At 36.6% G+C, this 288,358-nt stretch overlaps 2 protein-coding genes and 1 long non-coding RNA gene across 10 annotated transcripts; 2 read left to right on the top strand and 1 right to left on the bottom strand.

Annotated features, from left to right (window-relative positions):
- Window positions 1-45,995: 45,995 nt before the first annotated feature.
- Window positions 45,996-230,132, bottom strand: LOC123858963 (uncharacterized). The gene is made up of 4 exons (XR_006794321.3): window positions 230,058-230,132; window positions 225,559-225,688; window positions 123,121-123,194; window positions 45,996-46,315 (listed from the first exon to the last, which is right to left on the bottom strand). It is a non-coding gene; the product is annotated as an uncharacterized LOC123858963 (long non-coding RNA).
- PKIA (cAMP-dependent protein kinase inhibitor alpha) lies at window positions 77,434-172,237 on the top strand. 3 transcript variants are annotated; one of them, XM_045896347.3, is made up of 4 exons: window positions 77,453-77,592; window positions 143,138-143,265; window positions 166,199-166,376; window positions 169,442-172,237. In XM_045896347.3, exons 3-4 carry the CDS (start codon window positions 166,226-166,228, stop codon window positions 169,519-169,521), a joined length of 231 nt encoding a protein of 76 aa, XP_045752303.1. In that variant the 5' UTR covers window positions 77,453-77,592; window positions 143,138-143,265; window positions 166,199-166,225; the 3' UTR covers window positions 169,522-172,237. The 3 variants fall into 3 exon arrangements, with proteins under 3 accessions (XP_045752301.1, XP_045752303.1, XP_045752300.1); XM_045896345.3 differs by lacking the exon at window positions 143,138-143,265 and having other exon boundaries at window positions 77,434-77,592; XM_045896344.3 differs by lacking the exons at window positions 77,453-77,592; window positions 143,138-143,265 and adding an exon at window positions 158,875-158,980.
- A 93-nt stretch (window positions 230,133-230,225) lies between the features above and the next one.
- Window positions 230,226-287,421, top strand: ZC2HC1A (zinc finger C2HC-type containing 1A). 6 transcript variants are annotated; one of them, XR_010410632.1, is made up of 11 exons: window positions 230,226-230,316; window positions 239,305-239,378; window positions 241,509-241,625; window positions 247,519-247,660; window positions 249,200-249,348; window positions 264,578-264,677; window positions 265,292-265,391; window positions 275,885-276,001; window positions 279,638-279,745; window positions 283,372-283,598; window positions 286,662-286,779. XR_010410632.1 is itself a non-coding variant. In XM_064588171.1 (10 exons), exons 1-10 carry the CDS (start codon window positions 230,301-230,303, stop codon window positions 286,825-286,827), a joined length of 1,089 nt encoding a protein of 362 aa, XP_064444241.1. In that variant the 5' UTR covers window positions 230,226-230,300; the 3' UTR covers window positions 286,828-287,421. The 6 variants fall into 6 exon arrangements, 5 of the variants coding, with proteins under 5 accessions (XP_064444241.1, XP_064444243.1, XP_064444244.1 ...); XM_064588171.1 differs by lacking the exon at window positions 283,372-283,598 and having other exon boundaries at window positions 286,662-287,421; XM_064588173.1 differs by lacking the exons at window positions 283,372-283,598; window positions 286,662-286,779 and adding an exon at window positions 285,504-286,655.
- Window positions 287,422-288,358: the final 937 nt, after the last annotated feature.

Here is a 288,358-nt window from a genome sequence, read left to right as displayed (position 1 = left end):
AGTTTCTATAATTATGTGACTTAAAATAATCCGAGGAAATATTTCCATATCCAGAAGCTGATAAGGATGGGTGATTAAAATAAAATTGTAGGAATCTTATATCTATACCAACATTACCCTTTTATAGGCTTAAATATTTCCTTTTTTTTTTTAAGATTTTATTTTTAAGTAATCTCTACACCCAGCATGGGGCACGAACCCACAACCTCAAGATCAAGAGTGGCATGCTCCTCCAACTGAGCCAGCCAGTCACCCCTATAAGTTTAAATATTTCCTGAATTGGCATCATTATAAGCATGCTGAAGATGACAGAAATCACTTAATGCAGACAAGCAGAGAAAGGTCATTCAAAGTCCTTGCCTCTGTGCTAGGCTTACCCGTGAAAAAATTCCACCTTTATTCTGGACGAATGGATACTCTACCTGTTTTTAGGTGCCTTTTCAACATCTAACACTGAGGGTACTGTGTCTAAGCGATTCAGTCAAATACAGTCACACTTATATCACTGTTATTCCAAGCTTCTGGATTGTGTCTCTAACATTTCTTAGAAAAGGACTTTGAATTTGAAAGATTTTTGTTAAAAATATGTTGTGAAACAAATAGATGACAAAAATATATCTTCATGCCTATATGAAAAGTCAGCCCACTACAAAGAAGTGTCAAACTCAAGGGGTTTTGTCACATTTCTTGTTAAAGTAACAGTGACTTTTGAAAAAGGAACTTTTTTTTTAATTTGTAATGTTCCATGTTGTGTTAATTTAGATTATTTCCAATGAAACAAAAACACCCAGAGTGAGGGTCTAAGCTAGATGAACACTCTAAGAATATATATATGCACATACATATACTTACATACATATACATAACACATATATATTCTTAGAGTAATACATATATAATAAAGTATATTAAACATTATTAGATACATAAATATTCTTGGATATATATTCTTAGATACATATATTCTTAGATATATATTTTTTTCTTAGAGTGTTCAATCAGATATATATACACTTAGGCAGGATGGTCCCACTAAGGATTCATTTTTAAAAAGAATGCCAATAAGCCTCAAGTATATGGTGATTTAGAGGCTAAGAGTTAACCCACAACCCTCTCCCCTCACGAATGAAAGTACTCAGGCTAATCAGGGACAAAGCCCATCCCTTAGCTACCCAGGTACTATGCCCAATAGAGAAGGGACTTTCCTTAAAAGGAAAAGATACTTAAGGGACAAACTTGATCCAGGACAATGATTCAAAGTTATGCTTCTCACATTGTCCTCTAGCCCAAACTCTAGGATCTCAGAGATTTTAGGAGGAGAAGGGAATATGTAAATTTAAAAATGCAAGATCTGATAAGAAACCAGGAGCAAAGAACTCTTCTGTTTTTCACAAATTTCGGTAATGGATATTTTCTTTACTGCGGTGATTATAGGAATAAAACAAAGGAGAGCAATAGTCATTACAAAAAAGCACAAAGTACTATCTAAGCAAGCTGACCCAAGAGTCTTTCGGGAAGCAGAAAAGTCCAAAGTACCCCATCTTACTAAGGTTGGTTGTAGGTGAGGAGAGAGACGTTGGGATGGGAGTTACAAGAAACATTGTCAGAGGATCCCAAATCCCAAAGAAACTAAAAAGAAAAGATTGAGGTGCTGTGTTATAAACTATTTTTATGAAGCTTTGTACCAACGCAAAAAAAATTATAAAAAATGAGAAAACAGAGTAAACATATAAAAATCTTTATATTCCGTAGATTGAGGAAGCCAACTGCAGGTCATAAAGGCTGAGTAATCAGACATAATTTGCCCATCTCAAAATGTTTTTTGGGGGGGCGCCTAGGTGGCTCAGTCGGTTAAGCACCTGCCTTCAGCTCAGGGCATGATCTCGGGGTCCTGGGATCGAGTCCTGTGGGGTTTGCTTCTCCCTCTCCTTCTGCCCTCTCCCCCTGCTCCTGTTCTCTGTCTCTCACTCTCAAATAAGTAAATAAAATCTTTAAAAAAAATTTTTTTGTTTGATTGATTGACTTACATTTGGGGGGAATTCATTATATAGCATTTTAAGTTTTTTCTTAATCAAAAGCCATCTTGCACTATTTTTATTTCCTAATATTCAAGGCCTTCAAATTGTTACTGACTGTTATTATTATTTTTAGATATACTCATGCTTTCACTTGAGCTAGTTACAAGTAACTTTGAAGGGATAAGGAACACATCTTACATTTATTTTACTCCCTCTCAATGTGTAACAGAAACCTAGTGCACAGATTTGATATATGGAGATGCACGTATAGCAGGGCACTCATTTGAATGCACACATTAACTATGTCTCATCTACCAATGAGAAATATAAGACAACAGCTGAGATTATTGCCATTAATCTGAAGTAAGATTTATTATGATGTCAAATTAAATTCTAAACGTTGATTCTTTAAGACATTGGAAAATGAGTGAGGTATCATACCTGAAAGGGCATTTTTTTCATATTTTATGATGTAGATTTCCTTTTATAGTGGGTTCTTTATTGGCCATCGGCTAAATGTGTATCTTTCAAAGTTATTCAGACACGAGTTTATTGTTATAATTAGATCAAGGAAATCTTTTTTTTTTCCTTCAGCATGTTTTCCTTGCTGCAGCAGAGGACATAAACTGGGGAAGTGATCATGAGAAGGAGACAAAGTAATTGGAGAGAAAGGAGAGAGAAAGTATCTTGCGTAGTGAAAAGTAGGAGGGAATTATAACCATCTATACCAAACGGGGCATACCCAAAACTGTGCCAACTCCTCCAACCTTCTTTATGTGGAAAGTTAAGCAAACTTGATTGTCCTTTGCTAATTTTCTTTATTTTTTTATTGCAATTCAGTAAGTAATCAGGAACTTAAAAAATAATTTCCTACCCTTTGGTGCCATCATGAGGCCAGAATAACAAAGTACTTAGGAAAGATCTCCAGAGGAACTCAAGGTTTTGATATTTTCTTTTCATTCAAAATGTAATTATCCAGAGAATGAAAGTTTATTTCAGAAAGAAATATAATTACCTTTACTATAATTGAAACCTTCCAACCAACAAATCAGAGCTTATATGTCTACATAGGCATTGCACTCAGTGGAATAAAATGTACCTTAAATTTTTTTTTTTTTTAAAGATTTTATTTATTTTTTGACAGAGAGAGACATAGCAAGAGCAGGAACACAAGCAGGGGGAGTGAGAGAGGGAGAAGCAGGCTTCCCGCAGAGCAGGGAGCCCGATGTGGGACTCGATCCCAGGACCCTGGGATCATGACCTGAGCTGAAGGCAGACGCTTAACGACTGAGCCACCCAGGCGCCCTGTACCTTAAATTTTTAAGCAACTGTGGAATAACAATTTCGTGAATTTGAAATCATTAAAGTTTTCATGTTTTAAAATAACATAGCCATGACCTAAAGCTTTTAGAGATTTTAAACTAATTATAGCAATATCTTAGCTTTATTTATCTATTTTTTTTAAGATTTTATTTATTTATCTGACAGAGAGAGAAAGCACAAGTAGTCAGAGCAGCAGGCAGAGGGAGAGGGAGAAGCCAAGCAGAACCCCGACGCAGGGCTCGATCCCAGGACCTTGGGATAGTGATCTGAGCCGAAGGCAGACGCTTAACTGACTGAGCCATCCAGCACCCCTATTTGTCTATTTTTTTATTCTATGGTGTCATAGGACAGCACAACAGATAGTAAGATAAAGTCCTCAGAGGTCTCAAAACACAGTGTTATGATATCACAAGTAGAAAATATGCTATTTTAGGAATGGAACAAATGACAATAGAAAGAATATGGCAAAGCAATACATTAGAAAGAATAACTTTGATAATGAATATCTAAGGACTTGATAGCCAAATAAAATTAAAATACAAATCACTATCAGGTGATGCAGTATTTGAAATCATCACCAAGTATATCTAAAAAATGGCAAAGAGATGTTTTATTAAAAGTCTCCACCAAATATACCTTATTCTATTTGTGTTGTACCTATATTATTATCCCTAGGTTTAAATTACATCCATGGTAAGCCTATTGTACAAGTAAACCAATAGGTGCAAAATGTTTATTATTCATCTGCTTTCTCAGTCCATTAAATTTTTTCTCACGTGATGAAAATATGGTCCCTAAAAGATGCCTGGTGATGCCTGAATCTCATTTCCTCCCATTGCTCCTAAAATTTCCCCCTATTTTTCTCTCATTTGCCTTCATGGCACTTAGAAACCGAAAAGCCCCACAAATTTCATCTGTGAAGTAGACTCTCCTCTAAGGGGGATGGAAAATTTCACTATGCATATATATTTCTTGCTTACTTCAGCTTTTCTTATTCACTGGAAAAGCCACAGACAGTGGAAAAAATAAAGCTGCTGAACTGGTTTTTACCTGGTTTTGTTCTTTAGAGTGTCCTCTTCCCATCTTGTTCATACCTAGCACCTCTATACAATATTTTCATATTTTCAGAATTTTCAAAAATATAAACACCATCATCAACTTCAGTTATAATGAAGGCAGCCTGAATTGCTTCCTTTTCTTTCTCTTGTCTCAGAGACAAATCTTATATGTGAAAATAGTGATAATTTGCTCGTGTTTAAAGTCAGTGGTGATCTCCTTTTGTGACCTGGCCTCCAGTACTCTTTCAGTAGAATCATAGTGCTAATCCCAGTTTGGCTTTGAGCATATGTTGCCCTCATTTGGCCCCTGTAACATTGCCCAAGATGGATCATTATCTTTAACATTATCCCAGAGATGAAGAGAAGTTAAATCACCCTCCATTTTAATAGCATCAAAAACTCCTTTCATTGGCAAGACTTACCAAGAAAGACTTTATTTCTGCCCTGATAAAATCCTCAAAGGCTCCCAGTCTGAGGGAGGAAGCTTGGGGAGCCACCATCAGGGATGAAAAGGAGCACTCGGATCACTTATAACCTCCTTCAGGCAGGACAAGAGTATTCCTATGTCAGATGCTGTACAATGTTCAAATATTTAAATGCCATCTAATCATAATTCTATTCATCTCACAAGCTCAGATGATTGCTCTCCATTCCAATGACATCATCTCTTGCTTTTACTTCAATATGTAGTTTGGGGGAAGGGAAAGAAATTTAGCAGAACACTGAGTATGTGAATATCTGATTCACTTGGGATCCAAGAAAAGTGTCCAGTTACTTATAATAGAAAATATTTGATACATAAAATTACACAGGTTATAGAAGGGAACAGTGAAGAAACTCAGAGACTGTCAACAGCAAGGAGTGACTACTAATCTCTAGATGGGAGAGAATGGGTGAGACAGAGTGGGTGAAGCCCAAGAATGGTTTTACGGGCTAGGAAGTGGAACCACATCACTCCTCTCTGGAAGGAACTGGAGCCATGTAGGATTCAGACATAAATGGTATGCCTGAGGCATTTCTGCCCTTTCTTCTCCCTTCCAGCTGCCTTCCAATTTCAGGCCAATGACTCTCACTGTGCAAACCTACCATAACCTCTCAACAATGGAGCTTGAGTTATGCAGCCTGCATGAGTTACCTCCCTGATACAAAGAGCAGAACAGTGGAATTGGGAGGAATTGATCTGGGTCAAACTGACCCAGGATTGACACAGAACACTAAGTAAGTAGGTGGGGGCCGTTGGGGGGAGTGTTGGTGGGTTTTTGTTAGAAAGAAAAGTAAAAACTCTAAAAGGCTAGGGCGCCTGGGTGGCTCAGTTGGTTAAGTGACTGCCTTTGGCTCAGGTCATGATCCTGGAGTCCCTGGATCGAGTCCCGCATCGGGCTCCCTGCTCAGCAGGGGGCCTGCTTCTCCCTCTGACCCTCCCCCCTCTCATGTGCTCTCTGTCTCTCTCATTCTCTCTGTCTCAAATAAATAAATAAAATCTTAAAAAAAAAAAACTCTAAAAGGCTATAAATGCCCAGTATATACCTCTCCTACTTTACATATTTTCCTTTTATGCCTGCCATTATTGCTTTAGAACAATCCATGGTTGATTTCTCCAAATCAAAAGACATTCTTTTATCATAAAAAAGACACATTAATTTTTTTTATATCTTTGACATGTTGCAATTAGAATTGTGTATAATTTATTAATATTAATTTCTCTTTTTAAAAGATAAACTATCCTTTCTCTCTTAAAGTGGAGTTACTGTGAAAATAATTTTCAAGTAAATTAGTTTTCCATTTTATTCCCTACTGCTAGTAATGAAAACACATCTCCCAGCAGTGATGAAAGCATAATTTCTAATGGTTCACAGAAAAGAGAGTTTTTATTTTTTTATAAAGTGAGGATGGTCAAAAGCAAAATCACAACTATTAGGCTATTATATTTCAATTGAATGCTTTTTTAAATGACATTATTCAAGAACTTTTTGTACCACAGGGGCACCTGGGTGGCTCAGTCGGTTAAAATTTGCCTTCAGCTCAGGTCATGATCTAAGGGTCCTGGGATTGAGCCCCACCTTGGGGACCCAGCTCACTAGGGAGTCTGCTTCTCCCTCTCCCTCTGACACTCCCCCTCCCCCTGCTCATGCTCACTTTCTCTCTCTCCCTCTCTCTCTCTGTCAAATAAATAAAATCTTAAAAAAAGATCCATATTTCTAGTGTATTTCTATAATTTATTTCTGTATTTCTATAATCAATTAATTTTATAAGATATCCTGTTTTGTTTCTACCATCAAAATAGTCCCTGATTTTGACTATTTTGATGGATTTATACTGCACATAATGCATTATAAAACACAAATACAGACATATGAACATTCATTCTAAATATAGCCAATTCCACTTTCTATTACATTTTTTCAGGGTTTTCTTGCATAATACCTATAAAGTTTGAACTTAAAGTTTGCACTGTGACTTTGTTAGTATCTGTCAAAAATATAAATAGAAAAAATAGTAAGTTGACCCTCTATATTATAAATTCATTAAATAGATACTTATTGTTTGCTGTCATCTTCACATAACAAAAGAAATATGTTTCCTTTTAGCATGAAAAATCTTCCTTATACAATAGCCAGATTCTACCCTCATGAGGTCTCACAGCTTTTCTGCCCCAGAGTAACTATATAGAGGTCGATGCTTTTCATTTTATTCTTCACATCTTTGAAGTTAGCTGCATGTATTCTTATTTCCAGAAGAGGATCTTTATCCCATAATTGGTTTCTAGGTTCATTTTGGGGCTGACCCTTTTCTAGAAGATGCAGCTTCCATATAATCACTGTTTGTAAAAAAAAAAATTAGATCATAACTTTTGAACACTTAATAATCTGAGGATGGCAGCACTCTCTCCCATACCCAAAATTCCATTGAAATAAGCCACCAAATATATAGTAAGCAAATGATCATCATCAAAAAATATAAAATGATAGAGCACCATCAACACACTAGACAAGTGAGGGAAATTCTGCTTAGATATAATTTCTAAGGGACATAAAATGAACATTAGTTCTTGACTCATTTTGCTTTGTACTTTTTTGAGAAATTGCAACGTGCATCCACCATCTCAAATTTATATAAATCTCATAAGGTTGTCACTCACAGAACCTCACTGTCCAATGACAGAGCTATACACATACCTAAGTTAGGCCAATGAGACAGACTCTCCCAAGAATATGAACTACAAGTAATTATGAAGTTTTAGATGAAGATGACTGATGTTGTTTTCTAAAGGCAAAACTTTGAAAAGAAAACCATGGTAACAACCTAAAGATCCCTCAACTGATGAATGAATAAAATGTATATCCATAAAATGAAATATTATTCAGCCCCAAAAGAAATGAAATAGTGACACATGCTGAAACATAGATGAACCTTAAAAACATTATGCTAAGGGAAAAAAGCCAGACACAAAAGACTACATATTGTATGATTCCATTTATATAAAATATACAAAATAGGCCAAGTCATAAAGCAGAAGGCTGCTTAGTGGCTGGCAGGAGCTGGTGGAGACAAGAGCTATGGGAGTAACTGCTTAATGGGTAGGGGTTTCCTTTTGGGATAAGGTTCTGAAACTAGATCATGGTAATGGCTGCAAAATATTGTGAATGCCACTGGGTTGTATATTTTAAAGTGACAAATTTTTGTTCTATATATTTTACCACAATAAAAGAATTGTCAAGGGGGGTTAAAAAAGACAACCACTAGTTCCCAGTTCTGATATCCAAAACCCTGGTTTCTATCTTTCTTAAGACCTGGTTATCTGGCTATTCCTTCTATTTTATTACTCAGTAATTTTCTAATAAGTTCTTTCCTCCCTATGTTTTCTATAATCAATTTTTGGTTACCTTCAAACAAAGACAACCTAATTTTCACATTTGTTGCTAAGAATGTAAAGTAGCACAACTTCGGAAGATCCATTTGGCAATATAGTAAAATATATGATATCCAATGTAGCTATAGTCAAATATACATCATCGGGAGTAGGAGCAAATAAATTATGGTATAATTACACAAAAAGATATTATGCTGAAGTTAAAATGAAAGAAAAAGGGCTACATATATTAGTGTGGATTAATCTTAAAAATATTAGGAAAAAAACCAGCACAAATAGCTCAAAATATATATGCATGCTATACAGCTCTCAAACTTTATGCCATATATAAGTGTGTGAGTGTACAGCATTCACATAAGTTTTAAAACACATAAGACAGTATTATAGTTTCATTTCTTCGTGCATATATAGTAAAAAATTTTAAATATGTAGAAATGTTAAATACCGAATTCAAAGTAATGATACTGCAGCAGACTGTATATTCCAATAATGACCACAATAATACCTAATAATAACATGTTCTTCTTACAGTGTGATCATGTCATTTTACTCATTGAATATTGGGTCTATATCTTTTTTTTTTTAAAGATTTTTTTATTTTTATTATTTATTTGACAGAGAGACACAGCGAGAGAGGGAACACAAGCAGGGGGAGTGGGAGAGGGAGAAGCAGGCTCCCTGCAGAGCGGGGAGCCCGACGCGGGACTCGATCCCAGGACCACGGGATCATGACCTGAGCCGAAGGCAGTCGCTTAACCGACTGAGCTACCCAGGCGCCCTGGGTCTATATCTTTTGCCATGCTTCCAGGTGGACCTTCGTGACTTTCTCAACCAACAGAGTACAGTACAAGAGACTCAATATGACTTCTAAGGCTAGATCATAAGAGTGTCATGCATTTCTGCCTTGTGCTCTCAGGATACTTGTTCTTGCAACCCAGGAACCATTCTGTAAAAAAGCCCAAACAGTAACTTGGAGGGACCTCGGGTAATATAGAGCCCCAGCTGAGGTCTCAGCTGACAGCCAGCATCGACCACCACACGTACAAGTTAACAAGCCTTCAAATGATTCCAGCCAGTCATAGTGCCCCCTGTCTTTGAGTCTTTTCAGCTGAGGCTCCAGACATATGGAACAGAGATAGGGCATCCCCACTGAGCCCTTCCCAATTTTTGATACATTGAATCCATAAACAATATAAAGTGGTTTTTGGTCATACCACTAAGTTTAGGCTGGTTTTCCATTCAAAAACAGGTGGAATAGGTCACCACTGGAGAAGAAAATGAGCAATGAGATGCGGAGTAGTTCTAATATATTACAATTTGGAAAGGTAAGTAATAGACACTCAGATATTCTTTGTATGATTCTTTACAGTTTATTTCCTAGTTTTAAAACATTTTATAATAAATATAGAAAAAAAGTATGTATATCCGGGGCGCCTGGGTGGCTCAGTTGGTTAAGCGGCTGCCTTCGGCTCAGGTCATGATCCTGGAGTCCCAGGATCGAGTCCCGCATCAGGCTCCCTGCTCGGCAGGGAGTCTGCTTCTCCCTCTGACCCTCCTCCCTCTCGTGCTCTCTGTCTCTCATTCTCTCTCACAAATAAATAAATAAAATCTTAAAAAAAAAAATTTAAAAAAAATCCTTTAAAAAAAAAAAGTATGTATATCCTAGAAACTGTTGTTCATATATACAAATATTTAAATCATGACAAAATAGGCACCATGAATTCATGGATAATAAAATCATTATAAACAAAATAGTGGGGGAAAGAAAGGACTATTTACATGGGGGAAAATCAACCTAATCTTCTTGTCATTCCATATGTTAAAATATACTAGAGATGGAGCTATAGAGCCAGATGTAAAATTCTACCAAGCATTTTTATAATAAATAGGAAAGTAGTAAAAAACATCTTAGGATAGAAGACTTCCTAATTTTAGCTTTCTATGCATCAGAATCTTCATCTATAAAATTGGGTGACAATAATATTTCTATTATCATACTGATATTATTATCACAGTAATTGACAAATGTCAGTGACATCTTTAAGGTTTTTTAAAAGATTTATTTATTTATTTGAGAGAGAGATGGAGAGCACAAGCATGAGAGTGGGGAAGCAGACTCCCCGCTGAGTGTGGAGCCCCATGTCAGGCTCAAACTCAGGACCCTGAGATCATGACCTGAGCTGAAATCAGGAGTCAGAGGCTTAACCAACTGAGCCACCCAGGCACCCCGATGACATCTGTTAATGAAGTTCATAACTGAGTTTATTCCTGTTGTTGCTTCCTAAATCTCTATCCCACATTATTTGCCTAAATCCACTCTAGCTTATTCATTCACTTAGTCACCTATATTCAATTTTATTGATACCCTATAACAAGTACTTGCTAGATACTGATAAAATAGCAGTAAAGTAGAATTGTCCCTATGCTTGTCCCTATGAAGATTTCAAGATGGTTGGGGAGACATACATTAACTCATTAATCACAAAAAAAAATGTAAACTTAAAACTGTTTTCCATGAATTTAGATCATCAGTCCAGACCTTCCTTTGTAGTAACTGCCTATTGAAGCTCTCCATTCTATTGTCTAATGACAGAATATGGCCAAAGTTGAATTCCTGACTTTCAACCTCCTAGACTGCTCTTCCTGAAGTTTTCCCCATCTCAGATGATGGTAATTCCATCCTGCCTGGCTCTCAGCTCCCAAAATTTGCTGCCAGTCTCCCGTTTCTGTTTTACATCCTATAACCAACTCTCCAGGAATCCCCAATACAACCACTTCTCACCATTGCTAAGACCCAATCCAAGTCACCATCATCTCTTATTTGAGTTACTAAAACAAACTTTTTTTTTTAATTTATTTTTTTTATTCTTATGTTAATCCCCATACATTACATCATTAGTTTTAGATGTAGTGTTCCATGATTCATTGTTTGTGCATAACACCCAGTGCTCCATGCAGAATGTGCCTTCCTCAATACCCACCACCAGGCTAACCCATCCTCCCACGCCCCTCCCCTCTAGAACCCTGTTTGTTTTTCAGAGTCCATCGTCTCTCATGGTTCATCTACCCCTCCGATTTCCCCCACTTCATTCTTCCCCTCCTGCTACCTTCTTCTTCTTCTTCTTTTTTTTTCTTAACATATATTGCATTATTTGTTTCAGAGGTACAGATCTGTGATTCAACAGTCTCACACAATTCAGAGCGCTCACCATAGCACATACCCTCCCCAGTGTCTATCACCCAGTCACCCCATCCCTCCCACCCGACCCCCACTCCAGCAACCCTCAATTTGTTTCCTGCAATTAAGAATTCCTCATATCAGTGAGATCATAAGATACATGTCTTTCCCTGTTTGACTTATTTCACTCAACATAATACACTCCAGTTCCATCCACGTCGTTGCAAATGGCAAGATCTCATTCCTTTTGATGGCTGCATAATATTCCATTGTATATATATACCACTTCTTCTTTATCCATTCATCTGTCGATGGACATCTTGGCTCTTTCCACAGTTTGGCTATTGTGGACATTGCTGCTATAAACATCGGGGTGCACGTACCCTTTCGGATCCCTACTTTTGTATCTTTGGGGTAAATACCCAGTAGTGCAATTGCTGGATCATATGGTAGCTCTATTTTCAATTTTTTGAGGAACCTCCATACTGTTTTCCAGAGTGGCTGCACCAGCTTACATTCCCACCAATAGTGTAGGAGGGTTCCCCTTTCTCCACATCCCCGCCAACATCTGTCGTTTCCTGACTTGTTAATTTTAGCCATTCTGACTGGTGTGAGGTGGTATCTCATTGAGGTTTTGATTTGGATTTCCCTGATGCCAAGCGATATTGAGCACTTTTTCATGTGTCTGTTGGCCATTTGGATGTCTTCTTTGGAAAAATGTCTGTTCATGTCTTCTGCCCATTTCTTGATTGGATTCTTTGTTCTTTGGGTGTTGAGTTTGATGAGTTCTTTATAGATTTTGGATACTAGCCCTTTATCTGATATGTCATTTGCAAATATTTTCTCCCATTCTGTCGGTTGTCTTTTGGTTTTGTTGACTGTTTCCTTTGCTTTGCAAAAGCTTTTTATCTTGATGAAGTCCGAGTAGTTCATTTTTGCCCTTGCTTCCCTTGCCTTTGGCGATGTTTCTAGGAAGAAGTTGCTTCAGCTGAGGTCAAAGAGGTTGCTGCCTGTGTACCCCTTTAGGATTTTGATGGACTCCTGTCTCACATTGAGGTCTTACAACCATTTGGAGTCTATTTTTGTGTGGTGTAAGGAAATGGTCCAGTTTCATTCTTCTGCATGTGGCTATCCAATTTTCCCAACACCATTTGTTGAAGAGACTGTCTTTGTTTCATTGGACATTCTTTCCTGCTTTGTCAAAGATGAGTTGACCATAGAGTGGAGGGTCCATTTCTGGGCTCTCTATTCTGTTCCATTGATCTCTGTGTCTGTTTTTGTGCCAGTACCATGCTGTCTTGATGATGACAGCTTTGTAATAGAGCTGGAAGTCCGGAATTGTGATGCCGCCAGCTTTGCTTTTCTTTTTCAACATTCCTCTGGCTATGCGGGGTCTTTTCTGGTTCCATACAAATTTTAGGATTATTTGTTCCATTTCTTGGAAAAAGTGGATGGTATTTGGATGGGGATTACATTGAATGTGTAGATTGCTCTAGGTAGCATTGACATCTTCACAATATTTGTTCTTCCAATCCATGAGCATGGAACGTTTTTCCATTTCTTTGTATCTTCCTCAATTTCTTTCATGAGTATTTTATAGTTTACTGAGTACAGATCCTTTGCCTCTTTGGTTAGATTTATTCCTAGGTATCTTATGGTTTTGGGTGCAATTGTAAATGGGATCAACTCCTTAATTTCTCTTTCTTCTATCTTGTTCTTGGTGTATAGGAATGCCACTGACTTCTGTGCATTGATTTTATATCCTGCCACTTTACTGAATTCCTGTATGAGTTCTAGCAGTTTTGGGGTGGAGTCTTTGGGGTTTTCCACATAAAGTATCATATCATCTGCAAAGAGTGAGAGTTTGACTTCTTCTTTGCCGACTCGGATGCGTTTTATTTCTTTTTGTTGTCTGATTGCAGTGGCTAGGACTTCCAATACTATGTGGAATAGCAGTGGTGATAGTAGACATCCCTGCCGCGTTCCTGACCTTAGGGGGAAAGCTCTCAGATTTTCCCCATTGAGAATGATATTCGCTGTAGGTTTTTCATAGATGCCTTTTATGATATTGAGGTATGTACCCTCTATGCCTATACTCTGAAGAGTTTTGATCAAGAAAGGATGCTGTACTTTGTCAAAAGCTTTTTCTGCATCTATTGAGAGGATCATATGATTCTTGTTCTTTCTTTTGTTAATGTATTGTATCACATTGATTGATTTGCGGATGTTAAACCAACCTTGCAGCCCAGGGATAAATCCCACTTGGTCCTGGTGAAGAATCCTTTTAATGTACTGTTGGATCCTATTGGCTAGTATTTTGGTGAGAATTTTTGCATCCATGTTCATCAGGGATATTGGTCTGTAATTCTCCTTTTTGATGGGGTCTTTGTCTGGTTTGGGGATCAAGGTAATGCTGGCCTCATAAAATGAGTTTGGAAGTTTTCCTTCCATTTCTATTTTTTGGAACAGTTTCAGAAGAATAGGTATTAATTCTTCTTGAAATGTTTGGTAGAATTCCCCTGGGAAGTCATCTGGCCCTGGGCTTTTATTTGTTGGGAGATTTTTGATTACTGCTTCAATTTCATTCATGGTTATAGGTCTGTTCAGGTTTTCTATTTCTTCCTGGTTCAGTTTTGGTAGTTGATACATCTCTAGGAATGCATCCATTTCTTCCAGATTATCTAATTTGCTGGCATAGAGTTGCTCATAATATGTTCTTATAATTGTTTGTATTTCTTTGGTGTTGGTTGTGATCTCTCCTCTTTCATTCATGATTTTGTTGATTTGGGTCATTTCTCTTTTCTTTTTGATAAGTCTGGCCAGGGGTTTATCAGTCTTGTTACTTCTTTCAAAGAACGAGCTCCTAGTTTCGTTGATCTGTTCTACTGTTCTTTTAGTTTCTATTTCATTGATTTCTGCTCTGATCTTTATTATTTCTCTTCTCCTGCTGGGTTTCGGCTTTATTTGCTGTTCTTTCTCCAGCTCCTTTAGGTGGAGGGTTAGGTTGTGTACTTGAGACCTTTCTTGTTTCTTGAGAAAAGCTTGTATTGCTATATACTTTCCTCTTAGGACTGCCTTTGCTGCATCCCAAAGATTTTGAATAGTTGTGTTTTCATTTTCATTGGTTTCCATGTATTTTTTTAATTCTTCTTTAATTTCCTGGTTGACCCATTCATTCTTCAGTAGGATGCTCTTTAGCCTCCATGTATTTGAGTTCTTTCTGACTTTCCTCTTGTGATTGAGTTCTAGTTTCAAAGCATTGTGGTCTGAAAATAGGCAGGGAATGATCCCAATCCTTTCGTACTGGTTGAGACCTGATTTGTGACCTAGGATGTGATCGATTCTGGAGAATGTTCCATGGGCACTAGAGAAGAATGTGTATTCCGTTGTTTTGGGATGGAATGTTCTGAATATGTCTGTGAAGTCCATTTGGTCCAGTGTGTCATTTAAAGTCTTTATTTCCTTGTAGGTCTTTTGCTTAGAGTATCTGTCCATTTCAGGGAGGAGGTGTTAAAGCCCCCACTATTATTGTATTGTTGTTGATGTGTTTCTTTGATTTTGTTTTTAATTGCCTTATATAATTTGCTGCTCCCATGTTAGGGGCATAAATATTTACAATTGTTAGATCTTCTTGTTGGATAGACCCTTTAAGTAGGATATAGTGTCCTTCCTCATCTCTTATTACAGTCTTTAGTTTAAAATCTAATTTGTCTGATATAAGGATTGCCACCCCAGCTTTCTTTTGGTGTCCATTAGCATGGTAAATGGTTTACCACCCCCTCACTTTCAATCTGGGGGTGTCTTTGGGTCTAAAATGAGTCTCTTGCAGACAGTATATCAATGGGTCTTGTTTTTTTATCCAATCTGATAGCCTGTGTCTTTTGATTGGGGCATTTAACCCATTTACATTTGGAGTAACTATTGAAAGATAGGAATTTAGTGCCATTGTATTGTCTGTTAGGTGACTGTTACTGTATATTGTCTGTGCTCCTTTCTGGTCTATGTTGCTTTTAGGGTCTCCCTTTGCTTAGAGGACCCCTTTCAAGGTTTCTTGTAGGGCTGGTTTTGTGTTTGCAAATTCCTTTAGTTTTTGTTTGTCCTGGAAGCTTTTTATCTCTCCTTCTATTTTCAGTGGCAGCCTAGCTGGATAGAGTATTCTTGGCTGCATATTTTTCTCATTTAGTGCTCTGAATATATCCTGCCAGTCCTTTCTGGCCTGCCAGGTCTCTGTGGATAGGTCTGCTGCCAATCTAATGTTTCTACCATTGTAGGTTACAGACCTCTTCTCCCGAGCTGCTTTCAGGATTTTCTCTTTGTCTCTGAGACTCATCGGTTTTACTATTAGATGTCAGGGTGTTGACCTATTTTTATTGATTTTGAGAGGGGTTCTCCGTGCCTCTTGGATTTTGATGCCTGTTTCCTTCCCCAAATTAGGGAAGTTCTCTGCTATAATTTGCTCCAATATACCTTCTGCCCCTCTCTCTCTTTCTTCTTCTTCTGGGATCCCAATTATTCTAATGTTGTTTTCTTATGGTATCACTTATCTCTCAAATTCTGCCCTCGTGATTCAGTAATTGTTTATCTCTCTTTTTCTCAGCTTCTTTATTTTCCATCATTTCGTCTTCTATATTACTGATTCTCTCTTCTGCCTCATTTATCTTAGCAGTTAGAGCCTCCATTTTTTATTGCACCTCATTAATAGCCTTTTTGATTTTGACTTGGTTAGATTTTAGTTCTTTTATTTCTCCAGAAATGGTTTCTCTAATAACTTCCATGCTTTTTTCAAGCCCAGCTAGTATCTTTAAAATCATTATTCTGAACTCTAGTTCTGACATCTTACTAATGTCCGTATTGATTAGGTCCCTGGCAGTCGGTACTGCCTCTTGTTCTTTTTGTTGAGGTGATTTTTTCCACCTTGTCATTTTGTCCAGAGGAGAATAGATGAATGAGAGAACAAAATGCTAACAGGGTAACAACATCCCCAGAAAATATACACTAAACAAATCAGAAAAGACCTGAAACCGGGGTAAAAGAAAGGGAAAGAAAGAAAAAAGAAAAAGAAAAAGATAAAGATAAAAACAAACAAAAACAAAAGAAAACAAAACAAAACAGAATATGAGCAAATATGATCAGGCTGGTGCATAGATCAGTGCCACACACTAGATTTTGGGCGTATTTTGGTCTGTTAGAAGAAAGTGCCTCCCAAAATTTTAAAGAAAGAAAAAGTTATATATGTACAAAAATAAGGGTTAATACGATGAAGGGATGGAATATGACTGTAAAGATGAAAATTATAAAAGATTTTATAAAAGGAATTGATAAGATAATAAGTTGGTTGAAAAAAGAAAGAAGAGGATTTAAAAAAAAAAGGAGGGGAGAGACTGTGATCAGGCAGGAAACTAGAACAAAGCCATACACTAGAGATTTAGGGTATATTTTGATCTGTTAGAAGAAACTGTATCTCAAAATTTTAAAGAGAGAACAACTTATATATACCAAAAATATATATATTTTTGTATTTGGTATATATATATATACCAAAAATGAAGGTAACTACTATGAAGGGATAGAATATGACTCTAAAAATGAAAAATAAAAAATATTTTTTAAAAAAAGGGATTGATAAGATGTTGGTTGAAAAAAGAAAAAAGAAAAATTAAAAAAAAAAAAGACAGTTAAAAAAAATTAACTTTGAAAGACTAAAGAATTATGGTAAAAAAGCCATGAAATCTATGTGCAGTATTCCCTTTGCGCTGGAGTTGTGCCGTTCTCATTGACTGGTAAACTTGGTCTTGGCTGGCTGTTCTTGCTGATCTTCTGGGGGAGGGGCCTGTTGCCATGGTTCCCAAATGTCTTTGCTGGAAGTGGAATTGCCCCACCCTTGCCAGGTCCAGGCTAAGTAATCTGCTCAGGTTTGCTCTCGGGAGCTTTTGTTCCCTGCAGGCTTTCTGCACAACTTTGAAGGATGAGAGTGAAAATGGAGGCCTCCCAATCTCTGCCCAGAGGAGCCGAGAACTCGGGGCCCGCTCCTCAGTGGGCCCCCAGAGAAAAGCAGTCAAACACTCCCATCTCCCCAGTCTCCGGTCGCACTCTGTGCTCACCTGGCCTGTGACCAAGCGTTTCTATCTCTGGCACATGTCCCCGTGTGGAGTCTCCAAACCCAGCAGATCCCTGAGGTGCACTCCTGTGCCACTCCTCCTGGGGCAGGAAGGGGAGTCTCCCTGGATCTGCCGCTTGTTGGGTCCCTGCAGTGGCCCGACTGTGACACAGATCATGGTTTATGGCAACCCCGAGCTGAGAGCCCATGCCTCGGCTCCATCTCTGCAGCCAGCTTCCCTGCTCTGATACTTGGGAGCTCTGCCACACTCAGGCACCCCCAGTCTTTCTGTGACCCTGAGGGTCCTGAGACCACACTGTCCCAGCGAGGGTTCCACCCCCCGCTTAGCCACAGAAGCGACGTCCCTCAGCGGAGCAGACTTCTAAAAGTTCCAATTTTGTGCTCTGTGGCTCTATCACTTGCCATAAGCGGCCCATGGAGGCCCCCTCCCCCGCCGTCTATCCTCCTGAATGTCGTCTCGGATTCACACCTCCGCATGTCCTACCTTCCAGAAAGTGGTGGCTTTTCTGTTCAGAGAGTTGTTGCTATTCTTTTCTTCGATCTCCTGTTGAGTTCGTAGGTGTTCAGAATGGTTTGATCCCTGTCCAGTTGAATTCCTGGGACCAGACGAAATCCAGGTCTCCTACTCCTCCACCATCTTGCTCCGCCCCCTGGGTCTCATCAAGTTTTTAACTGAGTGTTGATCATCACATGTGTGTGAGGAAACTACCCCCAGGCTAGGGAAAGAACTCCATGAGAGAACAGAGGAAAGACATCTCTGAAGCTCGCACAAAACTGGAAACAGTTCCTGGTCCCATTGGCTACAGTGGAAAATTGTCTTAATTCTTGAAGCATGGGGACAGCCTCAGAGGCTTTTGCTTCAGTGGTGGGACAAAATTAGCTTTAGACTAAATGCTACTTAATCCCCTATAACAAAGCTAAAATATTTGATCCAAATGATCAAATAGTTACAAAGTGACTTACCCTTGTCACTGAATAAATCCCAAGAATATATATAGAAATGAAAAATATCTAGCACTCAAAAGGTAAAATTCATAATATCTGGCATCCTATCAAAATTTACCAGGCAAAGAATTAAGCAGAAAAACACAACCCATAATGAGGAGTCATATCACATATTTCACAGATGAAGAATTGGTGGGCAAGGACATCAATATAATCACTGTAACTGTAATCCATATGTACAATAACTTAGGGAAAAAATGAGCATGTTAAGTAGAGACGTGGAAGATAAATAACAAAAAGCCAAAATTAAACTTCTAGAGATTGAAATACAATATCAGAAGTGAAAAATACATTTGGTGGGTCTAAGAGCACAATTGACATTCTAGAGAATAAAGAACAAATGGGACAAATAGCAAAGACATATCAGATGGTAAATTTAAACCTAACCATTATCAATAATTGCATTAAAGGAAAATTATCTAAACAACTCAGTTAAAAATGAGAGATTGCCAAGTTGAATTGTAAAAAAAAGCAATACTCATCAATATGCTGCCTATTAAAAACATACTTTAACTATAAAGAACCACATAGGTTAAAAACAAAAAGTTAGAAATATACACTGATCAGAGGAAAACCAGAGTGGCTCTAATACCAGGCAAGTGAGGAGAGAATAAAGGATAAAGAGTGTTATTTCAACATAATAAGTGGGTCCATTCATCAAGAATTAGCACTCCCAAATGTTTATGTTCCTAAAAAGAGGGATTCAAAATACCTGAAACAAAAACTTATGGGACTGCCATGAGAAATTAGACAAACCCATCACTGTAGTAAGAGAATCCAACCTTTTTTTTCCTTCAATAATTGATGCTAAAAATAGATAGAAAATCGTTTCTATAGAAATTTTCTATAGAAAATTTTACCAACCCTATCAAAAAATGTGACCCAATTGACATCTATAGACAACTCCCACCAACAACAGAAGAATGCACATTCTTTCAAGTGCACAAGGAAAATTTAGCAAGATAGGCTGTATCATGGATCATAAAACTATTCTCAGTAAATTTAAAAAGACTGAAATCCTGCAAAGTACATTCTTTGACCATAATGAAATAAAATTAGAAATCAATAAAAGAAAGATGTATCGAGGGTATTTGAAAATCAGATTACACACTTCTTAATAACCATGTGCCAATGAAGAATTCACAAGCAAAAATAAAAAGTGCTTTACCTGAATGAAAGTGAAAACGCAACATATCAAAATTTGTGGGATTCGGCTAACATGGTTAGAGGGAAATAGCACTGAAAACATTAGTAAAGAAGAAAAGATAAAGGGTCCCAAACAAATAACTGCAACTTCTACCTTAAGACACCAGAAAAAGAAAAAGTACATTAAATGCAAATCAATATAAATAAAAGCTCAGAGTGAAAGCAAAGAAACAGAAAACAATAGAGAAAATAAACAAAACCAAAAAACTAGTTCTTTCAAAAGATCAGTAAAATTATGAACCTCTAACCAGGCATCTAGTAAAAAGTTAGAACTAGCATCATATCATGGTGAAAGACTAGGTGATTTCCTGCTAAGGAACAATGTAAAGATGTCTTTTAGATGAGAGACATAAAGAAAAGTAATCATGATAATTAATATATGTTAAACACTACTCTAAAATCTGTTTTCAGATCACTGGCCAATCCAAATTTCCCATATTTTAAATTAGATAGATAGATATGGATGATATAGTTAGATGGAGATATATATAGAGAGAGAGATTCAACTTATTCTTGCTCTTTGATAAATGGCCAAAAATAATACTGTTCTCAAAAATTTCATGATTTAAAAAGTGTTAGATAAAAATTCTATTACCTTAACTAAAATCCAGTGCAGAAACAGAAAATATTATTTCCAGTCCCTTGTGTCTTTCCCTCTCTATCAAAACGGTTTAGTGAAAACATAATGGCATGAAAGTACTAAGATCTGGGTCCTACGACAGGATTCACTATTAACTAATTGTGACCCCTTAAGTATATGGCTTTATTTCTTTGATTTCAGTTTTCTCATGTGAAATATGAAGAAGTTAGAGTAAACTATGCTTTAAAACTAGAGTCTGAGACTCCTTGGTAATCAATGGATATACCCTCAGTGACCTACAATCTCTACCTCAGAGTTTTAATCTTTTAAACATTAACTTCAGTATTTTTCCAGATCATCCATAGGATGCCTCATAACCCACAGCCAACATGGATTTTAGGATTCATTTTTATATTTTCACTTATACCAAGCAATATCTCATTATCTGAAACAGTCCTGCAAAAACACTCATGGAAAAATGAGATACAGACAACACCTTCCCATTAATTCAAGTTGTAGAAATAAAGATTTCCTGATAGTGTGATAGATAAAACCATTGAAGAATTGAGATTTCTAATGTTATATATTAGTATGGGCAATATGAATATGCCAAAGGCAAAAAACCAAAAACCAAACAAACAAAAAAATATGCATAGTAAGAAAAGGACTGCTTTTGGCCTTGAGCCAAAATTTAGTTTTAGAAAAAGAGCCACATCTACCATATTAATATTATTTTTAATCCATCACACTAACATTAATTTGAAATCCTCAATATTTTTAAATTAATGTGTATTAGTTTTATAATTTTATAGGGACTTATGAGCATACCAGCTTATGTTTAATCATATTTAGGAAAGTGATAATAAAAATAGTTTTCCAAACCAGAGAAATCATAAGTTTGTTCCTTTTAAGCATCTCACAAGTCACCTAATGTGAGAAACATTTAAATATTCTCTGAGACTTATGCCACATATAACCACTAGAGGGCAGTAAGACATTTGGACCAATGATTTTTCTTTCTCATCCCCCTTGTTCTCCAGGAAATTTTAGGATTGAAAGAAGTCTGCTGGGCTGGGAAAAGATGGTGGAGGAGTAGGGGACCCTAATCCACCCAGTCCCCGGAATTGAGCTGGATATCTGCCAGACCATTCTGAACACCCACGAAATCAGCCTGAGATGTAAGAAGATCTGGATCTCTACCAACAGAATATTGCAGGTGGTTAGTTTCGAGGTACAAAGTGGGGAGCCATGATTCCACGGGCAGATACTGGAGGATAAATGGCAGATGGAGGGAGCCTGGCCATGGGGGTCCTACACCGCCAGTGAGCGATAGCCTCCCATGCTGGGGATGGGGTACGGACTCACACACCGGTAGCGGCGGGGAAAGGACATTAGACGGAAACCAGAACGGCGGGGCCGGGCGTGGGAACAGGAGGTAGCTGGTGGTTTTAGAAGCGCAAAGGGCAGAGATGTGCCCCGACCTGGAGATGAGAACTGGGAGAGCTGTTGAGGGGTACACAACCCAGGACTGCAATTTATAGCAGCACAGACAGAAACAGAGATAGTGTGGCCTGGAGAGCTCACTGAAGCACAGACTGCAATTTCTCTGCTCTGAGGCAGAGGGTTGGAAACAGTCTCTTCTGCTCTGACTCTCGGAAGAGACGTGGAAAGCCACCAGAGAACAAAAGCCCCAAAAAACTGGTTCCCACCAAGCCCATCCCCTGCCACAGGGGGCAGGGCAACTCTGCCCAAACAGGGTTGCCTGAATAACAGCATGGCAGGCCCCTCCCCCAGAAGACAGGCTGGGAAAACAAGAGGCCAGCAACCCTAAGGTCCCTAGAAAACAGGTGCATCTTGCTTGGGTTGTGGTCAATAATTTGGACTCTATACATTCCCTCAACCACCCATTAACAGAATGAGTAGGAGGAGGAACCCCCAAAATAGGAAAGACTCAGAGATTATGACTTATGCCACAGATTTACAAATGGATTCAGATATAACCAAGATGTTGGAGATGGAATTCAGGCTAGCAATTGTGAAGACAATAGCTAGAATGGAGAAATCAATTAATGGCAACATAGAGTCTCTAAGGGCAGAAATGAAAGCTGAATTGGCAGAATTTAAAAATGCTATCAATGAGCTCCAATCTAACCCAGGTAATCTAACAGCTAGGGTAAGTGAGGCAGAGGAACGAATTAGTGACCTAGAAGACCATTTAATAGACAAAAAGGGAAAAGAGGAGGCCAGGGAAAAACAACTCAGAATCCATGAAAATAGAATCAGAGAAATAAGTGACACCATGAAACATTCCAATGTCATAATTATTGGAATCCCTGAGGGGGTGGAGAGAGAGAGAGAGGACTAGAAGATAGATTTGAGTAAATCGTAGCTGAAAACTTCCCTAATCTGGGGAATGAAACAAACATTTGTGTCTAAAAGGCAGAGAGGACCCCTCCCAAGATCAAGGAAAACAGGCCAACACCCCAGCATGTAATAGTAAAACTCGCAAATCTTAGAACCAAGGAAACCATCTTAAGGGCAGTTAGGGGGAAGAGATTCCTTACGTACAGAGGGAGGAACATCAGAATAATGTCAGACCTATCCACAGAGACCTGGCAAGCCAGAAAGGCCTGGCAAGTCATATTCAGGGTACTCAATGAGAAGAACATGCAGCCAAGAATACTTTATCTGGCAAGGCTGTCATTCAGAATGGATGGAGAGGTGCAGAGCTTCAATGACCAGCAGAAATTGAAAGAATATGTGACCACTAAGCTGGCCCTGCAAGAAATATTAAGGGGGGCTCTATAAAAGGAGAAAGACCGAAGAATGATAGAGAAAAGAAATTTACAGGGACAATCTATAAAAACAACATCTTCACAGGCAACACAATGACAATAAATTCATATCTTTCAATAATCACTCTCAATGTGAACGACCTAAATGCTCCCATAAAATGGCACAGGGCTGCAGATTGGATAAAAAGACAGGACCCATCCATATGCTGTCTACAAGAGACTCATTTTGAACCTAAAGATACATCCAGAATGAAAGTGAAGGGATGGAGATCCATCTTCCATGCCAGCGGACCTCAAAAAAAGCTGGGGTAGCAATTCTTATATCAGACAAATGAGATTTTAAACTAAAGACCATAGTTAGAGACACAGAAGGACACTATATCATTCTTAAAGGGTCTATCCAACAAGAAGATCTAACAATTGTAAATACCTATGCTCCTAACATGGGAGCAGACATCTACATATGCCAACTGTTAACCAAAATAAAGAGTCATATTGATAACAGTATGTTAATTGTAGGAGACCTCAATACTCCACTCTCAGCAATAGACAGGTCATCTAAACAGAAAATCAACAAAGAAACAAGAGCTTTAAATGACACACCGGACCAGACGGACCTCATAGATATATACAGAACATTTCACCCTAAAACAACAGAATACTCATTCTTCTTGAGCACACATGGAACTTTCTCCAGAATAGACCACATACTGGGTCACAAATCAGGTCTCAACTGATACCAAAAGATTGAGATTATTCCCTGCATCTTCTCAGACCATAATGCTTTAAAACTGGAACAACTCAATCACAAGAAAAAATTTGGCAGAAATTCAAACAACTTGGAAGCTAAAGACCACTCTGCTCTAGAATGTTTGGGCCAACCAAGAAATCAAAGAAGAACTTAAACAATTCATAGAAACCAAAGAGAACAAAAACACATTGGTCCAAAACCTATGGGATACTGCAAAGGCGGTCCTAAGGGGGAAATACATAGTCATTCAAGCCTCACTCCAAAAAATAAAAAAATCCTGAATTCACCAACTAACTCTACACCTTAAAGAACTAGAGAAAAAGCAACAAACGATGCCTAAGCCATGCATTAGAAGAAATCATTAAGATTAGAGCAGAGATCAATGAATTAGAAACCAGAAACACAGTAGATCAGATCAACAAAACTAGAAGCTTGTTCTTTGAAAGAATTAATAAGATCGATAAACCACTGGCCAGACTTATCCAAAACAAAAGAGAAAGGACCCAAATTCATAAAATTATGAATGAAAGGGGAGAGATCACAACTAACACCAAGAAAATAGAAACAATTATTAGAAATTATCAACAACTATATGCCAATAAACTGAGCAATCTGGATGAAATGGATGCCTTCTTAAAAACCTATAAACTGCCAAGAATGAAACAGGAAGAAATTGACAACCAGAATAGGCCAATAACCTGTAACAAGATTGAAGCAGTGATAAAAACCTCCCAAAAAACAAGAGTCCAGGGCCTGATGGATTCCCTGGGGAATTCTACCAAACATTCAAAGGAGAAATAATCTAGTCTTCTGAAGGTGTTTCAAAAAATAGAAACAGAAGGAAAGCTTCCAGACTCATTCTATGAGGCCAGCATTACCTTAATTCCCCAACCAGGCAAAGACCCCATCAAAAAGGAGAATTTCAGACTGATATCCCTGATGAATATGGATTCCAAAATCCTCAACAAAATCCTAGCTAATAGGATCCAACAATACACTAAAAGGATCATCCACCACAACCAAGTGGGATTTATCCCTGGGATGCAAGGGTTGTTCAACATTTGCAAATCAATTAACGTGATAGAACACATTAATAAGTGGAGAGAGAAGAACCATATGGTCCTCTCAATTGATGCAGAAAAAGCATTTGACAAAATACAACATCCTTTCCTGATTAGAACTCTTCAGAGTATAGGGATAGAGGGAACATTCCTCAAGTTCATAAAATCCATCTATGAAAAACCCACAGTGAATATCATCCTCAATGGGGAAAAGCTGAGAGCCTTTCCCTTAAGATCAGGAACACGTCAAGGATGCCCACTCTTGCCACTGTTGTTCAACATAGTACTAGAAGTCCTAGCAACAGCAATCAGACAACAAAAAGAAATAAAAGGTATTCAGATTGACAAAGAAGAAGTCAAACTCTCTCTTTTAACAGATGACATGATACTTTATGTGGAAAATGCAAAGACTCTACCCCCAAATTACTAGAACTCATACAACAATTCAGTAATGTGGCAGGATACAAAGTCAATACAGAGAAATCAGTTGCTTTCTTATACACTAACAATGCAACTGTAGAAAGAGAAACAATTCCATTTATTATAGCACCAAAAACCATAAGATACCTTGGAATAAACCTAACCAAAGAGGTAAAGGATCTATACTCTAGGAACTACAGAACACTCAGGAAAGAAATTGAAGAAGACACAAAAAGATGGAAAAACATTCCATGCTCATGGATTAGAAGAATAAACATTGTTAAAATGTCTATGCTACCCAGAGCAACCCATACGTTCAATGCCATCCCAATCAAAATTCCAATGACATTTTTCAAAGTGCTGGAACAAACAATCCTAAAATTTGTATGGAATCAGAAAAGACCCGAATCACCAAGGAAATGTTGAAAAAGAAAAACAAAGCTGGGGACATCACATTGCCCAATTTCAAGCTGTATTACAAAGCAGTGATCACCAAGAGAGCATGGTACTGGCACAAAAACAGACATATAGACCAATGGAACAGAATAAAGTGCCAGATATGGACCCTAAACTCTATGGTCAAATAATCTTCGACAAAGCAGGAAGAAATATGCAATGGAAAAAAGACAGTCTCTTCAATAAATGGTGTTGGGAAAATTGGACAGCCACATGCAGAAGAATGAAACTCAACCATTCTCTAACACCATATGCAAAGATAAACTCAAAATGGATGAAAGACCTCAATGTGAGACAGGAATCCATCAAAATCCTAGGGGAGAACATAGTCAGTAACCTCTTTGACACTGGCCACAGCAGTTTCTTTCAAGATACATCTCCAAAGGCTAGTGAAACAAAAGCAAAAATGAACTTTGGGGACTTCATCAAGATAAAAAGCTTCTGCACAGCAAAGGAAACAGTCAACAAAACAAAGAGGCAACCCACAGAATGGGAGAAGATATTTGCAAATGACACTACAGACAAAGGGCCAAGATCTATAAAGAACTTCTCAAACTCAACACTGAAAAAACAAATAATCAAGTCAAATATGAGCAGAAGATATGACCAGACATTTCTCCGAAGAAGACATACAAATGGCTAACAGACACATGAAAAAATGTTCATCATCATTAGCCATCAGGGAACTTCAAATCAAAACCACATAGAGGTACCACCTTACACCAGGTAGAATGGCAAAAATGGACAAGGCAAGAAACAATAAATGTTGGAGAGGTTGTGGAGAAAGTGGAACCCTCTTACACTGCGGTGGGAATGCAAGCTGGTACAGCCACTTTGGAAAACAGTGTGGAGGTGTCTCAAAAAATTAAAAATAGAGCTACCCTATGACCCAGCAATTGCACTCCTGGGTATTTACCCCAAAGACACAAATGTAGTGAAAAGAAGGGCCATATGCACCCCAATGTTCATAGCAGCAATGTCCACAATAGCCAAACTGTGGAAAGAGCTGAGATACCCTTCAACAGATGAATGGATAAAGAAAATGTGGTCTATACATACAATGGAATATTACTCAGCCATCAGAAAGGATGAATACCCAACCTTTACATCAACATGAATGGGACTGGAGGAGATTATGCTAAGTGAAATAAGTCAAGCAGAGAAAGTCGATTATCATACGGTTTCACTTATTTGTGGAATGTAAGGAATAGCATGGAGGACATTAGGAGAAGAAAGGAAAAAATGAAGGGGAGGGGGGAATTGGAGGGAGAGATGAACCATGAGAGACTATGGACTCTGAGAAACAATCTGAGGGTTTTAGAGGGGAGGGGCGTGGGGGGATGGGTTAGCCCAGTGATGGGTATTAAGGAGGGCATGTACTGCGTGGAGCACTGGGTTGTATACGAAAACAACAAATCGTGGATCACTACATCAAAAACTAATGATGTATTGTATGGTGACTAACATAACATAATAAAATAAAATTTAAAAAAAAAAGAAAGAAAGGTCTGTTATATCTTTTTTTCACATTAAGTCCAAAATCCAATGGGTATTTTACACTGAGCTCTTACACAACAAATGTACTCCAATATCCCTACCTTCTCTGCATCTTCTGTCCACTTCTACAATAATTTTTTAAGAAGTTCTAACATTTCTATTTTATTAATACAGGTCATTAATTCCAAAAATCAAGAAGCCATCTCAACAAACAACCAACTCCAGCTTTTCTTACCAAAAAATTGAATCTTGAGTTAATGATGAATAGCCCCAAATCATGAATTCACCCTCTACAGTCTTGTGTTGCACATTCCCATCAGTATTACACTATCCGTTCTTCTACATATTCCCCTGTTCTCTGATTACAGGTCCTCCAACTCCATTGCATGTTACTATTTTTTTCCAGAACAGAACTTCTCAGTTCTAATGTTCTTAGACCTAACAAAGTGTGGTGGAGGTGGGTTTTCAGAAGAACAGTGTCCTCTTATGAGGCACTCGCCTCAAGTAACATTTTTTTTTTTCATTCCTCCAGGAAATGAAAACCTGTTGTCCTCTGACAAAGGTAAACCGGTCGCCCCTGGTGACTAGGAGTCCCATATGAGGTTTCAGAGAAAAGGTTTTTCCTGAGCAGGACCCTGATTTTCATCTAGAAGACCTGTAGAGGTTATGCATTTAATCCTCTTTGAGGCTCAGTTAATCTTATAATAACACCCTGGGACTGATTTTCAGTGTGATAAGGCACTATGGGTGGAGGAAATGAGAGTCATCTTTAGTACTGTCAGAGTACCCTCTGACTTTTTCCAGTTTGCCTTACATGAGCAATTAATTGGTCTGATTTGATTATTTGTGAGGAGGAGGAGAAGCTGGGTCTTCAATGACCTTTTAAAAAACAACCAACTTCACAATATTACAATTATCACCTCCCCCACATCTATTACATGCAGTAGTTACTGTTCTCCCAATATACTACCCTCCATTTCTACCTTATCACAATTAATCATAGGTAAAAAAGTTTAGTAATTGGGGTGGCAATTTATCTTTCGGCTCCTAATCCTCTTTAGATTCCTTGAAAAATATGGTCTGAGCTCATGCACCTCAAGAGAAACAGCAAAACCAGCTCAGTTAAAAAATGGTCAAAGGAGAATCACAGACCTGTACCTCTGGAACAAATAATACATTATATGTTAATTTAAAAAAAATTTTTTTAAATGGTCAAAGGACCTGAATAAACATTTTCCCAAAGAAGGCATTCAAATAACCAGCAGGTATATGAAAAGGTGCTCAACTTCACTATTGGGAAAAAGGAAATCAAAACCACAATAAGATATCAATCCATTTCTGTTAAAATGGCTATAATCAAAAAGATAAAGGGTAAAAAAAAAGAAAAAGATAAAAGGTAACAAGTATTGGCAAGAATATGGAGAAAAGAAAATCGTTATACAATGCTGGTGGGAATATAAATTTTTGCAGCCATTATGGAAAACAGTGGAAGTTTACTCAAAAAACTAAAAATTAGAACTGCCATATGATCCAGTAATCCCTCTTCTGGTTGTATATCCAAAGGAAATTAAATCAGTACTTCAAAGAGATACCTGCTTTCTCATGTTCATAGTAGCATTTTTACAATAGCTAAGATATGGAGACAATCTAAGTGTCCACTGTTGGATGAACTGAGAAAGAAATTGTGGGAAATATATATAGTAGAATAAAATACAGTCTCAGAAAATGAAATCCTGTCACTTGTGACACAAATAAACCTGGAGAACATTATGTTAAGTGAAAAGGTTGACACAGAAAGAAAAACACTGCATCATCTCACTTATCTGTTGAACCTTAAAAAGTCCAACATATAGGGGCACCTGGGTGGCTCAGTCAGTTAAGTGTCAGCCTTCAGCTCAGGTCATGATCCCAGGGTCCTGCATTAGGCTCCCTGCTCAGCGGGGCCTCGCTTCTCCCTCTCCTTTTCCCTCCCCCTACTCATGCTCTCTCTCTCTCTCTTTTTCTCTCTCAAATATATAAATAAAATCTTTAAAAAAATTAAAAAATTTTAAAAAGTCAAACATATAAAAGCAGAGAGTTGAACTATGGTTAATAGGGGCAGGGAGGTGGGAGAAATGGGGAGAGATTGATCAAAGAGCACAAAATTTAAGTTATGTAGAATAATTCTAGAAATCTAACATACAGCATGATGACTATAGTTAACAATACTGTACTGAATACTGGAAATTTGCTAAGAGAGTAGGTTTCATGTGCTCTCACCACACACACACAAAAAATGATAACTATTTGAGAAGATGAATATATTAATTAGCTTCATTGTAGTAATTATTTCACTATATATATGTATATCATATCATCATGTTGTATACCTTAAATATATACAACTACTATTAAAAAACAATAAACAACAACAACAACAAACCAAGAGCCTGAGGATAAACTTAATTGCTAATGCTTCAGCCTATAGTGCCCTGAGTATGTTCTATTCATCATCTATCATCTGCATCTGCATGTCTTTGGAACTTGTTAAAATGCAAGGTCTTGGGCCCTATCCCAAACATGCTGAATCAGCATGGCTGTGGTGGGTTCAATTATGGGTTTGTAAAAAAATCTCTTCACATGATTCTTAGTTTCACTAAGGTTTGAGGGATTCTACTTTTTAGAGAGATGCAAGTTTAGGAGAGTGAGAATGAGGGAAAAGTGAGGCAGAAAAGGAGGGGCAGCAATACAAGGCTTCACAAAGAGATCATCCAGTTGCTTAGTCTGTGAACATATTTCCAAATATGCTTTACAGAAACCTCAGTTCACTGAAAGGAGGAAATCTTCCCTCCTATTTCCTTTTTCTCATTGGTCAATGTTGACCCTCTACAATACAGTTGACAAGTATTACTTGTCCTGCTCATCAGGCCCCTTCATGTGACAATTAGGTAAAGCAGATCCTATGCCCTTGCTATGGTGTTTTGTCTCAGTGAGGAAGTCATAGGAGGAGCAAAATGTATGTTCTGCAAATTTTTCAAATGTATTTCCTCATTTGCATTTTATTTTATTTTATTTTTAAAGATTTGAGAATTTTGTAAAATGAAATAAAAAGAAAGACATTATTTGGTAAATCATGAACTTGAATCTCTCCTTGCTTGATTGTAATTGGCTTATGTTACTCCCCCATCTCTTATACACAAACATATTCCAGTGAATCCCAAAAGGAGAATTCCAGTCCTAGGTTCTCACTTGAATATTTTTATTTGGAGTTGGAAGAAAAATGACTATCTCTTAAGTTTCAACTTCCATTGCTACAAGTTTTCTACACTGCCTTCAAAATGCCTGCCGGAGCTTATAGAGAAGAAGGTCAACAAGTCTATTCCAAGCTTCATGTATTTTTGTTGGGGGTGTGAAAAGCTGAGAAGATGAGGTGGCAGCATAGCCCCCTCATTATCTATATCACATCTGTCATTAATTCTTCCAAAGGAGCTCTTACTCACCCCTTCCCCTGCTTTGCCAGTCAACTGCCAAACTGAAATTCTGATTATCTCTCACCAGGCTTAATGCAAATATCTCTCCATCCCTATTTCCAGCTCTTCTCTCCCACTTGCTTGCCAAGAAAAAATTTTGAGGAATTGTTATTTCCTACATTGAAAAAAAAAATCTAGATTCCTTAGCTTCATTTCAAAAACTTGCCATTAGCTGTCCTCATCTTACCTCCTACTATCCATTTTATAAATTGTCCACTCTTGTGAATAGGCCAGCTGGCTCCAGTTTTCTCTAAAACACAGGTTATTAATATACTCATAGGATAATCCCAGAGGTCAAAATATACTATCTGGACTTGCTGTAGTATTTTAGTTAAGAAATTAGACTTTTAAAAGAGATAGGAATAAAAGAAAAATCTGAAGAAGCTAAACTCTTGAGTGAAAAATTCAATGCATAAATAACTGGAGCATAGTCATCAGTTAACTGTGAGTTCTGTTGGGACCATCTATGCAGAAACTAATACTAAATGTTGTTTGTAAACCTGGGGGAGAACAGTCATCATCTTGAATCTGCTCATTCCCACATTAAAAAAAATTCCTTTGAAAGTGACAAATAAAATACCAACTTGGGCCATCTGGTATCTGGACAGAATCAATTTCAAATACTAATCAAGCTCAATTCAGTCTGGACCATTAATACATATGGGCTTATTGCCCAAGATTTGTAGTTTCAGGAATCAAATAAAAATGGGACTCTTCCAGTATTACAAGTGGACCAAGTTTTGAAAATATGCTACTAAGAGTTATTCAAATAAAATGTTTTAATAGTAAGCATATGGTTTTATTTACTATTGCTCTTTCATCCCTAAATAATTATATTCAGTATTCATTTTGAAATTGGTATGAAGCCATGACAAAGAGGCCTAAGTATTTGGCAGCACAAAGCTGCACAATTTATCAATATTTGGTAAAGCAGAAACAGCATTTATAAAGACCAGATGGTCTTTGCATATGAAATTTTAAGTAATGGATATCATTTATACATGAACTATAGGGTGAAAAATGGGGGTATAAAAGATTCTTTAGGAATACAGCAGGAGAGTGATTTTTTATTCACTTCTCTGTTTTTTACTTACAAGGTCACAAATAATCTTCAGTTGCTTTTATGTAAGACTCCATCAAGAATAGATTGTGAAGGGGCGCCTGGGTGGCTCAGTTGGTTAAGCGACTGCCTTCGGCTCAGGTCATGATCCTGGAGTCCCGGGATCGAGTTCCACACCGGGCTCCCTGCTCAGCGGGGGATCTGCTTCTCCCTCTGACCCTCTTCCCTCTCGTGCTCTCTGTCTCTCATTCTCTCTCTCAAATAAATAAATAAAATCTTTAAAAAAGAAAAAGAAAAAAAAAGAATAGATTGTGAAAATTATTATAAAAATATAGATGACAGAGCTACAATAGATATTAGAGATCATCTGATCTCCCAATTTTACAGATCATGAAATTGAGGTCCAAAAAATTTAAATGATTGAATTGCCCAACTGCAGGTAAGTGGACTCCAAGTGAATTTGCTTACCCAATTCACCAACCATGCTTCATCATGCTTCCTCTATGATAGAATGTTACTGGTTATAATATAATTAATATTCACTAAGTAGTGACAATTGATTAGGTATGAGACCAAAAACATATACACCAAAAAACATACACAATCAATTTGGTACACAGGATAAATAAGAAAAAAAAATTAAGATAGAAAAGGGACCACGATTTTAGCATTTTAGCAAGGTTGCAGCTTGAGCAGTAGCAATAAGATGATGCCTTTCCTTGTTGCTTAAGTCAGCTGAACTTCTCGCCAAATGCCCTGAAAGTCAAGCAAACTTCTTACAGGTACATCTAATAGTCTGTTTATTATCGTAAGGTCTGAGTGTGATACTGGCAATGATTTAAAATTTTCACACACGGGGCACCTCGGTGGCTGAGTCAGCTAAGCGTCTGCCTTCAGCTCAGGTCATGATCCCAGGGTCCTCTGCTCATGCCCATGCTCTGTCTCTCAAATAAACTAAAAAAATCTTAAAAGAATAATAGTAGGGGCGCCTGGGTGGCTCAGTCGTTAAGCGCCTGCCTTCAGCTCAGGTCATGATCCCAGGGTCCTGGGATCGAGCCCCGCATCAGGCTCCCTGCTCCGGGAGGGACATGGAATAGCAAGCTCTAGTGATGTGGGCAGACCATGAAAGAAGTGTTTTGCAAAAGAAGGGATGTTGAAGGTTTAAAAACAAAAAAGAAAAAGAAGAATCTTAAAGAACTGCCAGAATCCCAAGAAGAAAAAAAGAGTAAAAATCTAGAAGAAAGAATGTTTCAGGGACTCGGATTGGCAGCAGTTTATTAATGTCTATTGAATAAAAATAAATTCTAAATCATCCCATAAAAATATTGTAAAGGAGACTTCCTGCTCATATCAACTCAAAAGTGAATGTGAAACAAAAAGCAAAGATGTGACCCCTCAGGCAAAAAACAATTGTGTGTGTGCCATAGCCAAAGTATATTACTTGTCCGAAAGGTTTTACTTTTCCCAACACTGACTTTCTTTCCCCAGAAATGAGTTAAACATAAAAAAAAAGATAAAATGACTGTAGTAAAAGCAATGTAAATAGATTCTCATAATTTGGTTTCCTAGAGCTCTGAGATTTGCATGCAGTAGATATTGGGGAATACTCTGAAACAAAGCCTGTAAGGGAATAAGGGAAATAGAACTGGCAGAAGTAGAAGTTGAACTGATGTGAAATTTCAACAGATGCCCCATTCAAATCTCTAGCCCTGAAGTTGAAATGATTCTTCACAGAAGCCCTAAATTGAGGCACTGAGGTTCAGGCTAAGTACCCCCACATCAATCAGTCATTTAGTTTAGGCTGCCCCTAGGAATGAGCAGTACCCCTAGACAAGGCAGCAACCATAAACTGAGAACCATCTTCAGAAAAAAATTCAGCTGTGAGCAATCATCAGCCAGCACCCCTGGAAAGAACTTCTTATTCATAAAAGTGATTCTAGGTGGCATATCCCAGCATCCATTACACAGTTCAACATCTATTTCTGCAAATGCTAGACTAAAAAGCATGGACCATAGGCAGTTAGAAAACCCAAAGGCACTGAGGGCACTGAAGAAGTATTGTGCCAATAGCAGGAGAAAACATGGACCCCAAAAGGTGAACCTGGCATTAGGAAATAATTTTTCCCTAGGAACACATGTAGATTCCAGAAAGGTGGCTAAGGGCCTGAGAAACTGAACATAGGTGGTTTTTGTTTTTTTTTTAACCTTGCAGGGCTAGTGAGAAACAGAATTGATATTGAGAGGCATCAAGTACATGGTGTTCGAAGAACCCCCTGAAGCTTTAAATTGGCCTGGAAATAATTACTAACCAGAAATTTTCCTCCTACAATCACATTGAAGGCCACTTTTAAGTCATCTGAATTATAATTCCTTAATGTAATGTAATCCAGGATTGCTAACGCCCTTAGCTGCCTTCCAAAAACCCAAATCCTCTGGAGAGGAAAAACATCATATTGAACCATGCATTTTTATTATAATTTTTGATATGCAAAAACCAGGGTATAAAAATAACCAGATACATAAAGAAACAATAAAACAAGTGAAAACTAAAACAAAAAACAATAGAAATATATGTGAGATATGGATAAAGAAGCTATCAAAAACAGACTTTGCAATAAATATCTTTAATATGATCAAAGAAATTTAAAAATTAAGAACTTTGGCAAAGAACTAAAAATTATATTTAAAATTAAAAATCTGAAACTGAAAGATGTAACAATAGAAATGACAAACTCAGTAGATGGCTTTAGCAACTGATTAGATATAGCTGAAAAGAGAATTCATAAAAAAATATGTAATTCTCTAGAAGGAGAGAAGAAAAAGCAAATAGGGCAGAAGCGATACATGTAAAAATATTGGCTAAAAATTTTCCTAAACTAATTAATGACATCAAGCCACAGATCTGAAGACATCACTAACTCCATGAAGAATATACCAAAGGAAACCACATCTAGGTATATTATGATAAATTGCTGAAAACTAACTCAAAAATGAAAGCCCACAATCATAGCAAGGCAGGGGGTATAATATCCTTGAAATAGCAACAATTCAACTTATAAATAACTTCTTAAAAATAATGGAAGATGGAGGATAATAGAAGTATATATTCAAAGTACTGAAAGAAAATAGCAGCCAAATTTGAATTCCATACCTAGCAAAACTATTCTTCAACAAAGGTGAAAGTCATTTTCAGATAAACAAAACTGAAAAAATTTCCTATCAGTAGAACTACACTAGAATAAATGAAACAGGTAAATATTAAAATACACAAAAGAAAAGTAATTCTGTGATTGAGAGAAACCTAAAGAATGCAAGTGCCCAAAAAGTATACTTGTCCATAACGTGCTTCCTGATTGCTATGACCCAGAAGAGGGGTTGACAAATATTTCCCCCAAAAATGGCCAGATAGTAAATTTCTCAGCTAACTAGCTAGTTGTAGTGTCACAGCACTTGACTCTGTTGTAACACAAAAATAGCTATAGGCAATATATAAATTAATGGACATACCCTGTTCCTGTGAAACTTTACTTTTAAGAACAGTCTGTGGGGCTAGAATCAGTCCATGGGTGATAGTTCACTGACCTCTAACCTAGAGGCTTTTGTTGGAAGGGCTGCTTTTTAAACATAAGAATAGTATTTGGACCAAAGCAAGGGAAGGAATTGGAATGAGATTCACACACAAAGCCATGACTTGCAAAAAACTCTACCATTATTAAAATAATGAAAAATAAAGCTGTCTCTATTTCCATATGAGAATGAGACTTTTTTTTTTTAAAGATTTTATTTATTTGCGAGAGAGAGAATGAGAGACAGAGCATGAGAGGGGGAGGGTCAGAGGGAGAAGCAGGCTCCTCGCTGAGCAGGGAGCCCGATGAGGGACTCGATCCAGGGACTCCAGGATCATGACCTGAGCCGAAAGCAGTTGCTTAACCAACTGAGCCACGCAGGTACCCAGAATGAGACTGTTTTTAATGGCCTCCTTAGTAATTGGTAAGCACAGGTTTATTCTCACAAACTCAGTTTTAATGTTTGAATTTACACTGCTGGTAAATTCAAGGTTTGTAAGATCTATATAAACCACCTATCAAGAAATTAATGTAACAAAATTAATGTAAAGCAGATCTAAGTTGGTATTTCCATGTGATCTCTTACAGAAAAAAAAAATTCTCATTGAAAGTCCACACTCATATAACAACAGTCAGCCCATTATTTTGCTCCTACCAAAATAAAAAAGAATATTTGGCAAAAACATATTAATAGATAATGAAATCTATTGGCAAGAGGTTGTTGGAGGACAGGTTAGTCTTTTTAACATAATACTACATAGGTTACTTACTGGTTACAGATGGAAAGATATGCATTTACAATGAAAAATATGCCCAATACCATCTTAACTAAGTAATCAAATTAATAATGAGATAAACTGACATAATGTGGTCTTCCAATATCCTTTTGTTGTTATTTATTTTTTAAATTATCCATGGCTGCACTGAAAAAGGACATAAGATAGCCTATGTAGAATTTAATGCCAAACATGTATAACCTGAATCCAGCAATGAGGGAAATGTTCCCAACAGTTTAAGGTATATTTTAGAGAGAGAGCGACAGAGAGTGCAAGCAAGCGTAGGGGTGAGGGACAGAGGGAGAGGGAGAAAGAATTCCAAGCCGACTCCCTGCTGAGCCCGGAGCCCTATGCAGGGCTGGATCCCAGGACCCTGAGATCCAGACCTGAGTTGAAATCAAGAGTCGGGCCCTCAACCAGCTGAGCCACCCAGGTGCCCCCACAGGTTAAGGTATTAATCAAAGTTGATTGCATATGGATATACATTTGCTGAAGTAGCATTTTTTGGAAAAGATTATTCTCTCTCCATAAAATTGCCTTTGCAACTTTGTCACACATCTTTTGGCCATATATTATTTGCAAGTCTATTTTGGACTCTCTATTCTGTTCCACTAATTTATTTGTCTAACCTGATGCTAATACCATTCTGCCTTGCCTGTTTTAACTTAATAAGTCTTGAAGTCAGGTGACATAAGTACTCCAACTTTGTTCTTCTTTTACAAAGTTCCTTTCTTATTCTAGAACTTTTTTCATTACTATATGCACTTTAGGATCTCCTTGCCAATTTCTAGGATTAAAAAAAAATGCCTGCTGGGATTTTGCTTGGGATTGATTTGAATCTATACATCAATTTAGGTAGAACTGACACATTATATTGTGTCATTGTATCCAATAACATGGTTCATCTCTCCACTTATTTATGTCATCTTTCATTTATCTCAGCAATATTTGTAGCTTTTAGTATAAAATTCTTGCATGTCTTTTGTCACATGTATCCCCAAGAATTTCCTATTTATCATGCTATTTCAAATTATGCTACATTTTTAAACATTTTAGTATCCAGTTAGTCATTGCTTATATATTGATCTTATATCCTGGGACTATACTGAAATCACTTTTCAATTTTCAATATAAGTTAGTGTCAAAGGAGGAATTCTAAACAATAATAATATTCAGTGATTACAATGTTTGTATTATAGCAGCATGACTGCAGTGTTTTGACAATAGATGCATTGTCAGAGAATGAGAAAAGACAGTGGGTTTCCAAAACTATTCCTTAACCAAATATAAACAGAAACATACTTTCATATGATTGCTGAATGAGTGATGAAGTGAGTCATGTGAAGATTGAGTGCAACAGCTTTGTTTCCAAATGATGATAGTTCATTAATAGTTATTAAGAAACTCAACCCAGTCAATTTGTATATTGATTAGATATTATTAAGACTTCATATCTAAATCTAAATAAGGGGGGAGAACAGATATAGAATATCTACCCTCAAAAACTGATTTATTTACATGATGAGCTGCTTTTGTCAATCAAAGTCCAATTCTTCAAATTTAGAAAGAAGGGAAGCATGGGGCGCCTGGGTGGCTCAGTTGGTTAAGCGACTGCCTTCAGCTCAGGTCATGATCCCGGGGTCCTGGGATCGAGCCCCGCGTCAGTCTCCCCGCTCCGCGGGAAGCCTGCTTCTCCCTCTCCCCCAATCCCCCTGCTTGTGTTCCCTCTCTCGCTGTGTCTCTCTCTCTGTCAAAGAAATAAATAAAATCTTTAAAAAAAAAAAAAAAAGAAAGAAGGGAAGCTCAGACAAGAGATGATAAAAATCTCAAAAAGTTTTAAGTAGTGCTATCAAGAGACATAAAATCAGATAGGAAGGGGTGGCTGGAGGGGTACAGAAAGACAAAAGACAGAGACAGAGAGAGTTGTACACTGATTAACTGATTTTTGAGGACTCGAGGCAAGAACAGAATCAAAAGTCTCAGTATTTTAGCCTGAAGTAATAATGGTCCCTGAGTAAGATGCACAGTATTTTCCCTGATCATCTCCTATTACATTTTTTCTCACAATCATCATCTATAAGAAGGGAAGAATCTATTTTCCAATCTCCTCCATGAAAGAAAAATATATAATTTTCCTAATACTCAATCCTTAGTTGTGGTTTTATTAGACTCAGTAGCATTTGACATGATTTCAGGTTGAGCACTTGAAGGTAAAGGACAGGAGTAGACAAGAAGAGAATATAGTTCTAGGATTTCCTTAGGCAACCCAGATGCAAATCAACTAACAAGTCATTTTTTAAGTTAATTAAAAATAAATAACATGGAAAACAAGTTAACAAACATCATTTAAAATTGGTTAGGGCTACAGAACAATAAAATGAAATGGAAGGAATAATTTTCTGTTTAGGAACATCACTATTTCTTTATAGACGGATATATTTTATTTTTCTTCTCATTTAAAAAAAATTAAGTTTTTATGTTTTACGTGAGTTTTAAAATTATTTACATGCTTACATATATTTTTTGGAATAGAACTTTGATCAATTTATTCAAAATCTAAACACTGAGGAAACAAAATAACAAAACACTCAATATGGTTTTTCTAAACCAAAATTCACAAATTCTTTTTAACATTATAAATAACACATAAGATACGTGAGAAAAATGTTCACTTAGCAAGGCACATACTATCATTACTCCGTGTTAGGAAAATAAATGATTACAAATATGATGATCATTTTTAAACTGAATGACTTTCATCAAACATTTTAACACTGAGTACACTTTTTAAAAATATATGTATAATTTTGTTTAAAAAATGCTTACCACTATCCTTAAAGTTAATGGAAAATGGAACACAAATGCTCATTAAGTTTAGCACTTGCACATACTTGTAGCAATAGAGTGGACTCAGTAACTTCACATTCCTCCTCCTTTCAGTCTCATCAAACATCTCTACAACAAGGCACTCAATGCTGCTAGATCGCTATCCTCACTTTAAGGAGAGGTAGTTTAGAATCTAAAAGTCTTACCACCCATAGATCTCCTTTGGATTCTTCAAAAAAACAGTAAGGCAGCTACATACCAATTGCTATTTTAAACCATTTCTTCTAATTCCCCTCCTTCTTGGGGAACAGATTAATAAGAATCTATTTCATCCAATATAACTTCTTAAAGGCAACTTTGAAGGAATATTAGTCCTTTTTTTTTCTGAGTAAAACTCCATGGTCTCCACTTACTTTTAATCCAAAAAAATTATTTCTCTCTACTTAATTATTAAGTCATTTTTCCTCCTTCAGGACTCAGCTCAAGTACCACCTTCTATATTAAGTTTTATCCTCCCATTTTGACCTTTATTGGTAATTGTGTTTTATGAACTGTTATGGTACTTATTCTTCCTCATATAGCTATCTAATCATATAAATTTCTTTAGAGAAAAGGAATATATTCAATTTTTCAACATTCTCTATAAGCAAATAGAGTTGTGGCAAGCATAAAGCAAGAATTAAGTATTTATTAAATTAAGAGAAACAGTTTTGGGTCTTTTTTTAAGATTTATTTTATTTAGGGACGCCTGGGTGGATCAGTTGGTTAAGATTTATTTTATTTAATCTAGAGAGAGAGTGCACACAAGCAGGGAGAGGGGCAGAAGGAGAGAGAAATCCAAGCTGACTCTGTGCTGAGTATGGAGACCAGTGTGGGGCTCGACGTGGGGCTTGATCTCACGACCCTGAGATCAGACCTGAACCAAAACCAAGAGTTGGACACGCAACCAACTGGGCCACGCAGATGCCCCGAGAAACAGTTTATTTTTGGGGAAACCCAAGCAATCAGAAGTCCTCCATGTATGCTGGAATGATCATGACTTCAATTTCATTCATATGCATTTCCTCTGCCCTTATTATCACCCCATCCTGTATCTGCAAACCAAACCCCATCTATTTGGTAAAGCTCTATTCATTCTGCAAGGCTTCACTGGGTTACTTAATAACCAGCTCAAGAAATGAAATTGAGAGGCAGTCTAGAGTATTGGAATAAGAAAAGACTTTGAGTTAGCTAGGCCTGGGTTCATCATCCTAATCATCATCATGATTTTAATGGTTTTGAGTGTTTACACTGATAATTCTTCCAATGCCTTTATATGTATTACCTCATTTAATTCTCAGAATAACCCTATAACATAGATGCTATTATTATTCTAATTTCATATATTAGGAAACTGAAGCACAAAGAACATAAACTATTTCATAGATTTGATATAAGTATTGAATAAATACGTAAAATACCCAGTATATAGTAAAATTTGTAGTTCCATCCCCTTATATATGCAATAGGTTGTCAAAGAAATCAAAATAATAAGGATCTGTATAACCAAGGAAAGAAATGTTATGACTGACAGTCTTGTCCAAATCAAAATGTTATCCCCAGAAATACCAAATTGTCTTACTTAAAGACTTCACAAATGAACTTACCACATTGATGAAGGAAAAGTAAAAGGGATTTAAATTTTGCTTCCATTTTCTTCCATTTTCCTACTCCAAAGCTGAACAGTAATCGGTAAGTCCTAATCTCTATCAGTTTAACAGTACTAGGGCTAACTAATACAGTTCTTCGTAATGGTAATTGCTTTTAAAAACAGCTGATATCAACATTAAAATATCTCTGCTTTATTCAAATGCTTAAATGTTTCCACACTGATCCAAGAGTAAAATACCTTCATGATTGCCAATATTAATAACTTTTAAAGAGTTTATTTATTTATTTATTTGACAGAAAGAGAGAGAGAACACAAGCAGGGGGAGTGGCAGGCAGAGGGAAAGGGAGAAGCAGAGGCTTCCCACCAAGCAGAGAGCCAAACATGGGGTTCAATCCCAGGACCCTGGGATCATGACCTGAGCCAAAGGCAGACAGACGCTCAACCGAATGAGACACCCAGGCACCCCCATGATTGCCAATATTAAAGAAGAGATAGGGAAAGACATTTGCTACTGAAAATGTTTTTTTCAAAATATTCCTAAATTCAGGGCAATCCTTAAAATATCTAAGTGGTTGCCCACCCAAGTTTCTTTCCTTCAAATTTAACATCAATCCTTGTATATTCAGATATGTTTTTTCTGCATGGTAGGTAGGATATCAATTTCATAAACTAAATTAGAACTTCTGATACTGGTTGCATACAGAATTTCTAAGTACCTTTCAAATATACTTATGTCCAGGCCTCACTATTGATCAACTGATTTAGAATATCTGGGGAAATAGTCTGAACATAGTACTCTATGAAAAGTTTTTAGTTGATTTTTATGTGCAATGATTTATACATATGTTCAAAGTCAACAACACCCACATGCATTGACATCCATGACAAAGTACTTGTTGGCTTATGCATACCCCTATATCTCGGCTTTAACAAATATAAAGAATGAAACCTCAATGGGTTTCCTATAAAGAAATTAGAATACTGGTAGGAAAATAGTAGGACTCAGAGACCCAATATGGTAAAAACTGAGAGGATATGTCTGAGAATCTTGAACTCAGGATTCTCTTTTACAACTTTCTGAAATATTTTCCCACTTGCCAGTGGAGAGCAACCTCTTCTTTCTTAAGCAATAAGTAAAAGCCTCACATGAGCCAAATGCCTTACCAAATGATGTCGGTTCTTTTCTTAAACCACCTCTCTTAGCTCCCTTCAGAGCTTCCAGGCAATACTTAAGATTATAGCATAGCCTGAGCAGGGAAATAATTTCCCTATTATGGGAACAAAAGCAGTTTACTCAACAAAGGATTACAAGACTTGGTCAATATTATAAGACTGAACAGTTGAGAGTTTATAGACATGGTTATGCTCTTTTATATCTCAGCATTTAACCTGAAATTGATCCTAATATAATGTGAGAATGCCTTCTTAAAGCTTAAAATGGATGTTAACATATAGTAAATAACATGAAATGGTAGATCTACCTTGGTAGAGAATTGAGGAAGGTGTTAAAAGAGTCAAGATTTGGGGTAAATTAAAATAAATGTGTTACATGAGAACAGATTATCCACCATGTGACTCTGATCACCAAGAGGGCCCAGAATGTGTTCCCTTCATAAGACAGTTAAAAGTGGACCAATGAAAGGGGCACAGTCATCACTGAGAAACTCAGTGTAGGCTGTCTTTCATACTAAAGTTGGTAGTTGATGCTGCTGCTATACTAATGTGTCCTTAACATAAATAAAGATGACGGATTCTTAGAATAGTGAGAGGCTGGTGGTGGCAAGTAACCATCAGAGGCAACATGCCTATTATAGGAAGCAAGGCCAGAATAGTACTTTGGCTTGAAGACTTTTTGGTGGTTGCTAATGACACATCATGTTCCTAGATGTGAATAGGTGGGAAGCAGACTACAATATCTCATGATTTATATAACAAAGAAAATCAAGAATTGGCAAGCATAAGGTTGCTTTTATCCAAATAAAATATCAAAATCATTCACCCAGCTTCCAGATCTGAGTCAGTTCTCATACCCAGTGCCATCAATTGAAAAGGAATCCAGAGTCTCTTGAGAATGGGTTCCATAAAGCTATGGCAAATATAAACAAAAATCTGGGCAATAATATGTGCAGTCTTTATTTTCAGTGAGACTTGTAGTAGTTTACAGAGTAACTGGACACAGGAGAAGAACATCAAGATTTTTTGAAGTCTATTGAATATCAGCACGGACAATGAGAACAAGAGAACTGTACAGTTTTCAGGTTAGAGTGTGTCTTAAGGAGACCAGATAATAAATGGAATCCTGACCCAAGTACATCTCACAATATTACTAATTGGCCTGTAGACTTAGACTGGTTCCTTAAGTCAATATTGGGAAAGATATAGTTATCAGTTGACATACACCTCACATTAGTTCTCATATCTGTAGATTAACAGTTATGATCCTAGAAATGATCAAAGAGAAGCCCATAAAATTCCCCCTTTGCTCAGAAAAATATTAAGTCACAAACAGAATGGTTTCCAGATGCAACTGCAGATATATATTGAAACTCCAAAGATGTATAGGCTTCTAGGGTAGTGATCCCATTCATATGCTCTTTCAATTCTATTGTACATTGCATTTGCTGTTTTTCCTGCATAACAAGTTGGACTGAGGCGGTGACAATTCACCACCATAAACCAAAGTCAAATCCACTTCTACAGTTTTCTATTTCAGCAAATCACCATAACCATTATTCTGCAAGCCAAAAATCTAACAGCATATGACATCTCAATCTATCTCATTTCCCATGGAAGTCCTGTTAATTTTACCTCCAGATTACTGTCAAATCTGTCCTCATCTATTGCCACTGATTATGTTTCTCATTACTGAAATTTGTTTTCAAAGACCTCCTCTCACCCTCAGAATAAAAAAGTACTTTACATTCCTTTTACCTACCTCTCTAACCTCAACTTGTACCAATAAACACCTTGCTATTTATATTTCAAAACCTTGGACTTTCCACTTTCCAAGTGCACTTTTTTTAAATTTTTTTGTTGTTATGTTAATCCCCATACATTACATCATTAGTTTTAGATATAGTGTTCCATGATTCATTGTTTGTGCATAACACCCAGTGCTCCATGCAGAAGGTGCCCTCCTCAATACCCATCACCAGGCTAACCCATCCCCCCACCCCCTTCCCTCTAGAACCCTCAGTTTGTTTCTCAGAGTCCATCGTCTCTCATGGTTCGTCCACCCCTCCGATTTCCCCCCCTTCATTCTTCCCCTCCTGCTATCTTCTTCTTTTTTTTTCCTTAACATATATTGCATTATTTGTTTCAGAGGTACAGATCTGAGAATCAACAGTCTTGCACAATTCACAGCGCTTATCAGAGCACATAACCTCCCCAGTGTCTATCACCCAGTCACCCCATCCCTCCCACCCCCCACCACTCCAGCAACCCTCAGTTTGTTTCCTGCGATTAAGAATTCCTCATATCAGTGAGGTCATATGATACATGTCTTTCTCTGTTTGACTTATTTCACTCAACATAATACCCTCCAGTTCCATCCACATCGTTGCAAATGGCAAGATCTCATTCCTTTTGATGGCTGCATAATATTCCATTGTACATATATACCACATCTTCTTTATCCATTCATCTGTCGATGGACATCTTGGCTCTTTCCACAGTTTGGCTATTGTCGACATTGCTGCTATAAACATCGGGGTGCACGTACCCTTTTGGATCCCTACTTTTGTATCTTTTATCCCTAGAGCACATTGTTTCCTTTTCTTGGACTGGGTTGTTTCAGAGACATCTCCTCCCACTTCCCCTAGTCAACTTCAATTCACCCTTCTTATATTATTTCGCTTGTTCCTTTGCAGGAAAGCCTTTTCTGATACTAGCACCCTATAGTAGGCATAATATATGGTAAGCATTCAATAAATATTTGTTGAATGAATATATAAATAATGCATAGACTCAAACCAGAAGACAGGAAGCAAAAGACTACTTGCCAAATCTGAGGCTAGAAATGAAAGAAAAAGCAAGACATTTCCTGAAGATCCTTTGAGACAAGGATCCCACAGCTAATGCAAAGTAGTCAAATTAAAAAAAAAAAAAATCAAGCTCTGACCAATTATATACTGCTCCAGAAAGGATTAAGTAAGTTCTTGGAGATAGATGCTAAGCTTCTGGGCAGTTTCTCTTTCTGTTAGGATGAGGTAAATTTGTGAGTGGAGCACACATTCTTCCTTTTAATAATATTATGATGACAAGCCTCATCTGTTAGGGTGTTCTTGACTAAAAGTAACTCAAAACCCAACTAAAATAGTTTAAACTGGAGGAAGATTTCACAAAGCAAAAATCCTGGAATTAAGGAAGTATCACAGTTAATATAGTTGTTTTGAAATATCAAGTCCTGGAATTTTTTCCATCTTTCATTCTGCTTTCTTCATGAAGCTAGCTTTTTGCCTCGTGAGATGACACCAAGAAGATCAAGACTCATATATTTATATAATAACATTCAAAGGTTGGAAAAGGAAAACTCTTGTTTTTTGTCTTTATTTAGGAGCAAGAAAGAACTTTTAAGAAGTCTCTCCACCACTCAGCAGACATTCCCCTCTGACTTATTGATCAGAATCATGTCATAAGTCCATTGCTGAACCAATCTCTACAGAACAGATTCACTGCAATTGGCTAAGACTAATAGAGCTCCTCTGCTAGGGCTGGAGAAAGGTCCTAAAGCACATGGCCTACTATCAACTGAACAAAATGAACATTATTTTATCCAGGAGGGGAGTAATTGACAGCGAACACTGTCTGACACCCTGTCATTTAGTAAGGGACCCTTATGGACCTATCATGATACTTTATTTAATGTGCATATTCTATAGTCTTAACAATAACCCAACAAGGTTGGTGTGATTTTTAAAGACGAAAATATTAAGACTTAAAGGTTGAGTACTAGTACACAAGGTAATATGATTAATGACATGGCCAAGATTTAAATGTAAGCCTGACTTAAAAATCTGTTGTTATATTATATACATACTGAGATTCCAATAATAAACAAAATTCTAATAATTGTCCACTAAAATATTCAATTTCAAATACTCCATATTTTCTATTCAATAATCAGTATCTCCTAAAGTTTCTGACAAAAAGATAGATGCTTATATATATATACTAAATACCTATATTAGCCATACAACACTAAATTGTTTAATTTAAAACAGGCAAATTACTTAACCTCTCTGTGTCTTATTTTCCTTATCTATAAAATAGTTTATCTTCTAGTTCATAGGTTTATTGTAAAAATATAAGTGAACCTGGCACAGAGTAATAGCTTACTATACATTAGCTGATATTCCCAGCTCAAAACTGATTCTTGTTAGGTATTAAACAATGTTAGACAGTAGAGAAAAACAAAATAAAATAAAAACAGAATTACCAGGGCGCCTGGGTGGCTCAGTCGGTTAAGTGTCTGCCTTTGGCTCAGGTCATGATCCCAGGGTCCTGGGATCAAGGCCCGCATCAGGCTCTCTGTTCAGCATAGAGCCTGCTTCTCCTTCTCCCTCTGCTGCTCCCCCTGCTTGTGCTCTCTCTGTCAAATAAATAAATACAACCTTTAAAAATAATAATAATAATAAAGCAGCATTAGCTTTTTTTTTTACTTTGCTTGATGGCTTTTCAAATGTGTTCTTAGAAATACGTAACCAATTTTCATTCATAAGAACCACCTTTTATAGGATTAATGTAATGATATTTAAATGGCCCTACTTTTTTTTGCCAGCTTTATTGAGATAGTATTGACACCCTACTTTATTAAAAATGTTCAAGTATGTAATGTACTACTGTTGATCATAATCATGATGCTGTAATTAGATCTCCAGAACTTGACCAACACCTCTCCATTTTCCCCATCCCCAGCTCCTAGTAACCATTATTCTACTCTATTTATTTCTAATTTCAGCTTTTTTTAAACTCTGCAAATAAGTGGTATCATATAGTAGTTGTCTTTCTCTATCTGACTTATTTCACCTCACATAATACCCTCAAAGTCCATCCATGTTGTCGCAAAAGGCAGGATTTCCTTCTTTTGTATGGCTGAATAATATTCCATTATATATATGTATATTTTCTTTATCCTTCCAACCTTGACAGGCACTTAGGTAGTTTCTGTATCTTAGCAATTGTGAATAATGCTACAATGAACATAGAGGGGCTGATGTCTCTTCAAGATTGTGTTTTCATTTTCTTCAGATATATACCCAAAAGTGGAATTGATGGGTCATATGGCAGGTGTCAGCCTGATGCTGAGGTGGACAGCTCTGAGGTCCAAGATGAAGTTAGGAATTCACTTTTATTCTCCTTCTCCCAAGGAGATGGTGTTTCTCTCCTTGCTGAGCTGCTGGGGCTTGGAAGTGGGGTAATGGGAATAGTGTGAATCTATCTTTCCTACCCTCCTCAATGTGTCCTTTCTTATTTCTGTGCTTCACCCCCGGGTGCTGGAGTCACTCACCTGGAATCCTTGGCTTTTGTGAAGGTATTTTTGTAAGCAGATAGTCATTCATATTGAGGTTTCTGGCAGGTGAGGGGGGCAGGTGGATTCCTAGGCCATCGGTTTTCTGCCCACACTTTTACACAGACCTCATACTGAAAGCTGAGAACAAAGGTGGCAGCTAGGGCACAAGCTCCTTCCCACCACTTCACCAAACCCTAGCAATTTATTTCCACCTCTAGCACTTCCTTCTCCTGGAGATGTGAGTGTTCCACAAGGATGCACTCAATTTGTTTGTGTTGTTTTATGACACCATTAGTCATTCAGCTTTCTTTAACCATTTCCTTATTTTCCTACTGACCCATTACTCAACCCACCAAATCTCATTCTCCCACTTTGTTTGTTCCTCATTGTTCCTTCTATCCCTTTAATACATTCCAGACACATATTTTCTGTGTTCTCTGAATATGCAGTAACAGCTCAAATTCCAACCATGAAGACAATAACAAACTTTCAAATGGACAAAGAGAAAGCCCACAGTCGTGTCTTGTTTACCGAGTTTATGCTTTGAATGAACTCTGCAGGGGATTATCTCTGCAAATCCATTGCTTATACTATTGAGTTTTAAGGTCAGTAAATACTATGATTGACCACAGATGAACTGAACCAAACGTGAACTTTGTTTTTCTTGTCTTTTCAATCCATTTTCTCTGCCTACATTTTTCAGTACTACTGCCAACCAACTATTGTCCTCACTTCTGTATCTCACTGCCTCAAAGGGCCCTCTACCATAGCATATCACTGAGCCTTTACCTCTGAATGTAGTGTATCTATCTATGGCCAGTGACAGGGCTACAATATAACATTTGGCAATATGTATGTAACTTAACAAAAATTACTGGTGGTATCTCATTTAATCCCTACTATCTAATAAAACAAGTCAAAGAAATTAGACCAATTAAATCAAATTTATCCACGGGTTAGTGTGGTATCTCCCTAGATTATATTTTAATTTTAAGAGGACGTCCTTAGAAAATAACCCAGTGACCTACCTAGAAATTTAAAGTGCCCTATTCTGGTCACTCAGGATTATATCAGATGGGAAAGACAGGATAGTGTTTGGTGCTGAGATCTAGAAGCAGGGCCTAGAAATTGGCCGTGTTCTTACTGATTATAAAATTGTATACAGGGCGTCTGGATGGCTCAGTTGGTTAAGCGACTGCCTTCGGCTCAGGTCATGATCCTGGAGTCCCAGGATCGAGTCCCGCATCGGGCTCCCTGCTAGGCGGCGAGTCTGCTTCTCCTTCTGCCCCTCCCCCCTCTCATGTGCTCTCTCTCTCTCATTCTCTCTCTCAAATAAATAAATAAAATCTTTAAAAAAATAAATAAATAAAAATAAATAAAAAAAATTGTATACAACCACTATGCTACAGATGTGAGTGGGGAAGCTGGTAGTGAAATGAGCACAAATCACATCATATGATTATGAGGATGAGAAACATAGTAAAACACAAACTCAGTAAGGTAAATCTGGGAAGTAGATTCATGTCATGAGCACGCTATGAAGGCTCGCACACCAGAGTTGTGTCTTTCCACAATGTCAGCTTTATTCAAATAAAGCAAAGTTAATCACAATTACAAAGCAGGTTCAGGATTCCAAACTCCATGACATTTCACCATATGATTAAACTTGGCTTCTTACAGAGCAGGACAGAAGACAAGCCACACAGCAAACAAGAAGAGGGTGTAGGAAGGTAATGAACCAAAAGTGAAGTCAGTCTATGGTCACACAGTTGAGATAAGGCCTCGGTCCTGTCCGGGCCTGCTCTCAGCACTTACTGCTTATTATATTCAAGCAGCAAAGGCTCTCAGTTCTGTTCGGAGATCTGCCGGGCAGAGCCTTCTGCGGCAGCTGCCTTTTTTAAGTGGTCAGACATAGAGGGGTCGTGTCCGAAGAGTCTGACAGTTTGCTATAAAAATCCTCCCCTTTTTAAAGGGATTGAATCGGTCTTGGGCCCCTGCAGACCTGCTCTGGTTCTGCTCATTATCAGTTCTGGGGGGTCAGCTGGTCCCGACGAGATCTCCTAGCTGCAGTATCTTAACTGCTTGCATCATTGCTGGACACAGGCCCCTGATTGACACAGGGCCCTGCTTGACATTGGAGACTCTATTTTGCTCTCTACAATTCCCTCTTCAGAAAATGAAAAGTTGTGTTGGGACCTCCTAACTATGCCACTATTTTTAGAGAAATTAAGAATTTAAAGCTATGTTAATGGGGGTAAATTGATCTTCAACAGGGATACAATCACAAGGACATTATTGACACTCTAAAGGTGAGTGATTATAAAGAGGCACAACACAAATTTCTAGGGTCCTGATAATATTCTGGAAGTCACATTGAGCTGTACTTTTATAACTTGTGTGTGCATGCATGTGTGTGTGTGCATACACATATGCAGATAATTTTTCGACTTCAAAAGCTTTTTTTCAATTTGACAAGAATTTTGAAGTGAGATCTTGCTTTTTGTCTCTTTTCCATGAAGTTTTGGCTTATTCATTCTAACTCCATATTCCTTTACACTCTGTTTTCAACCTGGCAGTTTTTTTGTTTTGTTTTATTTTGTTTTTCGTTTATCCAATTCTGAGTGGCCAATAACCTGGTTTAGCAGGTGTACTGAATGGAAAAATCAATAAAATACACAATAGTAAATCTTCCCAGACAAGATAAATTCATAAACCATCACAGCCTTTCTGCCACATGAGGCAGCCCCGATAAGGATCAGTGATAAGAACCACTTACACCTGAATGCAGTAAAAACGTTTTTACTGACCCTAAACAGTTCAAGGTCATTCTACTTCTTCCAATATAAGTAAGGGTAAAAATAAAGAGTCAGACAAACTCAAAGGAATTGAGAATTTCAACACATTTTAAAAATCATTAATTCTAGCCTTTTCTTTTCATAAGTAAATAAACAGTAACCAAGAAATTGAGTGACTTGTTCAGTTCTACCAAATAATTACTGACAGAAATGAAAATCAGACCTCAAGTCTCTGATTTCCACATCAGTACATTTTACATCTCTGGGCTTCCTCTCCAAGAAAACCTCTTTTATAATCAATCAATCAGTATGCAATAATTCATGGAGCAGCATCACCTAGAAAGTAGAGGAGACCTCCATGGTGCTGTACCAAATGGAAGGCTTCTATAGGCAGAAATGGGGAAGAACAAAATGTTACTAGAAAAAGAAAAGACAGGATTATTTCAGGCCAGGTCACCTTTCTTTGGAGGAAGATGGAGGGTTGTCTCTTATGCAGATTATTTTATTAATATGATCAGGAAATTCCAGACTGACGGGTTAAAGGTCACATTCTTATAATTAAGTCTCAGTTTGCTGTCCTAGGAGCAAGTGATTCCATTTGGGCCTTTTTAAATGCATTATTATTATTATTATTTTAATACTAGTTACAGGCCTAGAAGCATAAAGGGATGGTATGGGTAGATTTTGAAGAGAATCAGCATTGTTTTGCACGGCAACTGCCTTAGGGGAGGACATTACTGTTTTCTCAGGCAAAGCAGAATTAACCCCCTCAAATAGAGATAAAAAGTCACACACCACTGTGGGCAGGGATGTCCCCTGCCACAGACGGTGGGGACACCTCTTCCACTGGCAAAGACTACACATCATAATTTAGGATTCAATGTCCCCAGCTTCATCACAGTCTTCCCACATATCCCCAACACAACTTATAAATACCATTTTTCCCCAATCATTGGCCTCACTTTAACAGTAGACACTCTGGAGGTGGAAGCTCAGGTTGCATTGTAACTGAGCCAATCACAAGATGAGATCGTGCATTCGGTTTTCAGCAATTTCAGCCCTGTGGTTACAAAAGGTAAGGCTCTGCCTCAGAGCACACAAGGAAGCTCTTAGGTCATTGCTGTGGCTTTAACTGGGAATTTAAATAACTGAACTCGTTTTTTTATTTATTTAATTTTTTTAAAGATTTAATTAATTTTTGACAGAGAGTGTACAAGCAGGGGACACAGCAGGCAGAGGGAGGGAGAAGCAGGCTTCCCGCTGAGCAGGGAGCCCAATGTGGGGCTGGATCTCAGGACCCTGGGATCATGACCCGAGCAGACGTTTAACCGTCTGAGCCACGCAGGCACCCCTAAACTCATTCTTTCATTTCAACACTTTGTCCAGAGGCATTAGGAACAACCAATCAATGTCACTATATTTCTTAGTTTTCCACGATGCTCAGTTATATGGATTATCAGTGCTCTCTACTTCTGGAAATGGAGTCATTAGTATCTTTAAACTTAATCAGATTAGAGAGACAATTCCAGAAACTCCAGAACCAATTCAGAAAATTCATCCTTAAAATTCTGTTCTTCTAGAACCACTCTTGGTAACAAAATCTGTATGAGTCAGGATTCTCCAGAGGAAGAGAACCAATAAGATATTGGTATGTATAGATAGATAAATATGTAATTTAAATATATAAATAAATAATATAAATATATATATAATATAAATATAAATGTATATAAATCATGGCCCACATGATTATGAAGACTGAGAGGTTCATCAATCCGCAGTCTCCTGCAGGCTGGAGGCCCAGCAAAGCCAGAGTTGTAATTCCAGTCCAAACTGAAAGGCCTGAGAACCAAGGGTGCCAATGGTGTTAGTCCCAGCCTGAGTCCAAAGGCCTGAGAACCAGGAGCACAGATGTTTGAGGGCAGAAGATGGATGTCCCAGTTTAAGCAGAGAGTACATTTGTACACTTCCTCTGCCTTTTTGTCCTATTCAGGCCCTTAACGGATTGGATTATGCCTGCCCACAGTGATAAGAGCAATCTTTTTTATTCAGTCTACTGATTTAATTGATAAGCTTTTCTGGAAATACTGTCACAGACATACCTAGAAATAATGTTCTACCAGCTACCTGGGCATCCCTTAGACCAATCAAATTAATCACACATGTAAATACTTGAAAAATTATAAAAAGCATAATGAACAGAACTGCCTATCCAATGGAGGTTGACAGCTAAATAAAATATGCTGGAAGGTATCTAGGTTTCTGAGAACCTTAACAATAACAAAGCCTTAGAGTTATCAAGACAGTGAAAGCAATATTGCAAAGTTCAATATTATTCTTACTTTTAAAAAACTGTATTAATATCCAGGGGTGCCTGCCTGGCTCAGTCTGTGGTATATGTGACTCTTGATCTCGGGGTGGTGAGTTCGAGCCCCACGTTGTGTTAGAGATTAATATCCAGATATTCATTTTGAAATAATATTGTAGACAACTATAATCAGAATAATCTTCCAGGGGTGCCTGGGTGGCTCAGTCATTGGGCGTCTGCCTTCGGCTCAGGTCGTGGTCCCGGGGTCCTGGGGTAGAGCCCCGCGTCGGGCTCCCTGCTCCACGGGAGGCCTGCTTCTCCCTCTCCCACTCCCTCTGCCTTTGTTCCCTCTCTCACTTTGTCTCTGTCAAACAAATAAAATCTTTAAAAAATAATAATAATAATAATCTTCCAAATACTTCCAAAATTGTGCTTGGCCAAATTTTCCCCCCAAAAAATGGCATTAAAAGAAATTTACAAATATGGTTATAATTTTTCCTTTCTAAAAGATTACAGTAAGTTATCTGCATACTAAAATTTGAAATATAGGGGCGCCTGGGCGGCTCAGTTGTTAAGTGTCTGCCCTCGGCTCAGGTCATGATCCCAGGGTCCTGGGATCGAGCCCCGCATCGGGCTCCCTGCTTGGTGGGCAGCCTGCTTCTCCCTCTCCCACTCCCACTGCTTGCATTCCCTCTCTCACTGTGTCTCTCTGTCAAATATATAAATAAAATCTTTAAAATTTGAAATATTAAAAAAAATTCAGTTTTATGTCTCCTTTATTCTTTCCATTGTTTTCTTTTTTTAATCCTAGAAATAACTTTTAATATATTTGTGAAATATATACATGTTAACTATTTCTTCTGGAAAAACTTGTAGCTAACCATTGAATGCAGGGTATCTATAAACCACAGCATATTTGAGAAAAATCAATATCAGCAAAATCATTCTATTACTGAATATCTTACTCTTCGTGGGTATATTCTCTTCCTCTCTGTGTCTTTAAAAAACTTTTATTAATAAGAAAGGCAATAAAATTTTGCAGATCTATTTTATAAGATCATCAAGAAGTATTTAAATTATGATGAAACTATTAACAATCAAGGGCATAATAACAAGTTTGATAAAAAGTTCGAACTCTGCTTTCTTTTGAATCAACCAAGATTTGTACAATTGTTTGTTGTACTTTTACCTTTGCTGGTCCAGTGAATTTGTCAGAGGAAAAATAAACAAGACATTTTATCATCTATTTATGAAGACAGTAATGAATTCCCTTACTACTCAAGACATAAAGTCTGTGTCCTGTGAAAGATTCATTGACAAATGCATGTATGCTTTTCTGCTTTATTGACAAATTTTTCAATGTAAAGCCAGGGTTGTTCTCTAAAATTTATATTTTGATTTGACAAAGAAAAATAAGCTACATTAAGTTAAAATCTAAAGTTATTTTCAATGCTCTTAAGGTAAGTCCTCTCCACGTAAATAATATGGTGGCTGCCCATTAGAATAGGTAGGAATAAAATATAATATATCTAAATATTCACAATTAAATCAAATATATATTTATATAAATAAGCATATTTTGAAATAGCACAATAAGGGAAAGATAGATAAAAGATTGTAAAGATTATTTGTCTATGATAATACTATAATTTTTCTTTTCTTTTTTTTTTAAAGATTTTATTTATTTGAGAGAGAGAAAGATAGGGAGAGAAAGAGAGCATGGGGGTGGGGGTGGAGGGAGAGGGAGAAACAGGCCCTCCTCAGTCAGAGCACTAGAAGCAGGGAGCCCCCAAGGCAGGGCTTGATCCTGGAACTCCGGGATCATGACCTGAGCCAAAGGTAGATGCTTAACCGACTGAACCACCCAGGCGCCCCTTCGCCCCTTCTTTTTTTTTTTTTTTGATTCAGATTTTATTTTAAATGATCTCTACACCCAACGTGGGGCTTGAGTTTACAACCCAGAGATCAAAAGTCCCATGTTCTACCAACTAAGCCAGCCAGGCACCCATAAGTTTTATTTTCTTTTAATAGTTTCATATTGAATAGGAAAGTGCTTTAGGGGCATCTGGGTGGCTCAGTCAGCTGGGTGTCTGTTTTTGGCTCAGGTCATGATCCCAGGGTCCTGGGATCGAGTCCGGCATGGGGCTCTCTGCTCAGCGGGGAGTCTGCTTCTCCCTCTCCCTCTGTCCCTTCCTGCCCCTAGGGCTCACACACTCTCTCTCTAATACATAAATAAAATCCTAAACAAACTAGCAAACAAACTCCTTACTAGTCTCCCTACATCTGCTCAAACATTAAAAAAAAAAAAAAAAAACAAGGAAAGTGGTTTAGTGCTTGTTAAAAAGTAAGTCAATACAAGAAAAAAATCTTAATATAAAACCCCAATATGATAATATAAATAATAAAAATAAAAAATAATATAAACAAACCTCATATAAATTTAACATTGCACAAATATAATCATGTACACTCTGCCCAATACCAAAGAAAAAATTAATGATCGGAAATTGAATAAACATGCATTTGAATCCATCAGGTCAGGTTGCTAAACATCCCTTTGTCAGAACAATCAACTTGTCTTAACTTCATTTTCATCATCCATACAGTGGTTATAAGCATCCCAACCTTAAAAGATTGGTGATTAAAATATGTAATGTATATCAAACCCCTGACTGGTAATAGCCAACTAATGGGAGTTTATGTTTTCATTCCATTAATGAGGACAGAGTATGACTCAAAAGTTTTAAATAGAGAGCCCCTTCTGTCATGTATTCATAGTCATTCATTCTTTTTACCATCCATTCATATATTTATTAATTAATAGGTGTTTGTAGAGTGCTTATTATGTGTAAAGTCCTGTTAAAAACACTGTGAAACACTGAAGAAATACATTCAATATGAAATTGTTGGGCCCCTGGGTAGCTCAGTCGTTAAGCGTCTGCCTTCGGCTCAGGTCATGATCCCCGGGTCCTGGGATTGAGCCTCATATGGGGCTCCCTGCTTAGGGAGGAGCCTGCGTCTCCCTCTCCATCTGTTGCCCCACCTGCTTGTGCTCTCTCACTCTCTCTCAAAAAAATAAAATCTTAAAAAAAAACTCTTTAAAATATAACAAAACAGTATAAATAATTTTAATGGTATGGAAAATGCATAATATCAGCTGAAAACTATTAGAAAAACTCTGAAGGCAACATAACCTCATATATTTTAATGCATTTCTATATATATATGAAATTTAGTAGAGCTTTAGCCACAAATTATAAAAACCTCAATTTTAAACTATCTTAAGTCATAAGGAAATTATTTATTTTACTTAAGAGGAAATCCAGAAAAATGCAGACTTCTGATTCGATTGACATGCTGGGTTAACAATGTGATCAAAGGAAGCAGTTCTTTCCATTTCATCACTCCACTAGTTATTGTCTGATGACTGTCAGCTGCATTCCCCCCTCCGTACTCTCCTCTATGTCACAAGGGGCTAGACGCCTCCAACGACATTTCCAAGGTACCCATGTCAATGGAAACTCCGGTGGGAGACTGCAAAATGGGAAGAGAAAGAAACTATTTTTTTCTTCTGGTGCTGCTTTTTGATGCAGCAGGATCAGTGAGCGGTGTTGGAAGAGAGCAGCCCAATGCAGAAAATTTCAGGCTTTATGCAGCATGGTCAGTAGTACAAGCCCTTCTGTTCCTGCTCAGTGGCTCTAGTACTGCCTTCAGCAAACAGACAAGGACTTCAGCCCAAGGGTGAGAGCAGCATTCTTCTCTTCCCTTTGTTCCTCCTGCCTTGCGCCTTCTTTCTTCGCCACTCCCGCCCTTCTGATGGCTTTATAATTAATTTCCTGCATTAAACCCTCCTCTGTTTGAGCACCTAGTTCCATTTTCCTGACTGGCCTCTGACTGATAGAGCCAACTTCAGTGATGACTACATCCTTAGGCAGGAGCAAGATGACACAGCACCAGGCACCAATACAGGTATGGCAATGTTCACAGGGAAAAAAGGAAAAAAAAGAAAAAGAAAAAAAAAAGCTTTCTCTTAGGAGTGAAGCTCTTTTCCCCAGAAAACCCACACCATATAGCCCTTCACATCACACTTAAGTCTTAAGCTGTGTTAGCAGACCAAACACAATGTTTCTAAAGATAGACTTGTTTTGTCTCTCATTTAAGCATTTAGATATAGACAGGTTGAGACGAGTACAGTGGCTCTGGTGTGGTACAAAACAGAGTCTCATTCAGCTTTTTACTCCACTATGCTTAGGATGTGCTCTCTTCTTCATAATCCAAGATGACCCTCCCTCCTTCATATCCATATCACACCAGGATGAAGGAAGTAGAGAGGAAAGAAAAGGGTCTTCACTTAAAAGACATGAGAGAACTTGCACGAATCACTTCTGCTTATGCACTGTTGGCCAAATCATAGGCACAGGGACACATCTAACTAAGAGGACTGGCAATAGAAAATATCTTTATTCTGAGTATTTCTGAATCTGGGTAAAGATTAGGAATTCTATTAAGGTATAAGAAGAAAATAGTTATCGTCTGAAATCTGTAAGTCTCAGCCAATCTGCCCATTTGTCCATTCAAATATCAATATGCATCCTTCTTTCTACAAAAAAAAAGGAACTGTCTTCTTTCACTGTCTTCCAGAGAGATAAGCACCAAGCCCCACCACATTAGTGAATTCAGCAAGAAATCCAGGATCTCTTAGTAATTCAGTCCTCTCCACAAACTGCAAATGTAGCTCCTCAATGACAAGTAATCTATAAACTAAAGTTATCTGCTTCCAAATTAAATAATATACAATAAGTGCTTGGAAAAGTTCCAAGGCAATTTTTACATCCTGCTGGGCAGCAATAGCAAATGTGTTTTTTTCCGTAGGTAAAATAAATTCCTTCATTAGCCAACTTGGTAGCTGCTGGTTTTGTTCTCTGCAAAGAATTCTTCGTCCATGGCCCTTCATAGTCATATTTGACATGGACTTTAAGGAGAATGGTTTCGTTAGAGACTTTTACAGGCCATTTCCTGCTGACGCAAGTTAGGGACCAAACATTTCAAGTTGGGTTTGTGGGTCCTTTGCAACGCAAGCCCCTCAAAAACTTGGTAGAATTGAGGTTTGTTCCCAGCCATCCCCATGTGTGGGTTACCACACCAAAATTCTCATCTAGCCACAACTTTTCAAGGCTCTGGTATTGCATCAACTGACCTCTGTGTTGTGCTCATTCCACTCTATCCGAACTTAACTTTCTGAAGGCCCTATTCAAGTATGGGTTTAGGTGGTGTTTTAGCCAAGGTCTCTCTCATATCTAACACAGAGCCAAGACTTCTCTTGTGTGCAAGTAGTTTATTTGGGAGTGTGTTGGCAGAGAGCAGGCAGGAGGTTCTGGAAATTGAATAGGGAAGGAAAGAAAGTGGTTTCAGTAGGGGCATGGCACATGACTGGTTTTATGCGTGACTTTCTAAACAGACTCAGGAAATGATTCTCAAAATTTTCTGGCTGAGGAAACATAAAGAAGCATTCAGTCACTGGCTCACATCCCCTATTAGGTGAGGGTCACCCCAATTTCCCTGAGTTTTGAGTACTGGGGGGGTACCACTGTGTCCCGTGCCAAAGAGGTAGAAAAGCCCTAGAACAGGAAAAGAGAAATACCTAGTACATGCTCTGAGATAGAGTGCTGTCAGGCAAAGAGAATTAATACCTACATGGGATTTTTTACAATAGCTGTGGCTGGAACCAGAGGCGAAGGGGAGAGAAAGTGAGGCAGTGCACAAGCCGTGACTATACAGGTAGAAATGTACTATCCTTAATCTGATCTCTGCTGCTGGACTGGTTCCCACTGTCTTGCCTTAACTTTCAAAGGAAGATGCTTACAAAAGACTTGAGCCCACAGTCAAATCTCCTTTTGAGGAGACTGCATCCATGCCTTGTAACCACTTCCATTTCAGGTAGAGAAACAGTTGGATTTTTCTATACTGCATGGTCCTAACTTATCATACTCTCAATCAGTTTAGATTACAGGCTACAGGCAAATAGTAATATTCCCTTTCATCTCCATTTGCAGGTTGGCTAACTCTAGCTTGAGTTCACCTCTCTTCTGAAAAAATATAGCGAAAGTAGCAAGAAACAGCGATATGACAGCATTCTGGGCTTCTCCTTCCATACAGGAAACGTAGGTTAGGTCAGCCCATGGCTGCCCTTCAAAATACAGGAAACATTAGTTTCCCCCAAAATTTCCCCTCAGTATAGCACATCTCACTGACTCTCCAGGAGACTGCATGGGTTACATCGAGCAGGACCTCTGGATAAAAAGAAGAGGCCTAATGTCTGGAAGAGGAGGAATGCCCAACACAGAAGGTCCAGAAGAAATGATTAGTGAGGTTGGAGGGAAACTAAGAGAGGGTGGTGGCACTGAAGTCATAGGTAGTTCATGGTTCAAGGTGGGAGAGATTGACTGTGTCACATGCTCATAACAGTTTGTAAAATGAGTTCTGAACACTGACTGTTGGGTTTAGCAGCAAGATGACCATGAGTGACAATGATGGGAAATGCTTCCTATGAAAGTAGGTCCCGAGGCTCCTTGTTTTTCAGAGAATGTCCATCAATCCCTCGGAAACTTTCCACACAGTCTCCGTAAAAATAGAAAAATTAGTCCTTGCTCTTTAGCATAATGGGGATGATTTGGAACAAACAGCACTAACTAACAGGATTATAAAAAAATAGGTCACTCCTCAAAACTAATGGCATTATTTACTCAAAATATAATATTAAAAGTTCCATATATTTAAAATAACACTATTGTTTACTAGAATTTTTTTTAAATAAATGTTTGCCAATAATGGGGAAAAAAGCATCAACTTCTACTTCTTACAATTATAAAATCATTAATATAATCTATTTTAATGTCACAGGAACCCAGTCAGTACTCAGACAATAAGAGTTTTAGTAATAAGTAATACTAGTGACTTTATGAAGAAAGTCAATGAGCAATCATGATCCTAAATTCTGATTTTCTAATTCCTCTAAGTACCTCAAGGTATTGTAACAGTCACAATCAACTTTTTCACTTCAATTAAAAATAACTATCACCACTCAGTATTTGGAAAGGAAAGGGAAATATGTAACTACAAGGAGACTAATCAAAGAACTGTAGCTAAGATTTCTTGTTGGCATTATATATATTTATATAATTACATTTATATAATTACATATATAATAAAAATTATAACAGACTTTGATAGGAGCTTTAAATAAGTGTGATTTAGGCAGTTAGTAGAGCTGTCCTACTATATGCAATTGGACTCTACTCTTCTTTATAAAGAGCAGAACAGTTTTTCCAATGGGAATTCTAAAACTCATTAGATATGTGAGATTCATTATAATTAGTTTCATTTAATACCACAAAAAGAACTTGTTCACAGGCTATTTTACTCTCTTCTTCCTTGATAGATGATTAGCTAGCTTCATTTTTAAATGAAAGATATACTCTAGATACTTAAATGTAGGGCATCTCTTCCTTTCAAATCTCAGAGAGAAAGGTGTGCTTCAGTTTCCCTATGGAAAGTTCTAGTATTTTGCCCCTCTTTTGAAAGAGGAACTAATCCTGCTTTCCCTATTCTTCTTTGGCTTCCTCCTTTCGTCAGCATTGAGCCTCTTTATCCTTTTTTTCAGCCCGAAGGATAATTTGTCTCATTCCAGGCCATTCAAAAATTGTACATTAGGAGGTAAATGAAAACAATTCATCTTTGATTATAAAATAGGACAGCTATGACATTAGTTCTTAAATAGTATAAAATTTTGATCCCTCACTACATCAAAAAGCCTTCTTAGGACTGAAGGTTCAATGACAGAAAATAAACAAAAATGTTTTGGTGACTCATTTGACATCTTTACTAATAGGTGGATATAAGGCACTTAAAGTGTTAGGCAATTAAAGTGAAATAATTTTCATACGTATTTTAAATTGCCTTATTAACATTAAAACTCATCTTTAGGGTAAAATGTACTTTTGCACTTTATAGTGAGAAAATCAACAAAATATGCCAATATGTAGGGAAAATGTAAATATAATACCAACTAATGTTAACTGGTGGCTTTTTTAAGCGCCCAATGCAGTACTTACATGATTTTTTTTCATTAACCCTGAATATGAATACTTTATAAATGAAGAAATCAAGACTAAAAATTGCAAGTCTGGGAATCCAATGAATCTTGGTCAATCAATAAGGGACTAGCAACACCCTGGAAGCTCCATGTGGTGCACAAGGCTGTGGATCAAAAGTGGACGAGCATCATACAACTGATATGTAAGACAAGTGTCTATAGCTACCATGTGGCATCAAGAATCAGTAACAGAGGGGCGCCTGGGTGGCTCAGTCATTAAGTGTCTGCCTTCAGCTCGGGTCATGATCCCAGGGTCCTGGGATCGAGCCCCGCGTCGGGCTCCCTGCTCCGCGGGGAACCTGTTTCTCCCTCTCCCTCTGCTCCTCCCCCTGCTTGTGCTCTCTTGCATGTTCTCTCTCTAATAAATAAACAAAATCTTTAAAAAAAAAAAAAGAATCAGTAACAGAAAGGAACAAGTCCATGCTTGTCACAATTAGATGGATGGGGACTGTTACCTCCTTGAGCTGCATAAAGCCCAGAGTTTTAGGATCATTTATGGGAGAGGGTTTCCACAAGAAGAGAATATTGGTGTATATGGTAACCTGGCAAAAGGAGCTTGAGCTCATCTTAATGTAATGTAAACAAAATATTTGTTCTAGTATTTTTCCCTCAAGTTAGTGAAGAGTTCAGAAAACTTTCCATATAATGCTCTCACTGATTCCATTCTTTAAAACTTTTGCTAAATTCTGATACCAAAAAAAAAGTATCTGTCCATCTATCTACATTTCTTTCTTTACAAGTGTTGCTCAGAAGGAAAAAAAAAAGTGATTAGATAAAGACTGACTGAAGGGAGAGGAGAGTGACTTGTTTTAGAAAAGGTTCCAGAAAAAGTCTTAAGGAGGAGGTGACATTAAAACTGAAACAAGAGGATTAAAAAAAAAAAAAGCAGATAAAGAGGAAGAATAAGAACAACATAAAAAGAAACTACCTACTCAAAAGCCCTACATGAAAAATCCCATCCTGTAAATGATTGATACCAGTGTGAAGGAGATCAACATAAGACACAGTTGATCAGATTGATAAAGGCCAGAATCTACAAGGCTAATGATTTTTATTTTATTTTAGATGCAAGTGAAAACCATTAATGGTTTTGAGAAGATAGTGGAAATGATCAGATTCACATGGAATACTAGACTGTTCAAGTAGAATAAGGGAGAAATGATAGGGGCTTAGACTAAGATGGTGGTGATTGGCAATGAATATGAAGAGAAATATATACACATATATTTGGAGATAGATTCCAGAGCACTTACTGATGAAGTCTATGCAAAAATTGAAGAAAAGTAAGGAATAAGGGATTATTCCCAGGTTTTTGCTTTGAGTTAATATTTGAATGTTTGAATCATGGCACCATTTACTGAGGAAGAAAAAATTTGCAGGATGAAGCAGTTTGGAAGAAGGAATAATTAACTGAAGTTTTCATTTTAGACATCTTAATTGTAGAGATGTCAACTAGTGTTTCTCAAATTTACCCAGTGAAAAGAATTACCTAGAGAACTTATTACATATATGGATTATCAGTTTTTCTGCTAGAAATTCTGGTTCATTAGGTCTGAGTTGAGCACAAAGTACTGGATTTTTTTCACTCTGTGGATATTGAGCAGCTATCAAAGAGAGAAAAAATGAAGAAGATCTCTATCAACTGATATAGGGTGATTTCCAACATACATGAAAGGCAAAGTTCAAAAGAGTACCTATAGTATGCCACTTTTCATGTAAGAAAGAAGGGACTGTAACAAAATGCACACATATCTACTCATCTGTGCAAAAAGAAATACAGGAAGGATAAACCAGAATCTAGTGTGATTGACTATCTATAGGAAGCAGCTGGGAATTGGGCTGAAAGTCAAGAAGAAAGGGAATGGGATAGAAGGGATGAGGAGATGACAGTGAGCATATATTTTTGTATAGTTTCAATTAAAACCGTGAACATTTGTCACGTACCCAAGTAAATAAATAATTAAAATCAAGCAGGATTTGAAAGTATCCCAAACTGGAACATAATTAGTAACAAATAAACCTAACTTTATTACAAATGAATAACAAAATCACACTGAAGGCGGCAGGAAAGAACTAACCTAAGTAACTTTGGAAAACAGTACTTTAATATACTATAATTAAACATACACAATATATACTGCAAGCTAAAAACAGAAAGAACTAACTATACACAAATATTAAACTTGTTAGTAGATTTATTTTTAACAGGGGTATAGGTTAATGATTTTTAAACATTTTATGTGCATTTTATGAACTGAGCAAAAAATAGATTGTGGATAATGAGAATTGGGTTTTTAGTTGTTAAACAAAGGAGTTACAAATAAAGAAATGGTAAGAGGCTGGAATAAGCCCTATAGTGTTGGATCGGAATCGAGGTATTAGTTTGCATTCATGTATCAGTTTGAACTTTGTGTGTGTGTGTGTGCGTGTGTGTGTACACACCCAGATAGATAAATATAAAAATAAACATATATTTGTATATGCGTATGTATGTATTCATATATATGTTTTTAGGTCTGTCTGCTCAAAGGGCAATAGGGTAGTTTGGGTAGCAATGAATATAACTCATACCAAGATGCTGAGTTCTAAATACCATGATTTAATACAAGGAACAAGAACTCTATGGAGAGGGGTGCCTGGGTGGCTCAGTAGTTGAGCATCTGACTACAGACCAGGTCATGATCCCAGGGTCCTGGGATCGAGCCCCACAACAGGCTCCCTGCTCCATGGGAAGCCTGTTTCTCCCCCTCCCACTCCCCCTGCTTGTGTATGTGTGTTCTCTCTGTCAAATAAAATAAAATCTTAAAAAAAAAAAGAACTCTATGGAGAGATGACTGATTCAAGGCTGGGACAGGGAAAAGTAAAAGGAAGGTCTGAAATATTTTGTAGTGCTAGAAAGTAAGCTACAACTCATATAGCTATGTGGAAAAAACATGGGAGACAGCGTGATGGGGGTACCAATCACCAAATCTGGAACAATTTGAGAAACAAAATAATGAATGGTAGCAATGGATTTTAACCCATAGAATAAAATAAATATCGACAAGTTCATACTGACATATATAAATAAATAAATAAATAAATAAATAAATAACTGAATAAATACATAAATGAAGGAGAAGGAATAGCTCTTCCTTTCAGTCAAATTATAGTTAATAAATGTAGAAGAACTGATGGGAACAGAAAATGATAATTTGTCAAACATCACAGTAATTGCTGGAGCCAGGGATTATTGATGGATGTCAAAATTAGTGTGGGGCAATAAAACAAGAAGCAGAATATTTGAGCAAACTCAAATAATTACAAAGGGAAAAATAGTAACTTTGCAGCTATCATTATAACCAAGGCATCAAAGTTAGCATTACCAGTAGTGAGACATACGATTTCTTGAACCTCTTCCTATGGTGGACATAAGGACATAACATCATCCTGTGGTGTTCTTGTCAGGAAATGCATAACATCAGTCTAACCACGAGAAATTATCAAACAAATCCAAATTGAGAAACATTCTACAAAATAACTGGCTAGGATTCTCCATTAGTTCAAAGTCATAAAGATAAAGAAACACAGGAACTATCTTAGATTGAAGAAGAATGAGAAGATATGGCAAATAAATGCAATAAGGGATCCTGGATTTGAACATGACCACAGGACAATAGACAATATTTGAATAATAGTCTACAAATTAGTTGATAGTATTGTATCAATGTAAACTTTCTGGTTTTGATAATTGTGCTATGATAATATAAACTTAGGGATAAACATTTAGGGATGCTGGGTAAAGGGCACATGGAACTCATGCTGCTATGTTTGAAGTTTTTTGTTTTTTGTTTTTTGTTTTTTTAAGATTTTATTTATTTATTTGAGAGAGAGAGAGAGAGAGCACAGAGGGAGAGTGAGAGGGAGAAGCAGACTCCCCACTGAGCAGGGAGCCCGATGCAGGGCTCGACCCCAGGACCCTGAGATCATGACCTGAGCTGAAGGCAGACGCTTAACCGACTGAGCCACCCAGGTGCCCCTGAAGTTTTTTAGTAAACTAAATTTGATAACAGAATTTTGTAAAAACTTAGTTTTTCCTTCTTTTACATTTCCTTATGAAATATATCTCCTTGTTTAGGGATAATGCTAATTCAGTGAGGAAGATAAGATTTACACAGAACCAAGGCTAACTTTCATAAGGTGTGGCACAGGAAACCATCAACTTTGAATGGCCACTTAAAACATCATACACAACATCATACACTTAAGTGCCACAATGAGTGGAATGTTTGAGGAGTTGGTGAACCATAGAATCCAAGAATTTTCTCATTGTAAAAACTCTTCCTTTTCCAGCTTCTTGGCTTCTATCTCTGTGAAAATACTTCAGTGACTGGAAGTTCATTATTTTAAAATGCAGTCTCTTCTAATGTTGAAAAGTTCTACTTGTTAAATAGTTCATCCTTTTATCAACCTAAACCTGGCTAATGGATCTTCAGGGTAGAAAAGACTATTCCTTTTCACAGGACAAACTCCAATAGTAGATTAGAGCCATCACCTTTGCCTCCTGGTCTTGTCTCATTTCGTATTCCTAGTCCTTCAATTACTTCTCACCGTGGATTCCAGACACTTGACTGCATTGATCACTTTCTCCAGCATAATAACCCATTTGCTGAAGCCGTATTTCAAGGCTGAAAGTGTTTACTGTTACATGTAAAAAATTCAAACGTAAAATTTCCAATCAACAATTATTCGCCTAACATGATTCATATATACCAACTGATAAGTACAATGAGAGATTATAAATTATTTAATTTTTAGAGACCCATTTAATACGTACTTATCTATAATGGGCCGGCAATGTGAATTGTCTTTCCATGCATCAGTGCACATCTGATGCTGCTTAACAATGACATGGATGTGGAATCCTGTTAGGTACTAACTTAAACATTTAAGAGCATTATCTGTTCCCAATAGACACACATATAGGAATTTTTATGATCTATTTTTTGTGTACTTCTCATTTTCATTATTCATTTTTGGCACTTAAGTGCATTCACCAAACTGCACCATAAACATTAAAATATTAAAATATATTGCTTCACTTTACCTTTTATAAGATAATTTTTTTAATATTTTATTTATTTATTTGAGACACAGAGAGAGAGTGTGTGCACAAGCAGGAAGAGGGGTGGAGGGAGAAGCAGGCTCCCCGCTGAGCAGGGAGCCCGATGCGGGGCTCGGTCCCAGGACCCTGGGATCATGACTTGAGCCAAAGGCAGATGCCTAGCTGACTGAGCCACTCAGGTGCCCCTTTTATGAGATTATTATACTTACCAACCAATATTTGAGATTTTAAGTATAAGCAAATCATGCTTAGCCAGTTAAGCACAGAGATTCAGTGAATGCAGTTGAAAATGCACACACTTAGATTTGAGCAAATTACTTCTCTAAGCCTTCATGTTTATTGTGTAAAACGATAATAGCAATATTGAGCACATAAGTGGATGGTAGAAAACCAGCTATATGTAGGTGCTATATATAAAGTTTATTTGACTACCTGACAATAAATACTCATTAACTATTAACATGATGATGAGAAGGAGGAGGAGGAGGATGGAGCTACTTGCAGGTGTCCTTATTAGGCCTGTAAGCATGGGAAAATAAGCCACTAGATCATGTCCATATACATTTACTAAGACTAGACTGCCTTTGCCCCCTGGCCCCCAGCTCCTACTCTTCATCTGTTTAAAAACTTCCCAAGACGGCTCAGGCCCTCTCTTCCATGAAACTTCTGTGAGCTACTCCTTTAGAATATGTTGCTTGCATTTATACCATGCACAAAACTTCTGCAGTGAAATGTATAACACTTTGCTGCAATTTTTGTCTCTGCATCAGACTGCAACTCTTAAGGAGAGAAACTAAGTCTTATCCCCAGAACCTAAAACAGTGCCAAGCACATAGTAACTTTTCAGTAGTTTTCTTCTTGTTTGTTTGTTTGTTTGTTTTATGAATGAAATCATGAATAAAAGAAGAAATGTTTGTTAGAAGATACTCTTTGCTCTCTAGGAGTTATATTATAAATTCTTAGTTAAGTACATTGAAGTTACTTTTTCTAGTATGTTCCTGAGAACTCTTAAGGAAAAGTTAGACTCATTGATGTGCACACAGTCTTAAGAATGGACTTTCTCATACCTTGTATACTTTCATATGTAGTAAGTGAAGATTAATCAATGGCAGGCTTTCCTCTACTTAGGTTTACATAGTCTTTAAGAAAAGCCATCTCATCCTTCTCAGTTAAGTTACAAACATTAGGATTTTAATATTTAAATAAGGGTGAGACTAGCTTTTGTCAATAATTCTGCTTTCTCATATTTAAAAAGAATGTCAAAATTTTAACTTCTTTGACTATCATCTTACAGATTCAGTTAAGTGTAGTCCTTTTTTTTTTAATTTAAAGATTTATTTATATGAGAGAGAGCATGGGTGAGCAGGGGGGAGGGGCAGAGGAAGAGGAAGAGGGAGAGGGAGAGAGAGAATCTCCAGCAGACTCCCCACTGAGCTCAGAGCCCGCTGGGGGCTCCATTCAGGGCTCCATCCCACAACCCTGAGATCATGACCTGAGCAAAAACCAAGAGTCAGCTGCTTAACTAACTGAGCCATCCATGCACCCCAAGTGTGGTCCTTAACATAATCCCAAATTTTGAAACTAATAGAAGAGGATTAAATATCTAGTGACTTCAATCTCTTTGTCAATCTTTTGACATTTCTTTAAAAATAATTCCCATCGACCACAATATTTGCACTTTCGGTCTTTTTTTTCCCCCACTAAAAACAAGAAAAATTCCTGGTGACAGTTACAGAATCATCCACGAGGGGGCAAACATGCCTCATATACACAGGGAGGGGGAAATTAGCAGTAATAAACTGCTTACATTGGAGGAAAAATAAATGGAAGTGAAGTCAGTAATGACTTTGGCCCAGATTAGGAAACAAAAAACAAAAAAACAGGGCTACATATCTCTTTGAAGAGAAAATGTTTCTTTAATTTCTACTTTTTATTTTTATTTCTGATACTAGAGGAAGTACATCTGAAAGTCAGAGCCAGGAGCACTTGAAAACACTGCAAGCTCTGCTATACTTATTTCTATATAACAATTTTAAAATTTGCGGCTTCTGGGTGGCTCAGTCTAAGCGTCTGCCTTCGGCTCAGGTCATGATCCCGGGCTCCTGGGATCGAGCCCCGCATCGGGCTCCCTGCTCCGCGGGAAGCCTGCTTCTCCCTCTCCCACTCCCCCTGCTTGTGTTCCCTCTCTCGCTGTGTCTCTCTCTGCCAAATAAATAAATAAAATCTTTAACAAAAAATGAAGTGAGGTATGCATTTTTCATAAGTCCTTCAGAAATGTATTTTACAAAACTTTTTAAATTTAAAAAAAAATTTTTTTTTTTAAGATTTTATTTATTTATTTGGCAGAGAGAGACACAGCGAGAGAGGGAACACAAGCAGGGGGAGTGGGAGAGGGAGAATCAGGCTTCCCGCGGAGCAGGGAGCCCGATGCGGGGCTCGATCCCAGGAGCCCGGGATCATGACCTGAGCGGAAGGCAGACACTTAACGACTGAGCCACCCAGGCGCCCCCATACCTCACTTTAGATGATGTCATTGATTTAAGAGTCAAGAAATTACAGTCAGGAATGAAGCTGAAGCACACACTGTGTATTCCTGTGTGACAGTGAACTATGGGAGCTCTAGCTGTGTTTGCTCTTAACATACCACTATCAGTCAGAATTTCAGCTCTTGCAATCCAATATACAGTTAAAATCAAGCGTAGTGTTCAAGGTCTAATTCCTCAGTTCCCTACTTAACCCAGTTAGAGTCTATGGTCCATCACTAGAATCACTCCTTCCTGTAGCCTCTGAAGTCCCTTGGCCCTCACTCTCTGTTGTATTAGCTGTCCAAAATGTCAACCCTTGCAAAATAGAAACTTATGTTAGTTCAGCACCTATGCCAAGCAGGTAAATATGGCTGGAGAAAAATGACAATTGCTAATTGGTCTCATTTAATTCATAATCACTAACCCTATGTGAACTCTTAGTACTTACAGAAAACTGACTAATCAATTTTCTTTCCCTCTTTCCTAGGTGACAGTTTTCACAACTTCTCTCTTCTTACATCTCCAACACCTATTCCTCTTTCTAAATTCTCAGATGCTTTTTATTTCACTAAGAATACAGGTGGAATCTGAATAGAATCTCCATAACCTCCAAATATCAAATCTACCAACCTACTTGGGGCTATCAGAAACCACACACTCTGCCTTCCCTCCTTTGGTGGAAGAAATATTTGTCCACTGATCTCAGGTCAAACCCTCCATTCTATACTGGATTCCTCTCCTCTTACCTAATTAAGGATTTCTCTTCTACTGTGTCTCCTCTCTCCCATATCGTCAATTATCCTCTCTCTACTAGATGTTCCCATCAGCATACAAAGATGTAATACTTCCCATCATAAAGGAAAAAAAATACTGTCTTTGCTCACATATCACACCCTAATTACTGCCCCATGGCTCTGCTTCTCTTTAAAGCAAACTAGTCAAAAAAGATACATGGAGCACTGGGTGTTATGCACAAGCAATGAATCATGGAACACTACATCTAAAACTAATGATGTAATGTATGGGGATTAACATAAGAATAAAAAAATTTAAAAAAAAAAAGATAGCTCTACTTAACTTTTCCACTACTTTTCTCCCATTTGCTGATTTTTATTCTCTCCATTATACAAGAACTATTCTTATCAAGGTTATTAGTTATCTCTATGTTCCAAATACTATACTAAATTATCAGTTCTCATCTTTTACTTATTTATTTATTTATTTGACAGAGAGAGACACAGCGAGAGAGGGAACACAAGCAGGGGGAGTGGAGGAGAAGCAGGCTTCAGGCTGAGCAGTGAGCCTGATGTGGGGCTCAATCCCAGGACTCTGGGATCAAGACCTGAGCCAAAGGCAGACACTTAACGACTGAGCCACCCAGGCGCCCCTATCAGTTCTCATCTTAATCTACTAGCAGCAGTATGACTAATAATCACTCCCTCTTCCTTCTAATACCCCTCCGCTGGACTTCTGGAACAATTCTTATCTCTGCTGACTTCTTTTACCCTTTACTGGATCTTCTAGATACTGGAGTGTCCCACTGGTCATTCCTCCAACATCAAGTATTCTCTGCCTACACTTACTTGCAAAGTAATTTCATCTAGTCTAAAGACTTTAAATACTATGATGATTCACAAATTTTCTACTACAGCCATGTCATCTCTCTCCCTGAGTTTCAGATGCGTATACCCATTGTCTACTTCCCATCTCCACTAAGATCTGATAGGCATCACAAATTTAGCGGATCCCCAAACAAACTTCTAATCCCTTAAAGCTCTCTCTTGACCACTGCTCAAAAGTTTCTAAATGATTTTTCACTCACCTACCTTTCTAACCTCATCTTCTAACAATTTTCCCTGTTGAGCAATTCCCTATAAACAAACTAGCCGTCTAGTCTGGAACACATAAAGTATAAGCCCATCTCCCTACATATGCCAAACCTCGTTTCCAATGTGCAGTTGACCCTTGAACAACGTGGGAGTTAGAGATGCCAACACCCTGTGCATTCAAAAATCCATGTGTAACTTTTGGCTCCCCCAAAACTTAACCACTAAGAGCTTACTGCTGACTGGAAGCCTTATTGATAACATAAACAATTGATTAACACATATTTTGTATGTTATATGTATTATATAGTTTATTCCTACAAAGTAAGCTAGAGAAAAATGTTAAGAAAATTAAGAAAATCGGGGCACCTGGGTGGCTCAGTCTTTGGGCGTCTGCCTTCAGCTCGGGTCATGATCCCAGGGTCCTGAGATCGAGCCCCACATTGGGCTCCCTGATCTGCAGGAAGTCTGCTTCTCCTTCTCCCACTCCCCCTGCTTGTGTTCCCTCTCTCGCTGTGTCTCTCTGTCAAATAAGTAAAATCAGAAAATTAAGAAAATAATGAGAAATACACTTACAGTACTGTACTATAAAACATACACCTATAAGTGAACCCATGCAGCTCAAACCCATGTTGTTCTAGGATCAACTGTATTCATATGGTTTGTTCCCACACTTCTTCCAAATCTCTGCTCAAATATCAATGGACAACCCTATATTGCCCCCACCCTTGCATCATTACACGGCTCCTTCATGGCTCTTCCCAAAACTAAAAAGCTATATTCATCTGCTTATGGTCTTCTTCCACTGGAACGTAAGACCCATAAGGAAGAGATCCATTTGTTCACTTTTGTAACTCCAGTTCTTAGAACAGCAGCTCATATTGGACATTCCATCAATATCTGCTGAATAAACCGCAACTTCCTGCTGACCAAACATTCACTGAAACTTATGTTTAAATCAAATTTAAATTTCCTTTTTTATTAGCCTAAATTGGATTTGAGGAATCGGATACTCCTTTTTCATGAAAAAAAATGAAGAATTATAGAAACAATTCTTTATAAATACTCTTTAATAATCCATTCACTACAACAGAAAAGTTTTCATTAAAGAGTACTTTCTTCAGCAGGGATTTATTGGTTTGGTCAGATTCTTTAAAAGACCTGAAATTAAAAAAGAATTTAAAGAGTACTACCTAAGTAGATTGTTTTATACTTCATGACTTTATAATGATTTAAAAAAAAAAGGTTTATTTGAGAATTACCTACACCACGCTGTTGAATATATCATATGCCGTTTACTAAGCATTTCACGTAAGCTAATATACATTTCACAATTAAATATTACAGAATACTTCCTGTATTATATTGATCTGGTATTATATGTCGACTCCTTACCAGTAAAAACAAGGTGAATTCATAGCAATGTCTAAAGAAACAATTTCTGTTCTGTTTGAAGTCACTTCCCTTCTTTCAGTTATATCTGCTGATACTATTCATTATCTAATACCAATCTTCATATGAATGATTGTTATCTAGTACTCTTGTATCAGTGTATTCATATTAATGCAGGAAATCTTACACTATCTATAATTATTTGAATGCAACTTTTACTATAACTATAACTTTGCTACCCCTGAATTGCATTTGTACATGTTTTATATATTTTCTGACCTCATTGAAAGAGATATTTGGCATAAAATTTTAAGACTTCTGTGGAGTATAATTAGTCAACCCAAGCGGAGCATCCACCAAACACACGCACATGCACACACGCACACGCACACACAGGTACTATTGTTAAAAAATTCTCCTCCTACCCTTTCTTATAAATCAAAATTATGTAAGACAATATTGACTGTCACGTACTAAGTGCCCAATTCTTTCCTAGTAAACCAAATTCCCAGCTTTAAGCAGACTCCTATGGAGTGATGAGAGCAGGAGACCTGGCAAGTCAGTGGGTGACAGACGCTGGAGCCAAATCACCCTGACAACTCCTCTCCATAATAAATCTGAGAAGCTAATCTCTGCTAAATTGTTAATGGCTGCTAATGAGATACTCTATACTTGGTTACCACTCCTTGACAGCGTATTTGCATTTAAATGAGCTCCTTCTGGAAGGACTCCCTAACCCAAAGGACTGGTTCCACTGCTGACAGCTTCAGGCACATAGGACCTCTGCCTCTGGTTTCACATTGTCTCTTCCTAGACTCATGATATCCTTGGGCCATTTGATCCCTAACTCCAGAATATCAGAAAGGAAGAATTGCAGACCTCAGAGTCATGAGCAAAAGATGATTTTTTTTTTTTAAAGACCATGCAATGAAAAGTCATGAGATAAAAAAAAAAATGATCTTACTCTAGCCTCCACTAATGAAGTTATCTGGCATACTGGTGTATGTCAAGTTCCAAGAAGACTGATTCAAGCTCTATGTGTTGACATAAAATATTTCTCATTTATTATTCTTTTTCTTTCTAGTTCCGTTATGCCTCTTGCCTTGGTATAGTATCCGAACAGTTAATTTCTGCCATTTTACATCTTTAATTTTTGTCTTTTCCCTAGCACCATCAATACTGATTCTCTACCATGAGTAAAAAGCACCTGACAAGAGTATTTTGATGGATGAAGGAGCCTAAATTATCATGAGACACTGTCTATATCTCCAGTTAGTCTGGCTTCATAGAATGGAAACTATACTGGGAAGGACAACAGACTATGTTCTAGGACTATCCTAAGTCACCACATTTAATCTCCACTGTTTCAGACAAATTGAAGGAAAAGACCAAACATCTAAGGACAAGCCTATGTAATAGCCATTGCTCTTCTTATTTCAAAAATAAGACAAAGTCAGACTGTGAATGAGAGGATCCAAGCCCAGATCTGTTCAACTACAAAACCCCTGAAATTCAGAGTCCTCTCAGTCTTCTGGTTCCCTTCATCTTCCCATCCTTCTTCTCCTTAACATTACACAGACTTTTACCTCTAGCACCTGATACCTAGCAAATCCTGCAATTAAATTATAAATTATTTTTTTAAAGATTTTTATTTATTTGAGAGAGAGGGAGAGAGAATGCATGCATACAAGTGGGGGGAGGGGCAGAGGGACAAGCAGACTCTGTGCTGAGTATGGAGCCCCACGTGCGGCTCCATCCCAGGACCCTGAGATCATAACCTGAGCCAAGGTCAGACACTTAATTGACTGAGCCACCCAGGCCCCTAAATTATAATTATTAACCACAAGATTCAGCATATTCTCTCTTCCAAGGTATTTAGAACTTTCAAAGAAGATGGGAGCCTGCCCAAGTGGCCAAGGGTAGCACTTAGCAAGCATGGACTCCCTCTAATGCCTGCACTGGGCAATCCATGTCATTTCAGAGTATCCTAAAAAAAAATCTTCTGTGGTTGGGATCCTAACCTTCTTCTTACCACGGTTCCCTTTAACAATCTGGAGCAGTTTCTTTAACTTTTCTTAAAATAACACTTTGGGGGAGCCTGGGTGGCTCAGTTGGTTGAGCCTCCGACTCTTGATTTCAGTTCCACTGGTGATCTCAGGGTCCTGGGATGGAGCCCCGAGGAGGGCTCTGTGCTCAGTGGGGAGTCTGCTTGGGATTCTCTCCCTCTCCTTTTGCCCCTCCCCCCGCTCTCTCTCTCTCTCTCTCTTCCTCTAAAACGAAAAAATGCATCTTTAAAAAAAAGAGGAAGGAAAAAATAACTTTTAAATTCATAAAATATACATAATTTAAAAGGACACTAATGGCCAATTCTTAAATGCAGTTATTAAAATATTTAAGAAATAAAACTTGTGATATAGAAATGTACAGGCATTTAAGTTCACTAAATAACGAGATGTAACAGTTATTCTATTAACTACTATACTTAAAAAATAGTGATATTGAGCTAATGGGTTAATTATTATATTGCTATACATACATGTGCCCTGGAAAGGAACAATTAAGTAAATGGATGAAAGATTGTTGGAGCCACATTTCTTACTATTTTTGTAGGAATTCATGGATAAGCAAGGGGAGGAAGCTAAAATGATCTATGTGTTAATGGATTAGACTTGAAGACATTAGTATGAACTCATATTTAGCTCAGTATAAGTACTGAGGTTACATATAGAAATATTTATGGATATGTACACATACATGGGTTAATAAAAATATGTATTTCTTTGCTGTTTCAGAGAGCCTAAACAAATGGTACCCACCACACCTAAAGCCCAGATCTTGCTATTAATCATCCTCCAATAAAAGGAATCAGGGCTTCTTGGAGAAATGGCTGATTCTAGGACTGGGGTAGGAAAATACAAGATGGGCCCGGAGCATCTTGTAATGCCAGAAAGTAACAAAGTAATAACACACACCACACATATCAAAGGGAGTATGTCAAAGCTGCATAGGAGCCAACACAAGGAACTCGGAATGGCTAAAGCTAGAACAACTTGAACAACAAAATAAAGTGGTATTGGATTATAACTCAAAGTATAAAGTAAATATGCATGAGTCTATACCGCTATAAATAAATAATTGCATAAATTAATATTTAGGGGAGAAAAGACAATCTCCTGCGCAGAAGGATTCCAAATACTTTATGTGCATACTCTGCCCTCAAGAAGGTGGAGCATAACTCTCCACTCCTTAGGCGTGAGCTTCACATAGTGACTTCCTTCCAACAAGTACAGTATGGAAAGGATGGAGGAGTAACTTTACACTGGAGAAATCTGAGATACTACCCCAGTCAGGTGATCAAGGTCAACATCAACAGTTGAAAATCATATTGATAGTATATACTCCTGATGTGATGTTATGAAAATGGCACTTTATCTTGTGGTTGTCCTCCCAATAAACCATAACCCCAGTCTTATCATGAGAGAAGCATCAGACAGATTGCAATAGTGAGGCATGCTACAAAATACTTGACGCTGGGTGGCTCAGTTGTTAAGCATCTGCCTTCAGCTCAGGTCATGATCCCAGGGTCCTGGGATGGAGCCCCACATCGGGCTCCCTGCTCCCCAGGAAGTCTACTTCTCCCTCTCCCACTCCCCCTGCTTGTGTTCCCTCTCTTGCTGTGTCTCTCTCTGTCAAATAAATAAATAAAATCTTAAAAAAAAAAAATACTTGACCTGTACTCCTCAAAACTGTCAAGGTCATCAAAAACAAGAAAAATCTCGGAAGCTATCACAGCTCAGAGGAGCCTAAGGGGACATGATAACCATAGGTAATGTGGGTGTCCTGGATGGGAGCTGGGAAAAGAATTGAAGACATTAGGTAAAACCCAAGGAAATTGTACAGACTTTGGTTAATATTAATGTAGCATTGTTGGTTCATTAATTGTAACAAAGGTACTATACTAATGTAAGATGTTAATAACAGAGGAAACTGGGAGTGGAATATATAGGAATCCTATACTATCTCCTTAATTTTTCTGTATATCTAAAACCATTCTAAGAATATATAATCTATGGGCGCCTGGGTGGCTCAGTTGGTTGGGCGACTGGAGCCCTGGGATCGAGTCCTGCATCGGGCTCCCTGCTCGGCAGGACGCCTGCTTCTCCCTCTCTCACTCCCCCTGCTTGTGTTCCTGCTCTCGCTCTCTCTCTCTCTCTGTCAAAAAAAAAAAAAAAAAAAAAAATCTTGGGCTCCTGGGTGGCTCAGTTGGTTAAGCGACTGCCTTCGGCTCAGGTCATGATCCTGGAGTCCCTGGATCGAGTCCCGCATCGGGCTCCCTGCTCAGCGGGGAGCCCGCTTCTCCCTCTGACCCTACCCCCTCTCATGTGCTCTCTCTCTTCTCTCTCATTCTGTCTCAAAAAAAAAAAAAAAATCTAAAAAAATAAAGAATATATAATCTATTAAATAAAACAAAAAAAAGGTGATGATGATTTTATTGTTACATCAGAGTAGTGATTTTGAGATATCTATAAAAACTGAAATAAGAAATTATCTGTTCTTCTGTTGGTGACAAAGGCACAGGTACTCCTAATATTATTGTGGTTCATTGTCTGCATTTATATTTAAAGGAAAGGCTAAGTGCTAAATTTCAGTTATAGGTTAGTAAAACTAAAGACGGAATACTCCCATCCAGATTCTACATACCCTTTGATACAGATTAAGAATCTCCCAATCTACAGTGATATTAACGGCTTAATTTTATGAAATTGAGGCTCAGAGGCATGAATTAGGTTGCTGCAGCTTCCAAAAAGCATTCATTCTAGGGCCAAGAATTCTTCATGATTTTTGTTGGAATTCTGTTGCTACATACACTACCTCCCAATTTTGGAGCTGCTAAACAGAGAGATGGGAACTCTTCAAATGTGCTTCCCTGGCCTTGTGCAATGCACTGCTTATGCTGCTGTCCAAATCCACAAGAGAAAGTTGGCTTGGACCTAGTGAGGGGAATTCCAAAAGTAAGTTAAATGAGGAAACTCCACTCACACTGAACTCTGTCAAAGAACCTCTCTACTTGGAAATGGCTTAACAATGGGAGAAAGAAGCGCTGGCTCCACCATAAAGAGAGCAAATCCTTGGCCCTTTTTTCCCTTAAATCCCCAAACTGCTGAGCTGGTTGGCAGAAAGAAAGGAAGGGAGGGAAGGAGAGAGAGAAAGAGAGAGAGAGAGAGAGGTTAATAGCTGGCGCCAATTTAAAGAGGTTAAGAAGGGGCTTATATGTGTATTTGCTTACATTATTCCTAAGGCCAATTCTGATAAATCCTTCGGGGGGGGGGGGGGGAAAGATACGGACATCTGTTAATGTGGATTCTGCTTCTTGGCTTCCAAATGTTATAGCTCTCACCAGAGCAGCCAGCCCAGTTGAGGGGTGGGGGTGGGGGGAAGGTGTTAGAGGCAACATCCGTCCACTAAATGCACCACTAAACAGCAACAAAATCCTGGGGCCAGCCCTCTCTGTTTCCTCGAGTGCTTTCTTTGGTCCGTCCTACTTCTCCACTCCTTTGGGAGTTTCCCGTTCTATTACGTAGGCAAGAGGGTGAGAGGTCCCAGCTTTCATGCTTGTGAGTGGTTTGGCTGTGTGTGTGCCTGTGCGTACTTGTGTGTGTGCGTTGGGGGAAAGTGAGGCGTGCTACAAGGGGCTTCGAAAGATCGATTGCCGATTTAAAACATTTCCGGAGTGTTTGAATGTTTATCTTAAAAAGACAATCCCGGTCTCACATTCAGCGAAATGAACAATACCGATAAGGAAAATGAAGAGGGTGGGAAACCCACACAGTCGAATGGAGCTGTCCATGCAGCGGGCGTGACAGGGGAGCTCTCGGAGGAAAGGCGCTATGCAGAGAAAGTTTCTTTGGCCCTTCTCTCTCGGTTCACAAGCCGGCAGCCCTTCCTGCGTAAAAGCATTAATAGAAAAGAAACCTAAAACCCGGAGGGGTAGCGGTCGTCGGGCACAGTTTCCAGAAGCCCAAACCCGCGGCCGGGAGAGGTCCCTCTCCCCCCGCGACTGGCACGGAATGTGGTGATCCGGCCCGGGGCGGGGGATGACTTCATGCAGCCGGAGCGCGGCGGCGGGAGCAGCTGCAGCAGCCGGCAGGTGGGGTGGGGGCCGGCGGAGCTGACCACGCACTCGGCCCCGCGCGGCGGCACTGCGGCCCCGGGGCAGCGGGCACTGGGACTTGCGCTGACTCCATCCCGACAAGGTAAGCAGCCCGGCTATTATTAGCCTCCGCCACGCCGCTCAGTTCTTTCCGCTCGGGTAATAATGGGGTTTGCAATCCACAGAGAAGGGAAATATCCTTGCTGCATTCTGCAATGGGAAAAGGAGCAACAACTGGAATTGAAATGTTAATCAGCCAAGTGCTTGAGATTGGAGGAGCGGTGTTACTGGGCAAACAAAGAAGGCGGTCACCCTCTATACTCTTAAAGATAGTCGACCGTTTCAATGGCAGACTCGCTTAGACATTGAAGAAGACTAAAAATGTGCAATAACTGGAGTTGCACTTTTATCTTTCTGCTTCAACCTTCACTTGGTTATTTTGTGGTTTGGGAGCAGCAGGTCCTTGGAGGCAGCTTGGGGAAGTAATCAGAAATCTTTCCTACCTTCCTCTGTCCTCTCCCTTCCTAGTTATCAGAATGGGTCTGTGCCCATTTCAATGTCAAACACCTACTTCAATACTGAACCTTTAGAAAGAGTCTCAGATTAGAAGAGAAACTTCTCTTATCTCCTGGAGTTCAGCTTGGATTGAGCAGCACTTGTTTCCACCTTCTCCCTTCGTTTACCATCTTCTCTCGTCAATTCATTGATTTCCCTGGGATGCCGGGTCCATTCACAGGCCAGCTCTTGTCAGCTTCTATTCACAACCTCTGCTCCATGACTGATTTTTGTCAAGGACCTACAAAGGGCATTGCCCTACACCAGTTTTAGTATTCTCTCTGTCTACTGTTACCTGTGTCCTTCCCCCAAATACATGGCACGAAAAATCCTTCTTTTAGCCTAGTACCAACATGGTTCCCGATAACTCCCTTCGCCGTAGTCACTGCAGCTACAAGAGGATTTCGAGGACAGCGGAATCTGTTGGGGTGTCAGAAAGAGGACCATACTTACATTTTGCTGCCTGTGCATAGGCATAGATGGAAGTACAAATGTGAATGTGTCTATCTAGTCTTTCTTGAAGCTTTTTTTAGTCCCACTGGGTTGTGAGACACCTACCTTGATAGGATTTGGGGTAGGTCCTCCCGGAAAAGCAAGCAGTGTGTTTGTCCTAGGATTCCCCAATAACCTCAAAAGAGTTTCCAGAGAGGCTTTCCCCACAGGCATTCAGAAAGCCACTGGAGCTGACCAATCTAAGCTTCAGGTTATTTGAGCATCCTCAAGTCAATCTTGACATTTAGGGGTTCTGACCACTTGTTCTAAGATCTCCCCCACAAACCTTGCTACTGAGCTCAAGTGCCTTATTCCTGTTGCCACCTAGGGATGATGTACTTTTGAATAATATGCTTTGAAATGGGTAAGATGGCTGTGATGGGGATTGTAAATGTGCCACTTCACCAACAGAGAACATTTGCAATAAGCCAGACTGGGGTGTCTGTGTGCCAATACTCTATTTAACGGGGGGGGGGGGGGGATCTGTTACCTTTACATTTGAAATGAGACAGTCTGACCCATAGCCATGTAATTTTATTTTCGCAAATTGAAAGAGATCAATGAAAAAGAGGCAAGGTTTATAGCTAAAAATGTATCTCTGGTTACCTTCCTTTTAAAATATTGCTTTTTGACAAAGATATTAGTTTTGAAAAATCATGTTAATTCTATTAAATGCCATTATTGCTTTTCTGAATACAAATTCTTTTTATAAAATACACTTTAGAAGGATTTGAGTTGGTTTCTTTGTCTCTACCTTTAGTATATGTGGCAGAGGGAGTGGAGGGGGTGGGCAAATCCCACTCCAAGTGGCCCACTCCAGGAACTCTTCCCCTGGATCATGAAAACCTCAGCACTGATTTTTTTTTTTTTTTTTTGGCATGTTCTTGTTATTATGTGTTGAGTGTGGTTTGGGTTTGAAATATTAAAATTTCAAGATTCTATAATTTTGAATCAGGCACACCAAATAGAAAAGGGAACAAAGAGCAAGAACAACAAAACCCTTCATTCTACCACCTTTACTAATCTTAAAATATTTAACTATATAAATAATTATTCTGAATAATAAGTGATAATAAATGTTAATATAATAATTCATTTTTAAGAAATTATGAAGTACAGATTAGTATAATTGATCTTAGGTACAGTAATAATTTCTGTAATTTGAGGTTTCTTTATGTTGACTATTACTGCATGAGAATATCCTAATAATAGTTAGAAATTGAAAGTGTCTATTACTTGGTTTCTTGAAGAAACTGGATTCTTTGGAAAGAAATGGGTCAGAATTAGGGGACTAGTACTGCCTAAGCTGGCGTCATACCTGCCAGTGATTTTATAGGGGAGATGAATTCACTAAGGTATGGACCTGCATTGGAGGAGGCTTTTTGGGAAGAGAGAAAATAAGTTAGAAAATTTAATTTTTCATTTCAGTACAACTGAGGAAGATAAATAAATGTAAAGGATTTCTGAATTTGGACTTTGTTATGTTTAAATAAAACAACTTTTCTGAGAAAAGTGTCAAAATTCAGAGCCCTAAGAAGAAATATGTGTATGACTTCATGATTTCATGACTGAAATTGATTTATGACTTTATTTCCTTTTCTTTAAATGTTTCCCAGGGAAAGGAAAAATTAATTGCCTGGTGTTCAAGAGATGGAGGAGGAATGAAAAAAGGGGATGTGCACTATTAGATGCTGAATGAACTGCAGGCATTTTTGTAGGTTTGACAAGATAGAATGAAGTCAATCTATTGCTTTCTAATCACATAAAAAAAAAACAAAACCATTTAGTATGGTGGGTGGTCAGTGTTATCAGTAATTTAGTACAAATTTAGACATCAAAGTTGACCTCTCATAACAAAAGGCATTTTCTGGTGCTGTCTTACTGCCATTAGCTACAACTGAAACAGACTTATTTTGAGATTTTGAAACATGGAAAAGAAAAAAAAAAAGTAGAAATAATAAAGCTAAAGAAGTGTATTTCTATTCACCCAGTGTCTCCACTGAGAATAAGTAGAAAAAGTGCTATTTTCAAAGTTGTCAGTGCCCTCCTAACTGCCAAATTTATGTAATATTTCACCTTTTTCATTACGTCTTTATTTTTAAGTTCTCATCCATGTTCTTTTTAAATTAAATATTCATGTTTAAAAGTATTATTAATAAGTAATATGCATCAGGCACTGAGATATCTCTTTATCTAGTTTCTTACTAATCCCCTTAAGGTACCAGCCTAAACCAAGTGGTTTTTATTTCCACTTTGTGCCCCATGATGTCATGCCTATATGTCCTCATCTGTTCCTTTCCCTCACCCTGTATGTGTTGAAACCTTGCTCACATCAGACACTTCCTCTTCCATAAAGCTTTCCCCATACCCACCATGCTCATATCAGATGAGTTTTTTCCCTTGTCTAAATTCCTATTGCACTTTCTGTCTCAGTCTATTCTTTAGTGTGAACCAATGCCTTGTTCTCCTAAAATAGCTTTGGAGAGCACAGTTTGTGACTGACAACCTTTTATTACCCACAACTCATAGTATAGTGCCTAGCTACATACAGTTCTTCCTTGAATTACAGTGGGCTTACATCCCAATAGACCCATCATAAGTTGGAAATACTGTAAGTCAAATGCATTTAATACACCTAACCCACCAAACACCATAGCTTAGCCTAGCCTACCCTAAACGAGCTCAGAACTCTTATATTGGCCAGCAGATGGGCAAAATCATCTAACACATAGCCTATTTTATAATAAGTGTTGAACATCTCATGTAATTTATAGAATACTATACTGAAGGTGAAAAACAGGATCGTTATGTAGGTACAGAGTGGTTGTTAAATGTATCAGTTGTTTACCCTCATGACCGCATGGCTAACTGGAACCTGTGGCTCACGGCCACTGCCCTACATCATGACAGATTATTGTACTGCTTGCTAGCCTGGGAAAAAAATCCAAATTCAAAAATTGAATTGTGGTTTCTACTGAATGCGTATCTCTTTTGCACAATCATGAAGTTGAAAAATCATACATTGAACCATCATAAGTCAGGATGTTTTGTATATGCATAGTAGACATTCAGCAATTTGATTTTAGTGAAGAAACTGGTTATTATTTCAGGGGTATATCTCTATCTACTCTTCACCATTAGTCAAGTTCAGCTCCCAGAATGTGTGCACGTACTGTTTAGTTTTTTAAAATATTTATATAATAATAAATACAGTGAAAGCCCATTCAAATAATTCAACAAAAGTTACTGAGAGCTTACATGTCATTAAATGTATATTAGCTCATACATATTAAAAGTATGCTAAGCTTAACAAAACAAAACTTTTTTTCTTAAGATTTTATTTATTTGACAGAGAGAGAGTGAGAACATGCAAGAGCACACACAGCAGGGGGAGAGGGAGAGGGAGAAGCAGGCTCCCTGCCAAGCAGGGAGCCTGATGCAGAACTCCATCCCAGGACCCTGGAATTATGACCTGAGCCGAAGGCAGATGCTTAACGACTGAGCCACCCAGGTGCCCCCAAAACAAAACTTCAAAGAAGATATTGTATCTGCTTTCAACATGCTTGCATTCTACTGAAAAAGAATAAGCAGGAGAAGGTGCCTTACATATATAAGTACTTGTCTAGTTTCAAGGCACTCTGCCAGGTACTTTCCTCTGCGGTATCAAATTTCAGCCTTCTACTCAATGCTTTTACTTTGAGGAAACTGAGACTCAAAGATATCACCTAAATGTTTAGCAGGCATTCCGTGTTACCATGCCACTCTTTGAAGTGTTAAGAGTGAAGGGAAGCATATAAAAATGCAAGGTCAGACCTGTCAGAGTAGTTTAAAAATTATTTTGTAATTAATCTTTCTAGTGTTTCTTGAACTTTTGGGTCTTAACGTCCCCTTTGATAATTCAACAAAGGCTGTGCATCCACTCCCCAAGTATACACACACACACACACACACACAAATACACATAGCATTTTGCATACAATTGCAGGTGTTTAAGGACCCACTAAAGCACTCCTTCACAAATGGTTTCAGAACATCTACTCTGGGCTCACTTTGACAGTATGTGTGTCCTTTATTAGCGCAGACATTTTTGGTACTTGAAATGACGTTCTCCTTCTATTGTTCTCCCTGCTTTAGAACCTAAAATGAGAGCTCTTCATTATCACTGGCACAAAGACAGCTAAGATGATTCAGAAACAGGTGCCAGTGAGAAAAGTGATTCAAAGAACCCTGATTCATGGAAAAGGAATCCCAGGGGGAGTTCTGAATGTTACACATTCCAAATGACTTATTTAGGGTTTTCCAATCAAAACCATTTTTTACAAAAAAAGAAACAGTTCTAGACTTAGAGTACCGTAGTGCCAGATATCTAGAAGAACATTGCCAGCGGTTGAGCAGTGTAGGCTACTTTGAAACATAATCAGTTTTCTTAGGATGGACGTATGTCTGCCTCAAAGTTACTGTTTCTTTCTGGGAATGCTGTCTGCAGTAATGTATTTGCTTTTGCCAAGTTAAGGGAGGAGTGAAAAGTTACATTCATCCCTCCTAGGTTATAAAACAATTGCCAGCATGAAAGTGCATTAAAAATTCTTAACTGATACCTGAAGAGACCAGTACTAGCTAGCATGGGTTGCTGATTCAAAAAGAAGTGTGACAACATTGATCTAGAAAAAAACAGAGATGGAGAGAAAGAAAACTCAAGAGGCCAACTTAAGCTTTTGCTTTCCTTACACTTCCCAAAATATGATAATACCTGTATAAGCTCCTAAAATAAGGGCAATTTTTAAAATTTTATTTATTTCATAGAGAGAGAGAGCACAAGTTGGGGGGAGCAGCAGAGGAAGAGAGAGAAGTAGGCTCCTCACTCAGTAGGGAGCCTGATGTGGGAGCTGGATCCCAGGACCCTGGGATCATGACCTGCATTGAAGGCAGATGCTTAACCAACTGAGCCACCCAGGTGCCCTAAATAAGGGCAATTTTATGGAAACTTTATAATGTGCCTAATGCAAGGTAAATTTATACTTTATTTTATAGTGGATTTTTGTTTTTTATTGTGGTAAAATAGAAATAACAAAATTAGCTGTTTTAAGCATTTTTTTAAGTACGCAATTCATTGATATTAAGTACATTCACAGTGTTGAGCAGCTATCACCACTCTCCATTTTCAGAACTTTCTCATCATTCCAAACAGAAACTTTGTACCCATTAAACAGTTACCCCTCATCTCCCCTCCTCTCAGCCTCTGGTAAAGTCTATTCTACTTTCTGTGTCTATGGATTTACCTATTCTAGCCACCTCATATAGTGGAATCATATAATATTTATCCTTTCATGTCTGGTTTCTGTTGCTTAGCATAATGTTTTCAAAGTTTATCCATGTTGTAGCATGTGTCAAATTGCATTACTTTTTAAGGCTGAATAATATATATGTGTGTATATGCACACACACACACACACCTACAGTGTTTTTTAGTTGCAAAACATTTTCAGTACATTGCCTATTATATTAATGATATCTAGCACAAAACACTACCATATCACCTTTAGTAGATGCCTAATATGTACAAAGAATGTGCCATAATCTTATTAAATGAAAACCCATTGATAAATATTAAGTTCCAAATTGTTTTATGATTTCAAGGTATGTGGTAATGGACACAAAGTTACACATCTTCATATGTTGGTGCTTTTACTTTTGTTTGTTTTTATTTTGTTGTTGTTGATGGTGCCAAGACCATGGACTGGTGCTTTAACTTTCGATGGAAAAATTCTTGGAGTGGCATTGTTGGGTCAGAGACAATGCAGGAACGTTTATAATTTGAAAAAGTACGTTGACTATAAAAATCATAAACTTCAACACAGAGTATTTATGTATTTTCTGTAGCCATTTAAAACTATCTTAAAAATGAATGCAAGTAATATAAGGGAATCCATTTATCATGATTTGAGCAAGGAAATATTCACACTTTTTTCATTTCTAGTTCATGGAGGAAAAATATTATACACAAGTCTTGACAGATTTCAAGTCTTTCAACACATTTTATCATTTCAAAGATATTACAGAGTACATCACAGATGTCATTCAAGTCTTATAACAACAGTGTAGAAAACTAGAAACATTTACAACTAGGTGTGTGTGAGTGTGTGTGTGTGTATGTATGTGTCTTAAGCTCCAGCAATGGGTCATTTGAATCCAACCTAATCTAAAATTTGGTCTGTTTTTTAGTTCAAATTTATGTACCTGTATTATAGTAAATCTTTTATCCTGAGGGGTTTTTTCTTTAGTTTCTCTTTAGTGTATCCTTTTTAATTTATCCTGATAGGAGTGTTGTATTTAAGCTAAACTACAGAATATTGGTACATATGAAGTAAAACAGAATTAGCAAAACTTTTCACTACCCTTCTCAGAAGATTGTCTTGATCCTCATTGTCCAAGAGGGGGGAAACAAAGAGCTTGCTGGGGATTGCATCATGTTTTACCCGAATTAGACATTAACATGCTACAATGTCAAGGATGAAAAACATGTTTATAACATATTTTTGAAAAGCTACTTAAAACTGAAAGGTTGCAAGAACGTAGATAGACACACCCTAGACATTTCACAATAGTATTTTAAGGTATGCCTTTTCTTTGGTTGTTTGGGATGGAGAACCTATTAATAAGCATTTCTCTATTATTTACTTTTGTCTTTATTGCTGTCTGATCAAATCTTCTTTTAAAAGCAGGCATGAAACAAATAAGCATTCTGACCTTTGCCTAAATAAGCAACAAGAAACCCACATCTTAATCAATGCACTGCCATGTTGATGAGACTGAGGGTAGAAATGTTGGATTTTTTGGTCATTGCAATCATAGGAGCAGTACAACCTACTTTGTTCCTTCTGTTGTATACTGCAGAATCTGACTGCATAAACCAAGAAGTCAGTAATCTTTAATGCCATTTCTAACACTCCTCTCCATGCTTTTTCACACTCAGGTTCTATGATAATTGAAATGTAGTGAAAAACAACCCAGGTGTTAAGACACTCTATCCATTCACAAAACTTAATCCTGCTAGGACTTGCAAAAAATAATGCTGAATATGAATTTGTGGATACCCAATGGAATCACTGAGAATAATCTATCAGACTCACCAAGTCCAAGTACAAATTTAAAGATGGTCAAAATATTTTTAAGATTTTGTTAATTTATTTGACAAAGAGAGAGAGGGGGGGAGAGCATGAGCCGGGGGAAAGGTAGCAGGAGAGGCAGAGAGAGAGAGAGAACAGCAGACTCCCTGTTGAGCAGGGAGCCTGATGTGGGGGCTCATCTAGGACCCTGGGATCATGACCTGAGCCAAAGGCAGATACTTAACTGACTGAGCCACCCAGGCACCCCAAAGACTATCAAATTTTAAATATTGTAAAATTTTTAAAAGATTTTAAAATTTGTTCTATACAGTAACATATGAAAATTTTAGAAAAGCCTAATTACACATATGGGGTTTATTTATGAGATAAGCTCACTGGAGAACAATGCACTTTTAGAAGGCTTCATTCTGAAAAGACTGCATTCGCATTTTTTTAACTACTACCCTCCAAAATAAATTGTGACGAATCATTGTTCATCCAAATTAATCTCTCATCTTAAGGAAGTGACTTATTTTCGGGGAAACTGCCTTCAAGTAATTTGTGCTTTCCTGCAGTGGATCAAGCTGAAATGCAACAGGGCTGACATTCTTAGCTATTGTGACACATCCATATTTATTAGGATTGTCTAATGATTTGAGTCTTTTAATAACCTGAGAATCTTCATTGATAAAAGTTAGTCAAGACATGGCTGGTGCTCCTGTAGAAGACAAATCTAAATTTCATTTGTTACATCATCTCCATCTTAGAGAACAACCTAGGATTGCAAAGCAAAGCATGAAACAGTAGTATTTAGTATATTTTATAAGTGTTCAGGTTTCTAGAGAGCTTAGTAGTATCCCATACTATGGTAAACACTCAGTAAATGTACACAGTTATTTTAAAACTAAAATATCAAGAGCATAAAAATTTCTGCAAGTCAAATGATTAGTTTTGTATTTGGCTTTATAGGCATTTATAAGATATTTGCTGAACAACAAAATAAATCAATATCATTTAGTTTTGAAAGCTGCCCCCCAACACAAAATAATTGGCATTCTACACATGTTCATTGTGATTATTTTTGTAGGTCTGGTGGGGATGAGTTATGGATGGAATCCCCCCCCCCCTCTGAGTTTTTGGTAAGGTGGGAATTAGAAAGGATGCATTTTTTTTTTTTTAAGATTTTATTCATCCATTTGACAGAGAGAGACAGTGAGAGAGGGAAAACAAGCAAGGGGGAGCGGGAGAGGGAGAAGCAGGCTCCCCGCTGAGCAGGGAGCCTGATGCGGGGCTTGATCCCAGGACCCTGGGATCATGACCTGAGCTGAAGGCAGACACTTAAGGACTGAGCCACTCAGGCACCCCAGAAATGATGCATATTAAAGCTTGAGATATATCTAGTAAGCAGTTTAAGATACTCAGCCAAGCACAGACCATTTACCCAGGACAGAAGAATGTGACATTACCCTTCTTTCTTCAACTACAGTGGATTTGGACTTTTAGAAACTTCATAGTGCAAGATACAGATTTTAATAATAAACTGTTAGTCGGTGGTTCTCTTATCTCCATGCTTTTTTCAATCTCATTTATCGTAAAGAACACTGTCAGGGAGAAAGCAAAATTTCAGTTGATTGAAAGCATTTTCCACCTGTATGCAGGTTTGAGATAGTGGTCCTGTAACATCTTCAATGGGGCTTTGTGAAGACACTATTTCACCACAATCATTAAATCTGACACTAAAATGATCTGACACTAAACAGTTCATTGAATAAGTGGTGGAAGGTTGGCATCTTGGTTATCATTTTTTAAAAAAAACACTAACTTGTTCAGTCCAAAAACTTAAATGTTTGAATTTCCCCTTAATAAAGAAAAAGGAAAATGAAATAACATGGCAGTACAGTGTTATGAAAGCAAAGGAATCGAGTCGATCTCACAATCTTTGAATATAAAATTAATGTTTTTTGTACAATTTGTTAATTTTACTCAGAGCTCTCAGGCAGCTTTTGATCACTTTCAGAACGAATCAAAAAGCTCTAAACATGGGGAACCTGGGTGGCTCATCTGGTTAAGCGTCTGCCTTCGGCTCAGGTCATGGTCGCAGGGTCCTGGGATGGAATACCATGTTGGCCTGCTTCTCCCTCTGCCTCTGCCCCTACCCCTGCTCGTGCTCACGCTCTCTCTCAAATAAATAAATAGAAATCTTTAAAAAAAAAAAAAGAAAGCTCTAAACATCATCTTCAAAGTATGCTGATCACTAGAACTTTCCCTCCCTTTGTTTGTTTGCTTATTTGGGGGTGTTTGGGCTACCACTTCTGTCTAAATCATATATTTTATTATTATTATTTTTTAACCATATATTTTAAGAAGTGAATTTGAGCTTTGAATCCCAACTCATTTGAATCCCACCTCTACGATTTACTAGCTATGTGACTTAGGGTAAGTTACTTAACCTCTGTGAATGGTTTCTTGGTATTTAAAACAGGAAAATAGAGTTGTTATGAAGATTAAAGAAGAGAACATAAAAGAGAACTTAGTGCAGTATGTGAAACACTGTAAACGTTAATAAATATTTCCAATTTTTGTCCTTTTTATTCTCATGTGCCATTTACAACCAGACCTCATTACCACAACTTTTCCCAAATGTTTATGAACTCTTTTCCTACTTCTCCCATGTTAGTTAAACTGAACCTTGAAATGACCCTGAGCCTCATGGGAAGATGTCTCTGTGCAGGTAACGCCACTCATGGGAGAGGTTGAAGCCAACACAAAGTTGTCGGGCTCTGATCTGGCAGTAGCTGTGGGAATTACACTTAACTTCTATTCTTAACTCTGCAAGTAGTTGATTGGATGACCTAGGAAAAGTCAGTTGGCTATTAATTCTGCATCTTATTTTTTTCTGAATTTTACCATATGTCTAATCACTATTGTCACTTACTCATTATCAGAAATGATACTAAGGTTGTGACTAAGGGTGTTGATGTCAGAAGCAAGTGACAGATAAAGTGGAGAGGCTTCCTTACTTAAAAAGCAACAGTAGACTTTTTTTTTTTTTTTTTTTGGTAATACAGTGTGGAAGTTCCTGGGAGAGAACAACTTTAATTTATAAAGAATTGTTAACATTCACTTCCACTAACAAAAGTCTTTGAAGAGCCAGCTAATTATCTGCCTTCTACCCAAATACAAATATATATTTTTATGTATAACAACTGAAGAAGTTTCTCGTTGTTCATATCATTAAATTGTCTGAAAGGAAAATTAACTTATAACTCCACTGTATGTCATATGCCAAGGACTCTTCTTGGTATATGATATCTTTCTATTTTACTGAAGCTCAAAGAATTTAGAGAGAACATATAAGCATTTTAATATTCAGGGTCTTGTTCATTACTAGGTGCTACTGATTAGATTTGATCAATAGCAATACCTTTAAACTGAAATAAAAACATCAAGCCTCAGTTAACGTGAAAACTTGAGTAGAAACACCACCTATAAAAACTGCGTTGTTAATACACACACATACTTTAGTATGATGAATTTGGGGGCTTAAAAAGCACATAATTTTACATTTTAAAAAACTTACTTACTTTTTTGAGAGACAGAGAGTGCATGCATGTGGGGGCGGGGGTGGGTTGGTTAGGGATAGAGGGAGTAAGAGAGAGAATCCTCAAGCAGACTCCCTGCTGAGCATGGAGCCTGACACAGGGCTTGATCTCATGCCCTGACCAAGATCATGACCTGAGCTGAAAGCAAGAGTCAGATGCTTAACCAACTGAGTCACCCAGGCACCCCACAAGTTTAGGAATTTTAATTCAGTATATAAATATGCTAACTTCTGTTGAAATTTCTGTAACTTAAGAGTCAAAATTAATTTGAAGGTTATTGGTGTTATTTTTCGGGTTTCTAATAACTGCTGTCTCAAATAAACGCATTACCAAGACAAAAATAACCCTGGCTTAAAGTTTCTGCCTTATTAATCACATACTGGAATGTCTCTTGGATATCAGTAAAATGATATATTTTAGAGCATAGCCTATGAAATGACTTGCCACTTGGCAGGCAACCTTCAATAATAAGATATAACTGATATTCCAAGTTTGCAGATTCATTATATCACACAAATGTGATCTTAATAAATGGCAGGTGACTATTAATGGTTAATCATTCTCCATATACCTTTTACAAGTCATTAATAGAATATTGAGTAAGCAACAGTTCTATAGTATTTATTCAGATTTTTATTTAAACTCAAGTGTAATCTGTATTTCCTTTTTTTTTAAACTAAGATTTTATCTATTTATTTGAGAGAGTGAGTGAGTGGCAGGGAGAAAGAGAAAGAGAGAGAGCATGAGCTGGGGGAGGGACAGAGAAGCAGGTTCCTGCTGAGCAGGAAGCCTGAATTGGGACTAGGCCCCAGGCCCCTGGGATCATGACAGGATCCGCAGGCAGACACTTAACCAACTGAGCCACCCAAGTGCCCTGTAATCTGTATTTCTATAGTGTTTTTATATCTACCACCTCACTTAAGGAGAAGGAAGCTTTCTAGTGCTTTTTTGTCAGCTTCAAGGGGAGCAGTCTGTTTAACATTTATCATTTAAAAATACTAAATAAAAATTTACATGGTCTAATTAAGTATAAATATTAGAAAATCTGTGAAACATTTGAAATATTCAAACACAAAAACAGGGATATACTTGAAAACATGAATTTCTAATGTATTTATTTAGGTTATCTATGCTGAACTTTATTTCATTCATCCACATAATAGCTCACACATAACCTTCACTGTTAATTATTTTAAGATCCTTAAAGTAGGAAACAGTATAGAAACTAATTAACTAAAATTTCCTTTTTGAGAAATGTTAAGAGAAGAATGTAAGGTAATAAATAAAGCATATTGGTTTTGAATATCACATACATAGAGGAAAAAGACCCAAAGAAAGTTAAAAAAATCAATTATCAATAATTAACTTAATAGAAAGTCAGGGTGACCTTTACTTCTTCTCAATACCAATCTCTTGGTATTTCCAAACTCATTACAATGTGTATGTATTACTTAACTGTTTAAGAAGAAATTTGCTAGTTTGGATGTGTTTTGTAACATCTAAACATTGCTGAGTGTTGCTGAAATGTTCAATTTTTATATAGATTTCTGAAAGTTCACATTAGAAGAAGGGAAGTTTTCCCTCATCCTGAAATAACAGTGATAAATTAAATTTTTTTTAAAGTACTATATACTTTCAAAGCATTTTTATATCCATTCTCTCATTGGATTATTCTAACTCTCCAAAGTTGGTAGAGCAACAATTATCTTCTTTTTGCAAAGGGGAAAAACAGAAGTTCATGAAGTTTAGCAGTTTGCCCACTTAAGCAGTACACAGAGTTATTAAGTAGCAGGGCCAGAATTCAGACTTGCTTCATGCTGTGGTCAATCTAGTGCTTTCCTAGATGCTACAAGAACTGGACATGTATAAGGGTAAGCAGGAAAATGGAAATAGGCTTAGATCTGTTCCTACTTATAAATTTGCCTGTAGACCTCACTGGAGGCTGAACCAGGAAAATCTGCATGGATTACTTTCATCAACTCAAAGAGGTGGTCAGGTTAAATAAGCTTCTAGGTTTAATTTAAAAACAAACAAACAAACAAACTATATTGTCTGTTTTCACCATATTCCAGTTTGTGTTGGCCATTATCAACTTCTTTTCTGGAGAACCATGCCTTCTACTTAAAGGATTGCATTGTTTAATAAACATGAATGATGCTGATGGCTTATCTGGGTTAAATAATATACAAATCTAGTTTCATTGACACAATGCTAACATTCATGAGATTGTATCATTTTATTTACACACACACTTACTAGGTGAAAGTTAAGTAGTAATTTTGCTTCAAACTAGAACATTATTTGTATAATTTGCAACCTACTTGGAGCACTTGGCCATATAATCTATCATTTTAAAAGTTAATAACTAAAATTCACAGAAAATTCTCTTCTGTAACTACATTGGACACTTTTATTGCATTTCTACTACATTTCTATTAATTATAAAATTATTTTAAACAAGTCATTTATAAGATCTGCCTCAGTATTTTTGTGCTTCCGAAATATCACCACTACAATTTGCTTTTTAAAATAGTCTGACACCTACCGAGTACTCTTTCACCTCCTACAAGAAAGCAAGAAAAAGAAAGCATTTATGTTTTTAATTTTAGTGAAGGGTTCTTGATTTATGAATTAGTCATTTGCTGTCATTTGAATTTCAACTATTCTGAGGTTCTTTTTGTATGACTTTTCTATAGTTTTCACATATATCACCATTAATTTCACTTGGGGGCGTTAGTAAAATCAAAAAGTTTATTTTCTTCTATTTCTTAGTTCCCTTCATTTCAAATATTCAGTGTCTTCTCAGAAACAACATTATGGTTTTGAACTGTTTATCAATAACAGATGATGCCAGGAAATAGTAAACTAAGGAATAGTTACTATAGCATTTTTCCCCCTCCATTTAACTAATCAGCCATTCACATCAGTGAATATTAGATTTTGAGACTATGGATCCAAATACTAAATGTTTTCCGTATTCAGAGAAGTGAAAAATAATACTTATTTTGCTTACTCTGTGCTAACTGCTCCCCCTCACAACAATCCTAAGAGGTAGACACTATTATTACCTATTTTACAGACAGGCAAACAGATACACAAAATGATTAAGTTAGCCATGGTCACAGAACTAGTAAGGTACAGATAAACTATTTAAAACCAGTTTAAAGTATCTAAAACCTGTTATTGCGAGAGTCCACATTCCCAACCCCTATAATGAATATAAGGGTTTTGATCCCTACTATTTGTTATATGCCCATTTACTTGCTTATGGAAAGAAAGGGAGGGGAGGAGGTAAAGGAGGAAGAGCTGAAGGCAGGAGAGATGTCAAAATTCTGCCGGTTTGTTGGGGTGCCTGGGTGGCTCAGTCATTAAGCACCTTCCTCCAGCTCAGGTCATGATCCCAGAGTCCTGGGATTGAGCCCTGCATCGGGCTCCCTGCTCGGCAGGAAGCCTGCTTCTCCCTCTCCCACTCCCCCTGCTTGTTTTCCTGCTCTCGCTGTCTCTCTCTCTCTGTCAAATAAATAAATAAAATCTTAAAAAAAAAAAATTCTGCAGATTTGTTGATAACTGTGTGCTACATAATGAAGTTCAGTTAGGGTCTTGTAGCATTTTCAATACAATAAATAATTTTAAATTCTCTCAAATGAAGTCTCTGATAATATTATCAGATGGAGACAGCCAGTGAATTTCTATTTACTAATAATCATAATTGAAATGTTATGGCAGTCTCATATTTGGAACAAAAACAATTCTGGTAATTTTCACAGCAATAAGTCTATCTTAAAATTATTATCAGGTTTTTTTTCACCCTCAGCACTCAGCTTATTTAATTTTATTTTTAAAAAAGCCCATAAATTTTAGTAAGATTATAAGTTAGGCTTAAATCATAGGAAAATTAAAGAAAGTTTAGAATCTGTAACAGAAGGAAAGCACCCCCTTCCCATCCCAAGCTTACCTCTGTTCATTTCCACCAGAATTATTCCATCAAAAAAGGAGGAATTATTCTGATTAGTCAGATTTAATGGGCTGTTCATTGAGCCACATTTTACTGTTACTCTATGTTTAAAGGTACACAGCAATGGTTCTCACATTCTTACTTGCCTATAATTTGATCCTATGAGAGCAGATAAGTGGGGTAAGGATCCTTGAAACCTAGATCTCAGTCTCCTCCCTCTTGCATGCCTTGCAGCCGCAGGTTCTTAATCTAGCAGACAATGACCCTTCTGTCTTTTATAGGCTGTATCCATGCAATTGAGTCAAGCTCTGTTTGAGCCTGGAAAATCTTACATATTCTCTTGTCAGCTTCTTCCTTCAGTATTTACTCAGAAAATGGTAGCATGCCTCAAGTAAGTCTTTACCATAGCTCTGAATTCAAGATTATCAGGAAGTAATCCCAAATGTGTTCTGTATCTTCTTTTTTTTTTTTTTTAAGATTTTATTTATTTATTTGACAGAGAGAGACTTAGCAAGAGAGAGAACACAAGCAGGGGGAGTGGGAGAGGGAGAAGCAGGCTTCCCGCAGAGCAGGGAGCCCGATGCGGGGCTCAATCCTAGGGCCCTGGGACCATGACCCGAACCGAAGGCAGAAGCCTAATGACTGAGCCACCCAGGCGCCCCAGATGTGTTCTGTATCTTAATAGATAATTTATATTTATAGTTAACATTTACTCTGGATTATTCATATGTTGTTGTGCAGTTAGAAACTATTTCTGTCTTCAAGTACTTAAAGCCAGGTAAGTATATTTTCATCAAAGTAATTTAGAAACTGTATTATTTGTTTGTTATGTACTAGCCACTACCTAGGTACTGGTGATAGAGTGCTAAACAGAGTGGTTGGTTATAAACCACACTGATTTTCAGGAAGATTGTTAAGAAAGGGTAAAATTCAGGGGCGCCTGGGTGGCTCAGTCCTTAAGCGTCTGCCTTGGGCTTAGGTCATGATCCCAGGGTCCTGGGATCTAGCTGGGCATCAGGCTCCCTGCTTAGGGGAAGCCTGCTTCTCTCTCTTCCACTCCCCCTCCTGGTGTTCTCTCTCTCTGTCAAATAAATAAATGAAATCTTAAAAAAAAAAAGGGTAAAATTCAAACAGGAAAGGGGTACAGAAATCATATGCAAAAAACCAAATCTCAGCTTTAATATGCATGGTTGGCTTTTTGGGGATAGAAAAATCTAACACAGGAAGTTTAAGATTAGTGATATATAGTCAGTCTAGTTGAACTTTGTGTTACTTAAAACAAACAATTTTTTTCAAAGTCAACAAATCATTAACAGTAATTATGCAACTTTCCAGTCTCTTCTTTTTTTTTTTTTTTTCATTTTATTTTTAAGCAATCTCTACACCCAACGTGGGGTCTGAACCACAATCTGGAGATCAAGAGTCACATATTCCACCAATGGAGCCAGCCAGGTGCCCCTATAGTCCCTTATTTTTTTTAAAAAATAGGGTGCCTTGGCTTATGACCTGTGGTCATTTTAATATTTTGAGAAATCAACCTTCAGTACTTTGGAAATTAGGTTTTTTCATTAATGAAAGTTCTAATATTTGTGCATCAGTTTTATTTCACGCCTCCAAAATGGGATAAAACTTTCCAATTTTAAGTCACAAACCAGTGTATTGTCTGTTGATTCTAGGCTTCCAAGTTTTATTATAAGAAATGGTAGGTAAGAGGAATCTTCATCTTGAAAACATACCCAAATTTGAATTCTGAAACTTTTTTTGATTGGTTGGTGATGTAGGAAAAGACATTAGGGTTCTAAGCCAATGGCCAAGAAAGAATTCTTGAGAAGTCTTTGGTGCAAAAGGTGGTTTTATTAAAGCACGGGGACAGGACCCGTGGGTAGAAAGAGCTGCACTGGGGTCATGAGGAGTGGCCCCATTATATATTTTCAAGTTGGGAGGGGTTAGGGATAGTGTTAAATCTCTCGGCTGTATTGGAAACAAGGTTTCCAGGATCCTGAGGGGAATAGCTATTGTTAGGAAAGGTCATTTATTACTGTTTAGTAAAAACTCAGTCACGAGACTCTTCAGATGTATATCGGTGGGTCATATGCTTGGGGGATGATTGCCAACATGTATCTTGGGGCATAGAGATAAGGGAAGTTTCCAAAAGAATTTTTATATGTTAAAGTAGGCTTACTGGATTTTGGGGGGAGGCATCGGGCTGGGATTGCCCTTTGCCCTTAGCAAAGTGTCAACATCGAGACAGCTGAGTTTCTAGAGGAATGTCATTCTGCCCGTTTCAAGGACTTGTTGATGGGCTGTAGGTAGCAAGGAAATTTAATAGTTTTTCTTCTGCCTTTGTTTCCCACATCAGTTAGTAGCTGTTAGTGTCACAGAATCATATGCAGTGACAGTGCATAGTCAAGTTTTTATCAGCGTTCATCTCACACTAGGTTTTGAGAATTTAGTAGTTTTTAAACTACTTTTTCTCCTGACAGGTGGCTTCTGACTCTAAAAGTATCTTGACTTATTTATGCACCATACATTCAAAAAAATAGTTACTGATCACATATACTATTCCAAATACTGTACTGGGAACTGGGGAGTCAAGGATGACTAAAGCAGATGTGGTTCTCAAGAATTCCCCAATGTAATGAGCCTTTGCTTCTTATTCTTCAAGTGGCATCAATTCTAGGCAATCAAAAGTAACAGGGATTTGAGTAGCATTCATACCATCATTATGTGATTTTTCAAAAAACAGGTTTAATTAAAGTACAAGAATGTTCTTTGGGCTTTCTCCTTGATGAGTAGTTATCTATCCTTGGGATGTAATAATAGAACTCAGTGAGTAATCCATCAACTACTGCCCTGTGGTATCCAAAATGAACGATATTTTCTCCAGCCACTGACTTCCAACAGACAGCAAGGTATTTTAACCTTCCTTGCCAAGAAATCACCAGTAAACAGCGATGATGGTAGATGTTGACTATTTACTGCCATGGGGTTGAGAAAATTAGTGAGCTACATTTCACTACTTGTCAAGCATTTTGACATCTTGGAACAGAAAGTGCTGTTTAAATATAAAGAGCATTTTCTGTTGAATTGCTGTTAGTCATCCCTGTGAGGAAATGACCTATCAAGTAATAGACCAGAGTATAGGAGAACTGCCACAATATAAGATTGATTTCTGCTAAAGAGACCTTAAAGTAACTACATGTTTCAATTTGTGGTTGTTTATAATCATTTGTAAATTACCATGGTAAAAACCCAAAATAAAAAGCTATTTGGATTCACTTTCCAGCACAATTTCCTGGGCATTCCCACCTCCTCCTCCCTGCCCAACCCCCCCACCTTTTCTTTCTGGCTCTCTTAGGCTTGTCAAAACAGTGATTTGGGGGGCTCCACCTGGTAATTTGCGTTTCTAACAAGGTCCTAAGAAATACTTTTTGCTGGTATACATTTGATGAACCACTGCTCAAGTTAAAAGGGTTTGGAGATTCAGGAAGAGGAATGAGACCTCTGAAACCAGCCTCTGTCTTGTTTACAGAACTGTCCAAGTTGTTGGGAAGATAATTGCTCCTGCCCTGGGGAGCCAGTTGAAAGTAAATGGCCCTCCTCTGAGTGGGTGATTGGCCTAGGGCAGCCTGTACAGCACTCCTACTCTTCCAGTCTTAAGCCAAGGTTTACAGTTTAATAAGCCATTTAGCCTCTCTTTGCTCCAGTTTTTCTCAGATTCAAAGTAGTGATGGTAATTTCTTTTCTCTGTTATTAAAAAATAAGACAAAGCAAAACAAAACACACAAATCCTGATGGAACTTTCCCTACATTGAAAAATCTTTGGATTTATTCATCTATTACTCTGATGTAGTTAAAAAAAAAAAAACTATAAAATTTTAGCAAAATCTCTCTCTCCATGAAGATTTTAGGCTTTTAAGCTTAAGTATTTAGTAATAAATACCAAATACCTGTTCTTTACTGCCTGTAGCTAGACATTTCCTTTTCTCTCCCTAAGAAGGGAGAGCTACGAGGGTGCAAGTACTTAAAGAGACTGTCTAAAAAGCCCCATCTAATCTGTACCCCTTCTACCGCCACGGCCTCTCCACTTTATCCACTATTCTTTTTAAGGTTTCCACACCAGGAACACCAACCTCCTTGCTGTGCTTTCAAAACACAGCATTCGCCCATCCCTTGCATTTACAATTTTATCTGCTGGGAATGTTCTAGAAAATTCATATGCATACAACTAGAATTTTATAATAGAGGGTATAATAATAGGATCAAAATACCCTCAAGTCTGCTCAAATGCCACCTCATTAGTGAGGGCTTGATTATCCTATAAAAAATAACTTTTGCACATGAACATGCAAGTGCAACATTTACCCTTGCACACATTAACACACACATGATCTTATCCCATCCCTGATATATTTTTCTCCTTACATTGTTTCCATCTGACAGACAATATATTTTAGTACTGGTATATTTATTGTCTCCTTCACAGCTAGAATGCAAATTCCATGATGGTAGGGTCTTGGTTTTTCATTGCAGAACCTATAACAATCACTTGCATATAAGAGCCACTCAGTAAATATTTCTAGAATGAAAGAAAAAAAGGTGACATCCTTTTTTTTTTTTAAGCTTTATTTATTTGAGTGATCTCTACACCCAATGTAGGGCTCAAACTCACAACCCTGAGATCAAGAGTCGGATGCTCTACCAACTAAGCCAGCCGGGTGCCCTGAAAAGTAATATATTCTTACAGTAGATTATTCACCACAAATTTTGGCATCTCTTGTGCTACTTACTCAAATGGCTCTTATACTTCAGTTTTACTTAACCCTTGGCAGTTCTTCAGAAGCACGGTTGCTCATTATGCATGCTACTGCCTCTGCCTTGAATGTTCATTTCTGAACATTTTTGTTGTTTTTCACACTCCTATGTTTTCTTTAAAAAACAAATCAGATGTCCTGTTCTCCAAAAGTATTTCATGATAAACTTGTTCTTTCTCTGTGTCCCCCTTCTGACCCGAACCCTTATCCTGGCACTTAACCTACACATTGTATTGTCTGTCTAGTTGAAAGTCATGCCAACTTCACTATGAACCACTTGAAAACAGGGTCTGTTCACTATTTCTAGCATCAAAAGCATAATGCCTGAATGCCTGGCACATGGCAACTACTCATAAATGTTGAATAAATGAACAACAATCCTCCCTTTTTTTTTCCCCCCTCTCACCATGTTAAGATACTCCTTGTTGCTTTACACCTTATAAAATTGCCCTGGGATATAAGAGTAATAAGTAATGTTCCTGAAAGTCAAGAGAATAGATACTTATGACAAGAACCAGTCTGAAGATCAACTAAGTCCAAGTCTCAAAACTAGAGTAATTCCCAAACAAGGACAAGGAGAGAGGCATCAAGCTCATTTAGATTGAGGTAGTAAGGTGCTGGTGTCCACACTGCCATGAAGAAAACCACGGCCATATGAAGCTTCTAATACTAATGAACGTGTATCTCTCAGGTATGTGGTAGTAGATCATGATAAAATTCTTCAGAAAACCTGTTTCTGGACTTTACCTCATCAGGCATCACTTGGTGTGTGCTGAGGTACTACATTAATTTTACTATGTAATTGGTTTAGAAACTATTCCCCTAGGGGGAGAAAGATTCTGTCTCAGTCTGATTTTGCTGCGTAAACAAAATACCACCAACCGGGTAGTTTCTAAACAACAGAAATTTATTGCTCACAGTTCTGGAGGTTGGGAAGTCCAGGATCAAGGTGCCAGCATGGTCACCTTCTGTTAAGGGTCTTCTTTGGAGTTCGTAAGCTGGCACCTTCTCCCTATGTCCTCATATGGTAGCAGGGGCAAAGGATCTCTTTGGAGCCTCTCTTATAAGGCACTAATCCCATTCATGATGGTTCCACCCTCATGACTTCGGCAACTTCTGAAGGCCCCATCTACTAATGCTATCACATTGGACTTCAGGATTTCAACATACAAATTTGGTGGATACACAGACATTCAGACCATAACAGATGCTTAAGGATCAAAGCTTGTTCTAAAGTTTATAGCCTGGGAGACAGGCAGAATTTGGAGATGTTCAGCTGGTATGTAACTTAGTCTTATATGTTTGAAGATAGTAATCACCCATCCCAGCAGACAGATCGTGCACGCAATTGAGAAGAAACAACTGTGCTTTGTGAATGAGAGTGTTTGCTTTGGCAGAAAGGCGTTACATCTGTTTCTTCTGTATCTATGAGTGTCTTATGCATAATATTAACAAGACACTTAAATACAGGAAATCTGAAGCAAAAATGATAGACCAAAAAAAAAAAAAAAAAAAGTGCAGGGAAATAAGGTAAGTGAGTATTGAAAGGCATAAGTGGTCTATTGGTAGGCCTGGAAATCAACTGTGAGTAATTTAAGTTGATTTAACATAGTATAGAAAATGCACAGGAAAAGGTTGGTGAGATCAACTAACAGGCAAAGCAAATAGTTTTCTCAACAATAACATTTTTGCTATATCAAAGAAGAAAGGCTGTATATGATAAGAGACTGAGAAAATAAAGTACAGCAATCCCTTTCTCAGAAGGCTAGAGCTAATGTAAAAATGAGAACTCTACGTCAATGTAAGCAAGGAATCACTGTCAGGAATGACAGTTTGTATAAAACAAGAAAAGGGAGACTCAGAGGCGTGAACCAGGAGATAAGAACTTGCCTGGTTTATTCATAAATAATTGGACTCAATTTACCTTGGTTCTTGTATTTCTTGGGAACTGGTAAGTATATTCTCACTGTAGTACTTATTGCCTCAAACCTGCATTAAAATGTGCAATATCCAACATGAGTAACTGACTACTTAGTGTTGTGGTGTATTCCTTGAACTAGTTATTTTAAAGCAGCAGTAAGTAAGCTATGGCCTCCAGGCCAAATCCATGCTTGAGCTAAGAATGGTTGTTACTTTTTTAGACCATTGTAAGAAAAGAAAAAGAAAAAAAAAAAAGCAGAGTATTTGATAGAGACCTAGATAGCTCACAAAAACAAAAATATTTGTTACCTGGAAGCTGTAAATTTTTAGGGATAAAATTAATATCCACATTTATTTTATATATGTAAATGAATATAATAAATAGATAATGAATAACAAATGAATATTATATATATCTATAATGAATGTGAAGATTTATATATACAGAATTCAATATATTGTAAGAGAACAATTTTGTCTTACACATTGTAGGATTTCATATCCTACAGGGTGGATTGCTGGATAAGAGAAAGAGGAAAAAATATTTACTGGTTTCATAGTTCACTGGGGTCAAGAAGAGAGAAGAATGAACCAAGTTCACTTCATTTTTGTAATTATACCACCACAGAAGAAAATGAAGTAAAAAATGTAAACCTGATTGTGGGAGATACATGGAAGGAATGACTGAAAAAGGCAATGAAAGGGTACAAATCATTTCTTTGAGAGCTCTAATGGTAGGAAAAAGTAAGAAATAGGAATGTAGGTCCCTGTCAGTATTGGTAGGTTGTCTTTCAGTCTGAGATTTCTCTGCTACCCCTGCTGCTGTCCCTGGCCCAAACAAGTGTCAGAGAGGATGAGAAGTCTCTCTTCAAATCTCTTGTTAAGAGAGATATTGAACAAATAGACCCACAGACACACATAAATATATATCTACATCTCTTTTGGATGGTAGTATTTAATAGCTTCTTCTGTTTTTGTGTGTAAAACACTTCAAACATGCTTCCTTTACTCAGATGCCCATAGGGCCAAGCAAATTGGGCCAGGGCACAGGTAAGAGAGAAGAGGCCTGTGGCAAATTGGAGAGGCTCTGCCCTTCCTAAAAGATTAAAATTATATTAAATTTAAAGAAAAGAAATAAAGCATTTAGAAGTTTTCAACCTGTTCTCTTTCCTATTAACCTCACCTCTTTTTTCTGGCAACTAAAGGGGAAGGAGGACACCTTTCAGTTGTTACCTTTCTTGAAAGGGTTCGTTCTTTTTTTTTTTTTTTTAAAGATTTTATTTATTCATTTGACAGAGAGAGACACAGCGAGAGAGGGAACACAAGCAGGGGGAGCGGGAGAGGGAGAAGCAGGCTTCCCGCGGGGCAGGGAGCCCGATGCGGGTCTTGATCCCAGGACCCCGGGATCATGACCTGAGCTGAAGGCAGACGCTTAACGACTGAGCCACCCAGGCGCCCCATTGAAACGGTTCATTCTAACCCAATTCAGCCTAACCTCAACATTCTTGCATTTCCCTGATGAATCCATCTACTATCTCCATCTAACTTTCCAAATTCCTACTGATGACAAATAGTCACCATTCTTAGTCACCACTTTTTTTAAAGATTTATTTATTTATTTATTTGACAGAGAGAGACAGCGGCAGAGGAAACAACACAAGCAGGGGGGAGCGGGAGAGGGAGAAGCAGGCTTCCCGCGGAGCAGGGAGCCCGATGTGGGGCTCGATCCCAGGACCCGAGATCATGATCTGAGCCGAAGGCAGACGCTTAGCCACTGAGCCACCCAGGCGCCCCTCTTAGTCACCATTTATTGAGAACTTAAATACATAGTAATTTTTTCAGTATTCAATTCATAAGTATTGCCCACACTTTACAAATAAAAATAAAGAGACTTAGAGAAGGGAAGTACTTTGTCAAAAGTATAGTTAGCAAGTGGGCAGGTCTAGGAGTCAGGCACAAAGGGTTCAACCCCAGGCTCTTAACCATGAAGTGTAAGCCTCCTGGAAGAAGTTAACCCCTATTCAAGGAGGTGAGGGGCAGATACTGGCTCCCTTTGTACAACAGCTGCCTGCCAGAGGGGAAAGTTCGAGGGAAGAGTAGTCCCACTGAACTTTTCTATTTCTTTAACCATTGCATCAAACAGTAACATATCCTTGTTAAATATAATCACTCTTTTTTTTTTTTTTTAAGTAAGCTCTATGCCCAACATGGGGCTTGAACGCATGACCTCAAGATCAAGAGTCACATGCTCTACCTACTGAGCCAGCCAGGCACCCCAAACATGATCTCCTTTTGTTTCAGACTTTCTAATTACCTCAGAAACTTCAGTGAATAATTTACATTTCATGCTTTCTGTCTTTAACACTCAGGACTTTTTAAGAAAAGGCTAATGCTGCTTTCTTTTAAATGGGTAGATGATTTTGTAATTTTCTCTATATATTTTAATGTGAACTTTTTGTTCACATTATTGAACAAAAGTTGGTATTGCAAATTAACAACTATATTATACTTTACATAAATATATATCACTTTCCTCAACATTAACTTAATGTGAAATATAGTTCATATTTTTTCCTGGTTAGTCCAGAATTATTCAAATGATGAGTGGCAAAGACATGTTTTAACACTGGTTTTTACTAACTCTAACTTCCATGTTCCTCATGAATAGACTAAATTTTCTTTATTCTTAATATTTTCTGACCTCCTCAGTTCAATTGAAATTTAGATTTTTCTTTTTTTTTCTTTTTTTTTTGAAGATTTTATTTATTTATTTGACAGAGAGAGACACAGCGAGAGAGGGAACACAAGCAGGGGGAAAAGGAGAGGGAGAAGCAGACTTCCCACGGAGCAGGGAGCCTGATGCGGGACTCGATACCAGGACCCTGGGATCATGACCCGAGCCAAAGGCAGATGCTTAACAACTGAGCCACCCAGGTGCCCCGAAACTTGGATTTTTCAAATGATTCCCCTACCATTTCCAACAGAAATTTAGCTTTCTCTTTCTCTAGTACAAGAAAGCCAATCTGCTCCTTACATTTATGTCACTTTCTGATTATTATTCCACCTTCTCTGTCCTCCCCTAATTTGAATTTAATATTAGGAAGTAATGCTGGCCCTCTCTCTCTTCAAGTCACTGCTGTATCCTCCAGAAACAGTGCCCACTTACACCTTCCTGACTGAGGTCAACTATGGTTCGCCAAGCTCCTTATCATTTTTATAGTTTCATCATCTCTTTATCTATGCCATGACCTTATTTTTCATCTGTATCTCAAAATTCAAACTTCTAGGACTCCAGTGCAACAATCATCAGGGGTCTAATGAACTTGAGCTAACTGGAAGTTCAAATATTGTAAACATTAGTAATATAAAAGTCCAACTCCTATCTGTTCTGCAATTAATATATGGCTAATATTAAAATTTGTAGCCTGCCTTTTTCCAAAATGTATTATCTTCCTATTATACACCAGGTACTGAGTCTCTTGTTTCATTCTTTTCCCAGTTAATGACAATTTTAAAACAACAATTTGCTTTCCAAACACTGAATGACAACCTAGGTTTAAAAAAATGTTGTTGTATGTGCTGTTAAAAAACAAAATAGAACTGAGGAAATTTGAAGATCTAATTGGCTTTATTCAACAAGCCATGAATCAGGCAGCATCCCAACTAGCAAATAGAAGGGAACTCCAAGAGTTGCTGGAAAGGAAAGATTTTTTAAAGGCAGAAAGAGGTAGAACAGGGAAATCATAAACAAAAGAAAGGATTATTTCAGGCAAGGTCACATTCCTTTGGGGGAAGGCAGGGTGGATTACCTCACTAGTGCTGACGAGGAAATTTCAGACTGACTGGTTAAGATTATATTTCTAGGAGAGGTTGAAACTGCAGTTAGGTTAGGTAGATATTAAGTCTAGGTTTACTGACAGAGGGCTTAGCCCAAGTGACTCGATTTGGGGGGTGTTCTTTTTTAACAGTACCAAATACCAAGTTATCTCTCCTTCCCATCCTTACTTTTGTATCCCCACTCATACCATCATCATTTAAATTCTGTTACTTTTCACCTTGGCCCTTATAATAGTCTCTTGTCTACTTACTCACCATTTCTTCCCCATCTGTTAATCTTCTAAAATACAGTAATGATGTGCATAATTAGATGGCTACTTGCTTTGCTTAAGGACACTTCAAAGATGGAGAATGTTGGAGAGGGGTCTCTCACCACCTGCTGATTTAGGTCTCAGAAGCTGGAATTTCTACCTTCAGAAATGGGAAACCCAGCACAGAAATGGAATGAGAAAGTGCCATCGAAGGGCTTTTGAACCTTTTAATGACTTTTCAGAAAATGTATATACACATATACATGTGCACAGAATTTTCAGTGTGAATTCAAAGAGATTGTCAGAAACCCTCTGTGTCTTGAACACTGGGGAAAGAACTCTTGTTCCAGACATTCTAAATTTACTTTTAAATAATGTAGCACAACTCTTTCAACACAAACCTGAGAGCTGTGTACTTGGACCAAATTGTTTATATCCCTTATAGTATTGTTTCTGCCAAATTGCCCCATCTGCTTTTGGCTTGCATAATAAACAACAGTAAGAATTTCTTTTCTATTTGTAAAGGTCCTTTCCATCCTTTATACATAGACTATACAAATGCGCACAATGTCTTACATATTATTTCATAGGTTAACAGATGCTTGGAGTCCAGTGTAAAGTTCCATGGACTCTAGGCTATCAATTATTTATAAAGAATAAACTAGTTCTTTGTAAACCAGACTCTTTATATATTTCTCACACTCCTTGTTTCCCAGTTATTCTCTCTTATCATTTCATAAATTCTTTTGATGTTTCTTCTATTATCATTTGCACTAAAGTGAAACAAAACAAGATGTTTTTATTTTGTCTATACCTTCACAGAAGTGTTACAGTTTAGGCCTAGAGGCTGGCATGGGGGATGCCAGTGATAATCAGAATGGGAGAATCTCTTAATGGATGTGGTTTTCCTCCTTCAATTACCTGGAGATTGTTTTCCAGTGCTAAAACCAGAATATTCTGAATTTAGCTTAATTAAGAGAGCCAGTGTTAACTTTCATTATGATTTTGTTTCCTCTGACATCGCTCTGTCATTTCACTGACCGTTGAGAAATCCAAAATACACTCCTTAGCCTGGCACTTCAGATACTTCAACTGTTCCCACCTATTGCTGCAGTTCCATCAACTCCTCTTCTACACATAGGCCGATGCTGCTGTCAAATGACACAAGCCTGTCTTCTTTCAAGTGCTAGTGAGTTTCCTAATCTTTGTGCCACTTTTCATCATGCCAGGAATTTGATGTTCTCAGATGCAGTGCGTATTAAAAACATCATTATAATGTGTTAATACATTAGACAAAAAATGTTAAATGACACCATCTTTAGGTAAATATATATATGTATATACATATTTATATATGTATATATACGTATATGTATAATATATATATGTATATACATATACATATATATATTCATGTCTTTCAACACTAACCTCACTTTCTACATTCTCATAATACTTAAGAAATGCTTTGCTTTATATTTTCTAGGCCATTTTATGTAGTACTCTCTTTGCATGGAATTCTCCTTCCTCTATATTTCATCTGCCTGCTATCCCTTTCCCAATAATGACTCTATTTGGGGAAGGCTGGTTTCTACCCTTCTCACGATGAGTTCCCCTCGCACCCTATTCCAACATCTATTATATCATACCTTATTGTAATTCCCTGTTCATTGTCTTATTTCATCGTTGTGTACCCAATGCCTACACAGCATCTAGCGTGTAGAAAGCATTCAAATGGATGAAAGTTGGCAATATTGAAATATAGGTATAATTGGGGGTACTTGTCTGGCTCAGTTGGTAGAGCCTGCAACTCTTGATCTCAGGGTTGAGTTCAAGCCCCACATTCAGCATACAGTTTACTTAAAAAAATAAAACAAAATAAAACAAAAAATAGGTATAATTGGTTTTGAGGAGTTAAATGATAATAGTTATTGAAAGTTATAAAAATACTTATACCTTTGACCCCCTACTCCAGGAGTCAAAAATTTGAATGCTTTCAAGGGTCACCCAAGTAATGTATATGTGCAGTGTGGCCTGAGGGAAGGCAGTGGAAACAGGATACCATATATGCCTCATCTAAACACATTCAACACTATAAATGCAAGCCAAACAAATCAAACCCTTGTCTCACTCTTATTAAATTGTACTAAAGAAATAATTCCTTAGGAGAAAAATGCATATTCATAATAATATTACTTGTGAATTTATCTGTAAAAAGGGGGGTGTGATCACAAATTAAATAGCTACTAATAGGGAACTTATTAAATTAAATGTAGATTATAGCCACTAAATGTCATATATTCTTTAATATTAAAATAATCCCCCAAACCATATATATGGAAAATACTTTCACTATTGAAAATAGTGGAAGGGATAAAGGAAGACTGTATGTTTGCTATAATTGTGACCATGTAAAAATGTGTATCCTTGTTTAAAAAAAAGGGACTATGCAAAACGAAGATAGCTAAACTAGGGTGCCCAAAATAGAAATGATTTTTAAAAATTTTTCATTTAAATTTAATTTAGTTAACATATATTATTAGTTTCAGGGGTAGAATTTATTGATTCATTAGTAGTATATAACACCCACTGCTTGTTACATCAAATGCCCTCCTTAGTGCCCATCACCCAATTATCCCATCCCCCCACCCTCCTCCGCACCAGCAACCCTCAGTTTGTTTTCTGTAGTTAAGAACTACTCTTAGTTAAGAACAAACACATAGTTTGCCTCCCCTCTCTGTTTTTATCTTATTTTATTTTTCCTTCCCTTCCCCATATGTTTATCTGTTTTGTTTCTTAAATTCCACATATGAGTGAAGTCATATGGTATTTGTCTTTCTCTTACTGACTTATTTCACCTAGCATAATACACTCTAGTTCCGTCCATGTCATTGCAAATGGCAAGATTTCATTCTTTTTGATGCCTGAGTAATAGTCCATTGTGTGTGTGTGTGTGTGTGTGCACACACTACATCTTCTCTATCCATTAATCTGTCAATGGACATCTGGGCTTTTTCCTTAGTTTGGCTATTGTGGACATTGCTGCTATAAATATTGGGGTGCATGTGCCTGTTCAAATCACTAGGTTTGTATCCTTTGGATAAATCCCTAGTAGTGCAATTGCCGGGTTGTAGGGTAGTTCTATTTTTAACTTTTTGAGGAACCTCCATAGTATTTTCCAGAGTGGCTGCACCAGTTTGAGTTCCCCACCAACAGTGTAAGATGGTTATCCTTTCTCCACATCCTCGCCAATATCTGTCGTTTCCTTAGTTGTTAATTTTGGCCATTCTTACTGGTATGAGGTGGTATCTCTTTGTGGTTTTGATTTGTATTTCCCTGATGCTGAATGATATTGAGCATTTTTTCATGCATTTGGTATCCATTTGGATGTCTTTGGAGAAATGTCTGTTCATGTCTTCTGCCCATTTCTTGACTGGATTCTTTGTTTTTTGGGTGTTGAGTTTGATAAGTTCTTTATAGATTTTTGGATATTAGCCTTTTATCTGATATATCATTTATGAATATCTTCTCCCATTCCATAGGTTGCCTTTTAGTTTTGTTGATTGTTTCCTTTGCTGTGCAAAAGCTATTTATCCTGATGAAGTCCCAATAGTTCATTTTTGCTTTTGTTTCCCTTGCCTCTCGAGATGTGTCTAAGCAAGAAGTTGCTGAGGCCAAGGTCAAAGAGATTGCTGCCTGTGTTTTCCTCTAGGATTTTGATGAATACCTGCCTCACATTTAGGTCTTTCATCCATTTTGAGTTTATCTTTGTGTATGGTGTAAGAAAGTGGTCCAGTTTCATTCTTCTGCATGTGGCTGTACAATTTTCCCAACACCATTTGTTGAAGAGACTGTCTTTTTTCCATTGGATATTCTTTCCTGCTTTGTTGGAGATTAGTTGACCGTAGAGTTGAGGGTCCATTTCTGGGTTCTCTATTCTGTTCCATTGATCTGTATATTTGTTTGTTTGTTTTTAAGATTTTATTTATTTATTTGAGAGAGAGAAAGAGTGAGAGAGAGAGAGCACAAGAGGGGGAGGGTCAGAGGGAGAAGCTGACTCCATGCATGGAGCCCGACATGGAACTCGATCCTGGGACTCCAGGATCATGACCTGAGCCGAAGGCAGTCGCCCAACCAACTGAGCCACCCAGGTGCTCTATGTGTCTGTTTTTGTGCCAGTACCATACTGTCTTGATGATTACAGCCTTGTAATACAGCTTGAAATCTGAAATTTTGATGCCTCCAGCTTTGGTTTTTTTCCTTTTTTTTTTTTTTTTTTTTAAGATTTTATTTCTTTATTTGAAGGGGGGGGGGACACCAGCGCATGAACGGGGGTGGGGAGGGGCAGAGGGAGAGGGAGAAGCAGACTCCCAGCTGAGCAGGGAGCCCCATGCGGGGCTTAATCCCAGGACCCTGAGATCATGACCTGAGCCAAAGGCAGATGCTTACCTGACTAAGACACCAAGGAGCCCCTTTTGTTTTCTTTTTCAACATTACTTTGGCTATTCAGGGGCTTTTCTGGTTCCATACAAACTTTAGAATTGTTTGTTCTAGCTTTGAAAAATGCTGTCAGTAGTTTGACAGAGAATGCATTGAATGTGTCAATTGCTTTGGGTAGCATAGACATTTTAACAGTGTTTGTTCTTCCAGTCCATGAGCATGGAATGTTTTTCCATTTCTTTATGTCTTCCTCAATTTCTTTCCTGAGTATTCTATAGTTTTCTGAGTACAGATTCTTTGCCTCTTCGGTTAGATTTATTCCTAGGTATCTTATGGTTTTGGGTGCAACTGTAAATGGGATCAATTCCTTGATTTCTCTTTCTGCTGCTTCATTGTTACTGTATAGAAATGCAACAAGCTTCTGTACATTGGTTTTTATATCCTTCAACTTTGCTGAATTACTTTATCAGTTCTAGCAATTTTTTGGTGGAGTCTTTCGGGTTTTCTACATAGAGTATCATGTCGTCTGCGAAGAGTGAAAGTTTGACTTCTTTGCTGATTTGGATGCCTTTTAATTCTTTTTGTTGTGTGATTGCTGAGGCTAGGACTTCCAGTACTATGTTGAACAACAGTGGTGAGAATGGACATCCCTGTCGTGTTCCCTACCATAGGGGAAAGGTCTCAGCTAAGAGCTGAGAAAGCTGAGAGCTTTTCGCCTTTGATGATGATATTTGTTGTGAGTCTTTCATATATGGCTTTTCTAATGTTGAGATACCTCAACATTCCCTCTATCCCTATATTGTGGAGTTTTTTTTTTTTTTTTTTAAGATTTTTATTTATTTATTTATTTATTTATTTGACACAGAGAGAGAGCACAAGTAGGCAGAGTGGCAGGCAGAGGGAGAGGGAGAAGCAGGCTCTCCGTCAAGCAGGGAGCCAGATGCAGGGCTCGATCCCAGGACCCCAGGATCACGACCCAAGCCAAAGGCAGCTGCCCAACCGACTGAGCCACCCAAGCACCCCAAGGTTTTGTTTTTGTTTGTGTTTTTTTTAAATCAGTAAAGGATGCTGTATTTTGTCCAGATGCTTTTTCTCCATCTATTGAGAGAATCATGGTTCTTATCTTTTCTTTATTAATGTGGTGCATCACAGTGATTGATTTGCAGATGTTGGACCACCCCTGCAACCCAGGAATAAATCCCACTGGTCATGGTGAATAATCCTTTTAATGTATAGTTGGATCCTATTAGCTAATATTTTGGTGAGAATTTTTGCATGCATGTTCATCAGGGATATTGGTCTGTAGTGGAGTCTTTGTCTGGTTTTGGGACAAGGTAATGCTGGCCTCATAGAATGAGTTTGGAAGTTTTCCTCCCATTTCTATCTTTTGGAACAGTTTCAGAAGAATAGGTAATAATTCTTTTTTAAATGTTTGGTAGAATTCCCCTGAGCAGCCATCCAGCCCTGGATTCTTGTTTCTTGGGAGATTTTTGATTACTGATTCAGTTTCTTTGCTGGTTATCAGTCTGTTCAGGTCTTCTATTTCTTCCTGTTTCAGTTTTGGTAGTTTATATGTAGAAATGATTTTTTTCAAGTTCAGCAATTTTTAAAAATTTTTTTATTTTATTTTTTTTTAAGATTTTATTTATTTATTTGACAGTGAGAGAGAGAGAGAGACAGAGCAGAAGCAGGGGGCAGACGGAGAGGGAGAAGGAGCTCCCTGCTGAGCAGGGAGCCCGATGTGGGTCTCAATCCTAGGACCCTGGGATCATGACCTGAGCCGAAGGCAGATGCTTAACCAACTGATCCACCCAGGCACCCCTAAAGTTCAGCTTTTAATAATTCTGTTGTTTCCCAATCCCAATCTCTGGAGCAAACTTTTGGGACTATCTTTTGGAATTTTAGAAGATGATACCTAGCAAGCAGAACCAGGTTACTTTGGGTAAGAACTAAAGAACATGAATTGTGAGCTAAGCTAAAATACCATTGTCATAGCAACTTCCAAAGATTTCATAGAAAAGGCATGACTTGGATTTTTTCTTTATGGAGATGACTAACAAGATCCCTTTTGAAATAGTTCTGATAGAGTGAGATACAATAAGTATGAGAATGAGTTTTACTGAAAAATTGTGATAAACTGCCATAACCTTTTTTAAAAAATTTTATTTATTTATTTGACAGAGAGAGACAGCAAGAGAGGGAACACAAGCAGGGGGAGTGGGAGAGGGAGAAGCAGGCTTCCCGAGGAGCAGGGAGCCCGATGTGGGGCTCGATCCCAGGACCTCGGGATCATGACCTGAGCTGAAGGCAGACGCTTAACCACTAAGCCAACCCAGCGCCCCAAACTGCCATAATCTTAAGATCAAAAGTGAGAATCCTTAGTTTAGGCTTAGCACATTTTGTGTACTGATTACGTTTTAGTGATGTAATGCTGATGTGATGCCAATCTTCCTGAATATAATTTATTTTATAATAAAATATTAATACTAATATAATTCTGTAATGATAATAATGGTTATTCTTAATTAAAAAGCTTTGTTCTTCTTGTCAAGAGAAATTTGATGTATTTTTCTGATTCTTTATAAAGACTCAATTATGTGTTTTCAGTATTCTTCTGTGATACTGTATATAACCTCCTGGAAACAGAGGCCTATGGAAATACTGTCACCATCAATAGAAATTGTTATAACTTTTTCCTTGGAAAGGGTGTATTCTATCAGTCTCATTGCTCAGCTGAATTGGCCATCCTAAGTGACAGATCTTTTCCACGTACAAGCTTCCTGAAAGGATTTATATATTTAATCCCATTCTGTTTGGGTTTAGATCAAGAATGCCCCTTAGATTATTTTATGAAGACTGGTTTGCTGTAGTTTGCAAAAGCTGGCCCAGCCTACTGGCCATGTGGTGTTTTGAAGGATTCCTGAATAGCTAATGAAATCCATGGCTTTGTATAGTAACTAATGTACTAAAACTACTAATTTTTTGATCATGCTAAAACCATGGGGTTACTTGACTTCACTCGGAACATCTGTCTTTCTAATGGCATACTCCAGTGGTGATAACTTTGGCATCTTGCACAAATAAGTACCCTGGGTATAGGGCCATATAGTTAAGGAGGAAGAGATTGTCAGTAATTACATTAAAGAGCATAATATTAATTAGCATTTTTTTCAGTTGATGTAAAGTTATGTAAATCTGGGTTTATCATAAATAACAATTTACCCCAAGTTTCATATTTCTCATACCACATATAAAATGTTGAGTCTAGCTTTCTATGTAACATTAAAAAAAAACCCATATATACATAGTTAAATCACCTATTATTTCAAAATAAGGGCCTGTGTGGCAGCATCAGGAAGCATTATTAAGTGAGCCAAAATTAACAAGGTGTGGGGCTGAGTTTGAAACATGTGCAGTTTAGGCTGCATCACTGAAACCAGCACCAGATTGTCTTTAGAACTAATACCTGTTCACTCCATTCCCAAACCAATTAAATATATGTCATAAATATCTCGGTTCTTCTAACGCATTTAGTATGTTTTCTGAGGCCACCGGTAAAACTAACCTTTTTAACCATCTAGTGAAGAGAGAGGTCGTGTTATAAATAAATGGAAGTACTGACTTCTATTTCCATTTTTCAGTACTTCACCACAAAATTAAACCTCAGATTTTTAAAGAAGTAGTTAGTTATTATGATAGTGTATGAATGGGATCTGTCCACTCATTCATTCAACACTTACTTAGTGAGCTGCTGCTTGATATAAAAGATTGCTAGTGAGTTAAAAAATGTTTGAGGAGCTTCCTGTCCAGTTAGTCATGCAGCTAATCACCACTCATACTGATGTTCATAATCAGAAAAAAAAAAAAGGAGCTGAACCAATATTGTTAAGTTTTGCACACAAATGGCCATCGGGAACAGAGAAGGGAAGACTTTATTCACTGAAAAATATGTGACTTCTCTATAGTAAATTAATATGTATCTTAATCATCTACATTTCGATTGAGGAGAAATTAACCTAACAAATCATTCCGTAGAACCCCTACTGCTTTGACTCAGATAAAACTCCCTGCTAATTTGAGGCTTTCTAAAATTAAAGTCATAAGATAAGTTGAGTAATTAATAACCTTGAAATTGAGGAAAGTGACTGACGTGGACTAGCCAGGATGTTGTTTGCGCCAATTTGATTTATATAATCTTGCTCTAATCACTCTTAAAAATCAGCCAGACAATAAAAAAAATGTCTACCTTCAAATATTAGTAAACCTCCTGATGAAGTTTTCCAGATTAATCTGAATGGATTTATAAAATGTGATAAAGAACGGGGGACATCTTAATTTAGTTTCTTTAACTTCTTAAACAGCAACATACTTTGTCCAATTTACTTAACTTCAGAATTTTCATTTCTACAGTTTAAACCAAGAGAATAAAACCACCTTTATTGGCCTATTTTCTTTTCTAAAATTCTAATACTAAATTGTTGTTAAATATCTTCATAAAATTATTAATAAAATGTTTTCATAAGTATCTTACCCGAATACTGAGAGCAATAGCTATGAAATAGCTGAAGTTTCTCAAACAATTATAACAAAGTAACAAAGTATTATTTCTAAAGGTGTATCTCAAGAAGGATTAAACTGCATAAATATGTTTAATGCTCCTTCTCAAAAGATAAGAACTTTCTATCAGAAATATGTAACATATTAATAACCTTGTTATGGAGCCGAGATTCTCCCTTCAGCAGAAAATAGGGCATATGTGAGTGATTTTTTTTCCCCTTTGGCTATATTCCTAATGCATTTCCTATCCTGGTCTCGTGGTGTAATGGCATTTAAAGTATGTTCTTAAGCATTTGTTAGTTAAAGAAACTCAACATAAAGACCCAATCTGGAGGCACCTGGGTGGCTCAGTGGTTAAATGGCCAACTCTCAGTGTCGGCTCAGGTCATGATCTCCCAGTTTTGGGACTGCGCCCCATGTTGGGCTCTGCCCTCAGCGTGGAGTCTGCTTGAGATTCTTTCTCCCTCTCTCTCTCCCTCCAGCTCATGCTATCTCTTTCTCTCTATCTCAAATAAATAAATTAAAAATTAAAAAAAAAAAATAAAGACACAACCTGAGCTTGCTAAGTGATATAAAATTAATAAAAACTGCACCTCATTGGAATCTAGGGTGTTACGGGATTTTTTTGTACACTTAGCTCTTCAACTGATTTGATTTGGATTCTGGATAAATTATTTGGTACCTTGGTTAAGTGAGCTTGTGAAGAAATTTTGATATATACAACCACTTCACATCGAGCTAATAGCTATGTTTGCCAAATATTTTGTAGGTAGAAAAGATTACAGAGCAAAGAATGCTGGGTTTCCATAAGAGAACTGCACTGTAACGTGTACATAAAGACTGGGCAATTACCAAGGAGAAATAGGCCTGACAATAAAGGCCAAATATATGCAACTCCCTTCTTTTGCTGAAAATCTGTCCTAGTTTCATGCTATTATATATTAACATAATATCGTATTTTCCACTAATGGTACTATTATAATTCACGGGATATGTTTCCCAACGAAGATTCTGCATCACAACATATTATAAAAGCAAAGGTATGATTATAAGATATACTCAACTTATTAATGTAGTAAAAGTCCCATATATTTGAAAAATATATACATCTTTATATTAAAACTACATTTCTACTGTATTGTAAATTATAACAACATAAATTAACACACTAACTTTAATTACCACTTATTTACACCAAGCCTTTTCCCCAACAAGAAAGATACATGTTTAGGGGTGTTTGTGTGAGTTAGATGGCTGGCATCTTTTTTTTTTTTTAAGATTTTATTTATTTATTTGACAGAGAGAGACACAGAGAGAGAGGGAACACAAGCAGGGGGAGCGGGAGAGGGAGAAGCAGGCTTCCTGCGGAGCAGAGAGCCCAATTTGTGGCTTGATCCCAGGACCCTGGTATCATGCATGACCTGAGTTGAAGGCAGATGCTTAACGAACGACTGAAACCACCCAGGCACCCCACACTGGCATCTTTTAAAAAAAACTGTCCAAGAGGGGCCCCTGGCTGGCTCAATCAGTTAAGTGACTGACTCTTGGTTTCAGCTCAGGTTGTGATCTCAGAGTCATGAGATCTGAGCCCCGAGTCAGGCTCTGTGCTTAGTGCAGAGTCCACTTGGGACTATCTCTCCCTCTTCCTCTGCCCCTCCCCCTGCTCACACACACACTCTCTCTCAAATAAATAAATAAATCTTAAAAAAAAAAAAAAACTGTTCAAGAAAGTTTGGAGTAATTAATTTTCACGTAGCATGGGGAGGTAATCAGAATCATTCTCCCATATTTCTTTAATTCTAAGGTACCGTATGTTGTATGGTATGCCCTTAAACTAAATTTGTAACACTTTTTTTGGAAAGAGAGAAAGCTGGTATAGCAATGTGCACATTAGGAAAAAATTTTGGTTTTTATAAATTTTATAATGATAAAAAGGTATCAAAATGCAGTAAATATTTTTATTTACTTTAAAATTAAATTTAAATTTAAGCTTAATTTCTACAGCAATTGTTAGAAAATTTAATTATGCAGTCTTTGTTGAAGATGATTTATAATTATTATGATTGATTTAGAAATCTCCATCCATTTTAAAATTCAAAACTTTGGCTAAAGCCATCAATTATCTGAAACTCTCTCAGTCATGTATGAGAGGTCAGTGCCTCAGTTGATCCTATAGTGAGTTTCATGGAGAGTACAGCAGGTAGAGTCCTTGCTGAGTAATTTATTGATGGTGAATGATGAATCGCTCCCAAGTTTGCTCATGATTCCGATCCTTTGAATCATTGAAATATCAAAAGAATGAGTATACAGCTACTAGGAAGTGTGAATATTTTAGCTTACTCACAGTCTCTTTGAAGCAAAGGCACATCTTGTGCATAGGTGTAAAGAAATATATTTTTGGGAAAATAATTCTGGTTACAGTAGAAGGTAGTGACCTCTGGGGCTTCATTTATTACTGGCGAGAGTTTAGAGCCCTCTAGACATTGATTGACATGATGGGTTTATTTTAATCAGCAATTACAAAGATTGACTAAGTGCTAGACATCAGTAAGTAGATTACTGGGTAAAAATCAGCTTTTCCTCCTTGTACAAAACCTAGATGCATCCTATCAAGGGGCAGAATTAAACAGGCAAGGGAAAATTTATTCAAGACTGCTGCAATAGGGGAGATATTGGACTCAACGCTGCTGAAACAAAGGCAGGAGAGTTTTTCAGTGCTGGGGCGAACTAGTGGACTAGTACTGGAAGACACCAAGCAGGGAGATTGGTCAGTGACAAATACACCATCTGTGTTTTCTAACTGGCACTTATTGAGGTAGACTCTTACCATCCCACAGAGAATGGGGGTGCTATCTTTCTTGTTTATGTTTCAAACACTTGGCTCCCAGGTCACTGAGAAAGATACTCCTTGGTTGTAAAACTATCAAGAGGTTGGAAGAGATTTACATCTCAAAGGGACAGAGAAAGAATTTCCAGTTGCAAGTTTTCTAATGCAAATGCTTGAAGTAAGGAGAGGTAGGGGCCTGTAGTTGGGAAGAAAACTGCCTAAAGTTAGTCGTGCTGAGAGGAACGTAAGGCTGGTTGGTTGGTCAATCTAAACCTGGAACGCAGATACAGATCTGTTTGCCAATTCTAGACAAAAGCCTGTAAGAAGAGGAAGCTCTGTTAATCTCCCATTCTCCCTAATCTGATTTAGATGTTTCACTTATGTGTTCTCACAGGGGCACAGTCTGGCCAATATCAGAATTTATCAGGTCTAATTGCAATTTTTTATCTCTTTATTACTGTTGACACTAGACTACAAACTTCAGAGGACAGGGATCCTGTTTACATTTGTAATCTCAGGACCTATTGTAATGCCCCCCACCTTATAGTACCTCAACTGACACCTGCTAAATTAAACCGAAATCTGAAAATTTCAGAAAAAGGTAGCTGAGCTGGAAAATAAGAATGTGGGAATTATAAAAGAATTAAGAGCCTTTAGTTTGGTAAGGGAATATGATCAGAGACCATGTATTCCTAGAAGGTATGAACTCTTCCAATAAATCTTAGAAAACTAGAAGTGGGCCACACACAGTGAAGATAATAAGAGGAAAGGGAGTTCACATTGAATGTTCTCTATATGGTAGATACCATGCTAGCATACCAGATTTTTTTTTTTTTTAAGATTTTATCCATTCACCTGACAGAGACAGCAAGAGAGGGAACACAAGCAGGGGGAGTGGGAGAGGGAGAGCAGACTTCCCGATGAGCAAGGAGGCCAATGCAGGGCTCCATCCCAGGACTCCGGGATCATGACTGAGCCGAAGGCAGACGCTTAACGACTGAGCCACCCAGGCGCCCCTAGCATATCAGATTTAATCCTTTGAAAGGCAAGGAAAGCATTGCAAGTCCCACTTTATAAGTAAGGAGACTGACATCTAGAGTGGCCATATAATTATAAACTTAAATTGTAATAGTTTAAAGTTTTAGAAGAAGGGGCAAATAATCAATACTCTAAACTTTGTATATTAGATCATATCCTTAAGAAGGGATCATCCCCAAAATAGAAATAGAATTAATACAGTATTAGATGTATCATTAAGTGCTAGAGACAAGGAAGGTTATAAAGAAAACAGATGATGTTTGGGGTACCTTCCGAACTTGCAAAGGTGGTTTCACCACAGGAGACTGTCTCTTGGCAGCTCTATCAGCTCTGCATTATTGGGTTGGCATTAGTGGAGTTCTCCTGTACTTAGGACGTTCTCCATGATTCTTCAGTAACAGAATATCTTTGTTTCTTTGATTCTATTATTACTGAAAAAGATTGTTTAAAGGAACAACCTTTTTTGTTTTTTTCAGATACACATTGGGAATGCTATATATTAAATCTCACTATGTGCTAGAGATGTGCTGGTAGTCCCCTTATATCTCCCTACATATCAGGCAGGAAATAGTAAGGCTACTGATGCCAGTCCCATCTGGATATTACTGAACTGAAGAGGGAGGTCTGGGACAAAAGCAAACAGACAAAGGGAATTTAATTAACAATTCAGTTTGATCTGAAAGTCTGATCAAATTCAATTACACCCAAGTCAGGCTTATATGGAACTTATTTTTCAAAATAATATGGATTTACAGTTTTTATTCGGAATTTGGGGTAAGAAGGAAAACAATAATTTAAGCTAGTCAGTAAAAGGAACATCTTCTTTATGTTTCTTTGAAATCCTTTGGTGAATCCCTTAACTTGTCATCTCACTGATTTTACCCTTTTCTAGAAAAAAGCATACTGGTAGGAAGTAAGATCTAGTGCTTTTCCAGTGTACTGTTGGCATTCTTCCAAGTCTTCTGGAAAACGCTATTCTATCACTTATATTCCTATAGAACTTTGAATTGCAATGAAGAATCCTCTTACACAGCCTCTTACACAAAAGCCTCTTAGACAAAAGTATCAGGATATTCTTAAATAAACTATATACAAATGGATATATTTAAAATAATTATTACTACATCATCATGCCCCAGTAAGAATGCAAGGTTGCTTAGCAACAGGATCAGGCAACCTTAACAAGAAAATGCATGGAAACAATGTTGAAAAGTGATTGAAACCTTAAAAAGGCAAATTCTTTGAACTAAATTTTTGTGAAAAGATAATACGTCATGGAGAGAATGAGTTTTTTAATCTAAGAATTGTTTCCTGATATTGGTGCAGCATTATTTCAAGGCTAAACATCAACTACTTTCTGTAGAGTAGATACAGCAATAGTACTTCTAGTCTTCACATAATTTAGGATACTTAAAAAATATTTTTTATCAGGGTTAGCTTGAAAATACATAATATTTTAATGCTGTCCCATTAATTATAATTAAAACTATAGAGATATATAAAGGTGTTTCAAAAATAAGTAAACACTCCAAGTATATTTGATTAAACTACAGGTGTTCTATTTTTTTGTCATCATATATAACTAGACAATAAAAAACTCAAAAATTATATTCTTATCTTTTAAATTTGAACATACACACATATGCAAACATACATTATCTAATTCTCATTTCCAGTTTTTTAAAAAAGAACCTATAAAGCACTGTCTCTTTTGGAATATTAAGTTGACTAATTTTTGACTAGTTTGACTGACTGGGCTAATTTTATCCTATACTACCTGTAAAATTACTGACTTGCTTCTGCTAATAACAATGAAAACAAATCTGGTATACGTGGGCTTTCTTGATGTAAGTGCATAAACACTCAGCAAATTCAGTCAAAGAATAAGCTCAGGTCTCCTGAATGGGGAGGCAGAAAATCCCAACTCTGATCCTAGTCCTGTCCTTGCTTTCAACAAGTCACTTAACCATTCTAGACCTCATCTTCCTCCTCTATAAAAGGAGACCTCCAAAATTCTTGCCAGGTCTAATACTCCTGATGTCCGTGTCCATTAATTCTTCTCATGGAAGAAGTGGTTGTTTTATTGAATTTGGTTAATTGGTCTTTATGAGAATATTAAAAGTAGCAGGCCTATCCATCAATACTGTTCACATATCTAGCAGAAAATTTTCATTACTGATTTCCTTTTTGCTTTTTCTTTGTGTGTGATTATATGTTGCAGAGCTAATTTTTAGTTCTGGAAGCTTAAAACATGCAGGTGCAGGTGAAATATGCCACAGCCCTCTATACCAAGCCATTCTGTTTTAAAACAACTGGCTTTTTTTCAGTTTTTAGAAGAGGGCTAGATGAGCATATCTGTCTACTTTTCTTAAGAAGTTTTATAACATCACCAAAAGGTCATCCTTAAACAGTCAGACAAGGTCAACAACAAAATCTTGGAAAATAGCCAGTGCATCAACAAAAGAAACGCGGTGGACTATTTACATACAGATACTAAGTTTAAATAGGCAGCAGAATACAAGAGTTTCGGGGGGAGGGGGGCGGATATGGGAGAGTTCCTTTACAGACATAGCAAAGAAATAATTTCAAGAGATGCCTCATAATATTAAACTGTTGAGAACCAACAGCAGTAACCAAACCTGGCCCCCAGTAATTGGTAAATTTATTTATAAAGAAGTTGGAAGCAACAAGTCTAAGATATGAGTCACAGAAGATTCATGGGCCACACCCACACTGGGTCCTATGTGCCATTTTCAAAACAAAGAGAAGTTGATGTAAATATTTTAATTGCAAGGAAGTGAAACAGTGGTTTTTAATCCCACCAGTTGATGCCAGGCCAGGTTTTCTATTATGCAACTGAGGATGTAGTCACAAAGTATTGAAAGCAAAGTAGTAGAGATGCTACTCTTTTCTTCCCATGAAAATACCACTTCTACTATTAGTTCTAAAGGAATAGAGAGCTTATAACAGAGAACACATTAGAAAAGCATCACATATTTAAATCCGGAAACTTAATATTGACAAGCTTAGGAGGAGAGAAAGCTACAGAAATCATCAATGAAGACTTTGCACCTTCAGTTGAAATTTGTAAAATTATAAACAAAAATGGAGAATTCTCTGCAATTTGTATTCCATCCATGATTCAAGGAAGTGACTTGGAAGAAGTTTACTAGGTTGAAAAGTAACCTGCTGGGAAATATGGATACCACCAATACAGAAACAATAATATAAGATAGAGACGTATTTTTTGTAGCAAAGGATTTCACCAGCTTTGTAAGAGAGGATTTTATGGTTGACACCAGAATCATATTGTAGTTATACCTATTGAAAATTTTAGATTATGGACTACATAAATATATACGTAGGAGAAACAGTCAATAAATTGTACACAATATATTACAGTAGTAAACATTTGGTTCTTGTCAGTGAATAATTTTACAGTCTTTTTGTGCTGTGTCTTTTGGGAAGTGAGAAGTTTAAAATAAGATCAACCAGATTTCTACAAGGCACTTTCTGATGCTCAAAGTAGGCAGGCTACAAAATGGTGCATGGCCAAGGCCATGTGGGAATGTGCCTGTTTCTTGCAGTTTGAATTATATTATACATTCTGTAATATACAGGGGCACACAGTATTTTATAAGCAATGCTTTTCAAGCAAACTCTTATGCAGGAGTAGTAGTCCCCTTCAAACCCTCCTTGTCTAACTAATGAGAATAGACCTGAGGCAAAACTACAGTGTTTGCTTAAGTTTCATCAAGCTCCACTTTCTGAGTCTTTCCCCTGTGAGTCTACCATTCTGTCCCCTCTGTTACCTAATACCCTCTGCAGAAATCTTATGCCCTCGAGTTCTCTTCCCTCCTACACATCATCAAAATTTGCTTTTGGATCATTCTGGCTAAGGAAAAATGACTAAGATCTTAAGGTACAATGGGTATTTGAATTTCAATGGAGAAGGAAGATTTAAGCTAAAGGGATGAAGTGTGGAGGTAAAGGGGTGCGCATTGACTATCAAGCACCTGTTAAGCATTTTTAGGCATTGGATCTTTCTTGTATATCTCCAATCATAAAGCTAGTCCTGCAAGCCATATGTAATTAGAAGTAATTGTATAAGGATCAAGACGCCAGTAAATAAAAATAATTTCTTCGTAGTTCATAAATAAGATGTAGATTAACTTAAAGAGTACACAAAAATTGCTCCCTGTTTCCTGAACATAAACTAGCTAGCAGGGAAAAGGAGTTTGATAAACTGGCCTTGGTGTTGGTGAATGGCAAGGAAAATTCAGTGTGGAATTACAGATGGAAAGTAGGCCAAATGATATGTGTGTGTGTATCCATGTGTGTGTTTTGTTTTTTTTTTTAAGATTTTATTTATTTATTTGACAGAGAGAGACACAGAGAGAGAGGGAACACAAGCAGGGGGAGAGGGAGAAGCAGGCTTCCTGCTGAGCAGGGAGCCCGATGCGGGGCTCGATCCCAGGACCCTGGGATCATGACCTGAGCCGAAGGCAGATGCCCAACGACTGAGCCACCCAGGCGCCCCTATCCATGTGTGTTTGTATAGAAGCTATCTCTGTCATCTAGGAAAAGACATCCAAAGTTAATGCACTGAGAAGAAGCTATAAAGTTCAACACATTTTTTGCTAAATTGGATCGTATTTGAGAAATGAATCAATAGCAATGAGTTCCTTGAAAGGTCTCCTAAGGCTATTGATTTTTTTTTTTTTTTTTAATGGGACTGGTATGTAAGGAGGTTCTGAAAGGACACAGATAGATAATACTACCTGTCAAGGATTTTGGCATCAGGAGTTGAGCAAAACTATAATATGATAGAAAGCACAGTTTTCTTTGTCTCCTTACAACGTTAAAATGAAAAAGTGAAAAGACCTCTAAATTTTATTTTATATTTAGCAGTTATGTAAATTAAAACAGATTGATCTTAGGACTCATTATGGTTATTCAGTCACCAAAAAAAAAAAAAAAACCCAAAACACATTTGCTTTGAAATGATTCCTGAACATGGATGCATTTCATATTTAGAATCGGATAGCAAAAGAAGACTGTTTAATATACATGGGTCAATATTTAGTAGTGGTCATTATTTGTGAAAAATAAATTAATTTTCTAACATTCCATCTTTTTTAACAAAAGAAGGATTTTATTTTTTCTTGTCAGATGTTCCTTTCTTCGTTAAGAGCCTGGGTGGCTCAGTTGTTAAGCGTCTGCCTTCACCTCGGGTCATGATCCCAGGGTCCTGGGATCGAGCCCCGCATCGGTCTCCCTGCTCAGCAGGAAGGAAGCCTGCAAATCCCTCTCCCACTCCCCCTGCTTGTGTTCCTTCTCTCACTGTTTCTCTCTCTGTCAAACAAATAAATAAATAAAATCTTTAAAAAAAATAAAGGAAGTGAAGAAAAAAGGAGTTACTAATTCTAAGCAAATCAGCTCCTTGATTTGCCTGATGATTATGAATATGAATAGAGGCTTTCTCTATAGTACAGTAGCTCTTAATAAAAAAAAAGTGCTGGCTCTAACATATTCTGCAAAGGAAAGTATGCCAAGACATAGTCAGCAATCTTTTTAAAATTTTTCTTAAGTTTAAAAATTATTGTCCTTTGCATGAATTCTACATTTCTCTTAAATCATTTTTACTGTGGAATATATGATGCTGTAATACTAAATTTATGAATAAAGTATTACAGGTTTCATATATCTCCATATCTTACACTGATAACATTTAAATCGAACGATAAATTGTTTTTTTGTTATTGTTGTTATTTTTTAATTTTTTAAAAGATTTTATTTATTTGACAGAGAGAGACACAGCGAGAGAGGGAACCTAAGCAGGGGGAGTGGGAGAGAGAGAAGCAGGCCTCCCGCAGAGCAAGGAGCCCAATGCTGAGGTGGGGGGTGGGGGTTGGGGCTCGATCCCATGACCCTGGGATCATGACCTGAGCTGAAGGCAGATGCTTAATGGGACTGAGCCACCCAGGCGCCCCTCGAACATAAATTGTTACTGTTTCACAAACTAGGAGATAATTGCTCTGATAACAAGCAAAAGAAGCTGACAGGAAAGACAGATTTTCCACTCTTTGCTCTTTAATGTTTGTGAGACTGTTTACTCTAGTTGTCCAATTAATGGCAACACATCACAAAGTTTTCCTGACTCCTGATTAATTATCTATAATTTCACTAGTTTTGTTATTGCTAAAGCTCCACTAGTTCTATATGTGAATATCTTACCTCACTCATTCTCTTTTCCTCTTTGACCTTCCTTGTATTCAGAAACCCCATGTCATTAATTTGTCCAGCAGTACCTGTTATAATCAGAGAAAAAGCAAAGAGGAATGAATGTAATGCCAATATAACCATTAATTGGAAGCCATGTTTTAGGGTATAAAAACAAGAGGATTAGAAATGATAGTTTAGTTTTAGGAAAGCTATATAGTGTATAAATGGAACCCCAAATGGCACTGGAGATAATTTTCCAGAGCTTTATTATATTTGATACACATCCAGTTTGTGCCCATGGATGATGAACAACTAGTATTTCTAGACAAATGAGGTTAATAAAATGAAGTAGTAATGGCACTATTTACCTCAATCACGTTTCTTATGCTTTCTTTGTTTATTATGCTAGAAATTATATGACATTATTAGAGTAAAAGCATTATGATGACTTCACCATTGTGGAACATGAAACAAAATGAGAACTCAGGGCAAGGAAGGAAAGGAGTAAAGCAAGAAGGAAAAAGAAAAATGAAAGCTGAAACGTTTATTTCTTGGCCCACAGGTGCTAGGAGAGCTTACTTGTGCTTTCTTACTTAATCTTCATAATGCTATTGTCAGAATAGTATTAATGTATCCATTTTATAGACAAGTGACTGAGGCTGTTCAGCTACAGGTTGCCCTTAATTATCTGCCAGGTTTTCAAGCCTGGGTTGAGGACAGTCAGGGCAGGAATTTCAATCCTGGTCAAATCATGACCTGGTGGAGATACCATTCTGCAAGCTCAGAGTTTTGACCCAAATTTTGACATTTAAATGTTGCTTGTCTTTCTCCAGGATGATAGTCTCTGTTTTAAGAACAACTATAGTTCTTTCCCCGTAACAGTTTTTCTGAGTTGTTTGTGCCAACTAAAGGTTTTGATTGGTTTTTATATTAACAAAGCCTTGGAATTACATGCAAAATGATGTGAAGAATTATTTATTTGTTTATATTTAAGGGAAGGGATACAGAGCTGTTATCAGATTCTCAAAACTCAATCAAAATATTATCTAATAATTTACATTAAATGAGGTAATGAATACTTCTTCTGGAACCAAACACTATTATAATTATTATTATTTTAAGATTTTATTTTTAAGTAATCTCTACACCCAACGTGGGGCTTGAACACAGAACCCCAAGATCAAGAGTTACATGTTCTACTGACTGAGCTCTACAATTATTTTTAATTCTTACAATGTCCCTGAAATATCTATTATCTCCATTTAACTGAGGCATAGAGAAGTCTAAATAAGTGACAGAGATGGAATTGAAATCCAGGTCAATTTCAACTTGAGAACCACTAATTCTATATACCCTGCACTGCCTCTCACTGTAGATAATCAATACATGTCCATTTATTTCCTTTACCCCATTTGGGGGATCAAAAAGCAACTAGTACAGATTAGTTTTAATGTAAATGCTATAATAATAATGCTAGCCAGCAGCTACTGAATATTCATATTGTGCTTGAAGCTGAGCATTAAATACTTTATGGGCATTCTTTTATTTAAATCTCACATATCACATATATTACCTACCCGCTGAAGTAGGTAGTATAAACATGCTAAAGTGATTGAAATAACATGATCAGGTACCAGCAGTGAAACTGGGAACAAATTTCCTGGGTTGATGGCTGAATTTTGACCAACATATTAAGAGAAGGGATGAGCACTGATGAGAAGACTGGGAAGCTATTCATAGCAGGAGAAAGCACTAATGTAAGTGCTGTACTGTTTTGTTTAAGAACTGTGGGCCCTAGTAATGGGAAAACTGGGGTTCTGATGAAAACTGAAAGGAGGTTTCTTCTTGCAGTTTGAAAAAAATATAAACTGGTATCTCTTCATCTCTTCGTGTTTGAACATGACTGTTTTGTGGGTGTGTTGAAATAACTGATCCAAATTCTCTTTGAGATCTAGAATAAATGTTTATATTACAGAGGTAGAGTCCATGGAGATATCTTCCCAAGTCCATAAATACATCTTCATATCCCCACCCTCCTTTTTAAAGTGTTTTACACTCCGTGGAAATAGAGCCATGCTACGACCCAACAATTGCACTACTAGCTATTTACCCCAAAGATGCAAATGTAGTGATCTGAAGGGACACCTGCACCCCAATGTTTATAGCAGCAATGTCCACAATAGCCAAACTATGGAAAGAGCCCAGAGCACCCTTGACAGGTGAATGGATAAAGAAGATGTGGTATATAGAAGCGCCTGGGTAGCTCAGTCAGTTAAGCATAATCTCAGATCATGATCCTAGGGTCCTGAGATCTAACCCTGCATTGGGCTCTCTGCTCAGCAGGGACCCTGCTTTTCCCTCTCCCACTCCTCCTGCTTGTGCGTGCTCTCTCTCTCTGTCAAATAAATAAATAAAATCTTTAAAAAAAGGAGATGTGGTATATATGTACAATGGTATACTACTCAGCCATCCAAAAAAAGTGAAATCTTGCCATTTGCAACGACATAGATGGAACTAGAGGGTATTATGCTAAGCAAAATAAGTCAATCAGAGAAAGAATTAACATATGATCTCACTCATATGTGGAATTTAAGAAACAAAACAGAGGGTTATAGGGGGAGAGGGGGAAAAATAAAACAAGACTAAATCAGAGAGGGAGACAAACATAAGAGACTCTTAACCATCGGAAACAAACAGGGTTGCTGAAGGGGAGGGGGTGGGGGAATAGGGTAACTGGGTGATGGACATTAAGGAGGGCACAGGATGTAATGAGCACTGGATATTATATAAGACTGATGAATCAATGAACTTTACCTCTGAAACTAATAATACATTATATGTTAATTAATTGAATTTAAGGAAGGAAAGAAGGAAAGGAAAGAAAAAGTGTTTTACACTCTGGAAAAAGAACAGCAACAACAAACACAATTTCCTTTTATCTATAGTTATTGTTCATCTAGTCAAGAAAACCCAACTTGATATATATATATTTATGTCAGAGTATAAAATGAAATTTCAGTTCATTAGTTCTTCCTATAAAATTTTATTTATTCCTATAACATATTATCACATGCAAATTTTTGGTAGTATTATAGTATCAGCTTGATAACCTAGATCATCTGACTGTGATCTCCATTTATTTATTTGTTTGTTTGTTTCTTTACTAGAGAGGGAGTGGGGAGAGCCAGAGGGAGAGAGAGAGAATCTTAAGCAGGCTCCATGTCTAGTGCTGAGCCCGACGTGGGGCTCGGTCCCACGATCCTGAGATCATGTCCTGAGCCAAAATCAAGAGCCCATCGCTTAACTGACTGAGCCACCCATGCGCCTGCCCCTATGTTCCGTGTTTAAATAATAACTCACACAGATCTTTCTGAAGGAATGTTATAATTAATCTCCCCAAATAATTTACAATTCTGTATGCTCTGTTTTCATACACGTTTGGCATCATTTTGACTTTCACTACTCATTTAGTGTGTTTGCATGCCTTTTGTTAAGATAGTTGGTACACAGGTTGTTTCCTGATTGCCACATGTGGAATACTGATTCTGTTTGCATTTGAGAGTTACTAGTGTTTACAACTAACAGAGTCTGTGGACTTGAAGGAAAAACAGTGCTTCCTTTTGTTACTCTCAAAAAAGAATATTTGTAAATCTGCATTACTGATTAAAGAAGACTGATTTATTATTGTAAATTTGACACTTTCTTTTAAACCAACCACAAAATGTTAGACTATAAGCTATAAATTGACTATATTATATATAACTATATTATAAATATAACTATAAGTTACCTATAAACTTTTTTCTCCACCAAAGCAAAAGAAAAATAACATTTCATAAAAAAAAAAAGTTTTTTCTCTTCACATCTTGAAACATTGCTCTCCTCTTCTTTGAAAGTTAGTTCTGAATAAGATGTATTAATATCTCATTGAATTCTTGGCAAAGCCAGCTTAGCCATCCCTTTGAGTGATAACTTATCTCACATTGAAATATCTTAAAATGTGAACAGTAATAGCTTATATGATAAATATTACTGATATGGAGATTTGATTCATCAAGGAGAATATGTTGGAAATAGAAATGGACAATGGCAGAACAAAAATCACTTTTAACTAAACATTACCTTGATATTTAGACCATTAGCTAAGAAATAGTGTGAAGAGCATGAAAACAGGCTTCATACATTTCAAGGAAGCAGAATATTTGCACATCACTTAACATTTATTAGGCATGTTCTTATAATCTGGAAGGTTATGTGCATCATTTAATTTAAACGCATCCCTCTGTAATAGTGTTATCCCTGTTTGCAGATCGGAAACAGGCTCAGAAAGATTAAGAGTGTTACCTAATTCTAGTAAGTAGGAAAACCTAAACTGATCTAATTCCAAAGCAAAGCTCTTTTTTTGCCATCAGTGTGGATCTTTATCACTGAGAATTAATGAACTCTTATGAGCCTTCTTCCAGAAAAATGCATAAAGAAACAACATGGGGGGGCACCTGGGTGACTCAGTCGGTTAAGCGTCTGCCTTCTGCCTTTGGCTTGGGTCATGCTCCCAGGGTCCTGGGATCCAGTTCCCACATGGGCTCTGCTCAGCGGGGAGCCTGCTTCTCCCTCCGCTCCCCCTGCTTGTGCTCTCTTGCTCTCGCTTTCTCTCTCTCTCTCAAATAAATAAATAAAATCTTAAAAAAAAATAAAGATGAAGTCCTAACGGGAGAAACAGACACTAAGTAAAGATATGTTTCTAAAAAAAAAAAAAGAAAAAGAAACAACATGAGGGATGATATATCACTAAATGATCAGTGGGTTTGGAGTTGCTTCTACTGATAGATCTTTTGAAAATCGCTTTCCTCTCAGATAGTATGCTTTAAATATTTTTTCTGAAGATTTTCCTAAATTACACGTATCAGAAAACTATTTTGCTTTAAGGCTAGAGAAAAAAATGAAAGGTTTTTTTTTTTTTTGGAGCGCCTGGGTGGCTCAGTCAGTTAAGCAGCCAACTCTTGATTTCCGCTCAGGCCTCGATCCTGGGTCCTGGGATCAAGCCCTGCTTCCAGCTCCCTGCTCAGCCAGGAGTCTGCTTGAGGATTCTCTGGCTCCCTCTGCCTCCCCCCACTTGTGCTCACACTCTCTCTCTCTAAAATAAATAAAATAAATCTTTAAAAAAAAAAGAAAAATGAAAGTTTTTTTTTAAAATTATACTTAGGTGCCAGTATTGTACTATATACATCTGTCAGGATTCAAGGTAAGATGTGTCTACAAACTGTCTACTACACTGTGACTTCTTTCTGATATTGTGAAGCAGATATAATTTAATAATTATGAATAAAAAAAAGAGAGAAACACTGCCTCTTGGTCCTCAACATCATACTGTTAGCCTACCCCAGTGCCCTAGGCTAATTCTTTCTCACTTTTGTTGCCCCTTAGTACAGAGAGCATGTTTTTGTGATCCTCTCTCACAGTCTTCTCTCCAAGAGCATCTTACATAAACACAAATCTTGTCAAGCAGCTAGTTTGTGCCAGGCAGTGTTGGGGTTAGTTTTACCCATATATGTCTAATTTTGAACTTTTCTAGTAGGTCCTTGCAGACAATACAGCATCATGGTTAAGAGAATTGGTGATCTTCTGAGTCCAAATAGTGCCTACACCCATGAATAGCTGTTTAACCTTGAAGCACCTTAAAAGCACAGAATTCTTATCTGGAAGATGGGATAATAAATGCACCTACTGCATAGAGTTAATGCATAAATTAATATAAAATGAGATGGTACATGTTAGGCATTAATTAGCACAGTGCCTAGCTCTTATTAGTAATAGCTACTCTTATTATTATTCACTTTGTATTCCCACTGTCAGCTAGGTACCTAACATAGAATAGATTTTAGCAAATACTTATGAGATTGAACTAGTTCTGAAATTTAAGTGATGCATCAATGCAGAGTAGTAGCCCCCCCATCACTTCTCCCACAGAAAGAAGCCAACTATCATGTGCTCTTTTCTTATTCTAAACCTCTCATCCAGCCCCCATCAATAAAATAATATTCCTGAACCCCAGCAAGTTTGAGAATTTTTTAAATCACACCATTTGAAAATAGTTGGGTTTCCCTAATCTAACATGCCCCAGGACTGTTGGGTCACCAAGCTTATATTAATACAATCTAGTTGAGACTAATGAGGACAATTAATGAACCATTTATGAGATCATTGGGGCTTTTTAAAATTTATTATCCACACTTCATAGAGGCACAGTAATTTTGTTTTTTGTAGGAGACTCAAAGTCAAGGTAATCTTTTAAAAAACACAAATCAGATGATTATCATTGGCCTGCGCCTCACCTCTAAAGACTATCTACTGTGAAGAGACTAAAATATAAAAGATTGAGTGAGGCTTATGGTCACCATATGCTCTGGCCACTTGCTACATCTTTCCCCAACCTTCACCTGGTTCCAGGCACATTTGCCTCACAGCTCTGCACTGGCTGATTCATTTACCTGGACCATTTCCCATCATTAATGTCTCAATTCAAATGTTGCCACTATTGTTTTGATCAGAGACATGCCTCCTCTGTGCCTCTCTGTCCCATTATCCAGTTAAATTTCTGTCACTATATGAAATTTGTTTACATGTTTACTCTGCTTCCCCCACCTCTGGGGCATTTGCTTAAGACCAAGGACTTTGTGTTTTGTCTTTAACCACTGAATCCTCTGAGGCTTTCAACAGACTGGACCATGGAAAGTGCTGAGGAAATGTGTGCTTAATAAATGAGTAAATATGCGAATGAATGAAAAAAAAATGTGAAACACTAGAACAAGAATATTTCTCTTTCAAAAGAACAGAGAAATGAGAAATAATTTCATTCAGTAAGAATCAATCGTATTTAGTTACCGATATATGACTTAGAAGATTGCATTCAGTAAAAAATATTCCATTGCTTTCTGGTTCTTTACAAGTTATTAATTAAGGGGTGCCTGGGTGGCTCAGTCGTTAAGCGTCTGCCTTCGGCTCAGGTCATGATTCCAGGTCCTGGGATCGAGCCCCGCATCGGGCTCCCTGCTCGGCGGGAAGCCTGCTTCTCCCTCTCCCTCTCCCACTCCTTGTATTCCCTCTCTTGCTGTGTCTCTGTCAAATAAATAAATAAAATCTTTAAAAAAAAAAACAAGTTATTAATTAAATTTTGCACACTTTAAGGCCAATCCATGAGACATCATTTAACTTCTCTACTCTAAACTCTTTAACTTACCCAGCATTAGCTCAGCCCAGAACATCACCAATTACTGATCGTGACACTGGGTAAATTATACTTAACCTCTCAGGCCTGTTTCCTTATTTGTAATATGGGAATAATAACAAGGCTTATCTCATAGATTTATGGGGAGGATAAACTCACTTATATATATAAGGTATATATATAACTCATAGGTTATATATAAACTCATAGGTGTGTGTGTGTATATATATATATATATATATATATATATATATATATATATATATATTATAGTGTCTTGGAATAGTTCCTGGCACATGGAATCATTATAGAAGTACTCATTGCTGCCATTAGTATTACTGTGAGAACTAAATGTTGAGAATAATCCTTCATATAGTTGTATATTCCACTGAAGATAAATAAGACTAATAGAATATTTAGAAATCAGATTAAAGAAGGGGAACCACTAAAATATACTGAGAAGATTATGAGGCTGTAAAAGAAAAAAACAAAGTTTTTTGTTTGTTTGTTTTCTTTTTTAAAGATTTTATTTATTTATTTGAGAGAGAGAGAATGAGAGACAGAGAGCATGAGAGGGAGGAGGGTCAGAGGGAGAAGCAGACTCCCTGCCGAGCAGGGAGCCCGATGCGGGACTCGATCCCAGAACTCCAGGATCATGACCTGAGCCGAAGGCAGTCGCTTAACCAACTGAGCCACCCAGGCGCCCTGTTTTCTTTTTTAAAGAAGGAAAGAACCTAGAAATATGAGAACAAAAACTATCCATTGGCTATGCTGACTTGGAGACAGCTGGTGACCTTCATAAGTAAAATTTCAAGGCAGTGGGCAAAGAGGCTGGGGTGAGAGAAGCCAGCTGGAGCTAAATTATAGAGTAAATGGGATGTGAGAAAAAGGAAACAATAAATGAAGATAATTTTGAAAAGCTGCGCCATGAATTGGATAAAGAAGGTAGGCAGGGATCAAGGGACGATGTTGCATGTATACTTTTTAACATTTTAAGTAGGAGTTACTAGTCTAGAATAAGTTGAATTTTGATGGAAATAATTCATAAGGAATTTGAGTTGTAGAAAATGCAGTGCTGTGAAGTACTTGAGATGATGAGAGAAAATGGAATACCCGCCATGTGTAATGTGAATGGCTTTTTAACTTTAACTCTTAAAACAAAAAGGAGTGCAAGGATCAGTGCAAAGGCTAATGAATTAATGGATTTGACAGTAAGTTATTTCCTGACTTCTATTTGCTTAATGAGATATGAGGTAACTCATCTGCTGAGAACAAGGGAGGTAGAGAGGATAGAGGGAAATTTGAGGAGAGTGGAGATTTGTAAAAAAAAAAAAAAAAAGTCCTTTAAGAACTAAAAAGAACTTACTGTTAAGTCAGAGTCGTATTTCCAGTCTTGAAAAACCCATTTGAGGGGCGCCTGGGTGGCTCAGTTAAGTGTCTGCCTCCGGCTCAGGTCATGATCCCCGGGTCCTGTGATGGAGCCCCGCATCGGGCTCCCTGCTCAGCAGGAAGCCTGCTTCTCCCTCTCCCACTCCCCCTGCTTGTGTTCCCTCTCTCACTGTCTCTCTCTCTGTCAAATAAATAAATAAAATCTTAAAAAAAAAAAAACATTTGAAATTAGTAATCTTTAGCTTATTGGAATACCAATTTGCCCTGCCATGTGATTTTTTTTTCTCTAGCTACCTGGTTATAAGTTATAAAGAGACAACAATGTTAGAGATGACAGTCAAGGAAAAATATAATTGGTATTTTTTTAAAGATTTTATTTATTTGTTTGACAGAAAGAGATAGAGCACAAGCAGGGGTGTGGCGGGCAGAGGGAGAGGGAGAAATAGACTCCCTGCTGAGCAGGGAGCCTGAGCAGGGCTCATCCCAGGGCCATGGGATCATTACCTGAGCCGAAGGCAGATGCTTTACCGACTGAGCCACTCAGGTGCCCACGAATAGTATTTTAATTACATATGTGATATTCAACCTCAGTAGTTATCAAAAAAGTCAAAAAATTGAATATGAGGGTTCGGCTTATTAATTTAGCAAAATCAAAAATTTTATATAATATCTTATGTTGGCAAAGTTCTTGGCAATATGATTTGATCTTTTGGAAAGTAATTTGGTAACGTCTAGCAAGGTAAAAATGTTATAGGTTTTACACATTAATTCTAATTCTGGAAACACTCTAAAAATAATTTGTATTTAGAAAATTATTATATAAATAAAGGTGTTCATTGATATGTCATTTCTTTTTTTTGAAGATTTTATTTATTTGACAGAGAGAGAGACAGTGAGAGAGGGAACACAAACAGGGGGAGTGGGAGAGGGAGAAGCAGGCTTCCCAAGGAGCAGGGAGCCCGATGCGGAGCTCAATCCTAGGACCCCGGGATCATGACCTGAACCGAAGGCAGACGCCCAACGACTGAGCCACCCAGGCGCCCCATGTCGTGTCATTTCTAATAACAAAATTTGAAACATCTTTAATAGTCAACAATAGGGGAATGTTTTAGTTAATTTTATCTCCTTTGTAGAAAATTATAGTTATTATAATTACAAGACAATGCAGCAAACTAGGATGTTTAATAATGAAAGAATGAAGAAAACTGATTTCAAAATTGTGTCTACCTGTGACAACTATGTAAACATGTGAATATTTATTATAAATTAAACCAAATAAAGATTTAAAAGTTCTGTAACAGTATGGGAATTTTCTATTTGTTTCAAAATATTTTTTAACATGGTTCTTTTTATGATTTTGCTTTTTAAGAGGAGTAGTGGTTTTCTACCTTTTTCTTAAGACTTCCTGGTTATCGCAGCGTGTTACCTTACATAGCTTCAAAAAAGTCAACAATTCTGTCATCAAAAACTAGATTTATTTTATAGTTAATATCTCCAAGTTATTTGATATAAAAAGACCTGATGCACTTGTAAGTGCTTTAAAAATATTTCCAGATCCATTTTTTGTGTGTGCTTAGTTTTTCCTAGTATGGACATTAAGAAGACTACTTAAAATTGCTAGCCACTCATTTCCACTTTTCTCATTTTTATTCACTTATATTCACAGAAATGATAACAAATGAGTCTACAGGTACATCTGCCAATTTCTTAAATCCTCTATTATCCACATTATGAAACCGCACTGATATGAATGCTTCCAGTATTTTCAGAGCTCTTCAGTTACTGAATTATACTTTGACTCTCTGTAATAAGTATCTTATGTAATGTAAATTTGGACTCAGCTTCTGGAAATCTTTTAATTTCTTAGTTCAAAAGTGAGAGATCCCTAATTCAGCCTTATGATTAACAATTATTTGCATAGTTAGGAGTTCCTAAATTATTGGTTGATGGATATTTGGCAGTAGTCTTGTCATTTCTCAGAAATTCCCTATTAAACTCTTTCTCAGTCTCTCCTCTGTCTCTGTCTTTGTCTCTGTCTCTCTCTGTCTCACACACACACACACACACACACGCACACACACACGTATTATACTTAGGAGCACAGGCTCTGGCATTATAAAGTCTGAAGTTATAATTCCAATTCTGCTGTTATTGGGCCATTTCATTTTAGGTGAATAACCTAATCTGTGAGCCTTTATCTGTAAAATGGAGATTCCAGTTATAACAGACAATCTTCAAAACATCCCTAATCATTTTTTTTCAACCCTAATCATTTTAGAGTTTCTTTTACAGAGTCAGATACAAAGCAGGCACTGCATATATGGCTGATTTTTATTACCTTTTTTATTACGTAGGTCTTGCTTTCCCCTGAGTCTCCATAATGAAAATGCAGTTTCCAGTGAATTGAGTAACTCTTGTTATCAGCAAAGATTTTAACTGAGTTCATTACTTTTCAATGCAACCCAGATTAGTTTTCTTCCTTTTTTTTTTTTTGCTTTATGTAGGTGTTCAATAAAAATTCATTTAATAAATAATTGAATGATTAGATGAGTGCATGGATGAATGATTAAATGCTATTTCTTGAGAAGGTAGAACACATGACACAGTGGAACAGGTGAGAAAAGGATCCATGGGAAAAAACATGGCCAACTCACTTTTGTGTCCAGGGTCAGACTAAAAAGAACTGCTCTGTTTTGAAAAATGCAAAAGAGAGGGGCACCTGGGTGGCTTGGTTGAGCATCCAACTCTTGATTTCAGCTCAGGTCATGATCTCGGGGTCCTGGGATCGAGTCCTGCGTTGGGCTCTATACTCAGCAGGGAGTCTGCTTGAGGATTGTCTCCCTCTCTCCCTTTGCCCCTCCCCCCCGCTTGTGCTCACTCTCTCTCTCTAAAATAAATAAATAAATCTTAAAAAAAACACACACCCAAAGGAGAACTTGTTAAATAATTTACTTTAACTATTTTTAAAAGTTAAGCATAAAATTCCTTGATGATTTTTGTATTTGGCACCAATAAAAATAATGTGGGATTCGCCATATTAAAGATAGAATGCTGAGGTACAATCATATTAAATGACATTATGTACTCTAAATTTATGGAGTATTTCTGATGGCCTTTTCTACATTCTATTTTGCCTCTAAGTAAAACGTTTGGTAATCTAGCTACAAAACTATATGTCATATGACTTTTAGGGACCTACTGTGTCAAAGATTTCCCTTGTGAAGGTCATATTTTGCCATGGAATGGATTTACAGAAGTACCACCCATGTCAGTATCACTGGCAGCTACAAGTGCCAACAAACTTCAATTTAAATTGATGAACATACAATCAAATGATAGTATCATTTTCTTACGTTGTTTTGGGAAAAGGTGGGTAGGAAATATATAACAGCGAAGGCTTTATAGACTGAAATAATAATACATCATTTTGAAAACATAAAATACATTAACCAAAGTTATGATATCTTTCATTAATATTTCACTGTACTTTAGATTGCCTACAATCAGTGTTTATGATTGTAACTTCAGAGGCAATTCCACTGCCCTCTGAAGTGGAATCATGCCCATGGTACACATTAGTCATATAAAAGGTAAAGCACTGAAAAGAATTCAGCATTTAAAGACAGTTTGCTTTGATTTATGCCGTGCTTCTTCCAGAAGATAATACCAAGAATCATTACTTATTGAATTGGAATTACAGATCCTTTCAGAGATAGTTTTTTTTCTTTAACCCCAAAATCAATGAAAGTAAAGCAAATTTACATATTTATTAAGAAATACAGTCACATAATTATAAAACAAGAAAACAACTTTTTTCATAGACTTATTTTTTACAACAGTTTTAATTTTACAGAAAATTTGAGAAGATAGTATAGTGTTTCCATATACACCACACCCATTCTCCTTTATTACTAACAACTTATATTATTATGTTACATTTGTTACAGTTAATTAGCAAATATTAATACATTATCATTTACTAAAGTCTGTACTTCAGTCTGATTTCTTTAGTGGTTTTTTTTTTTTTTAAGATTTTATTTTTATTTATTTGACAGAGACACAGTGAGAGAGGGAACACAAGCAGGGGGAGTGGGAGAGGGAGAGGGAGAAGCAGGCTTCCTGTGGAGCAGGGAGCCCGATGCGGGTCTCATCCCAGGACCCTGGGATCATGACCTGAGCCGAAGGCAGACGCTTAACGACTGAGCCACCCAGGCGCCCCTGATTTCTTTAGTTTTTACTTAATGTCCTTTTTCTGTTCCAGGATTCTATCCAGGATAATACATTACATTTAGTTGCCATATCTCCTTAGGCTCCTCTTGATTTTGATAGTTTCTCAGACTTTCCTGGTTTTGATGACCTTGACAATTTTAAGTGGTATAAATCAGATTTTTGTACAATACCCCTAGTGGAATTTGTTTGATGCATTTCTCATGATAAGATTGGGATTATGTGTTTGGGGGTAAAGACCGCAGAGTAGAAGGGCCATTTTGTCAGATCACATCAAGTGTACATGGTATCAACATGATTTATGACTGCTGAGGGTGACCTTGATCACCTGGCTGAGGTAGGGTTTTTCAGTTACTATTATAAAGTTACTCTTTTTCCCAATTCCATACTGTACACTTTGGAAGAAAGTCATTATGCTTGGCCCACAACTAAGGAATGGGGAGTTATGCTTAAGGTAGAGTATCTATATAAGCTATTTAGAATTCTGCATTGGAGATTTGTCTGTTCTTCCCCATTTAATTATCTATTCAATTATTTTATCAGCAAGAACTCACGGACTTAATTTTATATTTTGGGTTATAATGTAATACTACTTTATTTACTTTGTTGCTCAAATTGTTCTAATTGTGACCAATCTGAACTCTTTCAATTGGTTCTTCTACTTTGATATGTCCTGATCCATATAGGTCTGTATTTTTTAGTATTTCCTTTTTTTCTGAAAGATAGTCTAGGCTCTTCTTGTATATTAACAGTCTCAGCCCTAGCATCAGTCATTTTTCCTAGATCCTTTTATTAGAGAATGGTATTAGACGCTAAGATCTGGGTGAAAGGTATGCTCATTGCTGCTGGGGTGTCATTGTTTCTAGATCTTTTTAGCTGACTGAGCAAAGAGACATATGTGTTGTACTAACCATGTATATACCCATATCTATAAACATTTCTGTATATAACCATGTGTGTCAATATTAATCTAATTATGAATGTATACTGAAGTTTCCAACTCTGATCTATTATCATATAAGTCATTCTTGCCTCATTCCTTGCTTATTTTTTAATTTCAAATCCAACAAAACACTTGACTTTTAAAAGTGTAAAAATCAGTACTTCTAAAAAAAAAAGATTTATCCATTTTTAGAAATAGAGTTAGCAGGGTAGGGGTGCAGAGGGGGAGGGAAAGAGCATCTCAAGGAGACTCCCTGCTAAGCATGGAGCCTGACGCAGAGCTCAATCCCTGAGATCAAGACCTGAGTCAAAATTAAGAGTTGGACACTTAACCAATTGAGCCACCCAAGCTCCCCTAAAAGTGTGAAAATTTGCACTTCCAACACCAATAGACTTCCAGACATCTGCTTCCAACAAGATAGAGTAGCTCATTTCTCCCAGGTCCTCACAGTTAAAACTAAAACCCTGAACATAACATAAGAAACAAGAATAGGAAGACACTGAATGATGGAAATAAGAAGGCAGATTTACTAAGAACCTTGGGACTTGAGGAATGATATGGTGATGACTTCCTGTTTCCTACTGCTTCTCATTTATCCTGCAGAGTGCACTGCAGGGGCCTCCAATCCATAACCACCAACAGAACAAGAGACAAAAAAAGCTTCAAGGAAAATCCGGTCTCCCCAGCCAAAGTATGAGGAAAAGTGTTGCTAACAACAGAAAACCATTTTGGCAATACGTATTGTGCCCAAGCCAAAATCCAATGGAAAAATTGCACCTACCACCTATACCCCCTGGTTTCAGTGGGACCAAGTGAAGAACTGATCTTCCACACCATCCAACTCCTGCCCTCCAAAAGCAGGCAGCACTCTGATTCTCCTACCAGGGTTATTTCAGTGTGGTCCATCAGTGAGCTGAGCCTCCACACCTATCCATCAGCAAATTGATGTAAGATGGGGCTAATTAACACTCAACTGCCCTTACACAGTCTTAGGGTCCAGTTTGGGAGCTTAGCCTCCACCTCTACTTGAAATCAATAATAACAGAACATTGCAAATTGGAACTAGTAGGCACTCTGCTTTCCCCTGATACCTGGTGTCAGTGAGACCCAGTAGGGTGCTGAATACCTGTATCTGTCCTGAAGCAATAAGACAGAATGAGGTAGCACAAAGCAGGGCTAGTGGGCAGTTCTTTTCTTCCCACCCTGGTGTCAGCAGAGAGCTGAGCCTCTATCCACAACCAGCATCAACGAAATGGAATGAAATGGTGTGAAGAAGGAAAATTAACACTTCACTTCCACCTCCCCTAACGTCAGGGAATCTGCTGGGGAGCTGAACCTCCAGTCCCACTTATAGGCAACAAGATGATATGAATGGTCCCACTTTTGGGGGCAGGTATCAGCAGGGCAAGAGGAGAGCTGAATTTCTATCCCATCTGTCTGCAGTGAAACAATGTGAGTCAGTGCCCACTTCTGCTAGGATATTGTCATCAGGGCCCAATGGAAAGCTGTATATACTTATTTCCATCCCCAGTCCTCATGCCACACCACAATATAGGGGTCTTCCTGCTTAAAACAATAATAATAAGATTAAATAGGGTTCAGTCATATAATACTCAAAATATTCAAATACAATTGAAAATTACTCATCATCCCAAGAACCAGGAAATCACAAAATGAATGAGAAAAGACCAACAACATGCACCAACATCAAGATAAATCAGATGTTGGAATTATCTAACAAGGATTTTAAGCTATCATGTAAATGCTTCAATAAGCAATTATGTTTTCCTTGAAATAAATGGGAGAAATAGAAAATGTAAGCAAAGAACTAAAAGTTATAAAAATAAAAACAAATGAAAATGATAGAACTGAAAAAACAATAACCACAATAAAAATCTCATTAGACTGGCTCAAGAGTAGAATGGAGATGACAAAGCATAGAATCATGAACTTGAGGATAGATCAATAGAATTCATCAAATCTGAAAAATAGAGAAAAATAGACGGGAAGATGGAGGTGATGAAGGAAAATTATCTCAAGAACCTGCGGAACAATAACAAAGGAGCTAGCATTCATATCACCAAAGTCACAGAATGAAAAGACACTAGTAAGACTGACAGAGTAGTCAAAGAAATAATGACTAAAAAGTCCACAAATTTTTAAAAGACATAAACTTGGGGCGCCTGGGTGGCTCAGTAGTTAAGCATCTGCTTTTAGCTCAGGTCATGATCCCAGGGTCCTGGGATGGAGCCCTGCATCGGGCACCCTGCTCAGCGGGATTTAATATCCATCGCAAGTATTGCCTTCTCCCTGTCCCACTCCCCCTGCTTGTGTTCCCTCTCTCGCTGTCTCTTTCTCTGTCAAATAAATAAAAATTAAAAAAAATAAAAATAAAAAATAAAAGACATAAACTTGCAGATTTAAGAACCTGAGAAATCCCAAGAGGGTAAACACTAAGACACCCATGCCTAGACACATCATAATTAAACTTATAAAAAATAAAGACAAAAGAATCTTGAAAGCAGACAAGGAGAAACAATGTATTACTTATAGAGAAACAACAGTTCCAATGGCAACGTATTTCTAATCTGAAACTTGGAGCCTGAACACTGGCATAACATTTTTCAAGTGCTGAAAGAACTGTCAGTCACAAATTCACAAATTTTGTATTTACTTTCTTTTTTGACTTATATTAATGGACTGCTAATTAATTTTTCTGTATCCAGAATTGCCATCACCCTTCCCCAGCAATCCAGCCACAGTGTCTCCAGAGTGATCTTTCTAAAACTGAAACAAGGAGATTTTTCTTATAAAAACACCTGATCATGTTATGGGAATCAACTTTTCTTTTAACTTTCCAGTTAAAATCCTTCAGTGGGGCGGGGCAGGGGGTTGGGCACTGGCTGACTCGGTAAAGCAATTAGACTCTTGATCTCAGGGTTGTGAGTTGGAGCCTCATGTTGGGTGTAGAGATTACTTAAAATATTAAAAAAAAAAAAAAAACCTTCAGTGGATTCCCATCTTAGGATAAAATCTCACAATCTAACTGTCTCAGTCTGTTTGTACTGCTATCACAAAATACTACAGACTGGGTGGCTCATGAACAACAAATATTTTTCTCACAGTTCTGGAGCCTGGAAGTTCAATCAGGTGCCAACATGGTTGGGTGATGTCCCTTTTCTGGGTCACAGATTTGTCATTGTATCCTCAATTGGCAGAAGGTGTTAGGGAGCCCCGTGGGGTCTCTTTTACAAAATCACAAATCCCATTCAAGAGGTCTCCACCTGGGCACCTGGGTGGCTCAGTTGTTAAGCGCCTGCCTTCGGCTCAGGTCATGATCCCAGGGTCCTGGGATGGAGCCCCACATCGGGCTCCCTGCTCTGCAGGGAGTCTGGTTCTCTCTCTCCCACTCCCCCTGCTTGTGTTCCCTCTTTCACTGTGTCTCTCTGTCAAATAAATAAATAAAATCTTAAAAAAAAAGAAAAAGGTCTCCACCCTCGTGACCTAATCACCTCCCAAAGTTCCCACCTATGAATACCATTACATCTGGGAATTAGGATTTTAACGTATGAATTTGGGGAGGAACAAACATTCAGACCATGGCATTTAGTATATGTACATGGGCCATTCATGATCTGGCTTCTCACACTTTCTCTATGGTCTTCTTTTCTTATACTCCACTGAGCACTCTTTATACTGATTGTGTATGGAACTTTTTTCTGGTCTGATCCTTAGATATTTTTCTTGCTACCATGAATTTCTCTTTTCTTTGCTTCAAAATTTCACTTATTTATGTTACATATCCATAACAAGTATTGCCTTCTACCGAAAACCCTCTGATAACTCCTCACATACCACTATCCACAGCATGAATTAAGGTCCTGCTGTGTCTCCCCATAAACCCTGTAATAATTTGTATTATAATTATGGATTTACTTATCTGAATGTCCCAATACATTGAATTCCAGATAGTAAGATAATGCTTTAATAACGGTAACCCTGGTGCCTAGTAAACCCATAGCATACCTTAGGTGTTCAGTAAATATTTGTTGAATGAATGAATGGTCAACTCGAAATCTTAATCATTCACTTTTTAAAAAAATCTATCAAAGATACGCAGTTTCCCAAAAAGATTGGGGACTTAGTGATGTAGGACAGGAAAGAATGTTAGGGTTCAAAGCCGATGGCCAAGAATTCTTGAGATGTCTTTGGTGCAAAAAGGTGATTTTATTAAAGCACGGGGACAGGACCCGTAGGCAGAAAGAGCTGCACCAGGGTCATGAGAAATGGCCCATTATATACTTTCAAGTTGGGAGGGGGTTAGGGATAGCCTAAGTCTCTAAGGAATTTTGGAGGCAAGGTTTCCAGCACCTTGAGGGGTCTAGCTATTGTTGGGAAAAGGTCACTTATTACTGTCTAATAAAACCTGAGTCATGAGACTCTTCAGATGTATATCAGTGGGCCATATGCTTGGAGGATGATTGCCAACATGTATCTTGGGGCATAGAGATAAAGGAAGTTTCCAAAAGAATTTTTATATGTTAAAATAGGTTTACAGGATCTTAGGGGTGGGCTTGGGGGGCGGGCTAGGATTGCCTTTTGCCCTTAGCAAAGTGTCAACAGCTGAGTTCCTAGAGGAATGGCTTTCTGCCTGTTTCAAGGACTTGTCAATGGGCTGTAGTAGTAAGGAAATTTAATAATTTTTCTTCTGCCTTTGTTTCCCACCTCATTAGGATCTTAGACTTAGTAAAGATTTAATAAAGGAAATTGTTACTGATACATCAGTGCTTAAATTCCTCAAAGTAAAACCATTAACCCAAGGACTTTTTTTTTTCCACTTGGACTTGCAAGCTAGTCATTAATACCCACCGTCCCCACTGTATCAGATGCTGTCAGTGCTCCTGTCATATCTCCCTCAGCACTCATCATTATGTATAGACTGATAGAATCATGCTGTTACCTGTAATTATCTACCTTAGGGCAGACCAGGAGTGTCCAAGAGTTAATGTATCTGGGTGTGGCTTTCAACTATGATAGACGGGGGTTGGAAGATAAGTACTTCAAGTTTCTCACCCATTATTGGGATAACTCTGGGTCATGCTCTGTAGTCTCACGGAACCCCCCCGAAGGACTGAGAGTAGTCCCCCCCAGAGTAATCTGTATAGTAATGCACCACTAGTGGCCTCCTTCCATGCCTCTATTCTCAGTTTCCACTCCACTTCTGAGTTTCCTGGGACTACCTCCCAGAGAAACAGTTTGCATTCAAATTCTCTTCTCAGGTTCTGATTCTAAGGGAACTCAACCTAAAACAATTTCAACAATGTATATAGTCTCTTAATAATCCAGTGCTCCTTGCAGAGCCATCACTGTAAAAGTACCAAGGCATGGCACATTGTGTGTCACTCTTCCTAGATCCTAATGTAAACATATAGGAAAGAACATGACTTTGAAGAGAAAAATAATTTATATGAGAATGGCCAATGGATAAAGGGAAGGTAATATAGTGCCATTTGTTTTCCATTAATGATGCTGTGGAATTTATGGGCAGATGGCCTGTAACAGGTGTGACTATAATTTGAGGAGACTGCTTCCTCAGCTACTCAGAAAACTGCTATTATTTTGGAAGCGCAGCTTCAGGACTTTTATTTCTTTACTTGCAGTCTTTCCTTTTACCTTAATATCTGTTTCTCTAAATCATTGACCAGCAGTCAACAGATCTATTCTCTCCCTACCACCCCATCACAAAGAGACACGTGTGTGCTTCCCCTGAGACACAGACACTTTTGTGTGCATCAGTGCTTGAAAAGAAAGCTCATGGTGCATGTGTGCAATGGATATTACATATTAAGGGTCTCTGTGAAATATATTTGTTAAGTTTCTATGTTTATTTTATGCAAAATTAAGTTTAGTCAAATTAATAATTTACTAAAGATCTAGATGAAGACTGAAGAAAGGAAGTAACTTTTAAACAAAAAGATAGAAAACTTACTTTTTTTTGCCTTTTGTGTTGTAATGGACAAAGGATAATGGCTTTTTTTTGGCTTGGCTTGGCTTGAAGGCCCATAATGCAACCTGTACTCTTGTCATAGTATGTTCACTTGTGAGTATTCAAATTTATAAACTGTGGATTTCCCTTAAGTTATTATACTGTTTAGGAGACGTAGGTTTGGACATTTACTTAAAATTTTAAAATTGAGATCTATAAATATAGACAATGTCCCTTTCTCTTGCTGTCTCCATTTCAGTTTCTTGACTTTCTGGAAGGCCTGGTTTTCCCAAAAGAGCAGTTTCTGGTAGAAGTCTGAAGGTGTGATCACGAAAAAAAAAAATCAAATATAGCCAATGAATTAAGGACAAGAAGGTTTCCAGTCAGGTAGGAACACTTAATCTCACACATTCAACCACCTTAAATAAAGTGTGCTGATGGCTGGATATAACTACTTGGAAAAAGATAGCTACATAACCTACAAGGAAGCTGTTTGCAATTCCCTTGGCGGTTGTGGTGTTTATCAGAGAGTACCTTGGAGGAAAATGAATACAATAACAATATGATGTTTTTTTCCATTTTTAGCTCTTTGTTGCCTAGTACATGTAGTGATCTTGGTGACTGGCTTAATCCTAGGAGGTTAGATATGTGGAGCAGCAGATTAATCTTTTTGTTACTTTCTCCTAACACAAATCATTTTCTAGGTTATCTTCGTGATCTTCTAGTTGCTTATTAAAATTAATAGCCATGATGACATCAAGTTGTCTTTTAAGTGAGTAGTAGCTCCAGTCAGTGTTGTGAAGAAATCAGCTTGATTCTTGTTGGGGCACATCTATTTTTGGTCTTGGCAAAAAGTGAGTGCACACAGAGAGTTAAAAGGGAGGAAAATGGGGCATGGGAAAGCGGACCTTATTTACCTATGCATGTCAAAATCCCATCAACAATTTTATTTTTCATTAGCAAAATTTGAGATAAAAACTTAAGGCAAAAAGAATAAAGATGTCTCATTATTTGGTAAGACAAAAGGCAGTAGTGACATCAAAATCAGGGCCTATCCATTTCATTTGCAGTTATATACTCAGTATTTAGCATACCACTTGATCCTTATTCAGTACTCAATATAAGATCCCTGGGGAATGACTTATGGATGAATGAATGAAAGAAGTTAACAAATGGCATGCTCTCATCCTTTTTTGATAATTGTGTAATATTCCTTTGTGTGTGCGCGCCACATCTTTCTTATTCATTTGTCTAGTCATGGATACTTAGATTGCTTCCATAATTGGTTATTGGAAAAAATGATGCAGTAAACATAGGATGCACATCTTTTCAAATTAGTGTTTTTGTTTTCTTTGGGTAAATACCCAGTAGTGGAATTATTGGATCATATGGTATTTGTATTTTTAATTTTTTGAGGAAACTCCATACTGTTTTCCACAGTGGCTGTACCAATTTACATTTCCACCAACAGTGCACAAGGGTTCATTTTTCTCCACATCCTCACCGACACTTGGGATTTCTTGTCTTTGATTTTAGCTATTTTGACAGGTGTAAGGTGATAGCTCATTGTGGTTTTGATTTACACTTCCCTGATGATTATGATTGTTGAACACCTTTTCATGTGTTAGTTGGCTATCTGTATGTCTTCTTTGAAAAAATGTCTATTTAGTCCTCTGCCCATTTTTTTATTGGATTGTTGTTTTTTTGGTATTGAGTTGTATAATTTTTTATATATTTTGGATATTAACCCCTTGTTGGATATATCATTTGCAAATATCTTCTCCCATTCAGTAGGTTGCCTATTTGTTTTGGTGATGGCTTCCTTTGCTGTGCAAAAGCTTTTTATTTTGATGTAGTTCCAATAGTTTATTTTTGCTTTTGTTCCCTTGCCTTAGGAGACATATCTAGAAAACTGTTGCTGCAGCTGTCAGAGAAATTACTGCTTGTGTTCTCTTCTAGGATTCTTAGGGTTTCAGGTCTCACATTTAGGTCTATAATCCATTTTGAGTTTATATTTCTATATGGTATGAGACAGTGGTCCAGTTTCATTCTTTTACGTGTAGCTGTCCAATTCCCAGCACCATTTATTGAAGAGACAGTCTTTTTTCCATTGCATATTCTTGCTTTCTTTGTCAAAGATTAATTGACCAAATAAGTGTGGGTTTATTTCTGGGCTCTCTGTTCTGTTCCACTGACCTATATGTCTGTTTTTGTGCTAGTACCATACTGTTTTGATTATTACAGCTTTGTGGAGAATCTATCTAGTTTTAATCATTTACATATCATCATCCCCTTACATTTAGGCATAGTACCTACATTAGCCATACTATTAAATGACTCACATATGGATAGAAAATCCCCTGATAAACTTCTGTGCCATATTATTTGCAAAACATGATTTTTGGAGCATTTTTATAATGACAACGTAAGGGCAATTTCAGAATCATTAAATTCTAAAGTTATTTATACTTTTCCACAGGTATAGCCATAGTACTGCATCAGCTACTTAAATAAAGACAGCAAATTGTCCCAAAGTAGGAGGCCTCTTTATGGAAAATAAAGTCTTCATATGAAGAGGGAAAACTTTCATAGTTGAATGATTTCAACTTTAAAAGATTAAAGAGTAAATATATATGTGTGTCAAAACGGATTCCCTTCTCTATAATTAATGACTAGGGGTTATCTTTGGTATGTAGGGGATTTTAACTTTAAAAATACTATTATATATACTTAATACACACAAAAAATATATTCAAATATATTAGGTTATGAGATATAATAATAAAATAAACTATAAACACACCACTAAAACTAAGAACTAGAATCTAAACTGCTGAATCATTGTGCTCTACTCTGATCATACCTTCCTGCTTTCATCAAAGAAATAACTAACCTTGGTTTTATGTTCAACATTCTCTTAATTTTTATGTATTTTTTAAAACTATATATGTGATTTTGCTTATTATTGACTTTTATAAAATTGATTTCATATACTTTTTAAAGATTTTATTTATTTATTTGACAGAGAGACACAGTGAGAGAGGGAACACAAGCAGGGGGAGTGGGGGAGGGAGAAGCATGCTCCCCGCAGAGCAGCGAGCCCGATGCGGGGCTCCATCCCAAGACCCCAAGATCATGACCTGAGCCGAAGGCAGACGCTTAACGACTGAGCCACCCAGGCACCCCTGATTTCATATTTTATGTAGTCTTCTGTGCTTGCTTTTTTTCACTCAACATTATGTTTCTAAGGTTCATCCATGTTGTGTTAGTGTTCATTAATTTTTACTACTATATAATATTTCACTGTAAATATAAGAAAATGTGTTTATTACTCTGTTGATGATATTTGGGTTGTTGTGGACATATTTTGAACAGCACTTACATGAACACTTATTTTAATGTTTCCTGGTACACATGTGCAAGATGTGTTTTAACCATATATAACAAAAAGCAGAACTACCGAATTCAGGTAATCCTCTTGGATTAGCATAGTTAATCCTCCTCCTAGACTAGTATAGTTAAAAGTTTATAATGGTAGTCTGCTTCTCAGTCTATTTGTGCTGGTATCTCTTACTAACACCATAAACTTCTGCCAGTTGTATCATTTTCCATTTGAGGTTTTTGGGTTTTTTCCTAATGCTGTTTTTGTTTTCTTTTTTTTTTTTTTAACTCTATCAAATGTCTTTGAATCTGGTAAAGTCTTCTTTGTATTAAAATAAAATCAACAGGATTCATAAGAATGAAAATAGGTTCTTGAGAAATTTATAACTTCCTACCTGCATTCAAATTGGAGTAAATCAGCCTGAAATTCATAAACAAAACAACAAAACAAAAAACTGTAAGGAACATTCACACTCAGGAACTCAAAATGGTTGCACATGTTTATCCTGTAAGAGGTCTATAATGAAAGAGAAGGATAAAGACTGCATGTCCAAACCAGAATGCAACCTTGAAAATCACATTTCGGGTCAGGCCATATAACAGTGAGGCAATTCAGTAAATAAATTAAAACAGTTCTTGTTTTCAACAATTTCCCAAGTCAACATTGGGAATAATGAAAAACTTATCTTTAACTCCAAGAAATCTGGGCAGTTATTAGTTAAAGCAAATGTGTTGTCCTACTGTTCTACACCTGGCTAAAAATAGTAGTAAGACTTAAGAACACCTGTGGACACTGAACAGACTCTCTAAATATAGCTTTTTCTTTCTCTAAAAGCTTTTAGAAATATGCTATCTTTTGTGAAAACTTGGCCTTTGTAAAGGGCATATGGACACTAAGTTCAGTGACTTTTAGGCCTAAAAAAGCTCTGAAGTATTTTCTTAGTTTGGGAACCCATATTTTGAAGGCATGAAAACTGAGGCCCAAGAAACTCTATTTTGCCCAGCATCAAATGGTAAAACAAGTAATAATGATGGCACTCAAACCTCTGTCTCCTAAAGCCATTGAACATGGATGGCATGGAGTAGCTTGTAATACCTGCTTATTTTCATTGCCCTCAACAACACATTCCTTCTATGCCTTACCCTTCTTGCTTCTTTAAGAGGGATGATAACTAACTGCAAAATTTAGCTATTACTAAATTTTAGAATTTTTGCTGTTTTATTTATTTTTATTTTTATTTTTTTTAAAGATTTTATTTATTTATTTGAGAGAGAATGAGAGACAGAGAGCATGAGAGGGAGGAGCGTCAGAGGGAGAAGCAGACTCCCTGCCGAGCAGAGAGCCTGATGCGGGACTCGATCCCGGGACTTCAGGATCATGACCTGAGCCGAAGGCAGCCGCTTAACCAACTGAGCCACCCAGGCGCCCCAATTTTTGCTGTTTTATAACTTATTTTGAACTGCTATTTTTCTGTTAAAAATATGTAAGGACATTTTCTTTCCTTCTTGAAATGCCTCTGCCTGCATTTATGATTTTTTACTGTTGAATTATTGAATAGTAATAAGTACAGAAACACATTCTAGTAGAGGAGGTAAGTGTTAGGGCAACATGGTGAAGAGTACAGTTGACATGACTTAAAGGGAGATGGAGAGAGAAGGAAGAGAACAAAAATGTGAGTTGTTTGGAAAAAATTAATGGCAAGTTCATGTTTGGCTACTGGCTATACTTAATACAATATAGCCTGACTTAATTTAAATTCCAGATTAACTTCTCTTATTTGCATTGCCATAGACTAGGGAGTAAACAAAACAAGGTATTTTGTGTTCCACCATTTTGTATTAATTTCCTAAAGATTTCTACTTTTTTTAAAAAAATAAAAACAAAAAGACTTGTCTTTGAATTATTTCCCTGCTTTCTTGCACTTTAATAAGCTGATAAATGGAATTTAGCTGAATATTTATGATTAACCCTGTCCCATAGTTTTAAAAGCACTAGGGATTGTGTGTATGTGCATAAACACACATAAACACATTTCCTATCAACTGCTGTGCTGACTTTGCAAACAATGAAATAAAGTTTTCAGTCAAAAAATTATTATTGTCATCTAGATATGATAGTAGGGCCAGGCATTGGTAAGTTTAAAAGCCATCCTGGGTGATTTATATGTGCAGCGGGATTGAAGGTCTTGCTTCAGCTGAAGCACTTAGATGGGAGTATAAGTAAGCATGGCTCTAATTTCATATCTGAGATCTGTTTTTTTTTTAAATTTGAGTATAGTTGATAATACAGTGTTACATTAGTTTCAGGTGTACAACATTGTGATTCAGTATCTGTACACATTATGCTCTACTCACCACAAATGTAGCTACCATCTGTCACCATACAAAGCTATTACAATATCATTGACTATATTCCCTATGCTGTGCGTTTTGTTCCTGTGACTTACTCATTCTATAGCTGGAAGCCTATATCTCCCACTCCCCTTCGCCCATTTTGCCCACCCACCCCCACAACCATCAGTTTGTTCTCTGTATTTATAGGTCTGATTCTGCTTTTTGTTTGCTTATTTGTTTTGTTTTTCAGATTCCACATATGAGTGAAATCATATGGTATTTGTCTTCTGAGACCTGTTTTATTTAGAGTTCTTTGGCAAATGCTTTTATGTATTTTTATAATCCTTAGTTATGCTATAAAAATCCCAAAAGTCGGTGTGAATTAATGAAGCGATATGCAAAAACGAAAGCCTAGAAGATAGGATAAGCATGCGGTCTTCTAATTATCACTCAAATAAGTTTGGTTGACACAGACATTATGGAAATTAAATAAAGACATTAATAATTCATAGTGCTGAAATAAAAATCTTCTGGTTATGTCAGTACAAAAGAAATCCTAATTTGTACCACAAAGGTAATGAACTCAAAAAATGTTATTTGTTAAATATTTATTTAGTACCCTGCACTGTACTTATAACCCTTTTCTGAAATTTGGAGGACAAACAAGAAAAATACAAACTCTCCACCCTCAAGTAGTTTATACTTTGGTCAATGAAATATCTCTATTTTGAGATCTTTTAATTTCTCAGTTTATTGGAACTTCATCATATAAGTTGTTTTTCTATTTATTAAAATCAATGTTTACCACTTAAATGTTTCTTAAATGTTCATAGTAATGAAATTGTGTCATAATGATAATTTCCAATACTGATAATAGAGTTGATTAATAGAGATGCTCGATATTGATAGCAAAGCGATTTTGACAATCTACAAAATGTCCTGAGGTTTTTCAGAATAACAACTTGTCTCCTAGACAAAAAGGCACTTATTTGTCTTTTCACTTTATAAAAAGCTTCTTATTAATAGTGATTTTACCACATTTTAAAATTCATATTTTAATATAGTTGCTTTGTAATTATCTCATTTTAAAACTTATTTATATAGCTACTATATTTTATGTAAATATTCATATATATTTCTCAATGGCTAGACTAATACATTTTGAATTTCTTAAAGTATTTATTTAATTTATGTTGCCATTCTTCAGCATTCCTTTTTCTCTCTGGAGTCTATCCTACTGACTTCAAAAAGCCTGAAAAATCTGAAAATCCCATATAAAGTGATGTATGGAAAATCTTAAAATATAATGATGGTGGAGAAAGAGAGTATTAAACATTGTGCTGAGAAACATTGAATAAAGAGATTAATCAGTAATTCTAATATTCGGACCTACAATAAACATGAAAAACATTATAATACTGAACAATGACATTTTCTTTTTTCTCATTTTTTTAAAAAGATTTTATTTATTTGAGACAGAGAGAGCACAGGTGGGGGGCAGGGGCAGAGGGAAAGGGAGAAGCTGATTCCCTGCTGAGCAGGGAGCTTGACAGGGGGCTCAATCCCAGGACCCCGGGATCAGAACCTGAGCCGGAGGCAGATACTTAACCAACCGAGCCACCGAGGTGCCCCTTATTTTCAATAAAGGGGGATATTAAATATTACATAGAAAACTCGTATCTGCAAAGCGGATAATTGGCAATGATAATACATATGTTAAAATATGTGAAAACATAATCATAGCAACTGTTTTTCTTTTTGGCTGAAAAGAGGCATATTGGAGTGCTTAAGCACTATTTCAACTGGAATAGATATTTAGACATTATGCAGAAAATACTTGATTGCAGAAGAGCAGATATTAGCATGTGTGTGAATGTGTGTTTTCAATTAATGCATTTTCATTCACTGAGAAAAGAAAAGAATGCCAGATTTACCTTAAATGTGACATTGTGAAATGTTAAAGTGCCTTTTATTAGACTTTTTTCTGCTGCGTTTCCTTTAGCATTCACCAAAAAATGCCATCTTATCATTCATCCAAGTTAGAGATCTAGAAGCAACCCCAGGATTCTCACTGAAGGGCGCTCTACCTTCATGTTCCCCACTTGATAGGTCACAAATTCCTGGCCCTCCTATACCAGACAGCTCTCTCCAATGTATGCCTGAACTTTCACTCTGTAGGTCCAACATCTCTGCCTCAGCCTCCTACTGAAGTTACTTCTAGTTCATTGTGAACAGGATCATTTTTAAACCTTCCTCAGTCCTAGGCAACTGCGCTTTTGGAAGCTTTACATGACATCTTATCAGATGTATTAAAAATGGATCCATATCACATAGTCAATGTAATTTATAGATAACTCTATGAGAGTTGAGCAACGTAGCAGCTGATGAGTTATACAACTCTTAGTGTTTGAAAAAATTACTTAAACTAGTTTTTATCTCAGTTTTGCAGATTTTTTTTTCATATTTTGAAACCATTTTTTTTTAGGTGTTAATTTAGTAAGTCGTTCTCAAACTCCTAGTCCCTGGTGAGTGTGCTTTTACTGTCAGAGGCTGAACAGCCCTGACTGAGGTATCTAAAGATGGGGACCATCACCTGGATGAGTAGACCAGATCTGTGGGAGTTGGAATGCAACATATTTCCAGAACAAATACAGAAATCAAGGAGGAAAGAGATGGTGGTGTCAATTATGTTGTATATCAGATGATAATATTAAAAAGCTAGGTACTGTAGGGATGTCAATAAAATATCACCGTATAATGTCTTAAAACGGTATGTGAACTTCTTACATACTTAAAAAGAAATATTGCTGACAAACAATCAAAAGAAAATGAAGTTTAGTATGCTCCAAAACAAATGTTAGAAAGTGGCAGCTGGTTTTATAAGTGGTTAAATTACCTACTAGTTTCATGACTTAATGTTTCCAAATTCTTGTTATTTCATCTTTAAAAGTGAGATAATGCGAATACCTATTTGATAGAATTGTTGAGAAATTTAAATTATATAATTCTCATAAACTGTTTAGTGTGGAATCTGGCATATAGTCAATATTTTGTTATTATTGATAAAGCACTCTTAAACAATAACTGTTTCATTATTCTTATGGTTATTGTTACAACTTGGAGCAGACCAGACACTACTACTGAGCTTGATTTGAGCATTCATTATTATTTTAAAGATGGAAAAGTTAATAATGAATTATTTTGAAATGTGTCAGTGTTCTAACATCCTTTCAAAAGCTAAATATTTACCTGATATAGAAAAAAATAGTCTTAGTTCAATGAGAAGGTATAGATTTTAAAAGCATCTGTCCTCCTTAGACTCATACAGACCCAGAAAAGAAGATAAGACAAAGGATTTAGAAAGTATTATATAACAAAGAACAGCACCAGCCCCAGGCTTTTAATGCTTTTGTAATTTTGATGTGAATAACCCCAGGCTCCCATTCTAACATCAGTACTACCACAGACTGTGTTAAGACATGTTCAAGTCAATTAACCTCTCTCTGCTTTAGTTTCTTCATCTGTAAAGTGCAAGTAATATTACTTATCACTTGCCAGCCAGCAGTACTTCTTCAGCTAACTGTCTCAGCAGGGATGTTGCAAAGATTAGCTAATAAATGATTTATAAACCCCTTGAAATATTAAATAAGTGATGTAAAAAGCTCTAATAAGAGAAGGACAGAACAAATCATTCCATGCATTAATTTGCTACTTAATCATATAAAGTTTATTAAAAAAAACAAAAAACAAAAAACACCCTAGAAAGAGGTAGCCCTCAGTACAGTGAAAATAGGATAGATTACTAGGAATTCTAGAGTGCTTTTTGTTGCTGTTATTTAAAAAAAAAAATCCTGTTATAATTACGAATATATAGAAGAAAAAGTATATTAGAGGAAATGATTATAGATTACCTCCCTAAATTGATGAAAAGTCTTCAAGAAAGGAAAAGAACTGAATAAAAATAAAGAAACACACTTTCTCAGACTACCTTTAGTATTAACAATGGTATAACCTTGACAAATTTACTTAACCAATAAGGAGTTTGAGTAAGATAATTGAAAACCAATCTACAAAATGCTTTTTATAGATGTGCAAACAACATAAAAAATCCTGTGCCAACCTCTGTAAAGGACTAAAAAATTAAAGACCCAAATCTCAAGGAAAATGTAAGAGAAGAACAACAGGAAAATAGTTCTCGCACAGTGCCAAATTAATGAACACTCTAATAAAGTTATTCATTGTATCTGGAGATGGGAAGAGGGTGTGGTTTATAAATTCGGCTTGAGAGATGAGTAGGATTTTGTTGTCATTGGGAGAGAAGGGCATTCTAGGATGAGAAAACAGCATTAGAAAACCAGTTGAATACAACATATATTGCAAGTGTTAGCTATGAATGATCCTTAGTATGCATGAGAGGGATAGTTTAGGGAAAGATACTAGTAAAGTAAGTTGGTTTCAAATTCTAGAAGGCCATGCAAAAAAAATTGAACAATGTTTGGTGGGTTTCCAGGAGCCACTGAAGATTTTTAAGTGCTTTATGTTTTATAAAGTTAATTCTGGTGATAGTGTAAAGGGTAAGTTGGAGAACAATACATTTAGTTAAGTAAGTAGTTAGCATGTAACTGCAGTAGTCAAGAAAGAGATGATGAAACAAGTGACCAGGGGAAAAATGGAAATGAAGAATATAAAATGGACATTGACACTTCTCTGAAGAAGACATACAAATGGCTAACAGACACATGAAAAAATGTTCATCATCATTAGCCATCAGGGAAACCCAAATCAAAACCATATTGAGATACCACCTTACACCAGTTAGAATGGCAAAAATGGACAGGGAAAGAAACAACAAATGTTGGAGAGGTTGTGGAGAAAGGGGAACCCTCTTACACTGTTGGTGGGAATGCAAGTTGGTACAGCCACTTTGGAAAACAGTGTGGAGGTTCCTCACAAATTTAAAAATAGAGCTACCCTATGACCCAGCAATTGCACTACTGGGTATTTACCCCAAAGACACAGATGTAGTGAAAAGAAGGGCCACATGCACCCCAATGTTCATAGCAGCAATGTCTGCAATAGCCAAACTGTGGAAAGAGCCGAGATGCCCTTCAACAGATGAATGGATAAAGAAGATGTGGTCCATATATACAATGGAATATTACTCAGCCGTCAGAAAGGATGAATACCCAACTTTTACATCAACATGGATGAGACTGGAGGAGATTATGCTCAGTGAAATAAGTCAAGCAGAGAAAGTCAATTATCATATGGTTTCACTTATTTGTGGAACATAAAGAATAGCATGGAGGACATTAGGAGAAGGAAGGGAAAAATGGGGGGGGGATTGGAGGGAGAGATGAACCATGGGAGACTATGGACTCTGAGAAACAAACACGGTTTTAGAGGGGAGGGGGGAGTGGGGATTGGTTAGCCCGGTGATGGGTATTAAGGAGGGCACGTACTGCATGGAGCACTGGGTGTTATATGAAAACAATGGATCATGGATCACCACATCAAAAACCAATGATGTATTGTATGGTGACTAACATAACACAATAAAATCAAATAAATAAATAAATAAATAAAATGGACATTGAATAGATAGAAATAAAACAATGAGGTTATTGGAATGGAGTAATTGAAGACAATTCTAAGATTTCTATCATAGGTACCTGAGAAAATAGTAATATACATCAAAATAATGAGAATAATGAATAGTTTGGGGGTGGAGGTGGAGATACAGCAAGGAAATTCTGTTTTGAACTTACCAAATTTGAGTTTTTGAGGACAATCATTGTGGAATATTCAGTAGGCAATAAAAATTCTGAGCTAGGGGCACCTGGGTGGCTCAGTGGGTTAAGTGTCTGACTCAGGTCATGATCTCCCGGTGGTGAGATCCAACCCTACATTGGGCTACAGGCTCAATAAGGAGTCTGCTTCAGATTCTCTCCCCCCTTCCCTCTCCCTGCTCACGCCTATGTGCGCAATAAATAAATAAATAAAATCTTAAAAAAAATTTTCTCAGCCTATACTTCAGAAAAATATCAAGCCCCCAAATTATTAATTTGATAGTCCTCTATATACAGGTGGCAGTTAAGACTATGGGGGTAGAAGAGATTATCAAACAGAACATAAAGAACAACAACAAAAAGAATAAATATTGTTTAAGAGGTAAGCAGAGGAAAGAGCAAGGATAAATACAAGAGAAAGATTATGGGGAAATTAAGAGCAGTAACTTTGGTAGCGAAAGGAGACAAACATTTTAAGAAGAGAGAAATAGCAATGTAAAATGCTGTATACAATTTTATATATGTGATTATTGTGAAAAACCTTGAATTTTGTGATTAATCTGTAATGGTTTTTCTTTGAGAAAGCAGTTCTGGTAAATTAATAAATATGTAAGTCAAATTGCAAAGAAAATAAAAAATAGAGGAAGCAGGAAAAATTACCATCTACATCTTTTCCTGTAAGTTTGGGAGTAAATGAAAGTAAAACAGGTGTCTTTAAGTAAACACACAGAGTTAAAAGATGAAATCTACTTTATAACAGGGAAAATGTAAGCAATTTTATAGGCATTGGAGAAATAGGAAAAAGAAGCAGAGGGCAGAACTGAAGGAACAATAATGGGAGAGAAGATAGAATCAAAAGCACCAGTCAGGTATGAATGTTGGGCAAAAGGACTCTTGAATAAAGAGATGGACAATTTTGATGTGAGGATAAAGAAAGAGGAATTGAAGAAAATTATGTAGGATGACCTTGATCTTCTTCATAAAGTCATTAGGCAAGATTTTCTGTAGAGAATAAGAATTAGAAAGAATATGAAATATAAATAAGACTGAAGGAGCACAGAAAAATAAAGAAATTGCTGTTAGAATTGGTAAAGAGGTCAGATAGAAATGAGCAAAGGGATTTATGAGTAGCTTTGAGGTCATTTGTTGCCTAATTAGACAGTGAAATTATTTCCTAAAGGAATATAGCCTGTACTTCTGGCTTTATAACATTTTTAGGCTTGAATTTCTCATTACAAAGTTTTGATTTGTTGTTAAGCATTGTGGAAAGGAAAAAAAGATTTGAATCTGAGCTAAAGGAAGTTTCAGAGAATTTATGTAATGATACAAATGACTAGATTATGAGTTTATAAAACCAATGTGAAAATGTGCCCATGTCAAAAAAAGGAAATATATATGCAGATAGATGATGATAGATAGATAGATAGATAGATAGATGATAGATAGATAGATGATAGATAATAGAGATATATATCTAGGTAGATATCTATATATAAAACCTTGAATGAAGACATAAGGGTCACAATTATCACATCAGTGGGATCAGAGATGAATTGATGAATAAAGAAAAGATTGAGAAGAATAATCATTAGTATCAAATATTGAAACTTTTTTGAACCTGAGAATTTTTAATATACACTGAAAATCAGGGAGAAAGTGAAGTATTTCCTTCGACCAAGCCCGATGGGATACCATGTCTAATAGTATTAGTCAAAATCTTATTGTAAAAACCATCAGGGGTGCCTGGGTGGCTCAGTCATTAAGATCTGCCTTCGGCTCAGGTCATGATCCTTGGGTCCTGGGATCAGGCCCCGCATTGAGCTCCCTGCTTGGTGGGAAGCTTGCTTCTCCCTCTCCCACTCCCCCTGCTTGTGTTCCCTCTCTCGCTGTGTCTCTCTCTGTCAAATAAATAAATAAAATCTTAAAAAAAAAAAAACAAACATCAAAAAGACACTCTACTTTTTTTCTCATATTCGGCAGAATTGATTCTAGCAATGTTTTTGTGATAGAAAGGTCAATGCCCTGGATTCAGAATAAAAAAAGATTTGACTTCACCTAGTTAATAAAAATTGCCATCTCTCTGTGTGATATAATTCAGTATATGAGATTGCTTTTTAAAAGAATGTCAAAGAATGCTTTTGATGGGACACTATCCAAACTCTTCAGAAGTGCAATACCTGTTCTTGTTACACTAAATAGTACTCTAGAGCATGCAATGTCATCACCTGGTGCAGGAATTATAATTATACCTTAACAGAAGAAACTTTTGTAGGATTTTTTAAATTGTGGCTATTAATAGGACTGTGGTTTTTATTTCTTCTTTGCTGTCATTAACTCCAAAGTGCAACTAGAATATAGCTCAATTCAAGGAAAAAGGGAATTGAGGTAGCACCGAGTTCTAGAACTTTGCTCTGAGCTTGACACTTAGTGTGAAGCCCTCTGATTTGTGAGATTAAGGGGTTGTTTTTTTAAATAAGCTACTAGATTCTTAAGCTTGAATTACATAAACAAGAAGAAATTATAACGAAAAGAAGAGAAAAGATGGATAGTACTTAGCCTGGAAATAGAGCAGCTGATATTTCCAGAATATTTTAGGAATCAAAAATTTGCTTAGTTAAATTATTTACCAAAGAGTTTCCTTTTTTACGGTCTGTAGTATTGATCAGACAGTTTCCTGTTACTATGATATCAACAATTCTCAAAATTTGGTCCCTGGACTCCTGCAGTTCCCCCAAACTCTTTCTGCAGGTCCCCCAAACTCTTTCAGTCAGTCTCTGAGATACTTTCATTGGGTTCACAAGTTCAAAATAATTTTCATAATAATACTGATGATATTTGCCTTTTTTACTTGGCTGACATTTGCACGAATGGTGCAGAAGCCTGGTGGGAAAAACTGCTAGCACCTCAGCACTTATCAAGTCAGCTACACCAAACTACTGTAACCCTGGTATTCTTCACCATCACACACTCACAGTTAATATTTTTAAAATGCTAGATTTGTCTACAGATACACTTGATGAAGCAGTAACAAATGTTAATTGTGTCAAATCTTGTCCCCTGAGGACAGATATGTTTAACCTCTTTGTGATGAACTAGGAAGTCACATGAAGCACTTCTGCCGGGTACCAAAGTGGATAGTTGTCTCCAGTAAACTACTTGGGTGACTACTGGGGTTGAGAGCTGAACTAGCCACTTTTTCATAAGTCACCATTTTTACTTGAAAGAACAACTGACAGGCAAACTGTGGTTTTTTCAAACTTGGATATTTGGCAGAGATTTTCTTAAAAATGAACAAAATGAGCTTGTCACTTCAAGGGAAGCAAAACCCAACTGCATCTATTGGCAATGATTAAATCTGAGCTTTCAAACAAAAGTTACAATTTTGGAAAACTTATTATCAGCCCCTGTGAATTTGTCAGTTTCCCAATCCTTAAAGACTTTTCTGATGAGATAGGTGGTGTTACTAACATATGTGATATTGTATAGTACAGTACCATTTGGAATTTTTGCATAACCCCGTGAGCAGTATCTTCCAAATGACCAATGCTTGATACTAAGCGCGCACGTGCGCACACACACACACACATACACACATATGTATGCATATATGTATGCATATATATATATATGCATAAGCAAAAGATCCATTTAAAGTGCAAGACAGACAATAGATTTTAATAAAACAGAGTATGGAAAGCATATTGATATGGTTGTAGATTCCACATTGCAAAATATATATATATATATATATATATATCCACAATCATCTGAAAAGGCTATTAAAACTCTCCTGACATTTCCAACTAAAAAATCTGTGTGAGTCCAGATTTTCCTCATATACTTCAACTAAAACAGCATATTGAGACAGATTGAATGCAGAAGCAGATATGAGAAACCAGATGTCTTTTATAAAGCCAGACATTTACAAAATTAAGCCAGAGAATTGCAAAATGTAAAACAATGTCATTCTTGTCACTATTTTTTTTTTTTGCTTTGGAAATATATTTCATTTCATTAAAAATATATTATTTATGGAAACATATAATAGGTTTATTATTTATATTTTTAAGTGGATTAATAAATATTTTTAAATATTTCAGTTTTAATTTCTCATATGATAAATATTAGCAGCTATAACTACATAAACAAAAGCTCACTAGTGTTTTCAATACTTTTTGAGAATGTAATGGATATCTGAGACCAAAATGCTCCAGAAACACTAATGTAGACCAAGCCCTAAGCACATAGTAAACTACTCAGAAGCTTTTAACACACTTTTGAGAAGTTATATAATTGCATTTGTAATATAGGACAGGAAGAATTTTCCTTCTCTTTTAAACTTAAAAGAAATCATACCATTCATACTAAAGAGAAGACTTCAGTGCCTGCTGGTGGCATTCTCTTCATTCTTTCTTCCAAGTCTGTGAGTCTCATTTCATGTGTCCCCATTTACAGGAGTAAAATTAGCATGTTATCCAGTCACCATTTGGCTCATGACTCAATGTCACTATAAAAATCATTTTAGCAGCTTCATACGCCCAACTTCTTTTAAGATACACATCTATGTGGAATGCTTCAACTTATTTAATATAGGAGACGTAAGTACATACTTTTCCTAGCCTCTTGCAATCTATTCAAATCTGTGAAATCTACAAGGGTAAAATCTTTTGGTTTAGTCTCTCAAATAATTTGTATATAAGATATTTAAAAAGGTAATGAGCATAAACAAGGGAAAGACCAACATGAATCTCAGTTTAGAAATCCATTATACAAATGAAGAATTTTTAGAATACCAATATACTGTTTCTTTTGTTAAAGAGTGAGAAAGTGAGATTTTTTTAAAAAGGGAGAAAAAAAACAGCAAGCTTGTTCCTTAGTCATTAATTTTGATTGGCTTTTTAGATATCAATATTTGGAGATTTATGGTTTAAAATTTAATCTAACTTCAAATGGTACAGTACTTAAATAATAAAATGTGTTTCTTTCTCTCTAATCAGACTGACTATTAGTATAATTTGGTTGTTTTCTATAACTGGATACAAAAAAAATAATACCATTCTATCTTGTTTATATACAGTACTACCATTTTGCTTTATCTACAAAATTCTAATTATAGCAACAGAAACAAGAAACTTTAGTGGAGCCCACTTTTGGTAAATTTTATAGGTTTTATTCTAATTATTTTTATAAGGCCAGAATGTGTGCTAATTGCTACTCTATTAAACCTCTACCAGCTGCTGACATTAGATTTTTTTTAAACTTTTATCATTTTTTGGTGAGTATCTATTAGACATAATCATTTGGCAATAGCATCTCCAGAATATCTAAGCAAAATTACGAAGTCATTATACAGTGGTGTATTTGGTGTCAAAGATATTTCCAGTCTCTGGTAGTCATATCACTAAACTGAAGAGCTGTGTCTAAATGTTTAACTGAAAGAAAAAATAACATAGCTGCCATACATGAAAAATGACTCTTTTTCAGCACCTAATGGGAATTCACTAAAAGAACTATAATCATGGAAAGTGAGGGGGGAAAAAAAAGAGTCCATAGCATCTATATATTTTGTTTAAAAATGTAATTGTATTCTCATTCATGTGTTTACATGTGTGCTATTTGTCAGCTATTTTTCTTTTTAGTGAAAAATTTAGAAACAAAAATCCCTATTGTTCAGAGAAAAAAATGTAATAAAAATGAAATACTACTTTTATGATAACTATTATTATAATAATAATTATAATGGACCATAATTGAATGCCCAGTACTTAGCACAGCAATCTAGTAACTATGTTTTATAAGTACTTAAGGAGAGAAGTTTATAGGAATGAGCTCTTCTCACAAATGCCATTAGTGTCTTTCAAGCCAATTGAAAACCATTTATACACATTTTAAAGGTGAACACAATATACACTTACATCTGTCAAAACCTTCTTTCTTATTCCGTGTGCTTGTTACTTAAGAGAACACTAAGTGAAAATTCAAATTAAGTTATTGGCTCCCCTCTTTATAAGTACAATTACTGCCAGGATCTTTTAACATTCCCAGATATACAAATCATAACACAGCACACATTCTTTTAATTCATATCTTCTCATGGAAAATGTCACCACTTTTATCTGTCTCATTCTTGATATTTCAAATCTCCTTAAAACTATTAAAAGCAAAGTGAATTAGATATTAAACCCCCCCAGTCACATGTATCATTATGACAGTCTATGTATAAAAATGATAATGGCAAAAAAGGGAAAACTTCTATTGCAAAATACAATGCTTTCTATGCAAAACCCATAGACCTGGGTAAGTCATAGTTCTGTGTGTTATTTAGAAGTCACTTAGTATCTCTGAGATTTATTTTCTTCATCTGAAAATAAGGATGGGGCGCCTGGGTGGCTCAGTCGTTGAGCGTCTGCCTTCGGCTTGGGTCATGATCCTAGGGTCCTGGGATTGAGCCCCGCATAGGGCTCCCTGCTCAGCGGAAGGCCTGCTTCTCCCTCTCCCGCTACCCCTGCTTGTGTTCCCTCTCTTGCTGTGTCTCTCTCTGTCAAATAAATAAATAAAATCTTAAAAAAAAAAAGAAAAGAAGGATATTTTTGCCTACTCCATAGCATTGCTATCAGATGAGAAATGATAGCAGTTGTGCTTTGAAAAAAAAAAAAAAAAAGCTTGTGTTTTAAAAAGCCATAAAGAGACTGAGAGTGAGAGACAGTAACAGTGATTGTGAGATAAACTTATTCCTGTAACTCCACCTTTCCTTAACTTTTATGAGATAATATTTATTAGGTTGGTATGTATGTCCAATTCTAAATCGTCAAAGTAACATAGAAATTAGATACTGTGTTGGTTAATGGTGGTAGAATAGATAATGAAAATATCTTTATAACTAGTAACACTGAATTACTCCAAGGTCAAAACCTTTATTCAAACTTACAACTTACTCGCAGACAGGCAAGCTGGTAAAGTAGAAAAATGAAGTGAAACTTCGTAGACCTTCATTCCAGACACTTAATTAAATGTGTGAAGATGGGCAGATCATAGAATTGTCTAGTCCTCAGATTCCTCACCTGTAAAAATTTCTTAATTTTTAGGATTTGGTAATTTAGTATAAACAGGGAAGAGGGAAGTTCTCTGTGGCTACTGATGAAGGATGTAATATATTTTTTCTTCATTGTTTAGTTTTATTCAACATACTTTTATTTAGCACTGACGGTATGCAAAGGACTCTACTAGGAATTGTATGTAACTAAAACATGAAAATGTAGTTCCTGTCTTGTCAGAGCTTATGTTCAGTCTAGAAGGAGAGGTACTAAAATGATAGTTAGAATTTAAGTGCCCTATAACAGGCACAAATCAAGGCCCAAGTGGGAGCTGAAAAGACAGGGAAAAGAAGACAAAGAGAAGATGGCATTTGGCTGAATTCTGAGGGCTAAATCCATTTCAACAAGCAAGTCATTTCAACAAGCAAGTTTGTTAGAGGAAGGCATTCCAGGGAGAATCCCAGACTTCAGCAATAAAGCAGCAGAGGAGCTCTGGAAAAATATCGTGCATTATTCTGCAACATACCAAGTATGAGAGCTAGGGATTGAAGTTAAAGCAACAAAAGTGGGTTCTTTCCAGATTGTGGAAAAACTCAGCAATAATCCTGGGAAGAGCTTGTCCTGTGTTTTACGGGGAGCAAATATGAGTGACATCAAATAAAAATCAACATGACCTGGCAAGTGATTAGAGATGGCTATCAAGTGAGAGAAATAAGCAAAAGTATGCTTCAACATAGTGTATTAGTAAGGCCAGTTTATTCTATGTTTTATTGTCATCTTATTTTGTTTTACTGAATTTGAAATGCTTATGCAAAACCAGATGAAGATATCTATTTAGCAAGCAGTTGCCCTTGTGTGTGAGGCGCCTGTTAAAACAGTCTAAACAGGAGATGCATACTTTTGCATTATCCATTGTGAGGAATTAGAAGCCATGGATTAGATGAGTTTTTCAAGTTAGACAGGAAAGAAGAAAAAAAGGTCAAGGACTGACCCTAAATTCCTACAAAATGTTCCCTAGGAAGAGAAATCTGTGAAGAATACAAAAGTCAAATAGGATGGAACCAGGATGGTAAGGTGATAGCTGTGGTGTTTTGTTTTGTTTTGTTTTTTATCAGCACCTACCATGTGCTTAACATTGTATTAGGCTCTTTGGATATGTAATCCAAATAAATTCTCATAGCTACCTTGAGAACTAAGTATATTTATGACAATTTATAGATGAAACAATGAGTACAGAAATACTAGATATAGCATAACAACTAAATGGAAAGTCTAAGTTCAAATATCTATAATACTACCTGTAATAATCTTGCCTCTGTAGCTTGCAGTATGTGCTGGGGGAGAGTTTTAAGGAGAATGTAATTGTCAATGGCATGTATTGTAGAGAGATCAAACCAGGATGGGCACTCACAAGAAATGTAATAATTAAGCAGTAACTTAATGTTAATACAAATCATTTTAGTGATCCATAAGAACATAATCTCCATAAAACATACTACATAAAAGCCAATGGAATACAGATATTTTAAAGATTTGTTCAAGGAAAGTGAGAAAATAAAAGTAGCTGACCCTTTCTGAGAAATTTAATAAAGGAAAGAGATGGGTGTGTAAAGATGTATGGAGGTTGAGGAAAGAATATTTGGTTAAATGATTGGGTTTTTTGTTGTTGTTTTCTGGTTTTGTTTTTTTGTTTTTTTTAGTAAGAGGACTTGAACATGCTTACAGGCTTATGGGAGAAATGCAGAGGAGAAAGAAGACTCAAATTACTGAGGAAAACAAATAATGAATGGAGCAAGGTCCTATAGGAGGCGACAGGAAATAGAGTCAATAGCATGCCTTAGAAAGAAAGAAACTAGTTCATCTAGGAAAGAAAGAATAGTGTTTTACAGAGAAATGTGTTTGAGAGAGGAAGAAATTTAAGAGAGTTTAAAGCAGATGTCCTATATCTTCTCAGAGAAGGAAGATGCAAAGACATCTCTTAAGGCAGGTGGTATCTGGTTGTGTGGCCTGTAAAGCATTTGGAATCCTTCCCACAGAGAAAAGCATAAGGAAGAGTCAACTAGAGGTGAACAAAAGAATTTCTGAACAACTCAGAGTGTATACTAATAATAGAGTAAAAAATTTCTAGTTGAGCCAATTGGCACAATTTTGTGACTTTTTCTGGTAACACTCAGCTACCCAGTTAATGAGATCAGAGAAAGTGCACCATGCTGTTTTCCTAGGTGAGGCTTAGGAAGATCAAGGTGACAGTAGGTCAAAGGGCCTTCTTGATGCCAAAAAGAAGTTACATGAAAATGGTTGGCGATTGATCCAGACTGAACCTGGAGGAAGCTAAAAAAGGGTTAAAGGAATTAAAAATATAACCAGTGCGAAGAACAGATTCATTAAGAGGAAGAGGGGAAAAAAAGAATAGGTGGTTATGGCCATGAAAGGAATCTCCAAATTCAGAATTTTAGAAATGAGATCATTTTATTTTTTTTTAAAGATTTTATTTATTTATTTGAGAGAGAGAATGAGATAGAGAGAGAGAGCATGAGACGGGGGAGGGTCAGAGGGAGAAGCAGACTCCCTGCTGAGCAGGGAGCCCGATGCGGGACTCGATCCTGGGACTCCAGGATCATGACCTAAGCCGAAGGCAGTCGCTCAACCAACTGAGCCACCCAGGCGCCCCGAAATGAGATCATTTTAAGTGATCATTATTTCTACATCTTCACTTGAAGTGCCATTAATCATCATGCCTTTCAGCTCTCCCCTTACTTATTAGAAAATGGAAGACCAGGAGGTCAAGTGATTTTCCAAAAGTCACTCCATGACTAAACCCAGAATCTTCTGAAGAGCATTTTGAAATTTTAAATAAAATAATAGCCATTAAATCCTATCCCTTAAAAAATAATGATATAGTTGAGTGAATGGAAACCAATGTTACCCATAATATAGTCACAGTAAGCATGTATATACATATATTTCCTATTTCAGAAGTGTATTATGCTATTCCTCCCTCATTCCTGTTTCAGCTTCCTCTTAAAGAAGAGAAAATATAAAAGTTTTCTCCAGATTGAATTAATAGCTCCCTCATCAATATGCATTGGGGGAACTCAGCCTAAAAGGATGCACTACTGACTGCCATCCTAAATTGCAGTGTAGATGGCATCAAGTTATTTCAGAGTGCAAGTGTGCATGCCCATGATGATGTATGGGTTCCACCATTTTTGCTTCCCCCATATTTCTTATACTTTGAAAAGATTCCTTTCTCTTGATTACTGATATGTTTTTAATCTTAAACTATAATAAAATGTAATTGGAATATTTAGGAATAGGAGGGAAATTATTTTAAAGTTCTGTTTAAACAAATTAATGCAACAGAAATTTATTGTTTCTTATCTTACCATCCTTCTTTTGACTTTTAGGGAAGGACATAAATTTATTTTATTTTTTTTTAAGATTTTATTTATTTATTTGACAGGGAGAGACAAAGCGAGAGAAGGAACACAATCAGGGGGAGTGGGAGAGGGAGAAGCAGGCTTCCTGCTGAGCAGGGAGACCGATGCAGGGCTCAATCCCAGAACCCTGGGACCATGACCTGAGCCCAAGGCAGACGTTAACGACTAAGCCACCCAGGTGCCCCAGGAAGGACATAAATTTAAACATAGAAAAAACCAAATATTTGTATTTGGTGGTCTTTTGTTAATACATATATCATATTTTACCTTGAAAATATATTTTTTTGAAAACTCACTTTCATTGGCTCCTTTGGTGGGGGGCAGAGGGAGAGGAGAGAGAGACTCTAAAGCAAGATCCATGCCCAGCATGGAGCCCAACACAGAGCTTGATCTCACAACCCTGAGATCATGACTTAAGCTGAAATCAAGAGTCTGACTTAACCAACTGAGCCACACAGGCACTCCTAATTGACTCCTTTTTAAACGTGAACATTTTATTTCAAAGATTGAGTCAAGAAGGATTGTTATTCCTCTCAAGCAATGACTTAACAAAGGGGCCACAGGGAACCATCCTCCTGGACTGGGAGCAGTTATTTGGTCACTGACATTGCTTAGAATTGCTGGGGGGGGGACACCTGTGTGCCTTAGTTGGTTAAGTGTCTGCCTTTGGCTCAGGTCATGATCTCAGGGTCCTGGGATCGGCCCCTGCGTCAGGGTCCCTGCCAGCGGGGAGTCTGCTTCTCCTTCTCCCTCTCCCGAATTGCTGGTACATGGTGATAATAAAAAGCAAACTGAATTTTGGCCCAATTTCATTATTGTTCTTGGACTCTGCAGACAATGTACTTGCATTCTGCTTATCTCTAGGATGGACCACTTCCATTCCACCCCCAACCTTGGTAGGCTACTGCTCTCAAGTTCTTATCTCTGCAGTTGAAGACTGACTAAAATGATATTAGAGAAGGAGAATTTTATGACCTAACCAGGTTTCCACAAATTATAGTATTCAGGTCAAATCTGGTCCTATTATTATTCTTCCAAATACAGTTTATTACATTTATTTAACATATTTTACTTGGACTACTTTTGCACTACAACCACAAAATTGAGTAATTGGAATAGAGACCATATAGCCCTCAAAGCCTAATTTATTTACTGCCAGGCCTTTACAGAAAAAATTTGCTGACCTTTGATCAAAGATTAAAGCATTACTTGCTTTGCAAACACGTAAGCAAGACAATTATTTCACATTCATATTGTAGGCCAGTAATTTAACAAGTGTCTTTGTTAAATGTTACCATTGACCAACATTATATTTACCTATTAGTTTTTCTTTGTTTTGTAGTCCCTGCTATGTGGATATTTGTTAGCAATGACTGATGTGGAAACTACATATGCAGATTTCATTGCTTCAGGAAGAACAGGTAGAAGAAATGCAATACATGATATCCTGGTTTCCTCTGCAAGTGGCAACAGCAATGAATTAGCCTTGAAATTAGCAGGTCTTGATATCAACAAGACAGGTGAGTTGTTTGACACACATCTCTCTGTGAACATGGGATTATTTGTAGCATTTCACTGAGGAGGATTAAAACATGAAAAACCACCTTTGAAAGTAATTTAGTAGAGTTAGAACAGTCTAAGGCAAGATAAAAGTCAGGGACTACTCCATTTTCAGTGACTTCTCTTTATAGGGTTTCCCACTCAAATGCAGAATTCTTAATTTTATTTTACTAATGCAATCAATAAAGCACATGGGTTTTTAAAAAATTCTAATCTCCATAAAAGCTCTGAAATTTCTACAAAGAATATTTAACAAAGTTGGAGCTCCTACCTTCAGTAACATTGGCCACCTATAACATTTCAATAACCATTTCGAAGGAAAAGGGTCTCTAGGTCTCTATTGAAAATGGAAGTAAAACAGTTTGTTATGTCAATGTCTTAGGAAAAAAGGTCTTTCAGTTTTCTTTTCATGATAGAATGGTTTTGTGGAAAATTTGTTATTATTGGGCTTTGCACTCTTCTTACCCAAGTACCAATGAAAAAGTAAAACAAGTTTGTAATATCAAAGTACTTCTGAGTATTTAAATGAATTCCAATAGTTCTTTCATCCATACTTTTGCAAGATTTAAAACTGGATGTATTTCCCTAACAAATCTGGTATAAAAATAACCTTTAAAAGTAAAAAAAAGGAGTTCATGATTAAGGAACCACAGTGTCATGTACATGAAAAGCACTTTCCAGTTTCTGGCTCATGGTAACCACTCAGTACTCCTTTGCTATGAAAATTTTTATGGCAAAGCCTTCCAGTTATTGGAAAACTGAGTCAAGAGTATAGGTTAATGAAACAGCTTAACAATATTACCCTAACGTACTAGGGATAGTACTTTATTCAGTGGCTAAAGGTCAGCAGGTCATAGATTGGTCTTTTCAAATTCAAATTGAAAATAAAACTTGAAATATACAGACTTGTGTATATTTTAGCTTTTGTTGTTTCCCTATTATTTATTACCAGAAGTTACTTATCAAAGCAGCTCTCAGAAGGGGTTTAGGGAATTATTGCAGTTTGGTGGCATGAGGTAAGTAAAGTTTTTTCTGTAGTCTTTGAGAGTTTGCTAATTTCTTTTATAAGATTTATATTTTATTATATATTAATATTCTATTTTAAATAATCTGCATTAATTTTAGACACCCCTAATATTATTGATAGAGCAGTTCCATTTCTTCTTTTTTTGTCTTCACTGAACTTAAGACTCATCAGCATCAAGACCTATCTTATACAAGAGAATATATTAAATTATTATATAACAATTGAAATTGATATTTTATATTAATAAATATAAGAAAATAATCTTATATTTTATACAAACGGTATTATTAAACAATTTAAAATAATTAAAATATCTTTATGCCACCAGATGCCTTCTTTTCTAAACATTTCTACATTTTAATTGCCATTCTCCAGGCTCCTGAAAATTTTTGTTTGTCTTCAAAACCTAAAGTCCAGAGCCAGGCAAAATATAAACAATAGTAACTTTTTTATTATTCTAAGTACAAAGAACTAAAAATAGTAACTGCAATACTGACAAATATATAATGACAAATGAAATATCAATAGCTGAGTATTGTGAAGGACTTCCTCTGTAACTCATGTTTCAACTTCTTTTTAGTTTATACTCAACAATGTTGCTGTCCCATGTTTACCTTGACTTGTTAACAAGCACCTCTTTAGCAACGGCTCTGCAATTGCAGCATTAAGCTAAGCCGTGAGAATTGTTACCAGACACCTAGAAAGTCCCAAGCCTCACGGGAGTCAAATTCCTCATCTTATCTTTAAGCAGTCAGTTTCATCCTTAAATATTCTACTGTCTTGTATCTGCCCTAATTTGACTTCATTCTTTTGATTATCAAGAGCTTTTCTTATTTATCAAGTTTTTGTTGCATGCGAATCTACACATCTCAGATTCAGGCCATCTACACATCTTGGGAGGTTGTTCATTGCGGTAATAACGAAAATAGTTTATGAGCATTATATGTGTGTGTGTGTGTGTGTGTGTATAGTCATACCCTGAGAACTCCTTTAGGAGCAGAATATATATATATATTTATGTAGAACTGCTTTTAATTTCCCTAAAGTATGGTATCTGGTGAAATGTTTTGTGTATACTTGTTAAGAGTAAAGGAGAAATAGCCTTTCAACATTTTCATTTAAAGAACGGAATAGCCCACTCACCTCTATCCATTTGAATTTTGGTAACAAACACTCAGCAAACATTAATATAGTTTACATTATTGAACACCCAAAAATATTTTGTCCACTAAGCCATATCAGTTGCTTAATAATGAACTAATACATGCAGATATATGAATCTTTGAATCAAGGATTGGCCTACAGCTTGCAAGTATTGAACTGTAGATAAAGTGACCTAATATGGGAAGAAAGCGTTGTTTAATTTCAGTGTTTGCTATGTCACAAGCTGAGATTGCTGCTGAGTACGCAGTTATGAGTGGTTTTATTAGCATTGTGCATATGTTCTTTAATGGCAGACCAGAGGCCATCATAACTATCTGGCAAGGGACCGATGAGCTAACATAATGTCCTTTCATCTTCTACTGTTGCTTTTAATTTAAATTAACTAAACCTCTAAAAAATCAGGTGGATTATCAACAATACTATAAGTAATATAAAATGCAATTTTTAAATATTTCTTAAAATAAGACAGGAGTGAAATGGTAAACTTGCTTCCCATTTTTTATTTCTGCCTAAAATCACTTCTGATTTCTGCAACCTGTGAAACTATAAGTGCCATGACCTGGTCTTGAGATCTCCTAGCATAAATTATCACTAACCATTGTAAAATTGTTATTTTGGTTTTGAGCCATGCTGTCCCAAGTTCATAGAACCAGAATTAGCTAGCCCTTGAAACACTAATTGAGGAATTGATTACCAAAAAAATACACTCGTCTCTATGAGAATTTCAGACTTTTTGAGTATTTCTGAAATTTCCAATATTATATGTCAAGCGTCAGTAAATATAGGCAATAGTTTTTTATTTTGCCTTTATCCTTTTTTTATTGTCTCTTACAGAAGGTGAAGAAGATGCACAACGAACTTCCACAGAACAAAGTGGGGAAGCCCAGGGGGAAGCAGCAAAATCTGAAAGCTAACACCCCACTTTGATAACTTCAGCAACATCTGACAATGTCTCAGATCTCCAGGCCTGGCTGGAATGCATTTGTTTCCAAGAGCGAAACCGGGGGGAAGAAAATAGCTGTGCTACATTGTAGGAATCTGCTCATTATCATGTTAAAAATGGGGGCAGAGGCAGTGGCTGCAGACAGACTTTTCTCTACCTCTGTCATTAGCAATGGTTGAAATCATGTGGCTTGTGTTTGGATGTCATTTTTATATGGATCCTTTCACTTGACCATATGATAAAATGCTTGTAGAGAGTAGCACTGACCTAGATGATTCTTCCTGTAGCATCTGGCCCCTCACAATGTCAGAGGATTTAATTGTGTCTAATTGCAAAGGGTTGGTTGAACCCCAGAGTTTAAATATCTCTGGTCTAAGTATTCACCCAGTAAAAGAACCATCCAGAAAGCACTGTTTTTAGCATTATGTATCTGTGTGTTCCTGCTGTGTTATTTACACTGTTTTGTATTGTACAAAATAGACGCTCAGCACTGCCCCCTTCTTTGATCGCTTATGAGAAACAAAAATGATGTATGTGACTGTGAATTTTTATACCACTCATTTTTAAAAGGGCTGCCTTTTTCCTTCTCCACAGTGTGGTGGTGTACACAGGATAGATCACACTTTTTTTTAACTTAATCTTTCCCCTTGATTCACTGTTGATGAATTAAGTCTAATTCATCAAGACTTTTTTGCTTTATTATAGAGGCATTTGAAAATATCCGCTAATGTGAATTTTACTTGAAATTCAGTCTGTTTGTTGTCTGCACAGACCAGAATTAAATATGCAAATTTTGTTTTATTTTCAATTGGAGAACATTCCCCAATTAATATATTTTAAAAAATTTTTAATTATGAGGATTTTGGAGAATCAGGATGGTGGGAAAGATAAGATAATATTAAGAGCAGGAAACATTTTGTTCTTATGGAATCAAATTACTCAATGCTATATGCTACTATTTAAATTTGGAGGACAGCTTATCTGGATGGAGCTGTAACAGATGGAAAAAATTATCTTGCAATCATGTGGACACCAATCACAAAAGTGAAGCCCTTGCATTGTGTTTTTTCATGTCTTTTTTCAGCCCTATCAGATACAAATGTTATTATGCACTTTTTAATGTTTGTAAACTTTTACTAATAATTAGTGTGAATTGCATTCTGATACAATAATAATTATCATTAGAAGCTAACAAAATCCTCATTAATACTGTTGATAGCCTCTGCTGTGTTTTGACATCATGGTTCTTATATAGAAAGTTTCTGTGAGCTGTGTAATCCCACTGGTCAGTATTATAAAATCATTTATCAGTAGTAATAAATAAGGAACCGGTAATATGCCAATGGCTCATGGGTTACTGGACAAATAGCAGATAACAGGAAGACCCTTTACAATAAAGGGCCCACTTAAATTATCCTCGAGGTCTTAGATACAGTCCCATTCAAGGTAGGTTAAACAGCATTTCCACAGATAATCTCCATGGATATATTGGGAACTCAGCCCTAAGAAAGGTCAGTCTTCCCTCATCCCCCCTTACAATACTTTCCAAATGAGTAGGATAAGGGCAAGGGTATCATTCGGTCCTCAATCATATGTTACTAGAAAAAATATTAATAGTGTAAGTCTCTCAGAAAATAGTAAGTATTAGAGTACCTCATTCTAACCAGTTAGGGTCCCAAATGCCCCATTAAAATTCAAATAAACCCACTTATTAATAGACTCACAAGTGGGAAGAGAGGTTCCTGAGGCTTTTTTAGACAATCTCTGGTAGTCCATTTAAAATATCCAACCCATAAAATCACTTTTTCAATATCCTCATAGCTTTCTTGTGAATCTAGGTAAAGTTCTCTCCATCCTTAAAGTTGTGGAATTCCAAACTGATTACATGTGATTTTGTAAAGTTTAGGACTAGTGCTGAGTGTATGTGGAGAGTTTATATTCCTATGTGATATACTATTATTAATGCATGTGGTGTCATGCTTGTCTTTGAATATATAATAGTGCTAAATTGGAAAGTCATATGGAGCTTTTGAATTATTTTGACCTCTTACTGCTACTTTGTCTGCTATATTCAAACCCAGAGGCATTCCCAACCTAGAAGATAAAAATCTACTTTCCAAAATGTCCACATCCTACAATATTGCTCAGCAAAAGTTCACAGTGTCTTCCAAATTGTATTGTAATATCTTTTACTTGCAAGTCAATAATATACATGGAACTGAATTTTTAAGGACAAAAGGAAAAGGTAGAAAACTAAGGCGTTAGGTTTGAGACTATGCATTGAATGCCCACTAACCAATGACATTATGCTAATTACTTCCCAGCACTTTTTCTCCCATTTAATTGTTTCTCCTCAGAGAATTTGATTAAAGAGGTAGTGTTATCCCATTTCACAGATTAAGAAATTAAGGCTCAATAAGGTATAACTTTTTCAAGTTTAAAAAGCTAATAAATGATGAAATTAAGATTTGAACCTATCTTTGTCTGTTTCCAAGGAGCTTTCTACTGCACATGGCCATAAAATTAAAGCCAATTATAGAGCATCTTTATCTGTAAGGGAACATTTAGACATGAACTGGTTCAACCTCCATATTTTATAGAGGGAAACTGAGTCTCAGAACGGGGAATTGTCTTTCTCAAGGTTACCTAGATAAGTAATGACACAGATGTGACCAGATCATAGAAAGTACACTTTGAAAAAAAAAGAAATTCAATTAGAATTTATTTTTTTGTGTTATACTTTCCCCTAAATATTTTTCTGTCATGAAGTCTATAAATTTGGCATGGTTCAGATTTTTTTTATGTTCCATGCTACTCATTTTGTTTAATTAACTAGAAATATGAAAATTTCAGTTTTACTCATTTGCAATAAATATGAACTTGTCAAATTTACCTTTTATCAATTGTAAACATCCTATGCCAACATATTCTCATAATTCATAGAAATGTTTTTCCAATATATAACAGGCAGTCTTCAATTTTTAGGCAACATCCCAAGGAACTGCCCACTGTAAATGCCATACAGTTGAGTTTTACTCAGACACAGTGAAAATGCACCATTTTATAAGATGAATGATGTTGCTCTTTCTCTTCAGAGAAGCAATAATGGGTAAAGAAATGTAACTGCCAGGTAGCCTAGCTTCTGAGTAAAGCTTGTAGCAATAGGAAGACAATGTATAGTTATCAAGTAAAAAGAGAAAAGCATCTATGACTTATGATGTCTTAATAGGCCCCAAATTGTTCTTTAATTAAAGAGTGGCAGTCTCTGAAGTTATTTGTGAGCTTGTATGACTTTTGTATTTAGTAATGTTGCATGCTCACATAATTGATATTAAAAGTAATACATTTTTTCTGAAATGTACACAGTCTATTAAGAGTATTTATTGAACATACACTATGTATTTGGTGCTTGAGAAAGTGCTTCGAGTGAGAAAGGAGAGATTCAAAGCCTCAGCCATCCTGTGGTGGACATACCAGCATTCTGGCCTCACTTTTTCGGGGCCTTTATTCCAATAATTTTCACCTCCATTCCACTCTAGTAGCCCACTTCCTGGACTTCATCATCTACCAGAGTCAACTCTTAAATTAATTGTAAACCCCACAAACACTATGCCGTTATGGTTCTTACTTGCTCATCTGCAGGGCAGTGATTTTCAATCAGAAGAAAGACCAATGTTTATCAGAATCCCCTGAAAATTTTACAACACTCCTTCCTCCACCCATATACATTCTCTCTCTTGCTCTCACACACACATACACAAACACAATTGCCCCTTGAAAACACTCCCTGTGCAACTTTGGCATCTTTTCCTGCTCCCACCTTCACACTCACAACCTGAGAACCACTGATTTAGAAAAAATGCAGTTTCCAGATGCACCAGCTCTGTTTATGCCACTAAAAAGCTTTAAAATGAGTCAATAACAAAATGGAGTGTTCACAGAGACCCATGGTTTTACTCTATTAAGGAATAACATCTTGGGATAGAAAAAAGCAGAGAGTTTAACTTCTTTTATTTTGGTGTTGCTCTCTTTTCATTATATTATTTTTATCAAATAAAGGCAGGAAAGACCAAGCAGAATCCAAGGTGGAACCCAGGAGAAAGTAAGCGTCGAATTACACCCTGAGTTCAGGCAAGGTCTTAAGCAGACGGGGTAAAAGAGGATGTAGATCTTTAAGTTCATGTTTTTTGGTCATAAGGATGAAACACTACACAGGGATTTGGAACAAAATGCTAGCCAGTGCAAAACAAGTTTGTATTGTCTCTGGTGTTTCTTCTTTTTGTATATTTGTTGCCTCTACATAGGCCACAATGTGGGGATTTAGGATCCTGGCCATCTCTCACTATAAAGTCAAAATCAACAAAACTTTCTGACTATAACTGGTTAACTTTCTAGTTTGCACCACATCTACTTTCTGTTTATATCAAGATGGATGTTTCTGTAGCAACTCTCCCAGTCTGAAATCCACTGTTAACCTCCTCAGTGCTCCTGATTTTCTCACTTTCTTGTCTTTTTGCCATCTCTGCCCAATGAAAACCCATCAAACCATCTGATTTCACTCTACTTGTCTTCACAATGACTGTAAAAAGTTTCTAACAATGCTTATTCATTGTTTGCAACTGCATTTTAGACATGAGTACTGTTCAGCTTTTTGCATCATATCCCAAAGGATAGAAGAAGCTTCCCACTACTGTCTAAGATGTACGTTTTCATCTGACATTTTAATTTTATTTTAATTTTTAAAAAAGATTTTATTTATTTATTTGAGAGAGAGAGAGATAGTGCATGAGCAGGGGAGAGGGGCAGAGGGAGAGGTAGAAACAGGCACCTGACACAAGGTTCCATCCCAGGACCCTGGGATCATGACCTGAACTGAAGGCAGACGCCTAACCGACTGAGCCACCCAGGTCTCCCAAGTCATCTTTGACATTTTTAAACCATTTTCTTTCAGGAGGTCTGTTAATTATCCTTTTTTCTTTACTGACTTTACCCTTTTCTACAAATGTACTCAAGTTCTCAGTTCCACTCTTAACTTCACTACTTGTATTTCTCAAAATAGTAATCTTTGCTTTTGTTTTCATGTTTCTCTTCATTTCTCATCCTTTTGCAGTTTGACTTCCAATTAAATTTTTCTTATCACCAACATCTTTAGTAGTTTCTGGACTGCTAGTATTGTCACTAAAACCCCAGTCAATGTGGAAATTAAAAATGATGATGTTCCAGAGGACTCAAGCTTCTCTTAAAATAAAATTTAATGGTTCTGTAATTCTAATTGATAGTTTGCCAGGGTGTAGCTGCATAATTAAGGATGGAATCTATGTATCCCATAGATTCTCTAGGTTCACATCTTCCATCATATATGGATGTGCCTTTTCTCTTCCACCACATTCTCCCCGTAACGTTTGCTACATCCCCAGGTCCTATAGTGCTCATTTCTTTATAGGGATGGTTGCACATATGTAGGCACTAACCTGGAGCCTGGACATCCACAGATGGGCAAGATTAGCTTGTGATGTTTTAGGGTTCTGTATTCCATTATACTCCAGGATGACTACCAGCAGTATCACTAGTTTCTCTCAAAGCAGCCATGTACAAGCAAAACCACTCAACTTCTTTGTACCCAGACCACTCTAGTTCTCTGAATTAGACCCAAGTGAGTATATCAATTCCAGTGGTCAAATATATTGGATAGTTTATGTATGTTTTACAAGCCTATCTTATGGCATTTAATCCTGTTCACCATGGAATCTTTTTTGAGATACTTCCTTTACTTTCCTACCCTATCCCCCACCCCCAGGAGTATGTATGTATGTATTCAATCCTTTGTTCCTTTTTTCTGGCAACTCCTCACTTTCCTTGACAAATCCCTCCTTCTCTACCTCCCCACTAAATACTGTGGTTCCCTGGGATTCTATCTTCACTCTTCTCTAATCCCAGTGTTCACACGACCTCTTCTAGGCCAACATCATCAATCACCACTTTTATTCTGATGAATCCCAGAGGTCATTCCTGACCATGTGACTTATTGGACAGCTCCATATGGATTTCCCCAAAACATCTTAAAATTCAACATTCCAACACTAAATCCATTCCCAAAACTGCTTTTCTTCATATGCTGCAGATCTCATATAATGGAAGCACTGGTTTCTCAGCAAACTTAAATCAAAATTCTTACAGTTCTCTTAACTCTTGTTCCTCCAATTTGTTTTTCAGTCCATCAATTCTAATTATTACTTACTTCTTGAAACTTCCCACTTCTTTTTGTCTGCATTACAACCCTTTAAATCATCACTTATCTAATATAATGCAATAATCTGCTCATCAGGACCTGCCTTGTCTGGCATTCTCTCAACCAGATGTCTCTTTCTAATACATAAGTCTGATTGTTTCACTCCCCTAATTTTAAAAAATCCTTAAATTTAGCCAGACAAAAAACTTTTTGGTATAAGTGCCACATTTTGTTTTTATATAACTCCTTGTTCTGTGTTAGCTGTTTTCCTGTTCCTAAGATGTTCTTCATGCTTGACAGCAAGTTCTCATTGGTCCTTTCAGATTGTGTCCCATTTTACCCTTTAGAGCCTTTTTGACTTGCATCCTCATTCCCAAGCCCCACCCTAGGTAATTAGCTATTCTATACTCCTTGATCCCCTAACACTTGATCTGCAAATGTATCTTGTTAGATCATAGCTATTTGTTTACATGTGTATCTCTCCAACTAGAATATGAGCTCTTTCAGGGAAAAAGCCCTGTTTTGTTCATCTCTGTCTCCTCATTGTCTATTAATATTCAATAAATTTATAAATGAATGTCTGACCTGCTGAAGCTCACAAGGTAGTTAACAAAATTTACACACAGATTGATTAGGGAAAAATGCAATACAGAGATAAAGTTGATAGTTGAAAATAGTAAAGCCTGTATAATATTGCCTTACAGAAGGTAAAAGCTTAATTTTTGCCTAGTTTATGAAATAGTCTATTTTTATTTATTTTTTAATTTTATTTTATTTTTTAAAAAGAGGGAATGGGGAGGGGCAGAAGGAGAGAGAGAATCTTAAACAGGTTCCACGCCCAGCAGGGAGCCTGAGCTGGCTCCATCTCACAACCCTGACCTGAGCCAAAATCAAGAGTCAGATGTTTAACCGACTGAGCCACCCAGGTGCCCCATTAATGTAACTATTTTTAAATTTGATTCTCAAACTGTATGCTGCACATTTACACACACACAGATTTGATATGACATACAGAGATGAAATGTCCAATAGGATAATGTATAAATAAATGAGCAAATTAGAGTAAGGCATCCAGCTAAACAGTGACCTGGTAGAGGTATTTGGCATTCTGTAGTACAAATCCCCTTCAATTTGCCAGAATTGAGAATAGACAAAAAAAAAAAAAAAAGAGAGAGAGAGATTATATCATAGTCTCCTAGCCTAAGCAACACATTAGTCAGAGAGCAAGATCTCTAAGCAGACTTTTGGTCTTTAAACAAGGGGACACTGAAGTTTCTAAGAATATGCTTCAAAGAAATAAAATCTAATGTACTCTAATAGGCTAAAGAAATGAGAGTTCTGATAGAATATGATGAACTTCAAAATGGCAGGAATTCACAGAAAAGAAGGAGAAAATAATACAAAGGGACCAAGAGACATGTCTATACACTCAAGAAGGAAAGGACACTGATATAGATGTACAAAACCTTAAGGTCTTTTTCCTGAATATTCTATCTTTTCAAAAACACAGAAAAATAGTAGTAATCAAATTAACACTGGCAATCTGGCAGGACTACTAAAGAAGCATTGTGTACTTTTTGACTCTGAAACTAAGAAATAAGAGTGGCCAAGGAAATGATGTAGGTTACTCCTAACAGAACCATGATTAATTTTACACATTTCCCTTGAGTAGGATGGTGTGACTATTATGACTCGCTTGTTGAATTTTTAAGTTTTCTTTTATCCCACATGTTCTTTAAAATCCATAAAACAATATGTAACCATGAATTTTAAGGGCAAAAAATTATGTAAAAATAGCTATAGCTAGGGAGTGACAACAAACAGAACCTGCCTTCCTGGATGGTCTTAAGCAAAATCTAGTAAATCATCAATTTTATTTAGGAAATATTTGTTGGGCTTTTAGTAATTTTAAGTTGCTGTGTTAGGTGCAGTAAGGAGTAAAATTAAAAAAAAAAAAACCCACAAAATCTTTGACTAATAGAAACTGGAATATGTGACAGCGAGCATAAGTTTCTTCTGTCAGTATTCCCAGCCCTTTCCCAATGCCACTCCAACCCTTTATTATAAGGAATTTTCCTTCAATCCCACTGTGTAATGAGAATTTACTTTTTGCTCAGCTGATTCCCAGGACTTTGTAACACAGAATTGGAAGAACGGATCTAGACACAGGTTAGAGTGGTAAGAGGAAAAATTTTTTCATGAAGAATTAATACAAGGGTTGTTCTTTGCCGAAAATAAATCAAGTAATGGTTGAAGTAGACAAAAAAATTTTTAAGCTAACTCATTAAAGTCAACTTGCATAATAAAAAGCTAAGAATTAGGGAGAAAATTAGAAAAGCAATGAAACTGGGGTTTCTAAAAGAAAGTTCCGGAGGGTTGACAAGAGGTTTCAATGAAGAAACAGTCAAAGAAAATTAGGATAAAAAGCATTTCTATAGGCTGTGAACTAGACTTTCTAAGAGATATATGTAAAGATTGAGAATACTTTTTAATTATCTCTGGTTTTGGGGAAAGACTTTTTTAAAATGTGACTCCATGCAAAGACAGGGCCACATGAGACCCTAAGGTTTATTAAAGTATACTCATTTAATAGTAATGGCAAGACAAGTACATATATATTTATAATAAATGTCTGAATATGATGAGCAATAACAGATGAACATGGAATATCCCGTGCATATGCTGGGGGAGAAATGTCTCTCAACAGGAAAGATCATGGAGAAGGATGTGATGGAATGATTCCCTGAAATATTTATTTCATTGAAGAAAAAGAGATTAGACATTCTACATAGAAAAAAAAATGATATAAACTGAGGTACACAGGTAGGAAAACATGGGGTCATATATTTTTTAAATAATCCCAGTTTGCTAGAGCACAGTATATGTGTTAAGTCTGAGGTGATGGGGCGCCTGGGTGGCTCAGTTGGTTAAGCGACTGCCTTCAGCTCAGGTCATGATCCTGGAGTCCCGGGATCGAGTCCCGCATCGGGCTCCCTGCTCAGCGGGGGGTCTGCTTCTCCCTCTGACCCTCCCCCCTCTTATGCTCTCTCTATCTCAGTCTCTCTCTCAAATAAATAAATAAAATCTTAAAAAAAAAAAAAAAGTCTGAGGTGAGACACTGGGGTGTGGCTGACAAACCAGCTCCATGAGGTCACTCAGAGGAAAGAGTGTGGGCATCAGAGCATGTCTCAGGCACAAAGATCTGAGATACAGAGGGCATCCATGCCAAGGAACCTAACATAGAATCGAAAGAATTCTGAAAGTGGGAGTTAAGTTTTTGAAGATAGGCTAAGGGCTTGGAGCTGAAAGTAGGATGTATTCCAAGGTTAAGAATCCAGTGGCTGAAAAAACCAAATGTCAGAGGAAAAGCGAGAAGTTGCAGAGATGCATACAAGAGGCACAGACAGGATCCTGCCTGGCAAAGCAGCTGCTGCTGTCCTTCATCCATGCTTTCCACTCGTGCCCTGACACACTCCTCAGTTTTATTAAAGCACCATACTTCTCTGCTGACATGTGATATAAGTACAAAAGAAAGAGGTCTTTTTATATAGCACCATAGGTAGGTGACCTTTTCTTTCTCTCTTTTTTTTTTTTTTAAGATTTTATTTATTTATTTGACAGAGAGAGACACAGCAAGAGAAGGAACACAAGCAGGGGGAGTGGGAGAGGGAGAAGCAGGCTTCTTGCTGAGCAGGGAGCCCGACGCGGGGCTCGATCCCAGGACTCTGGGACCATGACCTGAGCCAAAGGCAGACACCTAACGACTGAGCCACCCAGGCGCCCCAATAGGTGACCTTTTCTCAGGGACATAATAGCTATCAGGTTCTGAATATGTATTGGACACTTGATTAAATTGCCTCTATTTCTCACAATTACTCTAATATATGAATATACTTCTCTCCTTACAAATAACCAACCTAAGGTGCAGAGAAATTAAGTGGCTTGTCCAAGGTCGTGCAGTTTTTGTGTTGCAAAGCCAGGACGGAAACCTATGTTCAGCTTCTCTGATGACAATTTCCCACACTCCATCAACTACACCAGAGCTGTCCAATAGAACAACTTTACATGCCAAACATGCATTTTTACATTTTCTAGTAGCCACGTCAAAATAAGAAAGCAGTAAATAACCCAACATATCGAAAAGATTGACAATATATAATCAATATAAAAATTAATAACATATTCTCTTTTGGGTACCAATTCTTCAAAATCCAGTGTCTGTTTTATACTGATATCTCAATTCAGGCTACCTACATTTCAAATGGTCTGGCTACCATTTGGCACATCCATACCAAAGGGCACATATCATAGGGCACAAACTGTATGCCTTATTCTGTTTTCCAAGAATTAAGCAGAGAAGGGATTCACTTTTGGGGCAAGGGGGTGTAGAGTGTGCATGTTTCGGTTTACTTCTTTCTCAATGATTCTCAACTTTGGCTTCCTGTTAGAATCACCAGGAAATTTTAATCATATTAAGAACTTGGCCTCATTTCTATGGATTTTGGTTTTATTGCAGGGTACGGCATCAAGTATTTTTTAACTTTGTTGAAGTATAATAAATATTAAAAAGTGCTCATAAGTGTGCGGTTTTATGTATTTCCATAAAATGAACACACGCAGGTAACCATCATCCAGATCAAAGATCTAGGTATTCCAATATCCTAGAAGTCCTCGTCAGGTTCTCTTCTAGTCACCACCCCTGCAAAGGGCTACATCCCCTGAGACTGATAAAATGGTGAATCTCCATCTGTTCTTACAGAGCAGGCCCTGGAGTTCAGCCCAAAACGGTCACCTAATACATTAATGCTCACTGCAGGTTGCTCTTCTGCAGGGTCCTATGCTCAGGTTTCTCAGGTCAATTTGTAGCCCCAGAAACAATAAACTCTATGCCAACCCATCTGTCTTCTAGAGGATCTCTACCCAAGGAAACACAGGTCCTTCAAACTACTATATCTCCTGGTCCACGCAGGTCCAATCTCCACTCAGTCTTGAACCACTGGCTCTGTCTTCATTCAGCCCTTCTTAGTTGCATGATCCCAAAGATTTGGACTTCTTCCCTCCTTCGTGCACAATCCACCTATTTTCTCACCCGAGTTTTACCTCCCTCATGAGGAACAGATCACATGGACAACGGTTTTGTGAAGCCAGTAATAGAGATTTCAATTTCCTGCTGAACAGGCTTTAATATAAGTCCCAAGTTAATGCCCTTTTCCTTTGTACTTAATTGCCCAACCTTCTGCTCCAGGCCTTCTCATTACCACACAGAGCCTCTGGTCTTATAAATTCAATTCTTTGGAACATTTTTTTCTCTCTGCTGGTCTTTTACCTGCCCCAGATCCAAGTGATTTAAAGTGCATTTCTAAGAAAAGTTAAACTGTGTCTGCAACAGGTGTTCCCTCATGGGCTTAATCAGAAACACACACACACACGCACACACACACACACACAATTAAAACATTTCCTAACTCAAGCCAACCTGAGCAAATATAAAAGTGGATTGAATCTGTGAATTCCATGCTACAGTAAGTCCTAAGTAAACAACTTCTTAAAGCATTAAATATCCAGCAATATTCAGCCTGCCATTTGTCAGAATTACAATTGCTTCACAGTATTGGTTTTTTTTTCCCCTGCTCTCAGAACACTGCCTTGCTGTACTTCCAGCCCATACAAGAATATTTTGAATGAGTCTGACTTGCAAAGACAGCATTTGCAGCTGAAAACAGCAAAACATGACCATCTGTTCTCTCCCTTCATAGTTCAATCTGACAACATCCTAACACAGTTGTCTTCTTCCTTGACTCCATTCTTCTCGGCCCACTTGCCTCATTCCAAGAGTTTCCCATTTGACCTTCTTCACTTTCACTGTGTTTCCATGTTCCTCTCCTCCTGCTCACATACCACTACTTTCCTCCATTTTATTGCTTCATAATTCTTACAACCGTCAAGAATACTCAATCAATTGCTTTCCAGTCTCCATCCTCCCAAATCTAGCTTTCTCCCTTAAGCCCTCCGCCTCACACTTTCTGCACTCTACTCAGCCCTACCTAACTTTATATGGGAAAAAGAGAAAAAGGAAAGAAGTTCCATATCGAGGCTTCTAAGATCAATCTGAAGTGTGCTGGAAATATGGAAATAAACCCTAGGTATTGGGGAGGAAGAGAAGCATAAGACAAAATGAAGGGGAAAAAGGCATAACACTGGCAGCGAGGGCAATTTTCACCCCTATTACTATAGATTTCCACTAAGCCATTTATCAACTCTAGGAGAGAGGGTAGAGGATACCCAGTGCCACCAACTGCCACCACTACAAGTTTTGCACAAATTTGCCAAATATCAGAGAGACACCTTAATTTTTCATCTGTCCATTCACTGAAACACCAAATGATTGATAATTTTAGGAAACACTTGGAAAATATATTTAGGAGAGACTGAATTTAATAAAATTGTCTCCAAATCAAGATTCCTTACTAATTCAATGTATGATTGCTCCCAATTTACTCAACTATGCTGGGTATCATCAGTTTCTTGTCTGTAAAAGGAAATAATAATAGCATCTCTTAGGAACTGTGAATAATATTAAGAAGAATGTTAAAAGGTTAAAGGTTGAGATTAGGGGCGCCTGGGTGGCTCAGTCAGTTAAGCATCTGCCTTTGGCTCAGGTCATGATCCTAGGGTACTGGGATCAAGCCCTGCATCGTGCTCCCTGCTCAGCGGGAAGCCTGCTTCTCCCTCTCCCACTCCCCCTGCTTGTGTTCCCCTTCTTGCTATCTCTCTCTGTCAAATAAATAAATAAAATCTAAAAAAAAAAAAAGGTTGAGATTAGTTAATACACATAAAGTACTGAGAACAGTGCTGGGCACTTAGTATAGATGTTAGCTATTAATGTTATTGTTGTTGGGTTGTTATATGAGATATGCAGTCTTAGATTACTCAGAGAGCATAGTCAAATGGCTTTTACCTCTTTTTTTCTTTAAAGATTTTATTTATTTACTTACAGAGAAAGAGGGAGAGAGAGCACACTCAAGCTGGGGTGGGAGAGGGACAAGCAGACTGCGCTGAGCACGGAGCCTGATGCGGGACTCAATCTCACAACCCTGAGATCATGACCTGAGCCAAAATCAAGAGTCGGATGCTTAACCAACTGAGCCACCCAGGCACCCCCTTTAACCTCTAAATGAGTAGTGCCACCTAATGGCACAGAAGTTTAACTTATTCATTTATTGAACAAATATGAATGAGTTCCTTCTATGTGGCAGATACTTTCAGGATGATAACTAAACAATGATTAGGAATCTCCATAGGAAACAACCATAGGAATGATCTCCAGCCATGTAAAGCTCACAGACTGGTAAAGCCTGGCTTAGTTGGATCCTAGCAATGAAATACTTAGAGGATTTCCTCTAGTCTATTATAGGAAAGCCAAATTGTGAAGAGCAAAATTCCCATCAAGAGGAAAGAGAGACAGGGAAACTACTTCAGGACTGTCTTAGGGTCAATTCAAGTTCATCTCTGATTTTTTCTTACAACTGTTACCTTTGCATTTTTACAATGTCAGTAAATAGTAGAAGGAGACATAAGTTCTCATAACAAAATAAAATGCAAAGCCATGAGGGATTGGCACCAGGACGGGGGGGACCACTGGACAGGCTTAGTCATTTGATGATACTGATTTCCTCTGTTATCTCTTACTGGCACCTCTGAGAGCTGTTTTCTTTTTAGGCTTCTGATTCAAGGACAGACAAAAGCCCATTCTCTTTGTGCCCCTTGATAAAATTGAGATTAGGCAGTCTGGTAAACACCAAAGAGACCAAAGAGAGGAAAAACAGAAGGTATAGACTGATTGGCTTACTAAAGGAAGGTTTCTCATTTTTAATCTAGTTAACTTTAGTCCAGGATATCTCAAGGTTTTCCCATTATTCATGAGATCCTTTAAAGGGTAATGAGACACTGTCCAGAAAATTCTCCCTTTTCATCTATAGACACTTTCTCCTATCCCACTTCCTATACTAAGAGATTCCTCTTCTACTAGTTAGATAGGTCATGAAAGTTATTTTTAAATAAGTATCTATATCCACCATATAGTTATAATTACATGATTGATTTAACACTCACACATTATTCATACATACTAAAGTATTTTCTTATTGACCAATAAAGAAAAAAAGGTCCCAAAGCCCTCATAATCTCAACCAGTATATACAGGGGTTATGAAGCTTATCAGTCTATTTACTCAATCAGAAAAGCAGACTTTTAAAATTTTATTGCTATAAATAATAATTTTAAAATAAAAAGCATTTTCCTCTTAATACTAAGCAAATTCTATGTAATAGATATTCTGGTTAATCATATATTTACTATAATGGTCCTTGAATAAATATTTTTGTGTTAAGGCACATTTCTCTATCAGATAGGAAAACCAAGTTATTTAGCAATAGTTAAACCAGTCTTTTCTTGTACATATCTCAAGTGAAAAATAAAAATATACCTTTATACTTTTCTATGTTTCTACATTTTTCTATACTTCTATTTTCTACTTTGTATTTCTGTAAATATCTATAAATAATAAGTAATAGATATCTGCCTCCTGATGGCCATATGCAGTCCTAAAAGCAAAAAATACCCTATGTCTCTTAAAACAGTGATTTTGTTTCAGAATTTTTTTTTAGAAAGTTGTTCACTCTGGAAAGCAATGGTGGGTCAGCTTGGTACCAAGAAGGGGAAAAGCAGAAATGGCAGCCAACATCAGTGCTTTCCAAGGACACTATGGAACCCAACAGTTCCCTTGTAGACTCAATTGGCTTGTAAGCCATAAATATATGCACATAAACTCCGAAGAGTCCTCATTAAAACCAGTTGTGATAAAATTAAAAGGTTTAGCTGGTAATTCTAATATGTTTATTACAAATATCTTCCCTTAAGCCTCAAGGTCCTAAGGTTACAGTGCAATATGCCTTTATTACCTTTAGCCAAACAGAATATTCTTTTTGAAAATTTTATTTTATTTTATTTTTATTAAGAATACAAGTATATATATATACACACACACATATATATACAAGTGCATATATATGTATACATATATATATATATATATATACAATGGAATATTATGCAGCCATCAAAAAAAACAAAATCTTGCCATTTGCATCGACATGGATGGAACTAGAGGATATTATGCTAAGTGAAATAAGTCAATCAGAGAAAGACATGTATCATTATGATCTCACTGATATGAGGAATTCTTTTTTTATTAAATTTATTTATTTTATTTTATTTTATTTATTTATTTGAGACAGAGAATGAGAGAGAGAGAGTACATGAGAGGGGGGAAGGTCAGAGGCAGAAGCAGGCTCCCCGCCGAGCAGGGAGCCTGATGCGGGACTCGATCCAGGGACTCCAGGATCATGACCTGAGCCGAAGGCAGTCGCTTAACCAACTGAGCCACCCAGGTGCCCTGATATGAGGAATTCTTAATCGCAGGAAACAAACTGAGGGTTGCTGGAGTGGTGGGGGGTGGGAGGGATGGGGTGGCTGGGTGACAGACACTGGGGAGTGTATGTGCTATGGTGAGCACTGTGAATTGTGTAAGACTGTTGAATCACAGACCTGTACCTCTGAAACAAATAATACATTATATGTTAAAAAAAAAGAAGAAGATAGCAGGAAGGGAAAAATGAAGGGGGGGAAATCGGAGGGGGAGATGAACCATGAGAGACTATGGACTCTGAGAAACAAACTGAGGGTTCTAGAGGGGAGGGGGTTGGGGGGATGGGTTAGCCTGGTGATGGGTATTAAAGAGGGCACGTACTCAATGGAGCACTGGGTGTTATACGCAAACAATGAATCATGGAACACTGCATCAAAAACTAATGATGTAATGTATGGTGATTAGTATAACATAATAAAATTTTAAAAAAAGAAGATAGCAGGAAGGGAAAAATGAGGTGGGGGGGAGGAATCGGAGTGGGAGACGAACCATGAGAGACTATGGACTCTGAGAAACAAACTGAGAGTATATATATATACACTTGTATATATATATATATATATACACTACATCTTCTTTATCCATTCATCTGTTGATGGACATCTGGGCTCTTTCCATAGTTTGGCTATTGTGGACATTGTTGCTATAAACATTGGGCTGCATGTGCCCCTTTGTATCACTACATTTGTATCTTTGGGGTAAATACCCAGTAGTGCAATTGCTGGGTCATATGGTAGCTCTATTTTCAACTTTTTGAGGAACCTCCATACCGTTTTCCAGAGTGGCTGCACCAGCTTGCATTCCCACCAACAGTGTAGGAGGTTTCCCCTTTCTCTGCATCCTCGCCAACATCTGTCGTTTCCTGACTTGTTAATTTTAGCCATTCTGACTGGTGTGAGGTGGTATCTCATTGAGGTTTTGATTTGGATTTCCCTGATGCTGAGTAATGTTGAGCACGTTTTCATGTGTCTGTTGGCCATTTGGATGTCTTCTTTGGAAAAATGTCTGTTCATGTCCTCTGCCCATTTCTTGATTGGATTATTTGTTCTTGGGTGTTGAGTTTGGTAAGTTCTTTATAGATTTTAGATACTAGCCCTTTATCTGATATGTCATTTGCAAATATCTTCTCCCATTCTGTCGGTTGTCTTTTGGTTTTGTTGACTGTTTCCTTTGCTCTGCAAAAGCTTTTTATCTTGATGAAGTCCCAATAGTTCATTTTTGCCCTTGCTTCCCTTGCCTTTGGTGATGTTTCTAGGAAGAAGTTGCTGTGGCTGAGGTTGAAGAGGTTGCTGCCTGTGTTCTCCTCTAGGATTTTGATGGATTCCTGTCTCACATTTAGGTCTTTCATCCATTTTGAGTCTACTTTTGTGTGTGGTGTAGGGAGATGGTCCAGTTTCATTCTTCTGCATGTGGCTGTCCAATTTTCCCAACACCATTTGTTGAAGAGACTGTCTTTTTTCCATTGGACATTCTTTCTTGCTTTGTCGAAGATTAGTTGACCATAGAGTTGAGGGTCCACTTCTGGGCTCTCTATTCCAAACAGAATATTCTTCATAATATTTGTTACCTCCTGATACACCTCCTGATGTAAGGTCTCTTGTGTCAATCTGATATGGCCATAGAAATATATGCTTCTTTTTTAGGTATCTTTACTTGGCAATAGAATAAAACCTTTTGGGAAGTATCAAACATGCTTTGACAGGAACATAGAATTGCTTACTAAAACCATGTATCAGAAATGCAGGTTTTGTCAAAATAATAATTTACTAAGGCAATTTTTAAAACTATGATTTATCAAAATCTGAGTCAGTTTCCAAAGGGTTAACTCAGTAGAAATAATAGTAAAATATGTTATATGTCATGTCACTAATAAATATTTAACTTAAGCACTTATAAGCTTATGATACAGAATAATTTTTGAAAAGAAGTCCCATGTTTCAACAGACAATCTTAGTGACTAAGATTAATTTGATAAAATCTGTAATTTTGAGATGGTTAGATGAATTAACTCAAGAATAAGTACTTAGAAGACTTTTGATTGTAATATGAGGATTTAGGTGGGAAAGTGATACAGAAAATATTTATGAGTTATTCCACATATCTCACAATGTTCCTTTGATTAGTGTTGTTCTGCAGAAGGGAAAAGATTGAATATATATTATTTTAATGCAACTAATAAACATAATAAAGTTAACTGAACCAAAATCACTGAACTTTTTTTACTATTGTTTGAGAATATAAGAGCTGTATTATCATAGAAAAATGCCCTCTTAAATAATTGAAGAAATAGGGGCGCCTGGGTGGCTCAGTCATTAAGCGTCTGCCTTCGGCTCAGGTCATGATCCCAGAGTCCTGGGATCAAGCCCCGCATTCTCCCTCTCCCATTCCCGCTGCTTCTGTTCCCTCTCTCGCTGTGTCTCTCTGTCAAATAAATAAATAAAATCTTTAAAAAAAAATTGAAGAAATAATGAATTTATTAAAAGAAATAATATATTTGACTACCAAGGACAAACATTCATTTATTCATGACATGGAAAGGGGAAAGCAAAAGAATAACTTTACCAAGGAGAAACCTGACAAAAATAACTGAAATTAACCTTCAAAGAGGAAAGGGAAATAAAGACTTTCTCACACAAATAAAAATGGGGTAATTTGTTGCCATAGACATGTCTTGCAAGAAATGTTAAAAAGTTCTTCAGAGAGAAGGAAAATGATAAAGATCAGAAACTGGGATCTACACAAAGAAAGAAAGAGCATCAAAGAAGGAATAAGTGAAGGTAAAATAAAAACTTTATTTTTCTTATTCTTTTTTTTTTAAAGACTTATTTATTTGAGAGAGAGAGAGGGAAAGAGAGAGAGAGAGTGAGCACCTAAGTGGGAGGAGGGGCAGAAGGAGAGAGAGAATCCTCAAGCAGATTCCTGCCAAGCATGGAGCCTGAGGCAGAGCTCCATCCCAGGGACTGAGCCACCTAAGGGTCCTTATTTTTCTTATTTTTAATCAATCTAACAGATAACATCCTGTTTAAAATAAAAAATAGCAACAATGTATTTGATTTGGCAACAATGATACAAGGGACAAGAAAGAGGAATTAGAATTATTTGTTATAATATACTCACACTCCCCAGGAAGTGACATAGTGTTATTTTAAAGTGGACTTGGATCAGTTGTAAATGTATATTGCAAACTCTAGGCCAACCACTAAAAAAAGTAAAAAGAGGAAAAAAAATGAAGAAGAAACTGATATGCCAAGAAAGGAGTAAATGGAATCAGATGAAAAGGTCAATTAAAAACAACAAAAGGCAGGGGCGCCTGGGTGGCTCAGTCGTTAGGCGTCTGCCTTCAGCTCAGGTCATGATCACAGGGTCCTGGGATCAAGCCCCGCATTGGGTTCCCTGCTCCACGGGAAACCTGCTTCCCCTCTCCCACTCCCCCTGCTTGTGTTCCCTCTCTCGCTGTCTCTCTCTCTGTCAAATAAATAAAATCTTTAAAAATAACCCCACAACAACAAAAGGCAGAAAAAGTGTGGAAGACAAAATAGAAACAGAGAATAAGGGCAAGAAATAGAAAACAGTAATAATAGTTATTAATTCAATTAAATCAATTATCACTTTGGATGTTAATGCTCTAAATGGACCAAATAATAGAGATTTTCAGAGTAAATCAAGACTCAAGACCCAAATATTTGTTGTTTATAAGAAACCCACATTACATATAAAGACATATATAGCTTAAAAGTAAATGAATGGAGAAAAATATACCATACTAACACTAATCAAAAGAAAGCAGAAATACAGTTGACCCTTGAACAATGTGGAGGTTAAGGGCACCGACTGCCCACACAGTCAAAAATCCACATGTAACTTTTAACTCCCCCAAAACTTAACAACTAATAGCCTAGTTGATTGGAAGCTTTACCAATAACATAAACAGTCAATTAAAACATATTCAGTATGCTATGTGTATTATATACATATATATTACATGTATACATTATATGTATTATATACACATATATACACACATATATATACATATATAATTATATATCACATATATTAATATATAATTAATATAATATATTATATATTATTATGTTATAATAATATATAATAGATATAAAATATGTATTTATATATATCCACATGTAACTTTTAACTCCCCCAAAACTTAACAACTAATAGCCTAGTGTTGATTGGAAGCCTTACCAATAACATAAATAGTCAATTAAAACATATTCGGTATGCTATGTGTATTACATAAATATATATTACATGTATATATTATATGTATTATATACACGTATATACACACATATCCTTATATATAATAATATATCACATATATTAATATATATACACACATATACTTATATATATACTTATATATAATAATATATCACATATATTAATACATAACTAATATAATATAATATTATATTATATAATAATCATATAATATAATAGACTTAAATATATATTTACATATACACATATATTTTATTCTTACAATAAAGTGAGCTAAAGAAAATGTTATTAAAAAAACCATAAAGAGAAAATACATTTACAAACTGTACTGTAAAAAAATCTGTATAAAAGTGGACCTGCACAGTTCAAACCTGTGTTGTTCAAGGGTCAACTGTATTTGTATTAATTCTGGACAGAGCAGATTTCAAATCAAAGAAAGTTATCAGGGATAAAGAAGGGCATTACATAATCATAATGAGATCAATTTTCCAAGAAGACCTAAAATTCTTAATATGTATGATCCTAACAACAGGTCATCAAACTATGAAAGGCAAAAACTAACAGAACTGAAAGGAGAAATAGGTGAATCCACTATCATTGTTTGAGACTTCTCCCCTCTATCAGAAATGAACAGATCCAGTAGTCAAAAAATCAGTAAGGACATATTGGAACTCAACAACATCATCAAACAACTGGATGTAATTGACATCTATAGACTACTTCATCCAACAACAGAATACATATTCTTCTCAAAATCACATGATCTTTGACCAAGATAGACAACATTCTGGACAGTTCTGCCTCATTTTTACAATGGGACATCAGACTGAACTGAGTATTTCAAACAAACTATGTCAGCTGGCCTCCCATGTACAAGTGACCAGGAAATTTTTCTTTTCTATATCCTTTTATAATTAAATGACATTATAAATATATAAGTATTGGAATATGTCTTCACACAGTGCATTTCTTATTCTTCCTTAGTGGCTTCAGAATTCTTTTTACCAAGACTCCATCATTTTTGTTAAATTTTTGTTTTGCATTGACAAGATGTTGCAGGCTTCCCCTTTTGTGCTATAGATCTTGAATTAGCCATTTCTCTATTTAAAGACCATAATCGGAGTGCTAAATGGCTAGGGATGCTCACTGCTACTGGGTTAGGCAGAATTTCATAGGGGTTTCAGTGAAAACAGGCAAGAAATAACTAAACAAAGATAGTATATCAAATTCATATTGGTATTCACATTTCAAATTTAGAATTATAGTGTTTACTTAATTTCTTTGATATTTGTATTTTTATACTAAAATTTTTCTTTTTTCTTTTAAAGATTTTATTTATTTATTTGAGAGAGAGCAAAAGTGAGAGAGATCACACAAAGAGAGGGAGAAGCAGACTTACTGCTGAGTGGAGAGCACCCTGGGATCATGACCTGAGCTGAAGGCAGACACCTAACCTACTGAGCCACCCAGGCGCCCCCAAATTTTTCTTTCTTAATGATATTTTATATATGTCAAAGCAAATAATTTGTTATTCATATATTTAGAATATATACAGGTGTATGTATACACACAGAATCATACAGACACAATATGATTATTGAAAACGTAGGATTGTACTTTTTATCCTTTGCAGATTGCTTCTATGAATGTACTGGTTTTTTTTTTTTTGTTGTTGTTGTTTTAAGATTTTATTTATTTGCGAGACAGAGAATGAGAGACAGAGAGCATGAGAGGGAGGAGGGTCAGAGGGAGAAGCACACTCCCTGCTGAGCAAGGAGCCCGATATGGGACTCGATCCCAGGACTCCAGGACCATGACCTGAGCCGAAGGCAGTCGCCCAACCAACTGAGCCACCCAGGTGCCCCTCTATGAATGTACTGGTAATGTCTTATAAATAATTTGAAATTATTTCTCTCTCTGTGTAGTCATCAACTACATACACAGGTTCATTTATTTATGTTGTTTTAATTTTAATATTGATTTCATTTTGTTTACATGTTTCTAAAACAAAGAAGTACATTTAAAGAAATCAAGACTCTAACTTTGTGCCCTTCATACAATTTTCTCTCTTTCCCTTAGGTAACTTATAGATAGATAGATAGATAGATAGATAGATAGATAGATAGATAGATGATAGATTTTTTTTTAGTATTTTTAAAATTTTACTCTAAATAAATGCATTTTTTTTAAAGATTTTATCTATTTGACAGAGAGATAGAGAGCACAAATAGGCAGAGTGGCAGAGGCAGAGGGAGAAGCAGGCTCTTCGCTGAGCAAGAAGCCCGATGTGGGGGCTCGATCCCAGGGCCCTGGGTTCATGACCTGAGCTGAAGGCAGAGGCCTAACCCACTGAGCCACTCAGGCACCCCTAAATGCATATTTTTATTTGGACACTTAAACACCTTTTTTTTTCCACCTTGCTTTTTCCACTTGAAAGTACTTGTTGAAGATCACTTCATAGCAGCATATAAAAATATTCTTCCTTCTTTTTTATATCTGCAGAGTCCCTTTTGTTTGGATAAATCATTCAATTTATGAACCAGCCCTCCATTGATGGACATCTGCATTGTTTCCTATATTTTGCTCTTACAAATAGTACTGCAATAAATATCACTGTGGATACATCTTTTTGTGTTTTTTTCTCCAATGCATCTTAGAGAGAGATTCCTATAAATAGGATTTCTGGATCTGAATGTAAATGCATATGTAATGTTGCCTGATAATGACAAATTCGCCTCAATAGGAGTGAAATATTTTGCATTTCCACCAGCAATGTTCGAGTGCCTATTTTCCCTCAGACTGCAAACAGAGTATTTTAGATGAGAAATGGTATCCCAGTACAGATTTAATTTGTGTTTCATTAAGTGATATATGCCACTTGTACTTTCTCTTCTTAGAAGTATATAGATTCCGGGCACCTGGGTGGCTCAGTCAGTTAAGTGTCTGCCTTCAGCTCAGGTCATGATCTCGGGGTCCTGGGATCGAGTCCTGCATCGGGCTCCCTGCTCAGCGGGGAGCCTGCTTCTCCCTCTGCCTCTCTCTCTCTCTGTTTCTCATGAATAAATAAATAAAATCTTAAGAAAAAATAGAAGTAGGGGGGCGGAGCAAGATGGCAGAGGAGTAGGAGACCTGGATTTCATCTCCTCTCAGGAATTCAGCTGGACAGGGATCAAACCATTCTGAACACCTACAAACCCAACAGGAGATCGAAGAAAGGAATAGCAACAACTCTCTGAACAGAAAAGCAACCACTTTCTGGAAGGTAGGACGGGCGGAGAAGTGAATCCGAGGCGATATTCGGGAGGATAGACGGCGGGGGAGGGGCCACCGTTGGCCGCTTCTGGCAAGTGATAGAGCCGCGGAGCACAAAATCGGAACTTTTAAAAGTCTGCTCCGCTGAGAGACGTCACTCTGGTGGCTAAGCAGGGGGTTTCACTGTCGCGGGACAGTGTGGTCTCAGGAACCTCGGGGACACAGAAAGACCGGGGGTGCCTGAGTGTGGCAGAGCTCCCAGGTAACGGAGCAGGGAAGCCGGCTGCAGAGGCAGAGCCCAGGCGCGGGCTCTCAGCTCGGGGTTGCCATAAACCGTGATCCGCGGCACAGTCGGGCCACTGCTCCTCCAGCAGGGACCCAACAAGCGGCAGATCCGGGGAGACTCACCTTCCTCCCCCAGGAGGAGCCGCGCGGGAGTGCACCACAGGAATCTGCTGGGTTTGGAGACTCCACCCGGGGTCGGGTGCCGGAGATAGAAACGCGCGGTCACAGGCCGGGTGAGCAAGGAGTGTGGCCGGAGACCGGGGAGACAGGAGTGACTGACGGCTTTTCTCTGGGGGCTCACTGAGGAGCAGGGCCCTGAGTTCTCGGCTCCTCTGAGGCGGAGATTGAGAGACCACCATTTTCACTCTCCGTCTCCAAAGCTATACAGAAAGCTTGCAGGGAACAAAAGCTCCGGAGAACAAACCCAAGCAGATTACTTAGCCTCCACCAGGCAAGGGCGGGGCAATTCTGCCTCCGGCAAAGACTTTTGGAAACCACGGCAACAGGGCCCTCCCCCAGAAGATCAGCAAGAACAGCCAGCCAAGACCAAGTTTACCGATCAATGAGAACGGCAGAACGCCAGCGCTAGGGGAATAATGCACATAGAATTCATGGCTTTTTTACCATGATTCTTTAGTCTTTCAAAGTGAATTTTTTTTAACTGTTTTTTTTTTCTTTTTCTTTTTCCCTTTTTCAACCAACATCTTATCAATCCCTTTTTTAAAAAAAACATTTTTATTTTTCATTTTTAGAGTCATATTCTATCCCTTCATTGTAGTTACCCGTATTTTTGGCATATATATATAAGTTGTTCTCTCTTTAAAATTTTGAGATAGTTTCTTCTAACAGATCAAAATATACCCTAAATCTCTAGTGTATGGTTTTTTTTCTACTCCCCTGCCTGATCACATTCTCTCCCTTTTTTTCTTTTTTCTTTAAATCCTCTTCTTTCTTTTTTCAAACAACTTCTTATCAATTCCTTTTATAAAATTTTTTAAAATTTCCATCTTTACAGTCATATTCCATCCCTTCATCATATCAACCCTCATTTTTGTACATATATAAGTTTTTCTTTCTTTAGAATTTTGGGAGGCACTTTCTTCTAATAGACCAAAATACACCCAAAATCTAGTGTGTGGCACTGATCTATATACCAGCCTGATCATATTTGATCACATTCTGTTTTGTTTTGTTTTGTTTTGTTCTGTTTTTATTGTTTTTATCTTTATCTTTTTCTTTTTTTTTCTTTTTTTCTCTTTCCCTTTCTTTTCCCACTGCTTCAGGTCTTTTCTGATTTGTTTAGAGTATATTTTCTGGGAATGTTGTTACCCTGTTAGCATTTTGTTCTCTCATTAATCTATTCTCCTCTGCACAAAATGACAAGATGGAAAATATCACCTCAACAAAAAGAACAAGAGGTAGTACCGACTGCCAGGGACCTACTCAATACGGACATTAGTACAATGTCAGATCTAGAGTTCAGAATCATCACTTTAAAGATACTAGCTGGGCTTGAAAAAAGCATGGAAGTTATTAGAGAAACCCTTTCTGGAGAAGTAAAAGAACTAAAATCTAACCAAGTAGAAATCAAAAAGGCTATTAATGAGGTGCAATAAAAAATGGGGACACTAACTGCTAGGATGAATGAGGCAGAAGAGAGAATCAGTAATATAGAAGACCTAATGATGGAAAATAAAGAAGCCGAGAAAGAGAGATAAACAACTACTGGATCACGAGGGCAGAATTCGAGAGATAAGCAATACCATAAGACAAAACAACATTAGAATAATTGGGATCCCAGAAGAAGAAGAAAGAGAGAAAGGGGCAGAAGGTATAATGGAGCATATTATAGCAGAGAACTTCCCTAATTTGGGGAAGGAAACAGGCATCAAAATCCAGGAAGCACAGAGAACACCCCTCAAAATCAATAAAAATAGGTCAACACTCTGACATCTAATAGTAAAACTTACGAATCTCAGAGACAAAGAGAAAATCCTGAAAGCAGCTCAGGAGAAGAGATATGTAACCTACAATGGTAGAAACATTAGATTGGCAACAGACCTATCCACAGAGACCTGGCAGGCCAGAAAGGACTGGCAGGATATATTCAGAGCACTAAATGAGAAAAATATGCAGCCAAGAATACTCTGTCCAGCTAGGCTGTCATTGAAAATAGAAGGAGAGATAAAAAGCTTCCAGGACAAACTAAAACTAAAGGAATTTGCAAACACAAAACCAGCCCTACAAGAAATCTTGAAAGGGGTCCTCTAAGCAAAGAGAGAGCCTAAAAGCAACATAGACCAGAAAGGAGCACAGACAATATACAGTAACAGTCACCTTACAGGCAATACAATGGCACTAAATTCTTATCTTTCAATAGTTACCCTGAATGTAAATGGGCTAAATGCCCCAATCAAAAGACACAGGCTATCAGACTGGATTAAAAAACAAGACCCATCGATATGCTGTCTGCAAGAGACTCATTTTAGACCCAAAGACACCCCCAGATTGAAAGTGAGGGGGTGGAAAACCATTTACCATGCTAATGGACACCAAAAGAAAGCTGGGGTGGCAATCCTTGTATCAGATGAATTAGATTTTAAACCAAAGACTGTAATAAGAGATGAGGAAGGACACTATATCCTACTTAAGGGGTCTATCCAACAAGAAGATCTAACAATTGTAAATATCTATGGCCCTAACATGGGAGCACCCAATTATATAAGGCAATTAATAACAAAAGCAAAGAAACACATTGACAACAATACAATAATAGTGGGGGACTTTAACACCCCCCTCACTGAAATGGACAGATCGTCTAAGCAAAAGATCAACAAGGAAATAAAGACTTTAAATGACACACTGGACCAAATGGACTTCACAGATATATTCAGAACATTCCATCCCAAAGCAACGGAATATACATTCTTCTCTAGAGCCCATGGAACATTCTCAAGAACTGGTCACATTCTAGGTCATAAATCAGGTCTGAACTGGTACCAAAAGACTGGGATCATTCCCTGCCTATTTTCAGACCACAATGCTTTGAAACTAGAACTCAATCAAAAGAGAAAAGTCGGAAAGAACCCAAATACATGGAGGCTAAAGAGCACCCTACTAAAGAATGAATGGGTCAACCAGGAAATTAAAGAAGAAATAAAAAAATTCATGGAAACCAATGAAAATGAAAACACAACTATTCAAAATCTTTGGGATGCAGCAAAGGCAGTCCTAAGAGGAAAGTATATAGCAATACAAGCCTTTCTCAAGAAACAAGAAAGGTCTCAAGTACACAACCTAACCCTACACCTAAAGGAGCTGGAGAGAGAACAGCAAATAAAGCCTAAACCCAGCAGGAGAAGAGAAATCATAAAGATCAGAGCAGAAATCAATGGAATAGAAACTAAAAGAACAGTAGAACAGATCAATGAAACTAGGAGCTGGTTCTTTGAAAGAATTAACAAGATAGATAAACCCCTGACCAGACTTATCAAAAAGAAAAGAGAAATGACCCAAATCAACAAAATCATGAATGAAAGAGGAGAGATCACAACCAACACCAAAGAAATACAAACAATTATAAGAACATATTATGAGCAATTCTATGCCAGCAAATTAGATAACCTGGAAGAAATGGATGCATTCCTAGAGATGTATCAACTACCAAAACTGAACCAGGAAGAAATAGAAAACCTGAACAGACCTATAACCACTAAGGAAATTGAAACAGTCATCAAAAATCTCCCAAAAAACAAAAGCCCAGGGCCAGATGGCTTCCCAGGGGAATTCTACCAAACATTTCAAGAAGAATTAATACCTATTCTTCTGAAACTGTTCCAAAAAATAGAAATGGAAGGAAAACCTCCAAACTCGTTTTATGAGGCCACCATTACCTTGATCCCAAAACCAGACAAAGACCCCATTAAAAAGGAGAATTACAGACCAATATCCCTGATGAACATGGATGCAAAAATTCTCACCAAAATACTAGCCAATAGGATCCAACAGTCCATTAAAAGGATTATTCACCACGACCAAGTAGGATTTATCCCTGGGCTGCAAGGTTGGTTCAACATCCGCAAATCAATCAACGTGATACAATACATTAACAAAAGAAAGAACAAGAATCATATGATCCTCTCAGTAGATGCAGAAAAAGCATTTGACAAAGTACAGCATCCTTTCTTGATCAAAACTCTTCAGAGTATACGGATAGAGGGTACATACCTCAATATCATAAAAGCCATCTATGAAAAACCCACAGCGAATATCGTTCTCAATGGGGAAAAACTGAGAGCTTTCCCCCTAAGGTCAGGAACGCAGCAGGGATGTCCACTATCACCACTGCTATTCAACATAGTATTAGAAGTCCTAGCCACAGCAATCAGACAACAAAAAGAAATGAAAGGCATCCAAATCGGCAAAGAAGAAGTCAAACTCTCACTGTTTGCAGATGATATGATACTTTATGTGGAAAACCCAAAAGACTCCACCCCAAAACTGCTAGAACTCATACAGGAATTCAGTAAAGTGGCAGGATATAAAATCAATGCACAGAAGTCAGTGGCATTCCTATACACCAAACACAAGACAGAAGAAAGAGAAATGAAGGAGTCGATCCCATTTACAATTGCACCCAAAACCATAAGATACCTAGGAATAAATCTAACCAAAGAGGCAAAGGATCTGTACTCAGTAAACTATAAAATACTCATGAAAGAAATTGAGGAAGACACAAAGAAATGGAAAAACGTTCCATGCTCATGGATTGGAAGAACAAATATTGTGAAGATGTCAGTGCTACCTAGAGCAATCTACACATTCAATGCAATCCCCATCAAAATACCATCCACTTTTTTCAAAGAAATGGAACAAATAATCCTAAAATTTGCATGGAACCAGAAAAGACCCCGAATAGCTAGAGGAATGTTGAAAAAGAAAAGCAAAGCCGGCGGCATCACAATTCCGGACTTCCAGCTCTATTACAAAGGTGTCATCATCAAGACAGTATGGTACTGGCACAAAAACAGCCACATAGATCAATGGAACAGAATAGAGAGCCCAGAAATGGACCCTCCACTCTATGGTCAACTCATCTTTGACAAAGCAGGAAAGAATGTCCAATGGAAAAAAGACAGTCTCTTCAACAAATGGTGTTGGGAAAATTGGATAGCCCCATGCAGAAGAATGAAACTGGACCATTTTCTTACACCACACACAAAAATAGACTCCAAATGGTTGAAAGACCTCAATGTGAGACAGGAGTCCATCAACATCCTAAAGGGGAACACAGGCAGCAACCTCTTTGACCTCAGCCGAAGCAACTTCTTCCTAGAAACATCGCCAAAGGCAAGGGAAGGAAGGGCAAAAATGAACTATTGGGACTTCATCAAGATAAAAAGCTTCTGCAAAGCAAAGGAAACAGTTAACAAAACCAAAAGACAACCAACAGAATGGGAGAAGATATTTGCAAATGACATATCAGATAAAGGGCTAGTATCCAAAATCTATAAAGAACACATCAAATTCAACACCCAAAGAACAAAGAATCCAATCAAGAAATGGGCAGAAGACATGAACAGACATTTTTTCCAAAGAAGACATCCAAATGGCCAACAGACACATGAAAAAGTGCTCAATATCGCTCGGCATCAGGGAAAGCCAAATCAAAACCTCAACGAGATACCACCTCACACCGGTCAGAACGGCTAAAATTAACAAGTCAGGAAATGACAGATGTTGGAGGGGATGAGGAGAAAGGGGAACCCTCCTACACTGTTGGTGGGAATGCAAGCTGGTGCAGCCACTCTGGAAAACAGTATGGAGGTTCCTCAAAAAGTTGAAAATAGAGCTACCATATGATCCAGCAATTGCACTACTGGGTATTTACCCCAAAGATACAAAAGTAGGGATCCGAAAGGATACGTACACCCTGATGTTTATAGCAGCAATGTCCACAATAGCCAAACCGTGGAAAGAGCCAAGATGTCCATCGACAGATGAATGGATAAAGAAGAAGCGGTATATATACACAATGGAATATTATGCAGCCGTCAAAAGGAATGGGATCTTGCCATTTGCAACGACGTGGATGGAACTGGAGGGTATTATGCTGAGCGAAATAAGTCAAACAGAGAAAGACATGTATCATATGACCTCACTGATATGAGGAATTCTTAATCTCAGGAAACAAACTGAGGGTTGCTGGAGTGGTGGGGTGTGGGAGGGATGGGGTGTCTGGGTGATAGACACTGGGGAGGTTATGTGCTCTGGTAAGCGCTGTAAATTGTGCAAGACTGTTGAATCTCAGATCTGTACCTCTGAAACAAATAATGCAATATATGTTAAGGAAAAAAAAAAAGATAGCAGGAGGGGAAGAATGAAGGGGGGGAATCGGAGGGGTACATGAATCATGAGAGACAATGGACTCTGAGAAACAAACTGAGGGTTCTAGAGGGGAGGGGAAGTGGGAGGATGGGTTAGCCTGGTGATGGGTATTGAGGGCACGTTCTGCATAGAGCACTGGGTGTTATGCACAATGAATCATGGAACACTATATCTAAAACTAATGATGTAATGTATGGTGATTAACATAACAATAAAAAATTAAAAAAAGAAGAAAATTAGAAACTCTAAAAAAAAAAAAAATAGAAGTATATAGATTCCTTGCCCATTTTTCTATAGTATTTGTTGGTCTTTTACTTTATTCTTTTGAGAATCTTTTTATATATTAGATGTGTTAATATTTTGTTTATGATCTAAGTTAAACATATTTAATGTATAATATTTTTCCCATTGTCATTTAAAACATTTTTATTTTGGTGTTTTTACCACACAAAAATTATTTTCCACTTTACGTAGTAAAATGTATCAATCCTTTTCACTATTACTTCTGAATGTTGAGTCATAGGAGAGTTTTTCCCATTCCCAATTTGTAGATGAATTAATGCTTTTTATGGTCTTTTGTGATTTCACTTTTTTAATATTTAAATATCTAGCACATTTGGAATGTATCATGATAGAACAAATCAAATTTTATCTTCTTTCTTGTAGCTTCCCAGGTATCCAACACTACTTATTAAAAAGTCTATCATTTAAAGATAATACTTCATATATTTGGAATGCCACCATTACTGTATATTAAATATTCATATACAATTGAGTCTATTTCTGGATTTTATATTGTCTTCTATTTTTAGTATGTCTATACAAGGAAGAATCCTGTACCCTTTTATTTATTTTTTACTTGTTTTATGCAAACTTTATTTTTTTTACCTATTTTTTAATTTAAATCCAATTAACACATAATGTATTATTGTTTTCAGAGGTGGATGTCAGTGATTCATCAGTCTTATATTATACACAGTGCTCATTATATCATGTGCCCTCCTTAATGCCCATCACCCAGTTACCTCATTCCCCGCCAACCCCCTCCCCTCCAGCAACTTTCAGTTTGTTTCCTTTGATTAAGAGTCTCTTATGGTTTGTCTCCCTCTCTGATTTCATCTTGTTTAATTTTTTCTCTCTTCTACTATGATCCTCTGCTTTGTTTCTTAAATTCCACATATGAGTGTGATCATATGATAACTGTCTTTCTCTGATTGACTTTTATTTTTTTTAAAGATTTTATTTATTTATTTGAGACAGAGAGAATGAGAGAGACAGAGAGCACATGAGGGGGGGGAGGGGTCAGAGGGAGAAGCAGGCTCCCCGCCGAGCAGGGAGCCCGATGCAGGACTCAATCCAGGGACTCCAGGATCATGACCTGAGCCAAAGGCAGCCGCTTAACCAACTGAGCCACCCAGGCGCCCATCTCTGACTGACTTATTTCACTTAGCATAATACCCTCTAGTTCCATCTACATCAGTGCAAATGGCAAGATTTCATTGTTTGTTCTTTTGGATGGCTGAGTAGTATTCCATTGTGTCTACATATACCACATCTTATATTCACATCCTATACCCTTTTAATTATAGTGATCTTATAATATGCTTTAACATCTGCTAAGGCCAGCAGTCTATCATATACACCATTGCACCTGTTCCCCCAATTTTCTTCCTGACTACTTGTTGCTTTTTTGTTTTTCCAAGTTAACTTTACAATCAAAATTTAAACTCCAGAAAAAAATTCTGATTGTATTTTCATTGGAATCATGTAAAATTAATACATTAACTTGTTGACATCATTTTGATACTCAGTTTTTCTCTTCAAGAACATGGTTTGTTTTCTATTCACTTAATCCTACTTTTGTGTCTTTGAAGAGTAGTTTATAGCTTTTTTTTTTTTTTAAAGATTTTATTTATTTACTTGAGAGAGAGAGAATGAGAGACAGAGAGCATGAGAAGGAGGAGGGTCAGAGGGAGAAGCAGACTCCCCGCCGAGCAGGGAGCCCGATGCGGGACTCGATCCCAGGACTCCAGGATCATGACCTGAGCCGAAGGCAGTCGCTTAACCAACTGAGCCACCCAGGCGCCCTATAGCTTTTGCTAAGTAGGTTTGGGCATTTCTTTTTGGGTTCATGCCAAGTTTTGAGATTTTTTTGGTGGGGAGTGGTTGGTTGATTTTTGTTTTTACTATAGTGTATAGGATCTTTTCTTCATTAAATTTTGTTTATATGTATGAAGGCCACTGATTATTATATATTGAATTAATTGCTGCACTTTTTCCGTGATACTTCTTGGTTTTTAATGATATGATGGTATAACCTGCAAAGATAGTTTTAGCTTGTTAAAAAGAAAACCACAGGCCCAAAATGGCATCTCTTAGGTTAAGACCCCAAGTCAGTAAACCAAGACTTAATACCTAAACTGAAGGTAGTTTCAATCCCCCACAAATGTAAACTTTAACCAGTGAACATGAGAATTTTCTGGTCAGCACCAAGAAATTTACTGATAGACCCTCTCCATTCCCCTAGAAGGGTAACTTTGCCTAAAACAATGGATTCTTTGCTAGTAATTTCCTTTTTTCTCTTCCTTCTCTACCTTTAAAAACCCTTCCTTTTCTGTAGCCCTTTGGAGCTCCTATTTGCTAGAGAAGGTGCTGATGGTTCATGAATTCATTAATAAAACCAATTAGAGGGCACCTGGGTGGCTCAGTTGGTTAAGCGACTGCCTTCGGCTCAGGTCATGATCCTGGAGTCCCAGGATCGAGTCCCGCATCGGGCTACCTGCTCAGCAGGGAGTCTGCTTCTCCCTCTCCTGCTCCCCACCTCTTGTGCGCTTTCTCTCACTCTCTCTCTCTCTCAAATAAATAAATAAAATCTTTAAAAAAAAAATAAAACCAATTAGATCTTTAAAATTTACTCAGTTGGATTTTTTGTTATTTAACAGATTTGGTGGCAGTGATGGGATCTGAAGTGAATGTCCAGTAGCATTTAGGGACAACGAGAAACAGACATGGTACCCTGGAACCCTGACTTCATGGTCTTCCGTGCCATTTCTGAGGGCTGTGGGTAAACTCCTCTGGGTTCTGAGTTCCACTCTTTGTGAATTTGAGTTCCCTATCTAATTGGCTTTCCTTTACATGCAGGTCAGCTTGAATTGGCAGGTGGTTCTGCCCAGAGCAAACTGAGCTGGTGGTTTTGCCTGGAGCCCGACTGAGCTGACAGAAGGATATGCCCAGAGCCAAGTTCCTAGCCTTTCAGACCACAATCCCCTGGGTAAAAAACCTCAGCAAGTTTCCACAGGAATTGGTAATGGTTCACACAAGGCCTTCTCATGGCCAGGACTCAGTAACATCTCCTGGTTACTGCCAATACACTGAGTTGCATGTTTCTTTGTTTTGTTTTTATGTAAATAAAGGCTACTGCTGGGGCAGGGGGATCTTGGAGGCCAAAAAGCCTCAAAAATTGGTAGGCATGGGTAGAGCATTTAAAGGTGTTAGAGCACTCACCACCTCCAGAGGACTCCTGTGATAGGATGTTAGTCTTGGAACAGGTTAGATTGACACTAGGTTACCCACCAAACTCAAGAAAACTTCCATGAAGTGAGGTACACTGTAAAACCCACACAATGCCCAACCCAGCGGCATGTCCCTTTTAGCTATTATTTTGGTTCTGAAAAACCCAAAGACCTAGCTAATGGGATCCTTAAATTCTAAAGAATCACATATGCCACCTTCAGCACACCAGCTTATTTTATGTCCAGGAAGTTGCAGATATCTAGCAAAAACGGCAAAATCTTAAGCTTGTTTTGTGTTTTGAGGATCTTGGCTTGGTAACTGTCAGGTCAGGGGTCCCAAAATAAGGCCAGACAGAAATGTGAGTTGTACCCCATTTGTGGCTAGATATGGCTGGACAAAAATGTGGGTTAACTCCATTTGTAGCCAGGGTCCTACCAAACTGTTGTCAGCCATCAGGGGAATTACAGCCTAGAAATATAATGACCATTATGGAAAATGTTCCAGTTTGATAAAATTTAAGAAGTCCATTTAAAAACAGGAATTCCCTGGTGCGTCTGGGTGGCTCAATCGGTTGTGTATCCGATTCTTGATTTCGGCTCAGGTCATGATCTCGGGGTTGTGAGATTCAGCACCATGTTGGGCTCCACACTGGGAGAAGGGCCTGCTTGGGATTCTCTCTCTTTCTCTCCCTCTGCCCGCCCCCTCTAAAAACAAAACAAAACAAAGGAACAAACAAAAAACACCAGGAGTTGCCAAACTAAACAGAATGTGATACCTGTTTTAATGGCCAAGCAGGAATCTCCAAAAGGTTTTTAAAATTCCAAAATAGTTCTCATTAAAAGAGTCATTACAAAAGGTTAATGAGAAATTAAAAATGTAAGAGGTACCTAAAACAAGACTGTAAAATTGATTTAACTCCTACCTCTTCTCTTTTTCCTCCATTAAGTACTCATTCTCTAAGCTGTCTTTCCACTCTAAAAAGACAACCATAAACAAAAGTCTGTCAAGTTAATGGCCTTAGAGACACCCCCATATCCACCTTCAAAGGAGGGCCTCCATATGGGCCCCTTTCAAAGTTATCAAAATGAGGGATTTTCTGGTAAACTGCTGTTTTTCCCTTATAGAGCCAGCGGAAAATTCTGGTAAATACCAAAACCAGCAGAGGGCGAACACTCTTACCAGAATCAGCTCTGCCAAATCTGTCTGTAGTGGCCAGTTGAAAGAGGAAAATAAAATTTCATGTTGTCTCTTCCTTTCCCCCATTGATCTTTTCTCTCCCAAAGGTATCTATTGTCTTCTTGCTTTTCTCATTTGCATAACTGAGTTTGGCTCTTTGCCTGCCTGGGACATGCAGTTTGTTGGTTCTTTCTTTTGGCTATCTTTGGGAGTGACTCTGATTATAGAATATACAATTCTTAATGATCACCACTAACCCTAACACTAACTTGACTGAACATAAACCCACTCCCCAGTTCTCAAATTTTTATTCTTATTGTAACTGCCAATTATACCTCCATTTTCCACTTGATTTTTTATTGGGTAGCATTTGTGCTCATGGGAGCCAACACAAATAGAACCCGTAAGCACTTGAAAACCAAACCACATACATAGTGACTTGGAAAGGTTTAAATTTGCGGAGTACTAGTGAAATTTATGAAAAATTTTAATCTAAGATTCGTAAATGTTTTACGTTCTAGAATTTTAGTAAAAGGGGTGGTATTCCAATGATTGTTCTTGTCTACTACTTCTGCCAAGTCTAAGAAATGTAACAGCTAACCAAGATTTCTCATCTCTTCACCTACCGTACTGTACTTGTATTACCCCAAAGGCAATATAACCAGCAAATCCTGCATTTCTGAATATTATTACATACATGTTCTGCTAACGAAAAAATGGACACTGCTGTACTATTGAAATAGTTTCTCCTTTTCAAGTGCCAGGGTAAACTCTGGCTCATTCTCATAAATGATCTGAATTTTCAAGCACTGCACATGTCAACATTCCAGTAAAGAACAAGGACAGAGGGGAGTTGTTTCCATTCACCCAAAAAATCCACAGGCTTGAGCTGACTTATTTCATGTGCTCAAGGAAACCACAAGTGGTGCTATACTGCTGAGAACCAAAATACTTGCTGCTATTCTTAACAGAATTTAAATTTGTCTTCTGGCTGTCCTGCAGTTGCCTTTGTCTGTTAAGCAAACCACCAAATGGCCTCTTTCTGTCCCAGTTTGCCTATTAGGATAAGCTATTTGTTTAGAAAGCAGTTTAATTTAAAGAATAACAGAATTATTATTCTTTCCTAACCTTGGTTGAGAATGACCACATTTATTTTATAAAAAAATAACAAAAAATATGATTGAGAATAACATCAGAATTAGTAACAAAGCTTCTGTTACAAATCCACAGAGAATATTTTCCCCAGGAAATAAACTCCTATCTCCAGTTGCCTCAAAAGATTTACTATCCTGAGGATATGGGATAAAATAATATTAAAGGTTTGAGGCAATTATTTTGATTTCAGTTGTGGTTTAACATACCCTGTCACATTGCTCTGGAATTGTCACAGATTAAATATTTTGCAAGTTTTGTGGACTACAAAATTTGAGAATAAAAAAAGCCATCCAGTGAGTGTCACTAGGCAAATTATGGGGTATACTCTCCAGCCCCTAAAGTTATACAGATAGAATTACAGTAAAATGAAATATCAAGGACAACTTGAAGAGAATAAATGTGTTAAAAATGGATAATTTAGAGTCAGGAAGCGGGGAGGGACTGATATGGATTAAAGGTCTCTGCACCTGGTCCTTGAATGTTGAAGGCTCTTTACCCCTTTCATCTAGGAGGGGATTAAGATGCATAGAATTATCTCTTTTTTCCAAAGCTATCAATTATGAATGGTCTATTGCATGTTCATATTCATTCTGTTAGAAATATATATATGTATATATATGTATTAAGATTTATTTATTTATTTAGAGTGAGCAAGCATGGGGGAGGGGAAGAGGGTGAGAGAATCTCAAGCAGACTTTGCAGTGAGCGTGCAGCTCCATGCAGGGCTCGGTCCCAGGATCCTGAGATCATGACCTGAGCTGAAATCAAGAGTCAGAAGCTTAACCTTAACTGACTTGAGACACCCAGGTGCCCCATTCTGTTAGAAATATTTTTGTACACGCTGCACAGAAAGGAATTAAACTGCTACCCCTATCCTTGGTATGATGGCTGCATAAGCATCAGGTTTATATTTAGCAGCAACTGTTACCAATTGTTTCTTCAACTCAGTTCCCGCACTGAGTTTCCATTACAGGCCCTACAACAAGAAATGCAGGGAGAACACTTAAACACGCCATAGAACACCAGGAATTTTGGTAATAGGAAACTAACATGATATCTAGTTTATGATCTATTACTTACTCATGAACAATTCATATTTTTGTAGTAAGTATATCTTGCTTTGACAGTCTAAAGCATATTAGGAAAAAGACAGCCTACTCAAACCCTCCTCTTCCCACTGTTAGCATGTGTTTATTCCTTTGTGTATTTGTATACACATATATGTTCTAACTTGTAAGCTTCTTTGAGGAGAGCAACTGTAATATCTAATTTCTTCTGGAAAAAAATGTCTTAACATATTGCTTGCTATGGCTGCACACACACACACACAGAGCACAGATGACACTTAAAAAAAAAAATTTTACTTTTAAGTAATCTCTACACCTAACATGGGGCTCGAACTTACAACCCTTAGATCAAACGTCACATGCTCTATTGATTGAACCAGCCAGGTGCCCTGCACACATGACACTTCAAATATTTACTGATCTAATTTTATTCAGTAAGACTAGAGGAGTAGCTCTCTTAAAAAGCTAGTAGGGTTTAGTATTTCAATTTTTATTTCTTCAAAATTTTGATATTCAGCTTTATACATACTTTGTTGACTATAACATATGACCTGAAAACTGTCTACTAATTTGATGTCCTCTTTTGTCTCTGACCAATGTGTGACATCATACTGACAGAGAAAGAATGAACCTTTATTTTGTGCAAATGAAAATGCTCTTCTAAATCTGAACATATTCACCACTGGTGATGATGTGTAGAAGGCAGAAGTATAGTCAACAATGAAAGAGATCATATTTTAGGAATGCGCTGATTTCAGTGCAAAGAGTTTAAGGGAAGACAAGGTTGGAAGACATGGTGCTTAGTATATATTATAAAATTAAAAACATGTTAAATTTAACATGAACAAAAAATGAATATGGCTTACATTTTCCTGCATATTCTGATTATGCCTTGAATTTGTAGCATTATCAATGAAGCATAGCAACAAATTTTGAGAGATATAATAGCAAGCAAATATTCATTCACACGTAGCAAGATGAGTGATACAGCATCATGAGTAATGATGTAATGGTTTTAAAATTATATTTGGGAAACATAGGCAAGAAGATCTGTTATATTTTCAATACAATTTTCAAACAGCCAAGGCATTGTCATAACAATTATTGTGATGGGAGACATGACATGAACAAAGAATGGCACATTTCACAATAAATGTGAAATAAAAACATGACAAGATGGTTCTGTAACATGAACAGGAAGAGATCGGGTCTGGATACTGCAAAGAATATTCATGTGCACTGACTGTATATTAAACAAATAATAAGGGCCTCTTCATACCTATTATTCTAAATTTAGATCAATAAATCTCTATCACATTGGTTCATAAAATTTGTCACATATTTTAAAAATCAAATTGTTAAGATAGACTTCACTTTTGATCAAGATAGAGCAAGAGGGACCAGATATACCTTCACATCTTGGACATAATGACAAAGAAGAAAAAGAAAAGGAAAAGCATTTTTATCTAAAAATATTATGGATAAAGCAAAATATTTTTAAAAACATAACTGAATACAATTTAGCATTATCCTCCTTATCATAATCTCCTATAAGGTATGCTGTGTGCCCTTTTACCTTTGTATAGCTCTTAGCAACACAGCCCTTGTTTTTTCTGTTTCTTTCTCTTGCCTAGGCTTTTCAGTATTGAACTGTTCCAGATCCACTCAATTTTTCTGATATGTTTTTTAATTAAAGTTCCTGAAGCTATCTTCAAAGCTATGCTTATGGTATGTATGATTAAGGGGGAGAAAACTTCAGTAAAAAAGCTGTAAGTCTCATATTATTCTAGAAGGTTCTGCCTTCTAGTTTTCTTCCATGTATTAGGAGAAAGGGATTATGGAACATGATTAGATTTTTATTTTTTTAAATTTTAACACACAACTTTTGACTATGTGTGTATAAAAGCCAACTTTCCTTTCCTGGTATGAATTTTAGTGCTAGTTACAGTGTTTCTTAGTACTTCAAACTGATTTACTTAGAAACCTGAATTATCCCTAATAACCATCTGATACAGTGTCAGCTATATATGTTTTCCGAATCAAATGGTCTTTTTGTTATAGATGCAAGTTTGTGTTAAGTGGGGCTTTTAAAATACATAGTCAAAACCCTTCACAGATATGAAATTTTATTTTCAAAATAATTTTACCACAAGAAAAAAAAAAAGAATAGATTGAAGTTAATCATGGCCTCTACCCCTGAAGAATGGTACTAATCACTGACAGAAACTGGGGAAGCTCTGAAGGAAGAAAGACTTTTAGGGGATGTTGATAGATTTAAATACTATATATTTTATTTAGGATCATGACAGTATATTCAAGAGAAAACATCTCATTTTTTATTCTTTATGATGTTCAGTTAGCCAACACAACAGAAAACATTTTATAGGCCATCAGAAATGGGAATGCCTAGAGCTCTGTCAACAACTATGTTATTAGCATTATGATTACTCATCACATAACCATGAGAACTGGGCACATATTTCTTAAATACCTTTTGTGCCACCAGTGGATTTCTACACTAAAAATATAGTACAGAAATATTCTTCTAAGATCTATCTATATTCTTGTTAACCCCATGCTCCAGTTTTCTTGCTCTAATGAATAATGAATAGAATAATAATTTAACTATACCATCTAATTTCCCTACCTTCTGTCTTTTATTATAAATATTGGCAAAGATTATATGTCTACTACTCTATCCTAGTATCTAGGATACTCATTCCTTCTTTCTCTTTCTTTCTGCCTTCCTTCTTTCCTTCCTTCCTTCCTCTTTCTTTTCTTTCTTTCACCAAATCTCCATTTCACAGAAAGTTCTCAGATTTTGAAACAACAGAGTATTTTTATAGACCATGGAAACTCTAAATCATAGCAGAACACAAATTGTCAACTTTGTATGGAATCTTTCATAGTTCTTTCTGTGCATAGGCTAATCAATACTAATTCCCAATGAAAAACCACTAGGGGGTGACCAAGCATCATTTCCTTTTCTTCTCTTGCTCTGGTTACTAATATTATTTAGATAATACTAACATTGTGTAAATGTTTTACAATCAATTAATCATTGGTATTCATGAAGATTTTCCAAGCTACTAGAAATGTCTGAACAAAACTGAATTCGATATAAATTATTCACAAGAAGTTTAAGTACTTCAAAACACCCCATGTTGTTCAGTCTTAAACAAATCTTTGACTAAGCAATTGCAATCCTCTTAAAATCTGACTAAAGGTCAAATGTAAACTATGAATTGTTTACTTCACCAGAAGTGAATTTTGTGCTCCCTCTGACATTATGTGTTACATAAATTAACCACAAGCCTGAAAATTTAATATGTAATTTGAAAACAATGATTCTTGAGAGCATTTCCTAGCATTTGAAAAATTATATGCTAACATAAAGAAAATGAACTATAATAAATGGTAAGTCTGTTTTGAGATAAGTAATCAATTGGTTTGCACACAGTTAAATTTGTTTTATTCTATTTTTTTCCTGAAGTTTACCTTGAGAAACTTTAATAAAAATTATAATAGTCTTTACTTAAAAAGAAATAGTTTTAATAGTTTTAACTCTCAAAGGTCTGAAGCTTAACAAGAAATTTGGGAAAATAAAAATTAAAGTATCTATTGACATTTCTGAAACAATGAGCAAGTATACTATAAAGAAGTCTTTTATTTACAAAAATGGAGTAAGTATTTATTTAAATCAATGACAACAGAAAGAGAAGTGGCTAAAAAAAGTACTTACCTGTCAACTCTCCCAGCCTTTGGACCAGGAAGCAGGCTAGTATAAATAAGCAAGTCAATACTATTTTATTTTCCAGATGAAATGTGCTGCTGGAGTCAAACTACTGAGCTTTGAAATCAATGAAATCAGGTTCTGTCATTTGCTAATTGTGTGACTTTGAGAAAACCAGTTAACCTCTCTAAGCCACAGTTGGGAAAATAAATAGTTCCTATCTCATGGGACTGCTCAGTGGGTTAGCTGAGATACTATATATAATGTATTAAGAAGCATGCCTGGCACAAAGCTCCCTCCCAATAAATGTAGAGTTATTCTTATATGGGAAGCTCTGCATCTTGATGAATAAGTTGGACAGAATGCATCATCTTCACAATACTCCTAACATTGTCCCTTGGACAGAATAATTATTGTTATATACCACTCCCTCCTCTCTTAGCTTTCAAATTCTCCCTCACAGGTTCCTTAAAATATCCCATTTCAAGGATTTAGATGTTTAATTCAATTCAACAAAATTTTCTGGAACTATAAAATAGAATTGTAGTGATTATGAATTCATGCTTAGGGCCTGGCACTATGCTGGATTCAATGAGAGATTGAAATAAAATATAAAACCATGATCTCTACACTTAAAGATAAGAATGAGCTACTGTAGTTAATGGGAGTGCAAGGGAGGGGAAGATAAAGGAAGTGGGGAAGGAAATTAAATTTCTGTTGTTTTAAGCCACCCAGTTTGTGGGAATTTTTTACAGCAGCTCTAGGAAAGAGGAACCTCTTTACAAATCATCACAGTTATCAAGAAAGAATACATAAATAATTATAGCTAGGAAACTGAAAGATTTATGCAAGAAATGTGTGTTCTGAGTAATGCAAAATTTTGCAATTGGATAGAGATGTTCTAATTGAAGTATTAGTGACAGTTGAGTTTTCCAAAGTACTCCTGGATTTTTATTTTTATGTCCACTGTTGGTGCTACAGAACAAGTGAGTAGTTTCCTATTTAAGGGACTGATTTGTTCACCCGGCTTTTCTCACTGTTCTGCATTTCTGACACGCTTTTCTTGGCCTCCTCCTCCCACAAATGTAGAGCCAGTAGTACATGTGTTTCCTGATGAGTCTTTGATGCTTATCACTCTTGAGTAGTGAAAATACAGAGTATTGTTGCGTTTTCAATTACTTAATTTCAAGAGAAAAGTAGAAATTGGAGTTTACATGAGTCTTTTTTTTTAAGATTTACTTGTCAGAGAGAGAGAGAGAGCGAGAGCACACAAGCCGGGGGGAGTGGCAGGCAGAGGGAGAATCAGGCTCCCCACTGAGCAAGGAGCCTGATGTGATGCAGGGACTGGATTCCATGACCCTGAGATCACGACCCAAGCCAAAGGCAGACGCTTAACCAACTGAGCCACCCAGGCATCCCTACCTGAGTCTAATAATAGTAAATTCTTCTGTGCCATTCTGTTAGGTATGTTCATGTATTACTTGACTTAGCCTTCACAACAACATTTTGAGGAGCTAATATTACCTCTAATGGAGTTTGTAAAAGTTGTCAAAAGTCACTGGAGATAGGAGATAGGATCATGATTCTAACATATATCTGTCCTTGTCCAGAGACTTAGCATTTAATCAAAATAGCCTTTTTCAGTAGATAATCTGCCTTACCCTTAACAGTTTGGCTGAGTCAAGGTATTATTAATAATACTTAAGATTGGCTTTATGTTGTCTAGTGTAGCGATGCATCAAGCAATGCAAAGATAGGCTTTTAACAAGATATTTTTGGTGAAGCAGGCCTACCCAGAGCTATTCCTTCCATAAATGGCTGAAGAATACTACTAGAATCATGAAATGTTGATGTTTTCAGATGGAATGGGTCCTAGAGTTAGTATAAAATCCTTGTTTTATGAAAGAAGAAACTCAAGGTGGAGATGGTCATTGATTTGCTCAAGGACTGCATGGCTAGTTAGTAAAAGAACTGGGCTGAAAGTATAGGAATTCAAAAGGATTGAGAACACTAATGTCAAGCCTCTTGAATACATTTTTAAAAAGTTAAGTCTAAACTATGAAATGAACCTCACATTTATAAAGATTTTTCCTAAAATTATTATAAAATAATATTTGCATTAGAGGAATATCATACATACCAAGAGATCTCAAATATTACCACGAGAGAGAAAAGTTTTATCAAGAAGTTATTCACGTTTGGTTTTCGTCTTTGGATCCATTACAACCATTTAAAAAATGCATTCTTAGTTCCAATATGTTGTCAAATGGCCAACCAACTAGTTGTGTTAATCTGCTTGGATAAACAGTAAGTTCATCTTTGACCTAATTTCTGCCTGCTGCCTAGTTATTTCTATTCTAATTAATGAAGTAAATAAATCCCAAACTGTCATTTTGGTTTACTGTAACAATTTTTAAAAACTTAAATGCAAACTGTTTGTTTGGTATAGTTCTTCAGGTTTTAACAAATGTACAGACTCACGTAACCACCATAACAATCAGGATACAGAATATTCTGTATTTCTATCACCATAAAATACTCCCTTGTGCCATCCATTTATAGTCATACATTCTCCCTCTTCTACCCTTACTCCAAACCAACCACTAATCCATTCTCTGTCCCTGTAAACTTGACTTTTCTATGTCAAAAACATGAAATAATATAGAATATAACTTTTTTTAAAGATTTTATTTATTTATTTGACAGACAGAGACACAGCGAGAGAGAGGGAACACAAGCAGGGGGAGCAGGAGAGGGAGAAGCAGGCTTCCTGAAGAGCAGGGAGCCCGATGCAGGCTCGATCCCAGGACCATGGGATCATGACCTGAGCTGAAGTCAGATGCTTAACGACTGAGCCACTCAGACGCCCCTAGAATATAACGTTTTGAGACTGATTTCTTTCACTCAATATAATGCCTTTGAGATTCACTTATATTGTTGAGTGTATCTATCATTGCTCTTTTATATTGGTGAGTAGTATTCCATTGTATGGATATATATGCCAGTTTCTTTATCTATTAAGCTGTTGAAGGACTTCTGAGTTGTTTCCAGTTCTGGCAATTATGAATAAAACTATAAAACGTATGCAAAGGGTTTGTGTGAACATAACTTTTCATTTACCTAGGATAAATACTTAGGAATGGCTAGATCAAATGGTTAAATCTGTATTTAACATTATAAGAGACTGTCAAACTGTTTTTCAGAGTGGCAGTAGCATTTTGCATTCACATCAACAAAATATATGAGATTTAAAGTTGCTTCGTATGCATGCTAGCCCTTAGAATTGTCTATTTGTTTTTGTTTTAGCCATTCTAAAAAATGTATAATATTGTATAGTGGTATCTCATTGTGGTTTTATTTGCATTTGCCCTGTGGGCTATTCAGAAATGTATCGTTTAATTTCCAACTATGGGGAGATTTTCCATGTATCATATTTATTGATTTCTACTTTAATTTCATTATGGTCAAAGATATACTTTGGTGATTACAATTCTTCCAAACTCTTAACGTTATGCTTTATCTCACCGAACGCTCCAGCTGTCTTGAAAAGAATTTGTATTTCTGCTGTTGTGGAGGGGAGTGTCTACAAATGTCAACTGATTGAACTGACTGATTTTTTAAACATTTTTGATTATTGTTTTATCTATTTGTTCTATTAACAGAGGAAAGTTGGAATCTCCAAGACTAATTTTGAGTTTTTGTTTCTTTAGTTCTATCAGCATTTGCTTTGTGCATTTTGAAGCTCTGTTGTTAGTTATATAATCTAAATGTTTTGTCTTCTTGGTTGAGCTAACCCTTCCAATAATTATATAATGTAACTCAATTCCTTCTAATTTTTCTTGCTGTGAAGTGTTCTCTGCCTATTGTTAATACAGCATTCAAGCTTTCTTGTGATTATTGTTTGCATGGGTATCTTTTCTCAATTTTTTATTTTTAAACCACCAATCATAAGTAGATTTCTTGTAAGCAGCATATAGTTGGTTCTCTTTTTTGTTGATTCTAAGTCAGTCTCATAAGTGGTATGTTGAAACCACTTGCATTTAATGTAATTATGTTTGGATTTATGTCTATTGTTTTATTATTTATGCTTGTTTCCTCTATTATTTAAGTTATTCTGTTTTCCATTTCCTGCTTTTTTTGGATTATTTGAATATTTTTTAGTAATCCATTTTAATTTATTTTGGGGTTTGACTATAACTATTTGTACCGCTATTTTAGTAGTTGTTCTAGGGATAATAATGTATATACTTACTTTTTACATTATAATTAAAATTAATATTTTACCACTTTCAAGTGGAATGTAGAAATCTTGTCACTAGAGAGATCCCTTAACTCCCCCCTAATATTGTGATTGTTGTATTATTTCACCTATAAACACTGAAAACAGTCGTAATTTTTTTTTAAAGATTTATTTATTTATTTATTTATTTGACAGAGAGAGACACAGCGAGAGAGGGAGCACAAGCAGGGGGAGTGGGAGAGGGAGAAGCAGGCTACCCACAGAGCAGGGAGCCCAATGCGGGGCTCCATCCCAGGACCCCGGGATCATGACCTGAGCCGAGGGCAGACACTTAATGACTGAGCCACCCAGGTGCCCATAATCTTTTGTTCTTAATCATCATACATATTTTAAAGACATTAAAAGAAAACAATTACTCTATTGTTATATTTACCCAGAGATTTATCATATCTGTTGCTTTTCCTGCAATTCTGAGCTTCCAACTTTCCCTCTAATATCTTTTCCTTCCACCTGAAAAACCTCCTTTAGCATTTCTTTTAGAGCAGGTCTGTTGACAACAAATTCTTTTATTAGTTTTTGTTCACACGTGATTTTATTTTTCTTTTGCTCCTGAAGAATATTTTTGCTGAATATGGAATTTTAGGTTGACAGGTTGTTGAGGAATGTCATCGAAAAGACGTGACCACCAACTGACCCATGAGCTGGACAGGAGCACTTGGGAGCCTCTTCACCCCCATTCCCTGTCCTTGGAATGCAGATTTCCACTTGCCTTTCTTGCTCTCAGAGGCTGCTCCTAGGACATACCTTGAGATAGTGATGCGGTGTTCAGAACACCTACACAGCATATGTGACTAAGCCTCTTCATAAATTTTTAAGATTTGATGGGTAGGTATGGGGATCCATTCATCTTGCTGTCACCCAAGACAGCCTTGTATTCAGGTTTCCTTTGCTTATTAAAACTGCCACCTACCAACCTGGAGTGGCCTGCCTCTTTCTTTGGTCTCTCCCCGCACTCCACTTTTGGGGGACAATTTCAGATTATACCCAAGTAGCTCCTAGAGAATTTCAAACCACCCCAGGTCATTCCTTGCAGCATGTTAAAATTGTTTTTCTACTGCTTTATGACCTCCAATGGTTTCTGATGAAAAATCCAGTTATTCAAGTCATGATTCCCCTATAGTAGTTCATATTTTTCTCTGACTGCTTTCAAGATTCTTTCTTTGCTTCACTTTTAGCAGTTTGATTGTGATTTATTTTTTCCCTTCTAAAATATCCAGTTGATATTTTTTCTATAGCTTCTCTATCTCTACTGAGACTTTCCATGTTTCTATTCAATAGAAATTTTCCTTACTTCTTGGAGCATGGTCAGAGTAGTTGCTTTAAAGTCTTTGATTATTTTCAACATCTAGGTCATCTCAGAGTTGGTCTGTTAGACTTTTCCCTTTAAGTTTCTTGAAATTTCCTTGTGTTTTTTTATGTTCAGTAATCTTGGCTTCAGTCTCTCTACTCTACCACATTCATCCTGTGACTTGAGCTGACCTCCAGGGCCAGTGGCAAGGGGATAGAGAGAAAAAATAAAAGCAATGGGGATTCTTTCCACAGTCTTCCGACCACAGTCCCTCTAGTCAGAGACAAGGATTGACCTCTTTCACAGATTTAGGGCTTTCTGGGCCTCTGCAACTGCCCCGCCACCATGAGACTGTAGCTTCAAGACTGGAGTTTGCCTGATGGCAGGGCCAGAAGAGAAAACATCCAGCGGATTCCCCTTCTGTCTCTTATTCCATGGACCTTCCCCTTCTCACTCCTCAAACCAGATAGATAGCACTTCTATTGAAGCTCTTTTTTTGTCCATGTTGGTGCACAGTTCTGAGATTTGGGCTGCCTTTCAGTTTGGGCTGGGAGGTTAAAAAAAAGCAAAAATAATAACAGGAAACTCACTGCCAAATTGTAAATACTCCGAGTAGTGCCTTTCTTTCCCAGTCTCACTGCTATCATATATTTTTCAGTCTTCAGATAGCTGCTCCATACCTCTGTACAAGGATTTTAGTTGCATTAGGTGGGAGAGACAGGGGAGAAAGTCCTTAACCAGTACTGGAGGCGCTTCACAATATTTTATTTTATTTTATTTTATTTATTATTTTTTTTAAAGATTTTTTTTTTTTATTATTCATGAGAGACAGAGCGAGAGAGAAAGGCAGAGGGAGAAGCAGGCTCCCAAGGAGCAGGGAGCCCGATGCGGGACTCGATCCCAGGACCCTGAGATCATGACCTGAGCCGAAGGCAGACGCTTAACCATCTGAGCCACCCAGGCGCCCCACAATATTTTAAATCAAAATAAAACTACTTGTGTTAAGAAACATAATTATGTATTGTACATTAAATTTTATGAATAAATATGGCATATTTTTTGGTATTTTAAAATAATTCTATTTAGGCTAACAATTTACCCATTATAACATTAGTAAAGATTATGAATTATGTTGGCTAATAATTTTAGTATCCATAAATAGATCTGTGAGATAATACAGATCTATACATGGCCTAACACAAGCTCATAATTCCAGCTATTTGTTAACACCGTACTATGTACTATGTGCTTCACCTGAACTTCCACATTTAATCTTCACAGTAACCTTGTAAATTAGCTATTGTTATCCACATCTTACAAGTGTGGAATGGGTGGCTCAGAGAAGCTTAATCCATTTTTCAAGGGAAGGAAGGGTACAAATCCAGGTTTGTTTTGCAGGGGTGGATTGATAAACTTTTCCTTAAAGGGCCAGACAGTAAATATTTTAGGCTTTGCAGGCCATTCAGTCTCTGTTGTAAATACTCACTCAACTCTGCCATTATAGTGGGGGAAAAAAAACTATTTGTAAATAAATGTGGGTGGCCATATTCCAATAAAACTTATTTTATAAAAACAGGCAACTGATCCATGGACTGTAGTTTGCCAACTCCCGCTCTAGAGACCAAAGGTCTAATCACTATTCTGCACTATTTCTTTTTCCCACACAATCATCTTTCTACCAGCCAGCTCTATGAACTTGACCTTTTTCCTTAATGACAAAAAACTAGAATTAGTTGTGATTACATTATTATGTTATTAGAAATATGTGTACTTTTTAAAGTCAGATTGAGTTTTTTAATTTGAGATTTCTGTCATTATTTTGTTTTTCACTATTTATTTTTGTTATATCAATTCCTATAATTTACTGAATGAGATGAATTTCTAGCCCGTCAAGTACCTCTGTAGAAAAACACAGCCAGCCAGAATATATTATGCAAAAATGGTCACTGACTCTGTTACCTTCTGAGATTTTAGGCAATGCTTCTTAACATCAAAACAAAATTACATTGGAAGCTGTAGTTGGACAAGTAGCCAAATGGAATTTCTGCCTTGAGAAACTGAGAAATGGCAAAGGGAATTGAGGGATTAAGAAATGGTAAAAATAATTTACGGAAGAGGAAAAAAAAGGTGAATTCAACATTTCTTTCCCTGGAGAAAATAGCATGAAACATTATCTGACTTAATCCTTTTTAAGTTTTTCTAAATTCTATTATTTTCAATATGGTATTCAATCTAATTTATCAATTTATGGATTTTTAGTGTACTAGCATTCACAGAATATATTAGACTTTAACATATTAGTCTGTCTTCCTCATGTTCACCTTTTTACTTAGAAAACATATTACATTTTATTCAATTTTATACCCCATATTACTAAAAGTAAGGATAAAAGATACTGCTGTTTAAGAGTGAAACATTAGACTGAGATGTGAAAAAATGTGAAAAATCATTTGGATATTTTGAAAGTTCCTATCTGGAAATACATATAAAATAATAAAAAGAACCTTCTCATTTTCAATTTAAAAAAATTTTAAATTTAATATCAATTAATTAACATATAGTGTATTATTAGTTTCAGAGGTAGAATTCAGTAATTCATCAGTCTTATATAATACCTAGTGCTCATCACATCACGTGCCCTTCTTAACGTCCATCACCCAGTTACCCCATCACCCCCCTCCCCTCCAGCAACCCTTAGTTTGTTTCCTTTGATTAAGAGTCTCTTATCATTTGTCTCCCTCTCTGGTTTCATCTTGTTTTATTTTTCCCTCCCTTCCCCTATGATCCTCTGTTTTGTTTCTTAAATTCCACATAGGAGTGAAATCATATGATAATTGTCTTTCTCTGACGGACTTATTTTGTTTAGCATAACACCTTCTAGTTCCATCCACATTGTTGCAAATGGCTAGATGTCATTTTTTTGATGGCTGAGTAATATTTCATTAAATATATATATGTGTGTGTATACACACACACACACACACACATATATATACACACACCACATCTTTTTTATCCATTCACCTGTCGATGGACATCTGGGCTCTTTCCATAGTTTGGCTGTTGTGGACATTGCTGCTATAAATACTGGGGTGCAGGTGTCCCTTTGGACCACTACATTTGTATCTTTGGGGTAAATCCCTAGTAGTGCAATTGCTGGGTCATAGGGTAGCTCTATTTTTAACTTCTTGAGGAACCTCCATACTATTTTCCAGAGTGGCTGTACAAGCTTGCATTCCCACCAACAGTGTGAGAGGGTTCCCCTTTCTCTGCATCTGCACCAACATCTGTCGTTTCCTGACTTGTTAATTTTAGCCATTCTGACTGTTATGAGGTGGTACCTTATTGTGGTTTTGATTTGTATTTCCCTGATGCCGAGTGATGTTGAGCATTTTTTCATGCTGTTGGCCATCTGTATGTCTTCTTTGGAGAAATGTCTATTCATGTCTTCTGCCCATTTCTTGATTAGATTATTTGTTTTTTGAGTGTTGAATTTGATAAGTTCTTCATCTCATTTTCAAAATTTGAAGAAGTGATTTAACTTAAAATGGAAATTTCCAGTGATAAAAAAATGCTATTAATTTATGATGTGGCTCAGCTGTTTTAATTTCACCTAATAGTAAGTTCACCTGTGTAGTATGTTTGTTAAAAATTGGTATTTAGAACCAAAATTTAATATCTGTGTTAATGCAAACTGGAGAAGCTTATATAAGAGACTTTAACTATATCTTTAATATCTTAGTTTCTAAGTATCATAATCAAACCTGTGGTTTCAATGTATTGTTCTTAATGCTAAGTTTTCACAAATCTACTATACATGTAGATGTTTAAGGGAATGACATTAAGGGAATAAAAAAGAATTGGGTCTGACTTCCACATTGGGATCATCATTGAGTGTGGGCAAGGAGGACCCAGCACCAGGGATAAAGTTGATAATTCAGCAAAACTATGTCCTTGGAGTCAGATATGACCAAGAGAATATAAAAATATAAATTGGCAAAGTTCTTGGGGAAAAAAAGAGTGTTCAATTTAAATAAACCTCCGAAGGACAGACTGACCTCAAATAGGTCAATTCTGTTCTAGACTTGTGTTAACACTATCATGCTGCTGCAATTTTTAGCCAGACTTCACAGAATTATTGGGCAAAGTGCTCATCAGTTGGAGCACAAAATGTAATTCTGTAATTTCTCTCTATTGTTGTCTCTAAGGAAGAACTATAAAGTGTTTGTTATAAAGATGCTTCATTGTGTAAAAACCCAAAAATTCCAACGTAGAATATTCTTTTCCATTTTTGCATTTCTAAGGTCCATTTGTAAAGGATACATAATGAAAACCTCATTTTTAATTTCAAAATAAATTTACTTTAAATTTCTTGGCTACACTGGTACTACTAGATCTCTGTAAATAAAAACAGTAAAAAAAAGTATTGAAACCTCAAATATTTAGACTTTGTATTTATATACCACGTATCTCAATACAGACCCAATCATGTTTATTTATTTTTTACTATGTGGAAGTAGGAAGTATAAACCCTATATTAATTATTTCAACTCTGGCTGCAAAGATATATCGAAGCCAGAATCTATAAGCCTCAGTTAGGAATTTAATGACAAATCTTGAAAGAATGAAAGACAATTGCCATATTTGTTTTTGAAAGAACAGAGTCATTGTATTTGCTAGATAGATAAAGAAAAGTTTATGGGTATTTATAATTCCACATCAAAAAAATTTATGTTATATCTATTTTATTCTGTATCTTTTTTACCATAAGTTGTTTTTTTAATTTACCATTATTTACCATTTTAATTTTTATGTATTTGCTAAGAGAGTCAAAGTGCTTTCATAAAACAGTGAAAATACTATTATTTATAGTTTTAAGGAATTTTCACTTATAACTTTGAGGCAATGACAGTTTGTTATAGGGAATTTCACCCTGTTTGGAAATGTGTGTTGGTTCACTTAATGCTGAATCTTAAGTTGAAGATGATTAAATTTACCCCGATCTTGTGATAGTTAACTCATTATCTTTATTCTGTAATTTCGCATATACAAATGATTTGACTTGTTAGTAAGCCCCCCAAATTTTAGTTCTTCATATCTTGCTACAGAAATATCTGTAAAAAACACAATGACTTTAATAATTTCTAAAAAGAAACACAAATCTTTCTCTGACAAAATACATCTTATGCATTATTGAAAATACCATATTTAGCTTTATATTCTGTCTTGAAGTTTCCCATTATTATAAATTACCAAATGCATATTTTTGTTTCAAATGAACTTCTTTGCCAATTTCCTATTTCTTCCATTAGCATTTCCATTCTTCTAATCATCCAGACTAGTCATCTTAATTTTCTAATTTGCCTTCAATTCGATGGTCTCACCATAAATTGCTTTTATAATTCAGTTTTAGGAGGAAATTCCTGAGGAATCAGAATACTTCCTAATAACTGATAAAAAAAAGATCTTGTGACTCAGTTTGTTTTTTCTTAGTTTGGGTAACCTTAATTGCCAGAAAGCCATGGAGTTATGGTTAATCCTCAATTATAATAGCCATTTTATCTAGTTTGTGTAAAACTGACAGATAAATTATTATTCAACAAATACCTAATGAGCATGTATTATATGTAGTAAGTTAAAACTAGTTTTTATTATAATTTTATTTCTTTGTGATTTTTTTTTTAAAGATTTTATTTATTCATTTGATAGAAAGAGAGAGAGAGAGAGCACAGGCAGGGCGAGTAGCAGAGGGAGAGGGAGAAGCAGGCTCCCTGCTGAGCAAGGAGCCGGATGTGGGACTCGATCCCAGGACTCTGGGATCATGACCTGAGCTGAAGGCAGACGCTTAACTCACTGAGCCACCCAGGCGGCCCTGTCCATGATTTTTAATGGTAAGATTATATTTTAATGGTGTTATTAGAAGTTGTTTTAATACTGGAAGTAGATAAATGCATGCAGATGACATGAAAAAAATGCATCTGACCCATCGACAAGGCCTATGAATTCTCTTTGAAATATTTATTATATCCTTTTTGATTTCCATACTAATATTAAGGAAAGACACACTCTGCCTCAATCTGTCAACCTGTGCACACACCCTCTTTTTGGGTGACATTTAACAGTAAGTCACTATAAATTACACTGCCATACAAATTGGTATGTCACTTTTTAATTTTCCAATACTATGTCTAAATAAATGCTGCTATGGACTGAATTTTGTTCTCCCAAAATTCATATGTTGAAGCCCTAACCCTCAATGTGACTGTATGTGGATATAGGTCCTTTAGAAGGTAGCAAAGGTTAATGAAGTTATAAGGGTGGGAGTCCTACTTCAATAGGATTGGTGACCTTAGAAGAAGAGAAAGAGAGAGGGAGATCTTTCTCTCTTTTTTTTTAAGATTTTATTTATTTATTTGACAGAAAGATAGAGAGAACCAGAGAGCATAAGCAGAGGGAATGGCAGAGGGAGAGGAAGAAGTAGGCTCCGCACTAAGCAGCTCGATCCCAGGCCCCTGGGATCATGACCTGAGCCGAAGGCAAACGCTTAACCATCTGAGCCACCCAGGTGCCTCGATCTTTCTCTTTCTACCAGTGGAAGAACACAGCAATAAATTTATTCTTTATAAGCCACAAAGAGAGCCTTACCAGAACCCGAAGATGCTGGCACCCTGATCTCAGACTTCAGCCTCAAGAATTGTGAGAAAATAAGATTCTGTTGTTTAAGCCTAATCTACAGTATTTTGCTATGGCAGCCCAAGCTGACTAAATAACTTATGTTATATAGCTCAACTAAGCTTTACTGTAGTTCTAACAATGGAAGTATTGGATAGTAACCCAACCAATAATAAAAAAAATAGCATTTTGTTTCACATTTTTCTACTATTTTTTGTGGGTGATCTACTTAAAGGCACCCTTTGGTGGCTAGTGTAATTAGCAAGAGAAGATGTGTACACTTGTACCCTGGAGATGAGTAATATTAAATATTATAAAACTATACCCCTATATCTACCAACTGTTACCACAATATATGTACACATGTGCATAAACACATGTCTATATGGAGTGTGTATACACATATATACGGAGGAAAGGTTTATTTTAAGCAATTGGCTCACATGATTGTGGAAGCTTTCAAGTTCAAAATCTGCAGGGTTATGCCATAAGGTTGGAAATCCAGGGTAGAGTTATAGTTTGAGTCCAAAGGCAGAATTCCTTCCTGCTCAGGGAAAGACAGTCTTTGTTCAACTGACTGGATGAGGCCCACCCACAATACGAAGACAATCTGCCTTATTCAAAGATTACCAATTTAAATGTTAATCTCATCCAGAAAACACCTTCACAGAAACATCCAGAATAATTTCTGACCAATTATCCAGAAACTGGCCTAGCCAAGTTGACACATAAAATTAACCATCACGCATAGATTCTGTCCTTAAGAGAAATAAAGAGTAATTCATATGATTTGCTTTTATTTCATTCCATGGACAGTTTATCAGTCCTCTCTTTCCTGATCTGAAACTTGAGAGAGTAGAAATCCAATGCCTTCCCTTGTCATTCTCAATAGGCTCACTATTCTTACTAAGAAAAAGCAGTTTTGCTATAGTATATGGATCTCAAGTCAGATAATCTATTTACATATTCCAACCCCACTACTATTCACTGTAACTTTGAAAAAGTCACTTAGTCTTATTGAATCTCAGTGTCTTCAACATGAAAATGGGAAGAATAACATCTACCTCACAGGTAGGTTATGAGGACAACATGAGAGTTTGTGGAAAATAGTAGCATGGTAACATATTAACCCTAACCATTATGTGTTAAATAAAACTCTCTGCCTACTTAAAAGAACTATTTTGAAAACTACGCCATTCACTCATATCTATTCAGTCATTTAGCAAATATTTATTGCATACCAATGACTGTAGTATTACACTAAGCTTCTCAAAAACAACAGTACCCTATGAAAATGTAGATTATCAGAAACACTGAATAGCTAATATTCTGTATAGTTATTATCAACTCAAGTACAGCTAGACATGGGATGGAATAACTTTTAGTAATAGCACTAGGTCATTAAATTGGCATTACTATATACCTATAAAGGGATCTTAGGTGGTTCCCTAGAAGCAGGGACCAAGAGGGGAATTCTCCTATAAGTGATTTGTTAGAGATGACTCCTCTTGAGTGAGAGAACTGCAACTTCCAGTAAAGGGAATTTGAAACTGGAAACAACAACCTCTGCTACAAAAGGACACTGATGTTCATAATAACAGAGGCACTGCAAAGGTGTTAAGAGCTTTCTGAATTCTCAAAAAAAAAAAAAAGAAAAAAGACTGACATTCACTGTAGTCTTTTACAGTTTTGAAAACTGATCCTTCCTTGAATTACATATAAATTAAGTTCCTATGAATACTATTATTTTATTATCTGGAATTTCTCTTTCTTATGAAAATATAAACTCCATTTTGTTTTGAAAACAGAGCCAGAGGAAATCCTTATTTCTGTTTTCTTGATTATCTGTTAGCTGCTAAGAGACCCAAGTGTACTTAAGGCTTAAGCCATTCTGTTTCTTAGAAACAGCAAGCAAACAATTGTTGGATTCATATTACAAAATTAGATAGACAAAATACCAAATTTATTCTAAGTAAGAAGTAAATAGAATAGTGTACTTTCAATGTAAAACTGTAATAAGCAATTTTTCTAGAAAGATAGGTTTGCAAATGTGGACATTTGTATAAATAGTTAATGGCAGATAACTCTAATAACATGCATAGCTACAATGAAAATTAGAGCTTTAGTTTTTCACTTTTACCTGTTTGTTCTTAAAACCAAGTAATCAATTATATTAGTAATTACACGTATTCATAAGGTGAATTCTCATACAGCTGTTTCCATTAAAAGGTAGCTGGAGAAACTATAGTATCTAATAATTGCTTTAAGAAGCAGACTTATAAGGCTTTTAAAATCATAAAGAAGTACCAAGATATTCACTTATGTGATTTATAATGGGAAACTTTTCCTTTTCTGTCCTTAGTATAAATATCCTAACATCATCATTAACATTACATAATATTTATTTGCAATACGTTACAGCATTTTTAAGGCCCCAGCAAGCTGCTATGATTAATAATAAGGCAAGGGGGAAAGGACTCATGATTTTTTTTTTCTTTTTTTCTGTTCCTCCAGGTGGGAAAAGAAGCACCTAAGAAAACTTAGTTCTCCTGGCAACAATAGGCAAAAAGCTCAAGTTCACAATGTGTCGAAACAGTTCTAGGCATTGGTTCTTATTTGAATTTTTAGAGTTACTGCATAACACACAGGACACTAGGAAAAATAATGTTTCTGCTGTCCTCCCTAATCCGAATCTACATTGTCTCTGTTTCTTTAGGATTAGATTTGGTTACACTAATAGAAAAATGTGTAAGCAAATACTCTCATAATCTAGAGGTGAAGAGAACTTGAATAAAAACTCAAATGTACGATTCATAAGAAAAATATATTGATGGACTTGACAGAATTAAAGTTAAAAATTTCCATTCAATGAAAGGTATAATAGACAAAGTTATCAAATATGTCACAAACTGGAAAAAGATTATCAAAATAACCAAAACACCAAGAAGCCAACATCTAAAATATACAAGGAATTTACAAATCCATAAGAATAAATGAGAATCCCAAAATAAAATATGGATAAAACTAGGCAGTTCACTGAAAATCAAATCTGAATTAGCAAGTATATAAAGAGATGCCCAAGTCTTGATTTTCAACAGATTGGTAAAAAATGAGGTAAGCCAGCTATTAATGAGTTATAGGAAGATGAGTGCTCTTGCACATGGCTAATGGCGGTGCATACTGTACAGCCATTGTAGAGAACAATCTGGGCGTACTTACTAGAAATGAATATGGTCCAGTAGTCCATTCCAGGGATGCATCCCAGAGAAACTTAAGCCCAGGTGCATAAGGGGACAGGCACAAAGATGTTCATTGTAGCAACAGGTTAGAGGCATTTGGGTGCCCATCACTATAGAAATGGGTAAACAAAATATGGTGTATACATACAGTAATTCAGCATGCAGAAGCAATAAACAAGTTATATACAGGAGCATGGGTGAATCTCTAAATGAATATTTATTTAAAAATTACAAATTGAACGAAGGCTACAGTATAATGTCATGTATATAAATTAAGAACAGATGCACATATAAAACAGTACCACATATGTTTCAAGGAACCACATATATCCAAAGATATCTGTGAGCTTTGGAACTTAAATGCAATATAATGGTGCTTATAGTGAGGAGGTTGGTAAATAGAGTTAAAATGGTGGATGAAAGTCTAAGAAATAAAATGGGGGAAGAAAGATGCCTTTGTGTAGGCAGTTGACATATGTGTTGTACACTGGTAAGTATTATTAACTCAACACCCTGCATCTGAGATTAAAAATATATGAATTATATAACTATAATGCCTATGCTTTGTAACTTAGGAAAAAATAGTACATCATGAATAAATATATTTAATTACACTTCTTGTTTCTTTACTGACTATCCCAGAACATGCCAGACTTCCATTAATTTCTTAAGTCTTATGCCATTGTCCCCCTCATCCTTGGTGATCTTTACCTATCCAGTGATACCCTTCAAGATATAATTTAAGTTCTACTTCTTCATAAGACCTTTTAAATTGTTCGATTCATGCAAATGTCTCCCTGAAACCAATTACTTTTATAAGCTGTGCCAAATCATCTAAGACTTAATAATATGTTGAATATATTGTCCTCTATCACTGTATTATGTCTTGCCCAGGGCTTCCTCTACTAGATGTTAACTGCACAGAAAGCAGAGAGACGTCTTTGGAGCTTCCTGTTGTGCAGAGAACAGAGTTGTATATGTGAGAGTATTTGGATTAACAAATTTTCAGATAAGATTTGGGATTGTGGTGGCAAGGGATGGATAGATGGGATCCTAACTGAAGGTTGAAAAAATGTATCTCATTGCTGCTGAGAATTAATTTTGAAGGTGGAGAGAATAGAGATTCCCTTTGGAACTGGAGATTCTTTTGGAACTAGAGGAGAAAGAGTGGAATAATCACTATCATACTGTGAATGGAGTAGCCTTCCAATCAATGAAGGAGATGAAGCTTGCTTTAAGTTCCTCCTTTTTTTTTTTTTTTTCCTTTTCTCAGTGTTCCCTTATTTAGGACTATCACTATATTTTTTCCCTGAACACTTAAAGAAATTTGTTTTTACTTCAATCTACAAAATAAAACTAGTAAGAGCCAACTCAGGATGTGCTTCCTCTATCTAGAAAACTCTTCAACAGCTCCTTCTCCCCTTTTAGGGGAAATATGCTTCTTTTGTTTTTGATGAAAATTATCATTTTGTTATGATTACTAAATGTGTGAATTACTAAATTATAGTGGGGCATTCCTCTGGAGGCTGTGGAGAGAAGAAATGCCTTACATAGTGGGAGTTGATAAACTGAGTTGGATTCTCACTGAGATTTAGAATCACATTTAGCTATGCTCTGAAAATGATTTCAATGAGAGCCAAATGTTGTCTCTGAAAGGGAAATTGATCTTTGAGTAAGATCCAACAGGAGGTGGGAGCTTTGAAACAAGAAGATATATGTGGCTTGCTCAGCCCTTTGGAAGGTGCAAAAGATAAGTGGATTGGCTCCAGGAAATAATGGTTGAAGAGAAAGTAATGCAAGGCATAAAAAATCAGGGATATGATGTAATAAGACAGGGTCCAATATCTGTTTCAGCTACTTACTAATTTTGTCACCTGTATTGAGTCAATAAACATCTCTGAACCTTTGCTTTCTTTTTTGTATGATAAAGAGGTGAGAGAATCTTTATTTTGTATTCATCTATGAATGTTACCATCAGCTAAAAAGATCACTTGGCAGCTAAAAAAAAATATGAACAGATAAGGAACATAAGAGAAGGAAATGAGCTTCATTCATTTTAATAACTGGCTAGTAATCATTTTAGTAACTGGCTAATAAAGAAATGGGCCTGAAATATAGTAGGTACTCAACAAATATTTGTTGAATGGATACATCAGAAAAATGGAATAAATCAAGAGGAAGTAAAGTCAGAAGAGAACACCAAGACCAGACTCCCAGGCCAGGCATATAGGAGACAGAGGATGGAACTTCGGAAGGCAGATAAGAAACTGTCCTCTTTGCGCAGAGGTCAGGACCAGGAAAAAAGCTGCAGGAGCCAGTATAGCTGTATCATAAAAGTGCTGAGAGCCTGTTATCTATACAGGAGATTAGCAGGCATGTTTTAAAGAATTAAGATTCACAGTAGTAATGCCTACCCAAGTATACCTTCAACAACATGTCTGAACAATTAGAATTATATTTAAAGCAGCTAGAAGGCAAGGTGAGGAAGGGAAGTGAGGAGTCCCATGAAACTGCCATAGGTAAAATCAGACATACACTAGTAGTATAAATATAGCAAACAAATTAATCTGAGGCATCTAGAAAATGAAGAATTCTGAAAAATGAAAATTATAGTATCTACTCTGAAGAACTGTTTTGAAGATCAAATAAGTGAACATATGAAAAGGACTTAAAATATGCCTAACATGATTTTAAAAATTGTATTGTTATCATTATCATTGCCTTATTGTTTTTGTTGTTGCTATAGCTATTATGCATAATAGAGTATGTATGAGCCAACTCAATCTTTAGCTTGACTTCAGTTCAAGAACTTGTAATTTGTAAAGTAAATTGCTTCTTTATTTTTGGGTTTTCTTCCAAGTGTGGTTTTTTCCTCCTTTGTGCTCTTTTAAAAGTCCTCCCCATCCACTCCCCCCCACAATTCTAGCTTTGTTTTAGAAACACCAAGGAAAAAGGACCTTTCCACTTAGGCCAGGGAGGCTAAGTGGGAGGTGGCTGTGGTCTGGCCATTAAGGCCTAGGATCTCAGATGTTAGAGGAACAGAAAAGTCAGAGCAGAACCATGGGAAGGGCAGGAATAGAAACAGGCATGGTTCAAGTTTTCCTTCACATGACTCTGTGTAAGAGATGAACCATACCACATTCAACTGCACTTAGATAACTTTCCCAATAAGAGGTGATGTCCCCCTCTAGTGTTTGTTTCTAGTTTATATAGTTGACCCTTGAAAAGAACAGGTTTGAACTGTGAGAGTCCACTTACATGTGGATTTTTTTTTTTATAAATACAGTATTGTAAATGTATTTTCTCTTATGATTTTCCCAATAACATTTTTTCTCTAGCTTACTTTATTGTAAGAAGAGTATATAAACCATATAATGTACAAAATAGGTGTTAATTGACTGTTTATGCTATTGGTAAGGCTTCCAGTCAATAGCAGGCTATTAAGTTTTTGAGGAGTCAAGAGTTATGCGTGGATTTTCCACTTGCAGGTGTCAGTACCCCTAACCCCCATATTATTCAAGGGTCAACTGTAATACCTTCATCTGAGTGAGGAGTAGGACCATTTGCTTCCTAAAGGCTACTGCTTTGTAAGATACATACTTTTAACAGTAGACAAAGTTAAATGTGATGTGAAAACTCTGCAACTGAACAGATAAATAAAAAAATTAATATAACATTTGTTAAAGAAATTATATTAATACTGATAACGTGCCAGTAGATATACTAGAGTTAACAAATATGGTTTATCACTGCTAAATCAAATTTTCAAAGAAATTTAGTTCTAGTGAAATGTGCTAGACTGTTAAATAAACATTTTAGCTAGTTTTGAAGTTACCTTCATCCCCAAAAGGTTTTGACTCTGACAGAAATAGTCCTCATTCCGTAAGTTAGTTCCTCCCTTAAACTCCTTGATCAAACATAATTTTGGTATTAGTTCATAAGTTATGAAGCCAGCAGACTATTTTAGTTAAAGGATGATAAAGTATAGGGTCTGGGTAGTCGCAGAGTAGATGAAGATGAAGGGAGGGCTGGGTTTCACTTCTAATTTTCCGCCCAAGCTTTCATGCTGAGAAAATTGTTTCCAAGTGTTTAGAGCGATCTCAGTTCTTCAATCCCAGACACAAAGTGTGATTTCGGGAGGCGGGGGGAGGGAGTGCCTTAACTCCTAAATCTGTGTGTGACTATCAGGGCTAGGGCATACACTCAGGTAACGTCGTGTGACCAACTAGCGGAAAATGGAGAGTGCGCTGCATATACGCAAGTAGGGCGTGTGTTTGGTTTGCTTGTTTGCTTAGAGCCCTCAGGGAGAGCCGAGAAGAGAGAACTGCACTGACTCACTGAGGGACCGGTGAAGGGCTGCCCACGAGGTGCTGAGACATTCTAAATGAAAGGACAGTGTGTGAGGGAAACAAGTCTACAGTCAGTAGAACAAAGGCGTCGTTTAGCGACAGTACGCAACCTGAAGCGGTTTAGGCTTACCGGGAGGACGACCAGGAGAGCTCAGCCCAGGCTGCTGCAGAAGGCGCGCCTCCCCGTGAGGCCCCGCCTCTCCTGAGCCCCGCCCCGCCAACGTCGGGCCAATGGGAGTCCAGGATGTTAGCGGGTGGGAGGTGCGGCCGGGTTGCTACAGCCGGAGCTGGGCGGTGGCGGCGGCGGCGGCGGCGGCGGCGGCGGCGGCGGGTGCTGGGGGAGGCATCTCGCGGAACCAGGGGCGGTGGCGCAATGGAGGGACTGGAAGGTGAGGAGGTGAAGAGGTGTGGGCCGGGCGGTTAGAGCGGGCCTGGAGCAACCCGGGGTGCCCAGGACAGCGGTGCCCGGGAGGCGAGGGCTGGACCGAAGTGGTGGACCCCGCCGCTCCTCGGGAGGCCCTGGCGGGCAGTAGCCTTACAGCCCCCAACACCGTGGAGCTAATGATCCTCTGGCTGCCGCGCCTCAGACGGTCTTCAGCTGGGGTTCCCCACCGCGAGCCTGATACTGCCTTTGGCATCTGCCTGCAGCTCTCTTCCTACCATCTTTTGGTCTTGCCTGACTCCTGAGTGTCCTTTTGGTAATCACAGTCTCCGGGCAGATTTTATTTTTCTTGCCAAGTGGACTCTCCATTAATGTCCATGGCCTCCCTCCTGCCAGCCTCTGCTGGGTGTGTTTTCAGCCTCTAGCTCCTGACACTTTCCGTGGCCAGTTTCCCTAGGTAACCGTTTTTCTATTTCTACCGCATCTTCTATCGGAGGGATGCCAAGAGCATCTCCCAAGGAAGAGCCACTGGCCAGCTTCAGAGCCGGGACAATAGAGTAACAGAAGGATTTAAGAGCTTATTAATGACGACTCAGTAAGGAAGAGCCGGCGTTGATTCCTTATCTTGAGTTAATCCTTGTGCTGTAACCATGACTCCAGATTTTGCTTTGTTCCCAGTTCTTTCACTTCTCTATTATTTTTGTCCATTTTATCCTCTGTAGGATAACATTTACCTAAAAACAACAAAGGAAAAAAAAAAACCCAGCTACCATTGGCAACAGTTTCAAGGTTATTTTTCAAATTGTGGTTAATCCTTCCGATGAAAGATCGTGTTGCTTTGGTTTAGCTCTTTTTTCCCCCTCCTATTTTACATAGATTCAGGTGGAATTAAAAATAAACAGAGGCATTGAGCCTTGTATTGTTGCATGCCAGAGAGCAGATTATTTCAGGTTGTGTTATGAAGTGAAAAGTAGTAACTGGTAACTTTTTGCAGGTACCAAAGCATACCAAAAAACAAATGTAATGATGAATATGATAGTTTTTCACGCTTTTATTCTCATAGTAAACAGCTGGAGAATGATAGGTAAGAATTCTGATAATTTTCCATTTGTGGGCAGCAGCAGTATAATGACAAATGAAGGTCCTGTTCTCTGATCATTTAATTTATTTCAGGGAGATACATTAAGTTTCCATGAAATAGGAATTGTAATGATCATACTCCTTACTTTCAAGATACTATTTTTTTTAGAGGACTCCAGGAGGCACCTTATTTTTTTAAATAAATTTAAAAATATGTGGTGGTCTTGTAGCATAGTGGGTAGGATCATGGGTTCTGGAATTCTTGTGACGTTATCATAACACACATTAAGTGCTTTAAAACAACTTTTCTGCAGATTTTTATTATTTTATTTAACATTTGTAATTAAGGCAAAGATCTTCACTGTTTTTTACTTATGTATGCTAAGCACGTAAAACAGTGTCTGACACAGAGTAGGTACTTAATAAATATTTGTGGTTAGATGAATGACTTTGTCTATGATGGGCACCATTGTAGGCCCTGGGGACGTAGCAAAAAAAATACAGTCAAAAGCCCTGCTCTCATTGAGTCTATGTTATAGTGAATCTTATATTCTAGCAATACTAAGACATTACTATTGAAATCTTACTAAGAATGTTTTAAAAATATAATGAAAACCTAGTATAGTATTCAATTACATGGGTGGAAAAATACATGTATTCTGATGTAATATCATATGTTATGAGGGGTATGTTTTATGGGCCCAGCTTGTGATGTATCATAGTAAACAGTACTTGCTCCTTACTTTTCGTTTTTTTTTTTTTTTTTTATTGTTTGTGTGTTTTTAACAAAATGAGTTACTATCATTAACTATAATGTGTTTAGTTTTAATTAGGTTAGGTTAAAAAATATGAAATTGTTTTTTTGTAGGGCAAAAAAATTATTAGTAAGGTTTAAACTAATAAAATAAAAGATCCGAGAGTTTCTGTTGAAGTTAGAACAGTGCCTTTCTTTCTTTCTTTTCTTCTTTTTTAAAATCAGTCCCTGTTAGGTCACATTTTGCAAAGATCAAAAGTTTGAATCTTAAGGTTCCATTCATTAATTCATTCATCCATGCCTTCATTTAATAAACATTGATGTAATGATAAATAAGATAAAGTTTTACCCTTATTGGAAGTTAAAGTCTAGCACTTTTTTTTTTTTTAAGATTTTATTTATCTATTAGAGTGTGAGAGAGAGCAAGGGGTGGGGGAGGGGGAGAGAGAAGCAGATCCCCACTGAGCAGGGAGCCAGATGCAGGGGCTCATGATCTGAGCCAAAGGCAGAGGCTTTAACTGACTTAGCCACCCAGGTGCCCCTAAAGTCTAGCACTTTAAAGTCTCTAATAAATGGTATATTGCTTATATTGCAATGTCCAGTAGAAAATCTCCAGGAATTTGCTCACCATGTCATAGTAATTGAGCAAATATTGTACTGTTTGGTGTTAGACCCATGTTTCTAGTTGAAACCAGTTACTGGACTAATCTTGATTACAAAACCAGAAAATATATGGACCCCTAAAAAATTCTTTTGAAGATTATCATACTCTTTTAAAAATTATTTGTGTATAAAGCATGTACCACTTATATTATTTTTGGTCTTCTGGGGCTTTTCATGCTTCCTGGTCGTTAAGAGATGAGGTATTAGGCTGAACACTGTATTTCAAAACTAAATATAGGGGCACCTGGGTGGCTCAATTGTTAAGCATCTGCCATCGGCTCAGGTCATGATCCCAGGATCCTGGGGTCGAGCCCCACATTGGGCTCCCTGCTCAGCAGGAAGCCTGCTTCTCCCTCTCCCACTCCCCCTGCTTGTGTTCCCTCTCTCGCTATGTCTTTCTCTGTCAAATAAATAAATAAAATCTTTTAAAAGAAAAAACTAAATATAAATTATCGCTCATGATTTTGTGTAACCTATATTTGAGCACTTCTGTGTTCTGTGTGTAATTGGAGCAAAACCTTTAATTCCTTTTCACCTAACTCTTGTGCCCTGTAGGTATACCTAAGGCCAGTAGAATTAGTTCTAGACTTGGGAGAGTTCTAATCTCTCCTAAGCTTTTCATCTGTAAAATGGAGAGAGGTAAACTTTAAGCAGATTTAATAAATACACTGTTGTCATTTCTTTCATAACATCTTGATAAGTGGTTATTAACAGTTGTAACAGAGATCAGGCTGCCCATTCCTTTTTTGGTTTACTAAATTAGCAGATCTTAGTATACTGCCCTCTAAAACCTCATTGGAAGTCTAATTGCTCTTCTCTAGTGTACCCTAGATTTAGTTGAAGAAAGCATTCCTGTCCCATTAGGGTTTCCTTTTTGCTTTGTTTTTCTCTAGTCCAAACACATGCTAGTTTACTGAATAATTATTCATCTTTATTGATTTATCTAGCATTCATTATTTTTTGGTGCTGAGTTGGATGCTAGGTTATTTTAAAAGCCAGTGTATTAGAGAGGCCTATGTTTGGATCATTGTTTTGTTTCTTTTTAGCTCTGTGATTTGGTAAATCTGAGCTTCAGTTTCCTCAGCTATAAAAACTGGAGCTATTAAATACCAGTCTACCTGAACTATATTAATATTAAATGATGTCACATATTTAAAGCATTCAGTGAAGTGCCTAGGAGGCCCCCTCAGTACTTGTTTATTGGATGGGGAAACTCATAGGAAGTGTGTTAGGAGCTTCACACTCCTTAGGAGTGTTTCAGTAGAGGTAAAACAGCATGCTTGGAAGGGATTGTGGGCATCTTACTAGATGGCTATGGCAGCAGGATAGGCTGGAGAAAGAAGAGACTGGAAATACGTATATGGGATGAGGATTTGAACTAAGGCACAGATAGTGGGAATTAAAAAGGGAGGATAGATTTAGAAGATATTTCTGAGTTAGAGAGGTGAGATATGACTGTTGGATATGAGAGAGAAAAAGAATCAAAGATAAAGGGCTGTCTAGCTTTGACTAAGAGGTAATATTAATATTTTTAACCAAGAAGAAAGACCAAGTGTGGGAGAAGAAGAGGTAACGAGTTTGGCTTTAGAAATGTGTTTGTACAGATTGGGGGCTGTCTAATAGAAATGTCTCATAGCTACTTGTAAATGTTTATGTGGAGTTTTAGCTTGGTAGTCATGACATAAAAGTGACAGCAAGTGGATACATTCACCTAGGAAAGTTTTATGTAATTAAATGAGAAAAGAAGCTTGGGAGGAATTGATGCTTTAGGGTTGAGCAGGAAGTCTGTAAAGTGTTTTAGAAATTATCAAGAAAGGAAAGTGATGAGAAAATATTTACTGAGTAGTGAATATGTGCCAGAAAAAGCCTATAACACCAGGTATAGTTGGAGGTCTAAATACTAACCAGGTCAAATGCTGCTTACCTTCTGAGATCTGAAAAACTTGGGCTTAGGAGGGAGAATTGTCATTGAAGCCAAGAGAAAAAGCACTTTAAAGGTGGAAGGGATTGATCAGTAGTGCCTCATGCTATGGAAAGGTCCAGTAGATGAGGATTCAAAAGAGGGCTTTGGATTTGGCAATTATTATTATTATTATTATTATTATTATTACTTTATTTTTAAGTAGACTCCATGCCCAACATACAGCTTGAACTCATGACCCTGAGATTATGAGTCATATGCTCTACCAGTAGAGCCAGCCAGGTACCTCTGGATTTGGCAGTTAGATCATGGTGGTCCTAGGGTCAGGATTTATGTTAGGGAAATAATAATATACTAAATCTCTTTTTTAAGACTGAGGAAGTTCTGCTCTAAGAAAATCCATTCGTTTAATCTAGCATTTGCCAAACATGTGACCATGGAGCAAGAGATTTGAGGATGATTGGCGAAAGTGGAAATGACTAGTCAGGTTCAGACTGAGAAGGAAGGAAAGCTCAACCAGGAATGGGTTATCAAGAAGATGTAAATCATTCTGAGATCAAGAAGTGATTTAAAGAGAGGTAGAAGGTGGAAGTATGTGGTCAGAGAAGGTGCTTGGGTATTTTAAGAGTCCAAAGGTGGACTGTTACTAAATTATTTTAACAGTCGTTATTTTTGTTGAACTGGAGTGATAGACTAAAGAGGAGTGGAGTGTGAAGGCTATGTGTTGAGTAGGTTAAGTGTGAATGTTGAAATCTAGGATGAGCTGAAAGAGGAAAATCTTTTGAGATTATTAGGGATTGTTGACCTGAGAGTAATTAGATTCTGAGAAGGATTGTTGGAAGAGGATGGTATAATAGATGCTATATGCTTCAAAATGAAGGTTTGTTTTAAAGGTTGACTTCAGATGAGCAGTGACCTGTGGTGAAGAAATAGACATGCTACACAAAGGCCAGAACTGTTCTTAATTTCTAAGATTACTTTTCTTTTGAAAATGTTCTTTCCTATTTCTTAAATATATCCATTTTAGAATGTCATAACTATTTAGATAACAGCATATTATTTCACATCTATATATAATATATACATATAATAGTATTATATAAAGATACCATTTCAAGCCTTATGGTGCAGGTTTTGAAGTTGCTAAATACAGTAATGCATAACAGAATCAACACTGTGTGTGAGATAAATTTTATCAGGAGAGGTTAGCTTCTAGAAAGTTTTAGAATATTAAGGTACTTTACGTGGTTTTGTGCATTTATTTGAGTGCTACTTTCAACAGTGCTTGCTCTCTACTACAATAGTCAGCCCTTTGCGTATTGTCTCTACTATATTTTTATAAGCCTCACAATTTGCTAGCTTTTGCCACACAGAAGAGATTAGTGGAGTTTGCCTGCATGTGCTGGAGAGTAGTATTTTCTTATTTCATTGGTTGTAAAGCATTTTCATGTATAACATCTCAGATGATCCCTTAAATTTTAAGGTAGATTGAGCAGATAATATCCTCATTTAACAAATGTTAAACTGAGGCTATTTATATGATTAGTCATACATTATCTTCTAATTCATGTAGTGAAGACTTTTCCAACAAGGAGAGGGACATCTTGTTCTTTGCTATAGTTCCTTGCAGATTCTTAATTCTGTATGTAGACAGTGGAAGTGATTTTCTCAACATTCTACATGCTGCCTGAAGCATTCGTTCCACCATCTGCAATTGGTCAACTGGTTTAATCATCCTTATATATGACCAAATTTTTGTTTAATTTAATACCAGTAAGAGCGGTATGTTATCATCCATGTACTTTTCTTGCTAATGTGATCTTAAGGTAGATTTTATTAAATACATATAGTATATTTATTATGGTGTATTGGAGATAGAAGGGGGCCATGTAGGTCATTTAACCTAACTTCCTTCCAAATTTTAAACAAGAGGAAGCTGACCCTTAGTGAGGTTGAATATCTTGCCCAGGGAGTTACAGTTCTATGTGATAGAGCTGGGACTTATAAGACAAATTTCAGTGCCTTTTTTGCTAAGCTGTCATGTCTTTTAATGAATACATTACAACAAAATGTAGCTTTGTGACTCTGAACCTAAGCTGCTTATTATGACCTGTTGGTAGAAGGGGGTGTTGACACTAACATACATGCACATGTTATATTTTGTGAATTATAGGGCTATACTGTATGACCAGCTAATCTAAGAGGGAGGGAATTATAAATTTATATCTTTATTTATTTTGAATGAAGTAACGACTTAATTTTTTTCTTTTTTGAGATAATTGTTCTTAAATGCTTTCTCTTTAATGCTGTTTCCTCTTTTGTATGCCTTTTAGTGATAAAGATTGTCTTTTCCTTTAAAGACAATTTGAACATATTTGATAACTTGTAGGAATTAATACCAAGAATTAGATTTTATTATATGCTAGTATTGTAGATGCTATTACATTAAAAACCGGGAGATGATTTGGTTCTTAGATATAGTGTGAAGAAGTAAATTATGTAGACTGTTAGCTTTATAAGAACAATAATTGTGTTATTCCACCCTAGTGTTATTACTTGATATGTGCTTGGCAAGTGGTAGGTGCCCAAGTGGCACTCACTTTATTTCCATGGGTTGAAAATATTTTTCTCAATAGTTAATTTTTTAAAATTTTGCTTTGTCATTTATTCAACTGAAATATACTTTAGTGTAAGTAAAATATGATACTCTTTAACATTTTGTACTGATGAATTTTTAAATCATTCCTTAGAATTTAAAGGGATATATGAAAATTATAAATAAACTTAATACATTATGTATCATGTGGCATCACTTTGCCTATCATTATGAAGACATTTTTTTTTTTTTAAGATTTTATTTATTTATTTGACAGAGAGAGACAAAGCGAGAGAAGGAACACAAGCAGGGTGAGTGGGAGAGGGAGAAGCAGGCTTCCCACTGAGCAGGGAGCCCAATGTGGGGCTCGATCCCAGGACCCTGGGATCATGACCTGAGCCGAAGGCAGATGCTTAACGACTGAGCCACCCAGGAGCCCCATATGAAGACATTCTTAATGTATGTTACAGATTCTATCCAGCAATTGCCTCAACTTTTTAGATAGTTAGTGGAATTAAGTCCCTATAAATGAGGTTGCTCTCCCTAAATAACCTAACCTCTGGTATTGGAGAAGAACAATTCAGGCAAATCTTTGCTTTTGTAGTGCCCACTGCTTAACTGCCACCATAGAGACATTGCCTCCATCTAAGATGACAGATAGTCACTATCTACCATTAAAATAGGGCAGTGGAGTGATAAGAGAATGAGAGAACAAAGCAGTTTTTCTGTTACAGTTTGATTGTATTCCCACCGATGTTTATTTTGATTTTTCGTTAGTTTTCTTGAACTCACTAATTGCTTTGGAACAAGTTATATGAAGTCATAATTGTACTTTTCTCATGAGTTTCTTTAGGTTACTTATAAAACAAAGTGGCTTTCTATTTGTCTTTCATGTGATAAAGGAATTTTAACAGTAAAATATTCAGCAGAAAATAATGTTTAAGGTATAGATTCAAGTATCATTTTTAGAAAATTACAGGTATGGAAATAAATTTAGGTTTGATAATTGGCTAGATAACAAAATGACAAATTGACTCAGCTATGTAGAATTCCAAAGAATGTAGTTGTTTCTTTTAAATCAATTTAGTAACAAAATGTGTTGTATGAAAATGTATGATAGGTGCATTAAGTTTTGACTGAGTAAAAGTTTCAGCTACTTGTCCCTTATTTAATGAATTGTGCCATAGGACGTAATATCTGTTTGCTGGTCCATTGAATTCTTATATAATATTATATGTATAAAATAATGAACAATTCATATAATAAAGGTAGCATAGTAACTAGGTGATTCTTTCTTTAAGGCATTATACTTCCTATTGTCTACTGTCAAACAGAACAAGATTCTTTTTATCTTAGAATCCTTAGATCATCTCAGGAAGCCATCTCACTGATCGCCAATGTTATATCCTAATGCTTTGAAGATTAATAATATATAATATTGGGGCGCCTGGGTGGCTCAGTCGGTTAAGCAGCTGCCTTTGTCTCAGGTCATGATCCCAGGGTCCTGGGATCGAGCCCCGCATCGGGCTCCCTGCTCAGCAGAGAGCCTGCTTCTCCCTTTCTCTCTGCCTGCCGCTCTGCCTACTTGTGCTCTCTGTCAAATAAATTAAAAAAAAAAAAAATAATAATATATAATATTAACCTTAAGGTAAACTTGGTATTTATAGTTTGGTAATTTACAGTAGAGAGAGGCTATAAGTTCAGAGAATATAACAAATTGGTTTGGTTAAAATTAAAGAAAACAAAAGATTTCCAACAATATCAGTTTGGTGATACTTAAATCATGACTTCAGTATTTGGTATGTCCTTTTTGACCACTGATAACTCGTAAGTCTTGTGCCTATTTTAATAATATTGCTTATTCCAAAATGAAACAAGATATTTTCCACAAAAACTGACAACTTACATACGAAGACATTAAAATTCGGAAGTTTCACAATTTGAGCAAAGAATTTATTAATTAAATTCTTTTCTGTTTTAGAAAATGGAAGTGTCCAAGTGGGAGAATTGTTACCTTGCAAGATTTGTGGAAGAACGTTCTTTCCAGTGGCATTAGTGAGTACCTTTTTCCTTTGGATTATGATAGATCTGTAATTATTTGATATTTCAGGACAACTCTCATGGAAAGAACCTCTGTGGAATAATTTAAAGAGATACTGGCCAGTGTTCTTTGTTCAAGAGCATCAGTTCCATCTATGTCTTTCTTCTAGAGTGGTCTCTTTCCTTCATAGTTTAGTCTTCAGAACTACTCTGTTAAAGTGTTAAAGTGTTTCTCTGTGGGAATATTAACAAAAACAAAACAAAAACTCAGAAATGCATAATTATGTATTTAAAGATAAAGAATGATATGTGTCTGGGATTTGCTTTAAAATACCTCAGGAAAAAAAGCTGGGATAGATGACAAGATTGCTAAATTGTTGATAATTGTTGATGAGTAAATGGGAGTGCATGACACTATTCTCTTAATTCTTATGTGTATTTGAAATATTCAAAGAAAAATTGTTTTCAATTAAAAGTGTACCTAAAACATATTATGCATTCTTTACTTATATTTAGTAACACAAATAGAAGTACTTTTAATTGATTTTAATATAAAATAGCCAATTAACTAGAGAATAAGGGAAAAAATGCCCATGTACCTAAAGTATTTTATTCTTACTTTAAATATAAAAATACATTTATTAATATTTTGATGTAGAATAAGGACTTTTCTTTGAATATGAATCTGCTGATTAGAGTTCTGTCACAATCCAGAATGCATGTTATTATTTCCAGTTTGTTTCTTTAAAGCAAAGCAAGGATTTAATGATCCTAAGTGTCCGTTGGACTATCGACTCCTTTTAAATAATGACAGCTTTTTTTCCTTTGTCTTTTAAAAACATCTTCCCCACACTTAACTCAATGATTTTTTGTTGTTGTTGTTTTTGTGTCATCTCACTGTTTTTCAAACCATTTTCAAAACATTCAGCTCAGTTTACATAGGAAAGAAAATGCCTTCTTTTGCCCTTATTTATTTAATATTTAATTAAATAATGTAATCACTATACAGCTACAACTTATATAATACATAAGATTTGGGAACAAGTACTACATACTTTTGACACAACTCAATGTAAGAACAGACATCTATTAGAAAGTTGCTTGTTAGCCACGCTTCTAATTTTTTTTCATATTTAAGAGATTTTTATTCTAATAGCTGTAATTAATAGTACTTGCTTGTTAAAATGAAAACTGAAAACAAGTATGTAAAACAATTAATTTCTAAGTGTGTATTGAAAATGTAAGAGGTTGCATGATATCAAACCAACCAGTTCTGAGGTTTCCTCTTTTCTCAGATAAAGTTTAACAGTTCTAGCTTGTTCAGTGTTTATCAAAATACAAAAGAAAAAAAGTGCATATAGTGCACTTAGGTCATCCATTAACATGTTTTATTTGGAAGACGGAGAATGATTATTTATCCAGTAGGTTAACTGGAGGTCAGTTATGAGAGCGTCCATTGTCCTTAAAATGAATACATGAATGATTGAATGAATGAGTTGGCAGCCATATTAAAAAAACCTATAGAAGTGGAATGCTAGATAGCTCAAGAAAAATCATGGGTAAAGAAAGGTAAACTTGTTCCAGGAAGAAAGAAAGAGATAATTGTGGAGGAAGGACACAAATCGGACCACCAAGTCCTATTATTTTATGTTAACTTTATGGTAACATGATACGGTTGTGTTAATAACTTTAGTAACCCAGACTACTACTATTGTGTTAACTTTTGTAATCCTCACACTAATGCAGTCTCTGTTTACATTTTTCCAGTATCTATTTTCATGTATTTAGTAATGAAGATAACTTTTTTTTCACTCAAATAATTTTGACTTGGTTACATTATTTTCCTTATTCTTAGCAGTGTGAAAACTGGAATAGTCAATAACTCTTAATAAAATTTTGGAAGAGTATTTATCTATACTTTCTTGTTGTATATAGTATTCATACTTTCTTGAGAAAGATAACTTATAGCATGCATTATATATACACTTTCTAACGATTTTAGTTAAAGCAAAGTATGTCTTACTTGTATATTATTATTATTTCATCTTCTAGTTTTTAAATTGGTCTCAAATGACAATTTGAAGTTTTATAGACTTCCTTTCTATAGAAAAGAAAATGATACATTGCATTTCTTTATATTAACAGAAAAAACATGGACCCATTTGCCAGAAAACTGCCACTAAAAAACGGAAGACTTTTGATTCAAGCAGACAGAGAGCTGAAGGAACTGATATTCCAACAGTAAAGCCTCTTAAACCTAGGGTAATTATATAGCTTTTTGAATAGTATGAACTTTGCTGCTATATATATTGAAAAAAAATTATCTGTTCTAAGACTGAAGAATAACGAGAATTCTGCTTCGTGTTTTCAGTTTAGAAATGATCAGAAATTTGTTTATTTTTAAACTTCTGCTAAGGGGAAACCAAACTACTGTCTCAAATCCTGTTACAGTGAGGTTTTTGTAGCTTTGGATAGCCAATTGCTTAGCTGTGGGCTGGCAATAATGAAAAAGTCCTCACATGTTCTTTTTAAGTCATTGTTAATTATTGAAGCCTAATTTAAGTGCAGTGTATAAGTTTAAGCCTCTTAGTAGTATAGTCCCTCTCTACAAAAGCAAAGCTATAATTTACAGATACCTCAGCATAATAGATATTGATTAGCTTGATTGATTGTCAGTAATTGTGATCTTATGCTTTCTGGGGAAGTTTGGTCAGCTACTCAACTGTCCATGTATAGCCGTTGTCAGTTTATTTTCTTTGAAAGCAGTGAATCTCCCTTAATAATCTCTCTTTAATACTACCTGTGATGTGTTATATTGCTAAGAATAAAGCACATACTTTGTTCAACATACTTTTAAAGAGTTAGTTCAGTGAAATAGTCGAAATTTGAGTACCTTATTGAATAGGTTTTTGAAATAAACCCTGCGTCAGTGATAATAACTTCTCCCATTGCTACAGGAAAACATTTCCCTGTGGGGTAATTAATCTTACTAATAAAATCATTTGATAATAGAAAAGTTGAATGTTCATCTTTTTTTTCAGTCTATGTATAAGTGAAGGATGGTGAAATTTGAATAATGTACATAAACCATTATTTGATATTTTTCTTAGTACATCTGCAGATATATAATTATATTGGCTTTAATTAGCTAAGAGAGAAACTATTGAAATTTTTCAACAGTTAATATAGTGGGTGTGAAAATGACAGCTGGCTCAAGAGTCATATTGCCTGGATTTAACCCTTGCTCTGATACTTACCGTGATGTGTCGGGCAAGTTACTTAATCTGTATATCTCTTTATCTGTAAAATGGTGATAGTAATGGTAGTGTCTGTCTTGGTTCTTACTGAATTTATCCACAGTGATCTCTCAATAAATGTTAGTTATACTATTTTTTTTAAAGATTTATTTATTTATTTACTTATTAGAGAGAGAGTGTGCACGAGCAGGGGTAGGAGCAGAAGGAGAGGGGGAGAGAATCTCAAGCAGACTCTGTGCTGGGCATAGAGCCTGAGGGGGGGGCTCAATCCCACAACCCCGGGATCATGACCTGGGCCGGAATCAAGAGTTGGGACACTTAACCAACTAAGCCACCCAGGTGCCTCTATCCTATTTCTTTTTAAGGGAGAAGGGTTCTAATAGTGAAAAAAAATTAATCTTCAGATAAAAGCAAAGTAAAAACCATTGCTTTACATGAAGTAGTTTAATTTCTTGGTACTTAAAAGTGTGGTTCATAGAGCAGTAATATCAGTACTATTTGGCAACTTGTTAGAAATGCAGAATCTCAGGTCCCACCCATCAATACTGAGTTAGAATCTGCATTTTAAAAAATCCTTGGGTGAGTCATATGCACCTTAAAGTTTGAAAAACTGTGTATTAGAAGATTTTTTTATTTTTATTTATTTTTTTTAATTAAAGATTTTATTTATTTATCTGATAGAGACACAGCAAGAGAGGGAACACAAGCAGGGGGAGAAGGAGAAGCAGGCTTCCTGCTGAGCAGGGAGCCTGATGTGGGCCTCGATCCCAGGACCCTGGGATCATGACCTGAGCCGAAGGCAGATGCTTAATGACCGAGCCACCCAGGCGCCCCTAGAAGATTTTTTAAAAAAGCTTTTATTTATTTATTTGTCAGAGAGAGCACGAGCAAGCACAAGCAGGGGGAGCGGCAGGCAGAGGGAGAAGCAGGCTCCCCACTGAGCAAGGAGCCTGATACAGAACTCGATCCCAGGATTCTGGGATCATAACCTGACACGGGGCTCCATCCCAGGACACTGGGGATCATGACCTGAGCCAAAGGCAGATGCTTAACTGACTGAGCCACCAGGTGCCCCTGTATTAGAAGATTTTAACATCATAGTGATGTTCTCTCTATCTTTATCTGTATCAAGGAAATCCTACAAAATCACAAGCAGAGTGGAGTAAAGCAGATGCGAACTCCATTTGGGGAAAAAACTAACGGCAGGCCTAATCCACAGAGTACAAAATACGTGTAAGGGCTGCCCAAAGCAACTGAGTTCCAGAAGAACCTACCTACAGAGGAAGTGCAGAAAGTTGCTGAAGGACCCATGGCCCAGAATGGGAACCTGTCACCTTAAAGGTGAAGGGTCTCCTCGCCTTAAAGGTGACTCCTTAAATGTGAGGGGTCTAATCAGGAAGTATAGATCCCTTGTTTACTATAGCCAACGCAGGAATTGGGGTGAGTATCGGAACTTGGAATGCCAGGAATTGGAATGAGCCTGGCTGAAATTGGACAAAAACCAGGAAGAGGAAGTAGGGAGATAAGGCACAGAGAGTTGAAGGGGGCCCAATGGCAGAAGCTCTCCAAAAAGCGCTAATGAAAAGAAAATACCCTTTCTGAAGGTAAGGGGCCCATCTAAAGGGCTAGGTCCTTTTTTTTGGGAAGTGGTTAGTGTGGTTACTGAGGGAAGCATGGTTGGCAGCAGGAGCCTTCCTGGACCCACGTTGTTTTAGAGAAGCACGAGAGGTGTGTCCCTGTGATCCCAGAGAGGCCTTATTTGCATCTGAATCTGGTACAACACTGGAGAGCTAGCTGTTGGTTTGTGTAGCCTGGCCCGGGACTGTGCACCACTGCTTCTCCCCAGACCCTCTTGTAAATAGCTGTAACAGGAAAACCTAATTCATTCAATGATGAGTAATAAAAAGCATTAATTTAGCATTGACACAAGGATGCTGTGAGAAGAAGGATGGATGAGAGCAGCAGACCCTATCAGTAGATGAGTTATACTCACAGCAGATGAATGTTGTGATCAGACCTTTCACCATAAAATAAGAAACTTTAAAAACAATCAGTCATATTCAACATCTGAATTTGCTTGTATTTAGTTAAGATTTTGTATCTATATTTACGAGAGGTAAGCTTGTAATTTTTCTTTTTATCAAGCGTTCGTTGCTGTCTTAAGACTAGTTAGAAAGTTGTTCTCGGGGTGCCTGGGTGGCTGTCGTTAAGCGTCTGCCTTCGGCTCAGGTCATGATCCCGGGGTCCTGGGATCGAGCCCCACGTCAGGCTCCCTGCTCAGCGGGGAATCTGCTTCTCCCTCTCCCTCTGCTGCTCCCCCTGCTGTGCTCTCCCTCTCTCTCAAATAAATAAAATCTTAAAAAAAAAAAAAGTTGTTTGTTTTTTTTTTATTTTTTGGAAGAGTTTTTAAAAGATGTTGCTATTTCTTCCTAAATGTCTGCAAGAATTCAACAGTAAAGGCATCTGGGCCAATTTTCTTTAGGTTTTTAAATAATAGATTCACTAAAAAAAATTAAGACTGTTGGGATTTTGTTTCTTCGGTTATCTGTTTTATGGTGTTTGTCAAGGATATTGTCCACTTAATGTTGTCAGATTTATTAGCATAAAGGTCCATTATAGTGTCTTCTTTTTTCCTCATGTTTATAAGAACTGTATTGTGTACTATTTTCCATCCCTTGGTATTTTGTGTTTTCTTTTTTTCCCTTATTAGTCCTGCCTTATTAGTGCTTTTAAAGAATCATCTTTTGACTTTGCTGATTCAATGTATATTCTTGACTTAAAAAATAAAGACATAATAAGGATAGTTGGGTATTTGAATAATACGACAAAATAAATGTATGGTAGCACAGGAGTCAGCATTATGCGTAGTGGAAAAATACTTAGAGATAACCATTAAAGACAGGAACAAGATTAAGCTCCAAGCAATATAGTAATTGCTATAACTGATACAGTTAGATATTAGAGGAGTAGGGATTAGAAAAGAGGAGGTAAAGGTATCATTATTAGGAGATGATATACCTGGAAAACCCAAGATAATCAACTGCTAAATTATTACAAACAATAAGAGAAGCCAGTGAAATAATGAGATATAATGATAATATACAGAAATTACTAGGTTTCATATTTCAACAAACCCCTTGAAACATAAAAAAGAAGAAAAGACTCTTTATAAAAGAACAACACAAAATAAAAAATATTTAGGGATAAACCTTTTAAAGGTATAAGACTTCCACAAAGAATACTTAAAAAAACGGAAAGACACAAATACTTCTTCAAATGGAAATATTATATCATATTTTTGGATAGGTAGATTCAACAAAATAAAGGTATTAAGTTCCTTAAGTTGTTTATGAATGTAATGTTTAAGTTTTCCAGTTAAAATATAGTTTAAAAAATTAGACAAGCTGATTCTAAAGTTCATATGGAAAAATTTACATACAAGAATAACCAGAAAAAATTGAAAAAGAAGCAGCATAAAGTAGGGTTATCAGATATTAAAATATTATTATAAAGTCTCAATATTTAAAACACTGGTACTAACACAAAGATAGTCGGAACAGTGGAACAGAAGAGAATGTTCAGAAATAGGCCCCGATACAAAAGAGAATATGGTAAAGGTGTTAACAGTTCAGTGGGGAGCAAAGTCAATAAAGAGCTGAGATAGCTGCATAGCCATGTTAAAGACAAAAAATAAAGTTGAATTTATATGTCACACTATAACTCATGATAAATTCCAAATGAATAAAAGATTTAAAATTTTAAAATGAAACCATGAAAATTCCAGGGGGGAAACATGGGAAAATTCCATTTTACCGTGGTGTGAGGTTGGGCCTTGCTAACAGTGACTACAAATCTGGAGACCATAAAAGAAACAAGTAAATTGAACTATATTTTAAAAATAATTCTTCATATCAGAAGATCCTTAGACAAGGTCATAAGACAGCCATATTGTAGGGGAGGGCTGAGGCTAGTCTATAAAGAATTAACTAGAAATTGCTAAAATTAAGACCAGTAACCAACAGGTAGGTTGACCAGGCACATAAACAGTTGACAAAAAAAAGGCAATGCAGATGATTCTTAAAGATACAAAAAGATGCTTAACTCACTCATTATAAGAGAAAAGCCGGTTAAAACCAGAGAGAGAACTATTTTTCACCTCTCCAGTCAGTTAAAAAACCAAAAGTTTAACATACTCTGTTGGACTTGAAAGTGTAGTAAAATAGGGAAATTACACCAGGTTAGTGGGGGCTTAAATGGATGCAGCACCTACGGAAGTTAATTTAGCAGTGCTTATCACAATTATAATTGCATTTTAAAAATCACATATAATACAATTACATGAAGTTTCTTAAAATTATAAATTTTAATTACGGAAAGCAATTTAAGGACTCCTAATAAGAGAACATTTAAAACAACATAGCATTTCCTCAAGTTTTATTTCAATTAATTTTTTTAAAAGATTTTATTTATTTATTTGAGATAGAGCACGAGCCGGGGGAGAGGCAGAGGGAGAAGCAGGTTCCCCGCTGAGCAGGGAGCCTGACGCAGGACTCAGCCCCAGGATCCTGAGATCATGACCTGAGCCAATGGCAGACGCTTACCGATTGAGCCACTGAGGCGCCCTATTTCAATTAATTTTTTAAAAATGTTTTGAGGGACGCCTGGGTAGGTCAGTTGTTAAGCGTCTGCCTTCAGCTCAGGTCCTGATCCCAGGGTCCTGGGATTGAGCCCTGCATCGGGCTCCCTGCTCCGCGGGAAGCCTGCTTCTCCCTCTCCCACTCCCCCTGCTTGTGTTCCTGCTCTTGCTGTCTCTCTGTCAAATAAATAAATAAAATCTTTAAAAATAAATAAATAAATAAAAAATGTTTTGAAATGGGCTTTTCTTTCTTTCTTTGTAGCCTGAACCACCAAAGAAACCATCTAATTGGAGAAGAAAACATGAAGAATTCATTGCCACCATAAGAGCAGCTAAAGGCCTTGATCAGGCACTTAAAGAGGGTGGAAAACTTCCTCCTCCTCCTCCACCTTCTTATGATCCTGGTATGTAGAATATTGTTGACAGAAATCTTCATATGGAGAGAAAATATTGATAGAATTTTTATTAATTTTAAGTTGTTAATAAAATTAATTTATAATAATGGAACTTGATGAAACATAATCTTTAAAAGTTTAACTATAAAATAATAGTGCTAATCCAGGCATTTAGGCTTATAAAGACACATTGGTGTTGAACATAGAAATACTTGATCTTTTTATCTCAATACTGTTATTTAAACATAAAACATTATAATATTTGAAAAATCATTGTAATATATCCCAGGAAATATTTGAAGAAGCTCACTATCATTTGAAATGTAGTCATTTGGTAAGATTCAGATTGTTATGTTGCCTAGTTCTTTGGTATTTTCTCATCCGGGAAAATACATCTCATAGTTTCTAAAAGGTATGTGTTTATGTGGGGAAACCACCATATAGATTGATTTACCTAAATTATGCTTTAAATTCATGTGTTAATATAGTTTCTTCATTAGGTGGGTAAAAGTTGCTTATTTGTTACCAAAAGCAAGGCAAGATGCTGGAAACCCAATATGAGATACTGAAATACTGAAAGATTTAAAATATACACAATTGACAATTTGACATTGGCTAGGAGAGTAGTTTAAAGAGGTAGTTATTTTAATATAAGAAGTTAGCTGCATTAAAATTGTGTTAGTATTCTTGATTGAGATTTATTTCTTAGTAAAGGGAAGTTCTTATATAAAATAAGTCAGGGAGATGAAAAGCATAGCATAGGGAATATAGTCAAAATATTGTAATTACATTGGTGACAGATCGGTGGTGTGGATTGAATATTGTATAGAATTGGCGCATCACCATATTGTATACCTGAAACTAGTGTAACATTGTATGTCAGCTATACTTCAGTAATAAATTTTTTAAAAAAATAAGTCCTTTAGAAAATCTAGATATGATCATTTTTAACATTTTATTGTAGTAGAGAGGTTGACAAACTATTTCTATAAAGGGCCAGATAGTATCTTAGTTAATGAGGTATATTTTTATCTCTTTTCATCTAAGAGAAAATACAACTGTATAAAGTTGATTTAACTATTTCTTGACAGTTTTCCTCTAATTAAAATAAAAGATTTTAACAGATTAGCCCAAATTTTAAAATTTATTTTTAATGTAATGTGTTATTACTGCTTAACTTAGTCTCCAGTATGAAAATATGTAGATATGGTAAAAACATATGGTATATTATAAAGGCAAAGAAGAACCCTGTTTTTCCTCTACGTATTCAGTCTTTTATACTAAGGATTTATCTTTTGGAGTTCCCCCCCTCAAATTTGATTCTAGGCTGGCAGAAAATTGGAATTTATCATATACTAGCAAACTTTTTTCTTAAATGTCTTTACTAAATTTAGTAGTCAGGTTGGGTGGTTATAAGGAAATGACAAGTTTTGCTTATCAAATGTTATTACTTTGTCATACATCTTGAATTACTGTTCATAAAAACTTATAATTCTTTGTTTCACTTCAAGAATTATGTTATTAATCTGTTTCTTTTTTCTGTTTTAGATTATATTCAGTGTCCATATTGCCAGAGGAGATTTAATGAAAATGCAGCTGATAGACATATTAATTTCTGTAAAGAACAGGCAGCACGTATTAGTAATAAAGGCAAATTTTCTACTGATACCAAAGGAAAGGTGACTTCTCGGACACAGGTGAAATGTTCAATTATTTCTACAAATAAAGGAGAAAATGACTCTTTCAGGTTCACAATTTTTTGCTTATGGTTTATAGAACATTTAGCTACAGTTTTTTTACCTTCTTAAAGTTTTATATTGTTCAGGGATTTAGTAAGAAATTTGAATGTTTAATTGAGAACAAATAATTGAATGGACTTGAGTTAGTAGAGTCTTGAAAATAATGCAGGCTGAAAAAGGTATTAGAAAAAGGTAAGAAAACTAGTTAAAAAGTAGGTGAAGCAGATTCAGAGGAAATAAGAGGATTTGGAAGAGTGAGAAAATGGCAGTAAAAATCCAAATTTGAAAATCAGGTAAGTACTGAATGTTTCCATGCTACGTATGACCATACACCCAAGGGAATGAAATCCTGGAGTCAAGTCCAACTGTTACTTCTGAACTTTTAGGCAAGTAACATTTCATGTAATTGCCTTTATTTCTTCATCTGTGACGTAGTCTGTATGATTTTTGTGAGAAGAAAATGAGATGGTATATATGAAAGCACCTCAAGAGCCATAAACCATAATATGGATTTTGTTATATGAAATTTTTACAGTACTGTTGTTTTTCATTAAGCATATTGTGACACAAAAACTTTGTCATACTTTTTTAAAAAAATTTATTTTAGAGAAAGAGAGAAGAGAACACGAATGGGAGGGGCAGAAGGAGAGGGAGAGAGACTCTCAAGCAGATTCCCCACTGAGTGAGGAGCCCGACGTGCGGCTCCATCTCAGGACCCTGAGATCATGACCTGATCCAAAACCAGGAGTCAGAGGCTTAACCGACTGTTGCCACCCAGGCGCCCTGATAATGTAATACTTTTCAGCAAACTTCATTTTTCAGAAAACTTTCATTTACAGTTTTTTTAGTACTGTAAATCTAGCAGGCAATAATAATCAAATCCATTTCACTTGTTACTTATGAATCAAATACTGGATTAAAAGACTCCATTACAATTGGAGCCTTCTTGAGAGGATCCATATAGAATTTTTGTTAATATTATTGGATCATCATCATTGTGGGGAAACAATGAAGAAAATTCATTTCGAAGAATTCCCAAAACAGAATCTTGTCAAAAATTCTTGACAAGAATTCTTGTCAAATATCTTGTCAAAAACATTTATCTTTTACTTAAATAGTTAAAATCATTTATATGATTTTTCTTTTGTCATAATAAAATAATTAGCAGAGTAAAAGAAATAGAATAGAATGTGTATATTCCATCAACTTGGTGCCAAATGATTGTAAATGTAAAATCCAGGTAGCTGATCATTCCCACTTTAAGCTGTATCAGTTCTGATTCTATGCCCAGTCATATATATTCATTTCAATGTAAGCCCATATTTTCTCATCTTCACTCAGGAAAATTTTATTGAGTACGCTCTCTGAACCAGGCACTACTGTACCAAGTACTGAGTCTATATTAGTAAACTAAATAGAATATTTTTCCAAAAGATGCTTAAAATGCATCCTTACTATATTTAGCAACTATAATCTAACCCAATTATAGCCCACTTTTTGACCCTGCTCTGATCAAAATAATGATAAAAATACAATGAAGATCTATTTCCTATTGGTAAAACCAAGAAGTTCCCCTATTTAGTTAAATTTCCATCATTCTTCTTCATTAGGAATTTTATCAAGTTCTGTCATGGCATATTAAAGTAGACTCATGAAGAATAGAAAACCCAAAATGTTACCTAGTATATACTAAATTAAAACATTTTATTAATTTAAAAGAACATATTATATTGAAATAGTCCATTTGTAACTTAGGTTCTGAAGTATTCTTTTCTCACCTTGGCTAAGTTACCTTATATGCTTAAACCAATTCAGTATGTATTTTATGATTTAGGAATTTTCAGTATTCTGATAGATAATTATCCTATTCATTTTATTTTTCTTAAATTTAATGTAATTTAATTTTTTTTTATTATTATGTTATGTTAATCACCATACATTACATCATTACTTTTTGATGTAGTGTTCCATGATTCATTGTTTGTGTATAACACCCAGTGCTCCATTCTAAAGTAATAAGGTTTAAATCTGGAAAGATGGTGTTCAAATTTTAATGAATTTTTTTCTTATTAAAGGCATTCCTGTTCCTTATGGGAAATTTGAAAAATATATATATATTTAAGTCATCTTAGTTGATATTTAAAAAATTTAATTTCGTCCTTTAATTTTTAAATTTTATTTATTTATTTTTATTAGAGAAAGAGAGAGAAAGGGAGGGACAGAGGGAGAGAGAGAATCCCAAGCAGGCTCCACACACAATGTGGAGCCTGATGCAGCGCTTGTTCTCATGATAGTGAGATCATGACCTGAGCTGAAATCAAGAGTCAAGACGCTTAACTGACTAGCCACCCAGGCGCCCCTCTTATTTTATACAACACTTTTATTCTGATTTTTTTCCTCCTTATTTTCTTCAGTTATTTTATTGTAAATTATACACGTGGAAAAAAAACACACAAAATACACATACGTGCATAACCACAAAAAGGTTAAGAAATAGGGTATTATCAATCTCACAGAGCCTCTACTATACTGTTTCACTCCCAGAATTCTAATGTTCTCTGCTTCTTAGACGCTCACCCCATAAAATAGTCACTATTCTGATTTTACATATAAATCAGTTTTTGCCTTTTATATAGTCTCCAGACCATGATTGCACTTTTATTTACTGTGGCTTTATAAATCTTGATGCCATGATGGATTTGTAGTTATTTTCTCCTCCATTTTCTCTTCACTTGAAAATAGACAGTTGAAAATATTTTCTAATTTGTGATTTCTTCTTTATTTTTTTTGTTATTGTTGTTGGTTGTTTTTATTTTTGTATTTTTTGTATGTTTGTATTTATTTTGTTTTTGTTTGTTTTTATTTTTTAACTGGAGTATGATATACTCTGCCTGATCTTCCCCACCCTCCATAATCCATACCTTCCCTCCCTTCCAACTGACTTAGTTCCCTCCATGCTCTAAAATACACCCCTGATCCAGGCAAATCGGTCTCCTTCACATTCGCATCTATAAAATGGGGATAATATGTACCTACCTCAGCAGTTATCAAGAGCATACAGCGAAATAATGCCTATTGGTGTGATTTCTTCTTTTACTCATAGTTTGTTCAAATGTGAGTCATTTACTTCCAGATATTTGGTGCTCCTCCAGATGTTTATTGCTGATTTTTTTTTTACTTAATTCTCTTAGGGTCTGAGAACATACTTGGTAAGATTTTCATCTTTTGAGATTTGTTTTATTGCCTAGCATGTGGTCTTTTTCGGTGACTGTTCCTACAGTCTTCATCTATGATTGTGACTTTTTCAGGATCATTAATTTCACCAGCTTTTCACTTAAGTATTTTGAATTTCTCTTATTAATTGTATTTATATTTACAGTTTGTTAATATCTTTCCTATTTGTTGACCTTTATATCATATGGAGTGTGCCTTTTTGTCTATGGCAACATTCTTTGTGTTGAAGTTTGTTTCATCTGATAGTGTATTGCTGTTTCAGTTTGATCATGCTAATTTCCTTTCAGTTCTTTAACTTGAATTTGTGTTGTCAGAATGTGTTTCATCTGATAATGAATAACCATTTCAGCTTAATTATGTTAAATTTCCTTCTAATTCTTTCACTTAAATTTGTGTTTTTGCATCTCCTGTAGACAGCCTGTAATTAGTTCATCTTTTTTAAAATCCAGTCTGACAACCTCAAACTGTTGGTTGAAGTGTTTAGGCATTTACACTCAATGTAATTATTAAATATGTTTGTGGTTAAGTTGGCCATGTTGCTGTTTTCTATTTTTGTCTTTTCTTTTTATTCCTCTGATACTTCTTCCTTGCTTCTTTTGTTTTAGTAAAAGATATTTTATTTCCTCTATTGGTTTTCAATCATCATATTTTTTTAAATGGTTACTCTAGGAATAACAAAATGCATTTTTTAACTTATCCCCTTCTGTGGATATTTCCACATATCTCTCACCGATCTTAGTGTTATTGTTATATATATGTAACTCTATAAACCCATCAGTATTCTTTTTTTTTTTTTTTAAAGATTTTATTTATTTGACAGAGAGAGACAGAGAGGGAAAACAAGCGGAGGTAGTGGGACAGAGAGAAGCAGGCTTCCCGCTGAGCAGGGAGCCCGATGCGGGGCTCGATCCCTGGACCCTGGGATCATGACCTGAGCCAAAGGCAGACGCTTAACAACTAAGCCACCCAGGCGCCCCTAAACCCATCAGTATTCTTGATGTGTGTTGTTACACAGTGTTACATATACTTATACATATATATATATATATATACTTATATATATATACTTACACCTTTAAAAGCCATCTGTCTTTTAAAGAAATTAGAAGATAATAAATATATAATCATTTACATATATCATATATGCACATGTATGTTTATGCACACCACATATACTTTTTTTTTCTTCTGCCTCTACTGCCTCCTCACACACATATTTTGTATTTTACTTGCGTATTACTTACTCCCATATTATCATTTTCATATCTCTTCATTTCTTCTTCTAAATCTCAGTTGCCATATTTTGTCATTTGCCTTCAATCAAAAGAGGCTTCTTTAGCCTTCTAAGAGTGCAGATATGCTGGCAAGGAATTTTCTGGTTTTGGTTATCTGAAAAAAATGTCTATATTTTGCCTTTATTTCTCTGTTGAGATTTTCTATGTGTTTATTCACTATTACCATCTTTTCCTTTAATTCTTGTATATTTATCCCTTTACTTTTTGAACATACTCATAATAACTGTTTTGAAGGCTGTAACTGCTAAATGTAATATACCTGTGCCCACCTAGGTTTTAGTGTTGACTATATTTTTTGCCAAATATAGGTCATGTTTTTCTCTTTTCCTTTTCCTTTTCTTTCCTTGCCTCACCCTTCCTCGTCCTTGCTTCTTTCTCTTTCCTGCAGTTAAACCCAGAATACACAGTTACTAGTTTTCTAGAAGTACTGCTTTTGGTTTCCAGTCTTTTAAAATCTTTTTTCAAGATCCTTTTTTATGGTCTATAGGAGAGTTAAGCAGCTATTTCACTCCCTCACCATTAAGTTTGTAATCTGTTACTGCATTTTTTAATTTCTTAAGGTTGTCTATTTTTCTGATTTCCTATGTTACTTTTTATAGTTTCTAACTCCCTGTTAATATTTTCAGAGTTGTCTTTTATTTCTTTAAATCTAGTAAGCATAATTGTTTTACATTATGTATCTGATAATTGTGGTGTTACGTGATCTTTGTAGATATGTTCTTGCTTTTATTTTCTCAATCATGGTTTCTTATATCATTATATACATAATTATTTTTGATCATTTGGTGCTTGTTGCCCTCAAAAAATTATTCATGAGTATTGTTCATGTGAAGAGCCTTCTAGTTTCTTCCGGGTATCTAAGAGTACTACTAATTTGGAAGTACTTTAATTTTTGGCTTAGTTTGCCTGGCCACCTAGTAATACAGATTTATACAGCAAATCCACATGACAGCCAGTCTATTGTTATAATCTTAAATGTTGTTGGCCCACGGTTTATTTTTTTCTTCTTATCTGACATTCATTGCTTATAAAGTGATTTTTTAATACTTTCCAGAGCATTTTTACTTTTTAGTTGAAAGGTCAGTCCAAATAGTGCCTTTTTCCTATTTTATCAGAAATGAATGCCCTCCTTGTTCTTTAAGCTCTTTCCAGTTTCAAGAAAAAGTCTTTATAAACATAAATACTTGACTAAGGAAATTTATTATATTTGTGATCTATATAAAAGCACATGAAATAATAAATATCTAACAAATATATATTTAATGAATGAAGGAAATATGGATTGAATGTAACTGTATAAAAATAAAGTGATTTTGTTTTTCTGATCACTAAAATGGATTTATACAAAATTGTTAATTACTGAAGTTATCCTGAAAGCCTAAAGACTTGACCTCTGCATATGTAATATATGCTGTACCAGCACTCTTTGTTTATGCTAATCATTTTGCTCTTTTTTGGTAGTTGGCACAGTATGAGTGGCTCATCAATCCTGTTTCTTAGTCCAGTTTTATGGAGCCTATTTTTAGTAGACATGCCTGTGATATTTTTTTTAATTATTATTTTTTTATTCTTATGTTAATCCCCATACATTACATCATTAGTTTTAGATGTAGTGTTCCATGATTCATTGTTTGTACATAACACCCAGTGCTCCATGCAGAACGTGCCCTCCTCAATACCCACCACCAGGCCAACCCATCCTCCCACCCCCCTCTCCCCCAGAACCCTCAGTTTGTTTTTCAGAGTCCATCGTCTCTCATGGTTCGTCTACCCCTCCGATTTCCCCCGCTTCATTCTTCCCCTCCTGCTACCTTCTTCTTCTTTTTTTTTCTTAACATATATTGCATTATTTGTTTCAGAGGTACAGATCTGAGATTCAACAGTCTTGCACAATTCACAGCGCTTACCAGAGCACATACCCTCCCCAGTGTCTATCACCCAGTCACCCCATCCCTCCCTCCCCACCCCCGACTCCAGCAAGCCTCAGTTTGTTTCCTGCGATTAAGAATTCCTCATATCAATGAGGTCATATGATACATGTCTTTCTCTTTTTGACTTATTTCGCTCAACATAATACCCTCCAGTTCCATCCACGTCGTTGCAAATGGCAAGATCTCATTCCTTTTGATGGCTGCATAATATCCCATTGTGTATATATACCACATCTTCTTTATCCATTCATCTGTCGATGGACATCTTGGCTCTTTCCACAGTTTGGAATTGTGGACATTGCTGCTATAAACATCGGGGTGCACGTACCCTTTCGGATCCCTACTTTTGTATCTTTGGGGTAAATACCCAGTAGTGCAATTGCTGGATCATAGGGTAGCTCTATTTTCAACTTTTTGAGGAACCTCCATACTGTTTTCCAGAGTGGCTGCACCAGCTTGCATTCCCACCAACAGTGTAGGAGGGTTCCCCTTTCTCCGCATCCCCACCAACATCTGTCATTTCCTGACTTGTTAATTTTAGCCATTCTGACTGGTGTGAGGTGGTATCTCATTGAGGTTTTGATTTGGATTTCCCTGATGCCGAGCGATATTGAGCACTTTTTCATGTGTCTGTTGGCCATTTGGATGTCTTCTTTGGAAAAATGTCTGTTCATGTCTTCTGCCCATTTCTTGATTGGATTCTTTGTTCTTTGGGTGTTGAGTTTGATGAGTTCTTTATAGATTTTGGATACTAGCCCTTTATCTGATATGTCATTTGCAAATATCTTCTCCCATTCTGTCGGTTGTCTTGGTTTTGTTGACTGTTTCCTTTGCTTTGCAAAAGCTTTTTATCTTAATGAAGTCCCAATAGTTCATTTTTGCCCTTGCTTCCCTTGCCTTTGGCAATGTTTCTAGGAAGAAGTTGCGTTGGCTGAGGTCAAAGAGGTTGCTGCCTGTGTTCTCCTTTAGGATTTTGATGGACTCCTGTCTCACATTGAGGTCTTACAACCATTTGGAGTCTATTTTTGTGTGTGGTGTAAGGAAATGGTCCAGTTTCATTCTTCTCCATGTGACTATCCAATTTTCTCAACACCATTTGTTGAAGAGACTGTCTTTGTTCCATTGGACATTCTTTCCTGCTTCGTCGAAGATTAGTTGACCATAGAGTTGAGGGTCCATTTCTGGGCTCTCTATTCTGTTCCATTGATCTCTGTGTCTGTTTTTGTGCCAGTACCATACTGTCTTGATGATGACAGCTTTGTAATAGAGCTGGAAGTCCGGAATTGTGATGCCGCCAGCTTTGCTTTTCTTTTTCAACATTCCTCTAGCTATGCGGGGTCTTTTCTGGTTCCATACAAATTTTAGGATTATTTGTTCCATTTCTTTGAAAAAAGTGGATGGTATTTTGATGGGGATTGCATTGAATGTGTAGATTGCTCTAGGTAGCATTGACATCTTCACAATATTTGTTCTTCCAATCCATGAGCATGGAACGTTTTTCCATTTCTTTGTGTCTTCCTCAATTTCTTTCATGAGTATTTTATAGTTTACTGAGTACAGATCCTTTGTCTCTTTGGTTAGATTTATTCCTAGGTATCTTATGGCTTTGGGTGCAATTGTAAATGGGATTGACTCCTTAATTTCTCTTTCTTCTGTCTTGTTGTTGGTGTATAGGAATGCCACTGATTTCTGTGCAGTGATTTTATATCCTGCCACTTTACTGAATTCCTGTATGAGTTCTAGCAGTTTTGGGATGGAGTCTTTGGGGTTTTCCACATAAAGTATCATATCATCTGCAAAGAGTGAGAGTTTGACTTCTTCTTTGCCAATTTGGATGCCTTTGGTTTCTTTTTGTTGTTTGATTGCTGTGGCTAGGACTTCCAATACTATGTGGAATAGCAGTGGTGATAGTGGACATCCCTGCCGCATTCCTGACCTTAGGGGGAAAGCTCTCAGTTTTTCCCCATTGAGAATGATATTCGCTCTAGGTTTTTCATAGATGGCTTTTATGATATTGAGGTATGTACCCTCTATGCCTATACTCTGAAGAGTTTTGATCAAGAAAGGATGCTGTACTTTGTCAAATGCTTTTTCTGCATCTATTGAGAGGATCATATGATTCTTGTTCTTTCTTTTGTTAATGTATTGTATCACATTGATTAATTTGCGGATGTTGAACCAACCTTGCAGCCCAGGGATAAATCCCACTTGGTCGTGGTGAATAATCCTTTTAATGTACTGTTGGATCCTATTGGCTAATATTTTGGTGAGAATTTTTGCATCCATGTTCATCAGGGATATTCGTCTGTATGTAATTCTCCTTTTTGATGGGGTCTTTGGTTTTGGGATCAAGGTAATACTGGCCTCATAAAACGAGTTTGGAAGTTTTCCTTCCATTTCTATTTTTTGGAACAGTTGCAGAAGAATAGGTATTAATTCTTCTTGAAATGTTTGGTAGAATTCCCCTGGGAAGCCATCTGGCCCTGGGCTTTTGTTTTTTGGGAGATTTTTGATGACTGCTTCAATTTCCTTAGTGGTTATAGGTCTGTTCAGGTTTTCTATTTCTTCCTGGTTCAGTTTTGGTAGTTGATACATCTCTAGGAATGCCTCCATTTCTTCCAGGTTATCTAATTTGCTGGCATAGAGTTGCTCATAATATGTTCTTATAATTGTTTGTATTTCTTTGGTGTTGGTTGTGATCTCTCCTCTTTCATTCATGATTTTGTTGATTTGGGTCATTTCTCTTTTCTTTTTGATAAGTCTGGCCAGGGGTTTATCTATCTTGTTAATTCTTTCAAAGAACCAGCTCCTAGTTTCATTGATCTGTTCTACTGTTCTTTTAGTTTCTATTCCATTGATTTCTGCTCTGATCTTTATGATTTCTCTTCTCCTGCTGGGTTTAGGCTTTATTTGCTGTTCTTTCTCCAGCTCCTTTAGGTGGAGGGTTAGGTTGTGTACTTGAGACCTTTCTTGTTTCTTGAGAAAGGCTTGTATTGCTATATACTTTCCTCTTAGGACTGCCTTTGCTGCATCCCAAAGATTTGAACAGTTGTGTTTCATTTTCATTGGTTTCCATGTATTTTTTTAATCCTTCTTTAATTTCCTGGTTGACCCATTCATTCTTCAGTAGGATGCTCTTTAGCCTCCATGTATTTGAGTTCTTTCTGACTTTCCTCTTGTGATTGAGTTCTAGTTTCAAAGCATTGTGGTCTGAAAATAGGCAGGGAATGATCCCAATCTTTTGGTACCGGTTGAGACCTGATTTATGACCTAGGATGTGATCTATTCTGGAGAATGTTCCATGGGCACTAGAGAAGAATGTGTATTCCGTTGCTTTAGGATGGAATGTTCTGAATATATCTGTGAAGTCCATTTGGTCCAGTGTGTCATTTAAAGTCTTTATTTCCTTGTTGATCTTTTGCTTAGACGATCTGTCCATTTCAGTGAGGGGGGTGTTAAAGTCCCCCACTATTATTGTATTGTTGTCAATGTGTTTCTTTGCTTTTGTTATTAATTGCCTTATATTATTGGCTGCTCCCGTGTTAGGGCCATAGATATTTACAATTGTTAGATCTTCTTGTTGGATAGATCCTTTAAGTAGGATATAGTGTCCTTCCTCATCTCTTATTACAGTCTTTGGTTTAAAATCTAATTCATCTGATACAAGGATTGCCACCCCAGCTTTCTTTTGGTGTCCATTAGCATGGTAAATGGTTTTCCACCCCCTCACTTTCAATCTGGGGGTGTCTTTGAGTCTAAAATGAGTCTCTTGCAGACAGCATATCGATGGGTCTTGTTTTTTAAATTCAGTCTGATAGCCTGTGTCTTTTGATTGGGGCATTTAACCCATTTACATTCAGGGTAACTATTGAAAGATAGGAATTTAGTGCCATTGTATTGCCTGTAAGGTGACTGTTACCGTGTATCGTCTGTGTTCCCCTCTGGTCTATGTTGCTTTTAGGCTCTCTCTTTGCTTAGAGGACCCCTTTCAAGATTTCTTGTAGGGCTGGTTTTGTGTTTGCAAATTCCTTTAGTTTTTATTTGTCCTGGAAGCTTTTTATATGTCCTTCAATTTTCAATGAATGCCTAGCTGGATAGAGTATTCTTGGCTGCATATTTTTATCATTTAGTGCTCTGAATATATCCTGCCAGTCCCTTCTGGCCTGCCAGGTCTCTGTGGATAGGTCTGTTGCCAATCTAATGTTTCTACCCTTGTAGGTTACATATCTCTTCTCCCGAGCTGCTTTCAGGATTTTCTCTTTGTCTGTGAGACTCGTAAGTTTTATTATTAGATGTTGGGGTGTTGACCTATTTTTATTGATTTTGAGGGGGGTTCTCTGTGCTTCCTGGATTTTGATGCCTGTTTCCTTCCCCAAATTAGGGAAGTTCTCTGCTATAATTTGCTCCATTATACCTTCTGCCCCTCTCTCTCTTTCTTCTTCTTCTGGGATCCCAATTATTCTAATGTTGTTTCGTCTTATGGTATTGCTTATCTCTCGAATTCTGCCCTCGTGATCCAATAGTTGTTTATCTCTCTTTTTCTCAGCTTCTTTATTTTCCATCATTTGGTCTTCTCTATTACTGATTCTCTCTTCTGCCTCATTTATCCTAGCAGTTAGCACCCCCATTTTTTATTGCACCTCATTAATAGCCTTTTTGATTTCTACTTGGTTAGATTTTAGCTTTTACTTCTCCAGAAAGGGTTTCTCTAATAACTTCCATATTTTTTTCAAGCCCAGCTAGTATCTTTAAAGTGATGATTCTGAACTCTAGATCTGACATTGTACTAATGTCCGTATTGAGTACATCCCTGGCAGTCGGTACTACCTCTTGTTCTTTTTGTTGAGGTGATTTTTTCCGTCTTGTCATTTTGTGCAGAGGAGAATAGATTAATGAGAGAACAAAATGCTAGCAGAGTAACCACGTCTCCAGAAAATATACTCTAAACAAATCAGAAAAGACCTGAAGCAGTGGAAAAAGAAACGGAAAGAGAGAAAAAAGAAAAAGAAAAAAAAGAAAAAGATAAAGATAAAAACATACAAAAACAAACAAAACAAAGCAACAACAACAAAAAAAAACAAAATGTGATCAAATATGATCAGGCTGGTATATAGATCAGTGCCACACCCTAGATTTGGGGTGTATTTTGGTCTGTTAGAAGAAAGTGCCTCCCAAAATTTTAAAGAAAGAAAAACTTATATATGTACAAAAATAAGGGTTGATATGATGAAGGGATGGAATATGACTGTAAAGATGGAAATTATAAAAAATTTTATAAAAGGAATTGATAAGAAGTTGTTTGAAAAAAGAAAGGATTTAAAAAAAGAAAAAAGAAAAAAAGGGAGAGAATGTGATCAGGCAGGGGAGTAGAAAAAACCATATACTAGAGATTTAGGGTATATTTTAATCTGTTAGAAGAAACTATCTCAAAATTTTAAAGAGAGAACAACTTATATATATATGCCAAAAATACGGGTAACTACTATAAAGGGATAGAATATGACTCTAAAAATGAAAAATAAAAATGTTTTTTTTAAAAAAAGGGATTGATAAGATGTTGGTTGAAAAAGGGAAAAAGAAAAATTCAAAAAAAAAAAACAGTTAAAAAAAATTAACTTTGAAAGACTAAAGAGTCATGGTAAAAAAGCCATGAATTCTATGTGCAGTATTCCCCTAGCGCTGGAGTTCTGCCGTTCTCATTGATCGGTAATCTTGGTCTTGGCTGGCTGTGCTCGCTGATCTTCTGGGGGAGGGGCCTGTTGCCGTGGTTTCCAAATGTCTTAGCCGGAGGCGAATTTGCCCCGCCCTTGCCCCCTCCGGGCTAAGTGATCTGCTCGGGTTTGAGCTCCGGAGCTTTTGTTCTCTGCGAGCTTTCCGTACAGCTTTGGAGGCGGAGAGTGAAAATGGCGGCCTCCCAATCTCCGCCGCGGAGGAGCCGAGAACTTGGGCCCCGCTCCTCAGTGAGCCCCCAGAGAAAAGCCGTCAGTCACTCCTGTCTCCCCGGTCTCCGGCCAGACTCCGTGCTCACCCGGCCTGTGACCGCGCGTTTCTATCTCTGGCACCGGACCCCGGGTGGAGTCTCCAAACCCAGCAGATCCCCGCAGTGCGCTCCCGCGCGGCTCCTCCCGGGGGAGGAAGGTGAGTCTCCCCGGATCTGCCGCTTGTTGGGTCCCTGCTGGAGGAGCAGGGGCCCGACTGGGCCGTGGATCACGGTTTATGGCCACCCCGAGCTGAGAGCCCGCGCCTGGGCTCCGCCTCTGCAGCCGGCTTCCCTGCTCGTTACCTGGGAGCTCTGCTGCCCTCAGGCACCCCCGGTCTTTCTGTGACCCCGAGGGTCCTGAGACCACACTGTCCCGGAGGGTTCCACCCCCCGCTTAGACACCAGAGTGACGTCTCTCAGCGGAGCAGACTTTTAAAAGTTCCGATTTTGTGCTCCGTGGTTCTATCACTTGCCAGAAGCGGCCAACGGAGGCCCCTCCCTCGCCGTCTATCCTCCCGAATATCGCCTCGGATTCACTTCTCCGCCCGTCCTACCTTCCAGAAAGTGGTCGCTTTTCTGATGAGAGAGTTGTTGCTATTCTTTTCTTCGATCTCCTACTCCTCCGCCATCTTGCTCCGCTCCCCCATGCCTGTGATATTTTAACAGGTCTTTGTTAGGGCTTGTTTTCCATATTGTTAGTTTTAAAATCTTTCCTAATGTCTTCATTGGTATTTTAGTGGGAGACACTGATATTAATCCGATGTCCTTTTAAAGATTTATTTATTCATTTTAGAGAGAGAGACACACACAGTGCACGGATGTGCGAGTGAGGAAGGGGCAGAGGGAGAGAATCCCCAAGCATACTCCCTGCGTGGAGCCCGACCCTGGGGATCTCACATCCCCAAGATCATGACCTGAGCTGAAACCAAGAGTCTGACGCTCAACCGACTGAGCCACCCAGGTGCCCCCAGATGCACCTTTTTTCCCTTTAAAAAAAAAAAAATTTATGGGCGCCTGGGTGGCTCAGATGGTTAGGCGTCTGCCTTCGGCTCAGGTCATGATCCCAGGGTCCTGGGATCAAGTTCCACATCAGGCTTCCCGCTCCTTGGGAGCCTGCTTTTCCCTCTGTTTCTCTCTGTCTCTCATGAATAAATAAATAAAATCTTTAAAAAAAAAAAATTTACAAGGCACCTGGGTGGCTCAGTTGTTAGCGTCTGCCTTCGGCTCAGGTCATGATCCCAGGGTCCTGGGATCGAGTCCCGCATCGGGCTCCCTGCTCTGCGGGAGGCCTGCTTCTCCCTCTCCCACTCCCCCTGCTTGTGTTCCCTCTCTCGCTGTCTCTCTCTCTGTCAAATAAATAAATAAAATCTTTTTAAAAATTTATTTTATTAAAAATTAATTACCATAGATTGTGTTACTAGTTTCAGTGGTAGAGTTTAGTGATTTATCAGTTGCCAATTGCCTTTTTAAACCAGAAACACCTCTTAGGTTTTCAAAGAAACAGTGTCTTTATATGGCTTATCTACAAAGGGTCCTAGTCACTTGTTCATTTGACAGATAGTTATTGACGTTTTTCTAGTTGCCAAGTGATTAATAAATTTCCACTTCTGGGATAATAGTGCCAAATGTGCATGGAATTTGTGTGTGTGTGAGAAAGAGAGAGAGAGAAAAGCCTTTTTATCAGGATTTATTTTCCTTAAAAGGTTACGTACTAAATTTTGAAGGGTATAATATTTGACTTTAAAATTTGTGTTTAGCTAGCCGTTTTTAGTAGTAGTGCATTTTAAATTTTATACTGTTTATTGGTTATAAAATCTGATTTGATTTTTGGAGATTATGTTTAAAACCAGTTTTTCACACAAAGTCCTAAGCATTCTCACTATGGTATTGGGCTACATCTCAAGTACAGTCATCACTTTATAGTTGAAGCATAGGGCTAGAACTAAAGTGGCATGAGTCTTAATTACTTTGTGTTGTTAAGTTGGGGTATAACCTTGGGCAAATTCATTTTGTTATATTGGAGCAGGTGATCAATAAGATACTTTAATATTCAGTAACAGCAAAATTGGCTCAGGTAAGAGACAGTAAAATAAAATTGATAATGATATCTTTCTAGAGAGTAGAGAAAAAAAATAAGTACCCTATCTTTCTTCAACCCATGTTCTATTCATCTAACATGATCTGGTGAGGATAGTGAAGCCAGAATTAGCTCTTTCTCTTCACATTCAGGAAATCCATAAGGCAGCTATTGTAAAACTTGTCCAGACTTTTTTGTAATCTTATGAATTATTATCAGTAGGACAATGGCTGGATTATATGTATGAAATATAAAACCATACCTAGGAACGTGTAAAAAATTTGACCTTTAAAGCTGCACTGCTAAGTGAGCATCATTGGGTGTTTCTAAGTTTTTCTATTAATATTTGTTTGGCATTTAAAATCTTCACATTGCAGAAATTTTTTCCATTTGACCTATTTTTTTTTTTTCTGTGAACTGGGCAAAGCTGCTCTTAGTTTATTTTAGCAGTGGAACATCTGAGCCAAACTTTTAGTACACTAGTTTTGAAATGGAACATATTTTGGTAACCTCTCTCTGAGATGATGTATTTTAATCTGTACTTTCTCAGTTTGGGTAATCCATTAGCTAATAAAAAAAATATTTAAGGGTATGTGAGCTTTTGAAATGCTAGTTTACAACCTATAATCAAAAGTGATGTTGATAAATTATTTTATTTTCATTATTTTAGTATAAGCCGCCTGCACTTAAAAAGTCAAATTCTCCTGGAACTGCACCATCAGGATCTTCACGATTACCACAACCAAGTGGCACTAGCAAAACTGTTGTAGGTAATGAGCTCCATAAATAACTTGATTTTTTTTTTTTTTTTTTTTTTTTTAGAGACAGAAATGAAGATAGTGTTGTGTTTTGGATTATTAAAATAGATTTATAATTAGGAAGAGATGTGGAGGATAAGTAATTCTTTCTGGGTAAAAATAAAGTAACTTTCAATAACTTTCTACTTAGGATACTTCATAGTCCTTTTTTCCCACCTTGTCTATCCTTGATGTTGTTACTGGTACATCAGAGTAGTCAACCAAGTTCTTTTCTTGATTCTTTGACCACAGTATTTTCCCCTCATTTTCATGTTTACAGCTCTGAACTTGACAGTTGTCCTAATAGACACATGCTTAATGACTTGAAGGAGATATTGACTAACTGAAGTGCACCTTTATTTATATATAAATTGAATAAAGGAATATGGAAATTAGAAATGAAGGATGTTATACGTTCTTTGGAAATTCCATTTTTAAAAAACCTTTTCTTAGTTGATAACTTGTTTTGATTTGTTGCCACAAAGATTTATTGCCACTAAAGCATTGTTTCCTTGTCAGATGCTCTGTTTTATGTGATTTTTCTTTTTCAGAATGTCGTTAAAACTAATAACCTTTTTTATTATAAGGTGTGCCTTCAGGTAAAGTGTCTTCAGTTAGCAGCTCTTTGGGAAACAAACTTCAGACCTTATCTCCCTCCCATAAAGGGATAGCAGCCCCTCATGTAGGGTAAGTCTATTTGAATTTAATTCATTAGTGATACACACACACACACACACACATGCAAATGATACTAAGGTTTTATTTTATTTAGGTAATTAGCTTTTTCATTAACCTTGATTTTCTTTCTAAAGTTCATTTGTCTTTTAACATATTGCTGGTCAGAGGTACATACACTTCTCTTGAGGATCTAAATTAGGATAACCATTTTGATGGGTACTAAAGAGGGCACGTTCTTCATGCAGCACTGGGTGTTATACGCCAACAATGAATCATGGAACACTACACCACAAACTAATGATGTACTGTATGATGACTAACATAACATAATAATAATAAAAAAAAGAATAACCATTTTGTTTGCATATGCAAACAATGAATCATGGAACACTACACCACAAACTAATGATGTACTGTATGATGACTAACATAACATAATAATAATAAAAAAAATGATAACCATTTTGGAAAAAAATCTAGTGGCATGTATCAAGAGCCCAAAAAACATTCATACTCTTTGAATAATTTTACTTCTCGAAATCTAGTCTAAGGAAATCATTTGAAATACAGAAGATTTTTGTAATAACCATTATTTATGAAACCTTATGTATCAGGCACTGTGCTAAACATTTTTCATATATTTTTATTAAAACCACCCCACCACCATAGGATGAGGGGATCTGAGAACCAAAGTAATTTGCTCAAAGCCGCACAGCTATTAAGAGTTGGAAGCAGGATACAAATTAGAGTCTATTTGGCTCTAAACATTGGTTTCTTTCACATGGTTTTATGACAATGTAAAAAAAATAAAATCACCTAAATTTCTAGCTTTGTTTGAATAGCAAACTATAACAGTCTATACAGGGATGTTAGGCAACCATAAAATGTATATACATTTTTAAAGGGATGATTCTACTATAACAGGAGAAGAATGTAGGGTATTAACTCCCATGTATACTGAGATAGAAACTATAAAAATGTGTGTAGACAAAAAAGACAAAATATGCTGAAATATTAACTGGATGATTATTTTCCACTTATTTAATATTTTAAAAATACTTTTTAATCTTTCTACAGTTTTATATACATGGCTTTTAAGAAAGTAGCATAATTAAGCTTTGCACAATTATTTTAATTGTGGGAAAAATTGTTGGTAATATACTAGAGATTTTAAAAAATCCTCCTATCTCAGTAAAACTCCCTTTCTCTTCCATTTTGGTAAATCAGAAAATTAAGGGTTACCATGTAATACACATGGTATACACATGTGTACACAAAGTATACACATAGAATGAGGGCTTATGTGTATACTTTACAGATACTGATAAAGTTGATTTAGGAAATACAGCACACATTATTTTCAGATATGGGTTATCACTTTTTTAATGTAGGAAATATACATAAGGTTCTATATGAGGTGAGAGCAACTATCTTTTGTTTCCTAATTTGGACTACACAGAAAGTACAAAATCTAAAAGGAGTTTAATGTAATTATCATCGTAGAAAAAGAAAAAGATCAACTAACAAGATCTGATTAGTTAAATGTTTTTTCTTTTTGTTGTGCTTCCAAAAGGAAGACACAGGCTATTCTTAAGAAAGAGACAGATTATCAGTAAACAGGTGGTTGAAAACTGTGGTTTCAGTGGTAAAAAACTGATTTTGTTTTATTTTTTTAGTTTCTCTACTGAGTTGACTCATCATTTTTAATTAAAGTGTAGACGGCAATATGTATTTTAACTTTTACAAATCCTCTTTACCATATCACAGAATTGCCTTCCATGTTATATTATAGTTTCATTTACAGTTGATTGTGAATTAAATGCTGATATTTTTTAGTGCCTTTCCTCTCATACTGGTAATTTTATCAGGTGACCATATTAAGTTGTACTCACACCTTCCCCTGTACTCTTTTATTGTTATGTTAATCCCCATACATTACATCATTAGTTTTTTGATGTAGTGTTCCATGATGCATTGTTTGCGTATAACACCCAGTGCTCCATGCAGAACGTGCCCTCTTTAATACCCATCATCAGGCTAACCCATCCTCCCACCCCCGCTCCCCTCTAGAACCCTCAGTTTGTTTTTCAGAGTCCATAGTCTCTCATGGTTCGTCTGATTTCCCGATTTCCGATTTCCCCCCCTTCATTCTTCCCCTCCTACTATCTTCTTCTTCTTCTTTTTTTAACATATAATGTATCATTTGTTTCAGAGGTACAGATCTGTGATTCAGCAGTCTCACACAATTCACAGCACACCTTCCCCTATACTCTTAATAGGGCGTATTAAGCTGGCTGGTGTAATGAAAAGTGGCACGGACTTTGAATTAGAAAATTAGGCTTCTAGATCCTACTTTGCTAATGAACAGCCATATGACTGTGTGCATATCTCCTTTGTCTCACTCACAACATTCTGTGACTCTGCTAAGACCTTGGCACCTGATCTAACACAATCTGACCAACATTTATATAATCCCTAGGAGAAAATTTGTTTTTACTAACAAGCAACGACTTTGAGCACAGTAATTTGATAAATTATGCACTGCTCACAATGCCATGAAGATTTAAAATTTCTGGTTGTCTCGCATCGTATTAAACTGTCAAACATAACTGTGTAAATCCCAATTGTACATTTTATATATAGTCCCTACGTGTTAGAAGAATGTTTCCAACTACTCTAAAGAGCCTTGGTGTTTGCCTGTGGCCAATATATTACCATATTCACCGGAACATTACTATATTACTATATTAAATAGAACCATTTATGGCTATTTAGTGGCAGAGTTGTTTTTTTTTTTTTTTAAGAATTATTGAGTATATTGACTTGTTATTTATTGATTATATTGTTTTTTTTTTTCCTTTGCTGGATTGTAAGCTCTGTGTGTCTGCCTTGTTTACAGACGTAACTATAAAATATAGTATAATGCCTGACATATAGACACATAATAAATTTTTGATGAATAAAACAAATAATGAATTAACAAATCCCTCATTTGTCAACCTGTTGGCACATCATAGAACCATGGTCCTGGTACTAGTGGGATAATTGAAGTTTGTATGGCAATCATTATTTCTATTGATATACATGCTTCAGGATTGAGTAAAGGTGGAATTAAGATATCTGGTTAGCTGTAATGCTCAAGAACTTGATCACCTTCTGAGGTTAGTGAAATAGAGTCATTTCAGTAACTTGGGATTGTTTAAAGCCTTGTGTATATAATCTTTATTGTGGCCAGCTTTAATCATGCATACCAGTGATCTGTTGGAATCATGCTATAGAAAAATTTATCTTGGAAAAATTCTCATTTATTTGGTAATTAACTTCTAGATAACCTATGGGTCAACCAGTTTTATCAGATTTCTTTTAAAGCAAAAAATTCCCTCAATGGAAAAATGTTCTCAGTGTATAAGAGGACTATCTTTAATCCTAGGAAATTTTAGAAGTATGTTGAAGCACAAAGCTTTTAAATAAACATTACCACATTTGAATTGTGTCAGGGAATTTACGCAGTCATGTCTTGAGATTTGTGTTTTCTTAGTGGTTAATTACCAGCTAAAATGGATATTTTAGCTGATGATTTTTAGTAGCTAAAATATCAACTATCAAAGATTTACTTCTGTTCAGTTACTATGAAAAACAGACATTTACTTTGGAGATAGGCTACAGTAGATATAGCAAAACTAGAGCAACAGTGAATTTAAGAAGCATTTCATAATAAATTGAATTTGGTTTCTCATACTTTAATTATATTGACAAAAGTAAGAAACAAATATCTGGTTTTTATGTACATTTTTGTGTAACTATAAACAGGCTTTTCTCATAAGCCAATCTTTTGATGTGTGTGAATTGAATTTATGTGGAACATTGTTTAGATTTTTATGAACTTCTCTATCATTTATTATTGATCTAGAAATGCCTAACAACCTAGAACTGCAGAGTGTGGCTTCTTAAATGGATACCAATGATTGAGGCTATTGGTTTTGCCATATGTATAGGATTTGATAAGTTTAGGATCAAAAATAGAAGTATGACACATTTCAAAACTTTGAATGCCTCAGAACATCATAACTGTGGGTGTCTACGAAAATACAAAAAACAAACTGGTTAATTTTTTCCCAATATTCTTTTAGAAGTCATCTTTTTATTATACCTGCTTCACTCGCTACAGTCTTACAAGACTGAGTGGCTTATATACTCCTGAGTAATTCACTCTCAGTATCAACAATAAACAAGGACCTTCCCAAGGTCAAAGTTTATTTCAAATTAAAACCTATTCCAGTAGGTTGATACCATTGCCAAATATTTTTTAAAGTGTGAATACATTCTCAGCTATAAATATTTTGAAAGCTTGCTAAAGTATTATTCCTTTTTAGATACACTATTCATATTGGGGCAGTTATATGCAACTGCAGATAGTCAGTTTAAATTAAAAGTCTTGGTCCGAATTACAGTTTATCATCTATAGAAATGTATTAGCTTGACAAATAGTAATATATATTTGGGATTACAAGATAATATAGTGATACCTATCATAACTGTTTAATATATGGAAACCCCTTAAAAATCATCACTGAAATCACTGAAATTGTTCAAAATTTTAAAATACTGGCATCCTCTCATATATGAAATTTTTATATTTTAGAGCAGGTGATCTTCTGAGAGCCAAATCCTGCCCAACAACTGGTTTTATTGGAACATGGCCACAGCCAATTATTTATGTATTGTCTATGGCTGCTTTCATGCTACAATGGTGCAGATGAGTATTTGTGACAGAGCTAGCATAGCCCGTAAAGCCTAAAATACTTACTGTCTGGCCCTTCACAGAAAAAGTTTGCTGTTCTCTATTTTAGAATGAGTAAATTAAAATAGGAATTAGACATTTATGATTTGAAGGTATGGATTTTAAGTATTCTTTATTCAAGGATAGAAATTTTTTTTTTAAGTCATGTGGAGTATCTGGAAACTTCATAGGTTAGTGGTCCATGGAACCAAAGGCTTTTTAAACTTTTATTAATCCAGTGCATTTCTGTGCTTGAATTGAAAGAACAGCAAGAAATTAAAAATATACTTTGGTGTTGACTCTGACCAAATCTAGGTGCCAATTTAAGGACATATCCTTGAATTTCATATGGGATTGAAATCATACATTATGTGTATCAGATTGCTTAGTCTGCACCAGATGTATGCTATGTGGGTATGCTTAGTTGACTTCAAAATAACCTCTTATGTTTTCCTTAGCAGTAGCAAGACTACTTCTACTGCTGAATGGATTTATTTATTTCTGCCTAATTTCTTTCAGCCCTTGGGTATATAATCAACATTACCAAATTGAAACTTTTAAAAGAAAAATAGCATAGAAGCACTCTAAAAACATTGATATTGATAGTTCCATAATGGGTTACTGCCAGGTTGAAATTATGTTCCTCAGACTTTGTGAATAATTGAAAAATACGTAACAGAGTAGATTTTTTTGTTGTACTTTCCCCATTTATTAATTCTCAGAGTAACTGCAGGTATATAAATTCAGTGTTAACATCAGTAAAGGTGATTTTTTTTTTCACAGCTTGAAACATCCATTGCCCCTGAGGTCTGAACAAAACATGAAATAGACACAGGCTTCCTGGTTCTTACACTCATTTTATTTCCTTCGTTAAGTCAGTTATTGATGATTTGCAAGACCAAGAAAGGCAAAGAGAAGAAACTTCAAGGATCAATCTGTTGGATTGAAGCCTTTGCATTCCTTTTGAAAACACATTTACTACTTTTGCAAAGATTTTAATTTCTTTCCAGATATCCTTCATCTTGTTGCTGCTTTGACTTTATCTTTAGTGCTGTTGGAGATTGAGGAACAGAAGTGAAGGGATTTGATAGAAAAGGAAATGTGAGCAAGGAAGTGTTCATGCTCACTAAAATAAATATGAAGACGGTACATGGAAATGGTCTGTCATATCTTATGATCTGGGTTAGTTTAGGGAAAGATTTAAATATTTGAATGGTCTTTCATAAACTAATAATTTTTAAATTTGCATAAATACCCCAATGTAGATTATTATTGCATGGCAAAAAAAAATACATATATATATATATATATGTAATCTGGATTTTATATATAAAGATATATTCAAATATATAAAATTTATATATAAATAGATTTATAAAAAATTATATTTAGCTTATAAAAATATATATAAATTTTTATAAAGAATATATATATAATCTTGATTACATTATTGAGACTTATAAATTTTGTTTTTGTTTGGTTACAATTTGATAACAATCTAGCATAACAGTAGCAAATTATACAACAACATAAGTTTAAGTGATTTAAAATTAAGAATAGCATTTACTGACATTTAGCGTAACATTTGAATTGTGTGTGTATATGTGTATCACATATGCATATACATAGGTAGATAGATCATTTGAGTTGAATTTTATAACACAGCTATTTGGACAACAAAACACATCATCTTTAGAACCTGCCATTCAATTAGGTTTTCAAAATTTGAAAATACTGGTTAATTCTCTCATATATAGAAAATATGTAATACTTGCATTAGATAATTATTTTTAGATTTTTATTAGATTTTACACATCTCCTTTCTCAAATTGACTTTTGTTGTGTCATATGTAAGATTTGAGTAGTTCTTACCATATTAGAGAAGTGTTTTAAAAATACAGTTTAAAATTTTCTAAATCTTATTTTCAGTCACTTCTGAAAAAGAAAATACGATTTTTATTCCTTATTCCAAAGCCACCTGTAAGATAACCATTGTTTGGAACAATAATGTTTTGATAATTGTTAAGCAATTCAAAGAAAAATCTGATTTTTACTAAATTTTTACTGACTTTTAATCAATAGGTAAAATTTCTAGTAATCTTTTACAAATAAAAACCCATCAAGTTTTAATCTCAAATATTTTTGAAATTATATAAAATACATGTACTTAATGAAGGCATTTTTTAAAAAAGTTTTTGAGTATAGTTGACACAGAATGTTACATTAGTTTCAGGTGTACATCATAGCGATTCAGCTTCTCAATATATTTACTATGCTCACTGCAGGTGTAGCTACCATCTGTCACTATGCAACACTGTTACAGCACCGGTGACTATATTCCCGACACTGTGCCTTTTATTCCCATGACTTATTCATTCCTTAACTGGGAGCCCAGTTCCCTTCACCCATTTGGCCTTTTCCCCACCTCTATCCCCTCTGGCAACCATCAGTTCCTTTTCTGTATTTATAGGGTTTTTTTTTAAATTTTATTGTTATGTTAATCACCATACATTACATCATTAGTTTTTGATGTAGTGTTCCATGATTCATTATTTGCGTATAACACCCAGTGCTCCATGCAGTACGTGCCCTCCTTAATACCCCTCACCAGGCTAACCCATCCTCCCACCCCCCTCCCCTCTAGAACCCTCAGTTTGTTTCTCAGAGTCCATCCTCTCTCATGGTTCATCTCCCCCTCCAATTCCCCCCCTTCATTCTTCCCCTCCTGCTATCTTCTTCTTCTTTTTTTAAAAATATATATTGTATTATTTGTTTCAGAGGTACAGATCTGTGATTCAACAGTCTTGCACAATTCACAGCGCTCACCATAGCACATACCCTCCCCAATGTCTATCACCCAGCCACCCCATCCCTCCCACCCCCCACCACTCCAGCAACCCTCAGTTTGCTTCCTGAGATTTTAGACCCAGTGTATTTATAGGTTTGATTCTGTTCTTTGTGTATTCATTTGTTTTTTTAGAATCCACATATGATACGGTATTTGTCTTTCTTAGTCTGACTTATTTCATTTAGCATAATACCCTCTAGGTCCATGTTGTCCCAAATGGCACAATCTCATCCTTTTTATGGCTATGTAATATTCCTGTGTGTGTGTGTGTGCATGTGTGTGTGTGTGTCTATACACCACATCCTAATGAAGGCATTTTTTTTTAAGATTTTATTTATTTATTTGAGAGAGAGAATGAGATAGAGAGAGAGAGCATGAGATGGGGGAGGGTCAGAGGGAGAAGCAGACTCCCCGCTGAGCAGGGAGCCTGATGTGGGACTCGATCCCGGGACTCCAGGATCATGACCTGAGCCGAAGGCAGTCGCTTAACTAACTGAGCCACCCAGGCGCCCCTGAAGGCATTTTTTAAAGACTTTAAAATGTTTTAAATAATGTGATGTAAACATCTAACGCAAGCACCACCATCTGCAAAGTATTAGTAACAACTTTTGTAATAAAATACCTATATGTATCGGATACTGAAAGAACATAAAAATGAATAAAATGTGTCCCTCTGTAGTGACCCTTATAATTTAGAGCAATGAACAGCTTCTTTTTAGACACTAAATTCCATAAGAACAAGCATCAGGTCTGTTTCATTTACCATGATATCCGATATCAGCAGAATGTAGCAGAGTACCTGATACATAGTAGGTGCTCAGGGTTTGTAGAGTTAATGAATTAGTGGAAGAATGCATTGGAGCAAACAAGCATCCCTTAAAAAGAGTATCCTTTTTAAGTTAATGAGCAGTCATATGTTATTCATTAGTCATTTAAAATAGTTCTCCTACCCTCCTAATTTAATTTTCACTGCTCCCTACAGTGAATGAATATTGGTTGTTAATAGTATATAGGATTCAATTATTTTGTTAATGTAAAACAATGACATCTCTACAGACCTGCAGTTTTTCCTGTTTTCCTCCAGATGGAGCTCCTTTATACTTTTTGGTTTGTTTGTTTTTTTTTTTTTTTTTTTTTTTAAGAAAACTTCAGATGGCATGGCCACTTAACATTTCTGCATGTGATTTTTCAGATTGCCATCCCTGTTTTTTTCCATACATCATGCTTTATATTTCTTTTTTTTTATTATGTTAATCACCATACATTACATCATTAGTTTTTGATGCAGTGTTCCATGATTCATTATTTGCATATAACATCCGGTGCTCCATGCAGAACGTGCCCTCTTTAATACCCATCACCAGGCTAACCCATCCTCCCATCCCCCTCCCCTCTAGAACCCTCAGTTTGTTTTTCAGAGTCCATCGTCTCTCATGGTTCGTCTCCCCCTCCAATTTCCCCCCCCTTCATTCTTCCCCTCCTGCTATCTTCTTCTTTTTTTTTTTCTTTTTTTAACATATAATGTATTGTTTATTTCAGAGGTACAGATTTGTGATTCAACAGTCTTGCACAATTCACAGCGCTCACCATAGCACATACCCTCCCCAATGTCTATCACCCAGCCACCCCATTCCTCCCACCCCCCACCACTCCAGCAACCCTCAGTTTGTTTCCTGAGATTAAGAATTCCTCGTATCAGTGAGGTCATATGATACATGTCTTTCGGGCGCCTGGGTGGCTCAGTTGGTTAAGCGACTGCCTTCGGCTCAGGTCATGGTCCCGGAGTCCCTGGATCGAGTCCCGCATCGGGCTCCCTGCTCAGCAGGGAGTCTGCTTCTTCCTCTGACCCTCTCCCCTCTCATGCTGTTTCTCTCTCTCTCTCTCAAATAAATAAATAAATAAAATCTTTAAAAAAAAAAAAAAGATACATGTCTTTCTCTGATTGACTTAATTTCGCTCAGCATAACACTCTCCAGTTCTGTCCACACCGTTGCAAATGGCAAGATTTCATTCCTTTTGATGACTGCATAATATTCCATTGTATATATATACCACATCTTTTTTTTTTTTTTTTTTTAATTTATTTGACCGAGAGAGAGAGACAGCCAGAGAGGGAACACAAGCAGGGGGAGTGGGAGAGGGAGAAGCAGGCCTCCCGCAGAGCAGGGAGCCCAATGCAGGGCTCGATCCCAGGACCCTGGGATCATGACCTGAGCCGAAGGCAGACGCTTAACGACTGAGCCACCCAGGTGCCCCTATACCACATCTTCTTTATCCATCATGCTTTATATTTCTCTGTATAAATTTCATAAATAGTCATTCTTTGTTAGAAAGTCAGAATTAAAGATATAAATATCATTTATTTGATTCCTTTATATTTGGAATTTTTAAATGCAGGGGAGATCATAAAATAATAAGAAAAAAGAGAAAGGTACTATGAAATCAGGGAAGGAGAAAAATTAGATTATTTGTGAACTCAATGAGAAGAAACATCAGATCAGTCTTACTTACCAGGGTAATAACTTTAAGTTCACTTCTAGCTTCACAAATTTTATTTTAAACATTGTTGTCCTTCTTAAGTTTCTTTGTTAATTCCGTTGCCCTGCTGTGTATAAATGTGGCATTTGTTTGGATGTTCATCACAACTGGCAGGTGCCTGCATCGTCAGAATTTTCATATCTAATAGTGGACATTGTCTGAACTATCTGAGGATTAGGATTCTTTTTGACAGCCCTTACCCTGGCAGTCCAATAATTAAGAGCTTGGGGGGTAGATTTTTGATGAACCAGAATAATGTTTAAAAAAATTTTTTTTAATATAAAGAAACAAACAGTAGCAATCTCCTTATGGGTACACCTTTATATATTTTAATAGTAAGATGGACAAGTTAGGCCCTCCACTTCGAACTGGAAGACATGTGCAAAGGTTGTATGACAGTGATACAAAATCAGACAGTGCCATCAAAAGACATGAGTTATTACCCATTTACAAGTAAGTATTTGTAACTCAGTTTGGTTAATCTTTTTCAGATATTTCCTTAAAGGCTTTATATAATTGAATACTATAAACTTATACATTCCTATATTTAAAAAAAATCTTACTTTAATCATTTATAAGCCAAGAAGTGCTTAATAATTTTATAGGATTTAAAACACTTTGATGTTAGATGAACATTTCTGTTCTAAATAAAGCTGTTTTTAGCATACATTTCTATTAAATTTTACCTTGTAGAGGGGTGAAATAGCAGTCACCTTCAATGATTGTTATCTTTATGAAGCTTTCTTTTAGGAGTGTATATATATATATATATATATATTAAAGATTTATTTATTTGAGAGAGAGAGAGCATGGGGCAAAAGGGGCAGAGGAAGAGGGAGAGAGAATCCCAAGCAGACCCCATCCTTGCACGGAGCCTGACGCAGGTCTTGATCTCACGACCCCAAGATCACAACCTGAGCTGAAATCAAGAGTCGGATGCTTACCTGACTGCAACACCCAGGCACCCCTTAGGAGTAATATGTTTTAAAAGAAGAGTATAGGGGATATTATGCCATACATAATATGTAATATTGCTCTATTATTTTTTAGTTAGGATGATTAATTATTATAAAAAGGCAGAAAACAGATTTTAGAAAACATTCAATCCAGGGATTCTCAGTCTTTTGGTTAAATTGCTACAAATTCCACATAAAACGGGGAAAGGATAAGATACTGCCAAGGACACTCTCCTCTCTGTACTGGCCCAAAAAGCTGTAAAGAGAGGTGAGTAGCAATGACAGTCCCCTTGGAACTCTTCCACAGAAGTCTTCAGGGTTTTCTAGATTTAGGGCTCCAATACCAAGTCTAGCTCTCTGATTAAAATGATGAAATTTGAATCAGGTTAATTACTTATTAAAGTTGAAAAATATATTATTAAACAGAGTTCACTTAGTTAACTTTTAAAACAACTCCTACTACAGGATTGTCTTACCACATATGAAAAGAAGGGTTAATTTAGCTAAATATAAAATAAAGATGGGAGAAGTCTTTAAAATATTAGCAGCACCCGTGCATTATTTTTAAGTAGTTAGTGATAGATCATAGAAGGAAGAATTTGTGCCCTGAGCCATTTTTCTTAGTACTGTTGTTCTCTATTCCCTCTGAAGCATATTTCAAAGAAACACTGATTAGCGGTAAGGTAGAGTAAAATTAAACCTTCTTTTGTTATTTTTGACCTAGAACAAGCAGATTGCAGATACAGAATAAGGGTAGCACTTTTCAAAATCTGAACAGGAGCAAAAATGTGTTGACCATGTGAGACTGGGACAGCATGTTTTAAGTACTAATCAAGACTGTTCTTGGGCGCCTGGGTGGCTCAGTTGGTTGAGCGACTGCCTTCAGCTCGGGTCATGATCCTGGAGTCCCGGGATCGAGTCCCGCATCGGGGTCCCTGCTCAGCGGGGAGTCTGCTTCTCCCTCTGACCCTCCCCCCTCTCATGTGCTCTCTCTCTCATTCTCTCTCTTATTCTCTCAAATAAATAAATAAAATCTTAAAAAAAAATAAAAAGACTGTTCTTCCCAATCTCTTAAGAATGGTTCTTGACATTCAGATTCCACCTCTTAAAATTGTTACTAAAAGTACATGATAGGTATTTAGTAATGATCATTACTGTTGATAATCTTATTTTTCTCTAATTTTTATATTCTAATTATTTGAATAACTTCATTGATATGGTGAGGTTATGTGTGTATATCCATAGGTGTGTTTGTATTATCTGTGTATCTCATTACATATTAAATGAAAGTGATAGGATTTCTAACAAGGCTTTGTTCTAGAGCCAAAAAATTAAAAAATGTGTCCTTCCTATTCCTCTTAACAATGACTCTTACTGGAGGAACCGCCATTGTTTGGCAATGATTTTTTAGAGATTGAATTCCTAAAAAAGTACGTAGCAATTCAACAACATCCCTAGGGGGGCTGTTTAAGAGTTGAGTAGAGTATACCTCATGCTTAGACTGTCAGTGGCCATTTGAAGAGGGCCAGGGTAACCCATTCATGCACCAAGGTGATTGTTGTCAAAGTTTAGAAAAAATTCAAAGTATTCAAAGCAGCCTCTCTCTGAACAACAGACAGCATTGCATATTGAATATAATAAGATTTGTAATATGACCCACCTAATTTCAAATACTGTGGCCTTGTAATAGATTTTCAGCTTACTTAATTTCTCTAATATGATTTTCTTCTTCAACTTCAAAGTGGGAATAATATCTTCTTAGATTCCTGTGAAGATTAAACCAAGTGAAGTATGCGTAGTACCTGGCATCATATTTGACATTTGAAAAATAGTAAATGTAGTTATTACCTGCATATATTTTGGAGGTAGCTATTTAGAATTTTCAGACTCTCCAACTTTGCTTTATAAGGAGGAAGAATTTCAGCCATAGTTTAAGAACTTACAATCTAAAGGAATTTTAAAAAGTATTCTGCTTATTCATATAACACAGTATTGCATATCTCTGAAATGAAAAGATTTGACTAAATCTCTAAAGACTGGGAGGGAACTAGCTCTTTATTCACCATATGACCCTTAGTTCAGCAACATACTGGATGTCACCTTGGTTAAGTTACTTAACAACTCTTTGCCTCAGTTGCCTCATTCTAAAATGGAGTTATTAATACTGCTTAATCCATTGGATTATTATGAGGATTAAGTAAGTTTATATATGAGAGCAATTAGAAATCTATACCAAATGTAGTAATAAGCACCATTTTGTAAATGTTAACTAGGAACAGTAACAATAGCCATAATAGTAATAATACCATCATCATTAACTATTCTGAATGTTTATATAAATTGCAATTGGTATCCATAACTTCCTCTAAGGTAAGTGATGATAGTCATATTTTAGAAATGGGGGACACTTGATACAGTTTGTCCAATATCTCCACATTAGTCAGTAGCAGTTGGGATTTGAATCTAGATTCATCTGAATCCCAAATCCTACGCTTTTACCATTGTACCATCATTCAGCCCTCTAAGCTTTCTTTGATTCCTGAAGTTTCATAAAGGGAATTAAGTGATGATCCAACCAGAACAACTCTACTGATAACAGATAGCCTAGGCTGTATAATTGGTGAGATTAAGTCTTAAAAGGGAAGATTATATTAACCCATTTATTTTAGTTGCTATTTCCAAAAACAGGTTTTCATAAATTGAAAATTATTGAAGTGGTTAGCTAATGTTTTTTGTTTGTTTGTTTTTAACCATATCTCATAATGTATAACATTTAACAGTTATTCATAGGCATTTAACAAGACACCTATTTTGAGGGAATTATAGATTTAAACTTTTAAAAACCTGAAGCTTTTCAGAATTATTAACTTAAAATTTCATGTAAAGCATATTTTTTTTGTTGTTGATTTAATTTACCATCAAGTTATTGTTAGTAAATTCAAAATGCTTTGGTTTATCCTTAGTTTAAACTACTGTTGTTTTCAGATTTAAAATAATTACTTGGATTTTACTCTTTTGAATTCACCTTTCTACAGCTTCAAATTATTATTTTAATCATGTAAATAAGCAATATAAGAAATAAATGCTTGCTATTCAGTACCTTTTCATTATGCCATCTCTTTCTCTCTTCTAGAACTAACATCAAACCTCGAAATTCCACACCACCTAGTTTGGCACGAAATCCTTCCTCAGGTGTTCTTACAAACAAAAGAAAAACATATACTGAGAGCTACATAGCCAGGTATGTCTAGCTCTGAGATTCTAATAACTAAAATAAAAATAATGTATATAGTCTTCTAAGGACCAAATGCAAAAATATTTATCAGGCTATTAATAGAAAATCTGATTTCTCCTTTGCTATATGATTTATTTTGGCTTTAAGCTGTACACTAAATAGTTTGGGCATAAATAATATTTTTCTAGACCTTGTAGTTATTATTGTTGTAAATGCTTGAGGACAGTTTTTCAGTTTCACTGCATTCATTTGTGTTTTATATCTTAATTTTAAGTGCAACATGATTATTTTTACCTCTGCAAATTGAGTAATAGACCCTTTAAACTGGTATTGTAATTTTCAGCAACATTTAAATATATTTAAATTCCCTGCTGAGCTTGTGATTATCCATGTACTTCCCTTTCTTATCTGTCACAGTATTTGTGCAACTTCGACATTCACTCTGTTTTTAAGCATAAAACAAATCATTCTAGTATAGATATTATATATATCCTTATTCCAGAAAGTATAAGGGAATATACAGAGATTCACAACATACAGTGAGATACGATATTTTATAAAAATGAAAGAATATGAAAAGAAAAAATGAGAATTAAAAGATAAAGGAAAAAAAGGAATGAATTTAGCCCACAAAATATGTGTAGTCCACAAAATATGTGTCATAATACGCTGTATATAGGCTAGCCTTTGGCCATAAATTGGGTCCAAATTTTGTAGTGGCCAGAGTACAGGGGAAGATAGGAGTAGTTAGTTACATGATTCGTGTTGTATTAAAAAAAAAAAAAATCATTTCTCTGTGAAAGCACACCTAGTCCTGAGACCTCAAAAATCTGCCTATGAATTCTCATAAAGAGACACTGGATAATTTATTACTATTTTTTAAATTTTATTTTATTTACTTTCAATTAACTAACATATAGTATATTATTAGTTTCAGAGGTAGAGTTCAGTGATTCATCAGTCTCATATAACACCCAGTGCTCATTACATCCTGTGCCCTCCTTAATGTCCATCACCCAGTTACTCCATCCCCCTACCCACCTCCCCTCCAGCAACCCTCAGTTTGTTTCCTAGGATTAAGAGTCTCTTATTGTTTGTCTCCCTCTCTGATTTCGTCTTGTTTTATTTTTCCCTCTCTTCTTCTATAATTCTCTGTTTTGTATCTTAAATTCCACATAGGAGTGAGATCATGTAATTGTCTTTCTCTGATTGACTTATTTCACTTAGCATAATACCCTCTAGTTCCATCCACATCATTGCAAATAGCAAGATTTCATTTTTTTGATGGCTGAGTAATATTTCAATTGTGTGTGTGTGCGTGTGTGTGTGTGTGTATACATATACCACATCTTCTTTATCCATTCACCTGTTGATGGACATCTAGGCTCTTTCCATAGTTTGGCTATTGTAGACATTGCTGCTATAAACACTGGGGTGCATGTACCTCTTCGGATCCCTACATTTGTATCTTTGGGGTAAATACCAAGTAATTCAATTGCTGGGTCATAGGGTAGCTCTATTTTCAGCTTTTGAGGAACCTCCATACTGTTTTCCAGAATGGTTGTACCAGCTTGCATTCCCACCAACAGTGTGAGAGGGTTCCCCTTTTCCTCATCCTCTCCAACATCTGTCATTTCCTAACTTGTTAATTTTAGCCATCCTGACCAGTGTGAGATAATATATCATTGTGGTTTTGATTTGTATTTCCCTGATGCTGAGTGATGTGGAGCACTTTTTTCATTTGTCTGTTAGCCATCTGTATGTCTTCTTTGGAGAAAATGTCTGATCATGTCTTCTGCCCATTTCTTGATTGGGTTATTTGTTCTTTGGGTGTTGAGTTTGGTAAGTTCTTTATAGATTTTGGATACTAGCCCTTTATCTGATATGTCATTCGGATGTCTTTCGGTTTTGTTGACTGTTTCCTTTGCTGTGCAAAATCTTTTTATCTTGATGAAGTCCCAATAGTTCATTTTTGCCTTTGTTTCCCTTGCCTTCGGAGATATGTCTAGTAAGAAGTTGCTATGGTTGAGATCGAAGAGGTTGCTGCCTGTGTTGTCCTCTAGGATTTTAATGGATTCCTGTCTCACATTTAGGTCTGTCATCCATTTTGGTCTTTCATCCGTTTTGAGTCTACTTTTGTGTATGCTGTAAGGAAATGGTCCAGATTCATTCTTCTGCATGTGGCTGTCCAATTTTCCCAGCACCATTTGTTGAAGAGACTGTCTTTTTTCAATTGGATATTCTTTCCTGCTTTTTGAAGATTAGTTGACCATAGAGTTGAAGGTCCATTTCTGGGTTCTGTATTCTGTTCCATTGACCTATGTGTCTGTTTTTGTGCCAGTACCATACTGTCTTGATGATTATAGCTTTGTAATATAGCTTGATGTCCTGAATTGTGATACCACCTGTTTTGGTTTTCTTTTCTTTTTTTTTTTTAATTTAATTTAATTTTATTATGTTATGTCAACATACAGTACATCGTTAGTTTTTGATGTAGTGTTCCATGATTCATTGTTTGCATCTAACACCCAGTGCTCCATGCAATACGTACCGTCTTTAATACCATCACCAGGCTAACCCATCCCCCCACCCCCCTCCCCTCTAAAACCCTCAGTTTGTTTCTCGGAGTCCATAGTCTCTCATGGTTCGTCTCCGTCACCGATTCCCCCACTTCATTTTTCCCCTCCTTCTCCTAATGTCCTCCATGCTATTCCTTCTGTTCCACAAATAAACGAAACCATATGATAATTGACTTTCTCTGCTTGACTTATTTCACTTAGCATGATCTCCTCCAGTCCCATCCATGTTGATGTAAAAGTTGGGTATTCATCCTTTCTGATGACCGAGTAATATTCCATTGTATATATGGACCACCTCTTCTTTATCCATTCATCTGTTGAAGGGCATCTTGGCTCTTTCCACAGTTTGGCTATTGTGGACATTGCTGCTATGAACATTGGGGTGTATATGGCCCTTCTTTTCACTACATCTGTGTCTTTGGGGTAAATACCCAGGAGTGCAATTGCTGGGTCATAGGGTAGCTCTATTTTTAATTTTTTGAGGAACCTCCACACTGTTTTCCACAATGGCTGTACCAACTTGCATTCCCACCAACAGTGTAAGAGGGTTCCTCTTTCTTCTGTGGGACTTTCTAAAAATGAACATGTCCACGTGCCTCCCAGAGAGGTTTTGATTTCTTTGGTTTGGATTTTTTAAATTTTAAGAGTGATGCTTATGCATAACAACGGATGAGAACCATAAAGGAATAGGTGAATTGCTACCTTTGCAGGTAGATTCTTTCATGAATACTGTTTGTTTCACCTAAGGTTTTGATACATTTTAAATATTAAAGAAGTAATGTTTCTTGGAGTCCTGAAGTTAGCTGTATTATGTTGTATATGTGTGGAGCCATGTGTTTTGGATACATGCTGAATGTAGGATTAACATTCTCTTACAAAATGGAAAACTTAATAAATACATGTGCTTGAATAAAAAGATCATCTTATCTTTCTAAAGAGGTAGACAAAGAAGTGACAACAAAAGAAGTGCAGGGGCAAAAATCACATTAAAAATGAGTTTGAATTCTTTTTTAGTTTGTTTCTTTTCTTTCTTTCTTTTTAAATGGTTGATAGGTGATAGTAAACCTTGTTCACTTGACTTACTACCCTACCCAGATGGAATAATTATAACCATAACAGATGAAGAAATCTCACAGATTTCTTTTTCTGGAAGTGTGATAGACTACATTTTCTGGATGGCCCTTCCAACCCAAAACACCTAAAAATGCTACACAAAATGGAACAGATATCCTTTTGAATGTGTAGCTTAGCTCTCAGAAAAGTTAGAGAAACTTCCACAGGTAAGTAAATAAAGGAAACGAGGGGTCAGATTGGTAAATTAACCCTGACACTGAACTTACATTTGAGGTTTTGACTGATCTTCCCTACTTAAAGTCTTGGATTTTAATGTCATTGTGGGAGAGAGGAGGCGATTTCTTGGACTTGGGCAGAGCGGAGCTTTAGAAACTCAACTTTTCCTTCCCCTCTCCTCATGCCTCTTCCTCTACACCAGTACTCTTGAAATGTCCATCAAGAGGTTGTCTTGGGCTCGGCTAGAGGTAATCGCATGCTAAAATATGACAGTGGGATTATTTACAGGAAATAGGGAATGAAAGCAGGCAGTGTCGGGTGTTTCTCTTTCCTGGGAGCCCTTGCCCCAGTCCTGGAGCTGATTTTCTTTGGCCTTCCAAGTGACAGCGTAGATGTGAGAGAACAAGATCTTTTTATTTTATTTTATTTTATTTATTTATTTTTAAAGATTTTATTTTATTTATTTGACAGAGAGAGAGAGAGAGACAGCTAGAGAGGGAACACAAGCAGGGGGAGTGGGAAAGGGAGAAGCAGGCTCCCAGCCAAGCAGAGAGCCCAATGCGGGGCTCGATCCCAGGACCCTGGGATCATGACCTGAGCCGAAGGCAGACGCTTAACGACTGAGCCACCCAGGCACCCCAGAGAACAAGATCTTAATAGGTGGGTGTAGGATAGTTTAATTGGAAATTCTATGTTCCCAAAGGGAACCAGTTTCTTTTGTAACAGCCCCGTAGACGTAGCTTTCAGGTGTCCTGAGGGATGTCTAATTCCCGTGGATTGCGTACAAGCACTGCTGCCTGGAAACACAGCTGGTATTCCACCTTTTTAAAGGTTCTCATTAAAGAAAGCTAGGCAGTTATCCCAAAGTCAGATGTGTCCACAGAAACGGAGAAAGAATTCTCCTTACGTTATATTATAGATTAAAATAGAAATGATTATAGCTGACATTCTTGTGACATTTCTGCTTTTAAAGAAAATGCTTCTTAAATGTCACCATTATATATGAAGACTGATAAAGGATTCTGTTAAATACATTTTGTCAATGACATTCCTTTCTATTCCTAATTTTCTAAGTGTTTTTTTTTTTTTAAATGAAAAATAGGTGGTGAATCTTACTGGATATCATATATATAAAACCAGTATTTTAAATCCTTTAATCTATTTGTGTTTTAAATTATATTAGTAGATTTTCTAATGTTAAGTCAATCTTATTTTCTGGAATAAATCTAAAGTGTTTTGAATTGCATATGTCTGTAGATTGTGTTTGCTAAAATTCTTGGAGATTTATATGTATTTCCAAGTTAATAGGTAAAATTGATTATATTTTTATATTCTCTTATTAGTCTGAATATCAAGGTTTTACCGACCTTTGAAAAGAAATTGCAGAATGTTGTTTTTCACCTCCCTCTGCTGGAAAAGTTTAGTAGAACTTACCATGTTTTTTTCTTTAAAATATTTTATTTACTTATTTGATGGAGAGAGAGAAAACCCAAGTAGGGTGAGGGGCTGAAGAAGAGGGACAAGCAGACTCCCCACTGAGCAGGGAGCCTGATGCCAGGCTCAATCCCAGGACCCTGGGATCATGACCTGAGCCAGAGGCAGACACTTAACCGACTGAGCCACTCAGGCACCCCTAGAACTTATGATGTAAAATTATCATGAGTCCAGTGTGTGTGTGTGTGTGTGTGTCTGCACGTGCCCACGTGATAAGGAGTAAAGTATGTTAATTACTGATTCAATCACTTTAATGATTATGTCTGTTTAGTGTTACAGTTTGTTTGAAATCAGTTTTCATAAGATATTTTTCTAGGAAATGTTTCATTTCATCTAAGTTTCAAATTATTAGCATAGAATTGTTCTTGTAATTTTTTTTTTTAATTTTATTTATTTGACAGAGACACAGTGAGAGAGGAAACACAAGCAGAGGGAGTGGGAGAGGGAGAAGCAGGCTCCCCGCAGAGCAGGGAGCCCTATGCGGGGCTCAATCCCAGGACCCAGGGATCATGACCTGAGCCGAAGGCAGACACTTAACGACTAAGCCACCCAGGCGCCCCTTGTGCTTATAATTTTAAATCTCTGCTATATCTGTAGTTATATCCTTGTTTCATTCTGAATATTGTTTATTCCTTTTCTGTTGATCAATCTTAAAAGGTTGATCTGTTGATCAATTTTAAAAGGACCAAATATTTTGCTTTGTTTATCTTCTTCATGTATTACTCATTCATTCACTGACTCATTAAAAAATATTTACTGAGAGATGAGTTTATGTCAGGTACTTCTCTTGATCCTAGACAAAGAGCAGTAACAAAACAGATAAAAATCAGTGCACTTGGGGGAGCTCACAGTCTTATGGAGAAGACAAGACGTAACAGAAATGACATACACCGCATGTCAGATGGAAAACAAGAAAGCAAAGGGTGACACAATTTAGGGTGGCAGGGAGAGTGTCCAGAGCCATGAGGGTTACAGTACAGGGGATGAAGGATGAAAGAATTTAAGTGTATATAACTAAATTAGAGCAAAGGACCTAACAAGATTTAGCCTGATGATAGTGATGAGAATTCGAGTGAAAAGACTCCATGGATACAGTGAAAATAGCATGACACATTGGGAGAAGTTATGTATATGTTGTTTTATAATATGTATAATAATATGTACATATTTATTACAGTATATATTTGGAGGAAAGACATCCATCTTTCCTCAGGGCGAGGTTCTAGTTTTCTCTTTAGAGATGGTTTTGCACAAAGGACACTATAAATTTCCATTCTATCCCCATTGTAGTATATGCCTAGTACATTGAACAAATGGAAAGTGTGGTGGTATTTGCCCAGGAAAAATTCTCATAAACAGGGACAAATATAGTGCCAAAGAAAATATTTAGAATTTCATTATTAACTAAAAGGGATTTTTAAAATCTGAACTAGAAAAATATTAAAACTGAGGTTAAGCAAGCTTTTGCTTATACTTAGTATTAAGTACTGTTTTCTAAGGGTTATGAAAACTACTGACAAGAACTTTGTGTTTCTACTTTTCTTCCTGTACTCCTTCAGGCCAGATGGAGACTATATATCTTCACTTAATGGCGGAAATGTTAAAGGCATGGAAGGAAATTCAACAGGACACTTACCAAAATTCTGCCATGAGTGTGGGACTAAATACCCTGTAGAATGGGCAAAGTTTTGTTGTGAATGTGGCATTCGAAGAATGGTTCTGTGAATAGACCCCAAAAGAAAAAGCTAAGTCCAGAATCTTATGACTGTTGCACCTTGGACAGCTAAACATTTCCTTTAGGGATTTTATGCTAAAATTATTCGAAATACTTTTTTCAGCAATTTTTGGAGCATAATTCTTTGGCTGTGTAATGTGTGTGTGTATATAAATGTGTACATATACTGTATATAATAAATACCTGATACCCCAAACTGTGCCATTTATGGAAATACTCATCTGTCAGAAAATAATTTCAAGTGGAATCATTAACTGTTACTGTTGTTATTGCACATTAAGCATACCTTCACAAAATCAAATGCTAGTGCTCAGCCCTTCAAGCTTTAGAATGATCATTACTTTGAGCAAAAAATCAGAACAAACATTTTTATTATCGGTGCCTATTTTCACATAGTATAGGATGGGATGCTTGGAATTTTGGAAATGAAGAGAGTATTTTCAGTTACAGTTAGTTATGTAAGGTCATTTTCCTGTAGAGCTCTTTAACAATTAATTTTATAAATATTAAAAAAAGAAAGGAATTAAACCTCTACAGGTCTATGATGTCCTTTACTCGGTATATCATTAATTATATAATCTAGAGATCTTTATTCATTCCTTAAAATGTAATTATGCAATTTCCTTTTCAGAGACACAAGACTGAAAAATACAAATGTATTTTATTCCAGTTATAACTGAAGGTTTTTTTTTTTTTTACCTCTGTGTGTTTAGTTGAATGTATATTCTATCTATTTCTAATTGTGTCTCCATATTTCACTTTTTTCTTTTTCATACCCTCATGTCTGAGGAGTTTTAATTTACTACTTCCTTATTTTTGCGAAGTTTGAAAATAATTATTTAATAGAAGAGGCACAAGATTCCTTGCAAAATTCTACATGTTTATTTCTGTGTCTGAATTTAGAAAAAATTATTTTAATGGATTTTAAAATAAACCACCTCACCCTAATAAATAATTTGGATAATTAATCATTACTGCAGGGAATGCAGGTAAAAAGTATTTTAATTTTTTAATTTTAATTTCCCTTGAAGTATAGTTAGATGTAGTGATGAGTTGGTTAAGAGACTATCTAATGTTTCCTCTTATATTTTCTTTTTAGTGTTTAATACTGAAACACCATTCACATCACAGTAAAAAAAACCACTGAAAATGCACTGCTTTAATGCACAGCTGACTTATGTAATTAAACATTCACAAAAAGTTATACTTTAACTTTGGCTAAAATATAGCTTTTAATCATTGTCACTTTCAGTGTGACAGTATTTAGTAGTAGAATCTTTGATGGCCTGTGCAAGCCAGGTTCAGTAACTCCTTAGTAATTTCTGTTGAATGGAAAGAAAAGAGCTTTGATCTTATTATAAAGGTGTAAGCAAATCATTTGTAGGCCATTTTTAGCTTCTCGTTTATGATTGTGATCAACTGTAAGGGTTAATGTAGAAATTTGTGGCTTTTAATTTTCTCTGAAATTTATTTATGCTTATACTTTATAATTGTATCATTAGTTTTTTTGTGGTTTTGTTT

The sequence above is a fragment of the Mirounga angustirostris genome, unplaced genomic scaffold, assembly GCF_029215605.1.
Source record: "Mirounga angustirostris isolate CCGP_5_RB_7025 unplaced genomic scaffold, mMirAng1.0.hap1 SCAF_4, whole genome shotgun sequence".
In the NCBI taxonomy this organism is placed as follows: Eukaryota; Metazoa; Chordata; class Mammalia; order Carnivora; family Phocidae; genus Mirounga; species Mirounga angustirostris.
The sequence above is the reverse complement of the archived record's forward strand: the minus strand, read 5'-3'. Positions and strand labels throughout refer to the sequence as shown.

Coding starts and splice junctions, on each gene's coding strand:
- PKIA (XM_045896344.3), top strand. CDS start 158,876: ATGACTCAATGTCACTATAAAAATCATTTTAGCAGCTTCATACGCCCA. Junction 158,981..166,198: donor ACTTATTTAATATAGGAGAC/GTAAGTACATAC, acceptor TTTGTTTTGTAG/TCCCTGCTATGTGGATATTT. Junction 166,377..169,441: donor TCTTGATATCAACAAGACAG/GTGAGTTGTTTG, acceptor TGTCTCTTACAG/AAGGTGAAGAAGATGCACAA.
- ZC2HC1A (XM_064588171.1), top strand. Junction 276,002..279,637: donor GAGTTATTACCCATTTACAA/GTAAGTATTTGT, acceptor TCTCTCTTCTAG/AACTAACATCAAACCTCGAA. Junction 279,746..286,661: donor ACTGAGAGCTACATAGCCAG/GTATGTCTAGCT, acceptor GTACTCCTTCAG/GCCAGATGGAGACTATATAT.